Source organism: Diadema antillarum, unplaced genomic scaffold, assembly GCF_040938485.1.
Source record: "Diadema antillarum isolate AM-2024a unplaced genomic scaffold, OU_Dant_1.0 scf00000032, whole genome shotgun sequence".
In the NCBI taxonomy this organism is placed as follows: domain Eukaryota; kingdom Metazoa; phylum Echinodermata; class Echinoidea; order Diadematoida; family Diadematidae; genus Diadema; species Diadema antillarum.
Window position 1 is genome coordinate 3,857,028 of NW_027270921.1, and position 255,758 is coordinate 4,112,785.

The 255,758-nt window shown below is 39.4% G+C and overlaps 2 protein-coding genes and 1 long non-coding RNA gene across 3 annotated transcripts; 1 reads left to right on the top strand and 2 right to left on the bottom strand.

Annotated features, from left to right (window-relative positions):
• Positions 1-14,717: 14,717 nt before the first annotated feature.
• LOC139742083 (uncharacterized) lies at positions 14,718-22,914 on the bottom strand. Its single transcript, XR_011711661.1, has 4 exons — positions 22,760-22,914; positions 20,142-20,212; positions 16,254-16,332; positions 14,718-14,877 (listed from the first exon to the last, which is right to left on the bottom strand). It is a non-coding gene; the product is annotated as an uncharacterized lncRNA (long non-coding RNA).
• Positions 22,915-28,067: 5,153 nt separating this feature from the next.
• LOC139742505 (ceramide synthase-like) lies at positions 28,068-37,377 on the bottom strand. The gene is made up of 5 exons (XM_071653043.1): positions 37,232-37,377; positions 31,080-31,166; positions 30,234-30,435; positions 29,427-29,522; positions 28,068-28,406 (listed from the first exon to the last, which is right to left on the bottom strand). The coding sequence occupies exons 1-5, from the start codon at positions 37,375-37,377 to the stop codon at positions 28,068-28,070; spliced, it is 870 nt and encodes a 289-aa protein (XP_071509144.1).
• Positions 37,378-42,452: 5,075 nt separating this feature from the next.
• LOC139742516 (uncharacterized) lies at positions 42,453-240,896 on the top strand (the record flags this gene model as incomplete). The annotated part of the gene is made up of 9 exons (XM_071653051.1): positions 42,453-42,580; positions 46,407-48,024; positions 81,726-82,325; positions 84,308-84,496; positions 101,573-101,878; positions 167,443-167,574; positions 211,146-211,229; positions 239,396-239,485; positions 240,643-240,896. Coding segments are annotated over exons 2-9 (2,888 nt in total), but the record flags the coding sequence as incomplete, so codon positions are not given.
• Between the last annotated feature and the right edge of the window lie 14,862 nt (positions 240,897-255,758).

Below are 255,758 nucleotides of genomic sequence, written 5' to 3' on the forward strand. Positions count from 1 at the left end.
CATGCACTTGAACTTTTTTTTTTTACTGCCGTTGAAATGTCTGCTGCTTAACGATTGTTGTGTTTGTTGTGTTTTCTTATCACCAATGTTGTGTATCCTAATCACCAATGTCACCTACCAGGATGAGGCATGCAGTAAATGCAAACGTGTACATTGTTTGATTAGTTGATTAATATACTGTATTGGAAGACAAGATTCTTTGATAACGCACTGAATTAATGGTGCAATAAATGAGCGAAGAGTGAGTCAGGCTTGTTTGTACGATACAGCGTATCTTTCGACGGCTGAGAACTAGAAGGACTTTATCTCAATTTTAACCCGTTCCATACTAAATTCTAGAATCCCCATATATATAGACTTTATACACATGACACCAGGTTCCCGTATGGAACGGGTTAAGGGGTATTGAGTAATCGGCATCGTGTTGTAGAGCTCGATCTCCTCTACTTTGTGCTGTCAATTTTGAATTATTTTCATTTTCAGTAATGTTAATATTAAAACGCAACCTGGGTTGTTTTAAACTCCATATCTGGAACAATGCTTAGAAATTTACCCACTTTTGATTAAATAAACTTTTTCATTTCTTGAAAATTGATTGTTTCGTTTTTATTTACGCTCAAATCTTAAAAACGCAATAGCGCCCTTCTGGTTCTCAACTGATGTTATAATGTAACCAAACAATAAGACCCCTAACATGTGCCAACGAAGGCACACACGTTCACTTAAAAGAGAACAAGGGAGGGAAAGAGTTGCTCCTATATAGCTTTTTAAAAAGATGCCGAAAATAAAACGCCTCGTATTCCTTTTTGCCAAAAGAAGGAACAGGAAAAAAAAAAAAAAAAAAAAAACCCTCACTGAGAAGACACAGTCACGCGTCGGAATTAAGTCAGAATTGAAGAGATAACTGAGCAGTGGACGGGGAAGTACCAAGTCATGCAGATGCAACATTTAGGGTGAAACGAAGTTCCATTATTAAAAGGAAGATTTATGATCCCAAGTGGGGTTTCCTCCCACAAAATTGGCATCTCTAATTCTCTTTACACCTTTAGAATCACGATGCACGCCCTCGCAATGTCACGTCGCCGCGGCATGGCGAAGGAGGTTAGAATACACAAACTTTATATATACTCAGTAGTATGCTTTTCTATTACTAAATGTGGTTATACATTCGTATGCCTAGTGACTTTGTTTAATTATTCACATCTTTATTTCATCAATTTCTTTTCTGTTCCCCAAGGCTTTCATGAATTCATCTATTTCATATATAGATCATTTTCCTCTTAAAACTCCCAATCTTCAGTTTTGTAAAGGTATTCGTTCGGTCACACTTACAAAATTATGTATATACTATAGATGAAGCGATGATGTCACCGCTTTACAGTTTATTCTCACCTGCGTTAAAGGGCTGATATCTATAGTATTGGTGGCTGTGAGAATTCAGCTTGTACTTTTTGCGAGATACTTGGAAACCACTTAATGAAATGTTAAAAAGCATACAATATTCCAAGAGGAATAGAAATTCTATTTGATGAAAATCGATTTTGAAATGGCTGAGTTATCCTAAAACAAAGTAAAACAAAGTGATCCTAATGTTTTTTTATGAATGCATGTACTTTGTTTTGGATATCTCAATCATTTCAAAACCAATTTTCATCAAATACACTTTGAATTGCTCTTAGAATTGTATGCTCTTTCATATTTCAAAAGAGGTTTTTCATTATCTCAAATAAAAAAAAATGATCATTGAGAAACATTGGAAATCTCAAACCTCATCTCAACCGGAAACCATACCATCCTTTTAACACTTTCTTAGCCAATGAGTCAAATATGAACAAATTTTGAACACAACCCAATGGACGGGAAATACACGAGGCACACAAAGGGTAAACAGTACGGTTACAGCTCGTTATTCCGAAGGTTCGTTATTCCGAAGGCTCTTTATTCCTAAGATTCGTTATTCCGAAGGTTCATTGTTCCGAATTTCATTTTCGGATTAACCAATCTTGAGAATAAGGAACCTTCGGAATAACTCCACAAATTTTCGGATTAACGAACCCTTTTTCATTTTCGGATTAACGAACCTGTAGGTATAGGGAATTTGCGTGTTTCGGAGTAACGACCCTTCGGAATAACGTACCTTTGGAATAGCGAACCTTCGGAATAACGAACAGCACCCAACCGGGGTTTTACTCCTGCGCTTTGTTCTCCGATTGCCTCGAACGTTGGAGTGCTCTCTTTGCCGTTTTGCACAGAATGATGTCTGAAAGCTAATGTCAATGAACAGAGATTACCTAATCCCCCTAATCCATATCGTGTCACAATACATCCTGTTGGACTGAGGAACAATGCTAAATCCGAGTGGGTTGCTAACATTACAATTCGGTGAAGATTGGCGGGATTGCCGAATACTTATGAAAAAAGCTTTGAAAGTCAGCTATAACGTACCCGAACATGGTATCTAATGAAATTGGAAATAAATCTTCACCGAATACCTGAACTGTGTGTTATCAATTTAAAATAAGATTTTGTCAATGACTATTACGCAAATATTAATGCCCTCCCGAGTAAAGATTCAGGTATTTCATTGCAACTAGGTCATTCACTGATGCAAGTTTTGATGTCAAGTTATCATCGGATTGAAACCTACAGGAAATGTATTATGAGTTTTCTCAGCTAAAGGGGTGACTTATGTGATAACAACTTCATTATGTATTATTTCACTGTGTATTGCAATTGCGATCGTGTATGACTATGGCAGATATCATCTATTGTGTCATGAGAATACATTACAGAATTTCAAACATTTTTCTTTCTTTCCTTTTGTCAGACTTGTATGAAACCTTCACTGTTCATCTAAATGATTTTTCACTATTTCTATTCACATCATAACTTTAAGATTTTTTTTAATGTATCATCGACATAGCCAATGGTAGACGTGAAAACAGAGGCAGCGTTTTATCACCTTATCATATGAAATATATTGCACAACTAACTGACATGTCGTTTGCGTAATAAACGCCAAATGGTACCGAGGGAACAGCAAACACTTGACGTCCCGCCATATACTTTTACTACTATTGAATCATTTTTATAATCAGCAACGTGATTGCGATGATGGAGGGGGAAAACAAATCCTCGATATTTCTCTGAAATTCGCCTAAAATAGACTAATATAACTTATTGCCTACAGGGGGATTCAGATTGTGTTGACGTGGACCTTCGTTCACGGTGACCGACTTTGCATGCCACTTTATTAGCCTCTCCTATACACTCCTGTAGCACATACATAAAATGGAAATCTTCATGAATTCAGAGGAATGCACGCCAAAGTTCCGTCGGCCTAGTAAAATACAATATTAAAAGCGAATATGGCACAACATAGAGTTGCGATGACGTCATAATCACACTAGATGTGTTCTCGATATGGGTAGTGATCGACGAAAGACTCGTGCTCATGCGAAGTCATGCACAGTGCTTTATGAGATCACGCTATCTTTCGACAATCCAATGATGTCACGATAAAAAGTCTAAAAATCTCTCTGGAAAAAAAAAATGTCTGCACAATTACTCATGTTGTGTCTATGAATTTACGCTGAAAGTAGCTATGGCGATGTATCTTATCTCAAAATGATAGTTTTCGCTCATATGGAATGAAAAGAAAAGTGAGATTGTTTCTTCCGTTTTCTTTAGAGAGAGAGAGATCTGTAATAAAAGCCTTTTAAGATACATGTAACTCCGGAGGTAATTCAACATACAATATATCATGCCTCCCATAAAGAGGTTGCACTTACTCGACTGATGCACACCTAAAACTCAGGAAATATTTGCGCACTGACAAAAGATGATAAGATATCCAAACACTTACTCCAAGCTGTAAATTATACATGCGTCACATAATGTGGATTTCATAAAAGTAAACCGAGAGCAAAAACAAAAACAAAAGCGTCACGGCAAGTACATAATTGTGCAATTCTACATTTGAATGTGGTTTTCTTCTCACTATACTAATCTCTGGGTTGTTTTTTCTCTCTTTCACCCCCCCCCCTTCTCTCTCTCTCTCTCCAATCCCTTCTTGTTTCTCTCTCACTCTGCCTTCTTTTTCTCACTAACCCTGATAAGAACGATACCACAGACCTGCAGGAAACATCTTAGATTAAGCCCCAGTCACATAATGCTCTGCGTCTGGCGTTACGTCCAAAAAAGTCATTTTTTCCGCGGACCACCGCGGATCCTTTGCCGTCACCAGAAATTTGTACAAAACATGCGGGCAAAAAATGCGGGCGATACGGACAGATACGACCAGATGCGAATACTTTCGTCCTCTTGCGGATATTCTTACGAATTGGCACATAATAGTTCTGGACACTTGCGGAGAGTTGTGCATTTTTCGGATAGTTACGGATAGTTACAGATTGCTATGAATAATTATGGACAATTTGGTTTTCTCTTACGATCCCTGCTAAGTCAGTGTATTATGACAGCAAGGTTATCACATTTTGGACTGTCTTACATTGTACACTGGGGAAAACTGAAATTGAATTACGTACAAGTTGTGAAAAAAAATCGTAATCCTTTAATTTACTTTACAATAATAAAAGATATATCCAATTTTGAACTTGAAGTCTGAATTTTGTTTGTGCAACTCAGATATAAATAAACGTCATAAACGTAAAGAATGTATGTGACCGTGCATCACAAAACGAACAAAAAGTAGCACACACTGATTTTGTGGGAGGACTGAAAATAGGTGAAATGGGTCAACCGTGCCGATCTTGATTTGGCTATCCTGGGTAAATAAGGCCTTATCATTATTATTATTATTATTATTATTATTATTATTATTATTATTATTATTGTTAATAATATTATCATTATTGTCATTATTAGTAATATTATTATTATTATTATTATCATTATTATTATTATTATTATTATTATTATCATTATTATTATTATTATTATTATTATCATTATTATTATTAGTATTAGTATTAGTGTTATTATTATTATCATTATTATTATTCATTTCAGCTTAGTCTGATAATCCCCTCATTGTTGTTACTCCGGTGGTTTCCATCCTGTTTTTTGTCCCATTCATCGCATAACCAGCACGGCTTGATAAAGATTAAGCGCTTGAATAGACACTCTACTTCAGAGCCTCTTTTCTCAGTTTACTCTTTTTCTGAGTGTGTGCATTCTTTCCAATATTTAGATAGGTTAGGAGAGTCCATTTGATTTGAGTAATACATCATTTTAAAGCTTAAAGTCTGCTCTTTCAGAACATGCTCCCAACTAAAATTTCATGCGTGGCGACTTTTTGTGTGTTTTGTGGTGCAGGGTCACATAACATCACTATACCACAAATAAAATACAATACAACTTTTCGATCTATATTATAGATCGAAAAGTTAAACATTAGAGTAAGAAATATTACTTGCAGTCATGGAATAGACAAACTGTGGTTACGCTGTCGTTGTTCAGCGATATTCATGACTTACTGGGTTATGTTAAGGAGATATTTATGATAAAGCAATGCTTATAAGATTTACAGAAAAAAAAAAGACATCAAATTAACCTTCAAACACCCCTCCCACACCCAAGTACAATATCCAGTCATCTCTTGAAGTAATGTATTTTCTATTTGAATTTCTTGTATGCATGTAATTTTGTAATGCGCAGTAGAGTATATTATTATAGTAGCTGCGCAATATGATATTATAAATGTCCTTGTTATTATTATTAGTAGTAGTAGTAGTAGTAGCAGTAGTAGTAGTAGTATTAAAAAATGTTAAAAAAAAATAAAAAAAAATAAAAAAAATTCTTTCTGGTCAGTTTATTCTGTCTTTATTTGTTACAAACTCAAAAAGCTGCATCACTTCGGTGATCCCTCGCATTTATCCCCAAGTTGAATTATCCTTCGGGTTTATGCCAGGTTCAAGTGTGTGCGTGTGTGTTACACACAAACACACTGCTATAGCTTCTGACCACCCGAGCATTGAGAATTAAGGGTTTCTGGGACGAACACTGTACTAGGGCTTTCTATAGCTCAGTCGGTAGAGCACCGGTCTAGCAATCCGGAGGTCTCGGGTTCGAATCCCGATGGAATCCCATTTTCTTTGCTCACTTTTCCACTCATAAAAAAAAATGTAATACACATTCGATGGAGCGTAAAGTGCATGGGTAAGACTATAGAGAAATACTAAATTCGTTCTCATTTTATGTAGTTGCCCCTGTCCCACACCTTCCCCCGGCCAGAAAAGTTAATAAAATGCTGTCACCCCATCCCCTACCCAAAATATTGCTTTTTTCGAAAAATATGCATTCGAAGAGTACAAGAAAAAAAAGTTCAGCACCAAGAGTCAACCGATGTCATGAGTATACATGGTATATGGGTGCCACTTAAAATGACCATTGATTGTGGGAGAAATTTCATATAATTTGACCATGCAGTTCTGCCTCTCCACCGCTCCGACTGTGTTGTAGCATTCCTTCAGGTAAAGGCGCTGCAGCTTGGCAACAGGAGTAGTGTGCCTTTCCACGAGTCTCTGTGTGCCCATGCGAGTGGAAAACGGCCACGTCGAAGGACGTAATTGTCCGCAACATCCGTTGCTGTCCGTAAATATTCGTAAGCGGACGAAACTGTTGTGATACGTTAACTTGCGGTTAATTTCGGATACTTACGGTGGACGTAAGCGAACGCAAACGGACGGAAGGTAAATTCTTTTGCGGATGGTATGCGTCCAAGCCACGGGTAGTTACGTTCAGTTACGAATAGTTACGTTTGGTTACGGTTACTTGCGTAAGTTTGCGTCCGTGGCGTCCCTCTGCGAAATTTTGAACATTTCAAAATTTCGCAGGTTCGGCGACGTCATTTTGCGTTTCTTTACGGATGAGTTACGAGCAGTTACGTCTACATACGTCCCTGCGGATGCCTGCGTCCACGCTGCGTCCCCCTGCGTCCACTCATTCGTATCTATCCGCGGCGGACGTAATCCATCGTAAAGCACTGTGTGACTGGGGCATAGTTCAGACACAATCAGCATATTTAACGCATTGTTCAGACGTGCGTATTATGGCGTCCATATATAACTCTCACAGAGCATGACTCCGTGCATTCTGACATGTTACCATCTATAAATAAGGATGACACATACTTATTCCTGCAACAAGCCAAAGACATAACAAATTAGAATTTGACGCAAACTTGGGAAATTCATGACATAAATCCAAAATTAAAAGAAATCTTCCCAAGACCGCACGGCCTCGTAATATAAGTCTTGTGCTGTCCTCATAATCAGCCTGGGGCCGGAGTCTAATGGGCAAACATTTACTTACATAATCATATAATAGTAATTGTTGAGTTTATTGCCTCAACTATGATTTTGTTCAGGAGGCATGGTGCCTATTTTGATATGGCCCATCACTCTGAGCCTTCCTGTATTTTCTTCTTCTTCCAAATTCCGAGTCATTTATCTTACAGCAGATCACCATCAATACGAGAAAACAAAAATCAAAGAACGCTATGCTTATTTCTGATACAAGCCAATAAACCCTTTGCGTGCTTTGAGTGGTGACTGAATAGATAGAACACCCCGTATGGCGTTGTACACACTATAGCATACTCTGGTATAGAAAGCGTTAAGGCTCACACTGAAAAAAGAAAGATGATTAGTTGCATTGCTCAGTAGACATCGTATCCGTTTTCTACTCTGACCTAATTTTGATTCCTTGTTTGTTTGATTGCCTAGTTTAGTTTAGCTGTCTAGCCGTCTAGCTGTGTTGCAGCTGTTATAGGGATTACTTCATTAAGACTCAAGAGTGATAACAATCCTTGCTTTAATAAGGCATGTGATGTCATTCTAAACCTATGGTCTTCTGTAGATTTTTTTCAGGAGTTAGCATTTTGCAACTCCTTGTACGCCTAAGACACGCCTCCAAACATTGACGCTCATACACACAGGTCCATGCAGACATATCTCTGAGAACAAAATACAATGCATGTCTGTGAGGTTGACTACACCTACCCCGGGTACCTTCCTACCTATTTTTCTGCATTTAGTGCATACAGCAGAAAATTATCCCACTGAAATATGATACTTGTATACGTACAATTTGCCCTGGTCCATCACAAAATAATGATTTAAGGTCAGAAAGGGCAAACACATACGATTGCAGGGTAACAATGGCTTCAGTCGCTATATTCTATTCTTCTTTCTTCACCCTTTAGTCAAACAAAATAAAGAACAGCAAAACCTGGCTCGAAAAGAACACACATTCGGCACGTGATTCTAAGGACTATACGGCTTTTCGGTGAGATAACAGATCTCGCAATAGATAGAAACATCTGACACAGATATGGCTTGAGTGCATGGGATACTTGGGAGGTACCCTGGCACCGTATAGCCCATTGTTGTGCCAGAAGTACCTGTCATATTAGTGTCAACAATCCTGATAGCACGCGCAAATAGAGGGAAGATATAAATATGTCAGATCTGGGTTAGAAGTTGTTCCACGATTAGAATCAACTTTCGGCACGCGGTGGACATGCTTTATCGGCGTGATGACATCCGATTGGCTTATGTTACTGTCCAATACTTGATCGACGAAGTTTGGACCGTCAACTGACGTTGAATATTCATAAGCAAACTTTCTTAACGATATAATTATTTGCGCGCAAATAAGATATCATACATTTATGTATGTACACAATTTAATGTGGAATATGATAGAATAACATTGTTGATAGAAAAACATAATTCTGAAGAACGAATGTATCTGAAGGGAAAAACGTGACGCAGTAAAGTTACATCATCCACGTGACACTCCCAGTCTAATTGGGGGCGAAAAAAAAAATGAGCTGTGAAAACACGACGAACAACTCCATGTTCACGTTGTCTCTATAGGATAAAATCAAACAATTGGGAATTTCAATGTTTTATCTTTCTGCGCTATACGGTGTAAACCTTCTGCATTGCGTGCCACATTATTCTGAGACGGTAACGCATAAGACCTTTTGGAAAACATTCTCTTTTTTCAAAGCCGATTAACTTTATGTAGAAGTAATCAAGCTAAAAACTGGAGAGCAGCAACGTTGTATAAGAGAAAATTGCAGGTCTTGTTGAGATGTCAATTTTATAACAAAGCCATGGCCATGACGCTTTCAACGTACTGCTGACGTGCTGCACTTTAGTCGGGCGTGTGGACGTGCATCATGGCACACTGAGTTTAAACAAGAAAATTATGGAATCTTGATGGAGTTCACCGTGATTATAGGTCACAAACATAAATGCAGCTGACAACGACTGCGATGATAGATCAATGGTGTCGTCATTTTGTACAAGTCCTCTTTCACTGAAAGTATTTCTTTTAAACAAAATGAATATGAAAAGAGGCTGTTTCGTTCTCATGAAAGACTTGCATTACGATGACCCATATAGCATTATGACCTTTTATGGAATGGTGTTTAAATCACAACTACCCCGACCACAAAGTCCATTCGTACATCATACATTTTTGATCTACCAAATCCGTGCGAAATGTGCAAATCTCAGACATAGAACTATAATACACAAGAAGAAATCCACGTGGACAGAATAATGACTTGCTGTTCTTTCTTCTTGGTGAGGTCTTTGCCTTTGATTTGTAACTTACACACAGAATGATTTGATAGATTAAGTACATGGTGTTAAGGGAAGAATTTTGTGTTTGGGGAGTCGTGAATGATTATTTCAGAGAGTATATCGGGGCGGATCCAGGAATTTCGTAAAGAGGGGGCGCGTTTACAAAATTAAAGGAGGGAGCGCACGCACCCCTCCCCCCATTTTTTTCGTTTTATTTCTTTTGTTTCAACAAAAAATAAAGGGGGGGGGGGCGTGCGCTGGTTGCGGTCCTCCCCGGATCCGCTCCTGTATATTGTTCAAGCGGGACGGTGTGGAGGGTTGTTTGGGTCGTTTGGGGAGTCGTGAATGATTATTTCAGAGAGTATATTGTTCAAGCAGGACGGTGTGGAGGGTTGTTTGGGGCTTCCCTTACATGCTGGAGGCAGCATTCACTATAAATGTGATTAGATGAATCAGCCAGGAGGATTTAGAGAAAATACAATCTGTTATGAACTGGGTTTTCTTTGTTGAAGTGCTTCTGAATGTGTTGGTATCTTGGAAGTGTTGGTGCAATGTGATAGGAAATTAAGTGAATGCCGTTTGTTGTGTTGCGTTTCTCGTTAGGGAGAGGTCTGACAAAACAAAAGACACTACGCCACCAAACAGGGGCACCTTCCCGCTGTCATAAAACAAGGGAGCTAGTGTACTTCATTTGAATATTCTATAATGTGCCAAACTTCATTGTCGGACTTTGAGTTCACAGTATATATACCTATTGTAATCCGACGTAAATCTAAGAAGTTGCTTTGATGCTAATAGTACCGTTACATGTCGCTTGTGTTAATGTTAATCTTTAAGACTTTAATGCTGTTTTCGTCCTTCAGTATGATTTTGTCTCGGTTTCGTTCCTTGCAAATGAATGCTAAAAAAAAAAAAATGTATTTCAAGCCCTGACGAAAACAAAACAAAGTCGAAATCTTGGCAATTACAGGCTGAAAGTAAGGTGACGTAAGTTTACTCTGCATGATTTATTAGGGTAGGCTAGCTATGCCAATACAATACACGACACAAGCGTTGCTTACCCTCGAATGCCCACAGTATTACTCTTATTTGCATTACTACAGGAACGATGTTTCATCGACTACTGTACACGTGTATCGCGATAGACATGCATGACAAATTATCCATCATTCTGTCATGGAAATGTACAAACACATTCGTATACCTTTTTGTCTTAACCTTCTTGTTATTTCATTATTACGTATGAAATCTGCTAAGCCAAAGACACAATAATGTTCATGCAATGTGTCATGATTGCGTCAAGCTGATATTTCAGGAGTTGGATGTAACTATGATAACCAAGTTAATTAAATATACCTCTGTGTCAAACAGAACGTTTAATGTCACCTTCAAAAAATGGCGTCATAATTACTCCATCGCGAAGTTGATTGCATCATTGTGAAGTTGTAGAACCCAAGTGTTGCGACAGGAGACAGAATTGTGGGTCTCGCTCTTAATGCGTGTCAAGACTGGTTTCTCATTACCATTAAAAAGCGAAGCGGGTATGAAATTCATCGAATCAACTTCCATATTGTCGTCTGCAATAAGAAAGAAATATAAAAGAAAGAATGGAGGAGGATAGACGGAAGGGTTCGTGAAACATCCGCCTTCTTTAACACTCCATATCACTATATTGTATGCTATTTTTGTGTGTATTTTCAATTTTGGTATGTGTTTGTGTGTGCATGCGACTTATCAAACGACGGTGCATGTACACCCTGACGAATTTGAATCAATCCAATTGTCATGTCAAAACGATACGAATTCATCTTTTATCTACAAGAAATTAAAAATAATTGTGTTAGGCAAAACCAACTGTAAACACAGCAAAATGTATCTTTTGTTGCATCCTTGTTTGTTTGACACTGTTGTGTTGGGGTTTTCCCTAGGAGGCACTAGGGGGTGAGCTCGTCTGTGTACCTCCTTGGATTTTCCTGGGAACTAGCATTATCTTGCGTTTCCGTACGGCAACGATAGATGGCGCAATACAATGAAAATCGATCTCCGAAAGCTCGAAATTAACTTCCTATGCACTGCATGGCCTGCATTTCAATGCCGACAACCAGTATCTCGGAATTACATTTGTTTATCTATCTGTTGATTAGCCTCCAGGAGTCTGCTGCCACTGTCTGGACTTACTCTGGGTTTTACCCTATTTCATCAGTATTGAAATTGGGGGCCAAATCTATTTTTAAAAAAAAGTTATGCAACTGTATGATATTATCCAAGAAAAATCCTTAAAATAATAAATCGTCAAAATCCTTATACAGTGTGAGATAAATGTGACCCTGTATACCACATAACTGTAGCAAGTAAACGTATGTAATAGAAAATAAAGACTATCATTACTCTGTAGTGTGATGTGAGTGAGGAAAAATAGATTGGGGAAATTGTGCCATCTCATGATACTATTGAAATGCAGAAGTGCTGTGCATTGGTTCAATTTTCATCACAAATTACAAGAGAGCATGAAAAATGGAAACAAAATGTCATTTTCCAAACTGTCCACACACATACACACATATATCATACAAATAATAAATGTTTATGAGTGCAATGGACAGAATATTTCACGAGGTGAAAGATTAAATGATCCATTCAATGAGGCGCAGCTGAGTTGAATGGATCAGTAATTTTATCTTTCACCGAATGAAATATTCTGTCCATTGCAGGAATGAAAACATTTATTATGTTTTATATATTAAAAAATAAATCTTTGTCATTTGATGTTTTATGAATTTAGAAACAAGAGAGAATGTGTGGGATCCGAGATTGAGAGAGTGCTCACTGAGCGCCATATGCTAGCGTGCTGTCGCATACATGTACACACTGCAAATGCAAGCATTTTACATGTGTAGTGTGCCGGGCTCTCAGATGCGTGCAATTGAGCAATTCATATGGATCCAAAAGTGCATGGTAAATGGATCCACAATTGCATGGATGATGATGTCATAGTGAAATGGGCTGAATGATCAATGTCAAACAACCAATCAAATGACAAGGATCTACTTAGGCGTTATATGAATACATGTTAATTTAATTACATGTACATGATAATACAAGTATATACAACTGTGTATATATATATATATATATATATAGAGAGAGAGAGAGAGAGAGAGAGATAATATATATATATATATATATATATAGATAGATATATAGATATAATACATATATATATATATATATATATGAAGAGTTTGTTTGCAAAAACCGATAAGTCCATATTTGTCAAATGGAGATATTTGCAATTAAAGGTCAAGAAAAATAAAGAGAATAATAAGAATATTTTTGCTTCTTTTGACCATAACTTCAAAAATATACCTTTATATGTAGTGAACAATATATCATTTAAAAGGTATCATTTTGTACTTTATGACAGAGACCGTACTTCAAAATCTTCAAAAATGGACTTATCGGTTTTTGCAAACAAACTCTTCATATATATATATATATATATATATATATATACATATAACATGTACACATGGTGTCCAAGTAGAATGCTATTGTCAAATCATCAGCCACAAGCCTTCACTGATAATCATTAACACACACACACACACACACACACACACACACACACACACACACACACACACACACATATCACACACACACATACACAAACACACAATACATGTTGCTCATGTGTAGGAAGCCAACCATAAAGTGATATGCAACAGTAATGCAGACCTTCCTTTTTCTTCTGAGGGAGAAGGAATGCGAAAGACACTCAAAGTACATTGTCAATAGGCAAAAATTGTATTTTCTTCTCGACAAGTTCTTACAGTACATCATTACCGAAGGCTTCACCAAACGATGAAGGCAAACCAAAAATATCACTGCCCTCTGCCTGGAGCTCATCCACATCAACCGTCTACGACTTTTGGGAGAAAAGTTTGCGTAGGCAGCATCAAAATCGCAGGTGGCAGTGACATCAATGGTGTCCTGTACAACGATTGGTGTCCAAAGCACGATAAGTATCTTAGAAACTACAGTGTAATTGTGACAAATTTAGAGGGCACGCCTGAGGCACATTATCAAATCAAAAACAAAAACAAAAATGAGATGTTTCCAGACATCCAACATTTCTCAGAACATGACAAGTGCATTTAAGCTTTGTCATTGCACTTTAGTGACGTAAACCAGAAAGTGATATTCACCAATTACAAGTCTGTGATTTCTTTAAATTTTATCACATAGAGCTGTATCACTCCATCATAATTTTTTAATCATGCACAAAACAGTACAGAATTCAAATCTATCCACTGCTGTAGTTTAATGCCTCAAAAATACCCTTTCTAGAGGTACAATGGTGATCTGCCAGTAAATGTGCAACAAAATAAGTTAAGCATTTAAACAAGTGACAATCAAATTACATAATCAGGGCATTTTTGATCACAAAATACATTAGAAATAAGCTTGTGTCAATGTGGCACATTTCAACCTATATCCTGAATCAATTTCACGTTCAATTCATGCTAACTTTTGTAGAAACACAAGAATCTTTGTGAACAACTATACAACATTTATATTCAGATTGTTCGAAATGTTCCTCAAGAGTAAGGAGTGCCAATTCAAGTGAAAATTAGAAAAGATAAAGCACCATGTACTGTGACAGCTGTATAAACAAAAAATAAAAAAAGATAGATTCAAATTAAACCTAAATCACTTTTGACAACATCAAGTTTTAAAGGAGGATCTGGAAATTTTAGATTCCTGTTAGGAGACATGGGAGCAAAGGTTGTGAAAAGAAAAGTCATACAGATCTGGAGAAGTCTATTTTTCTTTCTAAACTTTCAAATACAAGCAATAGCCTAATTTCTGTTCTTCATATTTAGTTTCTCACATACAAGCAGCTGCCAAAAAATTTGCATCAGCACATTTGTTCATTATAGTCATGATAAACTGGAATCAAGAAAGCACTTACATAAGCATAGAATCAGTAAAATTTCAGATTTTTAAATGCATTCCAGACCTTCATCAAAGTGATAAATTATGGTGATATTGGAGGGGGAAGGGAGATAAATGTGAAAGATGGTACGTAAGATGGAAATGATTGGGAATTCTGGAATTATAACTCCTTCTTTGTCAAGTAGGGTTTCTTCACGTCTGGAACATCCTCACCCAGATTGGCTTTCTTGTAGAAACCCAGCTCATTGACCATCATGTTGTTGAGCTGATCCCTTGTCATCTTTGAGAGATCAATCCTCTGTCAAGATAATAAGAAAAAAAAATTCAATTCAAATACAGTGCACTCTCATTATAACGAACACAGTTATAACAAAATTCCAGTTACAACAAAGTAAAAATTCGGGCCTCAGCAGTATCCACCCTATGGGTATTTATTGTTTATTTGTTCGGCTATAATGAAATTTCGATATAACGTAAGAAAACTGCCAGTCCCGAGGACTTCATTATAACGGGAGTCAACTGTACAGTAAAGCCTGGTTGGAAAGCAGTTTTAACATAACAAAACTCTCATATAGGAAAGTGATTTTGTAGGTCCCAGGTCTATATATTTCATTGTTTTAGTACCCCGATGTAGTGAGAAACCTGATATAAAATGCTTTTCATAGTTTTTAAACCCTCATTATAACGAGATTCCCTTTACCATTAAAAGACAAAATACAAAACACACTTCAAAACACATAAAAGATTCCAGCTATCTGATTGGTCGTAGGCTCACCACCACGTGACATACATTTAAAAGTACCACTGCACAATGTTATTTTTTTCAAGTGAAAAGGGATACTGTACACGTAGGTGGCTGTCATTTGCATCAATTGCATCAATGTTCAATCATTTGCTCATGGAATGGAGCAAGATTTTGCACGCATGACCAGCCACTGTTAGTGTAATATTAACATGGTTTCATAGGCCTGAGGTACTCTCATCAACAAATGTGTAGGCACAGTTCTCCATGATGGCCCTGCCTGCCATCGTTAGCTTTTCAACTTTGCCAGTTTTGTGCCAGGAAAAAATAGACGGGAACTTGCATATTGTTGATCGTAAAACCAATAAACTCACATGAACTAATTAAGATTACTAATCAATTCAGATTACTCAATCTATTTTACAAGTAATAAAGACATGGTACATTATTTCCACCAAATGCCTCAAAGGATCCATCAAACAGATCATGTAATCCCTGCCATCGCTCACAGAACACAATTGAAAAAATTATACATTAAAAGCAATGCATAAAAGCTACCTCTGACGAACTATGGATATTGCTTCAATTCCCAACACCCTCATTGGAGAAACAGAGCAACTTAAACAAAATTCAGTGACTTAGCACTAAGCAGTGCTCCTGCATACCCCCTCCCCCTCCCCCCAAAAAAGAAACAAAATCACAAACCAAAAGGTACCATTAGATCTCAGGTTTATTAAACACAGGATATTGATTAAACATCTGTAAAAAGCCTAAGATCCCATCACCATTCCCTTACACTGTTCTATCATTCTTGTTATTTGGGGCTACACTGGCAACAGTCCTTAACAAAACGCAGATGGCGCATGTGGTGTGAATGTAAAAGGGCACAGCAACATGTATGCTCAGGAAGGGAGCCCTCGCTTGGGACATACCTGCACAGTGTTTCCCTCTCCGTCCAGAAGAAGCAAGTCTGGGTTGGCGCCCGGCACTGCCTTGAACACAACATCATGACTGGGTTCACTTGGGTCAAGGTCCAATGAGAGATTCCACAAGTACAATGTGTACACAGATACACAAACTAACAGATAGCACTTGTCAGTGCTAAAGTGATATACACATTATTCACAACATTCAATATCTAGCATATGCTTGAAGTGTAAAAAGAAAGTAATAAATAAAAATTCTTCCAATTTATTCAGCATATTAACCCATTGAGGACGGTTTGATTTTGCTACAATAGGCATTTCCCACGGACACCTGCCCGAGTATACTCGGGACTCGTCCTCAAAGGGTTAAGAAATGTGACGTAATTACAGTGAACAATCTACCCAGTTCTCACTTTTTAATGATACTTCTCTATGCCATTGGAATAACTTTAAATATTTGATATAATTGTGTCAACTCTTCCAACAGTTCTGCAACACTCAGCTGTGAAAAAGCCAATGTTATGTTCTTTTGCTCTATGTAATGTGCAACTACGAATTTCCTTTTACTTTGAGACAACACTTACAAAGAAAAAAAAAAGTGCCAAAGAGCTCATGAATACATAAGGACTTTGATGACGTTATTTGACATGACCCTGACATACTAGAATATCATGACTTTGTCATATAAAATCAAATGTAATTTAATGTGCCAACTTTTAATTCTCATTGATTCTGCCCAAATTTCCATTCTAGCAGAAGGTGTGCTAATCTTTTCAAATACCTGCAATCTTTGATTTAGAACCCTGAGTCATTCATTCATTTTTCTTGTGTCAGTATGTTTTAGAGTTTGAGAGTTTGACATGGAAGTCACATGATATTGTTAGCAACCAAATTATGCAAATGAGAAGAGGTGATGACATCACCGCACATTGCTCCTCTTTGCTTTGTTTTTGTTTGTTTGTTTTTTACTTGAGGCATTCAATTTGTGACTTGTAAACAATGGCATGTAGACTTATGCATGGTGAGGAAGGAAAGAGATCACAGAGAAGCAGACAGGAAAGCAGATGATGAGTAATTACGCATAATTATTCTAGTTGTTATGCTTTGAGAGATTACTAACTCTGCATGGTTAGTGGAGTATTTCCATTACCAAAATAAATGCAGATACTGCAGACATTTTAATTTAAGACAGGAACGAGGATGATCTTATATTACGAAAAGAATAAAAGGATCTGCTGATACTCCCTCCTCTATTTTTCTTTTATTTCAGTATTCCTGATAGTCCTGGAAGCTGAGTCTTTAAGCTCATTTCTGGATTGTCAATCCCCCCACCCCGAGATTATCATAAGAAATACTAAAAATTTCAAATGAAAGGATCAGTGCATTTGTATGGCGAAATGAATTTTCTATGCATAATCGGTACATCATGTCTTGTACTACACATTTGCACTCTAGATGTACCATTATTCTAAAAAAAAATTGTAATTACTTGCCTGACGACAATACATGTATGTGCTAATTGAAAAAAAAAAAAGATTTGTATTTGGGCTTTGAGGCTTTGACTGGGAAATCAAATAGGTTCTTGATTTTCCGTTGAGGACTACCTGATTTTGCTATAACAAGCATTTCCCAAAGATACCTGCCTGAGTATACTCGGGACTAGTCTTTAATGGGTTAAAGAAACCATGCACTGATAATACATGTACTTGATAATATGAAATCTCTGAAATGGGATACTAGAAGTGGAGATCTTCATAGATGAAAGATTTGGCATGGGGCCATCTCCCTAAACATCACCCAAGGCAAGCCTGCAGAGGAGAGTATGGAGAGACAGGATGTGTGCTGTGAGTCATGAGGAAGTGTATCGAGTATGGCAGGTTATCATAAGCCATCCATGCAACTTGCAAGTGCTTGTTGCAGCATGCCTTGTGTGCAGAGAGCACTAGTTTCCATCTTACTTTCAAACAAGGTGCAAGATACTTTGTTGTTAGTGTTGATGTTATTATTGCTGTTAATGATAGATAACATTTTGTGCAGGTTGTTGATGTCATAGGAATAACTTCTTACTTGGATCAAACAAGACAACCTGTCCATATCAATCTTGTTAAACATTTCATTTACCTGTAAGGATCTGACTCTCTTATTGTCATATGTCGTACATCCACACACTAATGAAATATTAATAATATTATGCAAAAGTTTCAATTATGGTCAAATCAATGACTAATTTTGGTGTTTGACTACAAACTCATCAACTCACTGTCTAATCTGCCCATGAATTCATGTTCAAGATGACCTGATTACTTTGTGAATAAGAGCTGTGAGGATACAGCAAAGAAGTTACGACAGTTCTCTCAACTCCATTTTGATTTTTCTTCCCTCCACAAACAATGTGTTTGCTAATTACGACATCATGTAGTAAGAATGACACTCAACTGTCTGTGTAAACATTTTCACTTTTCAATTTCACTTTGTGATATTTTGCCTAGATTTTACTATTATTACAACTACCACACACTTTGCGGAGAATGAAATAGACAGAGCATAATGGCTGATTTGCATACATTGTACATTTGTAAAGTTTGTCAGTGACATCCCTCTCATGAATGACAGTGAATTGTGAGGAGCAGAAGCTCCAACTTAATCAGTCCACCTGACTGAGTATGAGAAAATTCCCACATGTGAAAACCTGTACAAACATTACTGGTTGGGAGATGCATGTAAACAGCTACGGTAATGCCTAATCGTTTCGACCTTTAATCCTTAACTATTATACAACATGCACACTGAGGTAACGAAGGTCTTCTTAATGGATTGTATGACTGGGAATACCCATTTTTTACTCTTTTATTTTGCATATTTATATATAGGCAAATAAAAAAGTTGAAAGAAAACACACTATTCTACAATTCACAAAAGAGAAGTACTTTGCTCTATCAACATTCTTCATTAAAGTCTCAAGAATATGATGGTACTCTAAAAATACAGTTTGTGTCCAGACATGACTTACATATACAATAATTAAAGGTCCTGTTTACCTTTGGGAACAGTGATTTAAAAGATGTTCAAGATATCATATTTGATGCATACATTTGTATGTGTAGGTCTGTTGTATCACAAAACATCCTTACCATATAAAATTTTTGCAAAAAAAAAAAGCCTTAAAATAAAATGAGATATCAGCATTTTTCTAAATTAACCATAACTGTACACGGTTTAGTCTGGAAACATTTTTATCATAACTAGTGATCATAATTTGTGCATCTAACAGCACTTAAAGGTTCTGTTTACCTTTGGGAACAGTGATTTAAATTTTTTTCAAGATACAGTCCTGTATGACATTTAATGCATTTATGTGTGTAGGTCTGTTGTACCACAAAACATCCTATCCAGTATCATATAAAGTTTTGCGATAAAGCCTAAAATATAAGGAGATATCTGTATTTTTTTCAATAAACCGAAACTATAGACGGTTTAGTCTGGAAACATTTTTATTATAAGTATTGTTCACATTTTGTATATTGAACAATACATGTACTTAACATCAATTTTGCTGATTCAAATTTTTACAGTGGTTGTTTCTACCCCTAACTCACATTTTAGAACTATTTTAAAGCACTAATGCTGGGTTTTTGCTTCATCTGCAAATGGTAAATTATGCCTTTAATGTGTGATTGCGTAGGAAATTATGTGAGCATGCATGTGTGTTTGTGCATTATATATGCATGTTGTGGTTGCTATAAGATGTTTTTGTTTCCTGAAGTGCATTGCAGCCAATATCAATAGAAGCATGCACGAGACATGCAATATCTCCAGCGTGGTTAAGTATTCAGTAAATGTTGGCAGAATGGCTATCTCTTTTGTGGCTAAATATCTAATTTCTGCAAAGGATACTAATAAGGAATATCTTGATTGATGAACTGCTTCACTTCAGGAAGCCTATTCAATCGTCATCCAGTGCAGCTCTGGGAAAAGAAATGAATGAAAGAAAAATAAACCATGATAACATCATACATCATGCAAACAGTTGCACTCTCATACACAGGCATCAACACAGGCAGCATGTACATTATTTATAATGAACATTTTATTTGACTCATACCCCTTTCATACTAGTCAAATTTCAAAAGGTGCACCCACTGAGCTTCTTTTGTGTGGAAAGTCCCTCCACTGAACTCCAACTGAATCAGTCATGAAACTCTATTTGAACTTTTGACAAAGGTTGCCCTTCCAATCCCAGGTAGGCAGGAGTAACTTCCTGCTACCGAAAAGCGATCCCCCAAGAGACTCCCATCTGAAAGACCCTCTCCTTGAACCACCATTGAAACACCAACAAAGTCGCAACGTTCCTCTTGTTCAGATGGCAAACACATTAAAAAAAAAAAAAAAAAAAAAAAAAAAAAAAAAAAAAAAAAAAAAAATCAGCTCTGACGGTGGCTAGCAACATATTTGCACTGGTCATACTAGTGATTTTCATTGCATTTCATCCTCTTTCAGTCTCTATTTGATAGTGATCCAGAATTCTCCCTTCTAAAGTCAGAAGGATATTCATGGGCTATGCTTAAGCTGGTCTGAAGGGGGCTCAAGGCAAGGATACTAAAAGATCACAGACTGCATTTCCTGCAAAAGTATTAAAAATGCCTTATAAGTACAAGAATAGAGCATGTTACAGGGAATTAGTTTTTCATTTAGCCTAGGATATGACAACTGGAGGTAAACAATGTTACATGACAAGGATTGTTGCTAACACCTTTCAAAATCATGGATGATATTGAGGTTCATTGAAAAAATCAGAAATCAAAATTATCAGGTAATTTTTGATACAGATGGAAAAGGCAAAATGTGTATAGACTTGAGAAAAAAAAGGACATCAGTTTTAAAATCTACAGAATATCATGCCCACAAAATAAAGCCAGCAGAGACAATCCTACAGGTGTTGCAAGATAAATCTGACATCGTTGGATTTCACTTTAAAACCACTTGCACTTCTCTTGTTTACTACAGGATGTGTGGTTACTCATCGGGATCTAGGCTTCACTTAATTCACTTAACATTCTAGAAAAAGGATATTAGTTACTTCAATGTCAGAATGTGGTGGGTCTTATTTCATATCTTATCTATTTTTTTTTCAATTCAAACTGGGGGTGGGATAACCGCACCAGCGACCCCAACCTATACCAAGTTACTAGTCTATATTAGTATTAGTTTTAGTAGTTACAGCACCCCGCGCCGGGGTTAGGGTGGGTGGTTGCATGGAGTCCAATATATTCTATTTCTATATCACTGCCGAAAGTACAGTTGTACCTGTCGTGTTAAAGGACAAGTTCACCTTCATAGACATGTGGATTGAGTGAATGCAGCAATATTAGTAGAACACATCAGTGAAAGTTTGGGGAAAATCGGACAATCCGTTCAAAAGTTATGAATTTTTAAAGTATCTGCGTAGTCACTGCTGGATGAGAAGACTACTACAGTGCATGATGTCATATGCGTACAACCATATATATAAAGAAAATAAAAAGAGAATTTCACAAAATTTGACTTTTTGAATAAAGTGCACATTTCTTCGACTTGTTACTGACATATATTAAGGGTTATATTATTTCCCCTGCCTTCTGAAAGAGAGAAGTCAAGTGTTCTTTTGTTATGCCAGAAAAGTGAAAATATGTTGAATTTTCTTTATTCTTTCTTTGTACCGTTGTACTCATGTGACATCACAAGCTATAGTACTGTAGTCTTCTCATCCAGCCTTGAGTAAGCAGAAACTTCAAAAATTCATAACTTTTGAACCGATTGTCCGATTTTCCTCAAACTCTCAATGATGTGCTCAATCGCTGCATTCACTCAACCCACATGTCTATGAAGGTGAACTTGTCCTTTAAATACATGTATGCATAAAGTCTATGTCCTATGAACGGGCTATGTCATGACAAAAATATCAACAAACTGGCTCCTACAATTGTAGCTCCTAATTCTGTTAACAACCCTGATGTGGGAATTCCTGGCTCTGCCAAAGTACCCTTGACATGAAGTTGAAGTTGAAAGAACATTCACTAATTGCAGTAATGCCGTAGTGTCTAGCTAAAATGGCAATGGAATGGCACAATGGCAATGCAATCCAACAATGGCAAATGCCAACCAATACGATAGACTAATAAAATGCATAATAATGGCAATGCAATGTAAAACTTCTAGGCCTAAAACTCTAAAAATAGCCAGGGAGGTGGATTCAATCTCCCCGATCTAGCTAGCGGAGTAGCAGGTTCCCCCTAGCCCATCAGCATCGGGAATGGCATCGCAATTACAAGGAGTAGCCAGACCAGATGCCGTGTCGCGACTTCGATCTACACTTGTGTACAGCGACAGGGACAGGGCTGTGTAGTTACGCGAGGAGGAGCAGCCAGAGAGAATCCCGTGATCTCCAACACATTTATCAGTATGTGGGACATTGTCTTGAACTACCGGGTGCAATTTTTCATATTATTAGACCCTATATTATCCTCCTAAATTACCTCAAGCCGAGCACTCATGATTTTCCCTTCTTCCGCTGACTCAACAATGACACCAAGAACCAGAGCACCAAGAATGGTGATGGTTAGTCGCTTTATTAGCGACATTTTGAATGGATTTCTCTGAATTCTTGTGACACGTCAGACTTTACACAGGTCGCATCTCCTCTTTTTGGCTTTGCGACTTCGTCGCGAATGAGTGCGAAGCAAAACAAGCACTGTCAAGCTGCACACATTCGATCCGGTCCGATTGTAGTACATTGTACTTAAGTAACCGACAGTCAGGCAACGCGTTGCGATTCTTGAAGAGATTTGAAGAGACGTAGACCAATGCGATCTTGCCGCGATCCGACTGATTTACCAGGCACCGCACGGACGGTTCCAGTATTACCGCTGTGCATGTAAACCAAACGTTAAATTCAATTCAATTCAATTCAATTCAATTCAATTCAATTCAATTCAATTCAATTCAATTCAATTCAATTCAATTCAATTCAATTCAATTCAATTCAATTCAATTCAATTCAATTCAATTCTATTCCTTTCATTTCATTTCATTTCATTTCATTTCATTTCATTTCATTTCAATTCAATTCAATTCAATTCAATTCCTTTCATTTCAATTCACATCGATTTATTTCACAAACATTCACAAAATCAGCATTTTTACAGACATTTTATTTGAAATTGTAGATATACAAGTACCGGTAATGCATACCAGTACATGTACATAAAATCGAAGCAGGTTTATGTCTACATAGAGTATTGTGTGGGACCTTAAAAAAAGCAAAGCTTAATTGTTAACTTATGGCACTTATACTTGTCATTTTATGGAGAAACTACCATAAACATGGTCTATTCATCTCTCTCTCTTTCAATTCCCCCTTTTTACAATGTACTGGTAAGATTGGGGGGCTCTTCCCCTTCCCTTTCAGTCATTTTAAAGTCCAGTCATTATCATAGTGATAAAAAAGAATTAAAATTTCAATGACGAAGATGATGATAATGAGGAAAATTATGATGATAATGATAACAATTGATTATAATAATATCAGATGTAGTAATAGTAGTAGTAGCAGTAGTAGTGATTATTATCATTATCATTATTATCATTATTATCATTACTATCATTGTTAACATTATCATCATTTCTATTATTGTCATTATTATTATCATTATTATCATTATCATCATTTCTATTATTATTATCATCATCATCATTATCATCATCATCACCATCATCATCCTTAATATCATCATTGTCACGATTATTATTAATCAAGATTTTGAGCTGGTTAATAACACACAAATTTTCATACAAACCATTGCTGCACCACCATGCGGGGTGACAATAATGAAGGCAAGCATGTTTCAAAGTATAGTCGTAATCATGTCAAAATTTATTGCAAGATATAAAGTTTACATAATATGGTGCACATGCATCAATATTGCCATACAGTACATTGCATAGAGACAACATCACTTTTTCTTGACACATTCTTCCTACAAATTTTCTCTTTTTTCAGTGGAAACACTTTGCTCAAAAGGGATGATAGTACTGGGAACCCTGATTAAACAAGGATCAAACAACCATAACAACCCTAACCTTGTTACATCAAGTTTCTTATTGTATCAAGGTACAAGAACATAGAAATACTGGTACAGAGGGTTTGGACCTGCAAAATTACCTTGTTACAAGAGAATTGTTATATTCAAACCCCTCTTTACAAGGTTCCACAGTACAACTTATCAACTGAAAGTACAAGTAACATAATGACATTATACCTACTTAAACATGAAAACATAGTTCATAATATAACAGGTACAATCCTGCATATAGATGAGAGATAAAAATGAAAAGGAATCATGCATCTACGTCTTCAAATTTAGTACAGCTGCTAAGAAAAACATTAACAAAAATAATGTCACATCTTTTACATTCCATTTTCTGCACTATACATTTTTTTTTCCAGTATGGTTTTACAACCATATTTTCATCGCCCTGCTTTAATATAGAAATACACTGTAGGCCCTACATGCATATTTCTTGTAAAAGTGACGCAACATGGCAGCAAGTAGATCTTTCAAATTTGTTAACCATTTACATGCCCCAGCACTTAGCTTAACTTATGAAGCTTTTTCATCAACATTCAGTAATCCATCCAAACCTGACCTAATTGTAAATTTAGCAAGCTCACTCAGGCGTAGCAATGTGCCTCAGTCCAAATGAAAGGCCATGGTGACACAATAGGGGTTAGGGGGACTAGGTAAAAGCTCTATTCATTGACAATTAGTTTCCAGAGGTCTGTGCCAAATGTTGAAGAAAACACTCCAGTGTGCCTGCCTACTAGCAAACAAAGCACATTAAGGGTTAAACAACACCACCAACACAAGTCCTAATTGTCACTGTGCATAAGCACCTGACAGTGGTATAATTACACAATCACAATCATCATCATCATCATCATCAATACTTTGGAATGGCATCTGTCGTGCTTTGCTCACCTAGAGTAACTTTTGGCACAATTGCCAATACATACATAATGATTTATTTAATTCTACTTTAAAAAAAACCTTTATTCATTAATATTCAAACAATACAAATATTATCATCATAAGCTGATACTGGCATACAAAGTAACAGAATAGTCTCACACACACACACACACACAGACACACACCCACACACACACACACACACACATTGATAAGAGGATTACCAGACACTTACAATACTGATGTGACTTGCCCTGGATGGAGGTATCATTTCTCATAGTCTTCTGCTCGGAGAAAGTACATGTACATACAAAATGTTTTATTTCTACCCTAGGTAGCTATGTGGAATATCTTTAAGGATCATTACCCAAAATGAGTTGGTAGTCTGATGTTTTAGCATCAAAACAGTGCAGATTATTAGAAATCTGTCCAATACTCTCAGAACTCGAAAGTAATAGTCCCACTGTGCAGCTTTCATGTTTGGTCTCTGTGGTATTAATCTGGCAGTATACATGTAGGATAACAAAGCATATAGCAGGCCAACAGGTTAAACTGGACAATAGTATGAATCAATTATGGCTACTGCCTCTATCTGAAAGTACCCAGGTGTTAAGAAATTCAAGTTAACTTCAGGACCCACTTTACTCACTTCCTGTTTATTATCATTGCATGTGAGTTGAGTCTGAGTACACATACCTCACGCTCTGTATGTGACTTTACTTGCACACAAAATGTTTTATTTCAACTTTAGAAGCGAAAATCACCAATACTTTTTTGTTGTTGTCATAACAACCCTCGCCAACCCACCATGGATGACTCCTATCAGGGGCGGATCCAGGAATTCTGTAAAGGGGGGGGGGGGGGTAACTAATATTTCTGGTGCCACTTCTGGGTTTCATTTCATTTTTTCTTTTTATTTGTTTTGTTTTTAATGAAAAATAAGGGGGGGGGGTCATGTGCCAGTTGCGCCCCCCTCTGGATCCGCCACTGCTTATGCAACTTTCAAATGAGTGGCTGTCCCTCAGCTAAGAGGTATCTGTCAGGACGAGGGATTTCCATCCAATGGAAAACAGCATCATGAACATAAGCTACTAGCAATAAAAGCTGCAGATGTGTACCATGTCATCGAGCCATGCCATCCAGATGATGACAGTGTTGGTGGACCTCAATGGAGAGCTAGTGACGTACAACACCGACTTGAAGTGCTTTCCAAAAATATCATACGCTGGTGTCTCCATTCATCTCACTGTTAAGTGTGGATAGCTCGCTTGGAGACTCAAGCCGTCAGTCTACTAGAGGATAGACTACTGTAAAACGCGATATATTCGTGGCATGAAATTTTTGCAAATTGGAGCCGACAGCCTTTATCACGGTATGAAATTTTTCTCGAGTTGCCTCTAACATTCAATGCGTATAGTGTAGACAAGAACTTTCACGTGCATGTTAATTTCGCGAATCTTGGCTCTAACGAAATTAAAATGCACGCAAACATTTGTCGTGTTACAGTTACTAAATTTAGATTGTAGGTAACTACAAGAGGTACTGGTGATGATCGTATCTGAAATACTCACATGCTATCATGAGTCTGGTGTTTGGCGCAGCACACTTCATGCTTTTAGCTACTGGAAGTGAGTGGGTCATAAAAGCTATTCAATAAAACACCGCGCAGAACCAAGAATTTGGCATCAGGGTACTTTTTAAAGCCAGAATCAAAGCCGAGGAATTCACATCCACACAAGATCACGAATGACATGTTTATAAACTCTTACAATTGAAAATCAGTGATTATTGCCATTTGCTGCTGTTTTGTGTGTATAAATGTACAAGAATTCATGACTGGAAATCTTTCTTTCATTTTGAGGTTACCCTGTAAACATTTTATTTTCTTTTCCCAGCACTGAAGCTCACTCAATACAAACATTCATATAAACTCTACTTAAACTTCAGTGATATTTCAGTGGAAATGTTCACAAAGAATTGTAAAAAAAAAACTATGTCAAAACTTAATATGCAGCAAAAATCTAAAAATATGAGTCCGACATGCTAAAGAAAAATCAATATTGTTGTCAAATATGAGAAACTGTTGGTTTCACTATTTACTATACCACTAAGAGTTGTATATTAGCATGTTGATTGCATATATTAAAGGTATGAGCATCAACAGCACCAATATGAGTACTGATCTGATTCTGAAATCAGGGGGGCATTTCATGAAGCATTTTGTCCAACAAAGTTGTCAGACAAATTTGCTCTCAGCCAATCAGATGCAAGGATTTCAGTAGCTTGTAACAGTTTGTCAGAAAAAAATCCGACCAAAACGCTTCATGAAATGCCCCACAGATCTTTGACTCATCACTCTCTGACAGCTGCAGAAGGTGTTTCATTTTTTTTTTTAAATATCTTTATGCACTTTTAAATAGAATTTCATATAAAAAAAGGCGATCATTAGAACATATACAGTGAACTCCCATTATAATGAACACGGTTATAACCAAATTCTTGTTACAACGAAATCAGAAGTCAGGTCCCAAAATTATCATCTATAGAAAACACGCTACTGTTTGGTTATAATGAAATTTCGTTATAATGAAAGAAAACCACTGGTCCCAAGGACTTTGTTATAATGGGAGTACACTGAAGTCACACATGCACACAATACTTTGTGGTGGAATGAAAAAACTCACATTCAATCTTCAAAGTACTAAGAATTAGGTAGATGTCTGTATTCTGAAGAGATTGGAAACTGCATACAATCATCAGCTTCTTTATGGCATCACTGGCTTACCCTTGGTTCATTTTTTTTTTTTTTTTTTGGTCAGTCTGATTTTCCAACTCCTGCTACGTGGATATGATTGTTCTCCAATCCGGGCACCTGCTTCGTTTGTCCTCCTGACTCAGTGCTGCCTCGTTGATGTCTCCGCCGCAGGAGGCTCTTGACGAACATCGCATACCACATGGTCTGGAAGGCACAGATAACGGCGCAGCCAAGGTGGCACGCTGCCCTCATGGACGCCACAGTGTCGTAGGGGGAGAGCCCCTTGTTGTAGCCATAGGCCCAGTACATGAGCGGAAAGAGGAGGATGCGGCAGGAAAAGAAGCTGACGAGGAGGACGACGTTGACAGCCTTGAAGAAAATGGTGCCAGTTTGACCTACCTGATGATGTGAGGAGGAAAGGAAAGAGTTCATGTGAACAACCATGCAAATACAACATTCAGTATATCAAACAGGCATTCTGAACTTTTAGCATACCTCCTCAAAAAGTGAACAACTAAACTTTTAACCCATCAATCATGAGGCATACCTTAGTTTATTAGACCACTGCTGCCAACATATTTGTATATCATGTCTACACTTTACTATTCATTCTTGAGAAAATCACTGATAGTCGGCACTTTTGCAAAGAAGCACTCAGTATATTTATTTTAAAAATTATAAATGCATTTATATGCAGAATTCTACAAGGCAAAAAAACAAAACAAAACAAAACAAACAAAACTAGAGAAGCACTCTGAGAGCACGGACCTCCGCCAAGCATGCAAATCATTTTCACCACTGATCTTCTTCTTCCGTAGAGATCAGTGATTTCCACCCATACGTACTGCATTGTGTGCTGAAAGTTGCCAGATTTCCCAATATAGAAGCCTTTGTTACGTCCGTCATAAACCCTCAGCTGCACGGCGTGCCTCACCCCAGCAGAAACTAGAGCACGCACTTTAGTGCGCACATGCAAACCTCAAATACACGCAGCCTGAACTCCCAAGTTCATTAACCCTACCTGCCAAAATGTCAAAAATCCTTCATAAATTCCCCCAAAATTCTCGGATCACTGCCAAAAGTTAATCGTTTGGTACTTGTGTCATTCTCAACCTTTCCTGCAAGTTTCATCCCAATCCGTTCACTACTTTTTGAGTTATTTTGCACACAGACAAACTAACTAACTAACTAACGAACTAACTAACGAACAAACCAACGGTAACGAAAACATAACCTCCTCCCTTGGCGGAGGTAAAAATAGTCACATGCTCAAAATAACCAATAATAACTAAATCTTGCTAATAGTTGACAACTATGTTAAACATGTTTAAACAGTTGTGTGTATCTATATTCCCAGCTTATGTTTTGATTCAGGTGTCTGGAAGAACATTATCAAAGGAAGTCATCAGGGTGTAATACCTTGATTAAAATATGTCTCAGGTTTAAGGCAGGAGTGCTCAGCTCAGTGAGAAAGAAGCAACCAATGAAGAAGTCTCCCTTGCCGTTTCTGAAAAACTAAACATCATAACAGCAACTTGATCACAAAAATGTCTTACAACATAATAAGCAAAGAATACATAATGAGTTTAATAAAAATCTATCACTAAAAAAAAACACACACACAAATTTATAGGAGTTTTATATAGAGACTTTTGCAACAGAAAACAGTCATGTGGAATGACAAATATTTCTGATAGTCATAAACTCCTACTACCGGTACCTCTATCTACTCCAGTAAACAATTGCATAGCTATTGAATGAAATTTTGAATGATGGTGTTTGGAAATAGACCTTGCAGAAATTAGTAGTTTGGAACTATAACTGTCAACTTCAAGGTAAAGAGAGAACAAGCACAATCTAGAGAAAACGATAGGAAAGTTTATGGATTTACTAGAAGTGCAATGGTACACCTGAATGGAGCAACTAGATATTACTATAAATATCAGTATACTCGGGGAATAATTTTACTTCTAAAACTTGATTAGCAGTTTAGATCAACTAGAAGATACTTTGAATAAAGTTCTGTACAATCCTAAATGTAAAAATCCTGATATACACAAGAAAATTTGTATAGCAGTCATATAAAAAATGCACAGAGAATTACAATACAATACAAGGAAAATCATTCCCTGATACTGCATTGAAGGACATACTGTTGAACCTGTTACGTCATTGACCTTACACTTTGAGGTCATTGACCTTACACTTTGAGGTCAACGTACTCACCATCACCAGAGGATAGCATATCAGAACCAGGCCTACATGATGCAGTACTAAAAGCCACTGTTTGCCAAGGAACGATGGAATGGTTCTCATCAGAGAGGAATCCGACAATTGCCTTTCCTCCACATAGACGAGATACATGGCACCAATGTCATAGATCATGTAGGGCAAGCCATAGCTTGCATAGAGATCGACTAACTCTGATCTGTGAATGCAAGAGTGTGATTGGAAGAAGTGATGATTATCGTAGAGTTATTCCTCAAGTCAAGAACCAGATTGTAAGAATTTCCACAAGATAATGTAAATTTTAGTTACATAGGATGCACATCCCTATTAATACAGTGTACATCAACAGCTTCTTTCCTGCAAATAAACTTGTAAAAAATATTTTTTTTTCCTTTCATATATCCTTTATACTTAGGGTAGAATATCAATTGTCAACATACAGAGGGGGGAAAAAAGCTTTTGATAATTTCGGATTCTGGGAAAACTTTAACTGACATATATCTTCCCAGGTTTTGTATAGAAGTTTACCTCATGTTGATTCATGTGAAATGCAAGACACAGTCATACTTGTGGAGAGAGTAGTGCAATAGGCTAAAAGGAAATCTGGGATGTCGATTTATTGATTCAACTTCATGACAGGTACATATTTGCCAAATGATATGAGTAACACATTAACACATATCTTGTACAACACGTATACATTATGAAAGAACAAATGAAGAACAGGCATATGCATCAATTATACACATCCAAGAACATTTCAACATCCCACATGTACTAGTCTGGCCACAATATTTTCATGTTTTAGTATTGACCGAGGAACCCTGCTGCACAAAGCCTCACCTGCTGTAAATGACATCTTTCCAAGTGATCGTGATGATATGGTAGCCAACCACAACAGCAAATATGGCTTGCACGGTGGATGTAAATCTGCGGTTCAAAAGGAAGGTTGTGAATGAATTATTATTTTTTAAATTTCTAGCTCTTCTTTTTCTATTTTAAATTTATGTACCTCGTAGTCCACAGGTAGTCCCCTGAATACCTTTAATATTTCCAAGGAGGTATCCTTCCCTAATATTGCTATAAACCACCTGCAGGCTTCAATTATCCAGGTTTCTTACATTTCATGTGTCCTAAGTTAACTCTTTATGTGCCATGGTGTATTCTGAGACAGCATCATAATCATGCATGCTTTGGAAGAACATTCCGTTTTTTCAAATCTGTGGAACTGTTATATATTTTTGTTACCCTTGACGTGTAATGAGCAAAGTTGTAGAGAAATGCCAAGCTTTGGTTTGATGTAGACTGTATGACAAATCTATTACAATGTATTGTTCTGCTTTTGGCCAGTAGCTTCACTATTGTAGACTAAGAGGCATAACTTTTGCACACAACACAATGACAGAAACTTAGGGGCATGTCCATGAAAAATGTTACCTCAGGGTGAAAAAATAAATTTCACAGACATTAACTGAATTTATGTCCAAAGTATTCAGAAAAGCTTAAGTATATTTAGATAAGTATAAAGAAAATTTGGGGAAAATCTAGCGAAACTGATTTTTTTCACCATGTCAAACTAAATTTAGCTTCATTTTGAATGTAGTGCTCAAAAGCACTGTTTTGCACACATTTTATTAATGAGAGAAAAATCAGAATGTTTAAGCCCATCTTGGCTGCATTTTATTTTTTTTTTCTATTGTCCATGGAATGCACTAAATGAAACAAAAAGAATTTTTCAAAAATATATTATATTAAGAAAATCACAGTGTATTGAAATTTGGTGATTTCTACCTTTTTGAAGTGTAATGTCCGTGACGTTTTAGGTATAAAAGTTTTTATACAGAGATTAAAATTGATCCAAGTAAGTTAAAATTTGGTTTGCAAAGCTAGAATATGGTGTTACACAAGATTACAAATTAAATTTGAAACACATGAATACTTTTCCAGTAAAATGCGTCACGGACATTACAATGTTATAAATCCCATAGACATCACGGACATTACTAAGTATCAAAAATTTGGAAATACTTTTTAAAAAATGCTGAAGTTTTGTAATTAAACAATGTTTTCTGATTATTAATCAATCTGTTACACAAGACTATCAATTAAATTGTGAAACACATGAATACTTTTCCAGTAAAATGCGTCACGGACATTACAATGTTATAAATCCCATAGACGTCATGGACATTACGAAGTATGAAAAATTTAGAAATACCTCTAAATAATGATGAAGTTTTCTAATATTGCATGTAATCTTTCTTTGTTAGTGTGATTGTGTTTGTGGGTGTGTGTGTGTGGGGGGGGGGGCATGTATATGGGGGGGGGGGGGCAGGTATGTGTGTGTGTGTGGGGGGGGGGAGGTAATACCTTGTTCGTCAAATCTTTACCCAAATCTGTTTCTACTTTCATTATCTCACCAACCTCACAATGTTATTGCAAGGTGATTGCAAAGACATAAATGTTACAACACTGTTACATTCATGAAAAGACAGGATACCGGTACATCTAATCTGTTCGTCTATAGCAATGAAGAAGAGTCTTTCATCAAAAAGACACAGATTATTGACTGTCTTCTCCAACAATGGACAATCAAAATATATAGATGTTCCTTTCAACAAAACTTTGAATGTTAGCTGAATAGATAAACTTTTTTACAAAATAGCAGTAGCAGTAGCTCACAATCTACCCTGTAGAAGAATTGCATCTAGGCATTTTTTGCTTTGGTTATAGATGTGTTCTCTTAACTGTACTTAATTTTGTGGTATAATGAACCACTTAGATTAGTAACTGCAAAATGTCTTTCTTCCCCAGAACACAAAAGCATAGAACATCCTCCCACTTCACACTGCACCATCCCACTGCACCGTCCCAGGAAGAAATCTGTCATTGACTGATGGAAGGCAGTGGATAAGTCCCAGGACTGTTTTTACTTGCACCGTGTATTACTGGCTGCTGCACCATGAACTGCAACCACTGTGTTTCACACATGCACACATCAAAACTCAAAACTTTGCAAGAATCTTCAAGATTGAAGGAGGCAGACTGAACCAGAAGAACAGAAGAAGCAGAAGTACTAGCATTCACTAGCAACATAAATTACATCAATGAATAAAGACCGTCATACAATAAAAATGTGATATGAGCTGCATCACCTTGTTTAGAACCCCTATTCTAAATACCACTATATACCAGTTTCAGTTCATACAAAGGTTTATTGAACACGGAGGACTATGGAAGAACGCGAGGTTCTTTTTTTTTTTTAATTACTGCAGTCAAATGACTACGGCCAAATTGTGATATCAGTCCCCTCTTGTTCTATTGTGCGTCTGCACTATGTGCAAAGTCTGTGGAGGTTGAAAGCAGTCACCGGCTATGACGAAATGAATGGCAGTGAATGGAGTGGTGGACTATTGCAGATTAATGCCATGGCATGAGTAATGACTACTATCGACAAGATAGTGATTAGAGGTAATTTTTTTTTTAAAGGTTGTTGCAAACAAAAAAGTATATTGTCATCACCCACTGATTTGATTTTTAACTTGGCAGAGTCAGACTTCACTCACAGATTGAGAGAAACAGAGTCAACTAGAACCGGAATTTGTCAACACTGACAAATTAGGTGATCCGATCTCTTCGAAAATCAATGATTTGAGTCTTGATCCCAATAGGCATGACCATACCGGTTTCATTTGTGTCGAGGAGGCATTGGCCGTGTGATGTTTGGATTCTCATTAAGAAAAGGAAGTCGGACTTGCCATCTTTGGTACCGAATTCCGTATCCACTAACGAAGATACAGAATGAAGTATATTTGACCTTTGACCCCACTTTGCACACCCAAGATGGCATCTGAGCAAATAGTGGTTATTTAGTGAAGTGATTATTGTAACATGCCCTTTGCGTGTGCAAAATATGGGAAAGACAGGACATGTATTCACCAAGATACAGGATGAACAATTTGTGACCTTTGACCCTAATTTACCTACCCAAGATGGTGTCCGATCAAGTAGTTGTTATTTTATGAAATAATTTACGTGACATGAACTAAACATGTGCAAAATATGGGGGTGATAAAGGCTTTTTTTCTTGAGTTATTGCAAAGAAAGTTTCAGAAAAAAATATCATAAAACATCGAAGATAAGCTTTAATTTCAACCAAGTTTTTTGGCATAATGCCGACGTTGTATGAAAAAACGAATTGCCTATTACGATAGCCCAAAGTCTCAGCTACAACATATTAAAATCTGGGAGAAATTCACTGAAGGGTAAGTGAGCTAGTTCTCGATAAAGACAACCATGTCAATTTTCACATCCAGAAAAATTCCCTCCCATAGAGATAACACGTCATAACGAAGATAGAGAAAAAAAGTACATATGACCTTTGACCCCACTTTGCACAGACAAGATGGCATCTGAGCAAAAAGTAGTTATTTTGTGAAATGATTCTTGTAACGTGGTCTTTGCGTGTGCAAAATATGGAAAAGATAGGACATGTATTCACCAAGAAACAAGATAAAACATTTATGACTTTTAACCCTAATTTACATACCCAAGATGGTGTCTGATCAAGTAGTTGTTATTTTATGAAATAATGTACGTGACATGAACTAAACATGTGCAAAATATTGGGCTGATAGAGCTTGTTTTTCTTGAGTTATTGCAAAGAAAGTTGCAAAAAGAAAGGAATATCTCAATACATCGAAGATAAGCTTTAATTTCAACCAAGTTTTGCGACGTGATCCCGACATCAAATGAAAAAATGGAGGGCACATTGACGATAGCCCAAAGTCTCAGCTACAACATATTAAAATCTGGGAGAAATTCACCGAAGCATAAGGGAGCTAGTGCTCGATAAAGATAGTCATGTCAATTTTCATTTCCAGAAAAACTGCACTCCCATAGAGATAACACGTAAACTGATCAAATTTGACAAGATTACTTTTAATCCATTTTTACGAGGTGATGCCGTCATCCAATCAAAATGTTGTTATCACATTAATAAAAGAATATTTAATAAGCTACATCATACTGAAATCTGGGTGAAAATTGGCAAAGGATTAGTGCGATACGCTCGAGTGAACTTGAAACTTGATGACGTCATTTTGAAAATTTACTTTTTTTATCTTATTAAGAAATTTGATGTCTTTTCATCATTTTTCCAGCATTGCTAACCCATGGAATGACATGTACAGCTCATCAGCTTTCAAAAATATGTAAAGAAAATGGGGGGTCATCGTCCATCCTGACGAGAAAAATCGGATTTAAAATTGGCGGTTTTTTGCATTGTTGCAATGTATATCGCCATTGACGCGCGCGCGGAATTTCAACTTTGACGGGCCCGTATGACGTCATATTGAGTCAGATTGACTTGAAACTTGGTAGAAATATTCCTTGATATTTCAGACATCCGATTCACGTGAAAAAACAGGAAATTTCTGATGCATATGAGCTGTGCATGCGTACGCGTCCGTCCAATTTTTTCAATTTTTCAAAAAATGCTCCAAATGGTCTGAAACGTATGCAAAAAAAATTTGAGCTCAATTGGAGCATACAAATATTTCAACGCGCGCGTACGCGCACGTTTTAACGATGCGATGAATTCTGAAAACATGAGTAGAATTCCCTTGAATTGAAATTTACGTGACGTCAATTTCATTGAAAAATTTCATTCCATTAATGAGATATGATTGAAAATGTGTTCTCATATAATGACGTCATAGTGACGTCACGGTCGACTGATCACTACGATTTTACTTGACCCGTCGTCTTTGGGACATGATACATATATATGGTATAATTTTGACATTGATAGGAAGAGGACTTTCTGAGCTAACCGATACACAAATTTTGTCCAGAAATAAAGAAGAAGAAGAAGAAGGAAAACAAAGAATCAGTACAGATACAGAAGGTGATCCGAGAGGATACTCGGATCACCTAAAAAGACAAAAACAAATTAATCACTATAAAATCATAGATTAGGTTGTAGCGCTTACATGCGATCATGCAGGACTAGTATGTTAAGTATTATGATATCTAAAAACCATCTTGATATATGAAAACATTCAAAACGTCTAGACTAGCTATTCTAGTACGAGTGGCATTCAGTAAGGAATTCAGTAGCCCCGGAGACCCGCCGCTCTGCGGCGGGGTCCTGGCGGCTACCCCGCAGTTTCGTTCAAGTGAGAATCACGAACAACTCCCTATTGCCACATATACGGCAACTTCACAAATAAACCATGGCTAAATGTCCATCATAAACACAGTGACAATATAAAATGAAATATACACTACCCCATTGCCTTGGTCCTTCTCACCAATTTATCTGGAAACTGAATAATTTTCCACATTTTTTAGGAGTAGGCGGTCTGCCCTAGTGGAGAGCTTTGCTGCTATTTTGAACGTGTATATCCATCAGTACGCATCTACGCATGCGTAAACAATGACGTCAACGTTACGGACGCAAAAGGATATGAATAATGCATCATCGCACAGTGAATATGCATCATGTAGCGAGTAATACAGCTGTCAATGCACTGCACTGAATGCATTGTGTGCGCATGTGCAAGTGATTGTGAGTTTTAGTGAGCATCGGTGAGCTGAAGATATTTGCCTTATAAGACAGCATTTTCTGCATCATAAGCAATGAAATGCATCAAACAGTCGCCGATGTGAATCATTTAGGTTTAGTCCACCCATGTAAGTATTCCCAGTAGTTTTTGTTGAAAAATTAAGGAAATACAGCGCCGGAACGGCACCCGAATGGTACAACATTAAAATATCGAGGCCAAAACGGCGCAGCCCCAACACTGTACGTTGTACGTTGGGGCTGCTGGTCGCAGTTAGGAATTCAGTAACAAGCAACCTGCAATTGTAATTTATTCAGTGTACTAAGTAGGTCACAACATTAAATTGAATATATGGGACTGTGCTACATGCAATCATTATTACAAACCGACCTGTGGCTGAACTCAGTTTGAACATCGACACATACTTACCGCATAGCAATAGCGACGCTAGTGCCGGGAACATTTTCCTTCTTCAACACGAATTCCACTCTTTTCGAAACAGATCTTGTGAGAATAAAAAGTGTTGGGAAGAATACACTTCCCGCAAGGAGACATACCGCCGGCGAAGCAGACATGATTATAAGTAACTTTGCCTGCCTACCCAGAGGCCGTCAATAGAGGGCGGAAAGACGTCTTCAGCATTCTTCCTCTCCTATGCGGGTATTGTTATACCTCCTCCTCCTCCTCTTCCTTCTTCTTCTAAATACTACATAGGTATTTTTTCTTCTTTTTCCTAAGACTTGAGTTTGAGTTTGAGTTGATTTCATTTCACCGCGGTTCTCTCACTACATCCAATGACTGTCTCCCTCTTCTTCTTCTTCTTCTTCTTCTTCTTCTTCTTCTTCTTCTTCTTCTTTGGTTAACGCGGATTTGTCAAATTGGGCTGTCTTTAGCCCCCTGTTTTTTTTTTTTTTTGGTCGACATGTCTATAACTCACAGCACATTCATTCTGTGTTAATTTCATCATCGTTACAAATTTCTTATTATTAATGTACTATCTTATAACTATCTTATAAAGAAAAAAAATTGTTTCAAAGTGTTCTTACGAAACTTACCTGCAACCGTAGTATCCAGCCATCTTCTCAGATGAAAATCAAACAAACCCATTTTGACAAACCTTGAAGCATACAGGTATAAAAAAGGCACAGTAGCAACAATCAAGCTTCCTGGAGCACTGAATCGTCTCTGGGCTATATAAATAGTATTAAAGTGACCTGGAAATGGCAGTAATGATGTTATGTTCAGGAGATTTACATCTGATGTATATGGCCCCATTTTTTCTCTCTTTCTCTTTTTCCTTAAAAACAACAACAAGCAACATCTGATTATGCAAGTTGTGAAGAAGTTATAAATAGGTTTGCTTGTTTGTTGTTGTTGTTGTTTTAAACTTGACAAGGTTATTCTCATCTTGTAACTGAATAATCTCAACAGAATTTATCATGGAATGATTTTGATCATTTTCAAAATCTAGGGGTGGGTATACAACATTAGTTTACCCTCCAAACAAAGATCTGTAAAATAGTTTACCAGCTATACATTTTTGGTTAGCGTATTATGATAAGCAGAATTACTAGCGTTATTGAAGTTTGGTCATGATTGAGGGAAAAATATTTGCTTATATAACGTGGCGCTTACTTTGGGTATAGCTTCATGGTCTTTATCATATTCCCAGTCTTCTACAATTATAATTTCCTGACAAATAAATACATGTATCGAATCAATAGCCTTTATCAATCAAAATATTAATCATCAAGATGATTATAAAAATGAAGTGGTAAAAGAATAAAACCATCAAGGATTTGATCAAGATTTGATAATGATTAATCAGTTGAAGTTCATTATAGGCCCACACTTACATAATCGTGATTCAAAATGAAATGCGAAGAGACTAAGTTTACAGATGTAGTATTTATAGTTTAGTATTCTATATACTAAACATCTTACGATAGGCCAGAATATATGATAAAGAGACAATATGTATATCCAGGGAAGTGGAAAGAGAACCTCCCTGGTATATCTTTGTGTTTTATTTTGTTTCGGGCCGCTAAATAGTTTTATTTCTTTTACGGGCTACAAAAAATTTGACATTTAAAGAATTTGGGGCCCGAACGCCGCGCCACCATGGAGAGGGAGAGAGAGAGGGAGAGACAGTGGCGGATCCAGAGGGGGGCGCAACCGGCGCACGCCCCCCTTTATTTTTCGTTAAAAACAAAAGAAATAAAAAGAAAAAAAATGAAATGAAACCCGGAAGTGGCACGAGAAATATTAGTCACGCCCCCCCCCCTTTACAGAATTCCTGGATCCGCCCCTGAGAGAGAGAGGGAGATAGAAAAAAAAGAGCTGCATGAGTTTGGTTCTTAGGCACTATTATAACTGTCTCAAGAAGAGAAAGGATAACGAAATCTTTGAAGTTTGTTTGAAAAGCTGCTGAATCTCTCCTTAGACTCCTTATCCAGTCATGACAACACCAAAACTTTAAAAATTGATAACTTTTGCATCAATTGTCCGATTTTCCTCAAACTTTCACTGATGTGTTCTACTAATGTTGTTAATTTCACTCAATCCACATTGATCTTTGGGTTTTGGTTTCCTTTAAAATGCTGCTTTAAGAAATCATCACTTAAATACGACTAAATCAAGAAATGTACTTATAAAGTTCCTTCACACTTCTTGTATTGTAGTTCTGTCACTAATAACATTAGAAAAAAAAGCTTGCAGAAGGATAATAATATATATATATATATATATATATATATATATATATATACATATATATATTTCTTTTTTTTTTCATTCGGATGGGAACAATCGATATTTATAAGCTCATAAATTTGATAGGAAAATCTTAAGAGAATTTTGTCATTCTCAGTATGATATCATTTTCTTTTATTAAGTTTCTTTCATATCAGTATATATTATTGTATAGGGTTACAAATTGCACAGGTGATACATACCTGCAAAACATTATGAATGGACCAATCTATCATTCTCTTACAATCCCTTGATATGATATAATTTATACTAATGGGTCAAGGAGCAGAGGCTTTTTTCCCCGCGCGAAACGTCGTATTTATGCCCGGAACAATGCAGTGTAAAGCATTCTTACATGCACCCTTCGTATTGTCTGTTTCCCCGAACATTTACTGCGTGTTATCTCACCCCCTCCCCACCCCCCCCCCTCTCACCCCTCCCCATCCCCCTCTCCAACAAGAAAGAAAGAGAGAGAGAAAAAAAAAATATGGACACTACGGGGTGTGTGGGAGGGGGGTGTCCCCCCTCCCACGGTGAGAACTTTGTGCATTTTGATGTTGTAAATAGTGCAATTTGATGCATGTTTTTGTGCGTTTTATCGACGGGAAACAGTCCCACTAGTTTAAGGTAGCAGTATATTTTGATGTAGATTATTATTGAACAATTTGCCTATAATATGGTATAATTTAAATACACTTCTTGTATTAATTCTTCTCACTGAATATCATGAACGAGACTGAACCCGAGCGAGCGGAGCCAGCGAGGGGGGAGGGGAGGATGTGGGAGGGGGGTGTCCCCCTCCCATGGTGAGAACTTCTTGCATTTTGATGTTGCAAATGGTGTAATTTGATGCATGTTTTTGCGTGTTTTAACGAGTTGAAACAGTCCCATTTGTTTAAGGTTGCAGTATATTTTAGTGTAGATTATTATTGAACAATTTGCCTATAAAATGGTATCATTTAGATAATCTTCTTGTATTATTCTTACACTGAATATCATGAACGCTTTCTGTTCAGCAATCAAACAGAAAAATCATGCACACGAGGGTGTAGATAGGGGCATATCCCCTCCCACACGAAGGTGATTTTGCGTTTTCAGACCTGAAATTCAGCGATCTGATGCACTGTTTGGTGTAATACTTTTGAAGTGTTAAAGGGATAGTACAGTATTGGTGGAGATGAGAATTGGGCTTTTAACTTTTTGCGAGATACCAAGAAAACACTTACGATATAGTACAGAGCGTACCATTTTAATAGGAATTCAAAGTTTGATGAAAATTGGGTTTGGGATGAATGAAACATCCAAAAACAAAGTAAAACAAAGCAATCGTAATAAAGTGTGGGTCCCACACTAGAATCGCTCTTTTTTGATATCTCAGCCATTTCAAAACCAATTTTCATCAAATAAACATTGAATCCCTCGTAGAATTACATGCTCTTTCATATTTCACAAGAGGTTTCTCATTATCTCACCAAAAAATGTTAGAAACCTGAAATTAGGTCTCAACCAAAACTGTACGATCCCTTTAATATCACGGAATTTAGCTCTTATTCCGAATGTGCATCATCTGTGTGTATGTACAAAGTCTAGTGAGGTAGAGCTTAGGGGAAGGGGGATTCCCCCTCCCGCTCGCGGAGCTTTTGCGTTTTTAGAATTGAAATAAAGCGATCTGGGGCACACTTTTTGTGGAAAATTCGGAAATTGTCATTCCCAAAAATGTACTACGTCTATGGTGGGTAACAAGCAATGAATGGGTGGCAAGATACCTCTCCCATATTCAAGGGAGCCTCTTTTTTCAGTTTTTAAGCTTTTAGAACGAAATTTGATCTGGCGCACACTTTTGATGAGTAATATCTGAAAGTTTGTCAATCAGAAGAGAAGTGTAGCAAGTCTGTGGAAGGAGATTTTGTATGATTTTCTGATTGCAGTTAAACGTTTTGGTGAACACATTTTGTGTCATATTTGGAAAACTGTTTATGTTCAAAGTGTAGCCACAGTCTACTTCTATGCATGGCGGGGGGGGGGGGGGCAGGCGAGCAGGGAGAAGGCGTGGGCGAGTGTTATCTCCACCCTTCCCTTACGATGGAGCTTTTGCATTTTTAAGGTTGAAATTGAGATATCTCGTATACGCATATTTGATGGAATATTTGGGAAATCACACACACACACACACACACAAATGGGGGGAGGGGGACTGAGAGAGGAAAGGGTCGATTAAAAGGGGAAATTCCCCTTATACATGAGGGAACTTTGAGTTTTCGGAATATAAGTGATAAGTCTTGTGCACTCAGAATTATTCATATATATATTTTTTTTTTTTTTGTAAATCTAAAGTGTTAAGCTAGGGAAAGAGGCACAGAGGGGGAGGGTTTGGGAGGGGAAACCCCCTCCCAAGCACGAGATATTTTGCATATTTTGAATTGAAATTCAACGATCTGGTGCACACTTTGAGTGAAATATTCAAAAAAAATATGATCTTATTTGATGAAAGGTTGCAAAGGAGACCCGCTTCATGTGCATGCATACAGTATACACGCATTTTTTTTTCCGCCTCCTAAATCCCCGGTCCGCCCCCATCGCATCGCCCTCCCCCCCCCCCCCCCCCCCCTCCCCCTGGCTACGCCAGTGCAATCAAAGAGGTTACGGTACATGATAGTAAGTTTATGTGATTGTCGCATTAGCCATCGTTGTATTTATGTTACAGTACTAGTACATGCACATATTCGAGCGTACCATTTTGCTCAGTAATTTCACGCTGCACGCACATTTGCCGATGAGGGCAGCCCATTGCTTCATGTCTTCAGAATACAAGGTACTTTACAAATTGTAATTGCTTTTCTCCGGCGCCCTGATCGGTACGGTGCATGCTGGCGGGGCCGGGGACCGCAGGTAGGTACTGAATCGCCGCCGCGTCCGCACCGCACAGCTAGCAGCAGCAGTAGGTCAGGTGTACCGCGACTACTCTGTGAGAAAGCAACACCTGTTGTTCCCCTTTATTTTCATCTTATTCAATCGTGATTTTCTCAGGTAAGATATACCATGTGTACGTGAACGTAACTTGTAAGTCGGAACTCATCTAGTTAAGTTCAAACTTGTCACAATTCGATAAACTGTGATGTGGAAATCCCGTAGCTCTTCCTCACAGCAGCAGCTCCATTCACTGCTTGATTAACTCCGCCACAACAAGCGGCTTCGCATCGGCAGCGCAGCGTCGTTCGTCTCTATGCAAACCTTTGTATTTTTGTGGCAGATTAGCTCTCGATATTCGAGCGAGCTAGGTAGCAACGCAGTCTTGATAGGTTGTTGCATGAAATCCCGTTCCGATTCTCATAGGGCTTGATGAGATATGAGGGCTGCCTATGTTGAATCCATGATTTGATGATGATGGTGCACGTCCCCGCCACTATAATTTTAGACCGAAAGATCAGTCTCTCGCACCCGTCCTTCCCAGGGCCAAGCTGCGGAGGAGAACCGTAAAAGTAAAAAAAAACAAAACACCCAAAATGTTAAAACTCCTCCGGAGGGATGGGTTATCCTGTCTTGGTGTCACTGCGCTCCCTTTCTTTATGGATGCGTAACAAGGACTAAGTAAAGTCCTAGTTGTAACAACTTTACTCTCCGTAGCTAGCTACAATAGATCAGATAATTTAGCTGTACGAATACGATTGGTATTCCGTTCTGAAAAACAACAAAATTTGCTATACATGGGGCTACATTCTTTCGGAGGTTCTGAGCTGAGTATTATGTGCGTGTGTGTGTGTGAACTCTGTTTGCAATACACATGGTTTTGGCAATGCAGATATATATGGAAAGTAATTACTTGTCATTTCAGTTTTTAACAGTAAACCATTGTGTTCGTGAGAAAAATAGTATTCTGTACTCGTGAATGCGGCCCCACCAGCACCAAATGGTGGTGTTTACTCGTGTTTACTCGATTTCCACAGCATGGCATCATTTGTCCTTCCGTTCTCCAATTTTTTATTTTGTTCTTTCGTTTCATTCTCCATATTATTTGCGGAAAGACCTCCTAATGTCCCTCGACTAATTTAACCACAAATGCAACCCTAACCTTAAACCTAGCCTAACCTTGCTTGCTAACTTAGGGATGCACATGCACTGCGATGGGGCCAATTTCACAATGTTGCCCTGTATAGAGCAAGAATCACAGCTAGTACAGAGAGGTGGAATTGACTGTTAACCCATTGCCTTGGGCGTTGAGGATGGATTGATTTTGCTATAACACATATTTCCCATAGACACCTGCCAGAATATTCTCGGGACTCGTCCTCGACGGGTTTAAAGGACAAGTTCACCTTCATAGACATGTGGGTTGAGTGAATGCAGCAATAATAGTAGAACACATCAGTGAGAGTTTGAGCAAAATCAGACAATCCGTTAAAAAGTTATGAATTTTTGAAGTATCTGCTCAGTCACGGCTAGATGAAAAGACTACTATAATGATGTCACATGTGTACAACGATATAAAGAAAGAATAAAGAAAATTCAAGATATTTCCATTTTTCTCGCATAACAAAAGAACACTAGACTTCTCTCTTTCAGAGGGCAGGAGGAATAGTAATACCCTTTTGGGATACATACGCCAGTAGCAAGTCGAAGAAATGTGCACTTCATTCAAAAAGTAAAGTTTTGTGAAATTCTCTTTTTATTTTCCTTATATAGTTGTACGCATGTGACATCATACACTGTAGTAGTCTTCTCTTCCAGCAGTGACTGCGCAGATACTTAAAATATTCGTAACTTTTGAACGGATCGGTCAATTTTCCTCAAACTTTCACTGATGTGTTCTATTAATATTGTTGCATTCTCTCAATCCTTATGTATATAAAGGTGGACTTGTCCTTTAAGTACATCCTGCATTAGTTACGTAGGTGCTGAAATTTGTTATGAAGTTTCACTTTCAGGACGACAGAGTTGGTCCTGGCCTCTCTTGAGTGATCTGCATAATAACTGTATCGCCACCAGACTTGGGAGTGTGAGAATGCAGTTCCAGGATCCTGCAGATATCTTCCAAGGTGTGGTCAAAAGGTTGTCCCTTTTCCCACTTGAAGCATTACATCATCAGAAGGGCATGTGCATGTTACTGTATACGCCGTTATTTTCGCGAGGGTTTTATTTTCGCGAGCTTCGGGCTGATCGCGAAATTAAAGACACGCGAAAATATTACCCCGTCATACCTTATGTACAAATTGATGACAAAATGCATCCAACGCTGACCGAACCAGAACGCGGCTGTAACACCGGCCAGTACGTATGCTACGGTGCGACCGATTGTGGAAGCTACAGTACTATGCTAAACATGCATTAATGTACAAATGATGCACAGGATAGAGTGCGCTAGGGGCTTTACGGTAAAGGGTGCATATTCTATGTAAAATAAGTAAGTTTTCATGCGGGAACTTAAGTGTCCGGAAACCCAACCCCCCATCATACTTGTACTGTATGTGCGGGATTTCCGAGTGCGACGTGCGTAAATGTTTGGGACGAACATCTTCGGACGTCTTGACCCACAAAGGTACGTGAAAAACGCTGAAAAATGCTGTTAGTTTTCGAATTTTCGACCCATTTTATAAAACAAATGATGCACAGGATTATTTCGTGGCGTTAGTGGAGGCGTAGCTCACTCTCGGGTATTTACAATGTAGTGCAACATGCACTCGGCTTCGCCTCGTGCATGTTTCACAATTGTAAATACCCTCGAGTGCACTATACGCCTCCACTAACGCCACGAAATAATCCTGTGCATCATTTGTTTTATAAAATGGGTCGAAAATTCGAAAACTAACAGCATTTTTCAGCGTTTTTCACGTACCTTTGTGGGTCAAGACGTCCGAAGATGTTCGTCCCAAACATTTACGCACGTCGCACTCGGAAATCCCGCACATACAGTACAAGTATGATGGGGGGTTGGGTTTCCGGACACTTAAGTTCCCGCATGAAAACTTACTTATTTTACATAGAATATGCACCCTTTACCGTAAAGACTTGATATAGACTCCTCATATAGGCCTACTGGACAACATACTCTGAAAACGGTGTGAGAATTAACCTGCTAAATCGTTGGATTTGCCCTTCAAAGTGACTCCATGTACGCGTCCGCTCCCACAACGCTTGGTCTACTGTACTGTACAAAGTGTACGTATAGCTGGTATACGTACGCCACACATGTTATGCACAAGGGAAGAAAGGCCGGCTGGCCGGCAGTCCGAACTAGAAGTTGTTTACAGGATTGACAGCGCGTATGCATGCAATTCAAAGGAGCCGCCGCGCGCACAGACGATCGGCAATAGGATTTAACACGCAGTGCAATGGGACTAGAATAAAGGAAGCACACGTGACTCATTTCAGCGCTTCCTATTGGCTACATTCTTGAACCCAATTTATAAAATGTGCAATCTCCGTGCTACGTTACCCTACGGTAACGAACACCGGCTCGACGTGGTTAGATACAGTGAGGCCTAGGGATGCATGTACATTGTAGCTCGACCAGACACCAAGCATTCTTCTTATGCTCAGTGCCTCCACTGAAGCTCTCAATCGGGGCTTGATATTAGTGGTGGCCCAGTGGCCCAGGGCCACTAGAGATTGGTGTTGGCCACCAAGTTTATCTTTTGGTGCCTGATTTGGCAACTTACAATACAATAGATTCAAAATGGATTGTTACTTTTGCTTTTATTTTGGGCCACAAAAAATGTCAGATTTAAAGATTTTAGTGGCCTGAACAGGCCACCAGACAAAAAAAGTTAGTGTCGAGCTTTGCCAATATGATGTGTAGTTTGTGTATCATATCTGTACATTTACTGGTGTGCTTTTATAATTTTTTTTTTCTCTGCAGGTTATTGTCAACATTCCTGACTGCAGAGTGCACAGCACCTGATCTTCAGTTGGAGCAGATTCACAAGGATGTTTACAAATCCAGAAATTCAAAGGTCACTGATTCCTGTGATTTCCAGGGGTAAATGAGATGTCCGGTATTGTCATTGGAATTGGAATTCGGATGAATTATGCTGCTTTTCAACTGTCTAACCAAGGATATGATGGGTTTGTCATCAAGTCTTCATATGAAAGACTCAGTATTATATACATGTAGTTTGCTCTTACATCTAGTGTGAGAGTGTTCAATCGTCACTGAAAGTATTCAGAGGTCTTCTGACTTCATCCTCAAGTGCCTTGAATGTGAGAATGTAAATGATTAGTGTTAGGTGCTCCTATTGTGCACAATGTCTTCTTCTACGAGGAAATCAGCATTTTCTGCCCCAGCATCGAGGACAAACGATGAGCCAAAGTCCTCTGGTCATTCCAACGGTGCTGTGCCAAAGGCAAATCCAGGTGCCAGGGCCCCCAAAAAGTCAGATGTTGGTGCTGCCAAACGAAAATCGCAAACTGGCGAGGTGATCAAGAGGCGCCTGGAGCGCCTGAAGCAGAGTCGGACTCCCCCTGGCCCCGGCTCCGGTGCCAGAGGAGGAGCAGAAGGTGCCACGGGGTCGTCCCCCCAGTCAAGACAGGGTGCACGGGTGGGAGGGTTTGTAGAGAGTGGTAGGATAGAGTCCCCTCAGGGAACTCCCTCCCCGCTGCACACCAGCACTCCCACTTTTGCCAGGAGAATGAGTGAGAACGATCCACGCAGGCACCTCATCAACAAGGGTATGTACACCAAGCGGAAAGGGAGCATGCCTGCCAGTGCGTCATCCAAGCTCCCGCCTTCGCCGCTGGCGGCCACCACCGTGAAACCCAGCAGCACTCTCCACCGCCAGAATTCCGATCAAAGTACGAGCGTAAGTTTGAAAAATACAACTCCAAGGACTTCAGCTGAAAAGCAAACAGACATCTCCCCCAGTAAAAGGACAAATCCTGCATCCTCTTCACCGCGGAATACTACCGGAGCATCAAAACAGAGAGCCAAGCCAAGGAAGAGCTCCACCTCTCATGAACGGGAGAGTGACAGGAGCGACACAGCCACACCCGATTTCATGATCCGTCCCATTCACACATCTCAGGAAAGTCCAGATGGACTCAAGGCTCCAGTGAAACCGGTGACCCGCCCAGCACCCGGTAGGAAATCTTCCCAGGAGGACGACCCCTCTGTAGGTCCGCCTGCTGGGGAAGGTTTCCCAAAGGACGCAGCGGTGGGCACCGGTACCGGTAGATCGGCTGCTGACGGTGGTACGCTCTTGTTCGACTCTGGGAATGACACCCACACAGGGGATAACATTGCCAATGCTGAGCTGGAGTCTCGGAATCACAAAAACGTGACCAAGAGTGGGAATATAGGTCGGAGGAAATGGGAGTCACATGGGAAGGGTGACATTGGCACCTTTGCTCACGACAGAATGTCTGACCATGAAGACCATTCCCAAAGAACGAGCAGAAGGGACTCATCTCGCAGCGATCATGTGACATCCCCTGTTATGTCCGATGCAAGTCATCACCTTTCTAATGGGTTTCCAGAAAAGGTAAGCCGTCATCCAACTCTATTTTTGTTTTGTAGTTTTTGTTTATATATGACAACATTACTATTCAGCTACATAAGATAATAAACAATTGAAGGAAACCATTGTTCTCTCCAGATGTTATTATGTAATAAACTTTTTTTCCCCCCCTCATATTACTGTATGCTTAATTCTTGGTAAAATCAAGTTTAGAAACCATCATCACAGATGTGATGACAAAGTACAAACAAATAAAATGAGTGGATTTCAGATTTAGAATGTAATGGGAATTTTAATTATAATGATGTCTCAGATTTGCTGTAACTTGGAAGTGAAAGGATGATACTATTGCACTTTTTACCAGGCCTCGAAATAGGATTTTGGAGGGGCAAGGCCATTTAGAAAAGGGCACTTTTTCCAAGAGGCCAGGGCACTTAAGTCAGTCAGAGGGGCCCCAAGACCACATTGGAAAGGGCATGTTTGGTGTTTATGAAAAAAGAAAGAAGAAAAACAAACCGAGAAAAACAAACAAACACACACGCACACACACACACACACACACACACAAAGTGCAACACACAACAAAAACCTCATCCCTACAGCTGTAACACATTCCCGATCTCCGCGTTTCTATCAGGTGAAACGACATTTTTTAAAACAGGAATAAAACAACAGTAGGTATTGATTGGAACTCGACACCCTTTCAGGCCAGCCAGGCCAGGCTGCCATGAAACTTCAAAGCACATTTCGACAGCTGGCTGGCAAAACCACAAGGCAAAGGAATTTGCGCGCGCGTGTAGATTGCTATGATTACTAGTAGTCTGTGACAGACAGTTCATGACCTCCAAGAATGCGCCAGTATGTGCGGTTTCTTCTGTTGATTGGTCTCTCTCTCCACCCCTCCCCATTCCCCAGTCTGGCACACATCGTGGGATTTTTCTTTTTTCTTGGTGAACTTGGGAGTTCACTCTTTACTACTCTATCTGAATATGCGCTGCCTAGCTAGTACATACTCGCGGCTGCTGCGCTGCGGAGGCAGTCGGGACGGTAAAAGCCGGTCGGGCGTACATGTACGTACACACGTCGTCTCGTATCTCGGAAAGATACTTGAGTTTGAATCAGATCGGTACGCGAGTGAACTGAAGAAGGTATGATATTTGAGATCAGGAAAGTTGTTCAAGCTTATTAAAGAGACTGAGAAAGGGCATATCATACGTCATAAATAATAACTTTCATTCTAACGTTAAAAGGGCACCACGGCCCCAAGAAAAAGGGCACATTTTTTTTTTGCCGTAACTTTGATCAAAAAACAAAAGGCATTGCGGCCAACGAGAGGGGCACCGACGGCCATGGCCGTCGGTGGCCGTCGGTTAATTCGAGGCCTGTTTTACTTTAAATGGCAACAAAAGTGAATAAAGGACCTTCTACAATTCATTTTGCGTATTAAATGTGAATGAATACCAAAATTCTGTCTTGAAATTTAGACCCCAAACAGTTTGTATTTACTGTATTCACATGCCAGCTAATGAGAACAATATTTTTGTTCTTTAGATTCAATCCTTTTTTTTTTTTTACTAAAATCATATGCTTTTTAGTATCATCTTTTTTCTTTTTTTTTACGATTGTGGATGGAGAGTTTGTCTCTTTGATCATCACCTTCATAACATTTTAGTGTAAGATTTGTGGTGCTTAAATTTTTAAGGTTGCTCTTTCAGTTATGAAATAGCAAAGTGTTTTAGCACAAAAAGTGTTATTGCAGAAAATACCAGTGTACCGGTATACATACTTTATACACAATCATTCACCATTGAAGAAGAATTGCTTATGATGACTCCTTACAGCACATCTATAGCAGCTCTTTTACTGCATTTGATTTGTATTATTATCTTTTGAAGGTGTTTTTTTTTTGTGTGTGTGTGTGCTAGATTTGTGTGTGAAATGGGGTAATAAAAATTGTAATACATTTCTTTAAATGTTTAGTGCTCAGGAATAGACAAAATTACTTATGAAGCATTTGGATATATACCAATTAATCAGTCTTGGATCCATGCTGATCAAAATAGCAATAGTTTCGATAATTTGAGATTTCAAAATTTTCATTCATTTATTAAAACATTTTTAGTTATTTTTAAAAATTTATCATCTGCCTTGACATAAAACCCCCCAAAGAACAACAACACATAATTTAAAAGATTGGTCTGTTAGTACTGTAACCATCCCACAGGGAGTGTGTGCCATGCACAACATACTCTTTGAGAGAGCCATTTGTTGATTTAAATTTGATTTGATGGGCTATGATATATATGTACAGGACAGCCAAACCTTCCTTGCGTGCAAACTGGGGAGAGGCCCAGGCGTCAGTTTCATAGAAAGACGGCAAAGAGAGCGATATTGTGTCAACAGTAATAAGATTTATCCTCCATTCCAACGCCCCTCACTCATTACACATTGCAAAGCAGCCAGAGTCACTTTGTTTGCCAAACATTGGATCACCTATTAAAGCCATCACTATATGGCATATTTTTGGGGCAGTTAAAGCCATGTACTGTATGCAGCCATTTTCATCATAATCTAAATGACCAAAATCTTGCATGCACCTTGTTATGTGATTTTGGTTTAATTCATTGTCTTGTTGTCCCCGCCGAACGAGTTCGAGCAGGGGACTATGAAACGGGCTCCGTACGTGTGTGTGTCCGTGTGTCCGTCCGTGCGTGCGTCCGTCCGTCCGTCCGTGCGTCCGTCCGTGCGTCCGTGTGTGCGTCCGTGTGTGATCAAAATCTTCAATTTGCTACTTCTCTGTCATTTATGAGCCAATTTTGATTCTGTTTGCTTTATATGATAGCACTACATGGGAGCTTTGAAACTTCTACACAGAATTTCAGTCGTGACCTTTGACCTTGACCTTTGACCTATATTGTACATTTTGCTACAAAATGCTACTCCTCCGCCATTTCTAACCCGATTTCGATTCCGTTTGCTTTATGTGATGGCACTAGGTTAGGGCTTCAAAACTTCTACACAGAATTTTGACCTTTGACTTCTTTGACCTTTGACCTTGATTTTTGACCTGTATTGTACATTTTGCTACAAAATGCTACTCCTTCGCCATTTCTAACCCGATTTCGATTCCGTTTGCTTTATGTGATGGCACTAGGTGAGGGCTTCAAAACTTCTACACAGAATTTTGACCTTTGACTTCTTTGACCTTTGACCTTGATTTTTTACCTATATTGTACATTGGCTACAAAATGCTACTCCTTCGCCATTTCTAACCGGATTTCGATTCCGTTTGCTTTATGTGATGGCACTAGGTGAGGGCTTCAAAACTTCTACACAGAATGTTGACCTTTGACTTCTTTGACCTTTGACCTTGATCTTTTGACCTATATAGTACATTTTGATACTAAATGCTACTTCCGGCGGGGACATATTTTACGCACCGCGTAATTTCTACTTTTCCTTGTACATTGTACAATGAGACAGGAGGGCACTACATGATAACTCAAAATTAAAATTAGCGTTTAAAACTGTATCAACCAATAAAGCTGATTTGAATAGCTGTGTATTATTACCTGAGACTGTGTTTTGCAAACATTGTGGAAGTCTCCAACAAGCTTTAAGGCTATCCCTTCTGTTTATTAACACCATGGCAACATTTGAGCAAAATGTCAACCTCTAGATGTTATATCTTTATGGTGCAAACACTGTACATGTATCAACTGCTTTAACACTGTAGCATATCATCTGTAACATCATAGCAGATATGCACACAAACTGCTGTCATTCTGGCAGTATAAATGGCCACTTCAAAAAAGCTACTTTTGATTATGAGTGTGCTTGTAAGTGTGTATTGCTTAATACATTGTTTTTACTGTTTTCAATCAAATCTGAGTTTGAAAAAATTTCTACGTGATTTTCTGTAAGGCATACACACTGTAGACTGTACATTGTACGGTGTATGTACAAAAAATTGTACCTTGAACACTGGTTGTCCAGTATCATCAAAATTGGGAAATTGAAAAAGATATATGTCTATGTGTGTATACTGCACATAAAGAGGGCAAGAACTTGTGTACATTATGTTTAAATCAATACCACCGTTGGCCTTTCTGTTGCACTTTCAATGCTTTGAGAGCTGCATATTCTCCAACTACTGGTATGCAATATTACCATAGTGCCATTACCTTGTCAATAACGGTAAGATGTCTGGCTAATTTTCTTTCTATTTCTGATGATGCTTTCACTTCCCTGCTCCTCCTTGAGATTGAGATAAATTTGGAGTCTGTTAAAAAGCAACTCAATATGCACAATTCCAAGTACAATTCAAAGTATACCTACAATGTACAATTGTACATCAAGTGTACTGCACTTTGTATGCACATGATACAACATTAGAGACACATTGTCCCATGGCTCCATTTGAAAATTTCTTTTACAGTTGTTGATGCTCAAATTCCGATTTGTGGGGGAGGGTGAGGGGAAGGGGATGTAGACAATAAAAAACACTTGCATTCAACCATTCTTTAGAATTTAGTAATATTCATTCTGTAGGGAAGAGATTAATCATGCAGAGCTCTCTGTGCAAACATGTCTCCTGAATCTGTAAAACTGGCTAGAAAAAAAAGGAAAACCTCTCACACACACACACACACACACACACATGAAAGAAACAAACAAAACAATAGGGGAGTATGGATGGTAGCCATGGCAACCTCTGTAACAGCTGTGCTGAATTTAAGCAAACATCAACTTTTGGTGCAGTGCCAGCAGGCGCTGAAATTACCCTTCCACTTCTAGACCTTGCTGCAAACAGTATAGTGTAGATCATGTTTAGTGATGGGTGGAAAAATAACAACGTTGTCCTTTAACAAAACAGGTCCTTGTTATTTTGGATATTTCTCAGGAACGACAGACAAGACACAGAGCAAATTCATTTTAATGAAAACCGCTTGTAAAGAAGTTTGTCTTTTATCAAATTGCTATGAATGATGTTGTTTGTTTGTTTGTTTTTTGCTTCTTTGAGTAGGTGAATGATTGTCAAACCTGAGATGCATTGTTTCAGAGAGTGTTCATCCTACAAACTTTTGGCAGGAATTTGTTTCCTGTGGAAATGACTTCAAAAGTCCTTGATGCTACTCATTGCATGAACAAATCTTGTATATTTAGTGTGACTAACATCAAATTCTTCATTACTGTGATGAAGGTACAACTATATGTATTGCAGACTTTTAATACCATTGTGTTGTCCGTGTATGAATCCATCTTTTGTTATACAGGAGGAGTAGATAAATATCTTTTAATTAGTATTGGGTGTAGCTGAAACTTGCTTCAATTTCCTTAATGTTTCCCTGGCATTCGCTTCATGAATGGTTTCCTGGAAAAAAAAATATAACAACCCCTTGTTCCCTTGGAATGTAGATGTACATGTATGTACAACATACATTGTACACTTGTACTACATCTTAGACTGTAAAATTCATTAGTTAACACATTGTGGTTTAAAATTTACAGATAAGTGAAAAGCAATGTAACATACATGTAGGTTTCATATTTGTTCATTGTGAAATCAACTCATACATGTACAAATATGCTCGGGCTAATATAATCAAAATGATGAATATATTTGTTTAATGTGTATTTAATGATGATAGCCTCAGTAATGATAGTGATGACGATAGTAACAAATTTCAGAGCCCTTAAGGAGCGGCAGTTTTCTTTCATTCCATCAAAATTTTGTTATAGCCAATCAAATAAAATAAGCTACATGTAGATGGAAAAAGATGTACATATAGATGATAATTTTGGGACCAGAACTGTTACTTCAATTCTATAGGAATTTTGTTATTTTATAAACATGTTCTTTTTACGGAAGTGCACTGTACACAATTACAATGATGAGTATATCCCCATATGAGCCATGCCCCTTTTGTCCATTACCTACCAGTATACCATCCAGGTCAGTGAGCATTGTTAGCCTGCTCAGTGTACACCCTGGATGAAAGCAGTCATGTTTTGTGTCCCAACAGGTGACTTTCCACAAGAATCAAGCCCCCCTCCCCCATACTCCCTTGATGAGATGCTTATTCATACCCTGTGTCCAATGAGCTATAATCCCTCCTACATTGTACCTCACAATCATGTGAGGTCAGAACATGGTGGGGGATGTGTGTTAGGATTACAATTGTAGCTCTGGGATTAAGATTTAACACACTGATGTACATAGTGTGTAAAGAGAGGTAAACAGCTAGGCTTCTGTTGGTAGGGTTGCATAACTTAGTGAAAGCAGTGGAGGCACTTTCAATGAAGGCACTTTAAATGGCCTCATGGAATTTGCCTGTCATTCATCATGGCTCAGCCCTACTTAAAGTTTTTCATGAACTCTCCTTCATGGCTGTTTGGTTTACAAACCAGTCACCTTGTGGAAGCAAATATGTGACACATTCTGGATTATAATCAACAAGTACAATTTATAGTGTATGGAAGGAGTATTATGGGGCAAGTCCAAGATAAGGTCCCCTCAGAAGGCAAAATTTCATCTTTGCTCAATATTGACATGTTTGGTATCATTTTGAAGCTTATGAGTTGAAGTTTTGATTTCCATGGAGGAAAAAATGATATTATGTAAATTTATGCAAATTTCAAGGGCTTCATTTTGCATAAATGTGAAACACAGCGTTACGTATGGGACATTTATAAAAATTCATATTAATTCAAAGGAAAGCAAATGATATTTGATTAGTATGTGGACATAAGAAGTTCATCACATAGTTTAACTTGGTATGAAAATTTAGGGATTATGCAAATGATTATGCAAATTAGCTCGTGTCCTATCACGAGATGTCCCATACGTAACAAAATGAGGTCATTTTTTTAGGTTTTTTCTGAAATTGCTAAGGTTATTTTAATGCCCTTTTGGAAAGTTCTAATTTATTGTTTAGAGAAATTATATACCAGAGAAAAAAGAAAAAAAAGTAAAAGAAACATTTTTTATTAGGCATTGAAATAATGTTACGTATGGGACAAATGTGTTACGTATGGGACATTCTCATACATATTGCATGTGAATGCATGTAGCTAGCTGGGAAGGTCTCTCAGTACACAAATGGTCAATCATCCTGAAGAAAGCATCCCAACATTGCAGCTACTTTTTGAGTTATAGACACTTGAAACAATACATGAACTTGACTGAACAATTTTCAGAAAGGGGGAGGGGAAAATGGCAAAATACACAATGAAAAATCAGCATATAAGGGATGGTATAGTTTTTTGTAGAAATGAGGATTCAGTTTTCAACATTTAATGAGATGATTGGAAACCAATTATATGAATTACTTAAGAGCATACAATCTTAAGACTAGAGGAATTCAAAGTTTATGTGATGGAGTTCCAATTTGAAATGGTTGTGATATATATAAAAATAAAGTAAAATGATTTTTTATTTATTGCAAGTGATACACAAATTGTCCTTATTCAGTTTTCAATAGTAGCCACGACAAAATTCATGGGTATACATACTGAGGTGTGACTCGAATCAATGACCTGACTGCTAGACAGACATCACATATCTACTCGATCACTGGGGTTCCACGCAGCAGGTATTGCTTATTTATTAAACTTGATATTTCTTGTGTCAAGTTGTTTTTTATTGAAACTGAATGGCAAACTACCCTTCATCAATGGAAGTAAACACTTAACTATTCAATTTTTCAGTAGTAACTATCCTGATGAAAATAGGGCATACAGTACATACTAAGGTTGGTCATAAAAAATATAGAATATGATTAAATGTGATTATGATGGTAAATATCTGGGGAATATTGTTTCCTTGTCAATCTAGATCAGTATTTGAGTAATTTCAACTGATTCCACCTCAATAATTATGCAAAAATTTGTTTATGGGTATTTTGCAAAATTATTTTGCAAAATACCCATAAACATGGTTCTCCACACACTAAACGAATGGGGGACAAAGGGCATGCATACCCAAGTTGGTCATAAATATATAAAAATATGATTGAATATGATTATGATGGTGAATATTTGGGGAATATTGTTTCCTTGACAATCTGGATCAGTATTTGAGTAGTTTCAACTGATTTTACTTCAATAATTATGCAAAATACCCATAAACATGGTTCTTTACACACTAAATGAATGGGGGACAAACTGTCCCATACGTAACTGTCCCATACGTAACGCGTCATGTCTGTCTTTAATTAGAACCTGTAATTAGAGCTTTTTGCCTAATTACATGAAACTTACCTGTGATAATCTTGAGTGTTGTGACTTTCATCACAGTGAGTTACAAGTTGTAGAATGATATACTTTCAGAGAGTTTTGAGGTTGAAAAAAATGTTCAAAAAAACAAAATTTTTCTGGTCCCATACGTAACGGCACATATTTTCTCTTCTAGAATATAATTGTCAAGGTCATTTTTCTCAATTTTTTACATGATTATACTTCTCCTAGATATCAATCACCATGACGAAGTTCAATATGATCAAAGGCCATTAACACTATTTTTCAGGTCATAAAAGTCTCTGAATGTCCCATACGTAACGTGCGCGTTATCTTGGACTTGCCCTATGATATCGTATAGCATCATTTGTTGTATCACCATATAAGATGCACATTTCCAGAGATGTTCCTGTCTGGAAAAACAGTGCAGAGAGAGAGAGAAAAAAATCGTGTTACATTGAAAGGTCAAGTATACAGTATGATCAGTATAATCAGGACCTGTACTGATCTCATTATAGACTAGAGAGGCCAATAAAGGATGGTTTACATTTGCTCACACATATTGTAGACTACCTACATTGTACAAGTGGCTTTTAAAGGGGTCTTCTGCATTCAAATTTGATTTCAAGAAGTAGTTCTGTTGGTTGCAAAACTCTGCACACATTTTATAAACTGATTGGGATGCTGATCTTGTTACCTCACATACATGTATGTATTGCCTTAATAACAGCAACAAATCTGAGAATCATGTTCTTGGTTGATAGTTTGGCATTGTGGCAAGGTTAAATTTATGTTCTTTACATGAATTTGATGCAAAGTGATCACTAATATAGTAGAAAACATGTGAAATACAATAATTTCAATCGTTTTTCCACATTTATAAAAAAATTCAGTGAAACTTCTGCCATTTTGCTTCATCTGTCTGTCTCCATGTATCGAAAATTAAACTTGAATGTTGAGTGAAATTTCACCGTTCAGATGTAAACTTCCCAAACACATCAAACTCTTCTGGCTGACTTCCCACTGCCGAGTAGCATCTCAACAGGCAGGTTGCATACATCATGCATCGTCTCTAACAGGTGTGCTTGTTGAATGCTGTTATCTCAGATATAATTTTGACAAGTCAAGGATGATCCCGAGATATTCTTAGGCTTGAATCAGAACACATGTATAACATCCGCACCGTTCGTACTGGAGTCTTTCCAAAACAACCGAGCGATTGAGAGTGATTCCCCCCCCCCCCCCCCCCCTGTTACTCTCAACCTACAATTTTTGTATTATCATGAATTACAGAAACAAAGCAAAACCAAGTCTATGTACAATGTAGGTCTACATGTATGCTCTGAATTTGCTCACTGTTCTTCTAGTAGACATAATGTTCTCCATTTAGTGATCTAGATGTTTGATCGTTGACAAATATTTGGCATATTATATCTGTGTACAATGGCATAGATTGGAGGTTCATTCTGCCTGTAATTGATATCTTTACAGGTGTATAATGTACATTTATGTACAGTGTACATGAACAATAATGTTAACAATTTATTTGTTTTGTTTTCTTGTGTTATGTTTTTGCCTCTGTCTTTTGGGAGGGGGTAGAGACATCACTTCACTGGATTCTTTGGAATTTACATATCATTGCTATGGGTAGTTTGCTGTATCTGAAAATTAGGCTTACAGTATAAAATTTCCCCTTACCATTCAGATTCAAATATGTAGTATACAGGACTTTCACATTAGTTGCTTACCTGTGCAGCCAATATCTTTGATGCATCAAAATACAAAAATTTCAAATGAGCCTCTGCACCCTTATGGCAACAAGGAAGATATATTATTAGTTACCCCCTGCTTGTTCACGAAATACGGGCAAATATCTACGGTCTGGTGCCATATTCCATGAGGCCGGAGGCCGCATGGAATATGGCACCAGACCGTAGATATTTCCCGTATTTCGTAAGAACAAGCAGGGGGTAACGATTTTATCTTTTAGTGTAAGTGCTAACCTTCTTCTCGCTGGTTTCCCCTCGTGAATGATGTTGAAATCGCCGGCTGTCAGCCATGACCATGTTGACTGAGGCCTACAAGCTACAAAGTACGTCTCTCGAGCTGATTACTGTATGCACGTATACAAATACGTACACGCCATAAGTGCCGTAGCCAGATATAAAAGCAAAGACAGCGCGTGTAGCTAGCTCAGACAAAGACGCACATCACCTGAGACGCGCTGTCTTTGAAGTTGCTGTTGTTGTTGTTTATCAAGCGTCTAGTGGTCTCAGGTTATGTGCGTAATACGCTTGAGGACTGCGCGCTGTCCATTTGTTTTGTACAGGATTAGCGCGCACTTTCCTATAAGTGTCATTGGTACACGCGCAGCTAGCTGTGTAATATTATGACGTCATATCACGGAATACAGAATATATTCAGTGGTGGATTTAGCGCATGCGCACATGCACGCAATATGACCTTATCATGGAATACGGGATATATTCAGTGGTTGATTGACCAATGAGATTACAGAATTCCCGATCACTAAAAGATAATGAGTATGATCCCATTTCTGGGTGTATTGATTTCTGTTATAAATATTGCATCTATTGCAATTGTAGTAATGTGTATGTACATTGTAGGGCCTACATTCTAAGGTTACTGTTGCTTCTAAAAGTTACAGTTTGATTTGACTACCATAATACATTACATGAATGCTTTTAGCCGCACTAGTTCAAAAGCTATGGCTACTGTCTGCAAACTTGTTGCTGATGGCAGTGAGAGACTTAATTATGGACTGTGGCTGAAAGGTAAGATCCTATGACAGCTTCCACACACTGAGTGCAAATGTTACACTCAAATGAATGAATGACTTTGGAGTCCACCTGTAGTACTGTAAAACACGATATTTTCGCGGCTTGAGATTTTCGCGAATGGGAGCCGACGGGCTTGTTCGCAGCATGAAATTTTCATGAGTTGCCTCTAACATTCAATGCATATAGTGTAGGCAAGATCTTTAGCGTGCATTTTTAATAAAATTGCGAAACTCGGCTCTTGCAAAATTTGCGAAATTAAAATGTATGCGAACATTCCTCGTTTTACAGTACATTGAAGAGTGTCAGGCTTTCAAAGTGTCAATGTGTGAAGAATTTCAAGGAAGTGTGAACAGGCCCATACATGGTTTTTATACTCTTATGCAAGAATAGTTCAAGTAAATGCGTTTATGTCTATAGGCTTTGTCAATTTTCAAATTTTATTGATGTGGTACCTTTGTAGCAAAGGGCTATTCTTGCCCTTCAAAAAGCTTGCCCTAGGCCTGCCCAATAATGTAGCAATCGCCCCCTAGCCCTTTATGTGCCCAGGTACTCAGTAATCTCATTCAATAAGCCATCCAGATTTGATCTACCAGCAGTTGTGAAATTATAGCAGGCCCATTCAGGTGTAGCAGTGTTCCTCAGTCAAACAGGAAGGCCAGAGCAAAACAATTTAGGTTTTTTTTCCTTTTTTTTTTGGGGGGGGGGGGGAGGGGTTTTGTAGGTAAAGATGCTTCTACGGTAGATTAATTGAGAAGTAATTTCCAGACATCTTAGCCTTTAAACAAGGCGACTCGCTCTGCGTGCCCCCGTATAGCGCGTTTACCCCACAAACCTGTTGGCCGGCGAGTGGAGCGAGCCGCCTTTATCCACTCGTTCAGGGATGTGTACTTTTGTCGTTGTTGTTGCTTTATATTCTTTGACAAATTTGCGCACAAATTTGACGCAGAAAATACGCACGGCACCAGAATATAAAGCAACAACAACGACAAAAGTACAAAGGCTACAGACATCTATGCCCGTGGACAAAGAAAGCACTCCATCGTGTATGACATTAGGCAAACAAAGCCCAGTAAAGGGTTAACATGTTTGCAAACTTGATTCCAAGTAGTACTACAGATGATTTGAGTTTGCAGTTCTAAGTGAATTGAATAACTTGTTACTGGATCCTCAAATGAAAATATTTATTCATGAATTCATCTGTTATGCTGATCTCTTCATTGCCATGAAATGAAATTAACCTGGTATAGACAGCAGAATTGGGGGGGGGGGGGGGGGGGGGGGAGGAAGGGTAGTTGAGTTGTTGGGACTGTACATGACCCTGATCAGTGGCATACATGGTTACCAAGTTTTAAGCTACCATCTCCCCCCCCCCCCCCTCGACTGGTGTTATTAGCAGGTGTGTTGTATGTGGGCTATATTTAGACAGTGACTTGCATACAAGGTTGTAGGACACCTGATACTGAAAGACACATATCCAGGCTCACTTGTTCACTTACAGTATGTTTACCAAAGGATTCCTTTGTTGCTATGGACAGAATTGTGCCATTATGGCAAAATGCAAGATGTTCTATTAGTTGTCTTCTTTGATAGACAGATTATCGACTCTCTTAAAATATGCAAGTAGAGGACTGGTAAATCTTGTCCCTGATTGTATGACATTTCAGCACAGCTTCAAGATGATGGAAGTGCCAATATTCCATCTTCATTCCACAAATTATTTGGAGCATCAAGTACAAGATGGAAAGGAAGAAGAAAGGAGGAGGAAGAAAGAGAAGATAAAGCAGAAAAGAAGAATGAAGAAGACACAGAGATCACAAAGCTTCATCATCAGTGCTGTGATCTGTAGTACTAATGATAATCTTTGTGAAGCATAAATATGCAAAATACTGCATATATTACAGAACTGACTTTTCGTGCACAATTTATCATACTTTCCCAAGTGAATCTTGGAAACAGTGTAGGCCTACATTGTATCCTCATCAGCCATATATTAATATTACCCAGCTAATGGTAACAGCTGTCCGTCATCTTCGGCATTCCTTCTACTGTCAACACAATCTTGTGAGATTGTGTTCTTCCCAGATGAATAGTGAAAAAAAAAAAATGCAAGGTGGGTTAATACGATATACACCTGTACTTTGTCTGTGTTTTTCATGCACACTGCTGGCATCAGCCATGCAAGAGTGGCTGCCGAATGTGCGGCAGGCAAAATGCGTTTGATATCGAACGATAGGCCTACCGCATACCACATGTATCTAGCATTGTCATGCAAGCAGGAAAAGTGGATTGTCAACCACTCTGACATCATCACGGTATAAAAGACAAAAATGGAACCTGGTATTGTGCAATGACATTCTGCAAATAGATTCAAACAGGCACACATTATTTCTGGATATGACATTTCAGCCAGGTTTGTGTAGTGACTGTTTCTGTTTCATACACGTGTATTTCCAGTGATGCAAAGCTTGATCAGTGGTATTGCAGCGCAAATGAGAAGAGATCTATGAATAAAGAAAGGATATTTGATAAACGTTTTCTCCAGCAATAGCATTATAGTAAAAGATAGCATAGGCTGTATGAAAGTTTTTACCTTTGAATTTTAGGTATACTGTATATGCTGTTATTTTCGCGAGGGTTTAATTTTCGCGAATTTCGCGAATCACAGTTGGATTGCAAATTTAACAACACGCGAATATGTCTCCATGCGCTTTGTTAATAGAGCATTAACGTAAACGTTGGCGTCGATTCGCGAAAATGTCTATGACCTCGTCATTCGCAAAAATATCTGTACGCGAAAATAACAGCGTATACAGTATTCAGGCATGATATTCTGTAGATTTAAATCTGATTTCAGATTTTTTTTTCTCAAGTCTGTACACATTTTGCTATTTTTAAAGTATCAAAATTACCTGAAAATTGTGATTTCCAATGTTTTCAAAAAACCTCAATATCATCCCTCAGGTATATTGTTCTAAAATGCACATTGCTTTATAGTATGATTTTTTTTTTTTAACATTTGAAATACCGACCATTAATTTTTTGTGGTATTTTCTGTTTTTATGATAATATCTATGTTCAAATTTTGAATGAACCACACACACACACACACACACACACACACACACACACACACACACAAATCCACAACACAACATTGGTTGTTGACCTCACCAAGTCAGTGTGATGAATGACAACCAGGCTTGCGAATATATCATTTTCCACTACACTAATCACAAACCATTTTGTTGCTCACCAGGAAATGTTATCATAACCCATGTTTTGTGCCTAATCCTTTGCTGTAAAGTATTCTCCCTGTTTGTTGCTCTGTGTAAATTTGGTCATGCATGCACATTGAGCAACCAATGGAGGATGTGCATTCCACCTTTTTATTTGAAGGAAGAAGGTGAGGATGGCCCTTGCATTTATTAAATACTCGCCAATTAGCCACATGGGGTGGTGCAGAGGTGCTGTAGAAATTTGACGTCAGTCTCAATCTGTCCGTGATGTTGGCCCCACTGCCCCCAGGTAAAATGAAGGAGCAGGTGTATGTTGACTTTGTGGACTCCTTTGGGGCAGGGTAACAACCTTTTCACAAGGGTCATCGGAACAAACAGCCCTAATATCAAGATGGACTTTTATCCACAAGTATACATGTGTGCATGTACAGTCTGTGTATGTGTCATCAACAGGTTTAGGCCAAAAAAAAAAAAAATGTTGCATTGGCGTAACATGAGATTTTCAAATAGGGTCGGTCGGGCGGATTTTTTTTTTTTTTTTTTTTCTACCTGCATTTTACGTGTAAAACTCGTGCTCAGCTCAGTAAACAGTTACAACTGCTGCACCGAATATGCTGTGTTCATCTATTCTACACTTCGAAGCGACACGCAAGCCTGACGATAAGGTCCCTCATTTCCCTGCTACCCTTCGGGGAGGTTATGAAGAGATTTTACAGGTTGAATTGCATTCTGGTTCTCCCATTAATTTGGTGAGTGAATCGACTGCTGAAGCGTGTGGTTTGGATATCGTCGTTGACGATTTTGGCTATGATGACTACATTGATTGTGATGAATCGTTTACCCTCCCATCATGCATTGTAGGTCTCACTTCTTTCCGACTGGTCCACAGTGCTAGTGGTTATGAGATGTGGTTTGACGGCTTTGTGGTTGAGGATGGGTATATGAATGCTGCAGTCGCAGCAGGTGCTCCATTCATGGAACACAACGATTTGTCCATTAGACCCTCAAAACATAAGATCATGTTTGGTGACGAGCTCGTGTTCACATACACTGATTTGCCGTTAGACTTAGGTTGTGTTGATCCACCTGTGCACACAGTGATGAGTGATGATGTCCACGTAGTGAAGACGGAGACAAAGTGTGAGTGTGTGTGTGAGCCTACATTTGGACATACAGTTTACGGGCAGTGTGATATCCTTGTGCAGATGAATGAGACTCCAACTAGCATCGCTAGTGCATGTGAATGTGAGCATACACATGAGCCTGAGTCGATGGAGTCTGACCGTAACGGCAATCAGATTAGTAAGCCTACAGTGTCTGCACAGAAGTGCAAAGAGTATGAGACACAACATGATGAATGTGTTGGGGATCAGCCCTGTGATGATTGTAAGTGGTTTCTCGAGAGTAAGATGGAGAAAGAAAGTGACAATGGTGGTCAGTCAGAAGTATGTCAGTCTGCTAGGCGTGAGTGCTTTCCCGAGAATGAGAGGGAAAATGAATGTGGCATTAGTACCCAGACTAAAGTGCATCTAGGTGACAGTCTTAGCTTTGACCATGTTGATAGGGATGATTGGTTGGATGGTTGTCTGGTTACACATACGAGCAAGTCCTCTGGTATTTTGACCACTTCATGTATTGGATATGAGGTTGACTGTCCCACTGCTACTCCTGTCACTGAGCCCAGCTCTGCCTTTCCCTGTACAGAGCTCAGTAGTGTTGCCATGGTTACTGAGCATAGCTCTGAGTGTGACTCCCGTGGAATTGGTGCTGCTCCCTCTTCTAGTGAACATAGCATGTGCTCCGGGCTAGTCTCCATGAATAGCTTTGGGTCCTCGTTAGATGAGTGTACACACACTACATGTAAATCCCTAGTCATTGATCCCACTTGTGATACTTCTATCACTGAGCCTAGCTGTGATCCCCCTGTGTGTACAGAATGTAGTTCTGGTACCCCTGTGATTAGTGCTGAGCCTCGCTCTAGGAATCCCATAGATTATACGCTGATGGGACTCCACCCATCTCCTGAGAGTGCAAGTCTTGCCACTGTTGGTAAGACATTTCCCTCCTTGTATCCCAGGAACGCCACCCCTCCTGATGATCATCAGAAGTGGCCCATCATCAGCCCTGATGGAGAGACGCCAGGTGTTCCCCACAACAGTGATTGTGTGGCTATTTCGCCTCCGCTACATCACAACGCCTATCGTGACATGGCAGCCTTTAGCTACCAGTGTCGGTCTGCCCTTGATCGGAGTGACCAGCTGTCAGCCCTGGTTGTTGCTGGAGAGCCTCGTGATCCTGTCCATCAGCTGGATTGCCGTACTCCGTCACCAGACGTGTGCCCATCAACCAGTCAGACTGCGGTTTCTGTCCTCGCTGCTGACCAGTCACGAACCCCCAATGCCGATGATGACACCCTGGGCCTCCACCTGTCCTTGGATAGTGCTGACCCTGCCTGCTTTGACGCTAGCCCAACCTGGAGTTCATTCCCCTGGACCTTTGGCCACCGCCTGCCTTCAATCCCTGTTGAAGGAGGTCCTTCTTGTCGCCCCCTTGATGGTGCTCTGCATCTTGCCAGCTGGATGATGACCACCAAGCGCCATCCTGTTCACCAACCTCCTACCAGTGACATCACCGACTGGTTAACCGTGGACGTCAACTGCTCCCCTGTGCCTTGGATCGCGCATCCCCCAGCACCCCCAGCCTGTACTGGCCTCGCAGTGCCGTACCACCCTCCCTTGTCCCCAGTAACTCCAGGTTGAAGGACTTAAGTAGGGTATTTTACCCCCGTGTCATCTTCTACTGTGTATTACTCTATAAGTTGTTTTGTTTTTTACTTTCCCTTAAACCATGGTTAGTATAATTGTAGACGTAATTCTGCTAGGTTTATGTAGGGAGACTATTATTTTATACCCTCTGCATTGCAGGATATTTTGTTTCTCAAATTGGCATTAAGGTTATGTTAATTGTGTTCATTATTGTCACAAGTGTGCCATTTCTTTTCAAAATTTTTAATTCTTTTCTTTTTAACAGATGAAGGGAATATGTTAAGTTATATGTTTCAAGTGTTTTATCATTGTCTTATTGTGGCTCACTGTCAATACACATGTAGTAAGTTATGAACATATAACTTTGTTACCGGTACATTTTTTTTATTTGCCAGCTCCTTGCAGCATATCTTACAGTCTGCATGTTTTATACATGTATTGAAGAGTCCAATACTTCCCATTATTTCCATACTTACCTTAGTATCAAGTCCACAGGGAGTATTCTTTTTTTAGATATGACATTGTACAGCTGTACGTGTATTTTGCTTTCCGGAAGGGACCGCACATTCTCCTCTTTCTACTGTGTGTTGAAGTCTTTTAAAGTGTATGAGCTGGTTTTCAATACGTACTAGGTTTATTACCTATTGGTACTCACTGCTGGTTAATTCACATTGTGATGTCGGTTTTATTTTATTTCTGGAGTAAAATGCCTAAAAGGTTGTATACCAGCTTCTCCTATGCTGGCGTCTGTACATATTGAATTTTCATACATCTCGCACATTTTTATGTACAGTGTAAGTTCTAAGTTGTATCATTTCTAGGCATTGTTGCCGTATTGCATGCCGGATCATTGCTTTTTATACCAGTCATTCCTTTTCATGATTTGATATATATGTATTCCTATTTCGCTTACGAACACAGATTTTCTGTGGGGCAGGTACATGTACCCATTCTCCAGACCTGACCCGCTGTCCACCTTTTGTAGTATCCTATGCGGATATCTGTAACATACTGTTACATGAATGTGAATACAGTACATGTCATTTTTGGTATGTCATAACAGTTTGCTTTGTATTTCATGACAATCTTTATATCTAGATAGATTTCACACTTGACAGCCAGTATTGGTAGATATTGGATAGTGTTTTTCCTTTTTTTTTGTGGGCATCTGTACTAAATATGATTATATTTATTGTTCATTGTAGTCTTGGGCAACTGCAGGTGTTTTTTTTCACACTTCTCCCATCTACACACATACATGTATATGTGTGTGGCCTTTTTCCAGTATTTTACACCCAGTATAAGTAATCGTTGTTAAGATGATATTATTAATTTTTGGCTGTTATATTAATATTTGTACACATTATTTTTCCTTTTGCAAGGCTGAATCATTGGATGTGTTTGGCTTAAGGAGTAAAGAGGAAGTGAGGTATGATGTAAGTGTTTTTGAGTATTTTTGATAGGGGTACGTATTGAGGTACATTATAACTATGTATGTAGGTGCAGTTTGTACAATTGTAGTTGTATGTACTCTCATTGGTTGCTGTGTAAAGTCCTGTACATAACATTTTGTGATTGATTTCACTCTGTCAAAGTTTGGAGTTTAGTGTAACTTATTTATGAGTTACTGTGTGTGCTCAAACATTATAGATGTGTTAAGCAGTTTGATGGCGGTAAAGAGTGTTTTGATTAATGGAGCTTCAGCATGATAGTTGTGTTATGAGTGATGTTATTTTCACTCATTGTGTAAGGTAGGCCTGATTATGTGTGTTTGTGATAGTGCAGTTATGTACTAGTTGCGTAATGAACCTAAATTGTTTTAATGTTAGGTTAGATATTGTTTAATTTGTTTTATATATGTATGTGATCAATATTTATTCTTAGAGTAGGCCGCTATAGATAACAGTCATGCAACAGTTTTAAGTTATTCAGCGAGAAGGAAGTTAATACCATGTAGTTGTTTTGTTTATACATTGCTACATTGTTCAGAGTTGGGCCCTATGTGATGTGAAGGATAGTGTGTATGATTGTCGTTTTGCTCATGCATATAGCCTGACACCATGTTGTTGATCAAGGCTATTTCAGAAACAGCAGTTTCGAGTAGATGCGTACTTTTGTAGGTGTACGGTATGTTGTTGATCAAGGTTATTTCAGAAAGAGTAGTTTTGAGTAGAGTGTATGTACAGGGCAGTACCTAGTACCATCATTTTAATAACAAGAGGAATGAAGAAAGGGATCACGCCATTATGATTATAATTATAGTTAGGTTGTATCCAGTGGCGTTCCATACTCTGATCGGTTTCCACGTGTTGTGCACGCAACGTGTTACACCCGACGTGTGTACCTGTACCGTACCGCTGACTCGGTCACGGCCAATAAACTCTTGAACATCACATACCAAGATCGTCTGATGTTTCTCCTTATTTACTGGCGTTGTTAGAGTACGCGTCCGTGTTGGAAACAGATGACGTACTGATCAAGGAAGGCTTATGCGAGGCGCTAGATCACTCCCTCGTACATCCGATATCCCCAGAGCTGTTTCCACTTCCGGGTTTGTGCGATCGCGATCGCAATCAACAAGATATTTGATATCGATAGCAAAAAAAATAATAAAAAAACATGGGGTCGGCGGAATTTTTAGGGTCGGGCGGGTTACGCCAATGCAACAATTTTTTTTTTTTGGCCTTACTAACATATTCAAATTTTATGGATATTGCTTCCATCCTGATGTAGGGCCCTACTGTGTATAACAAGCTGTATTCTGTGAAAGGCCACCCCGTGTACATCTAAAACACTTTTGAATCCAGTCTGCATACATTAGTTGTTACTATGTTGGGCAAACCTCGGGCGAGCTTTCAGGTTTTTGAGGAAGAACCATTGTCACATGTCAGAAAAGTGTGAATAAAATATGAATACATGTACATGTTCGTAAACCAGTCTATTCATGTACATTGTATGTGGGCGATCTTCCCTTGGTTGTATTTGCCCCATACATTGTACATGTATGTGCAGAACATTTTGTGTCATAGGTGTGCCAAAGAGATCAAGGTCAGGTGCAGCTTATAGTATGGAGTTCTGTAAAGAATTGATATCATCTTACAGAGAGCACATACCTCATAAGCTCAAGTGCTGGATGTACAACATATGACAAAATATCATTAGTCCAAGACCTGGTTTTTGCCACAGAGACTGAAAACTGAGTTGAAATGAAGATATCTGGACCTGGTACATACTGTAATTTTCATGTGTGCAAATTACACATTAATGAGCAATTTCGAGTGGATGCATACGCAACGTACATGTACAAGTCTAGAATAGTGCATTTAAAGAACATGCATTGTTATATGGTACGTATCAGATGGTATTTAAAATGCAACGTCATTTACAACTCTGATTATTTTGCAGTCTGGAATATTATTTTCCTACTACTACTGTAGATGCAAGAATGACAAATTGTATCAAGATAGTGCCAATTCAAATAATCCCAAATCGTGTTATGACTTAATATGAATACTCTTCACGAATAATTCAATATCTACTGGTATATAATGTACGTATGATTTATGGTCATATTGTTCCATTGCAAGTAAGGTACGTATAAATCACCAGCAAACATGAGGAAAGCACATACACTGTACTTTAGCCTATACATTGCAGAAAATGGCATCTCCGTAACTGCAACCAATTTCAATATCTCATGCCTGAAAGCAAAAGTAGTTTGACCTGAAATGTGACACATAGTCATCTGATGCTGAAAGCCATTTCCTCAAACAGAATTTGATGGAAAATGATGAATTGGGGTGGGGAGGGAGGTTGGTAATAGTAATGGCACCAAGGAATTTCATACATTGATATGTAGGTGATATATTTCTTGCAAATGTACACTGAAAAGATATACAGAAGCATGAAACATCCAGGGAAACTTCAAAGGTTTGATTTATCATTGACTCTGGAGGGTTATTTGAGATTTTTTTTCGTCTTCCTGTGCACTTCTTATATTTTGATGCCATGCATAGGCTTGACATAGTGGTGGCCCAATCGCTTTATGCAGGATTCATACTACATTGCTATGTTTCCTTATACTGTCAATACATGTACATTTCTTTTTTTTGGCCACGAATGCTGCAGTTTACTATTAACGGGCCATCAAGGTAAAAAGGTTAGTGTCGAGTCGTGCATTCCCCATCTTAAAAAAACAAAACAAAACAAACCACACCCGAAGAACAAAAACACAGTCCAATAGGAGTTATTAGGACAGACACAAGAGAAATAGAGATAATACCTTTGTGTTTTAGGCATGTTTACATTATTAGTATGCTCACAAATGGAATGCACCATTTCTCTGCTTTTTGAGTTCATTGGAGATGATGATGTCAGAATCTATATAATAGGAACTTTGTGAAAAGGGATTTCGGACCCGATGAGCTGCAAAACGTGTTGATGTAGTTTGTGTAGAGCTGTGATGATGACTGTAATGTGCTGTGTGATTCTGTCTTAGGGATTGCAATGCCAGAGTCCTTGCGTGTTGTCTTTTTCGACGATTCAAATCTAGCCCTTCAACCACTGTATCAATGTATGGGTCCCATTCGTGACCACTGGTGCGTAACGGCAGGGTTGACCGCACAGGCCATCTACGTAATAGAGAGCCCCTTCTAACCATAGGGAGGACATTCACACGGTAGTCTTTCAATAGCGGGAGGGAGGAAACATCAATATTTCTTCAAAGGTGTTTTCAGAAGGAATAATGACGTCTTCAGGCTATGATTAATGATACTTCAGGAGACTGACGCACTGATGACCATGAGTGCTTGCTGCCTTACATGTATGCCAACCTATGTTTTGTGGTTACTGTTCTCGATGATGTAGGGATAAAAAGCAAATACCTATGATACAACAGGGAGGTGGTCCCACCTCCCTGGATACAAGTAGCTCAATGTATACATGATTTTACTGATGACATTGCTGTTCTTCACACTGATTAACATTTTCTTCCTATTACTGTTGCTGGCACGTGTGATGCAGGTTTTCTGAAGAAGTCAAGAAAACAAGAAGAAAAAAAAAAATGTCCCCAGTCAAATCACTCGAAAGGATCAAGTATTTTCTTGTGCTTAACACGCAGTTGTTCATAGGCAAGGATATCTGTTAACTCTTATGAATGTGTAACAGTATATGAAACAATGCAGATTTTGATCATAGACTTTGCCTACACAAAGAAAATGGATGCATTTTGAGCTTATGATAGCGTTTGTCAAATGCATTCAAGGACAAGTGTCTATAAAAGAATGAAAGCAATTAAAGCGGATTATGGAAAACAAGTTTTGATGGAATGTGCAGGCATGAAATACTGTTACATTTACACTCCGTAGATTTACTAAAATATGATTATTTTCTTTTGAGATTTGTTAAATTTCAGTGACCTTGTAGTTAAAATATTGAGCTCACATGTTATGTTGTATACATTCTTGTAGACCTGTAGTCCATTCTCAAATATTTATGCAACATTCATACTTTCTTTCATAATATCACATGTATCATTGAAGCTGAGATATTTTATAACATTTTCTCTCTTTATAGTTCCCCCAGGCAATATTTAGGCAGTCATTAATGTAAATGAACATGAATGTGTTATTTTCTGCAGGTAATATGACTGGTACTTATTGTGGTTTGTGTATACCTGCATTATTGTTATTTTTCTCTCTTTGGTTTTCTTTCTTTCTTTTTTTTTTGGGGGGGGGGGTGGGGGGAGGGGGATGGTGGTGAAAATCAATTCCAGTCATTTTCTTTGTAGTAATGATGAAAAGGGAGTGATACTTTTATTCATGCATTTTGCCACTTTATCTGTCATGTTATATCAAAGTGCGCTGCAGTTACACTGTACATTAGATTCACTCCTACAAGTACATGAATGTAATGTCAGGGTGGAGGTTGAATACAGGTTTTTTTTTCTTCAAATCTTGCAAGTTATGATACAGTTGTTTGTAGCAGACATCAGAAATGCCATCAAAATTGTGTTTGCATATCCAGTGCTTTGTATCCCTTCCATTTTTAGGGCTCCATAATTAGTAGGGCAGATACAAGTGTATGTAGCAAAAATTGGTTGAAATGCTCACATCTGGCGGAAATTATGAAATTTTGCATATAGGGGTATTTTGGGGCGCTGATTTCAAATATTGCCGGATCCAAGAGATGTGACCACGGGGTCGGCCGCCATTTTGAATTCCAATATGGCCGCCATCACAAAACAAATTCAAAGATCCCTATCTTCAGTTCTGAATGACATGTGACACCAAAATTTGGTACACATGAGCGTTTTGACACATTGAATTTGATGACAGATTGATTTGGAGTGTCTGACAAACATCGAATGGCTGCCATTTTGAATTCCAATATGGCCGCCTCAATGAAATATTCAAAATCCCTATCTCGATTTCTAAGTGGTGAGTGACCCTGAAATTAGGTGTAAACAAGTATTTTAACATAATGAGTTAAAATATTAACTGATGTGATATGTCTGACAAACGCAATGTCTGCTATTTTGAATTCCAATGTGGCTACGAAGACAAACATCATGACTAACATTCACGGGCATGTCAAAAAGTGCAGCAAAAAGGAAGCATAATGCACCTTTCACTGACGTCACAATGTAAATACAGCAGCGCGCACTCTATCAGTTACAAACGTGCGCTCAATCAGGTAGCCTAATTTACAAACCCGAGATAGAGATTTTCAACACTCCAACATGGCAAATATGTATAAAAATTCAAATTGGCTGCAGTGCAGCTTGTCAGACTGAAAATCAATTAAGTCTATTATTGAAGTCATCATATCCCCATGCTTTTATATATATCAAATTCCAATGGCTAATGTCATTCAGAACTGAAGATAGGCATCTTTGACGGCGGCCATATTGGAATTCAAAATGGCGGCCGACCCCATGGCCAGATCTCTTGGATCCGGCAATTTTTGAAATCAGCGCCTCAAAATACCCCTGTATGCAAAATTTCATACTTTCCGCCGGATGTGAGCATCTTTTTCACCTATCTGCCCCACTAAAGGTGGGTTTTGTGAAAAGCCAAGGGGTACAAAAATGGCCATGTGGCTGGTGATATTGTACTTTATGTGTAGTGTAATTCAACTTGATGTTAGAAGTGGACACACATGACATACATTTTTATGAGCCTCAAGACAAGACTCGGCTACATTGTGCATATTGTCAAGTTAAGCCATTTGTCATTGTCACTGTTGCAATAATAGAATTGAAAAAGGAAATTGTACATTAAATGTTCACAAGTATAGTTTAAGATGCCGTCAAATTATTGGAGGCATGACATGTATTTAATGAAACCATACACGTTCAAAGATATGTGATGATGGATGTGATGATGGATATGTTGCAGCCCTCCTTGTACATGGTGCTAATCTGTGAAAACCAGTAGGATTAGACCAGAGGGGTCTACAGTAGGGCAATTATCCCTGGGCAATTACCCTGGACCCATCCCCTGACCCTAACCCTAATCCTGAACCTAATCCTAACCCTAATCCAAACTCTAACCCTAAACCTAGTATATAATGCTAACCCTATAATCTTTACTCCAAACTTACCAGTAACCAGTAGTTAGCGGGGGGCGGGGGGGGGGGGGGGGGGTAATTGTCCTGATACGGAAGAGAGAAGCTAGCTCTGCAAATTTTTTTCCTGTCTCCTTTTTAGAGAAATCTACAAACCAGCCCTCTTGGCAAGTCCTGACAGGCTTTATATATTGATACTTGTGTATATCATTTCATGCACAAAATATGAGCATATTCTTTCTTGGAAATTGTCTTCCCTCCACTGGCTCCTAATTGACACCAGTGGTATCAGTGGCCTCCTTTGTTACCGAAGTGCAGACAACGGATACGGCTGCATTAAATCTTTTCAGCGATACATCACTTTTGTTGAGTGGGAACAGTGGCGAAATGTGCCGAGTTTCAAGCCATCCCTATCTTCAGCACAATCTATACTCATCTCGTAATCCCCTCTTTGAAACATAGAGAGATCATCATTAAGATACAATAGATATGTTGTTGGAATAATAGTTTGCCGGCAAATATTAGTGACATGGACAGCTTTGAAACAAGTTGCTATTTTGTGATCACTATTAAATGTGATATTTTTTAAATTTGAATTTTTGTGAAGCAGGGTATCATATCTTGTGGTTGTGTTTACAAGTGTTCTAGTACATAGTGAACGATTTTGTGAGTTTGTTGTCTAGGTTGTTTTTTTTTCCCCTTGGAGGCTTGTTTAGTCTCAAGTTTAAAGATGTAGCAGAGTTTATAGTACAAGGAAGTATATAAACATGTTTTTGTTATTCTTTACTGATTGAAAGACAGCATGATAATCTTGTATAAAGTAGGAGATATCTGCTTACAAATTAGGAAGTTTCTACTCTATAATGGGCAATTTATGACAATCATGGCGAATTTATGACATGGCCATCCAAGATGCTTCTCTTGCAGTGTTGGAGAGTGTTTCATCAAGGTTTCATCATTCTTTTCCTAATTTTGGGAATTCTGTTCAAGTAAGCCTACATGGAAAAGAATAGGATGAATTAATCAGAATGGCAAAATACACCTTGGAGCTGATCTTCAAAGAAAACTGGAAGATTTTACAAATTGTTTTAGAGAGGGATGATCAATCCTTTAACGCAAGCCTCATTGGGCATCTCAAGTTGCCCGTGACACTGGGAGTCAATGTACTTTGATGTGTCAAGGGGGTTCAGGCATGGTGATAGTGTTGTTCTATTAAAGTGGGTCTATACATGTGTAGTAATAAAGCCCATCGCTCCAAGGCCTATACCCAGTCATCCACTGGCCTGTGCACCGTTCACATTATACAGCTCTAGGAGGCCGACATGCTGTTTTCTTCTCTTCCATTCTTTAATCTTAAAGGGAGGAGGGAGGCTTGATGGTAGGAGAATGTACGATTGTACATGTACATTTTGTAGGACATTCTAAAAGAATAGCATTACACTGTGTATTTATTGCATACAGTATGTGATTGTGAGTGTGTACACTAGTGTATGACTTGTACATGTAATTGTGGCAGCTGAATGTTTCTCTGATATGCCATCATATGTCAAGAAGTGATTAGTTAAAAAAAAACTATTTTACTCTCGATAGGTAAAGGGGGGGGGGGATATAATGAAAGTGCCTTCTACCCTCAAGAATAAAGCAGTATCTTATACATGACATCCCATTCGCAATGATAGATAGGGTAAAGTAGAAAAATGAACAGTAGGGTGGAGTTACAGTAGGGTAATCTTAATTGTGTAAAAAAAAGTTACACTCTAGATACAAGTACAAACTGGGCGCTATTCCTGTTGTACGATGTGGAACAAGATCTTGGTGCGTACATTCAAAGTCTTTGTGCAGACAGTATAATGTTCTGGCAGGGAAGAATCCACCCAGGAGAACTTCTCTTTCACCGACCCTTATTGTGTTTCAGCGACATCTGTTGTAACAGTTTGGTGGAGCTGCAGCATATTGTTGTTTGTTATGTATTCAGCGTGGTAACATTGGTATTTGAGTCGGACGGAACGAGTGCCTCGCGAGTCTGAATGCTGGGTGTTTTGAGCTCTGGGGTTGATTACAACCTAACAGCTCCCCAATTGCCCACAGAATAAACTTTGCCCAAGCCTTCAACTCCAATTTGACTCCAGTCAAATTGCAACATATTTTTAGATTAGCGGGCGCTCTCGTGTTTGAGCGGACCTGTCATTTTCAATACAGAATGAGAGCCCCGCTCTCCATGAGCATGTGACTATAAAGGAACAAAAACTTTATTGCTTGCTTGAATTCTGCCCCTAGAACCTCTATCAACCCCCAGCTTGGCCAAATTGAGAGGGAGAGAGAGAGAACAGTTTAAGTGGACTATGGTCTTGTCTTGGCTTGGTGCTGTTGCCATGGCGATCTCCAGGGTAACCCCCCAAGATTTGATTAGTTTCGAGACCCCGGACGGGTGAGCTGCATTTCATTTTTTGTCCGGTGGGTAGACAAGATCCCGCTGGGGTCTTTTGTGGGGGACGGTATGTGGCATACTGTCCCTCCCCGACTGGTATACAGTTCTGGTCATAAGCCATTGCTTTACCAACTACAAATTGAATGTACTTTAAAATTATTGCGATGAATGGAAGGTGTGTAGAGATTTCCCTTCCAGCAACGGGGGAGGTATTATCACTTCTTTTAAATAGGGAGAAAGACACTGTTTGGGAACAATCCTGTGTTGAAGTTCAGTGGCCTCTCTAAGTTCAATGGGTTCTGAGTTATCAACAAATGTGCTCTCATTCCCATTGTTCAAATGTCTGTCTTTTTGTAATCTCCGCTTCCTATAGATGTGGGTGTCGAGAGAACTCTTTTATTCTGCATAGTATGTCAGTTTTTGACAGTGTCGTTTTTTAACCCAGACTATATAGACAGAAGTAACAAGCGTACAGTACACTTGTATGGAAATCAGACAAACAAGATTGGAAATGTTGAAAGAAGATAAATGGTAAGAGTAGGGCTACATGTTTTAGGAGACAGCTGATATCTCATGTCACTTCAAGATCTTCAGTGAAGCCAGCCAGATAAAATCTGTGCCCCCAAGTGTGTGATCCATTAGCATCTAATTTGTAGTAGATGATGCAAAGGGCAGAGCAAAAGAGCCAGTCGACTTAGATGGTGCTACTGATCATTTTTACTTGTTGAAGAGAGTAGGGCCTACCACTCCAAGGCACATGGAGACACACATTATCAGAGAAATGACAAACTTGAAGTTTAAAAGTTAGATACAACTTTGTTCTGTGAAAGCGTGATCAAACTTCTGTTTGTTATTATATCCTTTTATGTTGTTTAAATGAAACCATTGGCACAGTCAAAATAATCCATACGACACAATCAACCGTGAACAATTAAAATATGATTTTATTAGCCAGCCAAAAGGTAATTACTGATGGGGCCAAATTAAATTGTTCTTATCTCAAAAGTCACTATTATAGTATTAAAATCACATAATATGCCTCAATGGCCATGACTAATTGACAATTGTGTTTAGCAAATTTGAAAGCATACCTTCCTACAACTATATATCTACCGTGTTGATTTGCTATCTAAATACTATACTGCATGTGCAGCCAGAAGTGTGACTATAATAGTGATATTAATATTAATAATAGTGATGATAATAAAAATAATAATAATGATTATAATAATAATAATAATAATAATAATAATAATAATGGTAATAATAATGATAATAATGATGATAATGATAATTGCATGAATAAGGCTCTTTATACTAGTGTTTCTAAGTGCACAAAAAGACTAGAAAACAAAATAACATTGGGACAATGCAAAAAAAAAAATACTTGTGATACAGTACAATACAACAATTATTAAATAACTGACTGTGTGTGTGTGCGCCTCCAGAAGGATTTAAATGTTATGTTTTGTTTTGTTTTGTAGCAATATATTGAAGAAAATTAATGGGCTCTGCTGACACAAGTTCTCAAAATAAACCTTTGTATGTTTCTCCTGATTCTGCAGAAAATTCATTATTGCACATCCTCCAAGATTGTGAGAAAGTATATGCTCCATTTTTTGTTTTCCTATCGATAAGATTATGCACCATGCCAAGTGTCCTTGAACCTCTGAAGGAGTATAATCAAGAACACATGGCCAAGGTGGCTATAGAATAGAATGTCCTTGTGGAGAAGTCTAGGTAGGCATTGTCCACAATGAAATATCGATGGGCTGAGTAAGAGGGAACAGCTAGCCAGGCCAGGCCTGTCATACCCAGAGTACAGCAAGGAATGTTGAGCAACTTTTTATGACAGATGACTTGCTAAGTTGTGTACAGTATGTCACCACAGTCTACACAGTGCACAGATAGTTGGCATTGACAGTACCACAGGTTTCACACAGAGGTCAACCTGCCAGCGAGTGATGGTTGTGATGGATGGTACACATGTAAAGATAGCCGAGGGTCTATCAGTCACACAACACTGTTCCACTTTCTGTGACATCAGCAGCCACCAGCCTTTTCCTTGCTGGAAATTTTCCTCCAGTTCCTTCTTCTCTTTCTGATTTTTCTTCCGCTATCTCTTCTTCTTTGGCACAATGTGCAGGGTTGATACCATTTGCTGATTGTGGAGTACCAAAGTGGTGATATCACAGTCTTTTGTTGTACCATTGTATCGTAAACTTGGGTTTGAACCAGGTGCCACATGTAGCATGGTTTATAGCAACAACAGTGTTTTACAGACCCGGCCAGGAGAGGTTGTTTTGAACCAGTTTCCATGGCGATGAATGGCTGTGACATCATACTTTGGAACTCTATCTGCTAGTCAACTTGGGTGAACCGTGAAGGGTCAGCATCATTCATCTATTTTCTGCTGATTTGTGAAAGTTTGCATTTGTGTGTGTGTGTGTGTGTGTGCATGTGTGTGTGTGTGTGTGTGTGTAGGGACTGAAAAAAGAAAAAAAAAACTTTATCATATTGGCACACTACTCTCTGCAAGAATTGAAGTGGGATTTTCTTTTTTATTATTATTACCTGTGTGATAGGTGGCCCTCTCACAGAAATAAGTACTGATTTTACAGGTAGTAGACTCACTGGGTATAAGATCGCTCTCCCTCTCTAGCTCTCTCTCTCTCTCTCTTTGGAAGGTTTTGTTAATGTTTTTAAAATTAAAATATAACAAATCCATAAAAAATGATCACGTACATTACAACGGGATGAACATGAATCTCTTGTCATGCTGTACACACTGAGCCATCTCGCCACCCTGATGACCCTTGAACAGGCACAATCGGTCAGGACTAATAAATGGGGTGTAGATGACTGTTTTATGATGGCTCTAATTACAGCCAGGCTTTCAGCTTTGCTCAAAATGTAGAACTTGTATACAGGTTTGTTATAAACACTTGTGTCGGTGAAGACCAGTGACAGTTAAAGGGATGGTACAGTATTGGTGGAGATGAGAATTGGGCTTTAAACTTTTTGCGAGTTACCAAGAGTTTATGATATAGTACAGGGCATACCATTTTAAGAGGAATTCAAAGTTTATTTGATGAAAATCGGGTTTGGAATGACTGAAACATCCAAAAACAAAGTAAAACAAAGCGATCGTGATAAAGTGTGGGTCCCACACTTTATTAGAATCGCTCTTTTTTGAATATCTCAGCCATTTCAAAACCAATTTTCATAAAATAAACGTTAAATTCCTCATAGAATTACATGCTATTTCATAAGAGGTTTCTCATTATCTCACCAAAAAATGTTAGAAACCTGAAATTAGGTCTCAACCAAAACTATACGGTCCCTTTAACCTGCATGTATATCACAGTACCGTATGCAAAATCAACCAGCTGCTGTAAAAGCGGAAATTTTCGCAGTGTTGAAATTTTCGCGCATTTCGCGCAACCCGATACTAGCGCGAAAATAAAAGCACGCGAATATTTTAGCTTGCCATATGTTCCAGTAGTTGATGTCTTGATTCCGCGAAATTAAAGACACGCGAAGCTCTTCTTACCCCGCCGAGCACGAAAAATTAGTCCCGCGAAAATATCCACATTTACAGTATTCATTTATCTGATGTACTTTTGACTATAGGATGCAACAATTTGCTAGTTGTTGTTATCACATGACTAGGGCTGTCTAGATATCAGATGGACATGATTTAGACTTTTATTTGATACAGGAATTTGCTCAACTTTGTTTCATTATTTTTATTTGTGACTCTCTTTTTTTGTTTGTCATTTGTGAATGTAATTTGTCTCAGCAATATACTGCACAGTAGGGCGCTGGGCAAATCCCTGACTTTCTATTGGAATGTGCCTATTTTTGTAAATACCCATGTACTAATTTTCTCAGGTATGTTCAAGCCACAATAGATTTTTTTTTTTGAATAAAAAAATACATTATTAGTTAATGACAGAAATGGGCTGGAATTTAAACTGATAACAAATTCATGCATAAACAAATATGCATACATTCATTATGAACAATTCAGAAGTACTATCTGAAGTATTCTTCTCTTTTTTTCCCCCAAGTACATTAGACATAAATTCACACCAATCTTGGCTGTAAAGGTATGTGTGTTGTGTTAAAATATCTAGCAGAAAACAGTTTAGCATGAATACAGTACTGGGTAGTTCATCCTCTGCCAGATAAAAGTAACTCTGATCCAGAGAACAACACCTCAACTTCTCAGTATCAGGTTTACCAAACTATTGATCTGCTCTCAAAAGAACCTTCAGCCCTGAATGCCTGCATCTTCTTGTGTACTGGTGACACTCAATTTTACAGAAATAAAATTAAGTATGCTGCCCTCTGTTGACCATTATTAATTCTGTCAGGTCTCTTTCATTAATACAGCAGAGTGCCCTCTGTGTTGAGTGGATGTATAATGTGTTTGTGTGACCGGTGTGATGATGATCTGTATTTCAGTGGTGTATACTTTGGACTTTGTGAATGGAGTGCATTTCTGCGAGGCTGTGTGTCAGTTTTTGCTGAAACAAGGCAATCTGTCCCCCATATCAGATCTGGAAAGAAAAAACGAAATAAAGAGTTATAGATGGTTTAATAGGTAAATCTGCTTGGGAATAACACAGAGGACTACATACATACATGTATATTTGTATAATAAGATATTGTATTCCCTGAACTGCTCAGGTTGTTTTTCTTGGCAAACATTAGATGGGCTTGGGAAAATTTGATTGAAAAAAAACAAAACAAGTGATTTAAAGTGTACACCTTTGTTCAGCTGCTTTCATAGTGTAATTGAAAACTGGGGAATACATTATGATGTTAATTACCATCTTTATGCTGATGATATATAGTTATATATTTCTTATGACCCGAAGACTCCAGGAGCTTCTTTTAATGCCATCACTAAACTTCAAATGTGTATTTTAGATATTAAGAAATGGGTGGTAGCAAATAAGTTGAAACTGAATGATTCGAAGACTGAGTTTTTTTTTGTTGCAGCTTCAGCCCACAATCTGCGCGGTCTTTCAAACATTCAGCTCAATGTTGGTTGCACACTAATTAGCCCCTCAGAAACAATAAGAAATCTTGGTGTTATTTTTGATTGTCGAATGTCAATGTCTCAACATATTTCTCAAATTTGTAGTACTGTTACGTTTTATTTAAGAAATATTGCTAGAATTAGGAGATTTATCATCAATTTGCATGTCATAACGCAGTGCGTTCTTTAGTTCTATCCCGTATAGATTATTGTAACGGGCTTCTTTCTTCCATTCCTTCAACTCAACTGTATTGTGTGCAGCGACTTCAAAATTGGGCAGCCTGATTAGTGTTTCAGGTTTCTAGGGACTACCCATCTCAGCCACTTCTGAAGTCGTTGCACTGGCTTCCTTTGAAGCAACGGATAATTTTCAAATTAGTTTTGTTTGTTTATAAAATCCTTAACGATCAAGCTCCGAAATATTTAGACGCCTGTTTGACTTTATATACACCTACTAGAAATTTGAGGTCGTCTAGTGATCCGCTTTGTCTCACGTACTCTGTTACTCGCACCTTAGCCGGTGATCTAAAGGACATTTACTGTGTCTGCTTCAAAGCACTGGGACAATTTACCACTTACCGTTAGACAGTCTCCATCAGTCAGTGTGTTAAAAAAAGCCTTGAAAACACATCTTTTCAGTAGCAACTAGTTCGTAGCTAACATTTATCCATTATTTTACATACTGTCGTACATGTTTTGAATTGATTGTAACCGCTTTGGGCCTTGTGGGAAAAGCGCACTATAAATAATAGTAATAATAATAATGATAATAATGATTTTTTTTTTCTATCAAGTCAGACTTGGTTGCTGTATTTTCTAGTGGAAAAAAAAAGAAAAAAAAAGGAAACTTTTAAACAAAAGTTTGCATTTACCTCCATACAATGTCTCACACTATAAAAAAAAAAAAATGTGTTCTCTCACACTTAGATGAGTGTGTGAATAGTCATGAATTATATTGTACAGATAAGATATGCTCCATTAACAATTGTGTTACACTATTTCACACAGGATTAGATAAAAACAGAACAGTGCCCTACCTGATATAGCATAGTCCCATAATGCAAAGAATTGAATGAAACCCTTGCTCCAGATGCTGTTGACTGGATTATGATTGTGAAGTGACAGGCATTAGCCTACATTGTGACTGATGTGGACTTGCAACATTCAAAATGAACGATGTTGGTGTACATAAATTCAATTTCATTCTGTCATATTACATTTTGTTGAGAAGCTTGGTAGTGATGGAAAAACAAATCACTATGATAACAATCAAAATCTTCTTTGTGACTTGATCAGATAAGAATTTACCCTGTGATGTCATAGTCATGTGACCCGTGTGAGGGGGCAGAAGATCATAGTAGATGATTCGCTGATATTCTATGGATCAAAACTTTCTCACTGTTCATCATGTTCTCCTGTAATTACAGTGACCTTGCTGCGACACTAGGTGACATAGAGTCAGTTAATGCAACTAAACCTCTCACTACAGTTGTAGATCATCACATCACATCTTTTAATATTCTGAATAATATGTTAAGGGAAATATTTCATTGAATGATCAAATGGGCCAGTTGTGCATTTGCCACCACTTAAGAAATGTCGCTCAAGCTTTGCATGGCTTCACTTTCTTTCTCTTCACAGGATGATCTACTCCAAGATGAAGTGGCCATATTCCCAACGCAGACGGATGGACAGGAGGCAGTGCACCGACAAAGCGATGACAATCATTCATCTCAGGGAATCAACGAAAAACTGGAGGTCATTGACCTCGAAAGAGACACTGTTTCACAAAACGATAGAGGGCTATATGACCCTGTACATACGGAGATTGCTGCAAATGAGGCCGACGGGAGAAGAAAATCAGAGGTCAGGAACAAAGAGGTAAAGCGGTGGAGTGGGTCAGAGGTCGCAGGTGATGGGGATAGGGATAGGAGAAAGTCAAAGGTCGTAGGGCATGATACCAAGGACAGAGGAAGATCAGAGGTCATAGCTGACGAGGACAGCCACAGAAGAGGGTCAGAGGCCACAGGGTATGAGGACCGGCAAAGGAGAAGGTCAGGGGTCACAGAGGATGGGGACAGGCAACGGAAAAGGTCAGAGGTCGCTGGCAATGGGGGCAGACAGAGGAAGAAATCCTCGGAGGGCTTGCATGGGGCAGGTCATGGGGAGAGCAGGGGTGAAGAAATATCCATCAGCCCAAGGAGGACTGCAGAAACAAAGGAGGAATCACCAAGAGATGATGTGAGTTCAATACCTTAATTTCTTTTCTACTCTAATAATGGTGTATCTTTTTATTTGAACACACATAAATGTTAACATGTAGGAAGCAAGACACGACTGAATCTTAATCTATTTTGCCATGTGTTACAGGGAATAATTTCCCAACTTGAATTTGATTGACAATTTCAGCTGATGAATTAGAGAGTAAGCACTCTCAGAATGCAGACCTCCGCCAAGCAGCTTATTTTCTACCTATATACTCTTGCTGAAAATTGCCCATTTTCCAAATATATAGAAGTACTTTGTTGACGTCATCAGCTTCCAGCTGCGCTGTGCCTCACCTGAGCAGAGCATGCTCTTTAGTGCACGTATGCAAACCTTCAATATGCCCAGTTGGAACTCCCCAAATACTTCCAAAATTCATAAAGATTCCCAGATCACTACCAAAATTTAATCATCTGCTCCGTGTGTTATTATCAACTTTTCCTGTAAGTTTCAGCCAAATCAGCTCACAACTTATTGAGTTATTTTTTCACACAGACAAACAAACAAACCGACACTGGCAAAAACGTAACCTCCTTGGCAGAGGTAATAATATTTCAAAATGGTATTCTGTATGCTTCAAAAGAAAGTTTGTGTAGCAGTTGTTTTAAAAATGCATAGTAAATTGTAATGTGATATTAATATCCTGTATTGCTGGCAAGACATGTTGTGACATGGTATTATACCATATGCCATATTTTCATGCAATGTCCTGTGAAGGTACATGTGTATGCATGAGTTGGATTCAGTGTCATGTGAGATGAAGCTGATGCAGAATGTGTTTAGAGTTGAATTTCGTAATTTGAGCTGAGAAATTTATCATGTTGAAGTTGGTTATAAAGGCAGAAATCCATCAGAGTCTCGTTTTAGAGGCATATGTTTTGTATGCAACATTTTCAAAGATTTTAGAAACAGGGGCTTATCCTCTGATTCAGCAAGTACTGTAAATAATGGTGTGTTAACCGCACATTTTTTCCTGCTGAAATGGGTCAAAATTCAGGGTGTGGTTTATAGGCCTACTCCTTTACAGCCAATACCTTCTGCAAGTCTGCATAAAGTATGCAGACAATGTTCACAAAATTTATTGTGTACAATCAATCATTCTCAGTTTGCCTGTGGATGGTTAAGACACATTGGTGACATTTTAGTCATTCGAAATTTAATGGCATATTGCCGAATTGACATTAGCAATACTGCTTGGAACATCCATGGCAAGCTGTTCTATCTACATAGAGCTAACGGAAGAAACATTGTGCCGGTTGCATGGATTTTCTTCCGTACTCCCTACCCTAACTAGTGCCTAGATATAATCTCATATATCAACCGTATATCGCTTGAGATGCTTCACTACCAGGTACTCATCTCTTTGTTAAAACATAAACAGTTTGGGGCCTGGGGGAATAAACAGGGGAAGCATGTTTCGAAGCTAGCTGAAGTCGAGACCACTGGCATGATTTCAAATGTTATGATTCTTTATTTCTTTTTGTTTTTTCAATTGGCCTCAACGAAAAACAAAGATAAATCGTTATAGAAAAAAAATGTATCTGAGATGTTTGTTTAACTCTTGCAGAAATATTTCTTTGTCATGTTATGAAATGCGGAAAATCAAGCCAAATGTAAAAAAAAAAAATATGTAGAGGTAGGCATGGGCAAATACCTTTTTTTATTCCCCTGATGGCCAAAAAAAAAAAAAAAAAAAAAAAAAAAGAAGAAGAAAAAAAGAAGAAGAAGGGAGTGCAGTTTATACATGGGTGCGGTTAATACTCCTGTTATTTTTCGGTTAAATGTAACTTTCAACAAAGTATTTATCTTCTTCACTCGTAATTTATCAATTTGTTGCAGGTGTTTAACTAACTTTAATACAGATTTTTGTTGTTGTTTTTCTCTCTAGGAAAATTTCTACATTGTAGTTGTGCGTTATATATTAACCTGGAGTTTAATTTCTGTTCCTCATGTTGCAGAACGATGTCAATGTTCCCTCACCATCACCGAGATCGGCAGAGTCCGTGTCGCCTCGAGTTGCCAGGTCGCCGACCGTGGACAAGATGCAGCGGCTGAAGAAGCGTAATGCGGAACTGGCGGTCATGGCGAAAAGGCTAGAGGAGAAGGCTAAGGAGATGCAGCGAAGGCCCTCTGGCTCACAGTGGAAGGTATGGAAGGGGACACACCCTTCCCTTTTGTTGATTCCTTAAATGCCAATGACCTTATTTTGTTTTCTTACCTCCACCAAGGAAGGAGGGAACAGTGTTTTCATTGGCATTTGTTTGTTAGTTAGTTTGTTAGTTTGTTTAGTTTATTTGTTTGTTAGTTAATTTGTTTGTTGATTTGTTTAGTTATTTAGTTTGTTAGTTAGTTTTTTTTTGGTTGGTTTTTTTAGTTATTTAGTTTGTTAGTTTATTAGTTTAATACTTTTTTGTTTGTTTGTTTGTTTGTTTGTCTGTTTGTCTATGTCCAAAATAACTCAAAAAGTTGTTGATGGATTTGGATGAAACTTGCAAGAAAAGTTGATCATGACACAAGAAATAGATGATTCAGCTTTGGTAGTGATCAGGGATTGTTAATGGCTTTTTGAAGGATTAAAAAAGAAAATCTTTTTGTAGATAGGCAGGGTCAGTGAACTTGGGAGTTCATGCTGTGCGTATTTGAGGTTGGCAGATATGCACTCTAAAATGTGTGCTCTGCTTGGACGAGGTGCCATGCAGATGGAAGCAACTAATATTTCTGTTGCTGTAAGATAAATTGTGACAACTACGTGTTGATGGTAGCTCTAAAATCATGGGACAAATGATCTGATTTCTGAATTATCTTTATCCACAAACCTTGTGGACCATACAGAGACAATAGCCGCAGTCACACTGCCAAAAGCTTGAGAAGTCTAAGATCGCAATTTTTAAGATCTCAAAGTTTTGCCAGTGTGACTGCACACTTCCCGCCAAACTTCCCACTGCAACTAGGGATATTTCCCCACCCCCGCCAAATTTTTAAATCTTTTGCTTTTGTGACTGCCAGAAACTGAACCTTCTTGAACTTCATCTGCTCGATCTTTTGCCAGTCTGACCATGCCTATCGATATCACAGCCCTGTCTGGTGCACACCACATGTTGTATTGATGGATATTACTCTTTCAAAGGAGGTATATCTTGCAATATTGGAATGGACTGCAAATCGCCAATGAATTTACAATAATGATGATAAAAGCTGCTGAGTGGGATCAACTGAGAAATGTGAAGTACAGTTCTACATCATTATCAGATGTGGATGATTTATTTATCCACGTAAAACATGGCATTATTTCAGTTCATCCCACTGAGAAATCGTGAGAGATGTTGAACACTGTTAGTGCTCCCTCAAATTGAGTGAGTTACTTGATGGACCGAGGCGCCCAACATTCTTTTTTTTTTCCAGAGCTCTTTTTATGCGTGTTTGGATTACAATGCATAAAAGTGGAGAAATGATTTATTTCTACTGTGGACTGAAATATAGGTTCGTATAGCCACAAATAAAACTGGATGAGGAACGAGTTGTGCATAGCACAAACCCATCTTGAGTTTTGGCGACGTGTTGATGGTGGGCGACATTTGATAGTGGGCGATATGATTCTGAAGGAGATTCCCATGCTTGCATCATCCAGTTTATAGCAGGTATGTACAATGATAGGATTGACTCGACTGACTCCCATTCTTTATGTACAAATCCCACCCACCTTTGTACATGATTTAAGTTGGCATCATTATGCACCAATTGCAGATGTCATGAGTTCATTTCTTACTGTATTCCAGGCTGGTTATCTATTACAGAATTGTTTCTAAACTGGACCAAACATCAAAGAGCATTAATCACTGCCATGATTGTGTCAGTTTTGATTCATCCAAACATCTGTTGAGTGGCATTCCTATTAGTATCACAGTCAGCATGTACATAAAAGGTAAAGAGATACATGCATTTAGAACTGATCAGCATTGTCAAACTGTCATAGTGCATGGTCTTCCTTACGAATAGGGAGATACCAAAATAGGTACAATCTGCTATCACATCATCTTTGTGTACCCAATTAGGGTGGAGATTACAACAAAGCAGTGTAGGTGGCAAATGATGTTGATATCGACTCCCCGTGTGTAAGTCTTAAAAAATGGAACAATATCTTCTCAGGGTGAAATGGAATACACATGAAAGTGTAAAACTGGAAAGCTCAAGTTTCAAAGGAAAGTGATAGTTACTCATTAAAATGCTATTGCCAGTGTAGATTGTCATCCCCATACCCTACACATCATAGGCACCCTTGAACTCAACAACTTTCTCACATTATTGCCATGATGTCTGTTTTTCATGCAGTAATGAATGACTGCTGAACCCCCCCCCCCCCAAACAGAATGAAGCAAAAAACAAAAGCAAAATACCAAACAACAAACAAACAAAACAAAAACCACCACCACCACCAACAACAAACAAGCATAGGATGTAAAGGATGTAAAAACAGAGTTCTTTATCATGCAGCAGGCACCAACTGAAACCCAAGTATCGTTGAAGAGCGAGGCATATTAACCGACACCGCAGGGTATGTCAACAGCATGGATGATGACCCCTTCGGAATATCAAGTTGGCACGCAGTTTTGCATGCAAATTGTGCGCAATTCATCAAAATGGTTGACTGATGACAGCTTTGCGTGCATTCTCTCAAAATTGTTGCATCTGGGATGAATAGTGATACTGCCCTCGCTGGAGGCAGATGGTACAGGCAAGATCTCTCACCTGTAAATAGAATGGACCATCCCGGGCACCATCACTTTCTTGTACCAAAGATACTTGAATAATTTGAGGAGAAATTACATTAAAGATGGATAATGTGGATGGATATGTGTAACAAATGCACTTCGTTGGGGGGGGGGGGGGGGGGGGGGGGACACCTTTTCTTACCAATTCAGAGGGATCATACTTGTTTTGGTGTTGCCTGGAAGACATGCTCACACTTTGTGTGGTAAGACAGTAGTCGTCCATGAAGGACCTTTTAGCACAGTTTTGTGAAAACAAACACAACAAGATAGAACTTTGCACCTGATTGACAAATTGCTCTTTATTGACGTAAATTGTAGATAAACATCAATTGTTCAGCAATAGCCATGATAAAAAAAATCAAGGGCAAATATACCCATATGGCCATGATATTTTTATCATGGCTATTACTCAGACACTGAATAATCGGTGTTCATTTGCGTTGATGAAAGACAATTTGTCAAACAGTTGCAATAAAAATGCCTCAATGCAAGAATCATTAATTTTCCAAAACAAAACTTTGCAAGTGTCAGGGCTGAAGTCACACTAGTTGGATATCCTGGATGTGATTGATTGTCATATTTTCTTGTGCAAACAAGAAAGGTATTAAATCATTTTTGTGTATATATAGAATTTTTTGAATAATTTGATTATTGCACAATTGTCTGTGGAAAATTATTTGCAGGCATGGAGACCACAAGAATTCTAACAGTCTTTTGTTTGTTCATTTGTACCTCATCTATCTCTTCTTCATTGCCTCCTTAGAGAGCTGGTTCTCCAGATATGTATTTAGGAGCCGTGTGTGAGAACTGGTCTGAAATAAATCATAGTTGCTGGGTATGTTTCTCTTTATGACTCCGCCACGAAGTGATGCCGGAGGCATTATGTTTTTGGATTTTCCGTCCTCCCGTCCGTCCGTCTGTAATCAATTTTGTGGACAGCGTAACTAAAAAACCTTTTGAGGTTATCCTAATGAAATTTGGCATGTATATGTGTATGAGGGGGTGAAGTTGTGCCAATCAACTTTTGGATGCACATGTTCAAGGACAAAGGTCAAGGTCTAATGCTCAAATTTCACTATTTCCCCCATATCTATGCAATGCCTGAAGATATTTTCTTTAAACTTAGTGTATACAGTACATGTACTACCCGATTAAGATTCTTTGAGGTCAAAGGTCATGTGAAAATGTTAAAATTTCACGGTTTTCTCCATATCTTGGAAATGGTTAAAACTATCTTCATGGGACATAGTATATATGCATATGGCAGTGATTATCTAGGGAATTTGGGTTCATGGGGTCAAAGGTCAAGGTCAACTCTTCAAAATTTTAGGTCCTACTATTACCTTCATATTCATGCAATGCCTGCAGGATTTTTTTTAAAATCTTGGTTTATACACCTATTACCCAACAGAGATTTTCTGGGAAGTTTGTTTTTTTGCCAAAAAAGGTCAAAGGTCAAAAGGTCAAGGATCAAGTGAAATTGCTGAACTTTACTTCGTCCTCCATATCTCGGAAGTAGCTCAAGTTATCTTGAAACTTTAGATAGTACATCATTATGCATGTTCTGCCTGACAGTGATTCCCTTATGAAATTTAGGGTCAAGGGTCATGGGTCAAAGGCCCGGTGAAAATCATAACAATTATATTCAAAACAGATATTGCACTTTTTCTCCATACCTTGAAAATTACTCAATGCAGAATCTTATAAAGGGGTCAAAGTCAAGTAAAAGTCCTCAAATCCCCAAACACATACTCTCCCGTTTATCCAATTAAGCCTAAGTCGAGGAAGGTGAACATTCAACACATTTGTGACAAGCATGTCATTTCAGTATTTTGCCAGTTATGTGAAACAGCCATCACACATTGTCTACATGTGTGTACTATAGATATAGACCTATTAGGAGAATCATGCATCATGGCGGAGGCATACCAGTCGCTGTAGTGACATTTCTAGTTCTACACGTACATTGTAAAAGCTTTTCACATGAACTGGATGGTTAGTCTTGCAGCCTCATATTGTAGAATTTCTGTGTTACCTTAAAGTCTTTTATTGTTTGTGGAAAACACGTAGAGATATTGCAGGCTATTCTGGGCATTATTTCATGAGATGTCAGCAAAATTTTGATGGATGTGATTGGATATTTTTTTTGGTACAATCATAAAGATAATGAAATTTATGCAGACTAATGATATTCAAAATTATGAGTGCTGACAAAATTATACCAAGAATGAAGCTCAGGCATTTTTGACAGTATGAGATGACCTTTTTTTTTTTTTTTTTTTTTTTTTTTTTGGGGGGGGGGGGGGACTTGTTTTTTTTTTTTTTTTAGAACTTAGTGGATATGAGTGGATGTTTCAGTGTTTGTTTGTTTTTTTTTGATGTAGATGCCATGATTCTGTAGCATGACATTTGTCAAACTGTGGAATAAGAAAGAAAGACAGTTTTCATGCTTGCTTCAGAGAAGAAGCACCCTGAAATGGGAAAGCCGTGTGGCCAATCATGACATAATTCAGACAAAAGTAGACATTTCTTTTTTTTCCAATCTCAACCCATGAGAGAGACATCTGCCCCATTCAGAGATGAAATGAAATCCATACAATAATGTCATTCACTGCTAAATGCAGAACGACCGAAGCTCAGAGACTTCTAAGAAGTAACATTGGTGTCGAGTGCCATTAAATCTTGTTGAATGAAAGTGGGATGACATTCAAAAAAGAGTTAACCATCTATTAAATAGAATCATTTCTTATTATTGATGTGGGAATCCCTTCTTGTTAACATCATGCCAGTTCATTCTTGACAAGATCCAGTTATGGCTATGCAATACCAACTAAAAACTGGGCCAGGAATTCTAACTGTTGCGCTTCAGCAAACGGTTTCACAAAGCCTCTCTGCCGAGCCGACCCAAGGCCTATTGATTGGCTCCCAACTTTGAGAGGGAGTTTCTATATCGGCGGGGATGTCTCCTGCTGAAGGAAAATCAATATTTGTGTGGTTATCATGCAAATTGTTCTGTCCTCTTTTGAGGCATTGTTGGGCCCTTCCCCGTGAAGTTCTTACATCGGTGTAGTGGCTGCCTGAATGACATACGACCCAAGGATGTCACAGCCTTTGAAGTCAAGCTTGAGGAGGAAGTACGGTGGAGATACTCTGAGCGAAGGAAGATTTGATGTACCATAGAAGACTTGGATCTCATGTCGATGTATCGTTTATTTCGTTGTGCATGGAGCTCAGGTTTTGAGTCTTCATGAGTGCAGCTTTATTCTCTTTGCCTCACTTTGAACAGTTTCTTAGCGGTAGATACTGTTCAGAGGGTGTTGAGAGTGGAATCTGTGGCAATGCTGATTAACTGTGCTGCCTTATATGGAACATATTTGGTGACATACGGTAGCTTGAAACTGGCTTTGCAGCAGAGGTACTCGTTGGTATCATACAGTCCATTCAAAGAAAGTGATAAGATTGCTTGGTACATTGGAACATTATCACTTTGGGAAGGAGATCAATTTGGCTGCTGTTTAGAGGGACTGACCATGATTAAGCTGTTCTCTCAGTGATCTTTTTTGATATTGTTTCAAGGAAACTGATAGTTGCCTAGAAATGAGTTCCCTGTTTAGCATCCGCTTGCCGTTTGAGCTGTCCTTCTTCCAGGATGCCCCAGCCAACCCGCCATCTTCGTCGTCGGTCCCCGCGCATCAGCTCTCGGCAAAAGCTGGGGCGATGACGACGACAACGGCAGCGGCAACACACCCAGTCCTCCAGGAGAGCCGGACCATGATCCAGCACCAGCACCGCATTGTGCCGGTTGCCACGGCTACGCCAACCGACCACCACCATCATCACCACCATCACTTGTCTCCAAAGATGGACTCCCTGTCCGATGGCAACATGCGTGTCCTGGGAGTTCCCCAGCAGCACCACATGGCGCTGACAGACAACTGTGAGAACGCCAGGAAGGGGTCCAGGGGAACCCATGTTGGGGGCGGGGTGGTCAACGGCAACGGCACCGACACCAGTAGGGAGGAGTTCCATAATCTCCTCCTCTCCATGTACAAATCAGAGGTAAAAACAGCAATACAAACCCGTAGGATGATTTGCAGAACGAAAGATGTAGAATCAAGTGCCTACAAGGTCTTGTTGGCTGATCCTCATTCTTTGTCCATCAGCCATTCCTTCATCTGTCATTGTTTTGACATGTCTTTAATTTGAAAAATCTTAGCTGTAGAGTCCTCTGATAAGTATTGCTCATGTTGTGTAAAATTTAAGGTATGAGGTTAGACAGAGTTACACATAAAGATAGCATTAAATGCATCAAAAAGTGAGATTCTTACAGCAACTGCATTCACCATCCCGATTCCCCAATGATGACAGAGTTAGAATGAACCATTGTGAAAATGGTTTATTAGCAAAACAATATTTGTTCAGTAACTTCAAATAATTTGAGTGCTTGATTACTTGTTCACCCATTTTAGACAAACATCTTTATACAAAGCCCAGTCTGCAAAAGTTCACAGTCTCTTCATGATAAGCCACCACAGTATGTAGCAGAAACTGTGCCATCTGGATATTGCTCCATTCTGTCAGGTACAGTGTACATGTACATAGAGCAGAGACTACTAGGAAATAGAGGGATTTTCATATTTGGATTTCTATTCGGATCAGAGGTGTTGCAGAATTGGTGGAAGGTGGAAAACTTTTTTTTTTTTTTTTTTTTTTTAGAAGTACAATATTTCTGGAACCAGTAACTCATTTGATACCAATTTGTTTACAGGGAAGGGTTTACCTCATGGGCAGTTTGTACCACACTACAGTTTTTAATTAACTTTTCAGGATCCAGTAAACACGCTGAAAGTGTCACAGTTGTTTCCTGATGTCTGCCCTCTAAATATACATGAGAAAGTGCAACCGACCGCTGTCGTCTGCATACAACCATCGTACAAACTTCACTCGTTCTGCAACATATTTCCCTTGGGTCTCATTCCCCTTATCTCTTATCCAGATAGCTTCGAGTATTATGCATACATATATGCAGATGATATCATGTTGCCGTTTTCTCATTATCATTGCTACATGAGCAATAATGATTGTAAGCTCAATCAGTATTTGTAATACCGTGTGTCTCCTGTTTTGTACTACTGGCATTCCAAGGTAATGTTCTCTTCGTGTGTTCCCCCCCCCCCTTGGAAAATTAATGACACCCTAATTTTTTGTGCACATGGGCAGAAATTTACATTCGGCCTCGTGCTGATTGTCGTTGTTGCTGTTTTCTGAGGAAGTTATTTCACTTGTTGCTGTTGTGCTTTGTTTGTTTGTCTTTACGTTGTCGAACATTTCCTGCCACCATCCTCCCGATATGGCAGGAGTTTTAGTGATATATGTCTAGTCTCGGGAAAACAGACCTGTGTCTCTATTTTTGAGCAGATTCCCGTTCCGCGTTGTGTTTGCCTGCTGTAGACTAGAAGCTCTGGACTGCTTTTTGTTGATGTTATTTATTTTTCTGTGAGGAATTGTGTTTGAAAACTAATGGAAATGGACTATTTAAAATAGTGTATGACATAATTTATGTATTGTGTTTATGATTTGTTATTATTTGATTCGGTAAGATATGCAGCAATTTATTGCCTGGTACTGAGAACTAAGGAAATAGTAGCATCCCAGATGTGTATTTGCAATATACAATGTGAGTAACCAATACTGGGGTTGTAATACATTGTGCATATGTTCAAGTTAAGGTGCTGTCGATCTACTCCTTGACACTTATAGTGGTTGTTAGTCGGTGTACAGCGGTAACGAAGTTGATTACGCTCTCCTTTGGTACTGCATCCCCGTGGTCTTACACCGCTCTGATATACGATTTTAGTGATTACTGGCGACACTATAGTGTGGGGAAGAGTCAAGCATGGGCAATGCCTGTATTGTAAGTACAAATTGATAAATGATGTGACAGTAAATAATGCATACTATGTCATGCTGTTGTAGTGATTGATGTCTTAACAGTCCTGTAAAAATATTTTTTTTTGTGTTATTAAAAAAAATGGCAGAGGTTTTAAACATTTTGGTTAGCCTGTGAAATGTTCTACATGGAAAAACTTCGGTATGGAGGTCTTGGAACTTCGATCAGTACTTGATATGCAAGTGTTCACCTGATTTTTGAGTGATCTTGGTAGTCATTCATGGTGGTTTTCCAATTTCCAATTATGAAGCATCTTCTTTGCTCAGTCCCCTGTGTGGTAGATTTGCTATAAATGATACCCATTTGACATAAAAAGAGTAGATAATACATGTACTTGCATAATATTCATATTTGTCAGAGATATGAAGTGATAAATCATACAGAGTGTACAAGTAGAAACAGTTATAGTTGCTGGATTCTGTCATCATACAGATTAAAATCTATAATTCATATGTCCAAAGTGTAAGGCACGTAACTTATTGTATTCATGACTGATTTTATAAATATATTTTTTTTCCTTTTGCTATTATATATCAGTACAAATTGCGGTATTGAATGAGTCGGCCAAGAGGAGGCAACGTTCCTAAAACAAAACACAATTTGCATGAACTGTTTGCAAATGAAATTTATGTATCAATGGATAAATCAGCTTCGAGAGGTGGTGCTGTGAATCAGTTGGTACTGCATCTACTTTATGCAATCAGATGGTTAGGATTCAATTCCCATTGAGCCAAGCCGACCAATGTTGTGTGACATCATGTTGGCTCCTCCAGTAAGAGGGAAATGCACTCTGTCCCTCGCATAGGACGCTAAATGTGGGACCCTTGTGTGAGGAAGTCACGACTCGGGCGCGTAAAAGATCCCACTTCGTTCATTCATTGCGAAGAGCAGGGTGCTAACCCGGTGAAGTGGTCCTCCTCACATACAGTACCCACTCCAGCAAATGATGCTGACCCCTTGTGGTTTGTCCCAGATGACTAGCAATAGCCAGCAAATGGTATCAACCCAAGCTCATTGTCGCATTCATATGAAACAGAAGAGGATCAGCTCTGTGTGGTGTGATGTACATGTACAGTATGTCCCCCAAAATTACAATCAGAGTTTTGGATTGATAACTTTCAAAATGATTAAGCAATCTGAATGCTATTTCAGGGAATGAAACTATAACTTCTTACCCACATTTTGCAGAAAACCCCATTCAATTTGGCAAAGTGGTCACAGAGAAATGTGGATTGTTGTAAAGCATGTCATGGGTCCATTTCTTCCAAGTTCAGTGCTCGGATGCTCTTGAAACTGCATATTAATGTGTGAACACAATTGACAAAACTTGGAGGGAAGGGATTCCTGACATATGCTGTACAAAAATCCTCATTTCTCTTCGACCACTGAAGCAAATCGAATGGGGTTTTCTGTAATATGTGGGTAATAAGTTATAGTTACATACCCTGAAAATGTATATGGATTGATTCACTGTTTTTAAAGTTGTCATTGCAATGGTTCCTATTGTATTTTTTTTTTTTTTTTTGGGGGGGGGGGGACATTGTACGTTTTTTTATGTGCTATTTATAGAATTCTGCAGTGAGTTCTCTGTGGCCATCAATTTGTGTTACTGTCCCTTGAAGTCATCTCTTTAACTTTATTGGACAGCAGACCGTCCTCTTATTGATTATTGGTGGTCTATGCTAGGACAGCAGCTCCCCTGGAACAAGCCATCTAGGCAAGTTGGAGATGTGTGCCTCAGAAAGTTCCGTCTTTGTTTCTTGTTCCTTTTTGTGTCATTTCACTGCACTGTATCGTGTTCTTTTTGTTCATGTGGGTCTCAAGGACAACTTTCCAGTCTGTCTTTTGTTGGAAGAGTTTAGTAAGGAGGGGGGGGGGGGGGGGTGTACTTAGCCACTGAGGTCAAAGGTAGTGTTACATCATGTAGCGGTGAGATGGTTAGAACTATCTCATGAGAGTCATTGGGTGGCTGTAAATATTGCCCAACATCAAGGTAAATAACCACTAATTATTCAGTATTCAATTTAACTCAGTCCATGAAACAATGTGGTAATTCAACTGTTAAACAATTTGAAAGGACATGTATGAATGATAATGTAACATAAAAAGAGCAATGCACACTTTGCAATTGTAAGAAAACTAAATAGATATGGCAATAGTGTTTTAGTAGTAGCCTTGAAAAAAAAAAAATCATAGACGTACATGTACAACTTGGGCGAGCCCGAGTATCTACGCTCATGATTTGTTTTTGTTTTTTTTTCCAAAATCATGGCTGCTACTAGAACACACAATGATTGGTGCTTATTTCCATCCATTTAGGGCAATTTGTCAATCAGTTGCAATAAAAACTACTCGATGCAAGAATTCATTAGTTTGAATAATGAAGATGTTTGAATGGAAGCAACAATTATGTGATGTACAAAACAAGAATGTTGTAAAATAAATGTGCATCATGCTTGAATGTTTCCCAAATACTTTGATGATATATGCAATATATGCAAATTTTATGCAAAGTATGATGGTAATATATGAAGGGATACATAGTTTGACATTCTGAGCTTTAATTTGTTCCCTTGTCTTCTGCCTTTTTTGACAAACTTGTCTGCTAACAAGATGGGATGAGGCTTTATATCTCGCCGCCGCTGCCCCCCAATATTGACTCTGTCTTCCTCCCCCCCCCCCCTTCCCATTAGAGGCATTGCCGATAAATTATGGGGAGTCCCCCCCCCCCCCCCCCCCACTACCCACCATTATAATGTAATGAGGCTCCAATAGTGCAGTCACTTGAACTAATTTGGTCCTTCACACCCACCCCATCACGTCATGGCACCTTCATGAGACTCTTTGTACACCTGAATTCCTTTCTTGGTGACGATTAACCAGTATACAGGGTCTAACAGTGAAGAGTCAGGATGGATGCAGTGGTCTTACTCTTAGGCTTTTGTACCATGGAGGTCAGATTGGACTAACATAAACTTCCCTTAATTCTCAGTGTGTAATGCATGTATGTGCACATTTACAACTAAGTCACCTTGTGCCATATATGCGCTTGAATGAATTTATGTCAAGCATCAATGTGTTCATCTGACATAAAGTGTTCAAATTTACACTTTCTTGGTACAGGTGTATATTCTGACTTGCTGAACATTTCAACAGTGAAGGTGCTATTGCTGTGTTCACAGTCAGTCAGATATACTTTGACTTTAGTTGTTTGGCCATTATTTTTCTGGATCTGTCTTTTATCAGGGCAAGAAATAGCACACAAAAGTTTCATTCAATATGAATAAGAAAAAAACAAACAAAAAAAAAAAACAAAAAAAAAAAACCCAGATCTCTTGCAGATACTGGGCATTGAGAAAGTTTGGATATAGATGCCAATTTCTGTTCATACTTAATTTCATTTGCACATTATTTGACCTGTCACACATAAAAATACTATGTAAATATGCACAGTCATAGTAAATCTATAGCGATGCCTTGTGTATTCCCCAGACAGTTACCGAGAGATTGTTGCACTTATCTTGTTCATTCAGCAATAGATCTGGATAGCCTTTGCAGGGGTTGATCCAGGAATTCCGTAAAGAGGGGTGCCTTTACAGAATTAAAGGGGGCACATGCATCCCTCCCCCATTTTTTTCTTTTTGTTTCTTTTGTTTTCAAAGAACAAAAAATAAAGGGGGGGGGGCGTGTGCACGGTGTGCTTCCCCCTGGATCCGCCAGTGCTTTGGTACTGACATGGCCAGATGTCTAAAGGCCACCGCACACTACACGATCAGACTGGTCTTAAAGTCTTAAGCCGAGCTGGGTCTGAAGACCAGTCGTACGACCGGACACCGCACACTACATGACCGAACCTTACGAGTAGGCTTGCGACTGTAAAGCGCGCGCCGTGCGCACTTCGTGCGCTTGCATTTTACTGCATTGTGTGAATGGCTGAAAGCCTACGACCGGTCGTAGAAATTCAACATGTCGAATCTCTACGACTGGCGCTAAGATCCAGTCGTACGACTAGAAAATGGCAAGACTGTGACGTCACACTTCTAGTCTTAAGGTCTTAAAGACCGGTGAATTGGGGCAAAATCGTGTAGTGTGTGGCGGGCTTAAGGTTGAACTTCAGTACTTCAGTCTACCTTCTCATTGGTATGGTTAACTGTTTGTGTGCTTTGAGTGCTGATTAGCACAGAAAACCCCATAGTGTTGTATGCACTGTCCAAAGTCACTGGCAGGGAAAGGGTTAATTGTCTCAGGACAAGTACCTCAACATGCCACTTTTATTTAGTATAAACAGGTTGCAAAAAGTATCAAATGTATTACTTGAAAGTTTTCTGTCTTTAGATTTTAATTTTGTTGTTGTTGATATAATCTAAAAGAAGAGGAAAAGAAGTTTCAAACAACACATAATCTTAAAGGAATCATGCAGATATAGGAGTCTCTCATTGCAGTGCAGTAGAGTACTAGTATATAGCATTTGTGCTGTAGAAATGTACCTTACCATACAGTGTATCATAAATACAGCTGTATCATACACCTGTAATTATTAAAGAACTGATTGATTTGTGCTGTATAGATGAAAGAAAAGATGTCATGTAGCAAAGAGTAACAACATTTGGTATTTTGATTTGGTATTCCAAGTAACATTCTGTGATGTAGCGATATTTTTCTTACTTCTAGTGACCCCGCTTAGTGTGATAAAGGGCACTACAAACTGTATATTCTGTATATACAAATGTATCCTTTATCTTTGTAATTAATGTCACCATGTATGGATTAACTCAGAAATGTTTTATTTTCATTACAACAATGGAATCTTTGAGGAAAATGATAAATTGGGATATATCTTCACTTAGGGCATTATATTCAATATTTCACATATTATGGAGAAAGATCTGGCAAATGTGATATCGTCAAGTGCATGAAAACAATAAACAACCCAAAATTGAATGCCTGGCGGTCCATTAATGTCAGGTAATGGCTATCCTTTATGAATATTATTGCCATTCCCTTACCCATGAGCCATTTGATTGTTCGATAATACTCTAAAAGCCATTCCTTTTGTCATTCGGGAGAATGCAGTTACTGTTATGACATATATGTGCCATGCAGCTTTGACGAAATTACACGCAATTATCAGAGCTAATGACTGTCGTCAGCACAGACCGCTTCCTGCAATGAGGGAGCTGGTAGCAGCCAAGGCAAATAATAACGGAATAAAAATCATGATTGGACCTTGTTGCCATAAATACTTTTCATCATCATCATCTAGCTGTTTGTCGTGGGGTAATGAGATGAATCCAGTACTGCCAACAACAATGAAGTTGCCATGGGTTTAAATCGTGTCGTCATCGAACTCCTCGTTTGAGCAATTCCGCCCAAAAAACCCTGCCGCGATGAGATTATCGGCAGCCACGACGATCTGCCATTACCGCGCAATATTGTTTTTATATTACCTGTGTTCAGCAGAAGTCTGGGCCCTTGAAAAATCATGATAGAGAAACAAGTCATGTCAGCAGCAAATGGATGAAATGACAGAATGAAACTTACAGTGGCCAAATTTTTTGTTCTATCCCTGCATGTCTGTCTGTTGGTTCATAATAGTTTTATCGACTCATGTTGTGTTTGTTCCTTGCATCACATATCAAGGATACGCATTACTGCATCTGCTGCGCAATACATATAAAGTGGTTGGTGGGCTGAAGTCAGCTGTAGAGTCATGTAATATTAGCTCTTTAGTTTGACTGAGCTGCGAGTTTATCTTTGCGCGTTTCTTGTTGTAGTCTAAAACGAGGAATGTTTGCATGCATTTTAATTTTGCGAATTTTGCGTGAGCCAAGACTTGCGAAATTAAAACAAGGCTCTTGTCTACACTATATGCATTGAATGCAAGAGGCACTTTGCGAAAATTTCGTGCTGTGAAAAAGGCCATCGGCTCCAATTCGCAAAAATATCATGTTTTACAGTAAATACAGAAAACTTCACCTTTGCCCCATCATGCCTTCTGTCTTGTCAGAACACTGAAGGCTACAGTTGCAAATAACACAGGAAAAACTGTAAAGGAAGAATTACGAATATCAGATAGTTTTCATGTATACAGAAAGTCCTGATGGCAGTTGAATGTAAAATATAAGAAATCTCCTGGAGGAAATAATTCACTTTAAATGTATAATATGAAAGTGCATCTGCAAATTTGTTGCAAAGTAATTTAAATGCTATCTTCATGAAAGGAATGAAAAGTTAGTTATAGCAGAAAAGTGACTGCTTGGCCTACATGCACAGTGAGTGGATCATTTTTTTAAATGACCAAATTTGAGATTTAAATGTCTGTCAAGTCTTTGATCTTCAGTGTAGTTTTGAAGTGTGTGCGTGTGTATTTGTGTGTATGTGTGTTTTGTTTTAGGAGTGGACTGGCAAAATTTACATCGAAAGACTTTGCATCAGTATCTCTGTCAGCAAAAAAAAATATATAAGAAAACAGAAATATATATGTAGGCAATATGAGTTACTGTCCTAGTTTTGTGAGAAATTTTCATAGCTTCATTTTATCTGGGATGGAGCTAAAAACAAAATGAAGGGGGAAAAAAAAAGTGAAACAGGGCCATGAGAGTGGATGTGACAGGTAATCAGATGTAGGTTATCCCCAGGGAGTGTTTTAATGGAGACGATCTCTTCTAGCGTCACAAAATGATAAACAAGTTCCAGTTTTTTCCTTGTCCCATCTTTTTTGGTATGATGACTTTTTTTCCTCAGTTTTTTTTTCTTTCAAACAGTGAAAAATACACCCAAATTAAAATTGAGTTCCTCTAGATGTCAATCAAGCCATAACTGGACAGTGTTTACTAAATTTGAGTGCCCAGACCTCACTGACTATTGGTGCATGCTAGTGGGATTAGCCATATCAGAAACAGGGGTGGGTTAGGTTGAGTTTTCAAATGAACACTGCTGCATAATTAGATGTGCGTGTCAAATCATGACGGATGATGCCAAGTGATACGTGAATTGAGGAGGAAGTCAAGAGAGAAGATATTCCTAAACAGACAGACAGACAGACAGACTGACAGACAAAAATTCTGAGAAACATTATAGCAAGGACTTAATATCAGTCTTGGAATTTACAAAGAGAAAATATAATATTTTCCTATTACCATTCAATATTTGTTAAGTGGTGTGCAGCATGAATGAGCCAAAGGCTTCTTGTGGTAGGACGCATAGTTACAGCTCTGTTGTTGTTGGTATTGTTGATTGGATGGTACTGACAATTCTTGAAAAAATTAGATTTTAAAGGATTTTTCTTTTTCTATCACCTCTGGTGACATCCAAACAACTAACCAGAAGCATCTTTCATAGGATCAGACAAGCATTTTTAAACCCTTTTCGTGCTTTGCAAATACCACCCAGGAGATCTCGTAGTGTGAAAAAACTTGGTCAAATGCACGGTGACTTTTCGGAGTAGTTTTACCCTCAAACTGTCCCTGGTAAACCCCCGGGTGCTCCCAGAAACTACTGTGTGAAGCTGTAGTTTGAAAGGTAGCACGCAAAAGCAATAACCAGTATACCAATGATGTCCTGCACACCAGGGCCTCGTTTTTTCAAAAGATATAATCGATTGGAAATTTCCTTACCACACAGGCTTTCATAGACTTATGATAGAAATCAACTATCAATTATAGCTCTTCATAAAACAGGGCCCTGAGAAATCAACATTTTGCATATATTCTCCGTGACATCTGCTTTCACTGCAGTAGAGCGAATGAGAGAAATTCAGCTGGGAGCTTGTATGCTAGTGTGAAAGAGATTCTTCCTGGGTGCTCCACGTTTGATTCTGTGATGAATCTCCCTCGTGATCCCCTGAGTGACTGCCACTTGAAGGGTATTATTCAGAAAGTTCTGACAAATGCCAGCGTTAACCTGTCGAGGACGAGTCCTGAGTATACTTGGGCAAGTGGGAAATGCGTGTTGTAGCAAAATCGATCAGCTCGTCCTCAACAGGTTAATCAGCCATTTAGTGCTAAGTATGAGAGATGCCAGGAAATTACATTGTCTATTTATACCACCGAAAGCCTTGAAAACTGATTGATTTCAACAGGATAGAATAAAAGAACAAACCCAAAACAAAACAGAAAATCACACACACACAAGCACACTTGTCTTGAACACATGCAATGAATGTGCAGTATCCAAAATGTACATTGTACCACAGCAGAGCTGTGATGTGTAAATGTAAATGGTAGCATGTTAGACATAAAAAAAATCAGTGGAGAATGCAACTGTTGTTGTTTTTTTCGCTCATCACCCATTGCCATTTGTCAATAACCTCGTAGGTGATATTGAATTCAACTGAGATCAAATTTTTATTGTAGTTATTGACAGCTGTGCCTTACCTGATATGCCACCAATTTCTTCTTGATTTTCAGCAATGAACAATCTGACTCTGAATTGATTGCATTTTGTTTGTTTCTGAGGTAAGTTTCCTAAATGTCTCTTTCTGCAACTTTCTGTTTTATACACAGAGACCGCCTGCGGACAACACATCGCTTGTGCCGAAGGGCGCCCTCCCGCACACGAACCATGAGCCCCTGGCCTCTCCGACATCGCTGCCAGTAGACGGGGGCGGGGTTGTGTCTGGGCAGGGGGGCCCCCAGGCCACGATGGACGTTGACCAGCTGAAGCGGATGATGGTCAAGCAGCGGGCCCGAGAGCTGGCCGAGACGGCTCAGAAGGCCCTCATGCGGGACCGGGAGGTGGAGACTCTGAAGCAAGGGCTGGAGGCGCTGAAGAAAGAAGTGGAGCTCGTAAGACAAGATGGTCTCTTTCAGGTGAGATGGCGCCCTCGTAGATAATTTGTGTGTTTGCTCTGGATTTGGTGTCATTTGAGTGTGCGTGGATTTGGTGCTTGTCAGATGTACAGTGGCTCATGCAAATATTTGCTGCATCATATTGTTCCCATAACTGTAGCAAGTGTCTGGCAGAGGAGAATGTAAACAAGCAGCTAAGATCTTTGCGGATTTTTCTAATTCGTTGAAAGGAAAAGAGAAATGAAATACAACAAAAGGAGAAATGGAATGCAGCAAAAGAGCTGCATGAAAAAATAAGAAGATTATATCATGCTGGCAGAAGAAAAGAGGATTAATTCATGACACCTCAATATTACCCTGATCTGGGACAACAGAGATTTAGCAGTTTTTACATAGCATTTGAAACCTAAATCCTACAATTAGTTCACTAGATACACTGAAAAATGGATAGATACTTACAAACTGTAGATAGATAAATTGAATATTAACCTGTTGAGGACGAGTCCTGAGTATACTCGGGTAAGTGTCTATGGGAAATGCATGTTGTTGCAAAATCAAACCGTCTTCAACGGGTTAAAATAGGCACATCTAGATAGATAGCACAGGCAGATAGACAGAGGAATAGATATTAGATAGATTAATATATAGATAGCACATGTGGATTGACAGATAGATTACATACATAGATAGACACGAAGGTGAAACCAAGTGTCAAAGTCAGCAGTGTCATCCGAACAATGGTGTCCTCCCTCGAATCACAGACCCTGTTTTGATGGATACGTGAGGCCTTTTCATGCATTGACGGAACCGAGCCATGTCCTTCTTAATGCCTTCAGCTAACCTTAAATTTGTAGTGCTCAGTAGGATGATTGGCCTTCGTTGCGGACAGGCGTCTACTTTCCTCTCCGTACTCCATCCTTGGCGGAGATGAATTTAAAGACATTGGAGGCCCTTTTTTGTGTGGATGACAATTATGCAATACGATGAGGCTACATGTATTTCATGGAAGTGGGGTAATTGATTAGCCACTTAATTCAGCCAGTGAAGATGTATGCTGTTGGGAAAGAAATGTGCTTGGATAAGCTTAGGACCTAGCAGAGAAAACAAATAGAAAATGAATGCCAAAGATATCTATTCATTACCACTTCAGCTGGCAATGTTCGCTAATATTTTCCGCAGAGAAGGCCACTGGCTTCTTTCACAGGTGGTCATACATTGCTATTAAAATACTCATCCTGTCCCATTGTGAATTTTACTCACCATTGCAATAATTCCACTCATAGGTTTGCCCTCCCCAACCTAAAAATTTCCCCCAATCACTCAGTTAGTCCAGCTCTCTTCAGCAATATGGTTAATGTTCTCACTGTTCTTTGATATATGTTGCTATACAATAGCAATGGTAATACGTTATGAATGGTATGCCTTTATACTTCTTTTTTAAGCACACACACACACACACACACACACACACACAAAAGCATATCTAAGAATCTATATCTAAGAGTATCTATTTAGCAAATTTCCTTTTAACTCTTCAAAGCTTGCGTAAAATGTGACAATAAATTGAAAATGTAGCCAAAGTCCTCTATCATTTCACTTTGGGTAGAGTTAGAGGGATTAAATGGCAATCATTGAAAACAGAACACACCATCAAGTCAGGTGCAGCATCTGAAATAGGCCAAGCAATCAGCTTTGAATGCAACCAGGACACTATGAATAAAAGTTGAGGTAAAATGAATAGTACCCAATCCAGAGAGAGAGAGAGCTGTGTGTACTATTATTAGATGCAGCTAGGTGGCATCTACAATGTCCTTATTACTCATTGATATAATGCGGGAGGTATTCTGTCATTCGATATTTGATGTTCTGTCCGTATGATCTACATGGATTATTAATGCAGACTGAGTGGCTTTATGGCCTTTTGGGTGCTTTCTTTTTTTAGACGTACACAATACATACAATATCTCCCAGGAAGTTTAATTCAACTGCTCTTATTCAAATGCTCTTCATACATGATATCACCCATTTAGTGTAGTTTGAATTAACCCCCAAGGGGTGAGGTTAGATTTTTTATGTTTTAATAGCTAGTAAATGAAATAAAATGGCAAACTATATTCCATCAGTATTAAAGTGTGGTGGAGCAACACAAAAGCAGAGGTGTATATATCTGTTGTGTCCACAGTGGATTCAACTCTAAGTAGCCTGTTATCTTTTGTCAACAGATTATCTTATCAAACCCACACACTGTAAACCAAGCTTTTTTATCCTCATTGGTGTATCCACAAGATGTTCACAAGATTGTCTTTAAATTCATTCAAAATTTTCATTTCTTTCAGCTCATACTATCAACAACCTTATTGGAGTATGCATAACACACGACTGTATTGTTAGATTGAGAAAAACAAAATCCTAAAATACAATTTTGCTGCCAAACCTATGCCGAGGATTTTAGAAGCATCGACAATATTCAAAGAACACTAGCATTGTCTATGAAAAAAGAAAAGAAACATGTCTCAGATGTGCTGTTTTTGTACCCATATATGTGGTTGAAAATACTCTGAGAATACAATAGCTTCAATAAAAAAAAGACATCCGTCTTGTTGAACATCATATTGATACACTGACAAAGAGTTAGGCTCATGCTAAAAGTCACAGCAAGTCATTGCCAAGAATATACTCATCAATTGGTAATGAGATGAAGAAGAAGATAAAAAAATAAGGGGGAAAAATGACATTTGCAAGTATAATGCCTCCACCGGAGTGAAGCAGACGGCTGTCGTTCCCTGGAAACTGGCTCTCTGGAGCTGCGAGACGAGGAGCTCACGTTGGATCGCTGAGTAAATATTGCCGACTTCACCGTGTGTGTCTCAGTCAGGTGATTACATACAACATGGAAAATTTGTTGAGCTGGTATGCTTTCCTTCTACAAAAGATTGTATTTTTGTTTCTGATTTGTTTGTTGCTTTTTTTTGTGTGTGCCAAATAAGATTCTTCTGTCAGGATGTGTGCGTGATATCAAAAGAGACTGCAGAAAATGGACAGGACTTCATGCTGAAATGTGAAGGTTATAAATAAAACGTCTGGCATCTTTTTTTTTTTCAATTCTCGTCTGCAATCTTTGAAATGTCAACAGGCAAGTGGCATTACTCTTTTTTTTTATTGTGTAAGGATCCCTTATCTGTCATTTTTTTTCTTTGCATAGTCTCTTCCAGTAGAGGGGGGAAAAATACACACCGACAAACAAACAGGTGTTTAAAGCACCCAGCTTTCACATGGAGTATGATGAGGCTGTCTTGTTATCTCGTCAGGGTGGTAGGTAGGAATGACGTGGGTGGATTAAAACAGGCTGCAGAGCTGGCGATGATTCTTTTATCAGAGTTTTTTTTTTTTTTTGCGACGACTATCAATAGGAACGATTGGATGTGTGAGCGATTGATCGAGGCCTCGATGCACGGGGAACATGTCTGACCGCTCTCGCCTGCCGCGTTTCGTCTGTCAAACTACCGGTCCTTTGTCAGAGGTGATGCATTCGGGAAGGTGTGTCCTGGGTAATCTTTGATGGCAGTATATCACCTGCACATGTTGCATCACGGATCTGTACTCATTTTGTGGTCAGTTTGGGCTATGTGCTTCTGTGCTACCATTTCACAGTGCGCTTCAATGGGCCAAGCCATTTTTACACCCTCTGTGTGGTTAAAAATTAGTGGTGACAGCTTGCTCATCAAACTTTTGTCTACAAGTCTTCTTTCTTCAGTGACTGGCAGGCACAGATACCTAACCCTTGGTGTATCTTGAGTGCTGATTGGCACAGAAAACCTCATAGCCTTGTACACACTGTCTAAAAGTCTCTGGCAGAGAAAGGGTTAAACGGCTCCCGGGCATCTGCCACTCATCATTTGCATTCCCCAGGGAAACGTATCTCTTCCAAAACTCTCCAAGATTGGTGCATCTACCGGTATCTACTGGGAAGAATTTGTACACTTTTCTGCTGCTCTGGATTTGCATCCTTCTCTGCTGATGTCCAGTGCATTCTGTGGAGACACTTGCGGAGAATCAAAAATTGGCGGCATGGTGCAAGAATTATTGTCTTCGTGAATTCTATCTGGGGTCGCCACTCTCCCCCTGCACTTGGAAGGTTACTCTCAGTCAGTCCATCAGTCATAACCACCAGCTCTGTCGATCAGATTTTGATCCCTCTGTTTCGTTTGATATCCAAGGTTGCAGCGAGATTTGAGTGTAAACGGATGGATGGATCGCTCATTATGGAGATGTAGTCCTGGTGATCATACTGTAGCTGGCACATCTCCAGTGGATGAAAATTGGTGGTAGAGGCACATATACCTTGATTACTGTGGACATTACTTAACACTTGCAGTATCCAATTGGCCATGATCTCAGCAATTACCGTGATCTGAGGCACTGTGAGACTGTTTGTATTTCTATCATTACAGAGGGGAAATAGAAGGTGAAATCAAAACACTTTATCAACCACTCTGTGTCTTACTGATGACTTCATACAGAATCTTTGAAAGCTGAATATATGAGCAAGTGAATGTGTATTTTTTTAAAAGTTGGTCACAGCTGTTACAAGACTGGATGATTAGGGAACTCCTGTGTGATGTCCTCTTCAAACTGTCTTTAATTGCTTTCCTTTACACATTAACCAAAACCAGCTGAAATCTTTGGCTGGCAGTGCAGTGTTACATTCAAGTCACATCTTACCTGCCTTTCAATATTCTAACAATATCTTTTATGTTGACTTGCGTGAAGAGTGGGGTGAAAATATGCCCCTGTGATCGGCTAACCAAGTGGCAACATTTTTCCTCAGTTTTCAGCAATTGATTGACACCCGATGACGTGGGCCAATTCAGACCTTGTCTCTTCTCTGTACGTGCTTCTCAATGCGTGGGGCCATCTAACACGCCACGCCACACGTCTGATTGGCCATTTTTTTTTTTTTTGCATCCCTCAGGACTGGCTTGTCTACAAGGTGTCCAAAGACAACACGACGCATCTCTGTGCCTGATTGTGAACTTGTGAGATTAACTGACATAGAGAAAGATAAGAGTGAGAGAACAGAGAGAGGGGGAGGGAGAGAAGAGAGAGGAGACATAGAAATATTAAAAGCAAAGCGAATGAGATATTATTGATATCATCTCTGCTTATGATGAGGCCTGTGTCCCGTCTCTCGTTAGTGGACTGAGCTGATTGCCATTTCTAATCTGTTTGAGTTTGGCATGGCTGCAAGGCCATTTGCATATTGATTGGAACAAGCAAAGAGAGGAGAGAACGAAAAAAACTCCACACAATAACAACGACAACGAAAAGTTGGCTGTGCATGGTTGTGGTCGATTACACTAAGTGAAACATATATATACCTGAATATAGATAGGCAGATATGAATATATGCATACATATAGCAGTCCGATGCAGGTGGTTCGTCTCTTCTGGAGTAGATTTCAGCCCGGATGATGCTCTTCCTCCGCCTTCCTCACGAGTTGCAGCAGGGGGATCAGTCGCTTTGCCGGTGCGGGCTGACATTTTGTTTGATTGATGTGACTTTTGTTGGGCGGAAACCCCCAATAAAAAATATAATTCAAATAAAAGGTTTGTTTTCTTTTTGAGAAGGACAATACAAGCCTTAAAAAGTCAACATAGACCTAATAGGGTCGTGCTAGTACCCATCTGCGCCAGAGGAGGAGGGAACAGAAAATCAACAACCGACAATCATTGTGAATTCTGTCTCTACCGGGAAATGGCCCAATAGATTAAGTGGACATTAGAACCCGCTGGAGAAACTGAACAAGATGAATGGGAATGATGGTGCCAATCAGACCAGTGGTGTCAACGGGACCAGCGGTGTCAATGGGACTAATGGTGTAGACAGGACCAATGGTGTCAACGGGATTAACGGATTTAAGCACTACAGCCATCAAAATGGTGCGCTGCAGAGAACAAAGGTAATGGAAATTGATGTAGCCCATGAGTGCACTATTGAATGGAATGAGACAAAGTTTGTCAGACTGTGATTACAGGAATTCCATATGTCCAAACCTGTAGTATATTTCCAAGTTTGTTTGTTTGTTTGTTTGTTTGTTTGTTTTATTTTATTTAGTCACGGGTTAAAATGCAAACATTGCTTCGTGACAATTTCTCAAGTAACTCTCCTTTTTGCCATTCTCAATTTTATATTTATTATCGGTTTTAGTTTTGTGTGTGACGGCATTGATGTGTGCCATGGCATTTTGAGAGTGGAATTGGTAATACAGAATTTTGTAAGAGTAAAGCTTGGATCTTTTGAAATGCAGTGTTCCTTTTTCTGTCATAAGATATAGTATATGTCAGTTTTCTGTTATAAGTATATATCAGATGTAAGGACAAAATATCTGCTGTATGTGTTGTCTATAGTTCATTTCACATCATGATTTAAATGTCACACATCCAAATAGGATAGTCACAAGGGAGGGGCTTCTTCAATTTTGAGGAAATCTCACTAGGTAGTATCTGTTTATTTGCTGGGTATGGGAAACAGACAAGGATATCTTCATATGTGTCCTCCAGCAGCGCATGATGTATTACCATGGTAACAATCTTCCTGGGAAACACAAGGCAGGTGAACCTTGCTTCGTGGCAATTTCTCAAGACATTTCTTCCTGCAGAAAAGTGTTGCAGTGCTACAGTTTGTAGGTACTGGCTTCCAGCTTCACCCCAGTACCATGCTGGTAGTTTTCCCGTGTCTGCGCAGTATTGCAGCTAAGGGAAAATTAGGTTTGGAATGCTTCAAAGGGAAAACAGAAGAATGCATTTTCACATGTTTAGAATCCAGCTTATTCATATAATCGTGCTCATTCAACACTGCGGTAGTGCAGATATTCCTTTATTGGTGAAATTAGTTTTTTATCCAGTGGTTGGTTGCTAGTAGTAGTCATCCTACCTCTTTTTAACCAGCTTTTGACTTCATGTGTATGTTAGAATATGTCAGGACATGGTATCCTGGATCACAGTACCCACGATGTGTATAAGCTTTGCTATAACTTCTACTGATTTCACAACAAAATCTTTGTTTTCTGTAAACCACTGACAAAAAAACAACTCAGTGCTTCTCTAGTAAAATATAAAAAGATTTCTTTTATCAACTGCAGACAAAATAAATGTTAACGACCTCATTGCCTGTCCATGCATCGATGAGAGTAACCTGTGATATGATAGTTATCCTGAAGTGTATAATAGTCGAGTACAGAACATCACATTCAACTTGAAGAGCTCTGGAGTACTTGATCCCACAGTTGAAGTTAACTAAATGTAACCCGTTTAGGATGAGTCCCGAGTATACTCGGGCAGGGGTCTATGGGAAATGCATGTTGCAGCAAAATCAGCCTGTCCTCAACGAGTTAAAGTACTTTAGTACAATGAATATTACAGTGTATGCTGCATTCCAGCCTCCACCAGAAGATATAATGCTAAAAAGTCGTACATCCACTTGACACCCAGATGGATGAGGTGTGACCCAGTGGTCGGCCAGGAGAGAAATCCTCCACATTCTTGTTAGTAATGTTTTAAAAGTGTTTTAAAAGGCAAATCAAAATCTGTCTCAATATACATCTCTCTCTCTGTTCCTTTCTATCCCCCGATTGCACCCTGTGAAACATGTGAGGCCCATCTTGATTTATTGTTGATCCATTTGCATGTCGTGTCAGGATTTTCTCATCCAAATTACATGGTGAAGCTGAAAGTGAAATCTAGTGATTTTCAATTTTCATGCTATGGCTTCTCTGCCCAGGACCTGACATTGAGATTAATTCATTCATGCATTTTCAACACCTAGGGTACGAGCAACTCCAGATGTGTAGATCTTGCTCTTGCAAAATAGATGTGATATCTAGGAGTGTCAATATGCTTTGTGCATACACACAGCGTCTACATAGTACTCAAAGTTATGATGTGCCCATACTTGTATGTGTATTGTTATATGACTTATAGATACAGAGCATATCTGAATTGTAGCTTAATTGCAGAAGAACGAATCAAAGAGTATACAAACACATGTATACTGTAAAACCAGAAATTTGAGCATGAATAAAACTTTTGTGAATTTTGCAAGGAGCTAAGATTCGTAAAAGTAAAATGCACATGACAGTGTGTGTTTGCACAATGCATTGAATGCTAGTGACAATTTGCGAAACTTTCATGCTGTGAAAAAGGTGGCCGTTGGCTCCAATTCATGAAACTTTCATGCCGCGAATGCTTCTAGTTTTATAGTACATAACATGGAGATGCCCTGAAAGTAGATTTGCATCCCACTTCACATTCTGCTTACATAGTTTGTCTCCGTTATCTTATCTTGTCCATCCCGATAAATTATGCACTTGTTAACATTGGAACATGCAATTGAAATACACGCTACAGATCAGTGGAACAATGGATCAATTTGCTTTCTGAGAGGTTGTCAAGGTTTAGAAGGAAAAAAAAAACACACCGTCCAACCAAATGATGTGGGCAGATAGAGAGTTATTCTATCGGATGTAAAGAGGAGTGATACGGCATTGAGTGAGGAAAAGCAGACGATGAATATCCCTCAGTGTTGGCTGCCGCTGTCCTTGAGAAAGATCTCTCAACCGAACCGCAGAAATTGTCCACTAAAGTTGGAGGCTGCCACTTTGGTTTATGTACCTTCTCCGACGGCCTCGTTTTCAACCCTTCTTCTCATCCCTATTGCCATGAGAGGCTCGCCAGCCGGCATTATGCAGAATCAATCGCTTCTTTTCCCTGGCTCGCCATTTGAAACAAAAAACAACAACACACACACCAAAAAGGCAAATGTTCACTTGTTGGTGGAATAGATGTCGACTTTAAGAGTAGAAATTCCGGTGAGATAGCAAGTGCATGGTACTGTGTGCTCTGTGTTGTGTTTTTGGTGTGTACATGAATTTAAGGTGGATGTAATGGTCTTCGGGTCGCCCCACTCATTATGTTTTTGGTTTGCTTAATTATAGTTGATTGTATATTGTTTGCATAAAGTCTACCCCACATTTAAGATGAATGTTTTGTTATGTGAAATTATAGGAATCAAATGTAAGATTATTGAAAAATCAATATGTGCATGTTTTGTTGTTTGCGTGTGTGTGTGTGTGTGAATTGATTTGGCTTTATTTGAATGGAAGTGAAAATATTATTTGAAAAAAAAAAGTGTTTGTGTGTGTATCAGAAAGGGGTTTGACATGATAACATTTGAACATTCCTTTAATTCTCAAGTCTGAAATGTGCAAGGTCCCTCCCCCTTCACACGTATACATAGTAAGAATGCATTGTTGCTAGTTTGTTTCTGTGCCAGATTTTGCTCATAAAAGACAACCTTTCAAAGTTGGACAGAATCAGTGCTCTTAGTTGTTTTTTCCCATATTCTGTGGGTGTTTTGCTTTTTAATTCATGTGGGTTTTTTTTTTTCTTCAAATTCCGGTCTTGGAAAGTAACTGCAAAACATGATATGTTTGCAGCATGAAATTTTTGCAAATTGGAGCCGATGACCTTTTTGGCAGCATGAAATGTTCACTAGTTGCCACTGTCATTAAATGCGTATTAGTGTAGACAAAAACTTCTGCATGCATTCTAATTTCGTGAACCTTGGCTCTCGCGAAATTCACCAAATTATAATGCCCACAAACATTCCTTGTTTTACAGTAATGTGTATCTTGGGCAAGAATTGGAAATATCTTATATATATTTTTTGAAAGTCACATAATGAGGCTAATTTTCCCCAGTCCCTCTATAAGGTGCCCCCGCTCCAACCTCCATTGTAAAGGAAGCGTGTTTCTAAAGTTATCTTCGTCATGTCGGTGTATTGAATCTAGTGGACTATTACGGCAGGAAGAGATAAATGATAAAAGCATGCATGGTTAATTTTGGACAGAAACGGCTTGCTATCAATCACCATTATGATGTTTATTGACCTTGATTGCGAGAGAGAGAGTGTGTGTGACTAAAAGAGTTAATTACAGTGAAAAAGGAAGGAACATAAAGGGAAACGGAGGGAGAAAAGAAATTACTACAGTGGAAACGGGATATGTGAAAGCTTCGTGGAGATGAATTCTGACAACCAAATTTTTGGGCCATCACAATTCTCCTCGGGATTGACTTGACATCTGTAGTCTCTCTTTCTCTTTCTTTTGCTGTCTGTCCTTATTTCCATCCATCGTCTGCTTCCTGGCAAATTTGATAACTTCATCAACCCTCTGTACAACCCTGGGGGTGTGAAAATAAATTGTCCATGTATTTCTTGTTCCCTGTGTTCCACACTGTGGAGAGACGGCTGGTTGCAACCAAAGGGCATGAGCAGAAGAAATGAAATAGTTCTCTTGTTTTTAACAAAAAATGTCAGTCATTGCATTAAGTGCTGAGTATATGTAGGTCAAATATCTACCCCTCATAATTAGAACTCATGAGCACAGTATACAACACACATGAATATTATGCTCTATACTGCTGGGAGAGATTTAGGCTCGGTCCTACGAAATGCTTGGCTTGATGTTTCAGAAGGCTAGACGTAGAGAGCAACAGGTCTTGAATCTTTGAACTTAAATATTATTACATGAATATCTATCCCTCTATCTATGTATCTGATTATTTGTCTATTTACATTTGCATGCATACATGATTTTGTCACTGCATGTGTATACCTAGATATAATAGTACTTAAGTATATTTGTACAGATGTGTGTGTGTGTGTACTTGTTTCATTTGAAATGTGGCCACCAGTTTTGTCCCCAGGGAATTTGATAAAAAAGAGGATATGATAAACAATATGGATTGTGCTAAAGGGCTGGAATAGGTTCTGAACCATTGTCAACTAAAAAACAACACACCACAGGCGGGTACATGCATTGTCAAAGAAAATTGGTATGGCGTTTCAGTGAATGATACAGTTAAATATTCATAGAGCGTGAAACGTGCGGATCATAAATCGATTGTTTTCTTTCTGGCGGTGATGAAATATTGATTTTTGACGGGGCCGTACGCTTGATCATAATGCATACGTGCTGGCTTTGAGAGGTTCTAGAGGTCAGAGATATGGTACGCATGGAATAAGAACAGATATCAGTATATATCACTTCTTTGCATGTATACATGTAGAAATAGATGACTACATTGTAAGTTGAAAATATAGTAATAGTTCAGAATTGAAACATATATTAGATCAGTTTAGAATTAAAAACAGACACCAGTGTTTCAACCTTTTGTGGAATAGGTATAGGAAATGATATCCATTATGTGAGAAAGAAACTATGGAATATACCATGGAACAAAAATACCAGTTTATCAGTCATTTGCTTATGTGGATGTAGAAAAAGATGACTAAGTAGAAGATATACTTGTAGGATTAGTTCAGAACTGAAACATATTTGGGAATTAAAGATAGACACCAGTGATTCTATCTTTTGTGTGGTCAGTGTTCACAATTGAATGTATAGTAGAATACAAAATACACATATTAGATGTATAATTTACATCGAACTAGACATTTGAGGCACTATATCCATATGTAAGACCTCTTACAAAAGTGGAAATATGACAAATTTATTCATGATGCATACTTTTTAATACCTTTCCAGCTATAATGCATGTACTTCTTGTCTAAATTTGCTGTTACAGGTATATCATGCCACTTACATTTACTCTAATACACCCCCTGTTTATAATGCATTTTCATATGAAAACAAATGGATGCTATCTGCGAAGGACATGTTTGCATTCTTGACCAGTACAGTGAACCAGTAACTCCCCCACCCCCACCCCCATGAGTAAATCTTGGCCCGCTGTAATCATAAGAAGATGAAGGTGATGTATATGATTTCACAGTATCGGGCGACCTCGAGGGAGGTCGTTGCTCACCAGAGCGTGTCGCCTTGAAATGAGGTCAACTGGACACGGAGTCTTCCACACTTGAGTTTTCAGGCTGTTTGAAGTGTGGGAGAGTTTTTAGAGAGAGAGGGAGAGCAATGAAATGTATTCCTAACCTGCAGTTCAGGAGTAGTAGTAGTAGTAGTAGTAGTAGTAGTAGTAGTAGTAGTAGTAGTAGTAGTAGTAGTAGTAGTAGTAGTAGTAGAAGTAAGAATAGTAATAGTGCTTAGTAGTAAGAGTAGTAGTGGTAATTGTCATCATGATAGTGATAGTAACAGTGTATAGAAGCAAATTCTTGTAGAAAAAAAAATCTTTTATCTGTGGCTTGAATATCAAATAGATGACTCACGATCATGTTACGTTTTTCCCAGCACACAGGACAAAAATTTAAAGTGCATTTTTGAAGAAGCCATCTTGCTCATATTGCAGAATTTCCTGTGAGTTCATAGATAAAGCACAAGCTGTTTCTGGCACGTTCTCCTCTTAAAAGACAACTAGACATAGCCAGTGAGTAAGTCACTCAAACAAGAAAAAGTGTATTGACAAGGTCCCGACAGTTGAGTTTAGGGACAATGTTACAGAGGCAGTGTGAGGTACTAGAAAGCAAGTGGAATAAAGGGTCTGTGAATGGAGACTAGGAGATCATATAGATTTTGGTCAACGAGCAAGCTCGAGCAGCCAGAGCTCAGACACCGATACAAGCCAGCGAGCATGGTGCCAAGCTCATCTCACACACGCCATATGAATATGAGCACAATTTCCATGGTAGGCAGATGGAGGATTGGAGCGCACGTCTCATTCTGAAGACTGCACCGTCACACACACACACACACACACACACACACACACACACACACACATTACAGACACACATGCAGAGCACACGCTCACATATACAACACCCACAAAACACACACACACACACATACACACACACACATGTGTACACATGATATACATGTACAGCGGCACACATGTACTCAGGTGCTGGAATGACTTCAGAAGATGCCAACATGCGTAAAAACACACTTAAATGATTAACTGACAGACACACACAGAGACAGACAGACAGACAGACATTGTACCCTGCCTCGCATTCCCCGTGTCTGTTCATCTCTCTCCCTCTCCCTCTCTCTCCTGTCCTTGCTTCCCCCGCGCTGCACTCTCGCCATTCCGACCACCTTCGACGGGACGGAGGTATTAATGCCGTGTGCTCGCCGACCACCGCTATTGTGTACTGTTGCTAAAGGCGAGCGCTGACGTTCGGGGAAAATAACCGGCTTTTACATGTGCTCTGGTGGGGCAGCCATCTCAAGACCCTGACTGCAGCCCATCTGGAGGGATTCGAGCGGGTGGTGGTTAGTGGATATATATAAAGGCAGAGCTTTCCAGCTAAGGTAGGCCAGAGAGTAGTGTGCAATCCCCATGGTCGACCTGGGTGATCCATTTCTGACTGCATTCTTTTATTATTTCAGTGATGTGAAAGATTAACCAATTATTGTAAATTGTAACCTAATTTTGGCATGTCTCGTAGGGGCGATTGTATTTTCGAGGGTCGTTTTGTGTATTGTGTGTGTCCTGTCATTTTCTACTGTGTTGCTGATGTACCCTAGTTAGCAGGACTTGATATTCAGGCAGTCAGCGGCTGAGTGAGTACTTGTTGACCGACAAGTGCTCCTTCCTAACCATGTTCGGCGTCAAAAAATAGTGGTTACACAGTTTTAGCCTGTATTTGTTTGTTTTGCTTTTGGTGTTAAATAGACAGTTGTACTTGCCTAGATTCAGACAACTCTTCCATAAGTGTATGCTCTGAACCCCAGTTGGCATGAACAAACCATAGTTTATAATATGTAAGTGCTGTTGCCATGGGGACTGGACGCAAATACTGAAACCCATGACAACATGGCTTTTGTGGAGCAAGGGTAGCAGTCTGTGTATGATCACTCCATTGCTTTCAGCTAATTAATCTAGCGTGTTTTCATGTTGCAAAGCAAACCGCTCTGCATCATTGGGGAGGCAGTGTATCATCTAGTCCCTTGGTCTCCCAGTAGACTCTTCATCACAACAGGACTTCTCTTGTTTCAAAAGTCTTAGCGATGGCCTTGTATAATGCCAATGAGGATTTAATGCATAATTGGGTCCACAGATTTGTTTGAGGTAAAACAAAGCGTGAAAGAGGCCAAATTTAGAAATGATGTCACCACTGTACTATAGGGAGTTGAGTGTATTAAAGTGGTAAACTAATGCTTGTTTTTCACCACCAACAGGTGTTTTGTGTTTCTTTCAGTTGGAATGTTGTTTACTGAAGCACAGAGGCTGACCATATTAGGGGGCTTTAGATCTGCAAAGCCAGTGTTTATGACATACCTCCTCCCAGGTAGAACAATGGGAACAGCTGTCTTGCACATGTGCATAACTATTTTGTTGTTGTTGTTGTTGTTGTTGTTGTTGTTGTTGTTGTTGCCAAATAGCTGTGTCCCAAGATTCATGTCACTGATGTAAGCTGGCTATTGTTTTCTCTGGGGAATCATTTAATTGATGTTGCACACTATAATGATTCTGCCTCTGGGGAGAAGTTATTAGACAGGTGTATACTGTGGGTGTCAAGAGTAAATATCAGGCTTAGATATGAAAGTAGCAAAACCAAAAAATATGATAATCAGGTTTTTGAGCAAAACAAATTAAATGTCAACCCCAAATAAAATATGGGTGCACATAATCACCCTAATCACCCCCCCCCCATCTTCCAGAAATTTTGAAAATGTGTGTCTACACTTTACTTGATCATTCTGATATTTATGTTTACATGGTAGGTGCTTTTTCCAACTAGCAGTGCAATATTGTGCTGTTGTCACCAGTTAAGACAACATTCATGTGGACTTTTTTTCCCTCAGTGTTCAAGCAGATATGATAATATGCATATAAACAATGTATATGTTTCTGTATTACACGTATCTCTGCTTGTTATCATGCTTGGGGAGGCAAATGACGAAAACGTATGGCATAGGGTGAAGGATGCATATCTTGAAAGCTGAGATAAATTTTTTATCAGTGCTTTCTGTGGGTGTTCAAAGTGTGAAATAAATATTTGATGCTAGTGTGTTTGCGTGGTGGGGCGGGGGAAGAGGGGCTAAATAAGTTAACATTATGGACATCATCCCATTACATATGATGAGGAGGAAGAAGAGCAGAGCATTAGGGGAAATTTCTCCGGTCACAATGCATATTACCACCTGCGGTGGCTTCGTAGACGTATGTGTGTTTGCAGGCACGCATGACGAATCTACGAACACGAGTGGAAGCAAGATACGGTGATGATATTTGCACAAGATTAAGAGAGTGATGGACTAACCATGGTGCATGCCTTCTCTTGTGGGAGTGGGGGAACCTAAAAAGCTACGGCTGAATGCGCATATCAGCTGACCTTCTGTGATTTTTTTCCCCCCACTCATAAAGAGACTGACAGATTGAGAAATTATGCATGTTCATATGTGACCTTAAAGTCTCAGCTATCATCGTCATCCTTATCATTAAGTTATGCAGCAACATTATCAGTTTCAGTAGTAGCGCTGTTTCTTTCTCTGGGTTTTTTCCCCACTCATTTCATGCACCTTACAATGTTTAGCGTTGTTCAGATGGTAGGGAGTATGGGGGCTACATTGTCCTTCCTCCTTAGATCTCAAGTAGATTTGCACTGGTTGGAGTTTAGGGTTGATCATCAAGGTACTTAATACAGAGGATTTTCAATTGGGCAAACTTTGGGCTGCATGAGTTATATCTCATCAGATGTTTCTGTTGCCTTGTTGGGGAACATGTAGGAGCTGCTGCTTTAATAGTCCTAGTTCTACCAAGCTGTGTCCATGGAAACGGGGCATCTTGTCTTCCGATGCCACCATTTCATTGACTAGCACGACATCAATTCAACGATGAGTGTTCTTCCTAATTTTTTTATGCACATATGCCCCTTGCCATCTGTTCCGTGGAAGAGGTCCAAAGTGTAAGTGCATTTGAGATATGTAACAGCGTGTGTGTCAATATCTTAGTCCAGTCAGCTACTCAAAATGAAGTGTTTATGGATTGGCGAAGGTACCCAGCATGCCTTGAGTAGTCCTTAGTAACCAGCCTTTCATATTACACATCCCACATTGAAAACCTGTCGATAAGGGTTATTTTTGTTTTCTTTCCTCACTCTCTTGTTCTTTGAGGTAGTTGCAAATAAAAGAGATGAAAGAAATGGATATCAATGGTTACTGGATTGAAGTTTCCGATTCTTCTCATGTGAAGAGTTAAGATGAGTTTTACTGTTTGTTTGTTTGCCTACTCACTTGTCTGAAATTAAGAAATTTTGCCTAGTTGCATTAAGGTAAGGGAAGCTTGATCCTATCACAGAATATGCATGGGACTAATAGCATGTGGAGGAATTGGACACCTGCAAAAAAAAAAAATGTGAAGGAAACTGGAAGAGGAGAACAAGATTTGGTTATAGAGCAATAGAAAAGAGAGAGGGGGGGGGGGGATAGAACAGGACTAATGTGTAAGAAGAGCTGTGCCTAATTCTAATGAGTTTTAACAGGAGTTGCCTTCAGAGTTTGGTAGAAGCTTCACAAAACCCCTACAGACATCTTTCCAAGAAATTGGATCTTTTCCTGCAGGTGTAATTTTCCATCATCACCCCCAAGACTATTTTGTAGTGTCTCTTGGACAAGCATTTAATACAATATTTAGAGTCATCTCTCCCCCCCCCCCCTTGCCATGTTCCAGTTGTAGGATAGCTAGAGAAAATTAATCTTCCTTGTGGGTATTTTCAAACTGTGATCAATGTGTGAAATCTGAAACTTTGCAGAGCAAAATTCATATTTTAGCTATAGAGGGAGAGAAAAAAAACACAACAAGAAAGAGTAATACAGCTCAGAGATTAAAAGAAAAAGATTCCAATTTTGCAGATGGAGAACAAAAAAGAAAAGAAAACTAACTTGAGATTAAGTTTGGGTCTTTTGATTTTTGATAAAAAAAGGTAGATGAGATATTACCATTTTCTCCTTTCTAACTGATGTTCTTAATCATCAGCAAGGCCTTTACTTCATTTTGAAAATGAGAGTTGACAGAGGATTCCATGACGTCAATTAAAAGAATACAGATTTGTAGGTTATGAACTGGATCAATTTGGCTCATTACATTTATCACATTTGAGTGACATGGAAGGAAAAATAGAAGAAATTTATTAGTGCAATTCTGACTTTCAGAGCATAGAGAAGCAGGGTCGATTCAGGGCCACGATGTTTGCCCGATTTTTGCCTCGTTTTTACCAAGTAAACTCAAAACGGCTGACATGTGACTGGGAGTTAATCAAGGCACACGAAGGTGAGGTAGGAAGACAGTGATGCATGATGGGATTGATGCATTGTCACACTTCATTTGCCCGCACTGCCACTGATAACCGCACTGCCCGGAAAATTAAGGAAGACATTTTGTCACGTCGGCACTTAGTGCAGCCATTTAATGGAGGTCTGGGGGATTATAGGCTTAAACATGGGGATAGTGTGAGTGTGTGTTATTAATGCAACATATTGCTTTTTGTGTTTTTTCTAAGAATGGGAATTCCAGATGAGGTTTTATGATGGTTAGAGGATGAGTATTTTGGGACACGTCTTCAAAGGGCAAGCTACCCTGACCTGAAGGTGATCGTCTTAGTGATTTTGAAGTGGAAGCAGCAGGGACGAACAAGATGAATGCCGCCCCTTGCCCAATAACAAGCGTTGGCTGCATAGATTAGCTCCCCTGTGCCCTAATTAAGAGCCGAAGAAGAACTTAACCCTTTCCACATCACAGTCTGCAGACTTTCATATTAAATGGGAAAGTCGAGTGCGTATAAATACACTGCATTAAGAACTGTGGGCGAGAGCGGGGCTGATGTTGGGTTATAATGACCAGTCATGTCCTTGGCTGATAGTGAATTAGACTTGTGTCCATGATGTACATATCAAAAGGGAGAAATAAAAGCCTTTGTTGTAGGTATGGGTTTGTCAGTGTAAGCAGAGGATGCTTATGATCAGTAAAAAAGAACCAACCTAACCATTAAAACTGATTGGATACTACACTCTGTTTTTTGTTTTTGTTTTTATATTGTAACAATGAATGGATAATAATGAAAATGAGTGTTTCCACCTCACTGTGATCTCACTGTATACTGTGCATCAGTATTAATTCATTTTCTTTCAGCATTTTTTTGTTTGTTTATGTGTACGTATGAATGTGTGAAAGAATATATCGTCGCTGGGGTGACAAGACCTTGTATCTGCAATTTTGGTGAAAATTACTTTTTTGCATTTATGGTCAAATAATCAGTTAAGTGATGTCCTGTCCAAATCCTAGCTGTCTTACCCCAAAAATGAAGCCACCACGGCATGCCAAAGGAAAGGCTATCCCATTCGGTACAATGCTTTGGCCGCCATGTTTTTTGGCTCTCCTGAACATTTGTCATTTTGTAGATAAGAGGTCTTGTCGCCCCAGCGACGATATGCCAGCATGTATTTCAGTCAGCTGTAGCTGACTTGTATAATAATCTGACACAAAGTGTCTTAAGCTTGCTAGCTCTGTTGAGCAATTCATATGTCTTGTGGAAACTCATTTGTTTACATATAACTATTGATAACTCCATAGCTTTGGTTCATTCCCCATCTTGGTACAATTCCTTTCTTTCGTTTCTTTGGTCTATTGTTTTTCTAGAGATTCCCCAGCACAAAGGAACTAGATGCATTCTGTGAGAAATGCGTGTTTTATGATTTTTTTTTGCCTTGTTGTAGCAAAGACAACAGAAATATACAGCTGGTGCTACACGTAGGTTGAAATAGTGGACCTGGAAAAATATCTGCAAGCTTGCATGATATTTAGATTATAATGATAGCTTTAAATGTAAAATGGATTAAGTGGGATATGTGATGAACAACAACAATTGAAAGAACTGTCATAGAATATACATTTTTGCTGTACCAGTATGTGTTATTTTCAAGTGGAACTATAATGAAAGCCAGAATTGACATATATACATGGCATACATTTATGCAATAAAATATTGTAGATAGTAGATATGATTGGAAAGAGTTCAAATTCTTGTACTTTTTATACCTAAGAAGAATTGTGACTTGTTTTGGGTTTGATTTGGGTTTGAAATGGGGGGGGGGGGGGGGGGGAGATTTCTGTGGTTTGTGCCTCTTCAACTCTGTGAATGGTCTCTCTTAGAATAAGCATACATAGATTTCTAGAGTAGTAACCTGTTTGAGGCGTGAGTAATGCGGAGTCCACATGCGGATTTGAAGAAGCCTTCCAGACATAGCGCGGGCAAATCGAATCATTTTGTGCACTTAAGGCACGCCGGCGTGAAAATGGTGCGGGCTTGATGGGAACGACATGCTCCGTTGATTGTCATACCCCCACCCCAACCCCACTTTCTCGATCCCCCCCTTCCCTCCACTACATGCCTTATTGTGCACTGCCACCACAAGAGAACAGCTAGGCCTCGATCTTGCCGTTGAGTGCTGGTACGCAACTGTGCGAGTCCTCGATGGGATACACTACCGTCTTGTCAGTCAGGACAAGATAAATCAATGGGCTGAGTGGGAAAGGATTGTGGAGAGATTTTGAAATTGGAGCAGTCATCTTCTTAGCGTAAGTAGAAATGCATACTTGAATCGGGCATATCTAACTCCTTTTGTTCCTTTATTTTTGATCAGGGGGCTGGGCATGAATGGTGATCCTTTTGATAGGTCATGTACTATTTTCTGACAGAACTTTGTCTGTATTTTGAAATGCACAAGTTGGGTGAGATTGGATTAAGCCAGAAGTTGTACGCCCTCATTTGCATGTTTGCATGAATGCGACTTAAGTTTTGTTAAGCAAAATGATTAGAATTAGCTTCTTACAATAGCAGAATCATTTGTGAATTTATGAATAGAGTGTGTACCAGAAATCACATATTTTAGACTAATGGCAACTTGACAAGACTTGCTACACTCAGAAAAAAGTGAGCTACTCACATTACTGCAATTATGATATTGAGAGTTTGCTTATTTCATTGTGGATAAGCCAAACTGTAACAGAAGATAAAATTCTGTCACTCTATCCTTTTTCTGTTTATGACTTTACCCTTTGTTAATGTCAGAAGAGTCTTGAAGGTAGGCTAATCTTCCTATATACTGCAGAACTGTGAATGTTCGGTGGCCGAGTGGTTAGAGTTTGAAACTGATTTAAATTAAAAAAAAAAGAAAAAATAGGTGCTCATCAGCCCTGAACTCAGAAAATTGTGGATCACGCCCATATCAGTTTATAACAAGAACTGTTCACAATCACTAGCCCTCTCAGTATAAATATTATGGCAAAGATATCTGCGGTAACCCATAGTAGACAAAGCGATATGGCCATCTTGCAGTTTTGTGTTCAGAGATGAACAGCTCTGTGCATACGATGTAAATAGTCTGGCAGAGTGGTAGAAGTCATCTACAGAATAAGGATAATGAAACAAGAGAAGTATGTCACAGATTAAAAAAAGGAGAAGTTAAAGATGATGAAGAAAAAGAAGAAGGAATAGTAGGGGAAAAAAAGGGGGTCTGTCAGTGAAAAATTCAAACATATGCATTGTATATACACGCATGTATATCTTTTGATGGCATTGCTAAGTCCATCGGTTGCTTCTACTTTTGCGGTCTAATTGGGGTAATAGCTCTCTATAAGCGCAGACAGTGCAAGCCGGGCGTATGATTCGATTATGTCTCCAAAGGGGGATTGTGGGATTGTGATTGCACTGTGCAAGTGGTGTTTGGATATCCAGCAAACTGCTCTGTCTGGTACAGGCTTTTTGCTATGTTTTTATTGGTGTTGTCTGTGTGAGATCGGGAGGTCATAGCTGCTGTAGGAAACAACAACAGCAACAAAATCATGACAAGAATATTAATATCCATGTTATTCAATGACTTATTTTCTGCTTTTGAACTGACATTGTATTTACAGAAGTGATTGCTACTATACACCATATTTCATGTTCTATGGAAATTACCACATTCTCAGTTTTTGTCATGTTCAAGTGTAATGGAAACCCTGAGTGTGATTAAAAAAACAACAAATAAATGACTGAGGAGAATGGAGAACTGGTATTTGCCTACATTTAAAACCAAAATATGATTTTTCTCTTGAATAATTTTTGTAGGGTCATTTTTATGTACTCCTTGTGTTTCTTGTTTGTTCTTTTAATTGCAGAGGTTGGCATCCCTGAAAATTAAGTATGGAGATTTTTATTGTGAATGTTATTGCATATCAGACATCATGAAGCACACAAAAAGTGAGTAGAGAGGAGCAGAATCAAGTGAGAGGCAGACAAACAGGGAAAAAAAATGGAACTTGCACAACATATAGGAATCATTCAAATTCTCTCCACGACAAGCCTAATTAAGTCCCCAGACAAAAGTTTTGTTGCAGAAAGTTATGCAAACAAAACTAGCATGTGTGTGAGTGCATCCGCGGCACGTATCTGATTTGATTGTGGCTCCGGATATAAGGCCGTGACATTTAAGCAATTAAAGAATGTTGATTCAGTTGCCTTTGTGTGCAAAGATATATCGCTGTACCTCCTCCGTTCAGACGCTATGGCATACACGTTCTCTTGTTTCCAACTGTAGCTTTCTAAGTTAAGCAAGCTTTCTTCAGTCGGGCTAAAGGGATGAAAAAGTGATTTTTGATAAACTGTTAGGGAAATTGGAACACAGATCAATGAAACTTTGTTATGGCTCTGATGGTGTGCCCATTAGATGCATAACTAGATGAGGGAACAATGTTTGTAGATTGTCAATATTTTATTTCCTAGAGATAAGATCTGTCTCAAATATCCACTAATGTGTTGTTTCAATTCAGCGATGTTCGTGGGTGATAATTCTCCCAAGGAGTGTATTCTCCATTGAATATGTAATCAGTTTGATGTTCAAAACAAGGAGGAAGGGAGAGGGGGATCTGAAATATAGTAATAGGATGACTCATAACTTAATGAAGTTGCATAATTTTGCTCTGGGCCATGAATTTATTGGGCAGCTGGTAAAAATAAACACTTGTATCATATGTCTGATGTAATACCCCATGGTCATTATGTGGATGTCATATTCCAATGGTTAGGGAATTTCAGCTGTCTCGTGGCTTCTTTACCCATTGAGGACGGTTTGATTTTGCTACAACATGCTTTTCCCATTGACGCTTGCCCGAGTATACACGGGACTCGTCCTCAATGGGATGCTCAGAACTATAATGATAACGATGATTATGGTCATGATTGATGAAAATAATCATATAATACAAATAGGCATAATGTTTTTGGCAATGGCTATTTTTGACACAATGCATTTTCAGTCTGTCAATGTGGGCTGGGCTTTATCCAACAAATGTATCATCATTTTGGTATCTAGTCTGGAATTAAGTTTGCGCCTTCAGACATACCAACTCCTCCACTAGCTCCCTGGGGGAAGCATTCCAACCAGGCTGCTGTGGTGCGTAGAGAGGAGCATATGGATAAAGTGTCATGCTCAAACACACAGGTGCCTTTTCTAAAATCGCTCAGCCCGAACCCTTCTCATTTCAAGCCAGCGGTGCAGCCCCACTAGACCGTGACACCTCCACATCCAGAGAAAGTGACGAACAAATGACATTCTTAAAGAAAAGAATGTTTTTTTTTTTTATTATTATGATTGTATGACATTAGCATAGCTTTTTAGCACAGCATTTCACTGCTTGCTACATGGAAACCGAATCCCATCTACAGATGAAGTTTGTGGAGATCCGGAAAGAGTTAAAGTTTTTTTTTTGTGTGTGTGTGTGTGTACCCTCTAGTAGTTTTGTATCATCTTTGTAAAAATTTCTGAGGCCCTTGAAATTTTATTAGAGTGTATTTTCTAAAGTTTAAGCCCTGTTTTAACTCTGTGTGCTGTATTGTATGCACCCTGTGTGCCACTTTATTCTGATATTGCAATGGATGAATGCTTTTTGAAAACATTTTGTTTTTCATATCCATGTCATTCACTTTAGAAGCATTCATGCTGTAAGTGCAAGAAAGAAAAGAAGTAGAGAAAATTGCAGATTTAGCTGTAATGTGAATATTTGTGAGAAATGAAAATGTGTGATGCTTGCATTGTACTTTTGCATATTGCGATTTATTGATCTGTTTGCGCTCAGATGTACGTTTGAGAAAAAAAAAATGCAAAGTTGGTAAGCCATTGAGCGAGTTTTGTGTCTGAACACTGCACACAAAGAGTTAATGAAACTTTTACTTTTAAAAATATTTCATTTCTCTCCCAGAAATTTTTACTTTTGAAATCTCTGTTTTGTTTAACTATTTTATTATTAGTATTATTATTAGTGTTATTATTATTATTATTAGTAGTAGTAGTAGTAGCAGCAGTAGTAGTAGTAGTGGGTGTAGTAGTAGTAGTAGTAGTAGTAGTAGTAGTAGTAGTAGTAGTAGTAGTAGTAGTAGTAGTAGTAGCGGTAGTGGGTGTAGTAGAAGTAGTAGTAGTAGTAGTAGTAGTATGGTCCGTGTGAACATTGAGTGAATGCTGTCTTTAAGGTGCTATATTGCAGTGGAGCGTGAGATATCTTCTCGAGTTCAATTGAGTCTCCGTGTCTGTTGAGGTGTCTACGAAGCCTCCATAATTCACCATGTGGATAAAACATGACATTAATTTTGTTTGTCCTTATGATTTTGAGATAGTGAAGTATGTTTATGTGCTGGGTTTTTCTTTCAAATTTATGATGCCTTCATTCCTGGCTTGTTTCCTGTGAGTGTGATTTTGTCTGAGAAAGAACCACATCCATTTGAGGCGGCCCCAGAGTGTTGACATTGTTGGCTGAATGTAATTTCTCCTTTACACTGTTTATGGATATCAGAGAGTTTAGGAAATTTCAGCGAAGTTTTAGTTGGAAAACAAGAATTGCTGTCATTTGCTCTGGATATTGAATTTACGGCATTACAACGTATTAAAGCCCAAGTAGTGTTTTGGTATCAGAAATGTAATTATAAAGTGGACTGTCAGATTTTTTTCTTATATTTTATTATTATTATTATTATTTTTAGTATTAGTAGCACTGCAAAACACATCTCCAAAGGAATTCTTGTAATCCTGGAAAAAAAAGTGTTATGGGCTGTTTTTCAACACTGGGCTGTTGTTAAACATAGACAAATTGTACAAAAAAGCATGTTTTTGTTTTTAGTGCATTAAACATGATACTTCATTCACGTGATAACTTCAGGTTTCTCTCTCAGCAATCCCTGTCCTGTCAAAAGCTTCTTTTACATTTTAGAAATCTTTGTGGAAATCATGTGAAATCAATTTTTTTTTTAAATTGTGTACAAGGTGAATTGTGGAGAGAGAGAGAGAGAGAGAGAGAGAGAGGAGACAAGGAATCTTTCCCTGAAACTGAACACTACTTTTAAAACTTACATTGGTGAGGAAAGACATGACACCCATTGATAAATTCTGGTGATTCATGGACTACTGAAACGTGTTATCACACTGCTGTGTACATGGGCAGGGAGTTCCTCACCATCCTTTCTTGTGTCCAGCAAATAATCAAAGCCGGCTCAACCTCCTTTAACCCATTGAGGACGGACTGATTTAGCTACAACACGCATTTCCCATAGACACCTGCCCGAGTATACTCGGGACTCGGCCTCAATGGGTTAAAGGTTGTCAGTTGTCAATGTTATGTATGCCCGCTATTTGTTCGCTTGTCCGCGCTTTGTAGGACACGGGGTGTACATGTATATCTGTACAGAGTTCAACGGAAATGATGAATAATAATATACTGTCAGTTTCCGATTACCTGAATCTTGAGCGAAGTTTGCTCGGCTAGATCCTGACCATAGTATGTGTATCTCGATCATGAGTAATTGCGCTTGCCTCATAATCGCTCTAGCATGGCACACAGGCAGCAAAAGAATAACGCCTGACTAGAGTTGACCGCTCCTGATAAATGTACGCTTCAGTGCATATATTCACTGACAGGAAACTTGCACTAGTCATGGCTTTGGAATACATCGATTTAATAGAAGAATCATGACATCTCCTGACCATTGACTCCCTTCAACTGCTTGTGTGAACCTGATCCTTGTTTTGGCAGATGAGGGTAATTGGTTTGAATTCAGCGTGATGATTCTAGGGGAATAGAAGGTAGTTTTCTTTTCTTTTTGGTCACAAAATGCATAATGTTCTTAATGAATACAATGACATTGAAGTAGAGTAAAGTCTCCTTCATTGCTGTCAAATTGCAGTATGTATCATCTTCAAACAGTTATTCCTTCACCCTTTGAGGACGGTTTGATTTTGCTCCAACATGCATTTCCCATAGACACCTGCCCGAGTATACTCGGGACTCGAACATCTTAGTATTGCTGGCATTGCACTAGTTATGTGATTTAGAATTGTGCTTTTGATTTCAGAGTTGATCTCAGTTGATTTTTAGATTGACCTTCCCAAAGGAGTATTGGAAATTAGTATGAATTTTGTTTCCTTTTGTGTTGGAGCTTGTTGGAGCTTTTCGTTTGTTCTCTATCAATATGTATTTTACTATGTGTTAGACTGCACAGGTTGAATGACATCCCATGGAGTAGTGTAGTAGTTCCATGGTCATTCTATCAAATCATTCTGTACCGACTCTGTATTAGTTTCTTCCTGTTTTGTAGTCAGCTTAACAGTTCCATAGTTTCTCTTTGATATCCTTGTACTCAAAATTTTCATCACCCGAGCACCCGTCAAACTGAGTGAGAATAGGGTCTTGTTTACCATTAAACGATTCATTCATTTTCCTCTCTCTCTCTCTCTCCCTCCCTTTATTTGAAGGGGTTGAAATAAAATTTGCAGTTGGAGGCCTTGATCTTTTTTTGACACCCCTCCTTGCATCCTGCTTGCAGATTTGTGCATTGTAACTCCCCGCCAGCAAATATTGCATCCCTTTCAACAGCAATGGACACACGCTCCTTATATTACTATCTAGTTTTAACTCTTCACCCGCTCAATCAGATGTTATCCCCCCCCCCCCCCCCCCCCCCCCACCACCTTCCAATACATACAGACATACTACTGAACCAGGCAACATGATATTTGCAAAAGGTTGCAGTGCTGTCTGTTGCCCTGGCAACAGTGGCAATATTGTATATGTATTAGTCTTCAATCTTCCCCTTGTTCTTTTTTTTTCCTGTTCTCCCTTAGTTCTTTGCTATCACGCCATGTGCAGAATCTTTATTTTATTTAAAAGATGTAGTCTGCGTTGTTAGTAGGTTAGTGGGTGGAAGGCTGGCCCGCTAATGCATCAACCCGTGATGCGATCGACTGTTGCACAATAGGCATTGACGAGGCAGCAGGTGGATTAAACTGTGGATTAAGCTCCACTGTGCAGCTGTGATAGGCGGGGAGACCGCCTACTTCAGACGTTGCTGAGACATGTACCAAGGCAACTTGTGCGTCACTTCAAGTGGGGGAGGGGGGGCTATAGATTTAGAACAATAGATCCATTTCTCTCATTTTGTTGCTTATCTGTTTGGTTGTTGGTTTGGGTTTTTTTTGCTAAAAATTTGCAATTCTGACATCAGTGAGAAAAATGATTGCAGATCTATGCATTGAGATATACGTCAGATGCTGCTTGAAATTAATACACTTTCTCATATTATTTGTACAATTGTATGTACGTGCTTGTGTGTATTTGTGTGAAGGATTTGCGTGAAGGATAATTTTTTCTTTTTTAATGGTTAAGCACAAAGCATGGTTAAAAGCCCGTATTTAGTTTGGTAATGAAAACACAATTTAAATGCCACAATGTCTTGTTATTGGAATAGAAAGATTATACCACACTGCTGTCATGCAAATAAACCAGCTGGCAAAATTGTCACAGAAAAGACAAAGATATTGACTTACCCCCTTTCTATCCTTTGTTGAGTCAAGCATTAGTTTGTGTCTTTTTATTTCTTTTTTTCCCTCTCTCTAAGGAGTACTTATTATGTAGTGTTTGTTTTTCAGCACAAGAGGAAGATTTGATCCCTCAGAATGGGTTGATTTAAGTAAGAAGACTTTCAGATTCGCAGAAATTTCTTATCTTCAGGAAAAACCAAATGAAATCAGTAACATTTATTCATTAGGCAAAGATTACTGCTGAAGGTATGTGGTTGAAATCACATGACTACAGTAGCAAAGATTATCACCTGACACATTGTTTTAACCAATTTTCTGATGTTCAGATAGTTTACAGGTGGGGTGATTGAAGGAGAACCTTGCTTTTCTTTAATTGGATTTTTGCAGTATGAATGTCTTTCATGGGTAAACTCTCCATTGACTTTTGTGGCTTTACTGCTTTGATATTCTCAGATATATGTCTTTTTGGTATCCTTTTCAGATGACTGTTGGATTCTTTCCCTTTCTCTGACGTCTTTCCGAGAATATTCTTCAAGTTCATGCATTTCATGAAAGCATTGCTCTGGCTAGCGGAGAATAATTTGATGGTATTGAAAGCTATTTAATGATGAATGAGATCTAGTTCTTCAGTATCTACCTTAGATACCCAGCAGTTCCTCGCTAGCATTTCCATTTTTTTTTTTTTGGTTAACCTGATACAAGGCATTTCAATTGAGTCATTTAACAAAAGAGAAAACCACAGCCTCATCAATTGATAATAAGAAATTTAATGATCATTTGATTACCAGAAGCAATATACCATGCCTTTTTGATGATGTGTTATAGGTGGCCCAATCAGACTCAATCGCTCGGGCATTGCAACAGATCTGTATCATATCCATTTGATAGCTGTGCTTTATGTCGTACAGTAGGCCTGGGAATTCTCTCTCCTTATTCCCACTCCAATTTGATTTGGTGTCATATATTTTGCTAATAAGATAGTCACCATCTGTTCATTCATTTTAGCTATGCAACTAAATCTGGTTCTTGAGTTGAGGGGATATCATTTTTCTGTTATCACATTTTTATTTTCTGGTTTGTTTGTTTGCCTGTTTGTTATTTCTTGAGCGTGACCTTTGAGAAAACCAGGTGGGCTTGTCTGTTGTGAATCTTGCAAGTGTCGCTGTGAGAATTATAACGCTCCCAAGTTAGTTCACGGGGGTTCTTCATCTCGCCCCTGCATAATAGCGCCAAGTGGGGGACGGGGCGTAATGAGAAAGACGGCAGCACGACGTGATTTATCGCTGCATCTTGTTCTCTAATTGGTTGCTGCGCATCCAGCGGGGCATTTTTCATCAATTAAGTCGTCACACGGTTTTAGACCCAGACACGGGCAGGCAACTGCATTTCTTGCATCTAGGGTTCAGCGTGCTCACAATGTGCATAGATTAGTCACTACTCATGTTCATTGTATGCCTACATTATTCCTCTCAATCTGAGTATGTCTGTGGTATGCACACATATACAGTGTATATATTTGATTTCACACATTGCTGCTGTGCTGTTTGCCATAATTTAATCATCATAAATCAAATCAGGAGAACATTTTCATATACTACTATCTTTTTTTAAATGTATTCTTGCTTCTGAATTGACATGATATTAATTGCAATGTGGAAAGGTGACTAAAGCTGTACAAAACATGCAAATATTAATGATCAAATGTTGCATGTTTGAGAGAAGGACATTGGATAATCAAAACATTGAATTATCAACTTTGTCATTTATTGTGGAATATTATAATTTATACTTTTATCATTATCATGATTGCTATTTGACTGATACAAGACTGGTGTAGAGTTAGCCTATTGATTCCTATAATATTGTCTCTTTTTTATTGGGGTGGGGGGATCACGGGGCTCTTCCTTAAGAGACACTTTTGTGTATAGTTACAATACTCTCAGAGTCTAATTGGTGGCCATTTTGAGAATGAACCTCTCTCTTTAAGAAATAGTGGTGTTCTGGCCACACACTATCCTGGGGCACCCTCAGATTCGATGGGTCGGCTGCCTCACCTCGCGCTCATTCTGTTTGAATAGTGGGAGCAGGGGCAATTAAGCCAGCAGGAAATTGGTTTTCAGATTTAGCGTGGTCTACAATTTATGAGTGCGAGTCTGCTCTGTGCGCTTTGTGCAGTTTGTGTGAAAGAGAGTTACATCTAGCATTTCATATTGCTGTGCAAGTCTTTTTTTTGTGCAAGATGTCTTCACAGAAAATGCTTCTGTTGTGATTTCAGCGGAATGGAATGCAGAGATATGATGTTCTTATTAGCCATAATGGAAAACTAAAATGAAGCTGGGATCAATTTTTTTCTAGCTTGTAGAATTTGCAATTGTCTAGCATATTCATCGTGAAGAGATTCATTAACCCGTTGAGGAGGAGACCCGAGTATACTCGAGCAGGTGTCTATGGGAAGTGCGTGTTGTAGCAAAATCAAACTGTCCTCAGTGGGTTAACTGTTTCTTTTATTTTGACACACACAGTCTCTCTCATGTGGGGTTCCAAATAATCTGTTAAGCATGTCTACAGAAAGAGAGCATGAAATCTTTCCTGTCTCTATTTATTGAAGATGAAAGGCAATGGTGTGATGAATTAAACTTTTGTGCAGAAAAATTAGAGTATTTTGACGTTTCTATTTTTGTATTATCGCTCATGTCTCATTTTTCTACCAGCAGGGAAAGTCAACTATACACACAAACTTCCCGCATATAATGGATATGACCATGTTGCCTAGGAGAATTTATTATGCTTTTCCAAACGTCAGAGAACAGACACCAATGCCTACAACAGCAAATCTATCTGATGCAGAAGCACATTTACTTTGTACACCTGACTTAAACCACCTGTTATACCGTGCTAAAGTATTATTCCTTCACTAGATTCAGAAGTGGAAGGTGAGTCACGAGTTCTCGCGATTTCACACAGATTTTTTCGGTATACCCTCAAGTGTTTGCATCACTGCTCCAAATCGTGCCTTCTGGCAGTTGCCGTGGGTGCCGGTTGGTTGGTTGCCATGCCGATGGGGCATCAAACTGCTTCTCCCAGCAAGTGAATGGCTCTTTATTCCATGTGATTTCCTGTTACACACCGAGCAGAGTGATGCCTCTTATATTGCGGGTGGGTGAGCGTGGAATGAATTTTCGTTCGGCATATCCCACCTCAAAGTGCCACAGATTGGAGGTAAATGATATGTATTGGCTCCCAATTTTGCCTCCCCGACAGCAATTTCCCCTTTATGCACATGCTGTGTACTTTCTGTCAAATTTCCCAGACTTGTGCCTGAGGAAGTGGAATGCAAAAGTGTGTAACGCAGGGAGAAAAGACTTTGTGACAAATTGAAATGAAAGACGTCAAAACAGTCCAAAATTGTGCCTAAACTCATCCATATTTTGAATTACTGTTGACTTCTTCTGTTTTATTTCTTTCAGGGAAAAGACAAGTGGGTTGCATTGTATTTAAAGAGAGAACTGTACATGCATGTTTTGGCATTCCTTTGTTATAACCAAAACACAGTGGAGCCAGCCATTCCTACAAACACATATGAAAATTGTAGAATTAAAACAGACACAAAAAACCCATAAATATACTCTTTCTCGATGGGTAATACATTTACTATTGTCCTACAGGTCATGACTTGTGGTTATCTTAATGTATGAAATGTCCATTTAATGTCAAATTTTCATATATTTCATGTATCAATTCTTCAATATTCTTCAAGCATTTGTGCCATTCCTCTTTTAATCATTCATCAGCAATTATTTTCTCATCAGTTTTTGCTTTTCAATATCTGTGAATGCCAGATAATGTTGACTCCCAAATTACCATACCACAATGCTCCTATTCAAGGTCAAGAAGGATACCCGTACAATTTATGTGTTGCTTTTATGCCACTGATTATATTCAAACACCTTACCACTGTCTTGTGAGGAGTTCCCCTTGAAACTACTGAACCACTGCTGTTACAGCCCCAAAGGGTCTGGATGCGAGACCATTATGTAGGCTAATGACAGTGTGGCTGTACAAGCTTTTCTCACCTGATTGTGACCATTAGTAGGTGAGTGTGTCAGACATGTGCCAGACTGTTGTGTAAGCATGATTTGTCTATAGATCCACTATTGGAGCAATCGACTGAATAGTTTTCATTTCATCCTAGTTTGAAACAATACCAGAGGGTCTCTATAGTGTGTTCATTCATTCACAGCAATGTAGTACTGGAAGGGGGGGGGGGGGGGGGGGGTGGGGTGGGGGAGGGTTAGATGATACTCTCATTGGATTACTCATTTGTAAATTTGTAATCACTGTTTTGTTATTGTCTTCCAGCCACAAAAAACAAAAAAAAAACAAAAAAAAAACTGAAAGTAAACAAACAAAAGCAAAAAGAAATTGGCATATCATCAAACCTGATTGCTTTTTAACAAATTTATTGATATATAAGGAGAGGTTATTGACATAAGATTCTTGTGATGTTTATTGTTTGGAAGGGAATGATACTGAAGAGTATTTGTGTCCCTGTCTTATTATACTTGGTATTTTAAAAGCAGTTAGCTCTGGGTAGATTAAGGGTTTTAGTTGAAGCTTTGTTTTGTTGTGTGTTTTTTTCCATTATTGTAATTATGCATGGCAATGAATTTTGACATGACCAGACATGACCTTAGAAACAGGCTTATTTTATTTGCCAGTGTTCTCTCTTCTTTGTGTATTAAATGTTGGTAACATTTCAGTGCAGCAACAACAATGTTCACCAAATATATATCTCTGTATAATGTTGGTAACATGGCATTTATAGTCATCATCCTTTTTGTATAATACATTCAAGTACAAACAAATATCATACACAGTGTTACACATAGGAGTCTTCTTGGATTTCATAATCATTTTATTTTTTTATGTTTCTCCACTATAAAGCAGTGAATGTGCTACCAGATTGCCATCTCCTGTGGGAATGTAAGCAATTTTCTTTTCCTTTTTATGGTGATCACATAATCATATACAAGTGTATGGTATTACCAAGTATTGTAGCTGTAAAATGCATTGACACAAAACAAGTGAAGGCAAATTAATTCCTGAGCTGCGTTGAGAACCAACACAAATTATCTCGTCATTCTACGAGTTTGTTTCACTCTTACTTGGGTGTAATTTCCCTCCAGCAAGACAGAAAGAGAGACAGACAGATAGACAGACAGACAGACAGAGAGAAACAAAAATAAATAAAATAAAAAGAGAAGGAAAGGAAATCCAACAGTGAGAATAATCTCCTCTTTGTGTCACTCAATCCGTCAACAGGCGGGCAATTTCACCGGATGAGTTACATCTGAATTGGAGCTGTCAGCGTGCCCATTTCCCCTGATATACAGAACCAATCCCCACAGTGTAAGACACAGTCAAGATAGATTTGGATTGAAAGTACAGAGGTATCAATCTGACCCAAGCTTCACCTCACAGCAATGTCTCTGATAGGATCTTCAAACTGGAACTTCCCAGATAGTTTAGAGAATATTGTGGATTTGAAATTGGCAGTAAAGATGAAATTCCTACATTTAAAAAAAATATGTTTGGAAATGTTACTATTGTTACGCTATAGTTCAAGTGTTAATTTTTTGCTTGTTTCTGTTTGAAATTGTCCTTGTCTCTGATTGAAACATCACAAATATCACAAAACTCATGTGATATACAAAATGGAATTACAACTTCTAGTACTTCTGTCCTTTGGGGTTTATTGCTTGTTTTAAAAAAAAAGAAGAAAAATGTATAGTTATCCTTTCGGTAATGTTAAAATAGAAGAATTGGTCAGTGCTTATGATGTACAAACAGACCACTCATTAAAAGAAAGAGTTTTTTCCCTGTTGGTCAAGGGAATGGTTTTACTTGCTGTGTGTAATACTTTTGAATGATTTCATTCTGCTGGTTTGACCCTACAAGGTCAGCCAACTCATCATGTTTGGAATAATGTTGAATTGGAAAAGAAGAAGAAGAAGAAAATCTGTTTGTCATGGCCATTATCATGCAAACAAGGCTGACAGTTTATACTTTTTGGCAACATGATGCCAGAGCAATGGATTTGTTTACATACAGAACAAGAGTTCATTCCCCCCACTGTCTTGGCCACGCCCCCACTGGTGAGATGTTGCCATGGCAACAGGCTTTGTCAGGGTTTTGTGGTCAGGTGTTATGAATACCTCTACCACTTTTTTCTTGTTTTTTCTTACTTGTTTTGCCTGTTTATTTTGAAACACGAGGATGGATATGTGAAAACAAATCCAAGCCAATGGAATTTTTTTTGTTTTGATTTAGTGTGTTGGTGTTTTGATTTGTCATGTTCAGACATGCCTTAGAGCATACAAACAAAAGAAAAACAGTAAGAAGAGACAGTGATATGCATTTTTTTTACAAATATTTTTTTTACAAATTATTACAGTGCTATTCTTGATTGTGAGTCATGCCTCTGGCTGTTGTTACAATTGTATGTAGTCTGTGTGCATCTTAAAAAATAATATTGTCGTAGACTGTAGTAAGGCATACTTGAATAAAGCCAATCCAGGGACCATATACAAACAAACATGGTGCCATTTTGAAAACCCTTTCGAAAAACTGATCGTTGGTATGTTTACACTACTGGGATGCCCCACTCAGATTTCGCTGGAGCGAGACCCAACTGGCTTCATTTTCATGGTAACCGAGTTGCCCTCCGAGAAACGGCTTGCGCTTATGAATACCAAGTGTTATGTAAGTGTTAATGTGATGAGTGTGAAAATGTGCATGTTGGGCAATGTTTATCGGCGTTGGCAAGTCCTGTCGGCTCGATTGTTTACGTTAGGGGGCAATGACCTTCAATTTTTTACTTTTTAGTCTGCAAAAAAGCTGCTTATCAAAACCTGTACGTTTAGGCCTATACCGTCCCCTGTAGGTGGTTTCAGAACTTGATCAGGTCACCTTTGCAGCATCCTATCTGTTTAATACTGAGCTGAAAGGCTGCTGGAGGCTGCTCCTGGCTACTTGAAGAGGCTTCAGGAGCTGACTTTTGCTTAGTATTGATGGGGTATAAGAAAGTCTCCTTGATTTGGGACTTTTTTTCTCTTTTTTTTACCTATTGAGGAAACAAGCTGCAGAATTGTTCCATTATCGACACCATTTGAGTGTTGCCAGCCCAGTGAGGGGAGGGGAGATAGGGAGACGCTTGCTTTTACCGTTTTTCTCAGTTGATATTGGGATGATAAATGCAGTAGCCCCTCAAAAAACAACAACCACAAAAACAAAACAAGAACACACACAAAAAAAACATACACAGTTGTGAATCTCACAGAGCTAATAATCAGCAGTAGTTATATCTTTTACATAATTTGATTTTATCTGGCCTCTCACTGGAGAACCATGTGAGAGAAGAGAAGCAGATTAGGAAGGGGGAGAAAACAACAACAACAAACAAACAAAGGAGAAAAAGGAAAACCCCCAAATATATCATGAGTACGGATGACCTCTTTTAAGTGCAGTTTCTATGTTTGTACTGCTCTTTCCTATTCTGGCTGTTTTTCCTTTAGGGGCAATTTTGGGAAGCAACTTGTGGTATCCTGCCGTATCACTTAGATTTTAAAGGGATGGTATAGTATTGGTTGAGGTGAGGATTCAGCTTGTAACTTTTTGCGAGATACTTAGAAACCACTCTTATGAAATGTTAAAGAACATTAAATTCTAAGTTTATTTTATGAAACTTGGTTTTGAAATGGCTGAGACATCCCAAAACAAAGTAAAACAAAGCGATCCTAACAAAAGGTGGGTCCCACCTTTTATTAGGATCACTTTGTTTTTGATATCTCAGCCATTTCAAAGCCAGTTTTCATCAAATAAACTTTGAATTCCTCTTAGAATTATATGCTCTTTCATATTTCATGAGAAGTTTCTCATTATCTCAAAAAAATCATCATCAAAAAATGTTGGAAACCTGAAGCCCCACCTCAACTGACACTGTACCATCCCTTTACATCCGTCTGTCTGGGAGGCTTGTGGCCAAAGATAAGAGTTCACTCGGGCAGTCTCAGTGCGTAAAAGTCTCATTTTTATTTTTCTTCATTGTATGAATTTAAGTGTAGAAATAAAGCAATGAATTAATGAATAACGTCAATAATCAAAGTTGTCAATTTGAGGGATTTGTATGACACATTGATTGACAGCACATTGTGGTGTATTGACTCTTTGCCTTCATCACATGCTGAGAGACTGATATCACATAATCTATGAGGAAATGTTTGAATTTCACAGTCATTTAAAAATCAGTTGTCACGTGAAATTGAATGTTATCTCTCAATCCTCTTTCATGATTACTCCAAAAAAAAAGGGGGGGGGGGAATCCTATCGTAGATGTCGACTGGTATTAGACTGATATGTACCAAAAGTGCGGTCCTTTTTGTCCTTCAGATATAGATTGTGAGTTGCATTTCCTGTTGTTATCACATGAAACTGAAATCGTCCTATTGGTTTTAGTCATGAGTAAGGGTTTCAAGTGAATCCCTGTTTTATTGAATTCTATTGCAAAATGAAATCACTCCCTTCTGGTTTATTCCAGATATTTGTGATTAAAACTGCTAAAAAGCATAGAAAATAATAAGAAAATATGGGATATTTTTATTCATTGCTTCATTCCTTGCTATGTAACAAGTGAAGTATCGCTGGAAATGTTTTATAATGCCTTATCTGATGCAGACATAGTTTAGAATGTTTAAAGATGGTGTTTAATCAATTTTCCAGTCACTCTTCACATTTATACACATTTTTATTTATTTATTTTTTCCCCTCCCTGGAAGGCTCATATTGTGTCAGATGTTACATGTAGCTTATTTCATTTGTAACAAAGAACACATCATGTAACATATATATCTGAAAATTGCAAAATTTATTCAATCTTTGTAATGAAATAGTGATGGAAGAAAAATGTTGATAATGTTACTAGCATCATCGTCAGCAGTAATAATGATTGTGATGAAAATAGTATTACAGTACGAGCTGAAATTTTCGCGTACAGATATTTTCGCGAATTACTACTTGGAGGACATTTTCGCATGTTAATTTCGCGGTTGCGAGGGTCTAATTGAACTTAGTTATTCGCGCGTTGTTATTTTCGCGGTTAAAAGGCGATTCGCAAAATTCGCGAAAATAAAACCACCGCGAAAATTTCAGCTCGTACAGTAGTAATGTAACATATCCATATTTTACTTTTGGCCAAATTTTAGTGTTCAAGTTATTTTGCAAATGAAATGTAACACCAATAGATATGATCTTACCTTTAGTCCTACCCGTCAACTGATGTTGCCATTGGCGGTCAGTAACCCAAGATGCATTGTCTATTTATTGTAAAAATGACTCATAATCAGCTTTGTGACCTCAAAAAAGGTCACCCATTCTTAAATGGGGCAGCTTCCCACTTGGACGTATGCTTGTTTTCATAAGGTGGGTCATTTGTATGGCAGGGGTGATCTGACTGTGAATTTGTCTGGACTTGTCTTGGAAGTTCATTGTTATATCCACTAAAGTAAAGGCTGATGACACATTGATATCCAGTAGAGTCTTGGTAATAGAGGTTTATTCAGAAACAGCTCTCTGTCTAAAGAGGGTCATAACCTATCGAATGCTATATCAATGACATTGGAGATGTTTTACAGCTAGTGGTATTGTCAGAATGAATGTCAGAATCATGAATAGTATAATGACTAGGACTGATTATTAGAGGTTTACATTCGTAGTTAAAAAAAAAAAAAAAAACTAAGAGAAAACTCATTTTGAATGGTGACTGATTGATATAATGGTGTATGCCATGGGTTGGTACCAAAAAAAGGGATTTAAAACTTGGGATTTGGTTAAAATAAATCAACACGTTGAACATTTAAAAAGAAAGATTCCAAAAAGAAAGAGGGAAGAGAACTGTTGCCTTAATGAATAAATAAAACCTTGGAAAAAGGTAGAAAGAGCAATACAAGATGATGACATAAGGAAAAAGAAAGTTATCTTTTACACAATAGAGTGGCCAGATATACAAGTCAGATATCTGTTTAAAATGTAAGACAAGCCTGAGAGAATGTGTCTGGTATTGATAGAGGTTAGAGAGACAGAAGAGATAGAGTGAAAAAAAGGAGAAGAGATAAAGAATGAAAGAAAGAGAGCAGAAGAGGAAGATACACTTAACAAACGTTTTTGTGAGTAGGTGATAAAAATGTGACCAAAAGAGAATCACAGGGTAGTTTGGGATCTTTCATAGAGCACATGAATTGGCAGATCTCTGGTAGACAGATCCGGAAGAGGAAATGGGTTTTTATAGTGGGTTGGACTTAGGACCTTGGGGATATCGGCTTACAAGCGGACTCATTGAAGAAGAGTCCGCCGCCGCGGTCGAGAACGAAACTCAAACAAATTGTTTGGAACAGATACAAACTGGACGCAACTCTCAGGGCTGGCATTCAATGTGTTGATGCTCCCTCTCTGTTCTGGATATAATTGTGTGGTCTCGATTGGAAGCCTCGTGAAGGAGCATACAGTAGACTTGTCGCTGCGAACGGATCAATTAGGCGGAGGGGATTACGCGCGCCGCGGTCCTGCGATGCTGGGCGCTGCGATGTCGCTGGGAAACTCGCCGCCCATCATTATGGGACTAAGCATCCTAAAGCAGAAAAAGGTAAATCGTCGCCCCATGATGATTTTGACATTATGAGCAATCACGCATGATGATTAGACTGCCTGGTGGAAGCATGTTTAGATATCTGTCATTTTACTCCCCCCCCCCCCCCACACCGAGAGAGAGATCCTGTGTATGGAAGTTAATTAAAATGCATGAACAAATTCCAAATGTATCATTATTGTATTCATATATTCATTCCTTCTGACTTGTTGGATGCCATTCTCTGGCTGTGAGTTGAAACTATGAACATTCGCTACCGAGCGCTATACATTTCAGTTTCCTCACCTGTTAGCTCTGCTGCACCTGTGGAATTTTCTGCATTTCTTCATGGAAGCTGTGAGTTTGTAAATTTCCTTGCACATTATTTATATTTTAAGAAAGTAAATTCAGGTTCACTCCATGGCATCTGTTTAAACAATGCAGCTTTTTACGTGCATAAAAATTGTTTAACTTGCAAGCAAAATTAAAGAAAGCAAACAGGCATCAACTCATATATGTATTTGCAAAGATCCAAGTTCTAACACCTGATAATGTAGCAGTGGAGTGGGCCAGCACTGGTATAGAACCTTTGACTAGGCATCTCATGCAAATTCATATCATGCTAAACTATTTCACATCGAGTCATCAAGATCGACGACAAAGGGTGATCTCGTGTTTGTTGCTTTGGAATGTGGAGTGTATTGTGCCGTATAATCACCATTGATACATTTCATGTGCTTGTGAAGGAGATGGTATTTGTGAAATGTGTTTCATTATGTTCAGCTGCTTTAACTCATTGAGCACTAGCTGATTTCGCTATAGCATGCATTTCCCATAGACACCTGCCAGATTATACACAGGACTATAGTCTTCAACGAGTTAAGAGCTTTTTCTCACCACGGCCAAACCACTCGAGTATGTGATGCACCTTGATTCAGGCAGACTGTGCATTATGCACCTGATGGTTGAATATTGGCATATGTCCAGTTTTGGAACATGCAGCATGTATATCGCCATGTTTATCAAATTTGTATAGGCGTATATACATTATATATATATTTTTTCTTCTTCTTCTTCCTTATTTTCTCTTTAGATAGATCCCAGCATTCGTATTCCCATATCTTTGTTATTGCTTTAAAGATACATCAATGACAACTGTGATTACCTGAATGAACAACGCTCAAGTAATGTGTAAATCTTGTTCATTACCTGCAAGTTCCTCGTAGGAATCTAAATTCTAGTATGCATATGTTTGGCCCTCACAAAGACGAATCAAACTGCCCGCACTGCTGTAGACGCTATGCCTTCATGTTTTCATATCCTGTTGATATAAGGTTTCTGGTGTGTCTGATGTTTGTTTTGTGTGTGTGTGTGCTTTTTTGCCACATCTGACACACGTGTGTTCATCTCTATTTTGCCACGTGATTGATTTATCATGCTTGGTACTGTGTCCTGAAACACTGATGGTTGTCGATTAACAGGATTTTCAGGTGCTGGTACATAGACTTTTTTTTCACCCCTTGTTTGTACTCATCCATGATTTTTCTCTGTTTTGAAATAGCTTCCCTTTTGCAGTAAACTTTGTAATTTGATTCATGTTTCAAAATCGGTCGCAGGGGATGTCCTGTGATTTTTGTCTAGCTCTTATCCTGCCGGATATGGGACTGTAAGCCAGACCTACTTCCTCTCATAAAACAAACAAACAAACATATGAATATAAGAAATGTTTTTTTAAAAATGTTTAAAAAATGGGATTTGATCTCCTTGTTTTTAGTATCTGGGATTATTATGCACTGTATTTGCCTACATGTATGAAACCAAAACATTGAGCTGAATTATCGCAGTGTTTGACGAGACTATCAAAATAGATAAGAAGCGTGCCTGGGCACAAACAATCACGCTCATTTTTGCCTTTGTATGCAAAGATCTTTGGAGTAGGGAGAAAATAGAAGTCTGTTAAGTACATGTATGCATTGTCCTGTTGCCGATTTTTGAGAATGAAAGTGAAACAGTTATATGGAAAATGGCATTTACGAGGGGGGAGTGTTGTATGTATGGCATGTGGCAAAAACCTCTTTTTGTTAAATTTTGCAGCTGTTTGTTGTGTTTATCAAAGAGAAGTTTGATGCAATGCTGAGAATTGAGACCAGATTATTGTGGTACTGGGCAGGCTTTTCTCTTGTTTTCTTGGATTTATTGGTTCAGTTGCTATAAAAACCATTTGAATGAATGCAGTGGAACATTCCCTTAGCACTGAAATAATGTATTGTTTACCCTACACCCATAACATGTACTTTTACTGCAGAAGAGCAGATGAGAGATATTCAACTGCATGGGAGATCACCATATATTGCTTATTTGAAAGAAATGCTTTGTGGGTGTTCCACGTTTGAATGCCCATTGAATCTCCAAGGTGATCCCCTGGGTAGCTAGCGTAAAAGGGGTATTAAATGCCAACTTTTGACAGTTTGCAAATTTTCTCTTATGTTATCTGTGCTGTCACTGTAATGATTGCATATCATTAAGATATGCATTATTAATGGACAATAATAATGAAACATCAGGGCTGCCAACATTGGAAACTAGTTGAGAGTGAGACTCCCATAGGCCAATGCTATAATTTAGGAGTCAAAATGAGTGAGATCAATAGAAATGCATGCAAATGAAATAAAGTTTTAGAGTGAGAAAGGACCAAAATGAGTGAGTTTCACTTTCAATGAGTGAGAGTTGGCAGCCTGAAACATACACCAAACTGAAGCAAAAATTTTCCAATCTTTCCCACAGTATGTGTGCTGTAATGAGTGTGGCATGCCTTGCCATTTGTCTGTTGATTTTTGTGTGTGTGTCATTGATTTCTAAGAAGCAGATATTGTGCATTGTGTTGTTGTGATATTTGGCTTTATGACATGCAATCAGTTCAACCTGTTAGGTCTAGGACTATGATATACTAGGCTGATGTCAGAAAAGAAATATTAAATGTCAATCAAAGTTCCTGAAATTTCTAATTAATTGAATGCACAGCTGCAGTCTTTGCTTTTAACCCGTTGAGGACGAGTCCCGAGTATACTCGGGCAGGTGTCTATGGGAAATGTGTGTTGTAACAAAATCAGTCCTCAGTGGGTTAAAGATTCTGCAGATGATGAAAAGAGTGTATAGCCAAGCTCAGCCCCCCCCCCCCCCCAATATCAAACACCATGAACAAGACACTGTTTAAGGGAAAGTCCAGTTGATTTTCATAATTTCACAGCATGTACATTGTAGTACATAAATCAGCAGCTCCATGTATAGATTCGTGGAATTTATTGTAGTTCTTGAGCAGTGAAACCAATACTCTGAAAACCCCAAACAAATCACACCAATTGAGGATGATGACATAAATTAGGAGGCTCTCATATTTCAGAAATCTAGCAATTAAACTATACTGCTTTTAACAAGTTCACCTGTGTAGAATCTATGCATGCTTTCTTCTTTTGTTATGCTTTCATGATTCCCACTCATGCATTCTTGTGGTAAAGCTGCCATGTCATCATCCTTGTTCATAGTGATTTGTTGTAAATTTTGAAACATTCTTATTCCTCATCCCAGACACTATAATTTCTGAAATTCTGAAACTCTGTACCCAGTACAACCAATTTATAAATGTTCAAATCTATAAAAAGTCTGCAAATCATTGAGAGGTCTCCTTTAAACCTCCCACAACTGTGATTTCAAAATGACATTTGCATCTTCTGCAAAGAGATTGCCACAAGGGAATAAAAGTGTGTATGAACTAAAAATAAGTGAGCTGAGCTGTTTGCCCACATACTTTCAAGTGTGATGCAGAATACAGTTGGCTATGCAGCTTCCAGGCAAGTTGAAACTTGATGTGCCTCCTTTGATATTTAATGGGATACTTCATACAAATTTTGCTGCATTTCACAAGAAGTATGATACGTTAGTCGGTTACAATGTGTCTCGAACAATGCAGTGTGGAACAATGGAAATGAGTATGTGCCATTGTGTGCTTTTAGTGTTGTAGAGCTGGTGCGTGTGATTTGAGAAAGCGAAAAATATCGCTTTCGCAGAGAATGTTTCTCATAGCCTCTTGAGGAGAGTCAACCTCAAGAGGTATTACAGCACTGGACCTACTAATGGCATGTTTATCTGTGCACATAGGTAATAGACTATTAAAAAGGGTTTAGTACGTAGTTTATCAGAGTTCTCTATTAAAGTCAAGTTTGAGGGTATTCACTTTGTGTTTGAAAGATAACACGGAGCAAGAGTTTACTTTTTTGAAAGGCATTCTTTTTTTATTACTTCAAAGCAATTGAAATATATGCACAATGTGTCGAGTGGAAGACATTCCTTTCACAAATTTATACTGAATATGTGAAAGAAGGTATCGATTTTGTTTATAGCATAGTTGGAAATGGGGAAAGAATGTTAAATTTGTCACTTTCTCTTAACTGTAGGTTTATTTGATAGTCCTTTTTTTATGACGTAACTGATAGCTTGCATTAATTACACACATTTTCAAATTGAGTAAGTTTGAGATTTGTCCTGCTGTCTTTGGTTTGCTGACACTTTGGGGAATCTTTGCTCTCCTGCTGTTGAATTGGAGGAAAATTTTGCCCCTGCCCTCTGTCGCAGCAAACATGATGCAATGTACGCCAACATGATCAGCAATGGAAACGATTGCTTTATTCTAAGTTGTTTGACTCGCGTCAAAGAGCGCTGGGCAGGACGTACATGTCTTGTGTCTATACCTGTGGTCAATATGATCACTGTCTCCCTGAGATAAGATAGTAATTCGTGCCATGGACCCAAGATCTTGCGGTCTATTCTCCTTGTACAATCCCCCTCAAAAAACAAACAAACAAACAAACAAACAAACAAACAAACAAACAAACAAACAAACAAACAAACAAAATAGAATTTATTAATACATTTTGTCAAACAAAACCCCACATCAAACAAGCAAAATTACACACCCTCTCAAATTGTGCTGTTGACTGTTCTGGATTGGGTTTGATGAGGTTATAGGTTTATACATGTTTTCTATCATAGCATGATAACACTTTTTTTTTTCTTTTCACCTGTCAGTGCTGTTGATATAAATGACCAAAACCTGTATATCATCAGCGGCATATCAATCATAAAGTCAACAACAAACCCTGTATCTACGGTGCTATAGAAACTAAATGTCAATTGCAACCCATTTGCTATGTAGGCCATTATCCTATCTGTTATTTCAGGCCTCTACCTATTGTTGTAAAGGCTGCTTGTATTTCTGCACAGGATTTTTGCGTTGACAGCTATTTTTGATGCTCTGTGCATTATAAGGATTCATGAGCATATTGGCATTGTTTATAATGTGTTGGTAATGCACTGCTGGCCGCAGAGAGATAGTTTATTTGTAGGGGAAAAAAACTCATAAAAAGCACATTGGCATATTTATCCTAACAAATTTATCTGTGGTGCATATTGTGAATCAGAGTTTCGGTGGTAATTATTGGAATTGTATACCTTGCAAGGTGCTTTGTTGCAACTTTGATGGCATCATTCATTTAGTACCACTAGAGAAATAATTGAGTTTGGAGGAGCAAGTTCCCCCCCCCCCTTTAAAAAAAACCTTATCATTTACAACTTTTTAGGAGTATTCTTGAAATAAAAATTTTGGTGATGTTGAAATATGACAATTCTTAAACATGTGTAGGGAGTGATTGACAAGTGGATTAAGGTGATATTATGGAAGGTACACATACATTTGTATGTATATGCTAACTCCTTTATCGCAATAACATATGAAAATATGCTTGATATATTCAAGATTCACATTCATATTCTCCAGAAATACTTAATGTTTAGGAACCAGTGCAGATAAGATTCATCTGAAAAGATGATGACATTTTGTTGGCTGTCAGATGTCTAATATGTCTGTAGCTTCACGGCATATGTCAATTCAAATTGTGACCTTGTTCTATTTTATTTGAGAATGATGAAATCATGTGGGCATGTCAGTGGGATTTAGATGGTCGCATGTTTTTGTGCGATAGGATAAAAAAAATCCTGGTATGGCTGTTAAGGATGGATGAAGGAAGAATCACGGGTAAGAAAATTGAAAATTCAGCAATTCTTTGTGAATTACCTCTCAACGGCATACATCTCTCTGGTCATATGTGCAAGGACATGCTGAAGAACAGCCATGGCTGAAGCTTGTGCCGAATGAATAAATGAAATGAAATCTACTGCTGAATGTATGCGATGCAAGCAGTTGGGTATCACATGCTGATGTCATGTTGCAGGTTGGCATAGTTTATGCATCACTTTCTCGCAGTCTCTCTCAACTTCTTTTACTGCTCCATTTTCTTACATTTTCCCTTGCTTCTCAGTGGCAAGATTTTATGATTATGACTATTGCATTTCTGTGATGTGTGGAACATGATCGTTATGCAAAGCTGGGAGAGAATATTGTTGAGAGGCATACATGATCGTGCTTTTTTTTTTTTTTTTTTACTACTAATACAAATTTCATCTAAATTCCAAGGTTGAGTCCTTTGGCTGATCAGTCCCAAAGTACCGCATGAGTAGAATCAAAATTGCATTGCGAGTTAATCTAGCATGGCACTGTTAAAGGTGGGGAATCGTCACGTGTCCCTGAGGGGAATGCCTGCTGCTCATTGGCTAAAAAAAAAAGAAGAAGCAGAAGATACTTTTCGTCAGATTATGCAAGGGGCGTCTCTACGTGCTGGTATCCTGCAGAATTCAAATTGGGGTACTCGGCGGGCATTGGTGGAGGTCTTAATGTGGAAGTGGGGTGTAATTGCATCACAGACAAGCACTCAAATGAGCTCAGATCCAGTGCGCAAACTTGACTAGTGTTTCCGACACAGTGAAGGAATGGGAGATAGGTGTGTTGGCCGTGTCTGATTACTCACGTTGATGCAGATGTAGTGCTTCATTCAGATGAGCTAGAGTAATGGGAATGTCTTCTCATTTGCGCATGAGTGTATGCGTGTACGTGTGTGTGCATATATGTGTGAGTATGTGTGTATGTTATGTATCAGGCACGAGTGTGTGTGTTTGTGTGTGTTTGTCTTCATGTAGAAGTGGTGTTCGTGTAACATGCGGGTTCCTCAATGTAGGTTCATGGATTGTCTAACATACTCTATTGCCCATCTTTGACCCACTTTAGCTAGCTAAAATCAGAGCATGACCACACTCAATAAAAATTTTACTGTGTGACCTGATCAGACATGGCAACTTGAATGGTCATTTTAGCTGCCATAATTGCTTTACCTGTGCCACAGAGTATTTGTGCTGGAAATTCAAGGAGTCTTTGTTTGTTCCTTTTTGTTTGTTTCAACGAGATCCAATGTGTGTTTTGTTGTATACAATGTAGATTATCTCGCTGATCATCTGATTGTTGGCACGGTTTGGGATTTAGAATACCTTAACCCGTTGAGGACGGACTGATTTTGCTACAACACGCATTTCCCATAGACACCTGCCCGAGTATACTCGGGACTCGTCCTCAACGGGTTAAAGTGCCGTGGAATCTGGGTATTAATGTTTATATTATACTAGGTCTTTGAAAAAAAAGATTATTATTTAATCATCTAATTGCTGATGATAATCAGGCCTAACTATGATATGATTTAACTAGACAGAGTATTGACATTGTAATTAAACAGATGAGCATCTGCCATGATGGTAGGTAAAGCAACAGAGATTCCTGTGTGAATGGATGATGTATATTGCTGTCAATGGCAGTTGTAACAAGTGCCTGTATCCTAACAGATGAGATCAAAGATAGGTGATATGATATATATTTCAAATCAATTTTATCAGAAGTTGTAAACCTCCCCCTTTCCTCCTCCCCCTCAAAAAAAAAGAAAAAAGAAAAAAGGAAGAAAGATAAAACAAGTGATACAGGCGAATGCTGCCTACAATGTATGCTGAGGAAAAAAGAAGAAGAAGTAAAACCAGGGGTAGATGTATTATCATCACCGAGACACGTTCGCGTTGGATCAACTCGCCTGGAGCGATATCGATTGGGCTCATTTCCGCTTTTGGGTTAATTTCCTCGAAACTGGCAGCGTCTACATTTGGCCTGGTTCTGTGACTCAATAAAAGTGTACCTGCATGCGTACTGTTCTCCTGCAACTGGGGTAATTGTATCCTGCCCGGCAAGGGGACTGGGTACAGATAAAAGAATTAAAGGGACCAATTCAGACCAAGAAACGGGTTAAAGTTCACATGGTATCTCTGGTGTTGTTATGATTTCAATTTATGTTGTAATATTATGCATTATCAACATGTGTATGATTTATGACACACATGCTGTGTGGTAAAGTATATCATCTGACGTTTTGACGGTAAATGTTGCAGTGCCCCAGTCTTTGCTAAAATATGGTTTTTGCCCCTAATCAGTCATATATACAGTATATGCCATATGTTTCATGTTGATTGTATTGTCTCAAATTTTGTGAGTCAACTGATATTCATAAAATCAACAACATGCCAAAATATTGCCTCCTATGAGAGAAATGCAAGTTATATCATATGTGACCCGCTACAACAAAATGATCCTAAAGTCGGGCGAGGTCGATTATTTGAAAATTGCATGATATAATCCCCTAATCTTTCTGCTTTAAATTGATATATAACACATTTTATAAAAGTAATCGGCTGCAGAGATATCGATGTTTAAAAGAGAGCATGTCGAGACGTCTGGAAAATCACTGTTTCGAGAAAAGCGTCCTAAAAGTCTTCCTTTCGACGCAATCGCGACCAAGGGACACGCAAGTCAGTTTTCACCTCTGGACAATAGAAGGTCAGCCCTAGCAACCTCGAAGAGTTCATTCAAGCACATCAGCGTCAGCGGTCTCCTCACCAACCAATCAGTGACCAGGATGTGAGAAGCGGCTGAGCATAGCGCACCCCGCCCGCACGCACCAGTCGACTGGGCAGTGTGCGAGCTTCACGCTTCGGTTAGCAGCAAGCAGCAAACTGACCAATGAGATCACTCTGGTCGCTGTTAGGGGCGGAGCCTATCTGTGGCGCTCAATCTAAATTTTCAAACCAGTTTCTGCTTCGTTGAAACACCAAAAAAACATGGCTCAGAAAAACGCTATTTTTTTAATCTTTCCTTTGATCATTTTGCTTCAAAATTTCGACAGATGATAGAAGACATGTTAGACTCCAATAATATATCAAAATGAGAAAATCGTAAGTATTGACCAATTTTAATGCTCTGACTTCAAACTCAATTTTCACGGCTTCGACCGTGCGCGACTTTAGGACCTTTTTGTTGTAGCGGGTCACATATCTTTGATAAGGTGGAACTCACTAACTTTGGTTCTTTCCATAAAAGGTATTGTGTAAATACCAGTACTCATTTGTCACTCCATTGATGTGGCTCAAGATCATTAAATCAGCCTCTTGCAGAACTTTCTTCACAATTCCTGGCTCACAAAATATTTTGCTCCTGCAAAATATGGCATAAAATTTTGTTTTATGTACTGTATGAAGCCATGCTAATAATGAACTATTAAACAGACTGTGATATTGTTTTGCCGGTGCTGTTCCTGTGAAGACTGGTAAAAATAAGAATTGCCAGAAAATGCACATATTCTGTCCAATCATATAAATACTTCTTCCCCCCCCCCCAACCTACTTCTTCCCCCCCCCCTTTGTGGTATTTGAAAAGTCTTGAACAGACTGTTTCTGTGTGTTAAGATATTGTGTTAGATGTCATGTCTGAGTGTTACGGACTCATTACAACCTCCGTGGAAGCAATGCTAAAGTAGGGATGGCAGGTAACTGATTGGTACAGCACTAACACCCGGTCTGCTGTGTGTCAAGTCCAATCTGCCAAAACAGTGGCTGCCAGGGAAGAAAGTAATGCCCAGCCATTAATCAAACCCCCGGGGCTGGAAGTTCAAGATAGTTACCTCTCCATCTTCATCAGCTGGAGGTGGGGGGGGGGGGGGGGGGGGGGGGGGGGTGTGCTGGAGTTAAGAGTAGGGAAGCACGAGGAAGTTAAATGGGGTATTCTGTGATTTGGGGGAGGAAGGAATAGAAAGAGAAAGGGGTGTGATGGGGGTAAGGAAGCTATTAGAGTATGGTGTGGTGTATTTTAAGCAAGCAGGTGGATTAAAGGGGGTTTTGCTTTTTGGTTGAGTAAGGAAAGGGTGGGGGAGGGAAGGGTTTTTAGTTTTTTGTTTTATTTTATTTTGTGTTGTTGTTGAAGGAGATGGGAGGGAAAGGGTTGCACTATTTGGTTGAGGAAGGGAAAAGGGGGTTGTGTTCTGTGGTTGAGGGAGGAAAGGGAGGGAAGGGCTTTGTGTTATGGTTAAAGGAGGAAGGGGGAGGGATGAGGTGTGATGGGTAAGAAATCTGGGTGGTGCAACGAGATGGAACTGTGGAAGGAAATGATGTTTTGAGGGTGGAGGAGGGAGGATGGCGAAAGAGGAATGATGGGATAAGGAAGAGGTGATGTGTAGGGAGAAGGGATTTAAAGGTGCATAGTCCCGGTAGTGTAGAGGGCACTGTTGAATGAAAGTGCCGATCACCGTTAGCATTGATACGAAGATTACCGAAGTTGAGCTGTCATCAAGAGTAAAGTGCGTAGTTGTTGCTAAGTAACGTTGCCTTCGTTGTCTTCTTTGTGCATCGCGCAGTCTGTAGTAATGCCAGGGTGCATGTATATGTGCTTGTTATTATGACATCACAAAAGAAGTTTGCTAAAGCTGTTATCCCCCTCAGCCGAATCATGAGCCGAACTGTGATTGGACCACTGACTACAGTGGATCGGACTTCTTCGGACTTGGGGAAGTGGGCCACAGCGTAAGCACTAAAGAGGAGTCGATAGCATAGGTCTCTATAGGAAACTTGCGCCGTGCGCCCTCGTACGCATTTGACTAAAACACCGGGACGATGCCCCTTTAAGTACATTGTACAGGGTTTGTTAGGATAGGGAAGGGAGTGGCTCTGCCCATTAGCCTAGTCAGAAGGTGAAATTGGGAAGCAGTTGAAGCCCCCTTAGATTCAAACATGGACTCTAGCATTTTTGAATAATTTTTACAGAATCCCTAAAACTTAGTATAAATGAAAATAAAAGCTTGTGGCTGTGTGCAATCTCTTTGTTCTGAGTCATTTTGCAATGATCGCACTTTAACCTTCTAAGTGCTACTGCTGTGAAATTCATACTTGTACCTTGTGCCTAATATCCCTAATGGGGAGTTATCTTTTGTACTCAAATATACAATGGCCTTGAGCCTTCTTTCATTCATCTGTCTTCATTTTGTGATTTTGAAATGGAATTGAGGACTGCCAAAAACAACCCCTCCAAAATCCTGAGTTTTTTTTTCCCGTATACAGTATAATATAGCCCTCAAAAGGCATCCTATATACTTCTACCTACAAACAAAATCAGCCCTGTAATGTAATGTTTTTTACTGTGATCTGGGATGTTACACAATGATTATAGAGATGTTGAAGACAGTCATACTTTTCAGTGTGTCTCTTAAGTGAATATGTTGCAAGTGATAAAAACAGAAGCACAGAAGTAGTGCTAGGGGGGGGGGGGGGTTCTGGATGTGCTGCAAATTGGTAAATTTACCAGACTGCGTGATCTTGTAAATGCGCCATCAGGGAAAGATAGCATGACAAAGCACCAGGTTGGAGGAAGCAGTTGAATAAACATACAAATGCATCTGAAATAAATTTCCTCCATCCATACCAACCCCCCCCCATCCAACCCTTAATGTGTACACTGCTTGTACTACCACGTAGCGGCCAATATCAATGACCTGCATATCCTGCAGTCGTCATGAGCGACTAAATATTTACACTGTGATTCTATGGTTGGAGATTCTTTTTTTTTTCCTCTCTCTATCTCTATCTCTCTCCTCTTCCTATTTCTTTCTTTCTTTCTTTCTTTCTCTCTCTCTCTCTCTGTCGCTCTCTTTCGGATGCATGGGGGAAGCAATCACATTTAGGAGATCTATAGATTTAGAGTAGACAGCTTGGGGAATTAGATTGATGTCACAAAATGGAGGATGTTAAGGAGCTTCCCGTCCGATTCAGTGTCACAGATTTTGTTGCCATCATTCTGGGAATGATGGCAACATGCGAACTTTATCCACATTTCCATGCCATGCCACAAATGATGCAATGTTTCAGTGGGTAAGAGTGAATCTAATTGATTCTTATATGTATGTTATTTACTTGTGTTTGAAGATGTTATAGTTTTCTTTTTTATTTTGTCCGTTGAGTGTCCATCATTCACTTCTCTTTTGTAGATGTAGGCTCTGGCTACACTGAATGTTTTTTAAGAGTCCAGACAATCATTGCAGCAGCTAGTATTGGAAATGTTTTAGTTTTATGTGTGCTTGAGATCTGTCAATTGCTTTTTTTCTTTTTTTTTAAAGTAGTAGTAGTAATTATTCAATCATGTTTCTGGTGTTGATGTATGAAGCATACAGAGTCTTGTGGAATGCCCTCAGTGAGCAGCTGTGGATTAGTTTTCAACACTACCATTACTCCCAACTTGAGTGATGTGACTGCCACAGAAAATGAAACAGAAACTCTGCAACCACTTCTCGGAGCACAAGCATACTTGTAAACAAGCTAGTTTACAGGAACAATGGTCTGCAGTGACCTCAAAACTATAGACTTTTCAAAACATGAATTCATCTTTTAATTAGATGAATAGTTAAACGTAGCCAAGGAGAAAGAACATGTACATGCAAGTGTTGCAAGAATAGCTTTTGGTAATTTTTTCTGCCTTTAGTTATACTAATATGCAGCTGGTTCGTACATGAATATTTATATCATAGTTTTTATGGAGACCTATGCAATGTATGGAATACCTCAGTTACAAGTCAATTTCAAGAGAAGGTCTGCATTGACCTTCCTCTGTACATAATGCTCAGATTGTCACGTTGGATTTGTGAATTGTACTTGTTGTGCCCCGCCATTCTTTAACTACCAAAACTCAGGATGCTGCCACCAAAGAGAACGTTGAAATTACCGCACCTTACAGTCACCATCTCACCCAACATGGCCACTTTTCGAATGAATAGAACCATGTAGATACGAGGGGAGAAGTGTGTGTTGTTCCAAAAACTTCTGGAAGGAAAAAGGCTCTGTGGATTTTCTTTATCACAAAAATGGGGATTTTTCTCTTCTTTTTGTAGACGAGCAGAAATATGATATGCATCTAATGCACTTGCAGGGAGTTGTTCTTGAAAGATTTAACCCTCGCAGGGCTGTGGACGCTGAGTCGATCCTTTAAAAGACAATCAGTGTGCGCGGCAGTCTGGGATCTTGAATTCTATCTGTGGACAGATTGGTTACACGGCGACTCCTCATCCGCGGCCGCGTCTCGGGTTTCCGATAATTGGTGGCACGAGAGTTTGCACAAAGCGATATGCATTTCATCGCGTTAATAGAAAGGATGACTTGAGCTGTGGTTGGACGGATCCGGTTTGGACCCTGTCGGCCACTCACACCAGCTCTGGACAAGGACCTTCAAGGCGTTCTGTCACACTGGAGCTTGTCCATGGTGTGGTGTGCTGTCTTTGATAGCATCTGACGTCGGCTTCGACTAATGTAAACATTCCTCACCCCTTACAACAAAAAAATTAATCCGTTTTACAAAAAAAAAAACCAGTAAAGAGTATGTGTTGGCTTTACATTTTTGCATACTGTATTGACTGTTTAATGCTGCCCTTGTGGACAACATTGGTGCATTACATCAAAGACAACAAAATTTCACCCTTGACATGGAACTGCCTGAAATATGTCAGCATTTTCAAACCTTCATATAGTTAATAAGATGACTGATTTTGTTGATGCTTACAGACAAATATCATCACAGCGACTATTTTAAGCTGCATGGCTTGTCACTGTCTCTCATGTTAATGCCAATTGATACCCCAGTAAACATGGACGTGCAACGAGTAGCAGCTCAAAACAGGGTATTCCCTGCCTTTTACATTGTACTCAATGCAACTTTGAAGTAACTCTAGAACAAATTTGAATGCTTGAATGACTTTACATGTATGTGAAGTTATATCTTCTGTTTTATGTCTGATGATAAAAACAACAACAATAACTTACAAACTAACAAACCGACAAACCCAGAAACAAATGAAACATTATCCCACCCTGTCTGGCTGGTTTGTGCAAAATGTGGGATGCATGTGCTGGAGGTATTCCATTGTCATGTTTTTTTTTTTCCTTCTTCTTCTTCTTCTTCTTCGTTCTTTTTGTTCAGACCGATATGTTTCTATCTGTTCGGGCCCGTGAAACTTTAAACCCATCCAAGTAATCGGTAGACCGATGTGTTTCCCCGCGAGAAATCTCGATGAGTCTGGCAGACGAGGGCCGTATCGATCCTCCGCTGGATCTCGGCATCGATGTTACCAGTGACGTGCATGGTTTTGTCACATGGTTATAAATGCCGAAGTCCCTTGGACAGGATGAGGAGAATTGGTTAAGCCCTACAATGATTTGAGACACATAAAGAGAATGTATCCTTGGTACTGTCATTTTCTGTCACAGCTCCCAAGTGACACATTTATTTTTTTTTTTGCTGTTAATTCAATTTACAATATCAATTCAAGTGCAGTTTTGTGGGGAGAAGCTCTTCATGCTAATTGATTGTAAGATTTGTCGTGAAATTTTAGGTAGCAGAAGAGAAAAGAATAGTGGAAAACTCCTATCTCAGCTACTAATTCATCAGAAGTACAATGGTATGACACAATACTTCTGGTGGGAATGATTATCATTAAGGTGGCGGGGTTTCTGTATCTACACGTGTATGTATCCATTTATCCATTCATTTGTTTATTTGGCCATCTGTTTATTCGCTTCATCAATTTACCTGTTTATGTGCTTTTATATATACTCACTTATTCTAGATATGTATTACATTGGGTAAAGTTTGTGGTCATGGGTGCATTCTTAAACTTTTTTGAGTGTATTTGGTTCATGATTCACTCAGTTCATCTTTGTAGAGCAAAATTCATTCATTCACTGACCTGTGTGGTTGATGGAGAAATTTGGAACCATTTACGAATTTGGACAAAAGTACTCCTTATCACAGCGAGGAAATGAATCTGAGCATCATTAGAACGAATTTACTAGAAGTTCTACGAGCGATTCTGTGGAGAAATATATCCCCTCTTGAAATGCCTCTTTCCCTACCTTGAAATTCAATTTCACCCTTGCTTTTCCCGAGCTGAAATGAGCATTGAGCCGGCTCGCATTATCTCATTAAAGGTGCCCTTTCTTTGGGATTCAAAGACAAGAGAGAGATAGAGAACAAATCAATGATGTACGTAATTGAGCAGGCATGCGTGATCTACTCACTCCCAGTCCCTACGTCAAATTGAGTGGATTGGACTGAGAGTGCATAGTACGTCTGCTCCACGGCGGATGGACCAATTTAGATATTCGAAATGTTCACCACGGCATGACCTAAATTTTCTTTCCAGAGAAAAAGGCAGAAGTTAAAAGATGCACTGTGTAGATGCAAGAGATGTTGTAATGGTTCTACTCTCTTGGTTCACAGTGCTTGGGACTCAGCATGTAAACCACTATACTGTAAAACATAATATTTTAGTGACATGAAATTTTCGCAAATTGGAGCTGATGGAGTTTTTCACGGCATAAAATTTTCGCAAAGTGCCTCTGGCATTCAATGCATATAGTGTAGACAAGAGCCTTCACGTGCATTTTAATGTTGCAAATCTTGGCTCTCGCGAAATAAAAATGCATGCGAACATTCCTCGTTTTACAGTATTCTTGAAGTATACAATACACAATGTGAAGAAACATTGAAGTTTCTGAGATGAAGTGAAGTTTTCATATAAAACACATGATACTAATCATCCAAATGCAAACCTTTGCGTGATGTCCGCCAAGTGAGGAATGCGTGCAAGATACGAGCTATCTAACTTAGATGTGGATGAAGTATATTTGTACATGTACTTCAAGAGGCATTGCTGCCTGTATTCACAATGGAGGTACTCTGTACTTAGCTTTATATTCACTCTAAAAGGGAGCCTCTTGTTTTGCTAATGTAATTATATCCAACCGTCACACAGTGCAGGGATTTCTGTTTGAGGTTTGGTAATTAAGAACAGGGAATTGGTCAGCCACACCTGAAGAAGCAGTTGCGGCTGCACAAACGTGCAAATTTACTCCCATGCTTCCATCCGCGGCGTCCCCACAAATCGCGATCGCAATCTTCAAAGTGCGAGTCAACAATGGCATCGCGGGCAGTGGCGTTAAGCGCAAATATTGCTGTTAGAATTACGTCAGCAACATTCAGCGTTAAAGAAAACCTGTACATTGTAAGAAAGATGTGGAGTGGAGTATGGGCACAAAGGGGGAATTTGCCGGGGGATAATTCCTCTGGGAGGAGCCTGAAAAGTGTAGACAGACCTTTAAGAATCGATGGATGGTGGTCAGTGTGTGTTGGCACTGGTATTCTTGCAACCATATATTCAAGTTGTGGGAGGGAATCGGGCTGTGATTTGATTACTCTGTCCTCCAAGGAAGTTTGAGAGTTTAAAAAGAACGGTTTGTTGTCGCTAAGAGCTCAGATCGACTGTACATGCCTCTGTAAAGTTCCTTGACTTGCACTTAACAATCAGTAGTTTTCCAATTAGCACCTAGTGACTGGTTGCATGGTATAGATGAATGCCTAGGTATGGAGAAAATATATACAAAATGAGCCATGTCACTGATATGATAATCCCTTGATTAAACTTTCACACCTTTATATAGTATTTTATTCATACTCTGGTGATAAAAGTAATCGTGTACTTGTAATGTATGCACACACTGATTTGAAAAAAAAAAAAAAAACACCCACTTGTTAGGTTTCCCTTGTGGATGCTTGACGATGTAGGTGAAGAGTTTGAATGTCAAGTTTTCGACACATTTGTTGTTCGGGAATAGTCCTTGTACATTTCCCACATGACCTTAGATGCATTGAAACACTAGTACATTGTGTATATGTTGATAAACTATGTTTTAACCCGTTGAGGACGGGCTGATTTTGCTACAACATGCATTTCCATAGACACTCACCCAAGTAGTGTGTACTTGGGACTTGTCCTCAACAGGTTAATCTCAGATTGAATTTGCTGGAAGATATAGTTGAGGTTAACTACTTGTACATATAAACACATGCGCAGAGCAAGTGTAGGCCGAAACCTTAAAACTACACTTGTACATGTACAGCTCCACTTTCCAAAGCTATTGTAGGTCTTGATAGCATGGACCGGAAAATCCTTGTGCTGCAAGGAAGTATTTTAGAAGTCTGGGCTTTCTTGTACGACTTGTGAGCAATAAACCAAAGTTTGAAAGTCATCTATTAAAAGCAAAACAACTTCTGTGTAAGTGGTAACATATTTTGCAGTCATTGAATGTCTTCATTTATTTTTGCAACTCAAGTGATATTGGCCAAACTAACAATTCAAGAAGATATTGCCTCCTGTTATTCAAATGCACTCACTGTATATCATCTTCATGGATGAAAAATGCTAATTTTCTACTTAAAAAGGATGTATATTTCTTATTTGGTGTGTAGAGTATCAAGCAAAATATTCAGCAATTTCATGGTGCAAAGGAATGTAAATGAAAGTAGGTGAATGACTCTGTTTTTTTTTTTTTGTGTATGCTGCCAATGAGCATGCATCTTCATGAAATAGTAATGCACAAACACGGAGCGTGCTGTGTCAGATGGAGAAGACTGCTAAATTTTAGAATCTTATTTGAAGTGTAGAGTGTGTTGCATTTTGAAAGGGGAGCCTTCCCAGGGGTAGGCATGCATTTGTAGGCTTCACTTTCCCCTCATTATAGTCACGGGTGATTAATGCCCTGAATGGCTAATTGTGAACATCGTTTACACTGATGAATTTGTTCTTCCCCGCAATGGGGGCTGCCCTCACACACGGCAGTGAATGATGATGTCTTTTAAATACCCTCTCCGCTCATCCATTCATGAAGCTATGATGTATGCTGTAGCATGTGACGGTGCTGTGTGTGAGTGGGTCTGTGTGTGTTTTTTTTTTTTTGTGTGTGTGTGTATGTGTGTGTTTGTGTGTGTGCGAGTATGTCTTTGTGTTGTATGTATGACATGCTTAAGAAGCAGGGCTAGGGTTACACCCGTGAGTGTATATGTTTTATATACCACTGAAAAGCCTGATGTATAATTGGCGATATGAGCAGAAACCATAGGTCACCTGAGGTACATTGTATAGAGATCATGCACATGTGTAATGTTTGTGTATCTATTTGTTTATCCCACTATCTGTCTGTCGTTACATATCTGTGTGTATATCTGTCTATTCATCCACTTTTAGTATCTGAACTCAAAGCATATAAGCTGCCATGATGTGGTCCAGGTTCATAAGAAACCAGGTTTAAGGAAAAAAGAGAAAAGAAAATATTTGTGACCTAGCCCTATCTAAACACAGACATGAACATGTGAGTCCTGATTTTGCTTCATCCTGGTGAAGTTAGCTTTGGAGAAAAACAAAGCAGAACAAAACATGGAATATACGATATGTGACATACATGAGCAAGGAAAGTGTTTCTGGAGGTCACGGTCCCAAACCAATATGATTTGCATTTATTTCAGTTAATATAACCAGAGATTAGTCACACGTGAGGTGTCCGGAATGAATTGGGGGAAATTATTCGACAAGGAGAACATATCGGCGGCGTGGGAATGGCAGTGTACTGCGGGAGTCGGCAACGAGAATCAAATTATGTGCGTAGAAGAGACGGCGGTGGGATAATTGCATCGGAGGGAAGTGTGAGTCAGCACAGCTCTCCCGTGTCACATGTATCCCAAGGAAAGGAACAGGAGACAGATGTACACATTCATGTCGATATTACATTCCAACTTCTCCTATCCCTCTTCACCCCTCCCCCCCCCCCCATCCCCTGGTCTCCTTCTGTTACCCGTCCCTCGATCTCCTCCACTCCTCCTTTCCGCTCTCTCCCCCTAGAGGTCCAGCCCCTCCCGGCGTTCGATCTATATTGTGCACACACTCTGCATTGAAAATGAGAAAATGAGAATGATGGTAGCATAATGAATACACATACAAACTTATACTGTCCTCTCATCATGTGCATATATATGCATGTTAACTTCCAGCCTTAAGAAGAAAGACACACACGCACACAGACAGACGGACAGACAGACACACCTGTTAGCTCACTACTCGGTAGTGATTGTGCTTTAAAATGTGCAGCACATAGACTTTTAAGGATTATTTTACTCCATGCACTTCACTATTTAAGTTGCTCAGGATTATTTTATTGGCTTATGTTAAAGTGTTCCTACAGCAAGTAGTGCGTTTGCAATGGGATGACTCTAAAAATGAGCAAACCCACTGTAATATGATAAAGGATTGAAATATGGATTAACATTTTTCAAATGACTGATACAGTTTCCAGGACTTTGTTTGCACTCTTTCACTGGAAACAGAAGGAAAGAAAAAATGGTATCAAAATATTTTATTGAAAAAGATGGAGATGTTTTCATACAGACCAATTCACATCAAGATGAATTATCAGTCACTTGTGTCACACTTGACATTTATCTTTCTTTACTCTGAGTATGAAAAGATATTTAAACCTGTATATTTGTGCTTTCGGTTAAGTCCCATCAGGAGATTTGAAAATGTTTATCGGTGGTTAATGCACCAACAAAATGTTTGCTTAGCATGTGATCACACCCATTGTAAATCATTTGTACGAACATCCTCCTTGTCAGAATTAAGAGAGGATGCAACTTCCAAATGTCATTTAAGTATTTGTCTTTATCACAACTTTCTGCACATGATGAAGAAAAGATATTGAAAAGTTATTCGAAGAAAAGGGAAAAGTCAAATAAGTGTTTAATCACCACTGCACGAAAGAAATCAAATGTGAGATGGCATAAACTCTGCAAGTGGCTCTTGCAAGAAAAGATTTATTTCCTGCCACCTGTCCCTCCTTACAGGAGGTTTTTTTTTTTTTTTTTTTAAATATCTCTCCAGGCCTCTCATGCATTCCATGAATACTTATGGTGGAAGTGCCTTTAGCAGTAAATGGGGGAAGGGGGGGGGGGGATGGGAGAGGTGATGGTAGGATGACAGAACTGCCAAGCCTCACTGATTGTGCAGGAGGTTTCCTGAAAGATTTAACTACTTCTTTAGTACCAGCCGAAGGAACATAAAATCCTCCTCGATTTGGGACTTTGATTTTTGCCTATTGACATGCATGTAATGCGCGAGTATCTCCCCCAATTTGGAATCTTCCCCAACTCTGATGTGTGAATCTGTGGTGTGCCTGGGGTGGGGAGGTTTGGGATGGGGGAGGGGGTGGGCTGCGATCTCTCCCGCTTCCTCTCTCTCTCTCTCACCCTCTCCATCCCTTCTAGGGTAACACCATTAGTCACAGGAGGGGTGACATAAGCTTCTGGATGACACACTGCTCCCCAGAGGCCTGGGGTTTGGAGTTAAAGAGCAGTTGGAGGATTTGAGGACTTTTGAACCCATATTCTCAGAGAGAGTAAGAAGAGAGAGGGAGAGAGGGAGAGTGGGAGGGGGAGAGGGGCAGATGGGCGGGGGGGGGGGGGGGGGGGGGGAGGGAGAGAGAGAGAGAAGGGAGAGACAGTGAAAGAGGAGGGGGAATACCTGGATATTATGTACAACTACTTAAAGGAGACCTCCGGATGATTTTCAGATTTTTACATTTGAACAACTATAAATTAGTAATACTGAGGACAGAGTTTCAGAATTTATGATAGTTGGGATGAAAAATAAGAATATTTTCAAAATGTAGAATAAATTGCAATGAACAAGGATGATGACTTGGCAGAGTCACCATAAGAATGCATGAGTTGGGGCTCAAGGAAACAGAACAAAAGAAGAAGGCATGCATAGATTATAGATTATACACAGGTGAACTGGCAAGCAAGCAGTATTGTAATGGAATTACACTGCTACATTTCTGAAATACGTGAGCCTCTATGTCATCATCCTTGTTCAGTGTAATTTGTGTAAGGTTTTTCAAAGTATTGTTTCTCTGCTCAAGAACCACAATAAATTCCACAAATCTATACATGGAGTTGTTGATTTATGTGCTACATGATGTGAAATTATGAAAATCGTCTGGAATGCCCCTTTAACGTTAAATTCTTAGTCCATAATTCATAACCATACTGTGGCTATTCAGAGGCCCCTAAGAGTTGATGTTGGCTCATTGCAACACCTAGTATTAGCTCCAGTAGTGGATGTGACTGCTCTCAATTTTGTGATGATATTGAAACTATGACCAGAAGAAGCTGGTAGTTTGCTTAGAAACAAAACAAATGTGGAATTAGAGGGAATACAATCCACTTTACCTATTCCCCTCCCCCTCCCCCACCCTACCACCAATGACTGGTGTCATCCTGAGCTTACATTTTGCACCTGCTCCCAAATGCCATTTCATGTTGAAGTCTGGTGGAACCCCTGGAGAAAGTGATTGGTAGCGGAGTGTGTCTTCCTCAGAGCACATACTCATTACATCTCATGAAGATATGAAATTACCAATGAAAATAGCATTCAGCTTTGAGGTACAAAAGTGAGCACTGCAGAGGTGTTAACATCCAGTCTGTAAAGATTAGGGCTGTTAATTTGTAATGAGAATAGTCAGTAAAGTGTGCAGGTTTGCATGTGTGTGAGTGAGTGTATGAGTGTGTATGTGTGTGTGTGTGTGTGTGTTAGTGTGTGTGTGTTGCCTTTCTTTACAACTCCTTGACTGATCTTCAGAGTAGATCCCTACAGTGCAGTGTGAACGCGGGTCTGAAATGGGAGACTATACCTCCCTTCTTTTTTTTTTTTATCAAGGGGAATTTTCACAGCCTGAATATTTCAGGAGCAAATTGAAACAAGTTTGATGGGGATTATGATTATGTTATCTCGGCGGAGGAGAGGCAGCAAGGATGCTCCTTAGCCGGCTGCCTTCCTCATTTAGAGCAGAACTCTCCGTTCTGCAGGGAGCAGGAATCGAGCTTTCAGACGCGCTATAATTGAATGGCAATGAAATATTAATGTGGACATTATCTTTGTCTGACGGGAAACAACTATCTTTTAATGGCACTTTCGGCCGCAAAGATTTTGATGAGGAATGCTCCAATTTTTCTTCTTTGTTGTTTTTGTTTCTTAAGAAGGATGTAAAGTATAGGGCTGAGGAATTGGTTATTTCATTTTGGGCTTTGTTTTACCCCCTTGCTCTGATTCAGCTCTGATACTTGGCATATTGTATAACAAGAGACTGTTTGTGTGTTTTTGTTTGTTTGTTTTTTTGCCTCAGTTCCAGCCTTTCCTCTAGATTGTTTCCTGTGATGATCTGTCAAAGAATGTCATGAATAAGTGTATGTCTGAGACAAACTGAAAAGTCTCCTAATTGTAATAGTTGTGTGTGTACGTATGTATATGCTCACACACACACACACACACACACACACACATGCATGCATGTACATGCACACACACAGACACACACTTTAATGGTGTAAGTAAGACACATGACAGGAGAAAGTGCATGACCTGAATGCAGTGAGTGTTTTTTTAAAGAAATGTAAGCTTTCACCCTTAGCTCCTGATTGAATAGCTGATACAGTATTGGCAGCTTTCCCAGAGCCACTCAACTCCTCAGACTCTTTGCTCTTAGTTTGTTTGGTTATTGTTGTTGTTGGTTTTTTTCTTTCCAGAGGATGTTTGTGTGACATGGGATTTAGCATTGATCCTTGATAGGCGCTAAGAGATATCTCCGGCAGACGCATGAAATTTGATGGGCAATTACATTTATGGGACCCAGCGGATAGCCAAGCAACAGTGGCATTGAACGGAAGTGGGGAATAAGTGAGTGAAAGAGATAAAGAGAGGTCTCTAAAAGAAATATGGAAAAGGGAGCAAGGCAGTATAAGATATATCATTGAAAGTACCTTTTTGGCTTTTTATTTGGACTATTTGTGACCCTGCACCTCAAAACAAACAAAAAGTCGCCAGACATGAATTTTTAGTTAAGACCGTATTCTGAAAGAGCAGACTTTAAGCTTTAAAATGATGTATAACTCAAATCAAATGGACTCTCCTAACCTATCTAAATACTGAAAGAAAGCACAAACTCAGGAAAAGTGTGAACTGACAAAAGAGGCTCTGAAGTACAGTGTCTATTCAAGCGATTAATCTTTACCAAACCGTGCTGGCTGTGCGATGAATGGGACAAAAAAACAGGAAGTAAACCACCAGAGTAACAACAATGAAGAGATTATCAAATTAAACTGAAATTAAACATGCCTCATGAACACATTCTGTCCATAATTAATGCCAACTTTCAAAGCACTTTTCAAAAGTTATTAGAGTTGGAAAGTGAACAGTGTGGACAAGGTCTTTCAGAAATGAAAAAGGGATTCTAAAGACACACCTAATCAGACTATTCTAGCAAAAATGTTCGAGATAAACTGCTAAAAAAACACACTTTCCTGCCCGTTTTATGATACCAAATTTTAGCATAATGTAAAAGAAGACCCGCTCTTTCAGAAAATATGAAAAAGTCAAGTTCGGCTAGATTGACCCATTTCACTTATTTTAGTCCTCACGCAAAATCAGTGTGTGCGACTTTATGTTCGTTTTGAGGTGCACGGTCACATTTTATCCTGTACTGTTTCTTTGCTTTCGCATTTAGCTGGGTTTTATTTTGACTTTGTGCATTGTAGATCAGTGTATCACTTTTATGTGTGTGGACAAACGATGAATATATATGGAGAATGATATTTGCAGATCTTGTTGAGATGCATAAATGTCTTCTCTTAGATGCATACCCACAGAAATGAGTGGGGAAAAAAAAATTGTGACTCCCTGGGCAAATATCTATGGTCTACAACATTTACATTCCATGAGGCCGGAGGCCAAATAGAATTTGGCACCAGACCAAAGATAATTTCTGTACTTTGTGAGAACAAGCAAGGGGGTAACAATTTTATCTTTCAGTGATAACATCATCACAGAATAGTTGAAATACATGTATTCAGTGATGGAGTTGATGCATGCGCATAAATTTATCAATGACAATGCAAAACATAAAAACATCTATGACCTCATTCAGTGTATATTGTGGTTATTTGTATATTTGTTCCCATCTAAGAAGAGAACACATTTTGTTCCATTTTCTATAAGAATAACAAATTTTACTGAATCTGCTGTACTGTTTCATATGACAAAAAATGCTATATTCCAACTTTCAAATGTGATGCTATTTGGTATTCACACTGCCAGAAATATCTATATGCTCAATGGTCCATCTTGAACAGACTTTTGCAAATTCCTGGTTTATTTGCCCGTCTTTTATTCAACTTTTTTGTTTTAAAAACTTACTCTTTTTTTTAAAAGCAAATCCAAAACTCTCCCTTCTCACTGACCTATTCCTCCCAAACTACCCTGCCCCTCTGCTCCCCCCCCCACCCCCTTCTCAGTAAAATGAATTAAGGGAGAATCTGATCCTCGACAGTGGCGCTGGGAGAAGCTCATTTCCTAAATTGAGGCTTTAATGATAATGATGGTCTCTCTTTAAGTTACCCTTCTCAGTTTATGCTTTCTAGCCAGCATGCACCCCCGGGATAGGCAGTTTAATGACCAGTTCTTATGCTCATAAAGAGTATATATGTACTCTTTGCGCACACTTGGGACAAAAGACTGATGATCCTGAGTTGATGAAAAGGATATAGCATGGAATAAAAAAAGGGCAGAAAAAAACGCAAAGGGATTGTCCTAAATAGAACATATTATTATATCTATATATCCCCCTGCCTCCAGCTGTTTGACTTTATTTCTTGGTGTCATTAACTCTGTCCTGACTTTGGGTGACCTATCTGTGTGTAATGGCTATGGCATGTAGATGGAGCAGTGCTGGAAGGGTTAAAGCCAGCTCAATTCAATTTTGGGGATGAAGAAAAGCTGCAGAAGCCCCGTGGGATGAGTCTCCATTAGAGTGAGTGGGGTTGAACCAAATTGCAATTTATGGTTTCCTAGATATATCTCTGTGCGCTTTGATGTCTGCTCTCATTGAAGCTACATCTAGAGGCTGGTGTGAATATTTTTTTTTTCCTTTTAAAATTGGACATGCCAACATTAGGTGGTGACATGAAACATGGCAGAATGTTGGCGCAAATCTGACTGAAAATCTGCAGGTTGTAGGATAAGGGGTTGTCTGAAGTAATATGTTTTTACACGTACATGTATATGTATTTATGTAATTATGTGAACATCATTTCATCTGTTCATCTATTTCTTTTTTTTTCTTTTAGTGATTAGTCTATTCATTTAACTCATTCCTACAGTTATCAACTTTTTTTTCTAATCTGAAGATAGCTCATTTGTGAATTGTGACTCGTTGATTTTATACCATTGTATCTGTATTGAGCAAAATCACAGCATGTTTCAGTGTTTACAATAAAGCATCACATGCTTTTGAAATGCAAGAATAAACTCACAGTTCTGTGTTTAGTTCAAACTCTGAATTTCACTCTGTGAGCAGACAAATTAGTGACTGTAAAGTAGCTTTTCTGTAAATAAATGTGAAGTTGATTGCTAAGGTAGTGTTTTGTGTGGTAGAACTACCCACGTAATGTGTTCATATGCCCAACTACATTACACTGATTGTAAATTCACCTTTGCTAAAGAATTTGTTACTCATTTAGAAGATGATGTTCAATCTCTTGAAAACTCAAAATCCTCATGTTACATTGATACTTTCATACAATATTAACAATAAAATTCTGCCTTTTGATATAAACTAAAAGAAGTGCTCAAGATTAAGTGACCATATCTTTGTCTATTTGAACATATTCACACTGATAAAAAAGAAAAACAAAACAAAAAACAAAACAACAAATGTTCACACTGATTGCCCATGTACTTAATGATGTTTTTAAAGGCTAGGACAAATAAAGAAAAAAGCTTCAATGTGAACAATCCTATTTACCCATGGCAAGCCATGTGGGAGGAGTGAGAAGGGCCAATGCATGCCTTCAGCTGTGTAAACTCCCCTCTGACCACCTCTTCCCCGGGAGATATAGATTCCTATTTCCGCTTACCGCAAGGCCGGAACCACTCGACTGCTTTCACTGCATGGGGGAGGGTGGAGAAGGGACATCAACTTGATGCTGTGGTGTTATCCTCTATCTCTCTATCTCTCTCTCTTGAACACTCCCTCCATCTATCTTTCATTTTCTCTTGCTCTTTAACTTGCTCTCTTCTCTCTAAGTTGCTCTCTTAATCAATGCCAAAGAAGAAAATACAAAGATGGATACCTGGAAGTTTGGTTTTGTTGTTGTTTTTGCACATAAATCACAAATTACACTGTATGTAGCTATCAGCCAGACTGATGCCCTTAAATTGAAAACTCCTATTAGTCATAGAGGATGAAACAAGAGCAGTCTACAGTGCATTCCTATTGAAAGAGAGTGCCTTGTTAACCACTTCAGTGAGGATTTTACGCCCTGCTCTTTGCTAGAAAGTGAAGCGGTATGCAGTTTCTCACACACTGCACGGATCACCTCAACGTTGTATCCCAGGGACAGAGTGTTTTGCCTTTTTGTTTTTCTTTCGGGGAGAGGTGATGTGCTCGATGTTTTCCTACCTTGGCCATGTGGTGGCGCTGTAATGTTTCCATGCTTATGAGACATTGCTCGAACCAGCGGTAGTTTCCTTTATTTTTTTTCTGTCCTCTGCAACTTCCATCTCCCTATTGGTGTAAGGCTGATATCCAAGTCTTTAATAAGGCACGTAGGGACAGTGAGACAGAGAGCAACAGTTTTTGCACATCAACTATTTTACGACATCATTTAATATGTTTGAAATTAGTAGGTTTGCGTTGAATAGTTGAGAATGAACCACAGGGAATGGTCTTAAATTAGCCTTGTCTCATCTCTGTTTTCATTTCAACAGTTAAAAACAATGCATGTGCTCTCAAGCTCCTGAAAGAAAATGTTGTCTAAGTCGCTTCTTTTTCAGCTCTGACTGGCTGGCGAGCATTCGCTCGTGATGGCAGAATGGGTGATGTTGCTATCAGTTGTTGCTGTCATCATTGAATGTTACTCAGTAGCTGCATTCACGCTGGCATAACTTTGCAAAGTTTTAGTTCTCAAAGTTTTGCCAGTGTGACCACAAACTTCCCAAAAACGTCTCACAAAATTTCTCGCAAAACTTCCCACTTAAAACTAGGGAAATTTCCTGAGACCCCGCAAATCTTTTCAAAAGTAGTGCAGTCAGGACACATGCAACTGAAACTTTGCAAAGTTTGTCATGTGGCCAATTGCATGGTCATTGGGATATACCGTATACGCTGAATATTTCACAAGGTTTTTATTTTCGCGAATTTTGCGAGTCAGGTGCTATTCGCGAAAATATTGACTCTGATCCCGATGTGAATGTGATGTACGTGTATAAATTTCTCCGTTAATGCAGGACTCCACGATCGCGAATTAAACCGCTCGCGAAATTGTCGGAAAGTCCTGATTCGCGAAAATTTAGACTCGCTAAATATATGGCTTATACAGTACAATTGTACATGTGTGCTTTGTTAGGCCACAGTCATTAGTTGTCAGATGGCATGCACTTTCTTGTATGTTGTGCATGCACACCAGTGACAAAAGCTTTGTGAACTAAAGTTTCAAGAAGTTTGGCTGCCATTGTGAGGGGATGAGCAAATTACGCAAAGAGTTCTTAAAGTTAAACTTTGATAAGTTTTGCCAGTGTGACCGCGGCTAGTGTCATCCTCTAAGCATGAACACTCTTATAAATGTAAAGAAGATTTGGTCAGAAGTGGAAAAATTACATCAATACCTCTTTATAGTAATGCTAGTAGTTTGATTTAAAGACTGTACACAGACAGAAATGTGATTTTTGTGCATATATATCAATATGAGTTGAAATTTTATGTGGGTGCTGAGAAAATAACAAGCTGAAACAATGCTGGTTGTTAAGAATTCAAGTGTTATAAACTTTCTTTGTCGATATTGTCTTTTGCTTCAGGGGGACCTACAGCGCAGCCTCCCAGCAACCAACAGCAGCCTCAAGCTCAAGGCACTTGAGGAGGCGAACAGCGCCCTCCAGGGAGAACTCGACAAGCTGCGAGAGCAATCCAAACTTTCCACTCAGAAGTTGGTGAGTGTTGTTTATCCAGTGGGTTAACTTCAGTTCATCTCATGTTTTTGTGGCATAATGGAATAAATTTCTTTCTTTTTAAAATCTCTGAAGTGTGTTTGTGTGTGTCTGTGCATATGCCTCTGCCCATGTGGATGCATAGAAAATAGCTGGTACAGAATCTAATACTCTCTATCGATTGAAGGGCACTTTGGCTTTCAGATCTAGCCACGTTATACTAGACTGTGAAACACTGGCCTTCGTATTATCAAACATACTGAATTAGGAAAAAAAAAGGGTTGAAGTGTTTACCGCTGTCAGTTGGATAATGAATTCTATGTAAGAGACATACTTTTTTCCTTTGATAAAGATATGTCTCATCATCAGAGTGAGTATACTTACAGCCTGTAGAACCAGTCGGGAATGTGGTGTCATTTCATCGTTGGGCCTCTGGGCATTGCTTGTTTATGGACTCTACTGCCATAGTGAGATTGTACATACAGTAGTCCCTAGGCTCAATGGCAGATGACTGCCTAGGGAGTCTGCTGCCCTCTTGTGCCCAGTTGTGTACACCAGAGTCTGCTGCAACCACCTTGTCGCACAGAGCCTGTGTGATGTATGCATGTAGCATCATTTAGGACACGCTCTGCTAGATTGGAACTAATGATCAGTGTGTCTAGTTGTGCTCTGTGAGGTGCTACCTGTCACTTCTCATTATTAGTTACTTACAATGTAGTATGCAGGAGGAGAGGGCTGTATGGGGTATAGGGGGAAGAATAAGCCAGTTTGTAATTAACTCAGTGCACATTTCGCAAATGACCTTTCTTTTTTTTTTTGGTCAGTTGATTTGGCACCTAACTCATTTTCAAAACGGCATAATGCATTTTATAAGCTTGCGTGACGGAACAGTACTTGGATTTCATGATCAGAGAATGGGGTTACGTAGATTAGATGACCACAATGGCCCGACAATCAACTCGAAGAGAGGCATCCCTTTCATTGTTTTGCATGGGATGCTTTAACAAACTTATTTTATGATTATTGCCAAATACAAGATTTGAATGGATACTTCATTGCTGTGAGGTGGATGTGCTGGCGAGCAGCATTTATAAGGATTGCATGACTAATCTTACATCACAGAGCCGACTGCCTTTTTCGCGGTATGAAATTTTCACGAATTGCCGCTGGCATTCAATGCATTATGTAGACAAGAACTTTTGCATGCATTTTAATATCACAAATCTTGACTCTTGCAGAATTTGTGAAATAAAAATGCAGGGGAACATTTATGGTTTTACAGTGTATTTATAAAGCACAATGCTATTGTTGATTATAGGCTAACTGTTCACAGCTGCTGTGATATGTTTGGGGGATGCATGCAGTTCCTAACTCCAGGAGGGTTTTTTGTTTGTTTGTTTGTTTGTTTGTTTGTTTCCCTTAAACCTGGCAAGTAGTTAGAGTGGAGTTAGAGTGAAAATTTGAGGTACTTGTTGTTCCAGAGATTGTGACTTGAGAGAGAATGTGTTACAGTGCTGTGTGTAGGGTACGGAAAAAAAGAAAACCCTAGCAAGGAGAGTTTAGATTGATAACCACATGTGTGGAGGGTGGGGGAGGGGGAAGAACACGGTATTATAAGTACTGCATGAATACTAATGTGCAATGCATTCCACAATGTACAAAAATATCTGAAATCTAAGAATATCTGATGAAAACAATGAATAAAATCAAAATCATGATATATCTCACATTACCTTCTGTGTACCTACCAGCTTAATAGGCATTGTTTGCTTGTTTGTTCTTTTTTCCCAAACATAATGCTGTACCTGGCTTAATCAGTTAGTTCTAAGTAGGGATTGTAATGGGCATGTAATCATGTGAAGACCATGACGCTATAGTGCATTAGGACATTACTTAAGTCACCTTATTACTCTAGTATTAGAACATGAACTGCACACTAACTGAGCGGAGGGACTCCCAAATGACGGTCTAATGTCATTTAGCCCATTGACCTTTCCTCCATTATGTCTGCTTAGGCTGTTTTGACATTGGAATGGATGTCTGGGAGCCACTTTTTTTTTTTTCTAAAAGAGGCCTGCACTCTTCTCACTTAGTTTGTCTGAAAAACAAAACAAAAACAAAAACAAATGAGCAAGTATGTCTGAAAAACAAATTAACAAAGGGGCATTTAATTTGTTTACAGATATTCCCCATGCTCACTGTTATTTATTGGTTTAATACACTGTACAAAAGGCAGTGTTGGGCCTTGATGAATGCACCTGTTGTTACAGTGTCTCTGCACTTTCCCTTTCTTTCGGAGACAAAAGAGAGGATCAGACCTTGGTGTAGACTGGAATTCAGAATAATACCTGGTACCCTGGAGGAATGTTTGTGCATAATTGCACCAGACAGTTCATTTCAGCTGCTTTAATTGTCAGAAAGGTAGTTTACTTGATTTCTGTCACACACAAGCACAAACACAAACACAAATACACACAGACACATGCTGCCTCAAGTACCAAAGTGATGATGTCAGTCTATTGTTATAGCTCAGGTTGGAACCAGGTGTGAGGTTGGTTTGAATCAGGTGCGAGCATGGTCAGCAACAATAGTGCTCACAGATATTCAGGGCCAGGTGAAGTTGTTTAGAACCAGTTTCTATGGCGATGAATGGCAATGACATCACACTTTTGTACTCTTTTAATTTCACAGTACAGGAGAGTTTGTGTCCTGTATATTTTATTGATGATTTACAAAGTAATAATTTATTAATTATGCAATGTTGATGCAACTAGAAATTAGTAATATTCTTTTTTCGTCATGACTTATGTTCATAATGACTATATTGTTTTGTGAGAGCTGATGATGGATGCATCCATTTTTGTGTGTAAAATTTAGCCAGTTGCAAGAGGGGTGGGGTCCATGTGTAATGCAGTACACTGTATGTACAAGCGTTCTTTTCACTGAGACAAGGGAGACTTGCCATGTGTTTGTGACACCAGCGGTTCAATTCACTATTCAATAATGATGACACCAGTCGGTTATTAAACCAAACGCAAAAATGTTTCCCTCCATTCCACCAAGAAGCGGTGACTTGTCTTTTCAAACGAGTGCAGCTCAGAAGATACAATAAACAGAAAATGAAGGATTAGGGGCCATTTGAGAGATAAACGCTGACTGCAGCAATCGAAGAATGCTCTTCAGCGGGTGTGTAGTGGCTCCTCCGTAAGCCTGACCAAACATTTAATTTCCGCCTGACGCAGTTTTAAAGACTCCCTCCTGATGTTGACTCATGTGTGGGAGTTTTGTGAATGCAAACAAGACATGACTCCAAAAACTAAACCACTAATCATGTTTGCTAATGGGTGAATTAGTCTTCCCGGTGCAGACTCGATGAAATTAAATGCATGTGAAGTTTGATTGTGTGATAATTGCTAAACATTCACGGCATGACAACTCAAATGGCAGGTATAAGGAAAACAAGAAATAATCTTGATCGGGTAGAAATTGGATCCTGTTAGATCAGAGAGCTAGGGCTGACTGTAATCCACTTTGGTGGAATGAGAAGTCGTCTATGAGCAAGGCTGAGATTTGGTTTATAAAGTTTGAGAGAGGAACTCGCACAAGGAATGAGAGATTATTAGGCAAAGACAGAATCTGTTGGGAACTGATAGACAAAAGGGAAGATGGGGAATAGGATATTTATAGATTTGCTTCTGTGTTCATTAATAAACAAAGCTGAAATTTCATGCTGTAAGTATAATCATTAATAATGGAATTCTTCAAGAATACAAAGTGGATTTTTTTCTTCTTTTATAGTTAAGCTTATCAAACAGATAAAAACATTGTTATTTTTTTTTACATGAATGTAAAAGCATTATCTGAATACAGAAAAACATACGTTTGTAATTCTCTTGGTTTCTGGTTGTACGTTTTTCTTTTAACTCTTTATGTGCCACGTTCGCACGTCCGACTCAGTTGACGGCGTGCCAACTTCGCACATTCTGCTCAACAATCAAAGCCGCCAAGACCGATCGATAAACCGCTAATTACTGCTAATCCCGCGGCACAATGAAAGCGTTTCTTGTGCTTTTGTTCCTCTCATATACAGCTTGCATTCTATGTGGAGATCGACTATCAAGCGATGTTCCCAACTAGATTTGCTCGTACATTCTAAGTTTCTGTCACGGTTTTATGTGCAAAAGTCATGCCTTTATACTAATGTAGCAACTGGTCATTCAAAAGAAAAATTGAAAATAGATTCATCATACAATTCATATTGAAACGAAGCTTGGCATTCCTCTTTAACTTTGCCTACTATTATGCCCATCCTAACAGAAATTTGTAGAAGTTATACAGATTGGAAAAACAGAATTCTTTCTCAAAGCATGACTACCTTCGTGTCTCAGAATAACGTGGCACACAGGGGGTTTCCACCATGGCACATGAAGAGTTAAAGTTTACATAGGGGAGCCTTGAATAAGCCACTATAGTTTCATTATTCAAATGCAAGCACATATGATAAGAAAATGGCCAAATTTTGTTCCATGTGGTTGAGTAAAAAAAAAAAAATGCTACAATTTTGCTCAAGTCTACAATATCAAATTGTAAGCCAACAATAAAGTATCCAGAGCACCATTGTCTGTCCAATTTATAGTGATAAAGCAGTACCTTTGTCTAGATGCTTGTAGGCATATCAATATGTATTTTCTTGTGCTTGACTGTCAAAGTGAATATGGGATTTGTGCTGAATACTTCCAGTAGTGCATTACTACTTCGCCCCTAGGAACTTTCCATTACCTTCCACTCTTATTGAAAATCGTCTTGTCCTTTAGATATCTTTAGTTAATATAAAGTACAATGTATACCATATCAAACATTCCTCACAAATTCTTTACCTTTGCCCTTCTTCATAATACAGGGTTTTTTGGGTTTTTTTTTATAAAGGAAGAGTTGTTATATAATGTAACTTGGGGGAAATAAGGTCATAGTTTTGATGTTGAGTAATCCAGATACATGTGCGACATCTTGCAAAGCAAGAGGTGTAAATGCATGCTAGACTAATAAGTAGATGGGATGTAGAGTGTGCCCTGAGCTGTGGCAAACCCATTATGACTGAATGATGGGGCTGGTTCACCGCTTCTGATCATTCTTGCACCTGTTGTATACTGGAATGTGCTAGACGGGTGTGGTGTCTCATGAATGCCTTCTATGCTGTATCTTTCCCTGTTTGGTACCAGGGGCCCTAGGTTGCATAAAAAGATGCAATCAAACATAAGTCAGAAAATTAAATGTAAGTCAGGTATCAGCCAATCAGAATTGAGTATTCTGAGGCTTATGTTTGATCTTCTGACTTAGGTTTAATGGCAAGTTTATGCAACAGGGCCCAGTTTTCTTTATCCAGAGCTGGGATGTATGACATATAAGGATTTGATTAACACAAAGACAAACAAACAAACAAACAAACCCAAGAAGAGTATAATCAATGCAATGAGGCTGTTGTGAAAGAAATTGCTGAGTTGATATCAGTGTGTCAGGTGAGGATGAGATATTATGAGTCCAAAGTAAATTAGAACGATTTTACTGCCTTTTTATTGTCTATGACTGTGCCTTGTTAGGCTTTTTAGATATTTGCAGGTGTGCATCATATGGCATGATGCATCCAAATCCTTTCTTGCTTTTTCACACACACACACACACACACACACACACACAAAGGGACATTTTGTGACCTTAATAAAATGATTCAACATCCTTTGCCTCAGGGAGGATATAATATGATATCTTGTTCTATGCATCTTCACAGATTCCTAAGGAACTATAGAAAAAAAAACAAATACAGAAACATGAAATTGCCATCAAATGGTGATGTATCAGCAATTTCCCAGTCATACAAGGAAAATGGCGATTTCTAGGTGCACAGGAAACTATTTTTGCAAGCATCATCAAAATACATGTAGTTAATTTTTTTTTTCATTCCACCCCCAACCCCCCCCCCCCCCCACACACACACACACACTTGATGATGCATTTACCTTCACTGATCTCTTGCCTTTGATTCGGTGCACGGGCTTTGCATAAAACTCTCCTGGGGGTACGTTGTCCTACAACGCCCACACGTTCGGCGTCAAATTATGGCCACATTCATGCGGAATGGTTACAGTGGGGGGAAAGTCACGAGCAACATCTTGTATCTGTGATGTCCCCGATTCTTGTTATAGCGTGCTGGTATAGATTTACCTGCATGTAAGGGAGGAGGGGCGAGGGGGAGAGAAACTTCAACAGACCTAACCTTGCAAGTCCCTGGGGGAGAATTGCTGCAAATATTATCATTCTGTGAGCAGTAAGTTGGCAATCATCTCTGATTTTCACTGCATATCCTATGGGCGAATTGAAGAAAACTGAGATGGAATTGCGTCATCTGATTAAATCTCCACAAATTCAGAAAGAAATTTGCAAACAAAAACTTGCCAATTCGAGAGAGAAAATTCCAAGCTTTGTCTATCTCAGAACTGATTATGGTTTTCGGCTGTTAAGAAGATTTAAAATTCTGCAATCAAGTAGTACAAGTATATGTATGATGAACAAAAGGCCAAAATAGAAGAGAAGCCAAAATAGAAGAGAATGTGTCACATCTTTTTGTGGATGTGTTAATGTTGGTTTGATTGTTGTTCTCGGGGCATCTGTCGTTGAGTGCTAAATCTTGAGATGCTTCCACTTGGTTTCATGTCAAGTTGGAAGTAAAGAGAGTGGAAAAAAGAGAGATATAAACAGAAAGAAAAAGAGAGATAGATAGAAAGAGAGAGGGAAATAGGAGAAAGTATAAGTTTAAGGTAGGGGTGGGGTAGGGCAGAAACATTGGAAGACGCTGAGTGGAAAACAGTGAAGGGAGCTGAGATGATTTGATGCGGGAGCAGATACAGAGGAAGCAGGAAAGGGGGCTTGGAGTTTGGAGTCCCATCAAGATATAGACCCAGGGTAATTTTGTCAATATTGCATGGCGTCATCGCAATCCATTATGTCAGGACGAGGATGTTCAAATCATCAATAAATTCGTAAAATCTGATATTTTTTTCCTCCTTAGTTGCTCCCTCACTTTCCTCCTCTCTCTCTCTCCCTCCCTCTCTTTCTTTTGTATCTCTCTCTTATCTCTCTTTCTTTTCTCTCTCTCTCTCTGCCCATGTCTCTTGTAACCACAAAGTTTGTTTGTTGATTGAGGAAAGTGAGAAAAGGAACTGAGAAGTCTTGAAGGGTACTTCAGTGCCACAGTATCTCTCCTGCCTTGTCATCTTGTTTGTATAGGAAGTGCATCATAAAAACAGTCAGGAATCCTGTTTTCCTTCCCTACAAATGTATGACATTCTCTATTCTTAACACCCCCACCACTTCATATTTCTGAAGAATACACACATCTGGTCTATGGAAGGCTTGTGTTTTTGTTTGTTTGCTTTTTTTTTTACTTAATGGTACATTGATGGTGGTTAAGAAACACCATAAAATGCTGCTTAATCCATGGATTCCAAGAAATGTATTTGAATTATAAATGTAACATTCACCCGATTCGGGTGGTAGTAGGATTTTTGAAGGCATTACAATATTGCAAATTCAGCCATAATATTTTATCAATAGAAGTAGGACTCTTGCAGGTACTAGGTACAGCAAAATTATCAGTTACAATTTTGCTCTGTTGCAAAGTGCATTTCCATCTGTGAAGTTTGAGTTGATTTCTTAAGTCAAATCACCAATCACCAACCAGCATTTATGTAGACCATTTGATGTAGGCAGTATGGACCTCCTCTATCTCCAATGTTACTGAAGTTAGTTTATTCAATTACTGCAAAAACCTCAACGATCTCAAAAGCTTGAAGCAATGAAATGTTTTTGATGTCTGTGGGTGAGAAAACTTTTAAGGCAAATCCAGAAAAAAAAAGGTATCAGTAAGATGGTTGCAATTATCATATTTTTATAACTCTGACAAAACAATTCTGATAATTTTTTTTTTGTAAGCTTTTTGTCTGGTGAACATTTGTTTAAATTTGAAATTTACACTTTGTTGCAGTTTATTACACTTTTACAGAACATTTTTAGATGATTTTCTCATATGGGTCCCAGGCTGGTGACAAGGGGATTGTATCTTTTACACCAAAAGTCATTATTTTCCTTTGTAATATTATTGTTGTTGCTTTTTGTCTGCTGAGTATCAGAGTACTTCTGAGATTGATATTTTAATAGTGCTCTGTTTTCGGCTGATTTTTTTTCGCATTTCTTCGATTTGCCCCAAATTTTCAGATTGCGTGGCTGCTCTTATTTCATATCGCGTTACATTTCTCAAGACAGATCTGTGCTCAGCTGACAAACACACCAGTCTGTTCACCGTGCAAATACTTCCTACAGCGTCTTCAAAGTGAAAAAGAAAAAGGAAGGAAGATATGTCTGTCGCTGCTATTTATGCCGGCTGCAATTTGTCAGTGATGAATTGACTGTTGATATTGATGAGCGTGAGAAAATCGTCTTGAGCGATGTAAAGCGTGGATGTGCTGTACAATCCATGATGCACAGAGGCACTCCTGGAAAATATTTTCCCTGGCAAATAAATTACTCTAGTAACTATATTTTTCTGTCATTTCATCTGGCAGAGCCATGGAGTACCTAGTCTTCTTTTCTTTTCTCTTTTCTTTTTCTTTTTTTTTTTTCATTTCACTGTAATCAAATTTCTCTCCATACTTCCAGCATTGGGAGTTAGAGAAGGAAAGAGGAAGAATAAAGGAATTTTGTTTCATCCATGCCTGCAGCAAAGTGGCTGCCCAAGCACACAATGCAACTTGATGTTGGCTACATTTACGCACAATTACTTAAATTGCCACAAATTGAGATCAAATACTGGAATAGCCATGCCCAAGCAGCGTCTAGCATCCTGGTGGCTTCTCTGAAGATTATATGTGAACAGTGTAAGGGTAACATTTTTGTGTTTGTTTCTTTTTGGTTGTCTTTGTTGCATGGTGTGCTTATCTAAAAAGTTGGTCGTAAATTGGCCCTTAACCAGGGACATCAAATTGGCCAAAATGGCTTCTAGATGGGTTGTAGCTCGCCTACTCCTCTTGGAATGCCAAATTTACTGGTCAGCATGGAGGCTTTTTATTGTTTGTCGAACATTTAGAGCGCTAAGGGTTCTTTTTCAAGTGACTCATTCCCACTTTCCCAAAATGGATGTGTGTCTGTATATTGGCATGCATATTTTGTTTACACCCACTTTGCATGATGTATTAAACAATATAAATAAACAAAATATGTGCTACTGCTATAGAAGATGTACACTGTAGCCAGTAGCTCATGCTGTTTGGCATGTTATATTTAAAGTGATGTCTGCACTTGTTTTGGCATGCAAAAGAAAGTTGTGCTGTACATAAAATATCATAGATCCATACATTAACAAGTTTCCTCAAAGAGGTACTTGCCCATCAATAATAATTACTTGCCATCTATGGCGAGCACAGAGGCATATACATTGTATACTGTACATTGAGACTTATCAAACCACCTTTCTATGTGCTTGGAAATGACATGATATTGTAAGGAGTGACCAGTGCTGGCATGGAGGTCAAACCTTTGCACTTTAAGGTTTGTTTGCTTGTTTATTGACTGTGCTGTTGAAGCGCATCAGTCGTGACGACGCAAGCAAATTGAGTCGTATTGAATTTGACCAACACGTAAGGTTTGATTGGCTGTTGTGGCATCACTCAGCCAACCACTAAGTTGGCTGGATGGGCTAGCACAGAATGTCTTTTCAAGAATGCGGGGCCCCAAATCAGAATTCTGCGACTTCATTCCCCAGCCCACTATCCTCTTACCACTGTGCCAACCTTTGGTGACTTCTATAGAAATGGTGGCACAATTGCTTGCTGTTTACCAGCACAGACCTCACAATCAAGAAAGCAATTTATCATAGAATAAGCCTCTTGTTCTATTTTGTTTTGTCTATGTGTTTCACCGTGTCAAGAGTATCATGTTCCAATAAAGACATGTCAACATTGAATTATTGTGAGCTATTTGAGCCTTGCCAAGGCGCTTAGCTTATGTAGCTGGCCAAACTTCTTCATCAGCATTTAACCCCTTGAAGATGAGTCACAGGTGTCTATGGGAAATGCGTGTTGTAGCAAAATCAGTCCGTCCTCAATGGGTTAATCCACCCAAATTTGACCCAGCTATAAAGTTAGCAGGTCCACTCAGGTGATAGCAATGTGTCTCAGGTCCAACAGGAAGGCCATTGTGACATAATAGGGATTAAGGGGATTAAGTAATCTCCATTCATTGATAGCCAGTTTCCAGCCATCTGTGCCAGTTGGTGAACAAAGCACATCGTAGCAGTGCGGCTTCTTCATATTCACTGCATCTTGCCTGTGCATTTGTATCACCATACTATCAGTACTTCCAAATCTTCTTATGCTCCCTGCAATATCAAATACGTCTTTCCTCACAAGCAAAACAAAAACAAAACCCTCGTGATTTGTAAAGTATTCTTGCATACATACCATGTACATCAAGATTTTTGTAGTAGTCAAGCGTGCACAGTGGAACTCTCCAACTTTGATATACAATATATGCCCCTTGATATGTTCATATCTTCATAAGATGTCTGTGTACAATGAAGTGACCTCTCCTACAGTTGAACATGTTAATGCTTTTGTATGTATGGTTTTACCATACAGTCCTCTTTCATCTCTGTCGTAGGAAGTAATGTGCGACATATAGATTTTTAGTTCTCATTCATGTGAAAGATATTCAGTACAATTTACATACCCCAGTGTTTGGTGTGCTTTAATCCTGCCTGACTTTATGTGTAGTGTATGATTCACTTGATTCAGATGATAGGTATGAGGGCAGGGTCCTATGGATATACAGATATTGTAAGTATGTGTTACACTGCGAAGTATGGTACTACAAATGAAACTTTCCTTTTTATACTCCTCTTCCACCAAGTCTTGTCCCCCCCCCCCCCAAAAAAAAAAGCAAAACAAAACAAATGGACACTGAGAAAGAAGGGAAAAGAAAGAATGCTAGGATCAATGAGAAAAATGCAATGAGGGTAAATCAAGACTGGTGATGTGTCCTTGTCCCGTAATGTACACTGGCAGAGCAGCCTTGCTGTTTAGTTGGCCTATATTCACCACCACTTTCGGAATCCACCGGAGCTAGAGGGAACTCGTCGCGCCCCTCCTTCCCTCCAGTACTCCTCAAATTAAGGGGAGATTTCTCGATGGATTTGTTACGACCCGCTTCGTCCTCACACTTGTGTTTCTCTTCCCAATTAGCGCCACCAGTTCAGCGGCAGTAGCAGCGATCTTCTCTGCCCAAATAAACCCAAGCAAGATTAAAGTTGCACAGGGGGGGGGGGGGGGGAGGAGAAGAAATATTTAGTTCTTTGTTGTTGCTGTTAAGTGAATAAACTATCTGTAGGTGCAGAATGATGGTGGTATGATCAGATTTGTATTGAAGATTGTCTTTTTAAATTACTTTGGGGGTATCTCACTAAAAAACAGTGTGCTCTTTTAATGGTAGTTCTGAATGTCTGGCACAGTGCAAGCAGTGACTGACAAAATATGCACTGAAAAGTGCTACAGTGTGCTTGCATTTTCTTCCAGCTCCAAAATCCAGGAAGCTACCAGACTTAAATAATAATAATAATAATAAAAAAAAATAACCAAAACAAAGAAATCAGTGAATACTTTTAATTCTCTTCTTAGATGGGAATCGCCATGCCCAGTGCAACAAATTTCTCGAAAGGCTCAGTGCGTAATGCATTGTAAGACCTACGTTTGTATTTCAAACCAACGAAGTCACATTGTTTCTTCGCCGTAGACTGGACCTTTAAACAGGAAACGGGGGATGCGTGTTATGGTTAGAAGACTGCCAGCTGCAATTCCCTCATTCTTCATTAGGGTGATACTAGCTGAGAGGGTATCCTCGCTTTCTCGCCATTATTTCATTTAATTCTGGGGCCTCTCTCTCTCTCTTTTCTCTGTGCCCTCCTTTCTTCTCTTTCTCTCTCATGTCTTTCTCTTCCCTTTTTTCTTTTCCTTCTCTGCGGGACTTCGTAATAAGTTTGATAAAAGTGTGGAAAGTTCTGCGCCCCAGGGCAGTCGTTCTTATCTTCTGGAGGGAACCCGTGTAAAGGCGAGCTGCCAAAACTGTTTTGTTTTCCTGTCATTTATATTAGCTGTTGATGCAGTTTCTTTAAAAAAACCAAAAACAACATACACAAAGAAAAACACACACAAAACTCATTTGATTGTGGGGCCAAAATTAAGTGACAAGCTGTGGTAGCTCAGTGGATAAGACTGCGGATTATCAAAGACAAGGTCCCTGGTTTGCAAAATAAAACAAAAAAAAAAAAATTATAAAAGGTGGGTCCCGCCTTTTATTATTACCACTTTTACTTTGTTGTTGAATATCTCAGCCATTTCAAAACTGATTTTCATCAAATAAACTTTGAAAATCTCTTAAAATTGTATGCTTATAGATATGTCATATAAGTGGTTCATAACCCGTTGAGGACGAGTCCCGAGTATACTCGGGCAGGTGTCTATGGGAAATGCGTGTTATAGCAAAATCAAACCGTCCTCAATGGGTTGATTATCTCACAGACAGTTAAAATCTGAATCCCCATCTCAACCAAAACTATATGGTCCCTTCAATTGTTCTTTTTTTTTTTGCTCACAATTTAAAGTGGTTGTCCTTGTACATGTCCCTCTTGAAGTGGCCAATAAATGGTGCTAGGTGACTGAGTGTCACAGATGCTGTCCAGAGGAGCCATGCAGGCATCATGGCCGCAGACAGACACTTTACACTGGGAACGAGAATGAGAACAATTACAAGAAAAGTGAAAAAAAAGAAGAAGATGGAAGAAGAAAATTAAGTGGGGGAGTACGGCTGGAGTATTATGAGGGTTAGAAAATTGATGGAGAAATGGCCTCAAGCGATGTTGAGGGCCTGAGTGAGTGACCATAGGGAGAGGAGCCATAGGAACAGAATAAGAATGAGATCCCGACATAGGTGAGAATATGTCCACTTTACGACCTGGTAAACCCTGAAAGGCATTTATCGAAATAGAAGACGAAAATTGGTAACAAGTAGCTGTGAGACAGTTCTGGAGTGGAACAGAATTGGCAATGCGTTGAAAGGGAGTCGGGGGGGAGGGGGGCGAGGAAAGGGATGCGGAGGTAATGGTAGGTAATATGAAGGCCACGACACTTGTCGAGTACACGGAGTACACTCTCCGGCTTCCAAAATCAATTTCGATGCATCTCGCGCCACGGCGGGTTTCTGCTCGGTGGCCAGCTCTCGTCCGAGGTCGGAAAAGTTTCCGTCCTCTCAGCCGGCAACCCAGCACTCCCCCCCCCCCCCCCCCCCCCCCCACTCAATCTGAGGAGGCATTAGAGCAAGATATTTGATCAATAATTTGCCGCTATTAGGGAATCATCTGGCAGTGCATTTCTTGCTTGGGAACAGAATAATGAGGTCAATTGATGAAAGGAAAGTTTACGAAGGATGTCTGGAAGGAGGAGAAATGGAGGGAAGACAAAATCTTGGGTTTGGTTGGGTTATCATTAAGGATGAATGTGAGAGAAATTCTGTTACCATGGCAATCAGGGAGGACTTCAATGGAAGGAGATGCACGCTGATGAGGGTTACTGGCCATTGAGAAAATCGGTGCAGATTAAGTGAATGAGACAGGCGAGAGAATTGGATTAATGAAATACAGCTGCTGTGCATTACCAATTACTTGCAGCAACTAATATATGTAATTGATGCTCATATGTGTGTATGTGACATTGCTTGGAACTTCTTTTTTTTTCTGAAGTAATGTTTGGGGGGGGGGGGAGGCTAGAAAAAATCCAGAAATTGAAAGTGAATTCCAATTAACATTCTGGCAAATGGCAACAGATTTTTTTTTTTTTATTTTTTTTTTTTGTCAATGGGTTCCTTCCATTTATAGAATATTTGCCACCAGATAGAACATAATAGCATTACAGTTCAGTATTCACAGAGGAAATTGTCGTTTTGAAGGTTAAGCTTTGTGTTTTATTTTCAGGAGAAGAAACAAAGTAATGTGGTTGTTATCCATTACCACAATATGAAGGAAACGAAACATGCATTGTAAGTTGATATTTCAGTATCTTTTCATTGTGCTATATTCTGTTATTGGGACCTTCCGTATGTCTCACTATGTACAGTTCTCCTGTTGACACATGTAGCAGTGAAAAAAAGATGTTCTATCCCAGTTGATATCATGTTTCAGTTAAGTAAAGTATGTTGTTCATTGCAGAATGATAGCAAAATGTATAAAGTAGTAAGAACAAGAGAGATAGCATGTAAGAAATTCCTTGGAGTTGCCATGGAAACCTGCAGTTGCATAAGCTTGAGGTTTTCGTAGGTTTCCTTCATGTTTCTCTCTTTCTCTCCCTCTCTCTGCTCTTTATATCTCTATATCACCATAAGTACCATCAATGCACAGTTTTTACTGTTTCTTTTGTGAGATTTGATAAAAACAAAAAAGTCCCTTTGTGCAAATTGTATACTTTGTGTTGCCACAAACGAATTGTGTATTATTATGATAGAAATACACTTAGCAAAAAAAGAAAGTAAACACTTTTTCAAGTTTATATTTTTCATAGAATATTTGGCTAAAAGTTAATGTATTATATACCATATTGAAGGTTATTTGATTTGCTATCAGCCTAGTAGGTCAATAGAATGGGAAATTTTACGCGTGAATGAACACCTTTGTTTTTCTCTTCCAAGGCACAAAAGCAAAAATTGCAAACATGAATGAGTTGTCATTCATGCGCAAGTGCTCCTCCATGTGACAATAAGAACACAAGACAAAGTTAACACAATTAGACACATGAATTGAGTTGCAAAAATGAACCTTTGATCTCTAGAATATCTTTGAAGCCAAGATATCAATAAAGGCAAAAAATAAGGGAGAAAAGTGAAGAATCTTGGGTCAAGCCAAAATTCAAATGAAATAAGAGACTCAGAAATATTAATAAAAATGGTAATTTGTTAATGGTTAAGGTAATTTGTTTTCAAATTAGGAGAATTGTAAATGATATTTGGTTCTTTAATTTATCTCATGAATCTTTGACTTGCTTGCTAAAAAGAGTAAAATAAAGAAATTCTATTTATTTAATCATCTTCATGCCATTACTCCCAATGTCGTTTGAAATTTAAGCTGACAAGAAATTCTCATTTTCCTCCTTTAGTGTCCCATTTTGTTTCTGTTTGAGGTTATAAAGAGATAGAGAGAACAAAAACTTGTTTATGCTATTTCATTTATGTCTCTCATTGTTTTAAAATGGCTTTTTGTTGTCATTGTTATCTTGAAGGACATTACCAAATGAAAGACAACTTGTCAAATTTTGCAATTTTTACTTTTGTGTCTTGGTGGGCAAAAATGAATGTGTTCACTCATGCGTAAAATTTTCTTTTGTATCAACCTACCATCTTTATAGCCTATTAAATTACCTTTAATATGGTATATAATACATTGATTTTTATCAAAATCTTTTATTAAGAATATGATCTTGAAAAAGTGTTTACTTTCTTTTTTTGCTGAGTGTATATTCTTATTGTACATGTAGAAATATGAAAATTGCCTAAATCTAAGCTGAGAAAATAGAAATAGAGTACTTTATTAAGGGCAGGCAGCTAAAACTATGCTGTAAAAAAAGAAATTGTAGCTGTTTCTGTCAGTTTCCACGGTTTGACTTAATTCCCACGCACAAGAATGCTAAGCCATTCTGATTATTCACCGTCTATTCACGGATACTGTTACATCTTGTCTTCAAACTTGGGCAAACACAAACTCTGTGTACCAGCCCTGGCATCTCTGTGTGTGTAACTCTGTGTGTGTATGTGTGTATGTGTGTGTGTGTGTGTGTGTGTGTGTGTGTGTGTGTGTGTGTCATAGAGGCAGAGAGAGAGAGAGAGAGGAGAGATGGGGGGGGGGGGAGAGAGGAGGAGACTGCAGCACACACGTACACTCATCTCGGCTACTGTGCGGGAAGTGTTTTCCGCTTGGTCGTGTCGACTGGCATTCTCTCGCATTGGCGTTCGGCGGGACGCTGCAGGCATCAATTATGCACACACAGGCCACTCGATGAGGGATTTTTTTCCCCCTATCTCCTGTCTCTCTCCCCTTCTTCGTCTTTTCTCTTCCCCTTTCTACTTTGTCTCAGTGTGCCGTCCTTTCACTACTCCCCCCTCTGCTGTAATTTCCAACCTGTGGCAGCCGCAATAATCTGCTCACCCCCGACAGGATTCATCTCTCACTCCTTTTTTTTTTTTTTTTTCTGTTTGCCAGGAGGTACGTTTTTGTCCTTCCACAGCTGCGGCTGATAATCCAACAATCATTCTTATCTTCTTTTGTGTACTGCAATCCAATTGTGAGCACATGACCTACTTTTGAGCAATGTACCGAGCAGCGCAGGGGGTTATTTGTATTTGAAGGGAGATGCAGGGGCCCCTCTAAAGTTTGGACCCTCAAAAGCACTCAACGGTGACCCTCTTGACCTTTCAACTTGAGGGCAGCAGCAAAAGTGTCAACAAAACGCCTCTTGGAATAAATTTAGGACCGCATCCCGGGCTCGTAGATCGATATGTGACACGCGATATGCGTCAAATTTTGTTTGCGGTCGCCTGTTCTCATCTCCGCGATAACTCTACCCGACCGAGGCAGTCTCGGAGGTCGCTGCTAACGAGAGGGCACCCGTTGTCGTGCCCGTGCTGATGTCATTTCGTCGCCATCGATTTGAGACTCTCATATCAAAACCCCGCACGACGGGGAACGGGTCAGACCTTGCACTGCTCTCCTGCAGCTGAGGAGTGAGAAAGCGGACCCCGCAAATGAATCCAGCATGCTGGCACCTCTCTCTCCATCTCACCCTGGTTGGAATATCATCACAGAGCAGTGGAGGCAGAATTGGAGTCGCGTTCGCCGAGAAATTCCTCCCCAGGCTGCAGGCAAAGGATGTAAACTCATACAGGTGGTGATATTTTTTTACTCTCGGCCGTCATCCTGGAGTGATAAATAAACAGAAGCAATCGGCATGAGGGCAGGGATAATTGCACTCAAGCTCAGTGCACGCTATGATGTGAAAGCCCAGCACGCATGAGAGGCTATATGTGGGACTACAGCACACACTCCTGAGCATCGTGTGTGCAACGGGTGTTAATCTGCCACGAAAGTAATGTGATCAGAATTTCACTTAGTTTGAAGTGATCCTTGTACCTTGAAGATTCACCCTTCATTTAGTGTGCCGGAGGCAAGCGAGGGGAGAGTGCAGGGAGGTGAGAGTACTTTGCAGAAGCCAGGCCACCCTCCAGTCTCACCAAGGGTATATAAATGGGTGCTGCACGCTCCCTACCTCCATACTTCACCTTGACATTGGAAGGCAGCTGGTAGTAGGCAGAGCGGCTAGGGGGTCTACCTGTGCATGGAGAACCGTTTCGAGCTCTGTCGATACACATACTTTTCTGAAGTGTCCACTCTGGTGCGCCGTCCGGAGCTTCCTCCAGTCGTAACGCATTAATGTTGCTCTTTATCAAAACATACAGTCTTTCAACAAAACAAAGCACAAAAGCACCTTGGCTCATCTATTTGTACACTCCTCGAAAGTGATTTTTTCCCCCCCTTGGTGTCGCGCTTTCCCTCGCCGCAACAAGTGTGTGTGATACTATGTTTTCCTAACTGCCTGTGTGAACGTCATCATCTTTTAGTTTTGGATCAGTGGTAGCATTCCATTCTTAAAGGTTATGTACATTTTATTATTCCCAATGCCATAGACTTGAGCAGACTTTATACTTGACAAGCGATGAACCAAGTTAGTGAATGTAAAGTTTAATACTGTGAATGCACCATTTTTCACCCTTCGGGAAGTGTCTGCTGTCACATATGTTCATTTCTCCCCGCAAAAGTATTTTCTGTAGAAAGTTTGCAGTGCTTATTTGTGAAATTCAGAAATGATGTAATTCACCCATTTTGCAACTGTCATCACTGACTGTACAAGGTAAGACGGGGCCCAACCAATTTGAGGTACACTGGAATTCCTCCAGCGCTGCACCATATGTGGCACAAACAGGCAGCGTCTTCCGTTTGTGCCACTGCAAGGCAGCAGTAGCTTCATATTCTTCGTCGCTAATGAAAAGCGGAAAATTTGCGAGAAGCGCCGAGGATGAGAATTTGTCATCAATAAATGATCCTGACTGGGACACGAGTCTAGCAGCAGCGGGGGAAGCTTTTCCTGTATCTCTCCTCTCCGGAAAGTCTTATTGCCGATGATGTATGACCCATTAAATGATTCACTTAGGAGATGGGTAACTCTGCTTTTGACGGTGTGCTGAATTATTTAATGTCCATTTACTCTTACCACTATGGCATCACGTTGAGCTAGAAATTTCCTGCTGCTGTATTATCACCGGATCTGTCTCGTAACCACGTGTAGCTCGCGATGCTCTGAGGATGCAACACTCTGTTTTGTCAGTTTGCTTTAAATGACCAAATTCAGGAAATAGTGAAACAACAACATATTTACTAATGCAGTGCTCGAGACATTTCCGCTGCAGATCGTCATATATTTTTCTCGTGTGTGTGTTTATCTCTTCAATGGATTTGTCGAGACCTGTTCGCTGATCGTCGATTTTTGCAACTCTTGTGTGAGCGTGCATTTGGAAGTGTATTGACCTCTCATGTTATACAAGCAGCACCCGTGTTGGATGCTTTCTTTACCATCACTAACATTCAAGCGCGATTTCAATGTAACTCATTATCCAATAGAATATGACAGAACATCTGTAAAGGATCCGTACTTCACATTGACCCGTACTTCACATTATTTTGCAAATATTGTTTTCTCTCTCCTCACTTTATTCCTATTGAACCTTTAATCAGAAGGATATGCATCAATGTTTCTTTTTTTTTTCATATTTTCCCTAAGAGCAAGAGAAATGACTGCATTCTCCAAAAGCATGTTACATGAGTTCCTACTTTGACGTAATTTATTTTGCAAAAGGACGCTTTGAAGTACAATATCAGACAATTAACTTCTGTAAAAAGTACGGCCCTGTGAGGATTACAAAAGGAAGAGAAAAAAAATGTGATAAGGGAATTTTTTTCCTGCCCAAGCCTGGCCGAGGAGTAACGCCTTCTTTTTGACACTCGTTGGAGGAACAGGTTTCTAATGTCAGCCAGTGATAGACAGGAGGAAATTAATGCCCCAGAAACATTCTGCTGGGAGTTAGTAACAGCTAAGGCTCAGAAATTGCTCCTGTTTGCCGCGAGCTCAGAGTGCCATGTATTAAAGCCAAACGCTTGTGGACTAGAGACGAGGAGTAATTCTTCGTGTGGATATTGTCCATCACACCTGGCGTTTGTACCAGGGAGAATCCGTTTAAGTGGATGAAGCTTGTGCAACTTTTGAATAATGTCTTCTCAATTGGGAAGAAAGCATCGCTTGTTCGTGTTTTGGGGGTTTGTGATGGACATGGAAAAATGAATTACCTGTCACCAACGCTAAAGCTCGATAAAAGCGTGTGATACATTCAGATAGAGGGAACACTTCTATGTCATTTGTATAGTTGGAGTAAAAAGCTGTATATATTCTGTTCTTTCATCAAGGAATTTCTAGCGGGAAGTGTGTACAGTGGGAGGGAGATTCACTGGTCATCGATCCATGCCTCCACTGATGTGATTTGGATCCGTTTAGCGGTATCATTAGCGTGTGAATTTTGCTTTCCGTACGGGCCTGCATGCCCTTTTTTTTTCAGGAAGTGCACCCTCCCTGCTCACAGAAGAGAGTGAGGCAGCGTGATATGCTAGGAGCTAGCAGTGGCAGCCCCTCTCCCCGCAATTGACGTTCTGGAGTGGCTTGCAGACAGCGTGGAGCCAACGCGTGTCAGACCCAGGAGCCGTCTGCGAATTTCCCCGGAAAAGTGACCCGCTGTGGGTAGAGTGGCTCTTAATCGTGCGATTGGTCTCCTTAGAAATACCTTGACTGACCTTCTTCAAAGAGAGAGAGAGCGAAGAGCGACAGAAGGGCAGAAAGGAAGAAGGAAAAAAGGATCAATAGCTTTCGAACAGCTCGTACAGTATGTTTCATGTAGCTGTCTTCCTGTTGCAGAGAATCAATTGCTGTAACAAAAGATTGATTTTCCTTTAATTGTTTTTAGTGGAGATACCCATAGTCAAGGTTTCCCATTTTGACTGTAACTGTTTTAACAAGTCCTCCCATCTCATTTCATTGTTTGACCAATCCTTTCCTGTGCTCCTATGAAAAAAGTGTGCTTTTAATGGAAAGTGATATTGTCGAAAACTCCACAAGGTAATTAGTTTTGTGACACAAAATACTGACAGCACTTCCGCACTCCGCGCTCTGGTTTTCATGTCAATACCGCCACTGATTTTCTCGGCTGGTGAAGCTTTTCTATGTTATGAGTTACATGAGACTTGAAGGAGAAAAATAGATGTCTACGCAAGTTTGCCCTTACGCAAAAGAGGAAAGCGTGAAGTGTTGTGAATGGCTCCTAGACACTTAGGCTTGTGTTTGTGTTGAGCAAGTTACTGAGCAATACTGTGTACCCTAACGTCATCCATGCCAGGAAGAGAGGGGTATGTTTTATTCATGAACCTGATATTAGAACCTTTTTATCTTTGAAGAAATTCTGTGAAGGAGTCTCAACAGTTTCTGGCAAATGCCTGTGGTTTTGCATCACTTGTTTTCGTACGGGTTCCCATAAATGGTCTTGCCTAGGAGATAGCTCTCAACCATGATGGGATGCTGAGATGGACCCTGTTATATACCCCAGGAGCAGTAGCAAGAAAGTTAACCAGTTTCGCAATCACCGCATCGATGTTCTGAGGTCATGCTCATTCCAGGATGACAAGGGAGCGGCGGATGGATGGTCTCGTACCAAACCCCCAAAACAAACACGGCGATTTGCAACTCACATGCCCTCATGAATTTGACATGAAGGAGCACTTCACAGGTATCTAGGTTGTGGCCGGTCTCCTTTGAATGCTAACCCCTTTGAGGTCCTCCCAAGGAGCTCCCGGTGTGCGAGGTTTGCTCAATCACTCCCTCCCCACGGTACTGAAGGCAACATTCCCGACCTGCACTCTCTCCGAGGGAGAGTCATTGGCGTGCACGCACGTAGCTGATCAATGCAAATCAGAGAGTGCGTGCCTGCAGCCTCATGCGCATGCATGTCCCAGCAGAGGTGGACGGACGAGAATTTGATACGTCGGGATCTGAGCCGGAGCGGTGCTGATGAGGAGCATTGGCGACGCTTGCCTGAAATTGAGAACGCTAATTCGGGGGAGGCAATGTAATACACCCTCCTCATTAAAATGACACGATCAATGGCAGTGCTCCAAACTCAGAATAAACAGGTGTCACGCGCACATTCCTTTAAAGGAGTTGAAGGGGATGTGTAGTATTCTTTCATTAGTGGATAGCACAAAGTCAAGGAAAGAATAGAAGCAAGAGTTACTTGCCGAGGAAACACTCAAAGGATAGACAGTGACTCATTGCGCATTGGAAAGCTTTGTGCTAGTTTGCATGAAAAGAAAGTTTACCAAATGTTTGCATGTAACTTCTGCCATTGCTGTAGCTTAAGTGAAAAGATTCAGAAACTGCAAATAGGAACGGAGTGTAGACTTTGCAGATGTACATGTATTCCTAAACAACCAGACAATTGCAAAAGTCATGCTCCTGCGGAGGTAGCGTTATAGGGAGAAACCTTTGCAATGGACGATAAAAAGAAGGGTTAAAGTTGTGCAACAAGAGAATGAATTCAGGATACACGTTACACTGAGCACCCTACACAGAAGCAACACTTTTTGATTGACACCAAAGGTGTGCGGTCGGCGCTAGCTGCTTTCCAGCGTCAAATTTCTTGAGTGGAGAGTCCCTCCCACGGCCCGTGCCAAACACTCGGCTTGGATTACTCGTGCACTTAAACTACCGGGTGGGTTTGATGATGGCGCATTCGGCTGGACGGCAGCGGCCATGTTGACGGCAGCCGATTCTGGGAGACCATGGCAGCCGTACACGCCCAAGACCACCTGCTTGCACACCAGAGGAGTAATGAGCTGATTGCACAAACACACTTTGGAGACTGCGAGTGCTGTATTTCTGTCGTAAGTACAACACAGACACACACACACACTTTTTATTTGTTTTTTAGTTATGTTTTTTGATTTCGTACAAATTATACATACGTAGACAATCCATTCTAGTTACCAAATACAAAAGAAATACAAATACACTTTTAAAAGACAAAATTAGCATCATTTTGCAGTATTTAATGCAACAGTCTCTCACTTAACTATCAACAATGATAAATTAAGCAGAGTCAAACTAACTCAACAATACTAACAAAACAATACTCTATGTATGATAGATTATGCATTATATTCCACTTGAATACATGCAATATATATATACACACACACACACACACACACACACACACACACACACACACTCACACACGTGCAAGCACTCCTGTGTGTGCGCACTTACAAAGAAACCATCATCATCTGTGCACATGTCTCTGTCAGTGAGAAATTATAACATAAAATGTCATAAAATTATCAGAGTACATTGTTGTACCAACTTCAGTACTGAACTTCAAATGTGTTTGATATGATATGTTTTTTCACTAGGCATATAGGCATTAATAACAATAATCAAATTTGCTTCTTTTTTTTAAGACTCTCTGAGCAATATCGACTTTACAGAAAAATATTTATAAAAAGCAATGATTATCAAACATAGGACTTTTTGAAAACTGGATGCCACTTTCTTTGTTTTTTATCATGCAAGGTCACGCTATGGACCTTAACGTCATCTTGCTGATATGAATAAATCTATAGTCTGTGTTCAATCTGTAAAATGCCCCCAAAATCTTACACAACCATTTGCTTGTCCTTTCTCATTAGTTGTTTTGACAGCATAACAATGCTAGGAAATTGGTTAAAAGGCCAATCAGGACTGGACTATTTTATTCATTGAAGTTGACCAAGTGATATTGCATGTTATAATCCTTTGTCCACATCTTCTGTAGATGATGCATTCTTCAGTGTACTATGGCATATATAAGGATATTGCAGGATAAGTGGTATCATGCATCTACGTTTGTATGACCAGTCGTGATGTTTTGAAGAAACCAGAATCTGAGCTGTCTTTCTTTATTTCTCTCTGTTTAAAAGAGACAACAATAATCCCTGAGCCCCTATTCAGCCGAAACATTGCCTGCATAACCGTCAAGAAGTTATGCAGAAAAAGTTGATATTCCTTTATTATTGTATCTCTCAAGCGGGCATTGCCTAATTGGCGTGCAGACTCAACCTTTTCGCGAAATTCCCAGCGGAATCGTCGATACCGGCAGGGTGACCGCTGGCAGGCTCACGCCGGCGCCCGCATGTACCTCCCCACGCTTTGCTGCTCAGGGACTTTGGGCTTCAGCCGAGCCAGTGGGATCAAGGGCTGAGTTGTGCATCTGCCCATTGTTGATAATGGTTTCAGACTATTTGGTTACCCTCTGTAGAGAAGTTGGGACATTTTAGAGTACCCCGTAGGAGATGTGGGCGGGCCAGCTTGTGTTGTGTCTTTGACTATAAAGGATGTAGCATGCATTTTTTCCCTCCTGATTTTCTTCAGGGCCTTTCCAGTTTTATGTGTTGTTTTTGCATTGTTCAGCAAAATCATGCTAGATTTTTTTTTCTTCTTTTAGATCAGAATAAATAGAATCGTGGGTGGGAAAAATGGTTTTGTAGTAACACTGCAAGATTGCTCAGGCAGGCAAAATTGTCAGATTTTTAAGCACCCTCTTACGGAAGATGCAATTTCCATCATAACACAACATCGTACTGGTGTTTTGAAGCTTGAAATGTTGCTCAGCAGATTGGTAATATTATTGTGGCAGGGACCAATCAAGCATACAATGTGGCATAGAATGTGCAGTATCGGGGTATGCAGTGAAATTCATGTCAAGACGCTGAAGGTTAGGACATCCTTGATGTGATGATTTGATAATTATATTGAAACGGAGAATCAGACTTTAGTGAAGAAAGAATGTTGATTCTGCACTCCAAAACTATAAAACACACACACACACACTCAAAATCAATATCCAGGACTCCTGATGTGACAGACTCCTGTCTGTGACATACATACATTATATGTACACACACACACACACACACACACACACACACAGACATACACACACACAAACACACATTCTCACACGTACACACGTGCATGCAAAATAGAAAAAAAAAGGGCATACTCATCAAAACATTGTGAATACACGATGAAGCCCAGGGTTGAATATTTTCCACCGTGATAAAGAGTATTTTTGTTTGTGTGTGCATTTACAGTATGTATCCATGCATGTGTGCTGTTTTGCAAATGTCTTTTGGAGTTATCGGATGTGTACCAGTTAGGAAGGATCTTAGGGAAGCGCATTTCTGCCAGCCAAGCTAAAATGGCGGTGCTGATGTTTCATGAGAATTATTGCCATGAAAGTATTCCCTTTTTTAGGCATTGAAAAAACATCAACACATTATGCCATTAAAGGCAAGACTGCTGTTGGAGAAGACACCTCTGTATTGTCAAAGCAAACTAATATAATGATTCCCCCCCCCCCAATAAATGGCCTCCTTATTGGCTTAATAATACACTGAGGGAAGAAATAGTTTTGCATAGGAATTCCCTGGAATTGCATCTCCAGAATTAGTTGCTGCATTGATGGTGTGAATTAACCCCATTATATTCAGACTTTTTTTTCTTTTCGTCGAGAGATTAATGAGGCGGTACTCCCCGAGAGAATTCTGATATTCCAGTTACGTTATTATCTCATTAAGTCAGCCACCTGACTGTAAACACATCTTCATTCATTGTAGGGTGTCTGGTATTTCACACATTGGAAAGAAAGATGGTTTTAGCTGTCTCACTTGTTGCCGTAAAATGATAACAAAATGCAATTATCCCTGCAGGTGAAGGTGATGAAAATGGGTTAAACAATGATGACCTTGGGTATGCCGGAGGAAGATGTTAAAGGTAGTCGCTTTTGTCACAATATTGGAAGCATCATATATTTATTCTTTTTTGACAACAGAATGCCATTGAAAGTGGGAATATGTTTGAATACATACATTTCAAGCATGTTTTTATTTTCTAAGTCTCTTTTTAGAGTGGGCCTAAAGTCATACTGATATGAATGAGTATTCATTGATATGCACCATTATGGGTGTCCCTAATAGTGTATTACTAAACAAAACAACCACATGCACATTGTAAAAAACAGACAACACCTACAAAGCAGTATTTGTTTGTGTGAGTGTATACTTGTGATAGTTTATGTGTATGTTTGTATGTAAATAATGTATACAGCCATACACACATATTGAATGCAAACATTTTATGTACCATATAATATGTGGGATTATCTTTTTCTTTTTTTTTTCCCAGATGAGCTGAGAGTTGTAGGGGCAGCAAAGAATGAAAGAGATAAATATATGGAATAGACGAGGGAGAGGGAGAGAGAGAGGAGATAGTGGGGAGGGGGTGGACTCAAGAATTAGGTGAAGGAAAGGGTCCGTTAGTGAGCAAGCAAGATGTATGCGCTTTTTTTTAAATAGGCTGGCTGTGTTTGCTTGGACTTGAAGCGCGCTGTGCATATACTGCGCCAAGTCAGCGAATCCTGGTTCGAGTGTGTTTGCCGTCTATTACGCAGTCCAGCGCGTTTAACTCCTGACATGAAGGCAGTCGAGGGCGGACTGCATCGATTAGTTTGAGAGTGAAAGATGTGGTCATAGCTACCTCCTTTTATATTTTTTGTTTTGTTTTGCCTTGTTTTTGTTTGTCTGGGTTTTTTTTTTTGGGGGGGGGAGGAATGGAAGCAATAGGGTCCTAGATGTGTACCTATGTCGGGTTAAGGGACTTCAGATGATAAAAGTACTAAGTAAAAGGGCTGAACTTGGTGAAATACTTGTGGAAAATGTTCAGGCTATTTAGTGGAAAGGCAGAAGAGTAGATTGATGCTGATGATCAGGAAGAGTTTATCTCAGCCTGGAGAATTGGTTTGAGGTACTGGAAAATGGTGGACATTATTGCAGACATTTTGGTGATAAGTAGTGACAAAGATGAAGTAACCAGTCTCTCTCTCTCTATGCTGTAGAGCTTTGTGAAGCCTTGTGAAGCCAAGGGATTTCTGATACTCCCAGGTTTTGAATTTGCAAGGTATAGTTGTACAACGTTAATGTACCTCTTCCATACATCATCTTGAATGGTAGTAGTAGTAGCAGTAGAAGTAGTAGTAGTAGTAGTAGTAATAGTAGTAGTAGTAGTAGTAGTAGTAGTAGTAGTAGTGGTAATAATAGTAGTAGTAGTAATGATAATAATATTAATAATAACAATAATATTAATAATGATGATAATAATAGTAATAGTAATAATAATAATAATAATAATGATGATGATGATGATAATGATAATGATAATGATGATAATAATAATGATAATTTTAATAAAAGTAGAAGTAGTAGTAGTAGTAGTAGTAACCAGTAGTAGTAGTAGTAGTAGTAGTAGTAGTAGCAGCAGCATAGCAATAGTAGTAGTAGTAGCACCATGCTTCCTCAAACTGTCAGTGTATTCCTCACTTTTGTAGAAGGCAGGTTAGAGAAGTGGAATGAAAGAGAAAAAGATGACAACACACACCAGGGGGGCATTTCATGAAGGAACTTGTCGGATAAAATGTCCGACAAGTCAATGATATCCGACAAGTTAATAGAATTCAGCCAATCAGACTAAAGAATTTCTCAAAACTTGTCGGATATAATTGACTTGTCAGATATTTTATCCGACAAGTTCCTTCATGAAATGCCCCCCAGATGCCAATTAGGATTAAGATCCATAAAACAGGAGTCGTTTAATGCTTCAGATCAACAAACTCATCGGGCAATTAAATGGAGTAAACAATTGAATAAACCGGCTGCAATAGGACGTAGAATCTCTAGATGCTTCAAAAAAGGAATATGTTATATTGCATTTCATGTTGATTTACTGGTCTAATTAGGCGTCCGTTTGGATTTCTTGACATAGAGTAAGAATGGCTAATTTGCTCAATCCTCTCTTAGAGTAGACATAGTAGAACCCATTGATTTCAAGTCAAAACACTCAGGATGTGGTTGCTATCGAGGTAATTGGCAAACTCAGCAGCTAGAGATAGAAGCAGGAAGAGAGATATAGAAAGAGGGGGAGATATATAGAGAGAAACATAGAGAGATATAGAGAGAGATATGGAGAGATATAGAGAGAGACATAGAGAGATATAGAGAGAAACAAAGAGAGATAAAGAGAGATAGAATGAGACATAGAGAGATATAGAGAGAGACATAGAGAGATATAGAGAGAAACATAGAGAGAGACATAGAGAGATATAGAGAGAGACATAGAGAGATATAGAGAGAAACAGAGAGAGATGTAGAGAGAAACATAGAGAGATATAGAATGAGACATAGAGAGATATAGAGAGAGACATAGAGAGATATAGAGCTCTAGAGACATAGAGAGATATAGAGAGAAACATAGGGAGATATAGAGAGAAACATAGAGAGATAGAGTGAGACATAGAGAGATATAGAGAGAGACATAGAGAGGTACAGCTGTAGAGAAAGTGAGAGAGATAGAGATGGAAAGTTAGAGAGAGAAGAGCAGAATATATCTCACGCTGCAAACTGGAATATCAGTTATGTCTGCATAGGAAATACGGGCAAAAATAGTGCAGGCCATCAATTGGAAAGCCAATTCTGAATGCCGAATTGCGAGGGGTTTCCCACCATTATTCATATTGCCGGGAAGCGATACAAATTATACAGCTCCCCGTCGTAATGTATGTGACCCTACATTATTCATGACAGTGCGCAATGCTCAGAGTCTCACGCTCATCTTCCCGACTTTTCTTTCTCTTTTTTTTTTTTTTTGAGTGTGTAAAAGTATAGCAATGATTTATCAGAAATGTTTATTTTGACATTCTTCGTCTATTCCATGTGACGTTGTAGAGACGATTATGCACCAAGCATGCCCTGCTACCTCTTTCTTATCATGGTTCTATTGTACAAGCTATTCCTTATGAATTGATATTTTCTTTAACACATACATTTTATACAATGCACACAGTGCGAGAGTACTAGTGTGAGTATGTGTTTGTCTATATGTGTGTGTGTTTGTGTGTATACGAGATGCCCTCCTTTAAATTCAGCTACATTCATGTATATTAATCAAAATGTCATTTTTTTTTGCCATTTGTGCCATAAACTGTGCATACACTCAAAACAAAATGTATACAATCATAAACACAACCTGATTATTTTCTGTATTCAAAATATTTCAAAGATTTACAACTGTATGTGAATTATATGACAAAAATGGCAAAATTTGAACTAGGCCATATGGAATTAATTTACATTGTATTGAACAATGGGTAATCAGGTAGGCTGATGGAAGTGTAAATGTGAATAGAAACAGGAACATGATGTACTGCCACATGTTGGTATTTGGCACCCAATCATAATCCCTATGTCCTGTCAGGGGTGTTTAACCTTTCATTAAACTGTTAGGCTGAGAATGTCCTAGCAAGAGAATCTTGTCTACATTTCTTTTTCTCTCAGTCATTCTTATACTCCTTCCAAGTTTGTTCCTTATTTCCTTTTTCCTACCATATTTCCCCCATCTATAAAAATCTCATTCATACTTGCTCTAGCTGCCCTAATTCCTCTCACCTTTCCCTTTTTGTTAACTCCTAATACTTTTTATCTACCCCTCTTTCCTGTCCCATATTATCTTCTATTTTTTTTTTTTTTGAGGGGGGATGAAAGGGATCACTTCTACATGGAAAGGTCCCGCATACCCTCAACAGTGCTGAGTCTTCTGTCCTCGTGGACATGCATATTCATATTCATATTCATATATCATCGCTAGGGCGACAAGACCTCATACATACAAAATGTCAAATGTTCAGGAGAGCCAAAAACATGGCTGCCAAAGCACTATAGAGAATAGAATAGCCTTTCCTTTGACATGCCTTGGTGGCTTCGTTTTTGGGATGTAAGACAGCTAGGATTTGGACAGGACATCACTTAACCGATTATATGACCATATATCCAAAAAAGTCATTTTCACCAAAATTTGAGATACAAGGTCTTGTCACCCCAGTGACGATATGGCTTTGTCCTCTTTGAGGTGAAGACTGGAGATGGGTCCTTTTGGTGTCTTACTGGTCTCAGAGATAGGTTTTGTATTATGAGGGGCAGCTATCGTGGGTCTGCCTCCTCGTCTCGTACATATGTGGGGGGGGGGGGCAAGGTGCTGCTTTGGTGAGAAATACACAAAAGACACCAATCGGTCAGCAATATCATCGACGCGTGGGTCACTTCTACATGTAAGAATCAGTGTGTAGGACTAGGGAATAATTTTCCTGGTATTGCATGGCAATTTTCCATGTATTTTGGATGTACTGCTGTACCGAATTTGATCTGCATAGCTATTTCATTGCGTAGAGTTGTGTACCATTTTGTGAACATAAATGTCAATCAACTAAAATTGCTATTCAATTTCAAGAAGGGAGATTATTCCCTGTAGGACACAATACATACATTGATCCCTCCTGGTGGCATTTTGTACACATAGCTTTAATGTAGACAGCAACTGGTCATCACACAAATATTTATAAATTATTTTTTTCTTGTATACATGGTATTATTTTCAGTGGTATGATGTGATGTAATCTCGCATTATTCGTGACACAATGTGAGCAAAATCACTGAGATATCATTTGAAGTATCCAGTGCATTATGAGAAAAAGCAAGCTTTGTAATTGCCATCATAACAGAGAAGACATTTTTTCTTTTCTGTGAGAAACCAATGGAAGATTTTTTTTTTTTTGTAACTGTTTTTATATTGTATTGAATTAGGAACCAATATTGTGACAGTGCATCCTCAAGCTATGCTAACTCTTGCTGGCTTCAGATCTGTTAAATGTCAGTATACATTATGGCAACATTGAGTATCAAGTGGACAAGTATTTATCGTGACTGAAATGGTGATTACCGGATTAATATCACAATATTTGCAGTCCATGCTCATACACGTAATGTGGGTGTCATATCAGTAATGACCGCTGTGATATATTTGCTTGCATAAATGGTATAGATGTTAATGAGCCATCAAATTTGCCACCCTGAAAGCCTTTGCACCCCAGTGCTGTTTCATGGTCAGTACAAAATCTTGCCTGTTGCCGCATATCCTCAAAGCAGGCACGGGAGTGTGTAATTGATTTTATGCCCAACACGTACCACCCCCGATACATTTTCTCACCCGCCATTGTTGAACTGGCACGTGTGTGCATCACGATTACACCGAGAGCAAATAGACCGTAGCACCCGTGGTATAATGATGGCGCTAACCACGGCGAGCACGCCCCGGCGACGGCAGAGGCGAGAAGACATAGCCGCCGCATATCTGCAAAGCTGCGGACGCTAATAGATCGTGATGTGCCGTCTCGCTCCCGTTTCGGCTGCAGATTGTAATTAGATGAATGCATGTGCGCCCCGGCGGCTGTTTTCCTTCCCCGAATGTGGGAAATATTAGCCGCTCATCGTCATCATGGGGGGAAGAGTTCCCGAGGAAAGGGACAAATGGGGAAGGGGGGGGGGGGTAAGAGAGAAACTGGAGCACAAGATGATGATTAGCATTCAATAACTTTGTCTCAAGGGCTGTGGAATACGTGAAATCCACTCTCCATACCAATGTGCCAGTGATGACCTTGGGTAGTGAATTCCAGCATGTGGGGCTGATGGAGACCTTCACCTACCATAACCTTTATCGCAGCAACAACACAATCACTTTTCCATCTCTCTTCCACACCATCCCACTTCCCACAATATTCCTAGCAGAACAAGATTGATGAGTGCAACAAAATCCAACTTTATTCATGAATTTCCAGCGAGAGAGAAAATGTCAAGTGTATTCATATATAAATAGGGAAATAGTTATGGGATCAACTGTATGTAAGGAGATGATCTAATGAAGATGGGGGAAATATGGAACTTTTATTAAGCATAAATGATTTGGGTTTTGTTTTTTATCAATCTATTTTTCTCCACTGGCTGAATTTTGTGCTGCTCTTAACTGTCTTTTTCAGTCAGTTTTGATTTGGAGAGGTTATTAAATTATGCCTCCAATTATGTTGAGTATTCATTTGATGAACTTTTGATATTCATGTGAAGTGAACACTGGCGGCTTCAAATTTTTGACCTGGTCATGTACGTGTGGCTATCATGTCACTTGCATAAGTTACTTCACACATTGATTTTTTCTTTGCATGAGGAAAAAAAAAACCAGGAATTCACCATTTTTATTTATTTATTTATTTATTTATTTATTTTATTTTATTTTATTATTATCATTATTATTATTTTTTTTTTTTTGGGGGGGGATGTTTATCCAAAAGAGATAAAATGATTTTGCAATATTTCAAGGCATCCTGTTGAGAAATTAGGTATTCACATGAGATCCTTTTGTAGAAAGTCAGCAAAAAACAGCAACAACAAGAATGTCAACAAAAACAATCTTAGTGCTTTTGTGTGCAATTAACTTGATCATTAAGTTAAGATTTCTGTGCAAACAAGTTTTTGGTCATGTGAGCAGGATTCCTTTTCTTTCAAGCATCCCATTGGTTGCCATAATTGCATCACTGCCGTAGTCCTCTTTTATCTCGACAACCCTGTTGTCAATTTAAAAAGAAAATTCTCTGAGATTCATACATGTAAGGTAATATCCCACTAAAAAAAAATAAAAATAAACTTAAGATACATCCATGCTTGCCCCATATTTCTAAATTGGAAAAGTCACCCCTCACTATACACCTTAACAATGTGAAAAAACATCTGATCTGAAGACATACATGTCGGTTTCTGTTATGTTTTGAGTAGGTTTGGACCACAAGCAATGCAAGACCGCACATACAGAGGTTAATAGACTCTACTTTCTTAGTCATTTCTTGGCTTGTTTAAATTTGTTTATTCATTTTTCACACTAGACATGCATCCTTGCAAAGTTCAGCAGTGCCCCATGATTGTCCATTAGACCTTCTGAAGACCTTAAGACACAAATTGATATGCCTCATACGAACTACATCCTATGCAATTACTTGTATGATACCATTGAAATAACACCTTGTTCTTCCCTTTACAATCAATAGGTCTTTCGTGTTTTCCTGAGCTTTGTGTCTATACAGTCACATTTGACAGCACTGATTTGTTTGAATTGCACCATGACAATTTAACGAGAGTGAGAGAGAGAGAGTGAGAGAGAGAGAGAGAGAGAGAGAGAGTAGCAAAACTTTCTGCACTGTTAACGCAACTAATATTCAAGACATCTTCTTTAGGTAGTAGATTTGTCTTTGTCATCCTGTGCTGTGCGCTGCTTTCTCTGTCTGTCTATCTGTTTGTATGTATGTATGTCTGTCTGCCTCTCAGTCACACACACTCACACACACACACACACATGTATACACAGATACCAAGTTGGGAGTGCACTGTGTTTAGGATGACACACGCTGTCTGTATTCCTTCTGTCCTTACAGAACGATAGGAGGCCAATGAACGGTAGAGCATGGAAACTTGTGAACCCCTGGCTGCACTCTTAACTTCCTTGTTGTTGTTTCTCTCTCATCGATTGTATGAAATTAAAGTCACGTCAAATGATTATCAGACAGTCTTTCCCCACCCCTTTTCAACCCCCCACCAACAAGTCTGTGCCCGCCAGCTAGGATCTATCCGCCTTTGCTACATGTATGATTATATTGAACTTGATATACATCCCCCCTCCAAACCAGATTTACTTTAGGAGGAAAAAATAGATCTAGGGTGAGGGGTGAAGGGGGCGCAAGGAGGGACAACCACCTGTCTTCCTGTACAAATATGGGGGAAAGATCTGAAAGGAAAAGGATGCAGAGGATGTACAAATCCCTGCGGTCTTTAAGAGTCCATTGGCCTGTGTGTGCCGTGGAGCATCTGCAGCGAGATCTTGCAGCTTTACATCACCGTCAGACCCGTGCTCTTGAGGACTACGAGATGGTTATTAAGTCCTCCTCTCACCCAGGGATGTTGACTCTATCCCAGTGCCCTCCCAAATGGTGCAGGTCTCGCCGAATCAGCAATGCGTTCAAATTGTCTTCATTCCATCTTTCTTTCTTCTGATGTCTTCTTGGCTTGCTCATCATCATCATCTCTCAGGTTTCCAGGTCTTCTTTCTTCCCCCCTCTCATACATTGCTCTGTCTCTCATTTTCATGTTTATTATATTCTTATTTTGCTTTTATGGAACTAATGTTATTTAGACAATATTTCAATCAGAGTAAAGATCTGGAGAAAGTTAAACTCCTTGCCAAAAGTCCCTCCCACGGCCCTTTGCCACCCCTCCATGTTTGTGATCATCCTTGAGGTTGGCACTTAACTTGATACGACTGAATGAGACGTTGATTGTGTGCGATTGAGGTTGAACTTTGCAGAGCATACCAGTCATGGGACAAATTGAGTGCTGGCTGTGTTGGACAACAGCAGTGACATTTATCGTCGTCCCAAAGTTGCCATTGTCACTGTGTTGTTTCAAATTCGGGCAAGGATTTTGAGACAGGATTCTTCTCATGGTAGTGGGGTAGATTTTCAGATCATATTTTAACATATTGTTATGAACAGACAGTGCTGTTTGTCCATTGTGTATGATACTGTAGTGAGAAAAGAAAAATTAGAATGGAAAAGTTGTTCCTAATGAAAGCTGTGACATTAGAGGTACATAATAGAGATCGAAAATTTGAATGCTGGGAAACAAGCACAAAATGTTTGCAGTGGTAGAAGCATTGACACCACTTTTATGCTGCCATCCTAACATCACCTCCTCAGGAGCTGTAGGATGTGAAATATTCATCTCATATGCGAGTATCATTGCAATTCTATCAGTCTTACAGTCAAAGTGGCTTCTATGGCCGGAATTCTTCAAGGTAGTTTAACCCGTTGAGGACGGACTGGTTTTGCCATACCATAACACATATTTCCCATGGACACAAGGTCTGCCCAAGTATCCTCAGGACTTGGCTTCAACGGGTTAAATTCTAGTCTATGACTTACACTTGTGTGCAATTTTGGTTATAAAAGCATGCATGACATAACAAGTTTGTCAATAAACATCATATACATGTAGTATGCATACAGGGATACACATTTTGGCGAGGTACGCCTGCGTAATCCACAGTTGTTTTCATCCATAGACTAAATTTGGACTATGGATTTGATTTAATGTGTGTTTGTGAATTTGGATCTGCATTGTATAAGCCTGGTGTTATACAAGTTCATGGCAAACACTGTACCTCCCCCACCGAGTCCACACGCAGTGTAGGCGTTTTTATCAGGTTGTCCTGTATGGCAAGAATTCATCTTGTCAAACATTTTGAACACTGCTTGATATCAACACTCTTGATACCTCTGTAGATACACAAAAAGTAAAAATGCTTTGTATCAATTCATCTACAAGTGTATGCAGTCAGTATGCATTCTATACATTCATTCCTCATTCATTCATTCATTCTTTCATTCATTCATTCATTCATTCATTCATTCATTCATTCATTCATTCATTCATTCATTCATACATTCATTCATACATATCCCTGTCCTTGATAAAGGTCCAGTTTACATTTGAGAGCAGTGATTTTAGAAATGTTCAAGATATCACATTTGATGCATATGTGTAGGTCTGTTGTATCACAAAACATCCTACCATATAAAATTTTCGCAATAAAGCCTAAAATATAAGGAGATATCAGTATTTTTCTCAATAAACCGTAACTGTAGATGGTTTAGTCTGGAAGCATTCTTATTATAACTATTGTTCACATTTTGTGTATTTAACAATACTTAACATCGATTATACTGATTCAAATTTTTACAGTGGTTGTTTCTATCCCTAACTCACATTTTAGAACTATTTTAAAGCACTAATGCTGGGGTTTTGTTTAATCTGCAAATGGTAAAATTATGCCTTTAATGTATTGATTTAGCTGTTATATTTGGGAGCTGGTCCATTCACTGCAGCAATTTTGTGTTTTGGCAAGGTTGTGGTCATCTATAAGAAGTGGAAAATGATTTCTGGTGCCAGTACCATGTCCCATCTGTGTAGCTGTTTTACCTTCTACTGTCCTGGTCTGCCTGATCATTTCTGTAGGCCATGACCATTGATTTAGCCTTTGATCTAGGTTTGACATGAAATGCTCACATATCTCCTTTTCTTTCTTTTTTTTTCTTTTTTATACTTTGTTTGAATTTTTTTTCCCTTGCTCCTCTCTTTCTCTGCCATGCTCTGTTGTCGTACATTTTTTGTTATTATTTTTCTTTCTTTGCAAGGGGCCCACATATTATAAGCACAGACTTTTCATAGGCCCCTTCATTTTTTTTTCAGAATATATGAGTTTGACTTTTGTTTGTTTTATTTTATATCGATCAAAGACATGAAATTGATAATATTTTGCTTTTCTATGTTGTTCAAATGCTTGTCCAATGTCATTCATTGTTATATATTCTGTTGATAAAACAAATAAAGACAGTTTGCATTGAATTGAATCTGTATCCCAAAGGTGCCACAGATAACCTACATCAGAGGGATGGATGGTATAAATTATTTTTTTGGTCGGCAATGATGGATCAGAAAGAAAGTGCAAAAAAAAAAAGAGAAAAAAAGAAGAAGAAGAAGAAGAAGACGACAAAAAAGACGAATTAAGAGGCATGAGAGATATAGATAAAGATAATGGCTTAAAGGATGTGAAATGGAGCCAAGTGTAATGTTACGAGCACTTCTCCATCTCCAAGAGTACTTAGGTTTCAGGATGTATGCAGCACTGCACTTCAGCTTTAAAAGCTTTAGTCCACTCCGCAGGAATTATCCATTTGTTTCCCATTCAGTGATGTCATTAGTAGTATGGACTAGTCCTAATTCAAAGCAATAAAGAAAAAGCAGAATTAAAATGTTAAGAGGGCTATTGACACATATGGAATGGCTTGCGTAGTTGTAAAGAGATCCATTCAAGTTAAGGGTAGATCTTATTCTAAAACCTTAGGGAATGCACCTTAGCTTTTATTTTCCATGTATTTTTTCCTTGAACACACAAATTTGTTCTAATTCAGGCCTTTTCTATGCCTTTGTTATCACACATGATTTTTTCCCTACCATGATGAGAAACTTTTTTTTTTTTAAGTAGAAATGTTTGACTTTTTTCTGTCCAAGTTTTTGAAATTTGCTTGAGAAGACTGATTTTTGGTAAGATTTTAGTTTTGAAAAGTGATGCTCTTTTTGAAAATGAAAATGAAATCTAAAAATCAATAGAGAAAAGTGAAGGATATGCAATCAATTTTTTTTTTACTAGCAGAGGAAGGAAATGTAGAGAATGCAACACAGAAAATCCCATTTTCTTTGCTCATTTTTCCAATAATGATATTTATTTGTGGTCAGTTTCCCTCTGTTTGCATTTGTTACATTACTTATTGTGGTACAAACACTTTTTGTGTGATTAGTATGTAAACCTTCTGCTCTCAGTGTAGAGGGGGTAGAATTGACCTTTGGCTTCATATAATTTGAAATGCCCTCTGGAAACTGGAGTATTAATGGTAAATGAGGTACTTGGGAAAACAGTTCCTCCAAGCAAGTGCTTCAGAAATGTTTTGGCATTCTACGAAGGTTGTTATGACTTAAATCGCTAAAAACTAAAAAATCCATGCCACTTTTTGGGAGAAAATAGAAACGCTTTTGGCCATGAAACCCTCCAGATCTGAACAACACACAATGATCGGTATTCAAATGGCCTTGCAGTCAAATGTTGAAGCCAGGGTTCTGTATACACCCCATATTTTGTTTTTTCTTGGTTTAGTTTGATATTGTATCATCTGCACGTACAGCGTGGAAGGGGGAGTCGAAGATGAGCTGACCGGGGCAAACACAACTTCCACCTTAGAGCCAATAGGCCATGTGACAGAACGGGAAACCCCGCAAATCAATCACTTACGAGCTTCAAATTGCGTGATTGGGTTCGCATTCTGTTCCCCCCCCCCCTCTTTTTCTCTTTCTTTCTATTCTTTTGTTTTCGTTTTTGTTTTCAACTTTGCAGTCTAGTATCAGGGCTTACACGTTGTGCATTGTAGTGATTTGCTAAGAAATGCTCGGCCAATGCTGTGGCCTACAGCACATCTACACAATACTTGTAGCATGAATAATGCAATGTAAGATGTAAAGTTTGCACTGGTGTATTCAATCAGTATTCTGTATCATCACTGCTTTCATAGGAGATATTATATACCTCATTTCTAGAATCCTCTCATCTGATTGGTTAAAAGGGGATTCATGAAAATAACTGTGCCCTATTTTTGAGTTACTGTGATCGCGGCCCGGGCACAGTAAGTGAATAGGTTTGGAGACAGTCGTGACCCCATACACATAGATCGCTCATAATACGCACCAATGATACGACCGCCGCGCATTCAATCAGCGTGCTGTAAAAGAGACTAGCAGACTGGTTGTTGGGAGACAATCGCAACCCCATATAATACACGTAATGTACACTGTACACATATAGATGATCACTGTACGCACCAATGACACGACCGCCGCGCTGTCGATCAGCATTGATTACGAGTGCTGTAAAAGAGACTAGAATCTATATTTTCGGAATCTATATTTTCGGTATATAAAACAAATAATGACTGCTTGATATTCGGGGTACAGTTAAAATTATGTAGGCCCTCGGTGATGTGAAAACCATAACCATGCCCTCAGCTTCGCTTCGGGCATAGTTATGGTTTTCACATCACCTTGGGCCCATAATTTTAACTGTGCCCCTCATAGCAGTCATTATTTGTATACTATTTCTAGGATCTCAAAGTGATGGGAGATAAATATTAGTGCAATGCCATGATGTCATATATCATGTTATATATAAATACCAGTAATGATTTCTTATAAATTAGTCTTCATCATAAAAGTTGACAAAGTAACCCATATTTCAAACCTCCTTCAATTTCTGGTATTTTAGACAAATTTATTTTCTGTTCGATCTTCATGTCAAATTCCAACTGATTGCAGATATTTGAGGTTTGTTTTTTTTTGTAATACTCTCTGATTTTTAAATCTGCTCAGACCTTTAGAATGACCTTTCTCTGTATAGATTTCACCATCTCACTCTCTACCTCTTGGGTGCTAATATATCTTCATTATGAATTTATCGATGATATTCACTCAAGCTTCACGAGGCGATAGTTGGTAGTTGCTGAGGGAATATTTCTGTCTGGCAGCTAGAGCGCCTTGATGACTCAAGTAAGGGAACGGCCTCCTCGAAACTCAAAATATGTCTGAAGGGAAAGAAAATTTATCGCCCTCCAGGTAGGCATTAATTACAATAAGTCAGACGGTGTACATCCCGGCCTGTCCCGTCTTGTCCCAGGGAAAGTAGCTAACAGCGGGTTTTGTTTATTCTATCGTGCGGAAGGACTGCGTTTCGGCATACGGGCAGAGCGGTGCAACAACCTCCATCATGATTGAAGATGGGCCCAGGTGTCGTTTGAAGAGACAAGATTTAAAAAAAGAAAAGAAGAGGAAGGATGGACGACATATGATGATGCAGGATGCATCGACTGTATTTCGGATGCTGCTACCGATTGGTCCTGAGTACCCCTTTCCTTGATTGACTGCCCTGAAGCAGTTCTAGCACTATGAATAAATCTTTTTTTTTTAAGGAATTGGTAATCAGGTTTAGTGAATGCAACAGGTTTGTATGACATGGGTGACCTTAGAAGGAGAAAGAAATCCTAGCCATTGTTATGATGTGAATTTCCTTTGATATGAAATTACACACCTCCAAAACTTGAGTATATTAGATAATGTCCAAGATTTTATTTCTTTCTGAATATTGTAATTACTTGTGGGATGTGTTCACAACAAGTGAGAGATTAGAATCACTGACCATGACAACATATGTATGGACATAATTTAGAAGTAGATTTCAAAGATTTCATCTCTTCTCCAAGTAATGGATGTGATTATGGATTTTACCATTGAAAGATAGAATCAGGAGGAATTTGAGCATTTACAGCCCGTATGAAACTTCAATCTTCTCTGACAAAAAGCCAAAGAAATGAAAAAAAAAAATATTGTCACAGGCAAGGTTGCTGTAGGCAAGCCTCTTGGCACGCATCACCGGCCAGATTTTGACCTTCAGTGAAGGCAGCGAGGCGTTCACTTTGGACGGGCGTCGGTGGCCACTCGTGACCAACAGGTTGGTCAGGATGTCTCCGCAGAGATTTTGTGGATTGCAGATCAGAGAAGGAATCTTACCACATCAACAACAACAAAAAAGAAAAGAGAGCCAGTTTTACATCAAGAAAGCTTCGGTTGAGATCTAAGTATTACATTGTGTCCACGGACTTAGCATGACGTTAACACTCTTGTCAGTTGTGCTGATACTTTCTCACCTGTATCTCTTTCTGTGCTCTGGTCGCCGATTGGCATGCATGCCTGAGTGCTTTCTTTACTGTTTAATTGCCAGTGAATAGAGATTAACTAATCCCCTTAATCCCTATTGTGCCACCATTGGCTTTTCTGATGGACTGAAGCAAACTGCTACACCTGGATGGGCTTGCCATCCTCACAACTAGGTCAAGTTTGGTGGGATTATCAAATGCCGATGAAAAAGCTTTGCAAGTTAACCCGTTGGGGACAGGCTGAGTTTGCTACAACACGCATTTCCCATAGACACTTGCCCGAGTATACTCGGTACGAGTATACTCGCCACTCGTCCTCAACGGGTTAAAGGGAAGCGCCTGGCATGTAAAGAGTTAACAAGATATTGACGTGGCAAAGACAGAACAAGCTCGATCACTTTGTGTCACCCAGGCGTGTCCAATTTAGCAACCTTTAAATCAAGCAAAGCAAAGACTGTCTATGAAATAGAAAAGTGATTTTGTGTAGGTAAAGTGTTGATCTTCCAATCAAATACCAGGGTGGGGATATTTGATAGTGACAAAAACCTTCTGAGCACTGGAATGATTATTTTGCACTAGGAGCATTTTGGCAGTATTATTTGCATGTATTCTTAGAAATCTGATCTCAAAATTTTTCGAAAGCAAGGCCGTGTAGAAAAGAGGGGGCTAGAGATTGAATGTATGCAAGAAATTAGAAAAAGAAAACATATTATTAGGGAAATGGAGTTCTTATTGAGATTTTTTAGACTCTTTCACGAGGCAACGGACATCCCAATTTGGAATTATAAATCTTATCTGTGAGAAAAGACTACTATAGAAAATCACAGCATTACTCTGTATGACTTACAGATACTGCATGAATTATAGTCATATGAGAGAGCGAGGAGTTAAGACAGCATAACTCTTCAATCAATAGGTTTCTATCATTTTTTTTTTCCGTTTGAGTTTCTAAATTGATTATCTACTATCTATCTGGCATGATAGGTTTTCTCTGGATGTAAGAGGTAACCTCAGCTCCGTGGAATGAAGAGACTATTCATGATCATCTGATCTGTGCACTTGAATGCTGCAATGTGCATGATGATATGGAGCCGCTGCATTTCACGTACGATCATGAGTGTGCTCTGAAGCAATAGAGGAATACTGTGCATGACGAGTTTTCAGAGGTAGTACGTCTAACATATGCTTCAAATGATGGATATATCGAGGGAATGATACAGTCAACCCACTGTATGACCTTTGAAATACTTGCTTCAAATTTGCTAAGTGTAAAATTGCATTTGAGTAAGGTAGTAGATAAATAGTGGATTCAGAGATCATGTAAATGCACTGTAATGTATCGTTCGTATGCTCTGTGTTGTTTCCTGTTACGGAATATGATTTTAGATTCTAATCCCTTTTTAATAGCAACTATGGGTTCTATGCAATGTTAACCCTCTATTTAATGATTGAGGCAGCAACTTGGAGAACGATGTGAATGCACGCGAGGCACGTGTTAGACTTATGGGCCTCGCCAGTGTTTGCGTCACTCTCCCGGGCACACAACTCTTTTTTTTCTTTGTTTTGTTTTGTTTTTGTTTTGCAACAGAATAAGGCAATATTGGATACGTAATTATGGAATGTGCATGTATTATCTATGAAGAATAAAGTGCAGAGTATGGTGAGACAGTGATGATATACAGGTGTAAACCAGCAGAGGAACTATATGTAATATATTTGCACAACTGCACCTTAAACAATATGATATTCAAATTTACACACATATTTCTGCGAGATCGTCTGCAGGTGTTTCAGTGACTTTCAATAGGGGTGACCATGGGTGTTCCAGGTGCCACAGGGTTTTAGAAAAAGAAAAAGACTAAATTGACTTACATTCTCAATATGGGGAGGGGGTTGGAAAAGAAGAAAGGAAAGGGGCTGAAATAAGGAGGATTTCCTAGGGGAAACTAGCAAGGTGGGGTGTACGTACAGCACCAAATATCTTCCAATAAGAGTATTGTGGATTTGAGGTCTATTCGTGGAGGTGCAATTTACAGCATTCCTTATATAAAGTCTTGTGACGTAGAACTGCTATTGGTACGTATAACCTCCTGCAAATTTATTGCATTCCGTCGATTTATCAGCACGCATCTCTCTCTGGCTTTCCTTCTCCTGGCTCAATGGGGTAAAGAAATGGCGGGGATTTGGAAGGGGAGGGTTTGCTGTGATATTGATTAGATTTGAGCTCACTCCTCGCGCCCATTTGACCAGATTGGTTGTGCCGTAGTCAAATTAGTGATGTCCTTGCAAATCACGCGTTTGTGGATATTAAACTGGCTTCCAAGAAGAATGGTAATTATCATCTACCTCATTTTTGGTTTTCTTCATTTCGTTTATTTATTTTTTTTGCAATATTATATGTAAGCAGCATTCTTGTTTCTGAAGAGGTTTACCAAGAAAGAGACTGGAATAGAGCTCTGATCATAGACAGTTCTGATCGTAGACAGATTGAAGATGTGTTTGGGACATCAATTTTGTTGGGAGAGCGAGAGTAGATTAGTGTGTTTTGTGATTATCGTCGGTATTTCGTTTCATCTTGCAAGGATGTGTGATCGTGGAAGTAGGGATAATAATACAGATGTTCTTATTTTGACAGTGGCTGGATTATTATTTTTTTTTGGGGGGGATGAGAAAACAATGATTAGTAAAGTTTCAATCATAAATGCTTTTACGGTTTACTCAGATTATTAATGAGGAAGATGCTGTACAGTATTCTGGCACGTGACATTGTGTGGATGAAATATAGGTTGCAGGTCCCACTATGTCATTGTATGGGGCATCTATTCCTACTGCAAGGTTTGACAAATCATCTCTGCTTATTTAGAGAGTAAAACAGATTTGATTGTCACCTTCTTGTAAACAGATGTGAACAGAATTGTCTGCATTTATTTATTTTTTTGTTTTGCATTGTGTAACTAGCACCAAAAGTGGTTGTGTGTTCTTACCAAAACCATCTCCAATTTTGTGTATTCCTGTACACTCACAAGAGCTAAGATAGCGTGCTACTATTGCACGCATAAGAAATTAGATGATTTTGGTTAATATTTGTGAAATGCTGCTGTATCTTCAGTAACTGTCATGTTGTTTTCTGTGTTTGATCCAAGTTGAATTGAAGACAAAATGTTTTTAAGAGCAGTAACTTCACATCTTCAGTAGATCAAAATAATCTTGCCAAAAGAAAAAAAAAAACTGGGGGGGGGGGGGGGGGGGGGGAATGTAACTCAAAACTAAACTCTTCTTGGATTCCACAGTATTCTGTCTACCTATGAAAGAGCTTACAATTAGAGAGTGCATTAAGAGGACTATGTTATGTATGGTTATGGCCTCTCATCCGAGGAAATGGAACTCGCACACAGTTTATTTTCTTAAACTCTAGCATCCTACTTGGTACATCACTGGTCTGCCACTGGCATGTGGCAGGGAGGGTGAATGACATCATCTTCTGACTGTACTATGCCATTAATGTTTATCCGTCTCCATTAGAGATACTAATGACTGATATTTAGGTCATATACGTGTACATGTATGTATGTATACGTATATGTATATGTATATATGTATGTGTATGTATATATGTATATGTATATATACAGTATATATGTATCCAAACACATATATTCATAGTTATGTACAAAATCAACAGTCCCTCAATGCAGCCACTTTCTAGCTATCCAATAGCAGTTAAAGACCATAGTAGTGCATTTTACTCTTTTTTTTTGTGTGTGAGGCAAACAGTGTTAGCCATTTCTGTGCAGCTCAGAGTGTTGGTTCGTGGACACCCGAAGTGCACGCTGAATGCCACAAGTTTTGTGTTGTCATATCATGCACCTGTTCACCTGCTGTGTGTTTAGCAATTGGTTTCTCATCACTGTTAATTCTGTGTATTTTTTGTTCCTTTCTCTGTGACTCTACAGGAAGTTGAAGTTAGCCAGCAGAGGAAAACCTGCGAAGCACTCGAGAGAGAAGTCAATGAAGAGAGAAGAAAATCTAATCAGTTGGTGAGTCGAAAAATCCTTTCATATTTAATCCTAATATGTAACCGTGCATCACAAAATGAACAAAAAGTCGCATGCACTGAACTGATTTTGTGTGAGGACTGAAAACAGGTGAAATGGGTCAACCTAGCCAATCTTGAAGTTTTCATATTTTCTGAAAGAGCAACTCTTCTTTTACATTACGCTGAAGTTTGGGATCATAAAACGAACAGGAAATAATGTTTTTAACAATTTTTCTTGAACACTCTTTTGTAGAATAGTGTGATTAGGTGTGTCTTATAGAGTCCCCTTTTCATTAAAAAACCCTGTACACACTCTTTACTTTCAACTCTAATAACTTTTGAAAGAATGATGCTACTGCTTTGAAAGTTGGCATTAATCGTGAACATGATGTGTTAAAAAGCATGCTCAATTTCAGCTTAATCTGATAATTCCTTCATTGTTGTTGCTCCAGTGGTTTACATCCTGTTTTTGGTCCCATTCATCGCACAGCTAGCACTGCTTGGAAAAGATTTAATGCTTGAATAGACCCTGCACTTCAGAGCCTCTTTTCTCAAGTCACACTTTTCCAGAGTGTGTGCTTTCTTTCCAATATTCAGATAGGTTACGAGAGTCCATTTCAATTGAGTATACATCATTTTAAAGCTTAAAGTCTGCTCTTTCAGAATCTGCCCTAAACTGAAAATCTATGTCTGGCGACTTTTTGTTGGTTTTGTGATGCAGGGTCACATATGTGCTTTTCTCTGTGAAATACCAAAGTCCCAAGAATGTGTTTGTGGCCTGATAGTACAGATGAAGATGTTTAAAAAGTTTTTTTTCCTCTCCCCCCCCCCCTTTTTCCTTAAAGATGATGGATGTTTGAGCATTTCCAAAGTATGGTGATGGGTCTCACACTGAAATGTGATCGTGACAGCTTAGACTGTAATTGGTGGCACAGACATTATGACACCAGTCTCCTTATCCTTTGGTGTAATGTAATGCATGAAGAAGTTTTAACCCGTTAAGGACGAGTCCCGAGTATACTCAGGCAGGTGTCTGTGGGAAATGCGTGTTGTAGCAAAATCAGCCCGTCCTCAACGGGTTAAAGGACGACTATGTGGAGACAGTCGAAAGGCACCATTACAGGACGTACATCTTTCAACCTCTTGGGTGCCAAATGGGAAAAGAAGGATTTTTGACGCCAAACTGTCATGTTATTGATAGCAGCAGTAATGTGCTGGAGAAATGACTGTGGAATTTTCTTGGCCAGCTCGCCTCTAATGTGTGGGCTTATTACCTCATACTCGGTTACACGGTGGATTGCATCGAACGAGAGCCCATTGGTTCTCTGCGACTTGGTGTCAGGTGCACTCAAACTTGCCCTTGATGTTTGATCATGCACTCAAATGACAACTGTTAGCAATTAGGCATCTGCAGAGTAAGCTTCATTCCATTTTTGGGCTGGCACTCGGACTGTACAGGCCTTCACTTCCTTTTCAAAGTGGGAACCCAAGCCTTTGTAGAAAGGAGACACTCTAGTGTACATCTAAAAGTAGGTTGGATCATAACACAAAAATATGACGTTGCACCGTTGGTGTACTGCGTATCTGTGGTGTCCAATCTCCCTTATACTTTCTTGCCATACCCTAGCCTTCTGAAAGGTTATTGCTTTCTGTGAAGAGTGTGCACAAATTCATCATCTGTCTGGGATCAGCTACCATATATACATACACGCTCAACTGAACTTGAATGAGAGAGAATATTCACAACTGTTAACAAGCACCTTCACACTCTACTCACTTAAACACTCTTATCAGTGGTATCGATACTCACCCCTCTTTTGTTTACTTTTATACTCTTTATTTTTCTTATACTAGTGAACCTTACCATTATCACATAAGACTCCCCAACTGGAAAGTGGAAATTTTTGCAGTACGAAAATTTTCTTGCATTTCTTGTAATATAACACTAGTGCAAATACACATGTATAAGCATGCAAATTTGTAATGCGCATTTTGAGTTACTTTACCATAGTGTGTGCTGCCAAAGGCATTTTTTAGGCTGTAGCAGCTGGGAGCTTGCTTGAAGTGCTCACTCAAATGTAATGATTGTCTGCAAAATTAAAAATAAACCTAAATGTTAACTTTATGGTGCACAACGAAGCACGAAAAGTTATCGCGCAAAAATTTCCACAAAATTTTAGCACATATCATGAAAAGGATATTTGGTGCTCTCATTTTTATTACGATCCATGAGTCCTTGCGCTCCCTTGGTTTCTGTCTTGACATCTCTGTGCTTGTCGGCTTTGTATATTCAGGCATTCACCCTGTCTATATTATACTTTGTGTTTGAATCTGGGGCTGATCGATTGCACTAGGCGTTTCATCATTATTTGTTATATACTTTTTACCACTTTCTTCACATTCAAATAATTCAGATATAGAATTGCAACTCCGTGTGTGGTCTTGGTGGGTGGTGACTCTCTATATGAGCAAACTCCAAGGGTATCTGTCAGAGCTCTTCAGAAGCGCTCCTGTGCCCAACCTTTGTGTATAGATGGGGTATCAGCTACGTATGGTGATCAAATTTGTGCCTAATCTCATTCTTTTCATCTGGTGATGGGAAAAAGCTAACACTGTCTGACAAGATAAAGTAATGTGGTTTCTCTCATATGTCCTGTTTGGCGGTCTCGTGTCGTATGATCAATGAGTCATCGCCTTTATGCGGCTGTCTCGTCCAAAGTTTGTTCAGCAGAAAAAAGGAAGAAGAGAAAAGCCAAAAATACCTGCCTGTCCCATAGAGTGTCCATCTATACACAGTGCAGAGTTCTTTGCAGATACCTGAACTTAAGCATGCGACCTTTAGCTTGCCGGCAGCTGGCAAAGTACAGTTCCTTGAATTCACATGCATGTACATGTAGGTTCTCTTTGCCCCACCCGGCATACTTTGATTTCGCATTCATTTTCCTGCCAGGCTCCCCGTTTCTACCTGTCTCTCCACCTTATATGATTAATTAGGCGCTAGACAAACACAACATTCCTAATGAAGACATGCTGGAATGCCCCGGGCGGGAGGAAAGCACCAGGTTAATGCCGGCAAATGTCCCTAAGTAATTTGCTTTGTGTGGGACTAAGGGGTTTGGGTCTTCCCACTCTTCTTCATGAGACAGCCATGCCAGCATGCATCAATCTTTGATTTTTGCAACCCCCCTTTTTTTTTCTTGTCCAAAAGCAGCACCGTCTCTAGTACCTTCTGAATCATATTTCTTCTTTAGTGTGTCTGTAATCTCTTCCCCATATCCCTATCTCTCGCATTGTTCTTCCATCTGTCTTTCGCCCGTCCCGAAATAAATGTGAAAGGATTTGCCGTTACATTCCCCCAAGACGCGAGAGCCAATTTTCTCGTCGTGGATGTCGACATGTTCGAATACTTTCTGTTCTGTTGGGGTTGTTGTGTGTGTGTGTGTGTATGTTTCTCCATCGGGATTCATCAGGACATCTCAACAGAGTTTGTCCGGTAATTTATCAGTATTAGGGCGAGTGGAGACGGCGATCGCGCAGAGGCTTTTAATGCAATCACATCACTCAGGCTACGTATGTGGGGGATGTCATTTTCGATCTTTTGTACATTGATTTCCCCCCTCTCGGAACAAAGTCTGACTCTTGCCGAGCTCATACCCTCTTCGATCTGTTTCATGCAGATTGTCTTGTACCGCTTTCTCCTTGGCGCAAAATGCAAGCAATGTAAGTGGTTCTGGATTTAGGGGGAGACATAGGGAGATTTGCGACACGTCATGCGAAAAAATTTTGGTGTCCTTGAAGAATGAGGTAGTGCTGGGTATTCTTCCCTTTTTTCCCTCAGAGTTTGAATTCAATATGAAAATTGTAAATCCTCCATGTTGTGCATAGAGAGGAGTAACAGAGGAACTTACAGTGTTTCACCTTGTGAAAGAAGTTATGAAAGTTATGACTCAGAGCAATGCAGTTTGAGCCTCTGTTTAAGGGATGCTTTACTCACTTATACAGCAAAAATGAACACACAAATTATACAAATTTATGTCACTTGCCAGTTCTCGTGTTGGTAGCATGAGATTACTATGTATTCAGGAATTTACAATCTATCTACACTGTTTGCATTAACATTCTCTTGTCTTTGTTTTTGCTTTCATTTACTAGATGTACACCACATTGAAAGTACTAAGGCTGTAGTTCTTGACAATTTTACCAGCATGAATATATACTCTTTATATATGTATTTATATACAGTGTGTGTAATGCTTTAAATGAACTAGTGTAGTGTCTCTAGGGATTAATGAAACGTGAAATGTGATTCTCTGTATATAGTTGCGTGGACCTAGCTTATAGAAGATTTTTAAGTGCTATTTTGTTGTGCATATTATGAAAAGTTTCCCCTCAGAATATCCAAATTCCACATGCTGGGAATGTGCCATCCGTTTCCCTTCACTCGGGATTTTATTTTTTTCTCTCGTGGCAGGACTCCTCTTTCTCAGCTTCCTGCTACCCACGATTCAGCTTCCATAATCAGTTTAGATCCCGTCTGAAACTCGACACCGGCACCCCCAAACGGCGGCGACCGGCCAAATATTAGCACTTCGGCATCTTGTCGCGCACTGCGAAGGTGACAGTGGTTTATTGGTATGTCGCGCACCAGGTGTTGTTGCCGCTTTTGTTTATCTGACGTGCTTCGTCATCGTCCATCTTCCCCCGACCCCACCCCGGCTTCCCCTCCCTCTGTCCTTTTCCCCTGAGCACGCAAGACTTGGAGGCGATGAAACGCGAGCCAGCGAGGTCGCGACCCTTCCCGTGGTCGGCTGGTCGGCTATGTTTCTCGCCAGTTCAGCACATAGATCCCTCTTTTTTTGCCTATTTTGCACTTGCAACGAGTGGAGTGGCGGGGCGCATTGATTTCAGCTAAAAGCTAGGGGGTTTACAGCCTCCTATTGAATGTCACTCCCTAGCTCATAAACACCAACCCAGTTGGCAAGACCTGAAAAATAAAAAGCGGGGGAAAAAGATAAAGTGACTAAAACAGGAGAAGAAGAAGAACATGGAGGAGGTAGGAAAGGGGGAAAAAAAGTGGCACTAATAACAAAATAAATTGCCTTGTAATTTAAACATGGAACAATTTGGATTGAATTTCATCCCGGGTGGTAATTTGACTGTACTGGCTGAGAGCCCGGAATCCCATCCCCAACCCCCTCCCATCCCCTTTGCCTGTAGTGTCAGATCAAATGATGCTGAAATGAATAAACTATCCTAGTGGAGGCTGGTGTCTGCAAAATGGTACCCTTCGTGAACTAGGGGCTGGGTGGGTAACTCCAGGTTATTGATATTTGGCATTCTGTACTGTATCATTATTCTGTTTTTAGCTTTATGACTGATTTGCTGTATGATAGAGGGAAATCAATTGCTCCTTTGCAACACCAGCTCACCCCCCCCCCCCCAGCCTATTACTTAGAAAAAAGCATTAACCCTTTGAAGATGAGTCCCGAGAATACTCGGGCAGATGTCTATGGGAAATGTGTGTTATAGCAAAATCAGTCCGTCCTCAATGGGTTAAAGACACTTCTATGACATTGTTATGATGCAATGTCAAAATTGTCAAACATTGCTTACTGAGCTATATATATGATGATGTTGGTAAAACAAAAACATTCCAACATGCAAAAGTTTATCATTAAGAGCATTATGCTCTCATTGTCAAGAGATCTATGAGCAGCTATTGCCATGCTAATGGGGGGGGGGGGGGGGGGGGGAGTCCATTATATGATTTATTCTAATGCCGATATCATGGAAATATTAGCATTGTAAATGATGTCTCTTATGGATTTTTATCTTTTGAAGCATGCAGAATCTAGGGTTTGTATCTTCTTTCATCCGTAACCCTCATTTTTACACACTTTCAAACCCTTTACTATGTATTATCAGAGACTTGGGTAGCATGTATGACAATGCTGGTCAGTGATTTCTCACTGGAACACAGTTAAAGGAGTGCTTTTAATAATTCCATGTCAGAGCTAGCCAGTGTATCACTAGGTGCAGTCAGACTGGCAAAAGATCGAGAAATTTAAGATCGTGAAGTCTTCACGATCTTTTGTCATCCAGTCACACTGGCAAAAGATCAAGAAGTTTGGTGGGGGTGGCATAGGGGGAAATACCCCGAGTTGGAGTGGGAAGTTTTGCGAGAAGTTTTGTGGGAAGTTAGCGGTCACACGGGCAAAACTTCCAGATCTTAAAGATGATGATCTTAAACTTCTTGTTCTTTTGCAAGTCTGGTCGCGCCTACTATGGCATTATATCCTCAGTTTACTACAGTTATGATGACAAAATTCTTCAAAGAGTCAGAATCTGCTTGTAAGTGCAGACAGCTTTCAGTACTGAGTTCTGAAGTTTCATCATAATCATACATTTAAAAGCTATTTGATTTCTTTATTACCTGATTGGCCCTCTCAGTGGAATTCATGTGTTGTTTGATCCCATTCAGCGTAAACATCAGCTCAGGAGAGACTGTATTTAAACTGATGAAGCCAATGCTTGGATACAAACTGAAAGTGGCATGTACAGTTTTGTACATTGGGCAAATAATACAGCAGTCCTGCTATTATGAGTGCAAAATGACACGTATCTGAGTGTTTGTTTTCAGAAGGGATCTCCAACTAATTGCAAATATGAGGTGGCAATAACCATTCAGCTAGTGCTCTATCATTTCAGCCTTCTTCAGAGTACGTGTGTGAGAATCTGTTTGTTTTGTTTAATTCCAACTGCTGCATTTATTACATTCTTCCACTCGTTGAACAATCTCCTGCGCAAATTATGTAGATACTAGCCTCGTTCCATTGAGGAGTAATTTGTGCACACGCACGCTTACAAAGAAAGAGAATTCCCCCAAGCAGTGGTGGCCAATCATGGAGGTTTCGGTGAGAACTATTCCTACGGGAGCGGCCTTCCCCCGGCCAGTCAGAGCCGAACCAAGCTACTACTGCATATCACTGCCAATTTAAGTCATGCGCACGATTTAGCGCGCGAGGGCGGCAGATCAAAGGAGCCGTCACATCCTGTTGAAGAGCAAAGGCGGAATTTCCCCACCCCACCCCTCTGCCCCTTCCCCCCACATACACACACATTCACTCACACCCGACCACCTTCAACAATTGCCACGACTTGTACAGAAAAGAATTACCGCCAAAAGGTAGCTAATGGACTTATAATCTAATAGTGAGCGTCGCATTCAAGGTAGAGGGGCCGCGATGGAATAAACTGCTCCCTTGCATTACATCCTTCTCGCTTCTCTTCTCATTTATTTGATTCACTCAAATAGACAGCAGTGTACAGACAATGGAAAAAGCGATGGCTCCCATATAACCCCCCCTTCTTCTTCTTCTCCCAACCCCTCGCCCACCATCCACGCACCAGGCCGTCCTTTTGCCGGAGAGAGAGAGAGTCGTCTCCAAGAATCAACTCGTTTCCGCCTGCTTGACTTCCCCGCATTTGCAGAATGCAAATATTTTCTAAGTTTGGTTTATGAAACTGCCATTTATGTAATTTCCTAAAGGAAGCAAAAAAAAAAAGAGGAAAAAATTATGGTTGATTCTCAAGGGACAGCCATTCACTCGCTCACTCGACAAATGAAATGCCATAGAGTAAGTCCAGATGCATTCCAGTCGAGCCCCATACGGTGCGCCAAAAAGTACAAGGCAAGGAACATCATAATGACGACTAGACAGAATGGGAGAGACACAGATTTACATCATCTTGGTGTTCTATGCTCAATATCAATTGTACCTTCAGCAGTCGACTCTGACTGTACTGTACCTCTTTATTCCAATCCTATATCTTGTAACCTATAACCTTCAACATCAATGATGTAATTTCACTACCACATCCATGTAATATATATTTCCATAAAGCAAGTGAATGTACTCTGTATGCTTTGCTATAAAATATTTTTTTCCACCCCTGGTCATAATTATCTATTTTCTTTCCCGCTCCTGAGTATAGGATCAATCTCAGAAGAATTTATAGAGATGATGATGGGATGATCGAAAGAAAAAGCATTATGAGGAAATTTTTTTCTGAAGTGACACAAAAAAGTACATTAGATTTAAAGTGTTGGATCAAACCGCCATTTAATCATTTGAAGAGAGGTGAGGTACGTACATTTCATATTCATTGCCAGTTTACTTCTGCATATCATCAGTAAGCCAGGTTATGTTACTTTAGACACCTCTTTCTATAAACATATTGGAGCATACTGTAGCATATCTGCCAGCTCTCCCTAATTTATGAGAAGCCCCTTATTGACATTGAGGTCAGAACAGTTTCCTTTAAGGAGTGAGAGATAAGGATTCAGGTTTTAATTTTTTGCAAGATACTTTAGAAACCACTTATATGAAATATCAAAGAGTATACAATTCTTAAAGGAAATCAAAGTTTATTTGATGAAAATTGGTTTTGAAATAGCTGAGATATCCAAAAATAAAGCAAAACAAAGTGGTCCTAATAAAAGGTAGATCCCACCTTCTATTGGGATCTCTTTGTTTCTGGATATCTTGGCCATTTCAAACCAATTCTCATCAAATAAACTTTGATTTCCTTTTAGAATTGTATGCACTTTGATATTTCATATAAGTGGTTTCTAAGTATCTTGCAAAAAATCAGAACCTGAATCCCCACCTCAACCAAAACTATACCACCCTTTAAAGAGGCCCCAGTCTCAGTACTAGCATGTGTTGACTTATATGTGTTGCTAAAACTAATGCAAACTTACATTAACATGAGTTTTTGTCAATGCTTATGGGGAACATGTTTATGTTGTTTGTGAGGCTGGTCACACACACAGTTCTGGGACATTTGTGACTACAGAAGCAATGTCAAGTTCGTGTGTCCTTGAAAACATGAAAACAGTTTGCTTTGTTGAGTCAAACAGACTGCATAAGGCTGATTTAGATTCTCCTAGATTCTTCATGTTCGGCAGTAGCGGAGAGGGATTGCAATTTGGACGGGGCCAAATGAGTCTGCATTTTGGGGGATTAATGATACCATTATCCATGTAGTTATGGGGTAGGGGGGACATTAGGCCTGAAACGTAATGGATGCTTTTGAGTGAAGGCCGTTTCTCATGCTGCCTTCTTGATGAGCCCTTGACTATGCTTGTGTATAGATAACGGTGTAGACAGCCCTTAATGTTCCCTCTCAATCATGTCCACAGCCATGATACAGATCCGATGTATTTGTTGGGGGGGGGGGGGATGGGGGGAGAAGCCCCTCGAAATGATGTTGTGGTAACCCTTCTAGATATTGTGCAGCTCTGCTCGTATGGCTTGCCCACTGTTCCTGGCAGAACTAACCAAAGAAATAGTATTGTCCCCCACCCTTTTGGGGAGTGTATATTTTTGAAAGAATGGAACCGCACAAATACACACACCCATATACACACACATACACACTTATGGACACGTAGACACACTTGTAAATAGAGAGATAGATCTTTTGATGGGCGGGTGGACCAATTAATAAATAGATCTACACATCTACATCTTCAAAAGTATCTCCATATGCATTATGGATCTGCCAATGCCACTCCGGAATTGTGACAACCTGGATACCTTCAAATTGGAACTGAAGACGTACTTTTTCCATCAACTTTGTGAATGATGTGTGACACATTGTGGGAGCCTGGCACCTTTGAATGCTTGTACAGATAAATGGCGCTATATAGATGTTGTTTCATCATCATCATCATCATCATTAATATCATCATCGTCATCATCATCATCATCATCTGTTCAGGTTCTTTTAACCTGTTGAGGATGAGCCTATTTTGCTGTAGAACACATTTCCCATAGACACCTGCCCAAGTATACTCGGTCCTAGTCTTCAATGGGTTAATTAAGCATAATATATCGGGTGTAGAATTCTCTCAAAATACTTAATAAATGCCCACCAGTATTGCTTTGATTCTGCTTTGAACTCTTAGTTGGAAACCAAGTACTACGGTAATAACTAAGTCTGGCAAGAATTTGTTTTTTTTTTGGGGGGGGGGGGCTGGCAAGGTACACCCTGCGCCTCGATGGCTTGTAAATGATTGCACGCTTCTCCCTTGTAAAGTATGATGTGTATTGATTAAACTGAGATGCTAATTGATCTTCACTTTGCCAAATGAGTACCAAAAACTCTGGGCATATGGGCACGTGCAGTGCATGGTGTCAGCCAAGCCAGCTTTATGAGAGGTATCCTTCACTGATGAAGATTAACGTGCATTATGCCCAGCTCCGTTTATACTGGGAGGATTTTATTACCATCGTTGTTAGTTTGAGCATGCCGATTACCCCTCTGCTGATGCAGATACTACCCATCTGCTGAGGCAGATTTCAGAGTAATGGCCACCAATAATTTCTACTTTTTTCCAGCCCCCCATCCCCACTAGGTCTCTCAGTTGTGCACTCTAGGCAGGTTCCTTTTGCCCAAGGAACAAAATATTTCATTCACATGACGTTCCTAGTCTTAGAGATTAGCCAAAAGTTTTAAACTGTGATAATTACAACTAACTTGCATTTTAGCATCCACTTAAACTCAGTGGAAAGTAAGCATTCTGAAAAATTAGTCATTGATTAGAACCACAAGATTTCTTGAAGTTTGCGCTCTATCCACAAGATGCAGGGGGGGGGGGAGGGGTCCCCCACTCATAGTTTGGCATCGTGTGGACACAAAAATCAAACTCAAAGTTAGGGCGATCTCTCCGTGAATCCCATTCCCCCTTCATTAGCTTTCAGGTGAATCTCCCGTGCATATTGTACGCTATCATATTGTCACACATTTTCGCGTTTATCACTAGCGCTGCGTGTAAGTATTTCTTCTGGTTCTGCCGTTTGATCATTGAGCGGGGGCTGTCCTCCAAAGTTCAGTTGTAAAGATTAAGTTTTTGTGTGGATGCGCACTGTAGTTTAAAACTACAAGCTAATCATCGAAGTTTTAAACTTTGAAGATTACAAACATCGTGTGAACCCAAGGATTTTCTGGTATTGCATCACAATTTGCTATGCGTTTTGTTTGTAATATATATGACTGCTCCAAAAAGGTTTTTTTTTGTGTGTGTGTGTGTGTGTGTGCAGCAGGTTTTTCACATCTAGGACTATACAGAACTTTGTTTAAAGTATTTTCCCAGTAATCAAAGCTGCTAATCAAATTTGAGAAGTAAGATTATTCCCTGGAACTTAATTATTGTCTCCTTGTCTCTTGAGTGGTAATTTTTTTTTTTTTGCCAAAGATGTTCTGTTTTTGCTGGTGCATTGGTTTTTTCCATCTGTTTGTTCGCAAAATACAATGTAAATCAAAAAGTTATGCGCGGATTTGAATGAATTTTTTTTTAGGGTGAAAGTTGGTACAAAGGAGCAGATTAGTAAAGTTTGGTATTGATGTGGATCAATGTGATTGAATCCAAGATTTTTTGTTTTATTATTTTTTAAAGGATTCTTCATTGTTGGGAAATGGGGCCTTTTTTAGCATATAAGTGAAAATGATCTGCATGGCAGAGGTTTGTGCTGTCTGAGTGTTTTTTTTTTGTTTCTTTCTTTTTATTAAAGATACACCTATTTACTTTCATTAGTTGTGAGTTTGTTTTGAATTTTTTAACAGTTGAATTATTCAAGCGGTACGGGATAAGTCATCCTGGTTATTTAAGGTAAAGCTTCATCCACTCTGAGTGACTGAAAGCTATTTCTATGGAAATTGAAAAATGTTCAAGTTAGACAAATATATAAAGCAATAAAAATCTGAAGAAAGTGCTTGTAAGTACCGCTTAACCACAGGCAATGCTTGTAATATTTCAAAAGGGCATCAGGTTTAATCAAGAGTTCTGGAAGAAGAAGAAGAAGCAGAAATGAATGTCGGCAAATAGAGATCTTGTCAAATCTCTTCTAAAATTGGATTTGAGTTCTGGGCAGCGTTCTAGGAAGAAGAGTAATAGATGCAGAGGCTTCTTCTTGGCATGCTTTGCCAGAGTTTAATTGAAATGAGAGGTGAATCCTAGACAGACACTAATTTTAGACGTTGCCCTTTTGCCCATAAGAAGACAAATTTCAGGTAACCTTTGCGTATGTGTGTCAAACAGGCAAAAATACCAGACGGCACACGACTGTATTCGGATTGCACGTTGAAAACTAAACATGCCCGACGGAAAAAGAAGAACTTGGGAAGAAAAAAAAGAAGAAGAGGATGGCATTGCAGTGTGCATAGCAAATGATTTGTTGAAGCCAAAAGTGGGAGATTCTGCTCGTGAATGTATCATACCAGTTGCTCCTTGAATCTTCAATCTTTGTGTATGCATGTCTGGTTGAGAAATCCTTGTTTTAGGTTTGGCACTTTGGTGCGTGGATGGAGCCTAGTTCAAATGCAGCACTCACGTTATCACCATACTTTGTACTTTAATGCACCATATACTGCAAGCTCCATGTATCTGTAAGGAATAGCCCAGCATGTTTTACTTCCTATCTCGTAATGCTGTGTGCTGTTAATTATCAATCGGTCGACACTTGCATTATGCATTCGTGTGTGTATTTTGAGGAAGATGCTGCAAATCGTAAAAAAGTGAGTCACGCATTGGGGACAGGCACATGATAGATTGGAAGTAACAGTAGCGGTCATTTTTTTTTAAAAATCACTCGGGGGAGTTGTGAAATGTTTCTACATGTACTGGACACACCCAAGCATTCAAGTGCTTGAGTTCCGATTATACCATATTGATAAACTCGATGCTCTTATCATACTCCATGCAATAGTTTTATTTCTTTGCAGACATCAGAAGAAACAAACACTGATTTTGATGAAGATTGCTGTGGTTTCTCACTACCAAAGCAGTTGCACTTGTGAAAGCAAAATTTGACCAATGCCATTTCAGTGTTTTATTTTGTTTTGTTTTTGTTTTTGTTTTTGTTTTGTTTTGTTTTTGTTTTTGTTTCGTTTTGTTTTGTTTTTGTTTTTGTTTTGTTTTGTTTTTTGCATGGCAGTTGTTGTATTAGCTTTTATGAAATAAAATGCAGTAAAGGGAGTTATTTGTTTGTTGGTTTTTAAAAAAGCAGGGCTTTACCTTCAAAAGGTTTTAGCTGGAAATGAAAAGACCATGGGAAATGCAAAGGCCAGTATAAACGTGGAGGTTGGTAAGGTCTGTACTGTGTGTGTGTGTGTGTGTGTGTGTGTGTGTGTGTGTGTGTTGGTCTGCACGTCTCACAAAATTGCTCCTGTGCTTGCTTCTTGTCAGATTTATTTTGTTGAGCCTGCCAACAAATTTGCCAGATCTCTCTCTGATTATGTTGTTCTTTTTTTCTCCATTTTTGCTCTGTCTCTATATATCCCTCCCTCTGTATCACCCCTTCTGTCTCTCTCTCTACCCTTTCTTATCCCTCTCTTTTTCTTTCTCTTCTTTTTTCCCCCCTTGGAGGGACTTATTTTTTTTCCCCCAATCTGTAAGTTGTGATTGATGTCTATGAAGGTAAATTGAAGGCACTGAAAAAGGTCACATTGTGCCTCCTGTTAGCCTCGAAATTGAAATTTGAAGAGATTTATTGAATTCGGCGCTGCCCCAGCGCGAGTTTGGGCTTCGCTACCACAAATGCGCATCTTCGTTAGGGACGCATATATATGTATATATATATATATATATATATATCTGTACTATTGTATGTGTGTGTGTGTGTGTGTGTGTGTTCTTCATTGAATTTAGGCCCTTTTTTTCTTTCTCACTTTTGTCATAGATTGATATTTCAGGTAAAGTTGGGTTTACAGCTTTGCAGAATTATGAGCCAAATGTGATTTGTTTCAATATTTGTTTTGCTCGGGTCTCTTCCCCACAGAGTTGCCATTATAGAATACAAGTCTCATTTTTGGAAATATGTATGGCATCCATCCCATCTATGGAAGATTGATTAGCATTCAGCCTCGTGCACATAAATGTGTCTCATCATTTATGCTGCCTGCTACATCCTTCTCATGTTTCATGGTGTGTGGAATATGCATTTTGTTCATTGTGAATTAATCATTTTTACTGCAAAGTAGGATGTAGGCCTATACTCTTTCATCATTCGGGTTAATGCCATTAGAATTTTTTCCTCTTTTTTTGGGGGGGGGGGGGAGGGGGGTGTTAGAGATAGGAAGATTGAACACTTGCCATCTATTTTATGTGTGTGTGTGTGTGTGTGTGTGTGTGTAGAATGTTAAGGCATAAGTTTTGCTGTGGTTCCTTAACGATAGATTTTCTTGGTGAAAATGTACATGGGGATGATGACTGTGAAGACAGGAGTAATAAAGATGCAAAATTATGATAATTGCTTGCAGTGCATGTTCAAATACATATCAATGAGATATGAAAGATGACACTTAGTGAACATCAGTCCCCAAAGCTCCAATGTTGATGAGTATGGCCTGTTAAAAGATGTACAAGGAAATCATGCAAATAGGGTCTTTGGGAGGCGCCATTAAGCGCTTGGTCCAGAAAAATCCGACAAATTGATTCCTAATTGCTACTTTGGGAGCAATTGGAGGGGAATGACAGGTGCGAATTTGTTTTATGGTTAGAGCACAGTTCTGTCATTTTAAGTTTTTTTTTTCTAAGTCATACTTAACCCGTTGTAGACTAGTCCTGAGTAAACTCGGGCATGTGTCTATGGGAAATACATGTTATAGCAAAATTGGCTCGCCCTCAATGGGTTACAGGGAGGAAGTAAATAAGTTGACATGAAGAAAACTAATGCTTTTATGTCTGTCTGTTCCTTACAGTGGAGGGAAAAAATAAAAAGAGGAGTTGAATTGTATTCTAGAGAAAGAGAGAGAGGAAGAGGAAAATATTAATACAGTGGTATTCTGTCTCTATGAACAAGTTGTTCGTAAGGGGTGTTTTTGTCTCGTACCCAGGGATAACATTCCGCCCATTGGATCCTGTCAATATTGCATTGACCCCCGAGGTATTGTGCCGCGGCCCCAACAAGAGGAGCTGGACGTTGCCCGCGCCGGTCAATAACCGGCGGTCCAGTGGCGTAGTCGCAGAAGGCTTATTGCTGTTTGCGTCTGTCTCCATCGGTCAACATGCACTTTTGCGGGCTTTAGGGGAATTAACTGGGCAGGATTTTTGACAAGCTGTTGCGAGTCGCAAACTCGTGTCGCATAGAGAGTTGAGAATTGCCGAGACATTGCCTGAGGTGATCTGGCATACTGTTTTATGCTCTCATCTTTCTTGATACAGTTTCCACACTCAAATGGTACTGCACCTGTATCTGACTTTGAGAACAATTTTTGTTGCGCTCTTCACTATTTTGCACATATATTTCTATCCCTTGTGCATCATATCACCAACTCGATATTTAATCATAAATTGCACCAACTTCTTCAAGCCTCTGAGATATTGATAGTTACGGAGAAAAGTCTTCATGGAACTTTGAAGGTAGAATGCGACCAAACACACAGCTCTGACTCATGTTTACCCCTCAAGAAAGCTCTCTCTCTCGAGAATAGTTAATGTCAGGGGTCATGCAAAGATAATGACGACGATGTTTTAAGGTTAAGGAAGAAGTGATTGTCGAGGCATGGGGGGCAACCACGGAGAGCCGAGGAGACACCCATGCCCCGTCCCCCCCCCCCCCCCACCCCCACCCATTCAATGAGAGTGATTTGTAAGGAGAACCAGTTAATTATCAACCACCGGAATGTATGCGCTGGGGGGACAATTCATCAAACCGGGCCGTTTTCCTCCAGACTCGGGTGCAGCGAATGCACAACGAGGCTTTTATGCGGGACAGGGGTGATCAATCGCCTGCCATCCATCCATCCAGTGGAATGCCTCCGAGGGGGGTCGGAAAATGTTACCTCAAGGAACATATAGATCGTCAACTATCTCTCTTCCCCACCCCCTCCCCTTGTTCCACTTTTCATCTCGAGTTCAACTTGCGATGAAATGAAATGAAATTTGTTGTGTGACACACACATATAGTGGCATTATCTGAGAATTGATGACAGTCTTCACCCCCATCCCCCTCCCATCTAATCTCTCTCTATTTTTTTGTCCACTTTCTGAACCCAAAGTATAGAAACAAATTGTTGATTTTGTCATGTTGATGCATGGCATGGACATGGTAAAATTTGAAGCTACCTTTGGATGTTGTTCATGTATATATCTCCCTTTCTCTCCATCTGTCTATCTCTCTCGCTCATTGTCTCTCTGTGACTTCAGCTTTCTTGCTTTCTTGTTTCGTGTTTCTGTGTTTTCAGACATTTTGTCTGCTGAGAGTGGGTTTCTTGCTCCTCCTTGAGCTGAAGTGGTCGAGGTCATTTGTAACGGTAGGAGACATTACCCCACTCTTGAGACAAACTTCTTTGACGATGGAATGCCTAAACTCTCCTTTTTGTTATGTTGTTGTCGTTGCTGTTGATTTTTTTTTCTTTGTCCTTTTTGAGATATTTGAAGAATTGGAGAGACATTTGGTGAAGGAATTGGGAATTTCCCCTTGGACAATCACTACTACAAAATGAGTAATCGGAATGATTTATGCTTTGACGTAGGAGATTCTCTAGGTACAAAATAGTTGTGAGGGTTCTGTTCTCCTTCTTGGTATTACATATCCAATTTCAAACAAACGACAAAAAAAAAAAAAAAAGCTGTATCATGCTTTTCTGACGTTCTACTGCTAATGGATATTATCATTTGAATAGTGTCCTTTTGCAGTGTATTCAAATTCTATGCACACTTCCACCACAATGGGATTTTTCCTGGAAACCTCAAAGCTTTTACGTCAGATTTGCCGGGACTGCAACAACTGATTCACATGCAATCTGATTTTATGCCCATCGATGAAATGCGGTCATTGCTCTGTGGAATTCCCCGTACTTAGTGGTAATCAGATAAATATCAAGTCTACAACTGTGCTTCAAATCTGTCGTATCAGAAAACGATTGCGACTGATCTCTGCTTTTGACTGAAGCCATGTTCCCTTCACGTGTACAGCATTGAGCATGCATGAATATCTTCGTCTCTTTTTCTTAAAAAGGAAATACAGCTTACAACCCAAGACTGTTGACAGCCGATGTGTGAAATGTTTCGAATTAACATTTGAATGATGAGGATTACGCCATGGATGCAAGAATGGAAGCCCAGACAGCGACTGGAGACTACTGCTACACAACATTAACCTCACATTGTGCAAATCATCATATTATATTGAGGTATAGGAATGTAGGAGGAAGGGGTAGGTGGGGGGGGGGGGGGGGGATTTCAACAAAATCAATTTCCCGGCAAGCATTTCTCATGGAAAGAGTTCTCAGCAGGCATCAAACGAGCAAGTTAGACCACAGGAGGCGACCACACCCTAAGTGAGAAATCTTGTGATCATCAGACGACGAGTCCTGCCTCATGATTTACCTGGTAGTGAATTTCGGGCAAAAAAAGATAAAATAAGTAAGTAAAACAACATCAATAGGTCTTTGCGTCTGCAGTGGCACCAGTCAAATGGCCAGGGAGACAGACGTTTCATTTATGAGCGAATCTCAGGGTGCGCATCTTACCTCAAAGGGCGTAACTCAACCCCCCCCCCCCCCACCTCCATCTTCATTTTGAGGACAATTCTGCCCCCCCTATGGCAAACCTGGCACCCCAGTGAAGCCTCTGGATGCATGCATCCTCCCCATACATTCCCATGGCCTGCAGTGGATAGTTCTGCTACTTTTCAAATGATCGCCTCAACAAACTTTTTTGTTGTTGCTGTTGTTGTTTTTTTGTGTGTGGTTTTTTTTTTTTGTATCTTCCCCAATCATATTCCCCCCCCCCAAAAAAAAAAAAACCACCAAAAAACCCCAAATTTTGTTTCAAGAATACAACATACTTCAAAGCAAACGAAAGAAAAAACATAGGATACCCCCTGTATTGTAATCACAAAGCGCTGTACCTAAAGTTATTTGCTTTAGGGACAGAAATTACTGTAAGCAACATCACCTTTGACACAGCCATACATGGTTCCCTCTTTGCGGCACCTGATTATATTTACATTATTGTCCTTCAGTCATTACCCTTACCTACATCTTATTTTCTCCTTCTTTTTTGTACCCCCCTCTTATGTCTTGTTGCCTTCTTCAATAACCATTCTCATTGATCACTCCTGCCGGTGTGTTAATTATCATCCTCGCTCCCCGGTCCTCAAACGAACTGGCCGCGAGCAGAGTTGCGCTCCTCCGCACTCTCTTCCCCCCCAACACGTCGGGGTGCCTGGCTTTGTAGTCAAGCCAGACACCATCAATCAAGTGCTAGGATGTCCACATGGGGGCCGGTACAGATGTGTTTTTGAGGAGATATATAGCTTGTGTGTGTGAATGTATGCCCGTGTGAAATGACATTGATATTATAATGACTACTATTAGTGTTATCAATCTCCTTAGTCTCATATTCACAGGCATTATAGGCTAATTGTTTAATGGATGTGATAGATGATTGATCTTGCCATAGGTATTTCCATCATCATCATCATCATCATCATCATCATCATCATCATCATCATCATCATTTACTCTCATTTGTTATGATTGTCTATATTGTAGTTTTCATCAATATTGGGTATTTGGAGCAGGAATTTACAATACAATACAATCAGATCATTTATATAGCACTCTTACACAGTCAATGACTGGTTTCACAGCACTTTACAACAAAATTCAGTCACAGATTAGCATTAAAAAAGAAAGTCTTAAGATTCTTCTTGAAGATATCAAGGGATGGGGAAATACGAATGAACCGAGGTAGATCATTCCATGATCGTGGTGCAGCCGTCACGAAGGCATTGTCTCCTGCTCTATTTGGTTGTAGTCTATCTCTTTTCTTTATTGTAAATATGTTTGTACTCTCATACCCCGAGAGAGGGTCGATAGAGTCAATAAAATCTTACAAATCTTACAAATCGTACAATCTTACAAATCTTGAAGTATGCATTGAATCAATGCCAGTAGATGACACACAGCACTGAATCCTGCGCCTGCAAGTTAAACTGACTTCAGATTGGCATCGGTCCATGGGGTGCATTTAACATACTTTCACATACATTTTAGTAGTGAATACAACATATTTGTGGGTATTGGCTGAAGATTCCCCCGTAAGTTGTTTGGAATGATTACAAATAAAATACTATATCTGTTATTATGTACGTGAAAAAGCCACAGTCTACTAATTTCTGAACTTTACAGCCTAGAAATGGCTCCTTTACACTCTTACAACTTAAGAGTGGAGAAAAAATCACAAAAAGCATAGAAATCTAAGCATTCCACACTTTTGATCTAAATTTCATTTTTTTTTCTTGTTCAGCAACGAAGGCATTTCATCTAGTCTTATGTGATGCGTCATCATGAAAGCCATGAAATGTCAGAAAATGATTTATTTATTTTTGACAGATATGGATTTGCCAGATGCTTAGTTATGTATAGTTTGTCCTACTTCATTACAAGCAAAATATCAAAAAAAAAAAACCCTTAAAATTAGAAAACTGTAGAGGTTATGTTGCCAGATTAGGCTTTGCTAGCATTTTTCTCCCTTTTATGACCTCCGACGTTATACGGATAATGTGATGATGCACCAATTACTGTATGTGTTCAGAGTGTATAATGCACAGGTACACGAGGATTTTGTACCAATGGTGAGAAGTTCAACTTTAACTCCTCTGCTGCCAGCCTGGCAATTTTGTTCTACTCATCGTACACAGAGCCTGTGATGCAACAAGCTTGTCTAGTCAGCGAAGAGTTAAATCTATGCAGGGTAGTTGTAAATGTAGCTCTCAAGGGGGAGAAGGAGCTGGGGGGGATGTGGATGTACTTGGAGCGCATCATCGACAGGACCCTGCTCCTCTTTGAGCTTCAGACTATTTTTCTTCCTCTCGGCCCTTCTCCGTGCACGTACACACGAGCTCTCTTGGAGCATTCACGATGCGATTTGGCAATGATGGCGGCCAGCTGAACAAGTTGGCGTGTTGACGACGTTGACGGATATAGCGGCGACGCGATGGCAGGAGTTAGCCGAGTGGAAAATGGCCAGCTTGTCCCCCTGCGAAAAATTCTAGCTGGTTGCTGCGTCTCACCCTTGGAATGTCAGGGACAAACAAGAAACAAACAAACAAAACAGACAGAAGCAGCGCATACCTTCCAGCAGTCTCTATGGAGATAAATTCCATGACATTGTGAGCTATTCACAGCTGGGTGCATAATGTTCAGATTTTACTCGTGTAAAGTTGGTAGTTTGTGGAACATTGTTGTGCATTTGTGGACATTCTGTAGAGGCAGTGTTGCGGGGGGGGGGGGGGGGCAAAAGAAAGGATGGGGCTATTCTACGAGATCATATTGTCCAAATTTAATTCACAAAGACAAGATGCCGTTGTACAATATTTTCATGATGACATATGACTTCCTGTTCTTCTTATTTCTCTAACTTCTTTAATTCCATTTGAAGGTATTGCCATATCTAATTTACTGATTTCATACTTTTTGTTTTTGTTTGTCTGTTTGATTGGTTGGTTGGTTGTACCATAGTAGACATTTGCAAGCTGAATATCATGGTTGTACCATAGCAGGCATTTACATGCTGAATATCAAGCCACTTAGTACAGTTGTACTTGGCCTTTAATGTATATTGTGGTGACATGCAAGAAGGCAGGCCACCATGCAAGTCACGTATATCAGCCACACATGATAACAAGAGTCGGTCAAATTTGCCGCCCTTCACTCGTGGCGCAGGTTGTTTGTTGGGCTGAGATTCTTGCAATGATCTTCTGGAGTAGGATTCCAGTGTGATCAGGTAGTGTACAAATCAACAACTAGTATGTTCTCTGCAGTATTTGGGTTGATTTTTCTTCTCCGTGAAAATGAAAAAATATATTTGAAATTAGATTCTCTTTTTTAGATTTTGTTCAGAGTGCTTGGTGTTTGTAATTTTTTTTTTTGAAACAGATTATGGTTTTGCCATCAAAATATGATTTTCCACTGTCTATCTGTATGTGGTTTAATGTGTGTACAGAAGTTGGCAATCCTGCAGTGTGCATGACCTTTCAGGTTTTCTCAGAAATCTTATCTACAATTTTTACCAAATGTCTGCTGCTCTGAGTTTTGTTTGTTTTTTGTTTTTACTCAAATGTATGGTACTTTTTTTTTTACGTGTCCTGATATGCACATGTGCCTTAGAACTGCACTCCTGCATTTAAAAGCATGTATACATTTTGATCAAAGGGCAATTTCTTGATAGAAGAGAGCACCGAGTTTGATCTCTCCTTTCCCCTCGAATCTGCCAAAGATTTCAATAACATGTCACTCGGGTGACATCCCCGTGATCTAGTCATGATTCACACCCAATCCTTCTGGGATGTGCCACTCGTTTCAGAGAGGTGGGCGATGGAAAATGCACAGTGGCAAATCTTTTCTATTTGCCAATTCCCGCCTGATGTCCATGTGCTCGCACTTCTCCGTCTGGTGTGAGGCGCCATATCACCATGCATGCATAAAGTTTGGAGGGGGGGGGGGGGGGGAAGCCGGAGCCAGAGAAAGTGGCTGCTTCCACTGTCTTATTCACCTCAAAGAGGAATGCAAGGATTTTGCACATTTATACAGTTCTCTGTCATTCTTCACATTGCCTGTGGCTGCTGAAATATATTCATCACTTGAAACAAAGGATGAAAGGGAGATACATGTAGGTACAGTTGGTGTAGATAGATAGATTGTTAGATGTCTAGATAGCTAGAGAAAAGAAAATAAAGAGAGAGAGAGAGGAGAGAGAAAGATATATAGATAGATAGCTAGATAGAAGGATAGATAGATAGATAGATAGATAGATAGATAGATAGAGATAGGTAGTTATATAGATAGATAGAGTGATGGACAAATAGGTAGATAAATTGATAGGTAGCGAGATATATAGATAGGTAGATAGAAAGATAGATCGATAGATAGATGGATGGATAGATAGATAGATAGGTAGATAGAACGATATATAGATAGATAGATAGATAGAGATAGATAGGTTGTTATATAGATAGAGCGATGGATGAATAGGTAGATAAATTGATAGGTAGCTAGATATATAGATTGGTAGGTAGATAGATGGATGGATAGATAGATAGAGGGGATGCATGGATGAAGAGACATTGTACAGAGTTTGAAAGCAAGGATGAATCCAAGTGCATGTAATGTGATTTCAGAGACTTACAAATGTAAGTGTTGAGTAGATCTGTACCAAATGCAATGCAGAACTGGTTACCGACGGAAGTGAAGATGCAATGTTTCGGATGGATGCAATTATGTTGAGAGGTTTTGAGCAGCATTTTGACAGATTGGGATATCTTAGGGGCATAGAGAGGAAGAGAAAGAACGAGAGAGGGGGTAAGAAAAAAGAAGTATTTACTGAATCAAGCATGTATCGTGCATTTAGGCATCAAATTGGGACAGAGTATCATGAAGGCCCACGTGTTGAATTGGTAATGAAATTATATTATTTGAGACACTGTGTCTACAAACTGTACACAATATATGTGAGTACGGAGGAAATATATACCCTTAAGTCTTCACATGCTGGATGATGTTGGTGTGAAGAGCCCGCAAAATATTTGTCAAAAACAACCAACTGCATGTACTCATGAGATATAGAGGAGATTTTATACATGATCTGCGTCAATACCCCCCCCCCCTGAACATTGTGATTTGAGTAAAAATTGATGTTGAAGACACAAACAGATGGGGTCTCCTGAATGAGAGAACAGGGTTTTTTTTTCTGTTTTTCTTTTTTGACAGTTCAAACTTGTACCAATGTGCAGAGGAATCAGTTTTGAATCACTTTACAGTCAAATTTAGGATGGAAAATGAATCCACAGGGTCAAAAGCTCCTTGGAGCGGTGAATAAAAGGTTAAATGGGAGAGATCATTCTTGTGAGGGCACATTTTGTTTTAGAATTATTCAATCATAAGTACTAAGGAAAAATTTTAGGGAAAAATTATGTAAATGAAGTACTATAATGTGCTCACCAGAATAAAGAGGAAATGCAAAGACAGTACTGTTTTCTAAATTCATGAAATTCTTCCGTCGAGATGTTTCCATTGCAACTGATTGACAAATTGCCCTACATCGACGTAAATAAGCACTGAATTGATCAGTGTTTTAGTAGTAGCCATGATGAAAAATCATGGGCGTACATGCTCGGTGGTCTAGTGGAGATGACGCCTGTCCGGTGATCAGGAGGTCGTAGGTTTGAATCCTGCTCGAGTATGTACGCCCATGATTTTTCATCATGGCTACTACTAAAACACTGATCAATTCAGTGCTTATTTACGTCGATGTAGGGCAATTTGTCAATCAGTTGCAACAGTACTGTTTGTTTTTTAACTGAATAGCAATGATACAAAAGTGAGAGACAAATTGAATATACCAAATGAAAAGGACAGTACTAAGGAAGACAACAGAAAAGATGCAGAGAAAGAGAGAAAAAAACAACAACAATAAGATGATTTAAAAATGGAAACAGAAAAGTGAGAGAGGAATATTCTCAAGAGAAAGTATAGACAGGAGAGAGAGATTTCTGCATACAGTGTGTTTGAATTTCCAATTTCAGTCTCGCGCGAGTGACGACGGAAAAAACATGAACTTGTCATCTGCGATGAGATGGGCGAAAATATTTGTGTGCATTTGAGTGGAAAATCTGCCTGGTTCTTATTGATTTTTGCCCCATTGCGATTGGCTTTATGATTCGGCGTTATGAATTTCTGATGCCGCTCCACTAACGCTTCGCCGACCGCCGAGCATTTTTCTCATAAAGTCCGGTTGTCAGTTTTCGTTTGCTCGGGCCGTTTGTCTTTCATCCATTTACAAAGGAGAGCGGGCGAAAAGGGTATTTCTGTAAATGCATTTTCTTTCTTTTTTTTACGAGTGATGTGGCATTGTGTAGCCACACAAACTTTGTTGCCTTTGCAGGAAGTTTATTTTTCCTCTTACAGCAATATCTTGGGAGTCTGGCCATAATTTCATTTTCCCCTAAATTGATGTGTCATAAACCGGCATGTGTGCCTGCGCCTAGTCAACATGTTCCGAAATGAAAAGTCATGACATGATTTCATCTCTGAAGTTACCAGAGTTTATTCCTCCACTCACTCTTTATTTTGCTGTTGCTGAAAACATTCAGTGTTAGTTTCATGTGCCATATTTGTTCTTCCCATCCGAGGAAATCCCAAAGTTTTCTCCTCCGCCCCCGCCTCCTCCTCCTCCTCCTCCTCCTTCTCCCCATTAAGTCTTGTAGAGTTTCTCCATTTGTTTTACATCAAGTTACACTCAGTCCCAGTCTTCGTGCAGTTGGAGTTTCTCGTAATCGGAAACTGAGAAACCGCAGAAACGATCGGAGACAAATTTACCCCAGACAGAAAAAGAAAATGAAAAATTAGGTTGAATTATAGCAGGGAACCAACAGAAGCACATTAGTGAAAATTTGAACTAAATTAGACAAATGTTTAGAGGCTGTATAAAGCTTGTAACCTGTTACCTGTGGGGTTCGTGGTAGGAGCCATGCAAAGTTTGTGGAAATTTGAGAATCTCACGTGCAGTAGATTGAATGATGAGCCATTTTTAAAATGGCCTCCCACGGACACTGTTAATATGCTGCTGTTGTTGTTGTCACATAACCTAAGCGTAAGCTGGCATAGCATTGCTCAGGGGTACATATTGGACATCCATGAGGTGTCTCCCAATTTCCAATGTTCTAGAAAGTAGAATTTTCTCAATGATTCTGCTGTAGGACATACTTGATTGTTATATTCTGACATTCCCTGCAAGGAAAAAAAAAACTTTTTGTCTTCCCTGTTTTAGACAAATATACATTCTGCATGTGTGAGTATGTGAATGTATGTGTGTGTGCACAAAGCAATCAAGGGGTGATAAGTGGGACATTTTGGAGGGGGAGAAAGGTTTAGTTTCTGATATAACTTTTTCGTGAAATTCTGCTGTACTATATCAAATCCATTTGTTACAATGAAAAATGAAATGTGTGTTGCAATCATTGCCTTTGTTAAGTTTTATTTCCAAAGTACTAAAATACATTTGTATTACACACTAAAGGTCGAACAAATACTATCATTTTTGCCAACTGTGACCAATGTTGAAATTTGTTGATGTTGTACATTTATACCTATTTTGATTTCTGTTTTTATTTGAATGGAAGTGAATAAATATTGGAGAAAAAGATGATATACATAAGATCTCTGTCTTTGGTCTAATACAGGTAATTTAGGGAGACCAATAAAAGTGATCTTTCAAGGTTTACTGACACTCATACAGACCTGAATTCGTACATTTTTGAGTTTGCTAAATTGTGAAATAATCTTATGACAGTATATTCTCCTTTTGGGCGTTATTTTTGGAAATGCAAAGGGTGAAAATTTTACAGATCGCATATCAACCTCTTCTTATCATCATAATATCAGTGTCTGTTCCAGTGATGGTCTTTTGAGAGAACGCTTCCCTAATTTCTTGTGTAGCATCGCTCGGTTGACCGGCCAATATTCCATTAAGAAAGTCTTCCTGCATTCAATCTTATCTGATTTGACAAATGGCTCACTCAGTGTCGTGTTAGCCCACAAGAAGGAAGAGAACTGTAAGATATTTATCAGGATATTCATCTCAGCATTTTTTGTCTTGTTTGTGCTGTGCTGTACCTAGATATCTTTCATTGTGGGTCTCAGTAGCTGTATATTCTTTCTTTTTTTTTTCTTTCTAAGCCCTGAGGGTGGTAAGAGTATTAAAGCACTGATGCATTTATCTGTTACTTGTCTAAAGACTGGGTGCATGTATCAACAGGTGTTATCTCTTAGGTGTACATTGATAACACATATAGTTTGCATCATTTATTTTGATACCTCTTTGTTTATGAATTGATGAAGGCGCCATTAAAGAAAACAGAAGACAAAAAAGATATCTGATGAGAGTAGATAGTATTTTATATATTCCATTGCGCTTATTGTGACTTTTGGGGGAATTGTTTCCTTGATATTGTTTTGTCTCGTTATAATGATTCTGAAGGATCTCTATTAATTACCAACTTCATTGGAGCCTTGTTTTCTTGATTTTTCCCCTCCCTTTTTAGCTCACCTGAGCCAAAGGCTCAAGTGAGCTATTGCGATCGCCCTTCGTCCGGCGTCCGTCGTGCGTCGTGCGTCGTGCGTCGTGCGTCGTGCGTCGTCCGTCGTCCGTCGTGCGTCGTCCGTCGTCCGTCGTGCGTCGTGCGTAAACTTTTTACATTTTCATCTTCTTCTTGAAAACCCCAAGACCGATTTTCATCAAACTTGGCAGGTAGCATCCCTAGGGGGTTAGGAACTCAATTTGTTAAAATGGGCACCATGCCCCACCCAGGGGGCCCCCAGGGGGGCCCAAACCCCCCAAAATTAAGGAATCTGTAAAAATCTTCTTCTCTAGAACCAGAAGTGATAGAGCTAAGTTAATACTATGAGTTAGTACATTGATGACTGTAGTTTCAAGTTTGTTCATGGCAGAATCAGGGGTGCCCCCCTTGGGACCCAGGGGAGGGGGGTGGGGAGGGGTTCTAATGGGGCCTAAATTGTACATTTTCATCTTCTTCTTAAGAATCCCATGACCCATTTTCACCAAACTTGGCAGCTAGCATCCCTAGGGGGTTAGGAACCCAATTTGTTAAAATGGGCACCATGCCCCACCCAGGGGGCCCCAGGGGGCCCAAACCCCCCAAAATTAAGGAATCTGTAAAAATCTTCTTCTCTAGAACCATAAGTGATAGAGCTAAGTTAATACTATGAGTTTGTACATTAATGACTGTAGTTTCAAGTTTGTTCATGGCAGAATCAGGGGTGCCCCCCTTGGGACCCAGGGGAGGGGGGGGTGAGGAGGGATCCTAATGGGGCCTAAATTGTACATTTTTATCTTCTTGAGAACCCCATGACCCATTTTCACCAAACTTGGCAGGTAGCATCCCTAAGGGGTTAGGATCTCAATTTGTTAAAATGGGCACCATGCCCCACCCAGGGGGCCCCCGGGGGGCCCACACCCCCAAAATGAAGGAATCTTTTAAAATCTTCTCTAGTATCAGAAGTTATAGAGCTAAGATAATACTATGAGTGAGTACATTAATGACTGTAGTTTCAAGTTTGTTCATAGGAGATCCAGGGGTGCCCCTCGGGGAGGGGGGGGGGGGGGGTGGTTGGGAAGGTCCAAATGGGGGCCTAAATTGTACATTTTCATCTTCTTCCTGAAAACCTCATGATGGATTTTCGTCAAACTTGGCAAGTAGCATCCCTAGGGGATCAGGATCACAATTTATCAAAATGAGCACCATGCCCCACCCAGAGGGCCCCAGGGGGCCCCAATCCCCCCAAATTAAGGAATCTTTAAAAAAATGGGACCTTATTGTACATTTTCATCTTCTACTTGAGAGTGCCTGGTCAAATTTTGGTAGAGCTGTGAATAATTTAGATTAGTGACTGCGTGAAAGGTTAACTTGCGATACTCAGGTGAGCGCTAGACCCGCGGGTCTCTTGTCTATGTTTAATTCATTGTTCTGTTTTTCAGAGCAAAGATTTGTAGCACGATTCTTGTTTTGTAAATATCAATCATTCAAGATTTGACTCTGATCTGGTTTGTGATCTCCTATTCTGTCTGAAATAACAGTGATAATCAAGATGTATTTCAGTGCAAACAGGAATCTTTCGGGAGATTTTGTGTTATCATTATGAAATCTGTGTGGTGGGGGGGGGGATGATTTAACAATATCATGATATTTACTATTCATGGTGGTATCATTGTGTGCAGTGTACCACGCAGTGCTTTCAAAATTAGCCATTTTATCTTTGTCAGAATGTTTATCAGATATTAATTGGCATTGTGAGTATGAAGATGAATTTATCAGCCATAGGATGAGTGACAATTCTTTTTTTTTACCTGTTCCTGCAATATGTATTTCTTTTTGGTATGATGCTCTTTTCCAGGAAATGGTCCACAAATGCACTTTGAAATTTGGGTTGCTTTTTTGCATATAACTTCTTCATTATTTTTTTTTTCAGGGGAGTTCTTTTCAATATTTCAATACCCCAAGACACCATTGGTGTCTCTTTACTCAATGTCTGATTCTCTTCTTTTCTTTTTCTTTCCTTTTGTTTGTGTGCCAGGCCGTTGACTTGCAGCATGCAGTGACCCAGAACGCTCATCTTACCAGGCAGCTAGGGGAGCTCCACGGAAAACTTTCTCTTCTCGATCAGGTGGGTATGTCCACAAGGGAGCGTCTTCATTTGGGGGCCAGATATTGATGATGGTGATGATAATGATGTCAGGAAGTAATGGACTCTGAATTAACGATGATGACGCCACTGCTGCTGCTGCTGCTGATGATGATGATGATGACGACCACATAGATTTCATTGCTGTGGTAGTTGATAGTGGCGGAAAGATGATGGAGGCAGTAGGGACCACCACCGCAATCAATGAGTTTCAGAAGGGGAGTGATAGGGATACTGCTGCTCCTTGTGATGATGATGATGATGATGATGATGATGATGAGGATTAGGATGATGATGAGGTGGAGGAGGGAAACTTCAGTGATGAAGATGATGGTGATAATGATAATTATAATGATGATGAAGATGATGCTGATGAGGATGAAGATGATAATGATGATGATGAAGATGATGATGATGAAGACGATGATGATGAAGACGATGATACAGAAGATTTTGATGAAGTTGATGATGTGATTTTTGGTGCTAGAGAATTAGCTTATTGGTAGAATAAAAATAATGTCCTTGGTACATTATTTGGTGCAAGTGTGTCGTGACCAAGTTCTGCTTCTCACACAGTAATATGAAAGAGGGACAAAATGTCTTGACATGCCAATAAAAATGATGATTATGTTAAAGTTGAGGATGCAAGTCTTCTGTACTGTAAAGCCAAAGATCATAATTCTGATAGATGCGTCTGGTTTAATAGCTCTTCCACAGAGATGAGATACATCATGGATAGAAGCAAATAAGTTTGAAATTGGTGTATCACCTCAAAGTTTTAAGAAGCTAGGAGAAGAAGGCAGATAAATTGATCACTGAGAGATAGTTACTGCTGATACAGAAGAACATCTGTACATGCAGTGAGCCAAGATAGAGTGAAAGACGAAGAAATCTTGGTTGTTCCTCGTGGCATGTTTTTTGCTCGCAAAGCAAAGCTCCCTTTTTTTTTTCACCTGAACTCGCAGATATTGCAGCTGGCATTTAGAAGGTTGCGACGGAGCACGTCGGAGTCAGGATGTTACAGGGGAATAAACTTGGTAGACGTTCGCAAAACGGGGGGCCCTCGAGATGAATAATGAATGAATGTATGTTTCAGCCCCCTAACTCCCCCTCTCTGCTTTATTGATACAATGTTCTAGGTGCTTGAAGAATGCCGCCAGCTGAGAGACGATTTCTCGTCACAGCGTCAGATCCTTCACTCGACAATCGCGGAGAGAGACTGGTTGAGGGAGACTGTCATCAAACTCAACAGTGACATCGGAGTGAGTACTTCTTGGTGGAAGAAAAACTCGGAAGACAAATTTCTCCTCTCAGCAGAAAGCTCTTCCTTTCTTTCTGCCCCTCGCTTTTCCATATACTTTCCTCCCTACATTTCTTCAGAAGTCTACAATCTGTGAGTCTAATGTCTAATGTCTACATACATACATTCATACATACATGCATGTGTACATTTGTACATGAATACTTGTACATATGTGCACCGATATATTTATATCTAGTGAGAGAAACGGAGAGACAGACAGACGGACAAGAGAGATGAAATTATGCATAATATGTTTCTAGAGATAAAAGACAGATACATACAATGTAGAATGCATATCATACAGTGTACATACATGTATGTACATGCACACATACATACATACATACATACATACATACATACATACATAGTATTATATACAGAGTACATATACATAGCACCTAAAAATACAGAGTGTTTGTGTACATGTTTGTTCCGAAATAATAGATATTTTGATGGGTAAGAAGGATTGTGTACGCTGTATATTGGGGTTTTGACAGGAAGGGATGCAAAGAACGGTGCAACGGTTACCCCTCTCCAAAATAAATCAAAACAAAACAAAACAAATCAAAACAGAACCAACAACAACAACATTGCCTTTAACTCTTTCAATGAGGTACCGGTACTGTAAAATGAGGGATGTTCGCGTGCATTTTAATTTCGCGAATTTCGCGAGAGCCGAGTTTTGCGAAATTAAAATGCAAGCTGAAGACCTTGTTTACACCATATGCATCGAATGTTAGAGGCAACTCGCGAAAATTTCACGCTGCGAATAAGGCTGTCAGCTCCCATTCGCGAAAATTTCGTGGCGCCAAAATATTGTGTTTTACAGTATGGAGAGGCTAACAAACAATTATGAAATAGACTGAGTGGGTGCAGGAGTTTACAAAGTGGGCTACTATCCACTAGGGAGAGGAAACGGGAGCAATAACATCCGACAACTTTTTCCTTGCATTTCTAATGAGCTTGACTTTTAAAGTGGAGTGTGCTACACAAAAGATTTGCCTCACAACATTTCCGCATTGTACCTCCATTGATTGAAACTGGAGAAGTTTGACATTCCCTGGGACGGAATCAGTTGGCAAGGAATAACTCGTTTCCTGTTGCCAAACAAGACTTTTATGTCCTTGCAACATAATAGAACTTCAGGAAAGCTTGTTGAATAATATGTCGATTCTATGCCAAGTTACGTGGTATTGCAGTTGAAATCTTGATTATATTTGCTCACTTGCAAATGTAGGTACATATTTGATGTGGAAATTTGTGGACCACTGAAAACTTCAGTAAACTTTGTATGAAGGTACATTTAGTATGTTAATGGTTCGTGCTTTTTCCAGAAGAATAAATTGAGTGCCAAGAAAAAAAAAACCAAAAGCTACATGATTGTATGTTTAAGTATTAAAGGTTTTGACATACACCAAAGCCCAAGTGAGACATTTGGAGCTGATTTTAGGAGTAATTATAGTATTTATGTTGTAGACTAAATTTTGTGACACAAAACTTTCAATTACACATTACACAGCCAGTGCATTTAGTGAAACTCTGAAAAAGTCTTCTACATCTTTTTCCCACCCATTTTGAGGAGTGTTTTGAGGTGTGTATATGCTTGAGGCAGTGTGCATTACATTGTAACTGTAAGAGGTGCTTACATCTACTCTATACCATGTTTCACACTGCTAAATGGAATTGAGGAGGAAAAAAAAAAGAGGTGCGAAGTTTATCTGGTCATTATTGATTCTCTGCTTCGATTTCGTGGATTTTTCAAGGTCCCCAACCCTTTTTACGAAGTGGTGTTGTTGTTTTTTCACGGAAATGCAGCGTAGGTAATGCGAAGAGTGCTGCAACCGTCATTTCACTAAAGTCTGAAAGTCTCCCGCTTGATTGCATCTTCTCAAATGAAATGGAGGAAAGTGAGCTGCAGCTGCCCTTGTTTTCATCAGCAAGAAGAGAGAAAAAAGGAGGGAAAAGACTTGAAAATGGGACCAAATGGACCCTGGAATGATAGCTGCCAAGTTCGATCACATTTCCTTGCCATAATATCACAATTTCCCCCTGCTCCAGTTCCCTCCTTTGCGCATTGCTCCGTACGATGCCCCCACCCTATCGTGCCCCTCTTCATATTACGTCTGATAAACAGAACTCTCATGCTGCTGATGTTGTCGAGATTTGATGTCGGACCATTAAAACCTGAAAAAGGCGCAGCCATGCACAAGTGTCCCCATACTCAATTATGGGTCCATTCTCCAACCCCCCTTCCACACCACAAGTTTCTCCATCTTCAAGAACGTGGTGCAAGGGCTTTCATACCGCATCATCTAAGATGCAGCTTTTCAAAACAGGAGTTGGATAATTATGGGTACAAAATGTATTACCAGACAATATGTGACCGTGCACCTCAAAACGAACATAAAGTCGTACACACTGATTTTGCATGAGGACTGAAAATAAGTGAAATGGGTCGACCTAGCCGAACTTGACTTTTTTATATTTTCTGAAAGAGCGGGTCTTCTTTTACATTATGCTAAAATTTGGTATCATAAAACGGGCAGGAAAGTGTGTTTTTTAGCAGTTTATCTCGAACATTTTTGGTAGAATAGTGTGATTAGGTGTGTCTTTAGAATCTCTTTTTCATTTCTGAAAAACCTTGTCCACACTCTTCACTTTCAACTCTAATAACTTTTGAAAGGATAGTGCTCCTGCTTTGAAAGTTGGCATTGATTATGGACAGAATGTGTTAATGAGGCATGCTTAATTTCAGTTTAATCTGATAATCCCTTCATTGTTGTTACTCTGGTGGTTTACTTCCTGTTTTTGTCCTATTCATCGCACAGCCAGCACGCTTTGGTAAAGATTAAGCGCTTGAATAGACACTGAACTTCAGAGCCTCTTTTCTCAGTTCACACTTTTCCTGAGTTTGTGCTTTCTTTTTAACATTTAGATAGGTTAGGAGAGTCCATTTGATTTGAGTTATACATCATTTTAAAGCTTACAGTCTGTTCTTTCAGAATATGGTCTTAACTAAAAATTCATGTCTGGCGACTTTTTGTTTGTTTTGAGGTGCAGGGTCACATATATCAAATACAGGCTGATTTACTTTTGGCTCTTACAGATCAAAGGTAGTAATTCATTCTGTCCAAGAGAGAAACAAAATGAAAACTGATGGTAAGAAGAACACTTTCCCCATCTTCAACTCTCAAGAATTCTTTTTTTTTTCCACCAGCAGAGAGTCCTCCTGTCTCTCGGATGAGCAAAGTCATTCAACATCCGGAGTGCTTTTACATGCGGAGGGATAATTTGATTTGTACACATCCAAGGAATTCACCACATTGCAGTGACTCATTTGAAAACAAACGGCAATCATATTTGAAAGCCCAATGAAATGGGAACTTTTTTTCTCTCTCTCTCACAAAGGAGATTGCACAATGGACGTTTGGTCCATTTACCACAACTTGTTCCTCTCTACGAGATGGCCCTTTCCAATCCCATCTCGTCGGGAGAGAACACCGTAGATTTCTCGCTCCACCACACGCCTAAACATCGCCAGGATGTCGGTCAATTCGATTTTGGCTTCCCTCCCGCCAAAGGAGCAAAACTTTTGAAAGAAAAGAAAAGAAGAAGAAAAAAAAAAAACGCAGAGAGAAGAATGACCAGAAAGTGCATCCCGCACCGAACAATAGAACTTCTCGAGACCCCCCTGAGGCGACACGACGAACGCGCAAGCCGGAAACGTAGCCCCCAAACTTTTGTCCCGTCCCGACTGCTGACAAAACACGCGAGGGAAAGATCCATCGATTGATGATGTGATCAAAGGGAAATGACAGCTAACTGCAGAGAGGGAGAAAAGGAGAGAGAGAGAGAGAGAAATGGGGGGGGGGAGAAAGAAAGAGATAGAGAGAGAAGATTCAGTCATGTACAAGCTTCGTTGCCTGTAGCCATGTCTGACAGTTATTCCCATGTCTCGACGAGTCTGTCCATGCTACGCACTGAGCACTCCTACTCTGCCTAATCTCAGCCTAGGGACAAAGTGAATGAGAAAAGCAAAAAATAGAATAAAACAAAACTGTAAGACACCATATTGGTCTGTTCTGTGGTGCTTGTGGTTGATATTAGGCCTGAATTATTGGCACTGCTAAATGCAGCTGCTTCGTGACTTCTTCTTTCAAGTCGTTACACTCTTGCCTGTGTGTGTCTGTGTGTGTGTATATTTGTGTGACGTCGAACATCCCATCTATCTTAAACATGTCCTGCTCATTCAGCTCCTATGACATTTTGATCCGTCATTCATCCATCATTAATCATCAGTAAATACGTTTGTTTGTATGATCTGCAAGTCAAGATACAAATTTTACCTGAATATTTCACAATATCTGCTCTCAGTAAAGACCCGTTTTTGTTGTTGTTTTCCTTAGGTACTTACAATGTAGATTTTTCCCTCAGTATATGCTTAACTTGGTTCCCCAGTCCCTTGAAATTTGTATGACCTTCTTTTTTCACAAAATTTACTAGCTGAATCTAGCTCTGGGCATTGCATCATGTTGATGATATGAAGCTTAGGGATTGGTTGCCCTACTTCATCATAAGCTCCCTCATACAAACATTATGCACACATAATTCATCTTTGATGTAAAGGCAAAACAAAAGTAAATATGTGTAGTCATTACTACGTACAGAGTGCTGTTAAATCCTTGAAAACCGTGCAAGCTACATTTGACATATAGCATTTCAAACATCTTTGTATAAAAAATGCATCAATGTTGTACATGTATATCCTTTATTAACAGACACTTTCAGGGAATGGGTGTACAAAGTCTTGATACCATAATGTGATGTGCAGGTATACGTCATATATTTAAAAAGTTTTGGCAATTGCAACACCATACTGTGTATTCAAGGGAAGATGAGGGCAAAAAAGACTTGAGACATCTATCCAAAACATATGATCGATAGTTCGGAGAATTGATGCGCACGATGTGCACTGCATACAGTCCCATGAACTGTTCTTGGGTGTGGAACTCGCCGGAGCTGTGTAGTGTATCTAATCTAGAGCAATTACCCGCCTTGCGGACAACCAATAAAGCTAGCAGTATAGGTTTACTGCGATGATGGCTCTAGCCAGCCAGGGGAGCGAGAATCTTACCCTCACCCCCCACCCCCCACCCCCTCTTGTCGACATGAAAGCCCCCTGTGGGGTAGGTCAGCCGAGTAGAAGCGAAGTGGAGCATGTGATTGAATTTTGAGCGGGAAATGGATTCACAGTGGTAGCAACATGTGGTCGTGTCTACCAGACGGGTGAAAGAGCCGTGATGGGAGAATGATGTCCTCTCCTATGTCTCCTATCTTCTCCATCTCTTCCATATCCTCTGATGCCCCTATCTCCTTAACTCTGTCATTGCTGTCCAAACCTCTGTATGTTTACAATGTCAATTCTCTTCTGTCGCACTGGCAAAAGATAGAGGATTGTGATCTTTAACCCGTTGAGGACGAGTTCCGAGTATACTTGGGCAGGTGTCTATGGGAAATGCGTGTTGTAGCAAAATCAGCCCATCCTCAGTGGGTTAAGATCATGAAGTTTTGCCAGTGTGACCACGAACTTCCTGTGAAACTTCTCATTAAACTTCTCGCAAAACTTCTCGCAAAATTTCCTACTCAAACTAAGAATATGTAAACTCTTGCAACTGAAGCCGTGTGAAGTTTATCACTTGACCAGTCCACCACCTGTTTGCGGCATCCATCAGTGGTTATAGGGTGGTGCCTCAATGGGATGCACCTGTGTGCATTGTTATGTCACGATCATTAGCTGTCAGACGGTGTACTCCTTTTTTTCTTGGGCATGCGCGCTAGTGACCCAAACTTCGAGAACTTATAAAGATCGAGAAGATTGGCTGCCGGTGTTGAGGGATGATCAAAGATCGCAAAGACTTCACAATCTTTAACCTCGCAAGTTTTTGCGAGTGTGACCGCGGCTTTTGTGAGTTGGTGGCTCTGAGTAGGTTAATGCTTCATCCCTCGCCACTTCAGTCCCTCCTCAACCTCACAGTTTCCTCCCATTGCGACAAGTTAACAGACTTTCAATCACAGGAGAGAGCTCCTATGCCTAACAGTGCCTCATGTATCTTTTGGCATTGTCTCTGCACTCCCCAAACTTTGCTCTTACCCTTGGCTAAAGGTGCATCTTAAATGGAAGGGAAGGGGACATAAGGTGCTGCTGCATTTGTTCTTTTTATCTTTCTTTTTTTTTTTTAGTGTAGTGACACTTTACTGTCTGATGTTACAATAACTCCCGATGCGAGCAGAGCCCGACATTGTTATGAAAGCGGCTCTCGCACAACATCTCAGCGAGGACGAAAAGCCTAGCTCTAATTGCAGCTGCATCCCTAATACCTGTGGCCCCCGCTCATCGGGTGCTTGCTGAGCGATCGACGCTCTCCAATGTTCTGGGCACTTTTCAGAGCCCAGCAATAAATGCTGAATAAATCCTGACTTTCCGCGAGGAAGCGTCTGCGCTCTTTATCTCCAGCGGAAAGCCAAGACTCGGCCAGAATCACCCCTCTTTCCTGTCCTGAAATACACTCTGGATTGGATTTGTCAGTGTTTTGAGAGATTGTAACACTTTGCAATTCTTGCTGCACAAAACAACAGCAGATGCCACTTCAAATCCACTCATTCTTCAACCGGCATATTTTCTTTACCAACGATATGATTTCATCACAAAATCCAGATTTGGAAGAAAAATGGTTGGGGGGGGGGGGGATGGGGATAAAGTAGGGGAGAAGTAGGCCACTATCTTAGAGAATATGCAGTCCATGAATAAACTCATAGTCTCATGGCTTGCATCGCTGCCTAAAATCAAAAGAGTTCTGAAGCAAAGTAGAAATGGATATTTCTATGTGCATTCTGTTGTTACCCAAAGCTGTGTGTGCTAAGCCAGGTCTGTATATATATATATACAACACTTAAAGGAGACCTGGATGATTTTCAGATTTTTACATTTTTACAACTATAAATTAGTATACTGAGGACAGAGTTTCAAAATTTGTGATAACTGGGATGAAGAATGAGAATATTGTAAAAATTTAGAACAAATTGCAATGAACAAGGATGATGACATGGCAGAGTCACCACAAGAATGCATGAGTTGGGGCTCAAGGAAGCAGAACAAAAGATAAAGGCATGCATAGTTTATACACAGGTGAGCTCGCAAGTAAGCGGTATTGTAATGGAATTACACTGCTACATTTCTGAAATATGTGAACCTCCTATGTCATCATCCTTGTTCAGTGTAATTTGTTTAAGGTTTTTCAAAGTATTGTTTCTCTGCTCAAGAAACGCAATAAATTCCACAAATCTATACACGGAGTTGCCGATTTATGTACTGCATGATGTGAAATTAATGAAAATCGTCTGGAATGTCCTTTTAATGCTCTATATCATATATCACTGTCCTTGTATCCATCTTTTGTTACGACCAAAATCACTCTGAGAATGATCGCACAAAAGAAACAATCAACTGATGTTCAGGCGGTTTATTAACAGTGATATTGTGGGTACAGACTGGTAATCGGCGTCACATCAATACAACAATGATCAATAGAAGCGGTTATAAATCGGTAGTGGAATCACTTACACGTATTAAATAATCCTTTGAAAGTGTCCAAATACGATGTTCGATGCACAGACGAATGATCTTTGACGCACCGATGAATGATTCCTCCGACGTAACTCCAGAGGCGCAGGTTACGATAGTCCACGGTATAGATCCGGGGTAAAATCCACGATATATGTCCACGGCAAAACGTGCAGAGTCCAAACGTTGTGACGACCACGTCCAGTTGATGCGTTGAATGATGATTCACTTAATATTGTCCAGCTAGGAATCCAGCCCGTCACAGCTTTTCCGTAGTAATGTCCATTGACACAAAAATGGTGTCTTTCCCCAATGAAGGCAAATCAATTATCTGCAGGCAAAATGTCTCCCAGGCCAAGTATCTCCACAAACATAACAGGTCAGCAGGTAACACAGGACTGACTATAACAAGTCGCTTCAGAGCCAGAAGTGACGTAACTCTCAGAGCAGAGGTGTTGGGTACTCTGCCTACTGCAGAATTTCTCTAGCTTATATACTATCTATTCACCCCTTCTAGCACATTCTATAACTCTCTCCAACCTACTAGCCAGTCTAAGTTCCAGGAAACCTGGATGACTCACTGCCTAACTATGTACAAAACATCACTGCCAAGAATAACTACCAATCACATTGGGCTACAGGGACAGTGCCTCACTCAGCCAAATATGTTAGCACTTCCCAGAACTTTCTGGAATGGGTGAAATCATTCTAGATTGAGTGAGCTATAATGTATTTCCTGTTACATGCATGTACTGTATAGCTACATTGTATACCACCTAGAAAATTCTCCACTTATCTGGTCAGCCTGTATGTACTATATCTATACCACATAGAATGTTCTCCATTAATCTGGTCCACCTGTGTACATACACATTAAAACAGCCAGGCATACAGTACATCATACATGTACGTGTACATAACTACTAGTGTGTACATTTGTGACACCATCCCCCATGGGAAAAAGAAAGCCTTGCTGTAGCAAGGGTTTCTTTTAACTTCACAATTTCTCATTGTTATTTGCAACGAATGTGAGGTAAAGTCCAAGTCAAGCAACAATAATCACATACTATCACATGCCTTTTGGATAGCTGTATTAATTCCATGTTCTCTTTTCATGGATACTATTTACAATGATATTGCTTGGATTCTCGGAGCTTATACAATCATATCAAACTGTTTTGCACACATTAATGAATATGCTAAACACATACACTGGAAATGATATGCGGTGAAAACTTTTCACCTTTGATACTCTCTTCATGTTACACTCTTGACAGAGCGTCGGCAATTACATTGTTTTTGCCTGCCACATGTTTGATTTTGAGTGCATATGGCTGCGTCATCATGCTCCATCTGAACAACCTGTTGTTCTTCACTTTGAACCGGTCTAAAAAAGACCAAGGGGTTGTGGTCAGTATAGACCGTGATCTCCCCTTTGCTATTTGTCAAGTACACTTCGTATTGCTGGAGGGCAAGGATGAGACTGAGAGCCTCCTTCTCAATTGTGGAGTACTTCTTCTGGTATGCGTTCAATTTTTTGGAGAAGTAGCTAACTGGTCGTTCAGTGCCTTCTTCATCTACTTCTTCTTCTACCACCTGAGCTACGCCTACCGGCTGACTAGCCTTTCTCTCATAGTACTCTTTCAGCATGTTTACATGACACACCCTCTGATCTTTGCGTCTGTCTGGCGTACTGATCACATAGTTCACATCATTGAGTTTCTTTTTGACAGAGTACGGGCCACTGAACTTGGCTTTCAGTGGTTCACCTTGTATGGGCAGCAGTACAAGAACTTTGTCACCTGGGTTGAAAGTTCGGGCTTTGGCATTTTTGTCTGCCTTTCTCTTCATAGAGTCTTGTGACACTTTCAAGTGTTCCCTAGCTACCTCACAAGCCTTTGAAAGCCTTTCACGAAACTTTGACACATAGTCAAGTAGGTGGACCTCATCATCCTCAGTCATGAATTTCTCTTTGATGAGCTTCAGTGGGCCCCTAACTTCATGACCGTACACCAACTCAAATGGGCTGAAACCCGTCGACTCATTTGGGGAGTCCCTCGTTGCGAACAGTAGGAAAGGGATGCCCTTATCCCAATCCTCGGGATACTCCTCACAAAATGCCCTAATCATTGTCTTTAGGGTCTGGTGGTAGCGCTCCAACGCACCTTGGGATTGGGGATGATAAGCTGACGACTTCAGCTGCTTCACACCCAAACGATACATCACCTCTTGAAATATGCCTGACATGAAATTTGACCCTTGGTCAGACTGCACTTCCTTGGGCAACCCATACCTAGTGAAAAACTGCACTAGAGCATCGACCACAGTCTTAGCCGTGATATTTCTCAATGGGACAGCCTCTGGAAACCGTGTAGACATATCCATGATTGTCAAGAGGTACTTGTGACCTGACCTTGTCCTAGGCAAAGGTCCAACACAGTCGACTAGAACCCGACTGAATGGTTCTTCAAACGCAGGTATCGGAATCAATGGCGCCGGCTTCACTGAATGTTGTGGTTTACCAGCCACCTGACATGTGTGACAAGTCTTGCAAAACTCAGCCACATCCACATTCAACCCTGGCCAATAGAAATGCCTCATGATCCGATCCTTTGTCTTTCTGACGCCTAAATGGCCGCCAACAGGTAACTTGTGAGCAATCCTCAAGATCTCACCGCGGTAACTAGGAGGGACAACAACTTGACGGACCACCGTCCAATCCTCATCAGCTGGCCTATGGGGAGGTCTCCACTTCCTCATCAAAATGCCATCTTTGACATAATAGCACTCAGGGACCTTTTCAGCCTCAGCCTCAGAACACGCCGTCTGAGACAAGCCTTTCAACTCAGAGTCTGCCTGCTGTGCTTCAACCAAGGAAGACTTGCTAAACAGCCCATCACTGTTAGCCTCGGAGCCTAATACAGCAACCCCATCATTCAAATCCTTGAAAAAGGTTTCTGCCAACCAAACACCGGAATTCTCCTCCACATCAACAGAATCCGCATCATCTTGAACAGCTCTACGAGCCTGAGACTTAGTCACAACACAATCTGGGAAAATCCCAGAAAACTCCTCCTGCAACTGCTCAGTTTCAGCAACCACCACTGGTTTATCCGAAACAACTGGAGACGCAACCACCTTGTCCCCAGCCAAGTCATTCCCCAACAAAAAGTCAATGCCTACCATGGGCAACTCAGGAACAACTCCAACAGTAACAGGACCAGAAACTAGGTCACACTTCAAATCCACTCTATACAGTGGCACTGACATATAACTGCCATCAACAGTCTGAATCAAGACTTTTGCATTCACTGCACTATCTGGTGGAAAAGTCATACCACCATCCACCATCAACGACTGAGAGGCCCCCGTATCCCGCAGGATGACCACTGGCTTACCTGCCTCACCAGAAGTACATGGGGTCACCTCACCATCAAACAAAAAGCTATGATAGCTCTCATCCACCTGCTTCAGCCTATCTTTGAATTTGGGAGATTGACTTTCAATGGCCTGTGTTTCACTGAACGGGACACTGTTTTCGGGTAGGACACTTTTTGACATGACAAATCCCAAGTCCTTCTTTGTTTTGTTTTGCAACTTCCAACACTGTGACTTTACATGCCCTGTCTTGTTACAGTGAAAACATTTGATGACATTTGCACTTGTACTGGACCCTTTGTCAGATTGAGGCTTTGGTGTCGATGAAGTTTCAGAACTCGTGCCTTTTTCAGAACCAGCATTCTTTGGACTGCTCGACTGATTTTTGTCTCTCTTATTTCCAGAGAAATTCCTGAAAGGTGGTCTGTTGTCATTTCTGTGGGTCAGCTCATACTCATCAGCCATCAAGGCTGCTTTATGCAAACTTGTCACTTTGTGATCATCCAAATGTGACCTCACACTGAAAGCAACACTCTTTTTGAATTCTTCCAAGAGAACAACCTCATGTAGGTTATCAAAATCCTGATCCACTTTCAGGGACCTGTACCACCTATCAAACATCATTTCTTTTTCACGAGCAAACTCAACATGTGTCTGGCCTGGTTTGCGGTACGAATTTCTGAACTTGTGTCTGTACGCCTCTGGCACCAACTCATAAGCATTCAACACTGCTTTCTTGACTGTAGCATAGTCACGTGATTGCTCTTCAGAGAGAGATGAGTACACATCAGCTGCTTTGCCGACAAACACACTTTGAAGGAGCAAGGGCCAAAGTTCCTGTGGCCAGTTCAAACTGTTAGCCACCTTCTCAAATGACACAAAATATGCATCAACTCTGTTTTCTTCAAACTTTGGCACCAATCGAATGTTCTTTGCCAAATCAAAATCAGAAGGAGCCCTTTCACGATTTCCAACAGCGTGTGCATGAGTCAATTCCATCTCACGCAATTTCATTTGCTGCTCCATTTCGAATTTCTTCATTTCCATTTCTCTTTGTTTTTCCCTTTCCAGCATTTCCATTTCCCTAGCCTTTTGCTCTCTTTCCGATCTCATCTTCTCTTTCTCTATTTCCAATCTAGCTAGCTCAAGCCGTGTTTGATCTGAAATGTGAGCTTGATCGGAAGTGTCAATTTCTTCTTTGAGCTCCATGTGACCAGCTACTAAGTCAAGAATCTCTGCCTTTCTAGCACCTTGTGGAACATCAACATTTAAATGCTGTGCAACAGCGGTCAAATCACATTTGCGTAACCTTTGCAAATCTTTGAGGGACAAATCTGTCCTCTGAACAAATGCCTGAACATCCATTGTACTGATTGACATTGTCACAATGTAATACACACAATATACAATTGAACAATCAACTCAACTGGTATTTTGTTTGTACCAATATTCTGGCTTCCGGAACGTTCCAAATTCTAAGTTTTGGCTTTAAATTCAATTCTCGGACACAAGCCCCCAATTTTGTTACGACCAAAATCACTCTGAGAATGATCGCACAAAAGAAACAATCAACTGATGTTCAGGCGGTTTATTAACAGTGATATTGTGGGTACAGACTGGTAATCGGCGTCACATCAATACAACAATGATCAATAGAAGCGGTTATAAATCGGTAGTGGAATCACTTACACGTATTAAATAATCCTTTGAAAGTGTCCAAATACGATGTTCGATGCACAGACGAATGATCTTTGACGCACCGATGAATGATTCCTCCGACGTAACTCCAGAGGCGCAGGTTACGATAGTCCACGGTATAGATCCGGGGTAAAATCCACGATATATGTCCACGGCAAAACGTGCAGAGTCCAAACGTTGTGACGACCACGTCCAGTTGATGCGTTGAATGATGATTCACTTAATATTGTCCAGCTAGGAATCCAGCCCGTCACAGCTTTTCCGTAGTAATGTCCATTGACACAAAAATGGTGTCTTTCCCCAATGAAGGCAAATCAATTATCTGCAGGCAAAATGTCTCCCAGGCCAAGTATCTCCACAAACATAACAGGTCAGCAGGTAACACAGGACTGACTATAACAAGTCGCTTCAGAGCCAGAAGTGACGTAACTCTCAGAGCAGAGGTGTTGGGTACTCTGCCTACTGCAGAATTTCTCTAGCTTATATACTATCTATTCACCCCTTCTAGCACATTCTATAACTCTCTCCAACCTACTAGCCAGTCTAAGTTCCAGGAAACCTGGATGACTCACTGCCTAACTATGTACAAAACATCACTGCCAAGAATAACTACCAATCACATTGGGCTACAGGGACAGTGCCTCACTCAGCCAAATATGTTAGCACTTCCCAGAACTTTCTGGAATGGGTGAAATCATTCTAGATTGAGTGAGCTATAATGTATTTCCTGTTACATGCATGTACTGTATAGCTACATTGTATACCACCTAGAAAATTCTCCACTTATCTGGTCAGCCTGTATGTACTATATCTATACCACATAGAATGTTCTCCATTAATCTGGTCCACCTGTGTACATACACATTAAAACAGCCAGGCATACAGTACATCATACATGTACGTGTACATAACTACTAGTGTGTACATTTGTGACACTTTGTTCTATACAGCCAATAACCCTTCCCAATTTTCCCTCCCATTGTTATCAAACTGTCTTGCAGCTTATTCATCCTTGGAATAGTTACTGTCTTTTTTTTCTCTCTCGCACACACACATGCTCACACACACACACACACACACACACACACACACACACACACACACACACACACAAACACACACATACACACACACACAAAACCTTTTGTTGCATGTATGTTTTCCCTTCTTCTGCACATGAAGAACCACTCCTCAAAGTCAAAATGCACCACCGTGATTCTTAGCTCCCAGTCTTTTTCAGACCGAGTCTTTCATTCTCTCAATCCTTCATCTATGCTCCCTCTCACTCTACCTTGCTCTCTGCACCTTTAGGAAGAACAAATTCTTTTTTTTGGGGGGGGGGGGGGGGGGGGGGTAAGGAAAGAGGTACAACATGTATGGTATATACCCAGCTCCCATAGCACTTGCACACTTGCTACATGTCATTGACTTGTAAGTCAATATTTGCAACAAGGAAACAAAAATGATGAAAAGAGGTTTCCCTTTCCTTTTTTTATACCATCCTCTTCTTTCTCTTTTTTGTTTGTTTGTGGAGGTATGAGCAAAGAGAGAGCCTCTTGTGAAGTCCCCCCAAATCTTCTGGCATACATTTCAGTCTACAGGTCCCAATCTCTTGTGGGGATTATTTAGACTGAAAGCAATCCTCAAACGTTCCAAACAAACATGCCCCCTCTGCCCGATCCGTCAATCCGTCTGCGCGCCTATCCCTCCCCCTCCCCCCTCCCCCACCCCACCCCAGTTCCCTCCATCCCCTTTACCGTTCAGAATGAAGGGATGCACTGGCAATTTCACAATTGTGTGTCACCGCTCCTAGAGTCCAGATTTGGGAGGATTTTCTGACTTTCCCCCACAAATTTGTCTCAAAGCCGGATGTTAGAGAGAATACTTCAAGCTCTGATAATCTGGAATATCCTGTATCTCTAAAGTGAAATTCAAGTGTATGGTCAATGCAGAGGCTCTGCTCTCAGGAGAATGTTTGGGACATTACTCCTTATGCTTATTCTTTGAAAAAAACAACAACAATAGGTCAGTTTTGTTTCAAAGTCTTTAAAGGGATGGTACAGTTTTGGTTTAGATGTGGCTGCAGGTTTCTAACTTTTATGTGTGTGTGTTTCTGAGATGATGAGAAACCTCTTGTGAAATATGAAAGAACATGTAATTCTCAGAGGAATTCACAGTTTATTTGATAAAAATTGGTCTTGAAATGGCTGAGATAGTCAAAAAAGTGATCCCATTAAAGTGTGACAGGCCAC

Coding starts and splice junctions, on each gene's coding strand:
- LOC139742505 (XM_071653043.1), bottom strand. CDS start 37,377: ATGTCTGCTTCGCCGGCGGTATGTCTCCTTGCGGGAAGTGTATTCTTC. Junction 31,167..37,231: donor AGCGTCGCTATTGCTATGCG/GTAAGTATGTGT, acceptor TTTGAACCGCAG/ATTTACATCCACCGTGCAAG. Junction 29,523..30,233: donor TATGCTATCCTCTGGTGATG/GTGAGTACGTTG, acceptor TATGATGTTTAG/TTTTTCAGAAACGGCAAGGG.